This window comes from Chenopodium quinoa, unplaced genomic scaffold (genome assembly GCF_001683475.1).
Source record: "Chenopodium quinoa cultivar QQ74 unplaced genomic scaffold, ASM168347v1, whole genome shotgun sequence".
NCBI classification, from domain to species: Eukaryota; Viridiplantae; Streptophyta; class Magnoliopsida; order Caryophyllales; family Amaranthaceae; genus Chenopodium; species Chenopodium quinoa.
Genome location: NW_018742733.1, coordinates 4006182 through 4294539, shown reverse-complemented (window position 1 = coordinate 4294539; position 288358 = coordinate 4006182). Strand labels below are relative to the sequence as shown.

At 35.8% G+C, this 288358-nt stretch overlaps 23 protein-coding genes, 1 long non-coding RNA gene and 3 pseudogenes across 29 annotated transcripts; 17 read left to right on the top strand and 10 right to left on the bottom strand.

The window, feature by feature from the left end:
* The first annotated feature begins 11281 nt into the window (after positions 1–11281).
* Positions 11282–13280, top strand: LOC110723604 (annotated as a pseudogene).
* Positions 13281–37185: 23905 nt separating this feature from the next.
* LOC110723950 (cytochrome P450 71A1-like) lies at positions 37186–41003 on the top strand. The gene is made up of 3 exons (XM_021903363.1): positions 37186–38841; positions 39239–39554; positions 39845–41003. The coding sequence occupies exons 1-3, from the start codon at positions 38273–38275 to the stop codon at positions 40448–40450; spliced, it is 1491 nt and encodes a 496-aa protein (XP_021759055.1). The 5' UTR covers positions 37186–38272; the 3' UTR covers positions 40451–41003.
* Positions 41004–46140: 5137 nt separating this feature from the next.
* Positions 46141–47946, top strand: LOC110723664 (cytochrome P450 83B1-like). The gene is made up of 3 exons (XM_021903007.1): positions 46141–46487; positions 47033–47348; positions 47773–47946. The coding sequence occupies exons 1-3, from the start codon at positions 46141–46143 to the stop codon at positions 47944–47946; spliced, it is 837 nt and encodes a 278-aa protein (XP_021758699.1).
* A 17756-nt stretch (positions 47947–65702) lies between these two features.
* On the top strand, positions 65703–67877 carry LOC110723663. The gene is made up of 2 exons (XM_021903006.1): positions 65703–67201; positions 67286–67877. Exons 1-2 carry the CDS (start codon positions 65703–65705, stop codon positions 67875–67877), a joined length of 2091 nt encoding a protein of 696 aa, XP_021758698.1.
* Positions 67878–84951: 17074 nt separating this feature from the next.
* Positions 84952–88042, top strand: LOC110723662 (annotated as a pseudogene).
* Positions 88043–103039: 14997 nt separating this feature from the next.
* On the top strand, positions 103040–108634 carry LOC110723603 (cytochrome P450 83B1-like). Its single transcript, XM_021902951.1, has 3 exons — positions 103040–103743; positions 104535–104850; positions 107539–108634. Exons 1-3 carry the CDS (start codon positions 103175–103177, stop codon positions 108145–108147), a joined length of 1494 nt encoding a protein of 497 aa, XP_021758643.1. The 5' UTR covers positions 103040–103174; the 3' UTR covers positions 108148–108634.
* Positions 108635–113647: 5013 nt separating this feature from the next.
* On the bottom strand, positions 113648–116480 carry LOC110723602 (probable WRKY transcription factor 30). The gene is made up of 3 exons (XM_021902950.1): positions 116003–116480; positions 114613–114705; positions 113648–114412 (listed from the first exon to the last, which is right to left on the bottom strand). Exons 1-3 carry the CDS (start codon positions 116284–116286, stop codon positions 113800–113802), a joined length of 990 nt encoding a protein of 329 aa, XP_021758642.1. The 5' UTR covers positions 116287–116480; the 3' UTR covers positions 113648–113799.
* Positions 116481–119448: 2968 nt separating this feature from the next.
* Positions 119449–122083, top strand: LOC110723601 (12-oxophytodienoate reductase 3-like). The gene is made up of 3 exons (XM_021902949.1): positions 119449–119787; positions 120485–120580; positions 121122–122083. The coding sequence occupies exon 3, from the start codon at positions 121175–121177 to the stop codon at positions 121754–121756; it is 582 nt and encodes a 193-aa protein (XP_021758641.1). The 5' UTR covers positions 119449–119787; positions 120485–120580; positions 121122–121174; the 3' UTR covers positions 121757–122083.
* Positions 122084–123262: 1179 nt separating this feature from the next.
* Positions 123263–125492, top strand: LOC110723661. Its single transcript, XM_021903004.1, has 3 exons — positions 123263–123266; positions 123355–123599; positions 123972–125492. The coding sequence occupies exons 1-3, from the start codon at positions 123263–123265 to the stop codon at positions 125490–125492; spliced, it is 1770 nt and encodes a 589-aa protein (XP_021758696.1).
* A 6942-nt stretch (positions 125493–132434) lies between these two features.
* Positions 132435–148086, top strand: LOC110723659 (probable WRKY transcription factor 70). The gene is made up of 4 exons (XM_021903003.1): positions 132435–132750; positions 145830–145922; positions 146206–146231; positions 147632–148086. The coding sequence occupies exons 1-4, from the start codon at positions 132479–132481 to the stop codon at positions 148084–148086; spliced, it is 846 nt and encodes a 281-aa protein (XP_021758695.1). The 5' UTR covers positions 132435–132478.
* A 1389-nt stretch (positions 148087–149475) lies between these two features.
* LOC110723949 (glycine-rich protein DOT1-like) lies at positions 149476–151682 on the bottom strand. The gene is made up of 2 exons (XM_021903362.1): positions 151542–151682; positions 149476–150692 (listed from the first exon to the last, which is right to left on the bottom strand). The coding sequence occupies exons 1-2, from the start codon at positions 151636–151638 to the stop codon at positions 149653–149655; spliced, it is 1137 nt and encodes a 378-aa protein (XP_021759054.1). The 5' UTR covers positions 151639–151682; the 3' UTR covers positions 149476–149652.
* A 6598-nt stretch (positions 151683–158280) lies between these two features.
* On the top strand, positions 158281–162016 carry LOC110723947 (V-type proton ATPase subunit e2). The gene is made up of 4 exons (XM_021903361.1): positions 158281–158383; positions 158494–158716; positions 160342–160389; positions 161649–162016. Exons 2-4 carry the CDS (start codon positions 158619–158621, stop codon positions 161713–161715), a joined length of 213 nt encoding a protein of 70 aa, XP_021759053.1. The 5' UTR covers positions 158281–158383; positions 158494–158618; the 3' UTR covers positions 161716–162016.
* A 679-nt stretch (positions 162017–162695) lies between these two features.
* LOC110723946 (cell division protein FtsZ homolog 1, chloroplastic-like) lies at positions 162696–167425 on the top strand. Its single transcript, XM_021903360.1, has 6 exons — positions 162696–163629; positions 164894–164993; positions 165212–165441; positions 165731–165898; positions 166278–166511; positions 166610–167425. Exons 1-6 carry the CDS (start codon positions 163357–163359, stop codon positions 166874–166876), a joined length of 1272 nt encoding a protein of 423 aa, XP_021759052.1. The 5' UTR covers positions 162696–163356; the 3' UTR covers positions 166877–167425.
* A 1550-nt stretch (positions 167426–168975) lies between these two features.
* On the bottom strand, positions 168976–174799 carry LOC110723945 (transcription initiation factor TFIID subunit 6-like). 2 transcript variants are annotated; one of them, XM_021903359.1, is made up of 13 exons: positions 174290–174799; positions 173280–173366; positions 172786–172887; positions 172598–172706; positions 172382–172485; positions 172153–172290; positions 171942–172037; positions 171257–171381; positions 170878–171010; positions 170562–170687; positions 170371–170482; positions 169109–169508; positions 168976–169022 (listed from the first exon to the last, which is right to left on the bottom strand). In XM_021903359.1, the coding sequence occupies exons 1-12, from the start codon at positions 174413–174415 to the stop codon at positions 169132–169134; spliced, it is 1635 nt and encodes a 544-aa protein (XP_021759051.1). In that variant the 5' UTR covers positions 174416–174799; the 3' UTR covers positions 168976–169022; positions 169109–169131. The 2 variants fall into 2 exon arrangements, with proteins under 2 accessions (XP_021759051.1, XP_021759050.1); XM_021903358.1 differs by having other exon boundaries at positions 168976–169508.
* Positions 174800–175747: 948 nt separating this feature from the next.
* On the bottom strand, positions 175748–180082 carry LOC110723944 (syntaxin-52-like). The gene is made up of 6 exons (XM_021903357.1): positions 179889–180082; positions 178772–178997; positions 177582–177787; positions 177340–177440; positions 177162–177206; positions 175748–176059 (listed from the first exon to the last, which is right to left on the bottom strand). Exons 2-6 carry the CDS (start codon positions 178990–178992, stop codon positions 175928–175930), a joined length of 705 nt encoding a protein of 234 aa, XP_021759049.1. The 5' UTR covers positions 178993–178997; positions 179889–180082; the 3' UTR covers positions 175748–175927.
* Positions 180083–182674: 2592 nt separating this feature from the next.
* LOC110723943 (serine/threonine-protein phosphatase PP-X isozyme 2) lies at positions 182675–191313 on the top strand. Its single transcript, XM_021903356.1, has 8 exons — positions 182675–183127; positions 185977–186129; positions 188545–188607; positions 188686–188771; positions 188975–189050; positions 189125–189393; positions 189492–189570; positions 190762–191313. The coding sequence occupies exons 1-8, from the start codon at positions 182987–182989 to the stop codon at positions 190810–190812; spliced, it is 918 nt and encodes a 305-aa protein (XP_021759048.1). The 5' UTR covers positions 182675–182986; the 3' UTR covers positions 190813–191313.
* Positions 191314–191997: 684 nt separating this feature from the next.
* On the top strand, positions 191998–194659 carry LOC110723941 (annotated as a pseudogene).
* A 1270-nt stretch (positions 194660–195929) lies between these two features.
* Positions 195930–205047, top strand: LOC110723940 (60 kDa jasmonate-induced protein-like). Of its 2 annotated transcripts, XM_021903353.1 has the most exons (5): positions 195932–197790; positions 198006–199673; positions 200572–200698; positions 201596–201759; positions 201900–205047. In XM_021903353.1, the coding sequence occupies exon 2, from the start codon at positions 198019–198021 to the stop codon at positions 199609–199611; it is 1593 nt and encodes a 530-aa protein (XP_021759045.1). In that variant the 5' UTR covers positions 195932–197790; positions 198006–198018; the 3' UTR covers positions 199612–199673; positions 200572–200698; positions 201596–201759; positions 201900–205047. The 2 variants fall into 2 exon arrangements, with proteins under 2 accessions (XP_021759044.1, XP_021759045.1); XM_021903352.1 differs by having other exon boundaries at positions 195930–199673.
* LOC110723942 (protein GOS9-like) lies at positions 204931–206470 on the bottom strand. The gene is made up of 4 exons (XM_021903355.1): positions 206350–206470; positions 206006–206206; positions 205278–205544; positions 204931–205153 (listed from the first exon to the last, which is right to left on the bottom strand). The coding sequence occupies exons 1-4, from the start codon at positions 206368–206370 to the stop codon at positions 205130–205132; spliced, it is 513 nt and encodes a 170-aa protein (XP_021759047.1). The 5' UTR covers positions 206371–206470; the 3' UTR covers positions 204931–205129.
* Positions 206471–212866: 6396 nt separating this feature from the next.
* On the bottom strand, positions 212867–214308 carry LOC110723600 (protein GOS9-like). Of its 2 annotated transcripts, XM_021902947.1 has the most exons (3): positions 214084–214308; positions 213175–213417; positions 212869–213066 (listed from the first exon to the last, which is right to left on the bottom strand). In XM_021902947.1, exons 1-3 carry the CDS (start codon positions 214171–214173, stop codon positions 213061–213063), a joined length of 339 nt encoding a protein of 112 aa, XP_021758639.1. In that variant the 5' UTR covers positions 214174–214308; the 3' UTR covers positions 212869–213060. The 2 variants fall into 2 exon arrangements, with proteins under 2 accessions (XP_021758638.1, XP_021758639.1); XM_021902946.1 differs by having other exon boundaries at positions 212867–213417.
* A 1195-nt stretch (positions 214309–215503) lies between these two features.
* LOC110723939 lies at positions 215504–218646 on the bottom strand. The gene is made up of 2 exons (XM_021903351.1): positions 218494–218646; positions 215504–217137 (listed from the first exon to the last, which is right to left on the bottom strand). Exon 2 carries the CDS (start codon positions 217033–217035, stop codon positions 215929–215931), a length of 1107 nt encoding a protein of 368 aa, XP_021759043.1. The 5' UTR covers positions 217036–217137; positions 218494–218646; the 3' UTR covers positions 215504–215928.
* An 11629-nt stretch (positions 218647–230275) lies between these two features.
* Positions 230276–234093, bottom strand: LOC110723937. Its single transcript, XM_021903350.1, has 6 exons — positions 233990–234093; positions 233697–233885; positions 232845–233087; positions 231167–231379; positions 230801–231064; positions 230276–230582 (listed from the first exon to the last, which is right to left on the bottom strand). Exons 1-6 carry the CDS (start codon positions 234002–234004, stop codon positions 230577–230579), a joined length of 930 nt encoding a protein of 309 aa, XP_021759042.1. The 5' UTR covers positions 234005–234093; the 3' UTR covers positions 230276–230576.
* A 13345-nt stretch (positions 234094–247438) lies between these two features.
* On the top strand, positions 247439–248699 carry LOC110723936 (protein GOS9-like). Its single transcript, XM_021903349.1, has 4 exons — positions 247439–247533; positions 247639–247827; positions 248130–248372; positions 248480–248699. The coding sequence occupies exons 1-4, from the start codon at positions 247519–247521 to the stop codon at positions 248492–248494; spliced, it is 462 nt and encodes a 153-aa protein (XP_021759041.1). The 5' UTR covers positions 247439–247518; the 3' UTR covers positions 248495–248699.
* A 2346-nt stretch (positions 248700–251045) lies between these two features.
* Positions 251046–254039, bottom strand: LOC110723658 (mannose/glucose-specific lectin-like). The gene is made up of 6 exons (XM_021903002.1): positions 254025–254039; positions 253832–253909; positions 253257–253499; positions 252107–252298; positions 251527–251781; positions 251046–251327 (listed from the first exon to the last, which is right to left on the bottom strand). The coding sequence occupies exons 1-6, from the start codon at positions 254037–254039 to the stop codon at positions 251325–251327; spliced, it is 786 nt and encodes a 261-aa protein (XP_021758694.1). The 3' UTR covers positions 251046–251324.
* Positions 254040–256224: 2185 nt separating this feature from the next.
* LOC110723935 (horcolin-like) lies at positions 256225–269463 on the top strand. 2 transcript variants are annotated; one of them, XM_021903347.1, is made up of 5 exons: positions 256225–256301; positions 256339–256363; positions 256475–256663; positions 256727–256969; positions 257110–257361. In XM_021903347.1, exons 2-5 carry the CDS (start codon positions 256349–256351, stop codon positions 257128–257130), a joined length of 468 nt encoding a protein of 155 aa, XP_021759039.1. In that variant the 5' UTR covers positions 256225–256301; positions 256339–256348; the 3' UTR covers positions 257131–257361. The 2 variants fall into 2 exon arrangements, with proteins under 2 accessions (XP_021759039.1, XP_021759040.1); XM_021903348.1 differs by lacking the exons at positions 256727–256969; positions 257110–257361 and adding an exon at positions 269191–269463.
* Positions 269464–271193: 1730 nt separating this feature from the next.
* LOC110723934 lies at positions 271194–272529 on the top strand. The gene is made up of 3 exons (XR_002511795.1): positions 271194–271853; positions 271976–272239; positions 272358–272529. It is a non-coding gene; the product is annotated as an uncharacterized LOC110723934 (long non-coding RNA).
* LOC110723933 lies at positions 272515–276084 on the bottom strand. 2 transcript variants are annotated; one of them, XR_002511794.1, is made up of 3 exons: positions 275746–276084; positions 275560–275638; positions 273213–273554 (listed from the first exon to the last, which is right to left on the bottom strand). XR_002511794.1 is itself a non-coding variant. In XM_021903346.1 (2 exons), exon 2 carries the CDS (start codon positions 275279–275281, stop codon positions 274409–274411), a length of 873 nt encoding a protein of 290 aa, XP_021759038.1. In that variant the 5' UTR covers positions 275282–275638; positions 275746–276084; the 3' UTR covers positions 272515–274408. The 2 variants fall into 2 exon arrangements, 1 of the variants encoding a protein (XP_021759038.1); XM_021903346.1 differs by having other exon boundaries at positions 272515–275638.
* Positions 276085–288358: the final 12274 nt, after the last annotated feature.

The window sequence follows — 288358 nt, the reverse complement described above, 5'->3', positions numbered from 1 at the left end:
TATGAAATCTCTACCAAGACGGTCATAAGCCGTCTGTGTAGTGACTGAAACGCCTGTTGGTGTACGGCTGTGCACTTGGTTTGGGGCAATCACTACTGTGATTGATTGACTTACAAACATATCATGCTCTTTGCAGCATAAGACGTTTTCAAGTCAATCAACCAGCTCCAATTGAAACCAATCACACAGCCGCCCAGGGGCAAGGACAGCCGGACTACTGATTAGTTAGGCAAGAAATCGCCGCATGCTTTTGATAAGTTAGGCAAGAAATCGTCGCATGCTTTTGATAAGTTAGGCAAGAAATCGCCGCATGCTTTCGATAAGTTGGGCAAAAATTAAAATTTGCAAAAAAACAAACATTCAAATGCTAAATGATCAAAACCGACCTAGTCGGTGCAATTCATAAAAGTCCATCCAACCAAACGGTTGTAATGGATCAAATGTTAACCGGACCCCGTCCGGGAGAAAGAAATTGTTAATTAACCCGGCTCCATAGCCGGTAAAAACACAAATACTCGGCACGAAGGCCGGAAAAAGCAAGTTTTGGCATACAGCCGCTGAATAAAAAAAAAAAAAAAAAAAAAAAAAGCAAACTGGCATACTGCCGCTGAGGGGTCACTTCTGGCTTGCGGACGGAGCCTCCTGGTTCTCCCCCTTCTCCTCATCATCTGAGGGAATTTGGTGCGCTTCGCCGGGACCTGGAAGCTCAGGTGCGGTTGGCTCACTGTTGCTGAGCCAAGCTTCAAAGGAGGCAGGCTCTGGCTCACCTTGCTTTCTCAAGTACACCACGTACTCGGCATAGCTGTGTGCCATTGCCCAGATGCTATAATCAGCTTCTGGGTACAAGGCAGCCCAAGCAATCTTCATACGGGCGTCGTTGTCAGCATCACTCTCAGCAACAAGGCGGTTTTGCTCCGCCTCCAGGGTTGTTGCAAAGTTTTTCTGAGCTTGAGCAGCTTCCTTCTCCAGCCTCTCAACCTTGGTTTTCAGTTTGCCAAGGTCCGCCTGGGCCTTCTTGAGCGCCTCATCAGCCTGCTTGGCGCTATCGTCTGCTTTCTTCTGGGCCTCCTCCGCCCCCTTCTTAGCCGTCTCAGCATCCGTTGCCCGCTGGTCGGCCGCCTTCAGATCTAGCTCCAGCTGCTGGATTTTAGACGCCTGTGTCATAATTATTGCTTTAGTTTCAAGTTCATTTACGATAGTCGAGTGTAAAGAAATATTATCAGCATCTATGGCGGACTTCTTGGCCCTTTTTACCTCTTCCCGTTTGCGGGAATAAGGACGTTTGAGCCCGTCCACCCGTAGCATGGCCTGCAAAAGCAGGAGGTATAAGAATTACAGGTGGGATAAAAAAAAAAACATTGAATTGACAAGTTTCTTACCTCAGCCAGAAGGGATAGAATGCGTTCAAGATTGAACGTCTCTATCCCAGGGATATTGTCCTTATCCTTCTTCCGGACGGCATCCAGCATGGCCTTGGCGTGCTTCTGGACTTCTGGCCAGCGGGGAGATTGATCTGCACCACAATCAACACGTGATGAGTGCGAAACTAAGGCAACACCTATCTGTTGCCGACCGTCTAAGGATGATGTCTGTTGGGAGTGGGATTTCACCCGTAAAGGCCACCCCAGCTCAAGCGGGGATTCAAAAGGGTTCTTACCTTCAGAGCCGGCCAAGCGGGAAACGCTTGCAGGCGTGGTGAACCCCGCGGCTGCTGATAAGGGGTTGACAAGATCAAGGCACACGCTGCCGCCTACCTTCTCTAGCCGCCCCGCTACTCGCATCGTCTTAGCCCCGGCTGAGGCGCCAGGAGTTGACGCACAGGCGGACTTTTTTATTTTATTGAGAACGACTGGGGCCTCCTCTCTAGCCCGTTTGAGATTCTTCTCAAACGATTTCCCAACTTCTCCCCCCTGTGAAAATACACAAGGTTAGTATCCGGGCAAGACAGTATAAAATAAACTTAAGAAAGGGTCAGGCGCTCAATACCTTGGCCCTCAGCTCGGCCGCAGCTTTCTCTGCAAGATCTTTGCGGATGGTCGCAGAAGACCGCTTGGGAGTTTTCTCCGACTGCAACATGTTTAGCGCTTCTTCTGCAAAAAAGAGAAATTGATCAGAATCATAAATCAATTCCGATAGAAAAATAATACAGACGGTGTGAACCCAGATGCATACGTTTATTAAACATGTGCCCTAGCCCGCAGGCGGCTAGGAAACATTCATCCCTGAACCAGGCGCTCTTGGGAATCCAATTCTTAGGGACTTTTATTGTTTCCCCGGTTGACAGAGTTGCGTCTGTGAGGCCGAAAAAGTCTGCCTCGATTATCTTGTCAAAGTCTTCCTCTGGGATCCGGGGAAGAGCGCACTTCTTGCCCAACAAGTCGGGCTTCTTATTATACAGACGGAATTCATAATTTTCCCGTCTGGTTGGGGCTGACATCAGGTAGAACCTGTGCTTCCAGCCATCGAACTTGGAGACCTTGTCCAAGGTCATCATGTATTGCGGCTGTGTGGTTAGAGTATACCACGCCCTCCAGCCGCCTGGGCTTCTGCTGAGATAATGCATGCTTGCAAAGGCCTCCCAGCCGGGGTTAAGCCCTTGGAACTCGCAGACGGCAACATACCCTAGAATGTTGGTCCAGGAGTTGGGGGTAAGTTGCCAGACCCCAAGGCCGTAGCCTCTCAAAATTGCCTTCACCGCCAGGTGAAGGGGGAAGCGAAGGTCGGCTTTGAACGCCGCCTCATAACATCCAAAATAACTGTTGGCGTTCTCTTGATCATCCCCCCAAGCGATGGTGCCCAGCTCAGGCGGCACTCGGATCTTATACCCGTCTCCAAGCGGGTGCATTTTCTTAAAGTTCTCTAAGTTCTCCTCCATCTGGATTCGGTCCTTGGAGGAGACGTGGATGCTGAAGGGATCGTCCTTCTCATTCCACTTTTTCCTTTCTTCCTCCTCGCTATCCGGAAGAGGGGGCAAGTCATCGCTGCTCTCGGAGGTAGAGGCGGAGCTGTCGCTCTCCGTCTCCCCCTCGCTTTGGTCCATGGGGGCAGAGGCGGCCTCGTCGCCGCCTTGGTCACACTCTTCCAAGAAAGAGTCAGCAGGGGTTGAAGGGGCGCGCGGAGGGGATCTCTCCAGAGCTGTCTGGTCTCCCTGACCAGACGATTCTCCCTCAGGCGTTTGGCCGCCTGAGCCTTAGCTTCTATAATTCGGATCAGTGGCCGTCTGCATTGTCCGAGCCATGGTGTCCTGCACAGACACATAACTGGTCGGAATCCATGGCAAAGGGTGGTCCCAACACCCCGAGCCGGCACTCCCAGTCCTAGACTCAGCCGTCCCTGGTGACCGGCTGGACTCTAACCTAGGTTGTGCCGTGTGTGTTGGTGATGCATCCATTTATTGCAAGAAATATGTACAAGCGGTGAAAAAAAGAAAAGAGCTGAGAGAGACAGAGACGATACCTTTGGATTTGATATCTGAAGGAAGGCGGGTCCGGCTGGGTTGCGGAAGAACAAAGTTTCTTGCTCATGCCTGACTCAAACGGATGACTTCTGCTCTCTCAAAGTTTTTCTCTCTAGAAAATTTTTGTAAACGTACAAAATTATGACGGTAAAACGGCTATATATAGAGGGAAAATTTGGGGGCATTTTCGTAATTTACCCGGAAGGTGAACGGTTACTCTGTAACGGTAAAATTACCGCCAGCCAGAGCGTGACATGTGTCACAGATGCCACGTGGCGTGCCACGTCACATCTGTGAGGGGCAAATGTTTAGGGTAATTTTACCCTGCCACGTGGCCCAATCAGAAGGTGACGCGTGTCAGCTCCAGATTGGTCTAAAATGGACCAATCCCTGCTCGACACGTGTCATTCCCGAAATCAAGGGAAAAGGCGGCCTTCAGGCCCAAAATCCCGAGAATGCCGCCTAACGGCGCAGCCCACCAATGATTAGGTTTCAGTAACCTAATCAGGGGAACAATTCCCAAAGACCCTATAAATAGGGAGATGTCCCTCATTTTGAGGACACGTTTTACCATTTATTACACATTTTACTTTTTGATAGAGACATCCTGAGCTTGGAATCCAAGCAGATCCCCACCTAAATTTCCGCACCTTTTTTCTCCTTTCAAGTTTCTAACTTGTGCGTCGGAGGCGGAGCACCACCCAACTGGTGTCTCCGTTTGTTTTGCAGGTACAACTCACCCCGGATCAGTCTTCGTGTTGTAACTCTCCCGAGGGACAAAAACACCCAAAACAGTAACCAATCGGGTTGAATTTTTGGGTTGGGTAATTAATAGGTATGGTAAAATTTGGGTCGGGCAAATAACAAGTCAGGTTGAATTTGGGTCATGTCAATAACAAGTCGGGTTGATTTTGGGTCGGGTTTGTAACAGGTTGGGTTAAATTCGGGTCGGGTTAGGAACGAGTCGGGTTGAATTCAGGTCAGGTTAGCTACAAGTAAGGTTAAATTTGGGTTTTGACGGGTTAAAAATGGTTTGGGTCAATTTCGGTTCAAGTCGGGTTCGGTGCAAGTTAATTAAATTGGCCGTGGTCAACCGCTAAATCGGTGCAAGTTGTAAACCGGTAAATTGGCCGTTTAAAAGCAAATTGAATGGTTCCACACACCCAATTGGACACCCAAGGGTATTATGGACCATGGTAAACATTTCGGCAATTTTTATTTTCGAGCGAAAAAAGTCAAAAAATTCCAAAATTGAAGGCTAATATCCACGCTTTTTGAGAAATTTTGGAGGTTTCAGGGCCCGGTGTTGAAAAGTCTTGAAATTATATAGGATACATCTCGGGATCATATAATGCCATTTAAAATCATATATGATCATTATTTTTCGTCACAAATGTTAGTGGTAGGCTTGAATTAATGAAATCGATGCAAGTTGTAAACTAGTAAATTGGTCGTTTAAAGGCAAATTGGATGGTTCCACCCACCCAATTGGACTCCCGTGGGGTATTGGGGACCATGGTAAACATTTCGACAATTTTTATTTCCAGGCGAAAAAAAATAAAAAAAAAATTCAAAATTGAAGGCTAATATCCACGCTTTTTGATAAATTTTGAAGGTTTCAAGGCCCAGTGTAGAGAAGTATAAATATTTTAGGGGATGCATCTTGGAGTCTTATAATGCCGTTTGGAATCATATATGATCATTATATGTTGTCATAAATGTTTGTAGTAGGCTTGAGTTAATGAAATTCGTGCAAGTTGTAAACCAGTAATTAAATTGGCCTTAAAGGCAAATTGGATGGTTCCACCAACCCAATTGGACTCCCGGAGGGTATTAGGGACCATGGTAAACATTTCGGAAATTTTTTATTTCCGAGCGAAAAAAGTCAAAAAATTCAAAAATTGAAGGCTTTTTGAGAAATTTTGGAGGTTTCAGGGCCCGGTGTCGAAAAGTCTTGAAATTTTGTGGGATACATCTCGAGGTCATATAATGCCGTTTGGAACCATATATGATGATTATTTGTTGTCACAAATGTTCGTGGTAGGCTTGGATTAATGAAATCGGTGCAAGTTGTAAACTAGTAAATTGGTCGTTTAAAGGCAAATTGGATGGTTCCACCCACCCAATTGGACTCCTGGAGGATATTAAGGACCATGGTAAACATTTCGGCAATTTTTATTTCCAGGCGAAAAAAATAAAAAAAAATTCAAAATCGAAGGCTAATATCCATTTTTTTGAGAAATTTTGGAGGTTTCGGGGCCCAATGTAGAAAAGTATAAATATTTTAGGGGATACATCTTGGAGTCATATAATGCCGTTTGGAACCATATATATATGATCATTATATGTTGTCATAAATGTTCGTAGTAGGCTTGAGTTAATGAAATCCGTGCAAGTTGTAAATCAGTAATTAAATTGGTCGTTTAAAGGCAAATTAGATGGTTCCACCCACCCAATTGGACTCCTGGAGGATATTAAGGACCATGGTAAACATTTCGGCAATTTTTATTACCAGGCGAAAAAAATAAAAAAAAATTCAAAATCGAAGGCTAATATCCATTTTTTTGAGAAATTTTGGAGGTTTCGGGGCCCAGTGTAGAAAAGTATAAATATTTTAGGGGATACATCTTGGAGTCATATAATACCGTTTGGAACCATATATGATCATTATATGTTGTCATAAATGTTCGTAGTAGGCTTGAGTTAATGAAATCCGTGCAAGTTGTAAATCAGTAATTAAATTGGTCGTTTAAAGGCAAATTGGATGGTTCCACTAACCCAATTGGACTCCCGGATGGTATTAGGGAGCATGGTAAACATTTCAGCAATTTTTATTTCTGGGCGAACAAAAGTTAAAAAATTCCAAAATTGAAGGCTAATATCCACATTTTTCGAGAAATTTTGGAGGTTTCGGGGCCTGGTGTCGAAAAGTCTTGAAATTTTAGCAGATTTATCTCGGGGTCATATATTGTTGTTTGGAAACATATATGATTATTATTTGTTGTAATAAATGTTCGTGGTAGGTTTGAGTTAATGAAATCAGTGCAAGTTGTAAACTGATAAATTGGTCGTTTAAAGGCAAATTGGATGGTTCCACTAACCAAACGGGACTCCTGGACGGTATTAAGGACCATGGTAAATATTTAGGTAATTTTTATTTTCGGGCGAAAAAAAGTCAAAATTTTCAAAATTGAAGGCATTATTCACGCTTTTTGAGAAATTCTGCAAGATTCGGGGCCCAGTGTCGAAAAGTCTTGAAATTCTAGGGGATACATCTCGGGGTCATTTAATGTCGTTTGGAACCATATATGATCATTATTTGTTGTCATAAATGTTCGTGGTAGGCTTGAGTTGATAAAATCGGTGCAAGTTATAAACTGGTAAATAGGCTGTTTAAAGGCAAATTGGATGGTTCCACTCACCCAATTGGACCCCCAAAGCGTATTAAGGACCATGGTTAACATTTCGGCAATTATTATTTCCGAGAGAAAAAAGTCTAAAAATTCCAAATTTAAAGACTACTATCCACCTTTTTTGAGAAATTTTGGAGGTTGTGGGGCTCGGTATCGAAAAGCCTTGAGATTTTAGGTAATACAGCTGGGGGGTCATATAATGGTCTTTGGAACCATACATGATCACTATTTGTTGTCATTAATGTCTTGGTAGGCTTGAGTTAATGAAATCGATGCAAGTTGTAAACCGGTAAATTGGTCGTATAAAAGCAAATTGGATGGTTCCACCCACCCAATTGGACTACCAGAGGGTATTAGGGACCGTGGTATAAATTTCGGAAATTTTTATTTTCTAGCAAAAAAAAGTAAAAAATTTCCAAAATTGAAGGCTAAGATCCATGTTTTTTGAGAAATTTTGGAGGTTTCGAGGCCCAGTGTCAAAAAGTCTTGAAATTTTAGGGAATACATCTCGGGGTCGAATAATGCCGTTTGGAACAATTTATGATCATTATATGTTGTCATAAATGTTCGTGGTTGGCTTGGTTTAATGAAATCAGTGTAAGTTGTAAACCGATAAATTGGCCGTTTAAAGGCAAATTGGATGGTTCCACCCACCCAATCGGACTCTAGGAGGATATTAGGGACCATGGTATAAATTTTGGCAGTTTTTATTTTCAGGCGTAAAAAAAAAGTCAAAACGATTTAAAGTTAGAGTCTAAGATCCATGTTTGTTGAGAAATTTTGGAGATTTCGAGTCCCTGTGTCAAAAAGCCTTGAAATTTTAGGATTACATGTCGGGGTCATATAATGCCGTTTGGAACCATATATGATCATTATATGTTGTCATAAATGTTCGTGGTAAGCTTGAGTTAATGAAATCGGTGCAAGTTGTAAACCGGTAAATAGGTCGTTTAAAGGCAAATTGGATGGTAATTCCACCTATACAATTGGACTCCTGAAGGGTATTAGGGACCATGGTAAACATTTTGGAAATTTTTATTTACGGGCGAAAAAAAGTCATAAAATCCAAAAATTAAAGGCTAATATCCACGCTTTTTGAGAAATTTTGGAGTCTTTAGGGCCCGGTGTCTAAAAGTCTCGAAATTCTAGGGAATACATCTCGGGGTCATAAAATGTCGTTTGGAACCATATATGATCATTATTTATTGTTATAAATGTTCGTGGTAGGCTTGAATTAATGAAATTAGTACAAGTTGTAAACCGGTAAATTGACCGTTTAGAGGCAAATTGGTGGTTCCACCCACCCAATTGAACTATTGGAGGGTATTAGGAACCATGGTAAACATTTCAGAAATTTTATTTTTGGGCGAAAAAAAAGTTAAAAATTCCAAAATTTAAAGGCTAATATCCACGGGTTTTGAGAAATTTTTTAGGTTTCGGGACCCGGTATGGAAAAGCTTTGAGATTTTAGGGGATACATCTCATGGTCATATAATACTGTTTAAACCATATATGATCATTATATGTTGTCATAAATGTTCGTGGTAGACTTGAGTTAATAAAATCGATGCAAGTTGTAAACCGGTAAATTGGCCATTTAAAGGAAAATTGGATGGTTCCACCCACCCAATTGGACTCCCGACGGGTATTAAGGTCCATGGTAAACATTTTGGCAATTTTTATTTTCGAGCGAAAAAAGTCAAAAAAATTCCAAAATTGAAGACTAATATCCACGAATTTTGCGAAATTTTGAAGGTTTCAGGACTTGGTGTCGAAAAGTCTTGAAATTCCAGGGAATAGATATATCTTGGTGTCTTATATAGCCGTTTGGAACCATATATGATTATTATATGTTGTCATAAATGTTCGTGGTAGGATTCAGTTAATGAAATCGGTGTAAGATCTAAATCGGTATAGGAAAATTGGATGGTTCCACCCACCCAATGGGACTCTCGGAAAGTATTAGAGACCATGGTATATATTTCGTCAATTTTTATTTTCGGACCAAAAAAAGTAAAAAATTTCCAAAATTAAAGGCTAATATCCACGTTTGAGAAATTTTGGAGGTTTCGGGGCCCATTGACGAAAAGCCTTAAGATTTTAGGGGATACAACTCGGGGTCATATAATGCCGTTTGGAACCATATATATATGATCATTATATGTTGTCATAAATGTTCGTGGTAGACTTGAGTTAATGAAATCGGTGCAAGTTGTAAACTGATAAATTGGTTGTTTAAAGGCAAATTAGATGGTTTCACCCACCCAATTGGAGTTTCGGAGGGTATTAGGGACCATGGTAAACATTTCGGCAATTTTTATTTCCTGCTGAAAAAAAGTCAAAAATTCCAAAATTAAAGGCGAATATCCACGCTTTTTGAGAAATTTTGGAGGTTCCGGGGCCCGGTGTCGAAATGGCTTGAGATTTTAGGAGATACATCTCGAGGTCCTATAATTCCATTGGGAACCATATATGATCAATATATGTTGTCATAAATGTTTGTGGTAAACTTGAGTTAATGAAATCGGTGCAAGTTGTAAACCGGTAAATTGGTCGTTAATGGACTCCCTGAGGGTAATAGGGACCATGGTAAACATTTTGGTAATTTTTATTTCCGGGTGAAAAAAAGTCAAAAAAATTCCAAAATTGAAGGCTAATATCCACGTTTTTTGAGAAATTTTGGAGGTTTTAGGTAGAGCTGTCAATTCGGGTAAACAGGTCGGGTTTGGGTCAGTAAGAGTGGGTTGGGTCACCTCGGGTCGGTTCAATTCGGATTAATTCCATAACCTATACAGGCCGGGTTTGGGTTGGGTCATGCTTGAGTCGGGTCACGTCGAGTCATACTTCTTATCGGATTTGGGTCGGGTTTAGGTCGAGTTAATAACTAGTTGAGTGAACAATAGGTCGGGTTTGATTCGGGTTTTCACGGGTTAAAACGGGTTAGGGTAATTCTCGGGTTCGAGTCGGGTTCGGTTCAAGTCAATAATTTGCGAGTTAGAATCAGATCGGGTCATTCTCGTGTTTTAATCGGGTTCGGTTCACGTTAATAATTTGCGAGTCATAATCAAGTCGGGTCATTTTCAAGTAAGGTCATTCTCGGGTTCAAGTCAGGTTCGGTTCAAGTCAATAACTTGCGGGTTATAATCAGGTTGGGTCATTTCCAAGTCGGGTCATTCTCGGAGTCAAGTAGGGTTATGTTCAAGTTAATAATTTAACTCTTAAATTTGAGGATGATGCTCCTTTCTTTTGCTAGCCTGGACCGACTTGGTCTCCTTAGACAAAATGCTTTGATCAACAATAATAAGGTGGTCTAAATTGCATCTAAGGTGATTTGAAATCGGGTCAGGAACAATTTGGGTTGAATTTAGGTCGGGTCAATAACAAGTAGTGTTGATTTCGAGTCGGGTTAGTAACAGATCGGGTTGAATTTTTGGGTCGGGTTAGTAATAGGTCTGGTAAAATTCGGGTCGGGTCAATAACAAGTCGGGTTGAATTTGGTTCAGGTTAATAACAAGTCGGGTTGATTTCAGGTCGGGTTTGTAACAGGTTGGTTTAAATTCGGGTCGGGTTAGGAACGGGTCGGGTTGAATTCAGGTTAGGTTAGTAACAAGTCGAGTTAAAATTAGGTTTTGACAGGTTAAAACGGGTTTGGGTCAATTTTGGTTCAAGTCGGATTCAGGTTAGGTCAATAATTTACGGGCTATATTAGGGTCGGGTCATCTCTAGGTCAGTTCATGTTCGGGTTCGGGTCTCATATACTCGGGTCAACTCGGGTTTAGGGTTAGTTTTAGGCCGGGTCGAGTTTGGGTCACCATTTTTCGGATTCTGATGGGTCAGGTAATAATCGGGTTTGAGTCGGTATTTCGGTTCGGGTCAACTTTTGATAGCTCTAGTTACATTCATATTAACTTTATATTCCTTATATTATTTTCTATATAGAGCTTTGCAATCATATTACACTATATAAAAATACCATTAGTACGTATTTATTATTTGTTAAAATAAAAGTTTATATTATTAAAACTTATAAAGTTTTATCCAGAACGCCAAGTAGCTAATTATTTTACTACTTGCTAATAATCGATCAAGGTTATGCAACACATTTTTCATAAGTTACAACTCTGTACAATCATCTTATATCTTTTACGAAGCCACGAAGGTATATGCATACTTTTTGAACAAAGATTGATTCATAAATAAAAAATTATATGACATTTACAAAGAATTTATATCAAACAAATACATGACAATTTAATCAAATAAAAACATCATTTCAGCAAAGTTACGATCTTTGTTGCAAATCACACATTCTTTATACCTTCTTTCACATCGATGTGATTTACATTCTTCTTTGACGTGGGGGTATATGAATACTTTGAATGAAGTAATATCATTTTCTTTATTTTCTTATCTCAACATCAAGTTTACATGATCAAGTTAAACTAGTTACAACTTACAAGGACAATCTATGATCTCTCACACGAATTGAAGTAAGCTAAAATAGAAAAGCACATGCAAACACACGCCTTCATAGACCCCTTTTGCAAGGCCAACATTTCATGCGTGGATAAAACCGATTTTAAGGAAGAAATAGGAGTAGGAAACACATATACAAGAACATATAACACATAAACTAAATCAATAATTATCAATTACATTTACAATTTTTGACGTCTAACTTTGTCATACAATTTTAAATTTATACTAAATCATAAAAAGAATTTAATATGGCAAACAAGCCCAAAAGGCCAAAATTCAAAAGAAAAAAAAAAACTCAATGATGGTAGAAAGTGAAGCAAAGGCATTGCTCCAATTATGGTCAATAGTATTAGCTTCTCTTTGTTATTGCTATTATATTGCATCCAAAATTCCCAAAGGTAAACTTAGGTTTTTCTCTCTTCTTCCAATCTTCACCCTTTTTACCATTTTACCACTTACGCTCTCCTCAATCCTCCCTGCCGGAATCATTGTTTTCTTTATAACATGGCTCGCTAACTTTAAACTTCTATTATTCTCTTTCAATCTCGGCCCTTTATCATCTTCTCATTTATCATTGGTAAATTTTATACTAATTTCCGCTTTTCCCATTAAAATAAAAAATAAATACCCATCGTCTCAAATTAGAAAACCCATTATATTTTTCCTATCAAACTCTTGGTGGAAAATGGTAATTTCCACCGTTATGGTGGCTATTTGTGACATTTACAAAGAGATGTTAAATCGAGGTTTGCTCTTTGTAATGCATGGTTGTATGTTATATTTACTTATTGATGTTTTTATGGGGATTGTCAATAAAATTGTGGGGTCCATCATGGGTGAGGAGCTACTTCCACCGTCCGATGAGCCTTATTTGTCAACTTCTCTTGGTGATTTTTGGGGGAAGAGGTGGAACCTCATCGTAACAGATATACTACGTCACACTGTATATTTTCCAACTAGAGCATTTTTGACTAACTATTTGGGCCTGTATTGGGCCTCTTTATCTGGTGTGATGGCGGCATTTTTGGTGTCTGGGCTAATGCATGAGCTAATTTTTTGTTATTTGGCACGTGTGAGTCCCTCGTGGGAAGTTGCATGGTTTTTTTGTGTTGCATGGCCTTTGTGTGTTGTTGGAGTTTTCATTGAAGGATATTTTGGGCCAAATATTGGGCTTACATTGGGCTGTAACTGGGCCGTTGACGGTTGGGTTTGTTATGGTTACTGGATATTGGTGGTTCTTCCCACCACTTGCAAGGAACCAACTTGATACTAGAGCTATAGAGGAAGTTACGACATTGTATAAGTTTATTAAGAGATCATTCAAAATTTGCTAGGATTATTTATTATTTTTTTCCTTTCCACTTAATATAGTTGAGGGTTCAAACATGTTGAACATTGATTGGTAGTGGTGGGGTTACATAGCTTCAAGGATATTTTTTACAGTTTAGATGAAGGGTTTTATCGGACCGGAATCTTCATGGGACAACCTAGCATAGATTGACGAGCTACACAATTTGAGGGGGGGGGGGGTAAGTGAATACCCTTCCCTCAAATATAATTGTCATTACGGAGTAGATTGGGTAATGTGACACAATGAGGGGACGTTCTTAGCAATTTTTTTTTTAAAAAAAATAAAATAAAAATATATTAGCATAGAGCCATAGATAGTATAGATAGAAAGGGGAAGTTTAGGGAGAAAGATACTTCCAAGGGGATAAAACTAAAGTATATATGTACGGGAATCAAGAAAGCGGTAAATTCTTCAAAACTAATGATTAAAAGTAAATTTGTGCATGTGGAGTTAGATAGAGATAGAGAAAGAAACAATAATTGAAAATAATTTAACAGACAAAGAGAGAAAGTGTTGAGAATTGATGTTAAAAGTACAATAAAGATGACAACTCATCAAAAAAATAATAATAATGTTAAAAAAATGCAATATTTAAATAAAAAGAGATATTGTATTTATATTTACCAAAAAAAAATGAGAATTTGTATTAAGGAACGGAGAGAGTACTAAGAGTTTATTCTTTCTACCACTTCAAGAGTTTGCCTTTTCGAATGCCACGCGGAGCACAATTAAAGAATAATGTAAAAAATATACCAGTATGAGTACGGAGTAATGTCAAATCAACAACCGACATCACGCATTATTATCGATGTAATACTTGCTCGTTTTTTATGAGTATTATATTTACAATACACGTTTTTTTTCTTTTCGTAATATTTAAGGAAAATAGCCTTCATATAATTTAATACTCCGTATAATATTTAATATGAGAGTATGACTTTAGAGAGCCATGTCCCATGTGCCCATGAGTTTTAAACAAAGAAAATAATACAACATTATGGTCATGTTTGGTAATTGGCTTTTTAATGGCTTTTTGGTTAGCTTTTGGCTTTTGGCTTTTTTGGGTGGTCAAATAACCAAAAAATGTGTTTGATAATTGGCTTTTTAGTCAGCGAAAAAGCTGGCTTTTAAGCCAAAATGAAAAAGCTGTTTTGAGTAGCTTTTTTGTTGGCTTTACTTGTTGACCCACAAATTATCTAATAAACAGCCAACAACCAACAATTAATTTACCAAACACTTTTATAAACAGCCAATCTCAAAAGCCATTATAAACAGCCAAACATTTCAGCTGGTCAAACAAGCCAAGTGAACCAACCAACAGCCAACCGCCAACAGCCATTTGCCAAACAAGGCCAATAACTTTTAACAAAAAAAACTTTTTAATTAGTGTTGTAAATTACAATAATTATTACATTTCTATTTAAAAGAAGTTGAAGAAGTAAATTACAAGCGAAATTTTCTTTCCAATTTTAATTTATTGTAATTGATAATACCTCTATGGCTCACTCTAATTATAACAGAAGACATCTTTTTTTCTAATTGAATATCAGAGGTTTTTTTTAGTGCGGCAGGTCACATAGTGCGACATGCACTTGTAGAAAAAAAGCATTAGGCACCCCCCATATGGCACCGGTTCAGGCTAAACCGGTGCCAAAAACCGGTCCAGAAATGGGCGGGATTTTAGAAGAAGAGAAAAGGCACCGATTTGGCCTGAACCGGTGCCTAAAATTAAAATGGCACCGGTTTGAACCGGTGCCAATTGAACCGGACCCATTTTTAAAAAAAAACGCGGACTCTCTTCTTCTTCGTCTCCTTCCTCTCTTTCTTCTCTTTCTCTTTCATTCCTTCTTTAATTCTGTCTTACTGTTTCATTGCTGGGTTTCGAAATTACATCCTTCAATCCTTCCTCTCTCTCCCTCCACCACCAGTCGTCACCTTCACCGGCGGCCACCAGGGGTTTCGAAAACCGGCCTAGTTCAATCCTTCCTCTCTCTGTTTTCCCTTTCTTTCTCTTTCAAAAATAAACCACCACCTAGCCGCGCCACCCCCCTGAGGCTCCTCCACCACCGAGCCGCGCCACCAGCCTGAGTGTCCTCCTCCATTTGCCGTGAGTGCTGCTGCGCCTCCTCCATTATGAACTTAGCTGCTGCCCTAATTTTCTCCTCCACCACCTAGCTGCGCCACCCCCCTGAGGCTCCTCCACCACCGAGCCGCGCCACCGGCCTGAGGGTCACCACCGAGTCTCCTCCTAGCTAGCTGCTGCCCTAATTGTTCAAGGTTTATTTTTAATTTTTTTTTTACATTATTTTCCAATTATATAATTATATATATTAATTTGTTTTGTATTTTGAACCATTGTTAGTAAATTAAAATTTAGGTTTAAATATAATTTTTCTCAATTTTAGGTTTGAATATAATTGGGAAATTGTGAAAATATTAGAGATTAGTAACCTTGTTACTCAATTAGTTGGATTTTATTATGTTTTAATGGTTAATTTAATGTGTTTTGGTGGATACTTTTGAAATTATTATAGAAAATATATTAACCTTGGTACTTAATTAAATAGGTGAAATTTGGTATTTTACTTTTAATGTTTAATTTGAAGTTGTTTTGATGGATTATTTTGAATAAGTTAGAGATTAGTTAACTTTGTTATTAAATTAGTTGAATTTTGGAATGTTTAAACGGTTAACATTAAGTTGTTTTGATGGGTATATTTGAATTAATTTGAGATTAGTAACCTTACTTGTTACTAAAGTAGATGAATTTTGGAATGGGTGAATGGTTACTTTTAAGTTGTTTTGATGGGTAATTTTGAAAAATTAGAGATTAGTAACCTTGTTAGTTTAGCAATTGTTAGTTCAATGAATGATGTGTTTTAGCTTATAAATAAATGAGTGAATTGACATGTTAGTTTAGCAATTGTTAGTTCAATGAATGATGTGTTTTTTTAACAGATTTGTGAATTGAAGCGAGAGTTTAATTAGCTTGAGGACTACATATTGAGCTCAAGTGGGTAGTTGCTATATTGGTATGACTACTAAACTTTACTTAGATATATTTCTTTCTATTTATCCATTTAATAAAAGTTTATTCATGAAATTGCAACTTGTGTATTGTTTAATTGCAAATAAATACAACAATATATAGAATACTTGAATTGCATCATCATATGCCTAGATACCCGTTCAAGGCTTTCTCATTAGGAGAAAGTCTTGAATAGTCCCCGGTTGGGACTGTTCTTGAATGTGTACTCTCACTTAGGTGGTGAATGTATGTTTTCTTTTCGATTTTAAGGAACATCTCGGCTTACCATTTCCTCACTATGTTCTCTGGGTACATATGTGGGTAATTAATTATCTACATCGTGTACTTGGAGAACTGGGGGAAATGCTGCCGGATTTTCCTTAAAATTGGAAAGTTGACATACATTCACTAGTGAGAGTAGACATTCAAGGATGGGTTAGGTTGGAGTGATAAGGACCCTTTGGAAACATGCATTTTTTCAATATATGAATGGTATATTCACGTTTTGTACTTGAATTTGATTTACATAAAATATGTAGCACTTACACATTATAATTATATGGTGCTATATATATGTTTAGAGACAATTTACTAAATGGAGAAGGATCGTGGTTGGATGTATGGTAGACGCGATACATTGGAATTTTGGAATGGGGTTCAAGAGTTTTGCGAGAGGGCTTTAGCTTATCAACGCACACTGGAAGGCAAAGGCCTTTATTGTCCTTGTGTTGATTGTAATTGTGTGAATGTGGTCGATAGTGTTGAAATCATTACAGATCATGTATTATGTCGTGGGTTTAGGTAATTTTACCATGTGTGGATTTGGCACGGAGAAAGTGGAGAGTACAGTGGGGATCTTGATCGGAATGATGTGCGTGTTAGAAGCACTGAGATTCATGTGGACGAGGAATACGAGAATGATGAGTATATTGTTGATAATGGTGAGGATGGAGCCGATGAAGATCAGGCGGATGAGGTCGAGGATGAACAAGTGGATGAGCCACTTTGAGCCGAAATGGCTACTCACTTGCCTATTTTCTTCATTTCTCAACTTATAAACTACTTGCATCTCAAAACAACTCATAATCACATATTTATAAATGTTTTTCATTTGAAATTACATAAAAATCGCCAAGTTCTAAGTTTTTGGGTCCAATTCATCAAAAAAAAGCCATTTTGACCCGAAATGGCTACTCACTTGCCTATTTTCTTCATTTGTCAACTTATAAACTCCTTGCATCTCAAAACAACTCATAATCACATATTTATAAGTGTTTGTCATTTGAAATTACATAAAAATCGCCAAGTTCTAAGTTTTTGGGTCCGATTCGTCAAAAATAGCCATTTTGACCCGAAATGGCTACTCACTTGGCTATTTTCTTCATTTCTCAACTTATAAACTCCTTGCATCTCAAAACAACTCATAATCACATATTTATAAATGTTTGTCATTTGAAATTACATAAAAATCGCCTAATTTAATTTTATTTTTTTAAAAAAATAAGCAACTTCCGCCGCTCCGGGACACCCGAGGGAGCCGCCCCCGCTGCCGAAACAGCAAAGGCAGCCCCAACGAGGCCACAGCAGCCCCGACAGGTGGCTTCCAAGGCTGTAGCAGCCACGGCAGGTGGCTGCCAGACTGCTGCAGCCTCGGCAGCAGCCTGCCTGGCCTGCTGCAGCCTCGACAGGCGGCTGCCATGGCTGCTGCAGCCTCGGCAGGTGTTGCTACAGCCATGGCAGCCGCCTGTCGAGGCAGCAGCAGCCCAGGCAGGCTGCTGCCAAGGCTGCAGCAGACTGGCAGCCACCTGCCGTGGCCGCTATAGCCTTGGCAGCCACCTGTCGGGGCTGCTGTGGCCTCGGCACGGGCTGCCTTCGCTGTTCCGGCAGCGGGGGCGCCTCCCTCGGGTGACCCGGTGCGGCTGCCATTGCATTTTTTTTTAAAAAAAAATTAAGCAATTTTCATCATTTCATCAAAAAGTAGCCATTTTGAGCCGAAATAGCTACTTACTTGCCTATTTTTTTCATTTCTCAACTTATAAACTCCTTGCATCTCAAAACAACTCATAATCACATATTTATAAGTGTTTGTCATTTGAAATTATATAAAAATCGCCAAGTTCTAAGTTTTTGGGTCCAATTCATCAAAAAAAGCCATTTTGACCCGAAATGGCTACTCACTTGGCTATTTTCTTCATTTCTCAACTTATAAACTACTTGCATCTCAAAACAACTCATAATCACATATTTATAAGTGTTTGTCATTTGAAATTACATAAAAATCGCCAAGTTCTAAGTTTTAGGGTCCAATTCATCAAAAAAAGCCATTTTGACCCAAAATGGCTACTCACTTGGCTATTTTCTTCATTTCTCAACTTATAAACTCCTTGAATCTCAAAACAACTCATAATAACATATTTATAAGTGTTTTTCATTTGAAATTACATAAAAATCGCCAAGTTCTAAGTTTTTGGGTCCAATTCATCAAAAAAAGCCATTTTGACCCGAAATGGCTACTCACTTGGCTATTTTCTTCATTTCTCAACTTATAAACTCCTTTCATCTCAAAAAAACTCATAATCACATATTTATAAGTGTTTGTCATTTGAAATTACATAAAAATCGCCAAGTTCTAAGTTTTTGGGTCCAATTCATCAAAAAAGCCATTTTGACCCGAAATGGCTACTCACTTTGCTATTTTCTTTATTTCTCAACTTATAAACTCCTTGAATCTCAAAACAACTCATAATCACATATTTATAAGTGTTTGTCATTTGAAATTACATAAAAATCGCCAAGTTCTAAGTTTTTGGGTCCAATTCATCAAAAAAAGCCATTTTGACCCGAAATGGCTACTCACTTGGCTATTTTCTTCATTTGTCAACTTATAAACTCCTTGAATCTAAAAACAACTCATAATCACATATTTATAAGTGTTTGTCATTTGAAATTACATAAAAATCGCCAAGTTCTAAGTTTTTGGGTCCAATTCGTCAAAAATAGCCATTTTGACCCGAAATGGCTACTCACTTGGCTATTTTCTTCATTTCTCAACTTATAAACTCCTTGCATCACAAAACACCTCATAATCACATATTTATAAGTGTTTGTCATTTGAAATTACATAAAAATCGCCAAGTTCTAAGTTTTTGGGTCCAATTCATCAAAAAAGCCATTTTGACCCGAAATGGCTACTCACTTGGATATTTTCTTTATTTCTCAACTTATAAACTCCTTGCATCTCAAAAAAACTCATAATCACATATTTATAAGTGTTTTTCATTTGAAATTACATAAAAATCGCCAAATTCTAAGTTTTTGGGTCCAATTCATCAAAAAAAGCCATTTTGACCCGAAATGGCTACTCACTTGGCTATTTTCTTCATTTCTTATCTTATAAACTCCTTGCATCTCAAAACAATTCATAATCACATATTTATAAGTGTTTTTCATTTGAAATTACATAAAAATCGCCAAGTTCTAAGTTTTTGGGTCCAATTCATCAAAAAAAGCCATTTTGACCCGAAATGGCTACTCACTTGCCTATTTTCTTCATTTCTCAACTTATAAACTCCTTGCATCTCAAAAAAACTCATAATAACATATTTATAATTGTTTGTCATTTAAAATTACATAAAAATCGCCAAGTTCTAAGTTTTTGGGTCCAATTCGTCTAAAATAGCCATTTTGACCCGAAATGGCTACTCACTTGGCTATTTTCTTCATTTCTCAACTTATAAACTCCTTGCATCTCAAAACACCTCATAATCACATATTTATAAGTGTTTATCATTTGAAATTACATAAAAATTGCCAAGTTCTAAGTTTTTGGGTTCAATTCATCAAAAAAAGTCATTTCGACCTGAAATGGCTACTCACTTGGCTATTATAAGTGATTGTGAGTTGAAACTTATTATTTCTCAAACTATTTCAGATTTCCAATGGAAGAAAAACTTCAAAGAGAAAGAGGGTGGAGAATCCTAAAAGAATTGATCAACCTAAGAAGAAGCTTAGTGAACAACAGTCCAAGAGTGAACAAGCGTCGAAGTTGCACTCTTCGAAAGGTTCACCCATGCCACCTACTCCAATTGTTGAAGACATTGTTCTTCAATCGCTCTCTACTGACATGACCTTTCTTCAAAACCGTGCTTGTCATTTGGTCGATCCCATGGAAGTTGCACTTGCTAAGGCAATGTTCCACTATGATGATGATGCAATTGCATGGATCAACAAAGAAGATGTGAAGGAATTTCTACGTGGTGCAAAGCTTAACATTTCCCTCATTCAAACATTCATGAGGTACTTCAATGCCCACATAAAGTTCATACTTTTTTCAAGTTATTCAAATTGATGGTGATTATCCTACATCTGATAAATTAATCAATGTTCATGCACGCAGAGCACTATAGGAGCACTTAACTGACACTGATTCTCCTTGTAAAGTTGGGTGGTTATGCCCCGAGCAGTTATCCACTACTAAAATCATAGGCAACCCCCATGACGTGTTGTACTATGTTGAACAGAGTATAAGGGAATCAACGCGTGCGGGAGACAAGTTCATATTCGCCCCATGTTATAGAGAGTATGACTTGTTTCGGGGTTTTCTGATGTCCTGCGGGAGAGTTACAACACCGAGACTGGAACCGGACGCCTGTACCTGCAAAATAACGGAGACTCCTGGGAGCTCCGCCTCCAACGGTCAAGTTAGTACTTGTTTGAGGAGTAATAAGTGCGGAAATTAAAGGGGGAAGATCTGGTTCCTCTAGGGGAGGAGTGATCAATGTGTTCAGACTTCTCTAGGTGAGAGTAATTAATTGCTTAATCCCCTTTAATGAGGATTAGTTAAGTATTTATAGTCTTGAGAAGCGTGCCACTCTCTAGGTTTAGGGTAAACCTAGGGCTGACTGGGCCTCTAAACAGGATTGGGCCTTGTTGGCCGGTTTTCCCATTTGGCATGGGTGGACACGTGGCGTGTCTCGATTGGTCCGTAGAGGACGTATCTGTGATTGACACGTGGCAGGCTCCTATTGGCCTACGTGAAGGACACGTGGCGGAACCTGGTTGGTCCACTTGTCAGACGGTGATTGGTGGATAAAAATCCCCTAATCATTTGCCCCTCACAGGTGGCACGTGACTGGTCACGTGTCACCTGTGACAGGTGCCGCATGGTGACAGGCGACGGCCTGCTACAGGTGTCACCTTGCAAATGGACGAGAGATTTTCCCGCCCAAATTTTGAATTTGGAAGCGACCCTTCGCCTTCTCACTTTGCCTATATAAGGAAGTGCTGACTTCGGTCATTTTTCACATTTGAGAACTTTGCGAGAGAACATTCGGACCCCTGAACTTGCTCTGACACTTTGGACTTTTGTTGCCTACCGCCTGCTCTGACAAGCCGTTTGCAAAGGATTTCAGAATTTCATCAGTCGTCACTCGTTCAGGTAACCGTCGGTTCTCTTATTCTTAATTTTTTTTCTTATTATTATTTTTTGAAATGGCACCATGGAAGCACACGACACGACCTAAGTTAGTGATCAGCCGGTCACCGGGGACGGCTGAATCTAGGACTAGGAGTGCCGCCTGCCCTTTTCTGGACCCATCTTTGCCCTTTATACAAAGTCCGACTGTATCTGTGTCTATGCAGAACGTGATGGCCAGAACAAAGAAGACTGCTAGGATCTCAAACTCGGACGGCTCCTCCCAAAGGGTGCCCATTAGTGAAACATCTGACCAGGCGCCAGATGTAGAAGGGAAACAAGGCGGCTGCCAAGCCGACAGTTCTGAGGGAGGGGGCAAGGTGGTCCCTTCCCATTTTACCGTTGATATGTCCAACTTTTCTCCTGCTCCTTCTGAGGGAGAGGGGAGGAGTCGTCCTCTTCGGACTCGTCAGAGGACGAGTCCGAGTCCAGCTCTTCTGGCCACGCTTCTCCAGGCTCAGAAGAAAGAAACAGCCGCCTACAAGAGGCGAGGCTTTCTCATGCAGTTGAGAAGGGGGGCAATTGGGCGGAGCCGTCCGCCTCTTACAGAGAGGAAAACACCCCCTACTACTGCACGGTACCCCGGGGCCGGATCGCGGCCATGAAAGACAAAGTGGAGAGCTTTATAGCTAACCACAGAATGGGCCCCGGATTTTTACTGTTCGTGCCGGATCCAGAAGACACTGTCGTCTGGCCGGCTGGTACCAGCTATGATGGCGGCTGCTTTGGCTGCTATGAGGCGGCCATCAAAGCTGGACTGCGCTTCCCATTACATCCGGCTGTTCAGCGGATTTTAGATGGGTATGATTTGGGGTTATGGCAGTTAGCCCCCAACTCTTGGGTAAACGTACTCGGCTATGTGGCCGGATGCGAAATGTACGGGGTGGAGCCAAGCTTTGAGGCTTTCGCCCACATGAACTATCTCAGCCGGACCCCTAAGTCGGGCGGCACCGGCTGGTATCAATTAACAAGCCATAGGGGCTACCTCATGACGAGAGGTAAGGCGAACAAATGGAAGGATTGGCGGAATACCTTCCTTATCATCGAGGGTTCAGACACGGAGCTGAACAAACGCTTTAACAAGTGGAATAGGGATCCGCCTCTTCTCGCAGGCGGCCGAAGCATGCCGCCTGTTCCCCCAAAGGCTAAAAAAGTGATCCTAGACAAAGGACTCTTCAAAGTAGAGACTAGGGTGAACTCTACTTCAGGGGTACGAGAGCAAGTACCCCTGAACTGCGTCCCAAACTTCAAGTGGCTCTATGACGAGTACTTTTTGGCCGCCTGTGGCCTCAGCAGTCGGTGCTCTAGAGGTAGCCGGCCTGACAAATACTCTGTTTTTCACGCCTTTTTTACTTGGGATTTTTACTAACTTTGCTGTTTATTTTTTGCAGCTGACGCCATGAGTAAAATAACAGCATCCAAGACTGCGGCGGCCATGTTGCGGGCCTCTCTCATGCAACAGTCTTGTACCGACTCCCCCAACAAGGGGGCACCCTTGGTAGGCCTCGAAACTCTTCCTCTTTTAGGAGTTGTTGTCTTATGCATATACTAACTTTTTTTTTTTTTTTTTTTTTTCAGTCGGGCACTCCAAGAGCTTCTTCCTCGCAACAGCCGGACCCCAAGGCCCGGAGGACGACTGTTGCAAGCTCTCCTGGGTCTTCCAGGAAAACAGTGGCGGCTGAGAAGCAGCCGGCCACTTCTTCTAAAACTCCGGCGGGGCCGCCTAGAAGTATGGACAATTACTTGTAAAACTTTTACACTTGCTTCCTTCTTGACTAGGTCTAACTTGCTTTTTTACGCTTGATGCAGCCGGCCCTCAGGAGCCTGACATGGTAGAGGTAGCCAAGTCCATGATCAAAGTAGTTCCTCCATCTGAAAGGGAGGCGGTCAGGGGTGTCGGCACCCTTGACCTTGATGGGATTGCAGGGGTCCTTGCTGTGGTATACTTGGCATATTTTTGAGTATTTGAATTCCAGGACGCCTGTTTTCTTTTTGTTTGGAAACTGACGACTGTTCCCCTTTTTACTTAGGCCCTGCTCCGAGTGAACGGCCTTCGCAAGCCGCTTGATCGGAAGAACAAAGAGGTAAAGGCTGCAAAAGCTATGGCCGCCTCTGACTGTGATAAGGCAATGTTTCAAATTGCCCAAAATGAAGTACTGACCATTGATATTCTTTATTATCAGGCGCAGGCTACCGCCGCTGTTCGGGCTCAGTTAGAGGCGGCCCAGAAGAGGAACAGCGAGCTGGAGGCGACCGTCTCCAATCTCAAGGCCGAGCTTAAACCTCTCCGCCAAAAGATGCTCTCATACGAAGCCATGGAGAAATCCTTGGCTAACGTAAAGGAACGCCTGGTGACCCAGGAGAAGAGTCTAACTAAAGAGCTCTCGGAGAAGGCTGAGCAAGAGCAGAGAGAGCTCGTCCGAGAGATGATGGAAGACTCTTCCCAGATCCAGCGCATGACCTGGAGCCGCCTCTTCCCCAGTGCCGACTTTGCCTCGTGGGAAAAAACGTACCGCCAGTGTTCTGAAACATATAATCAAGAGATCCTGGCGGCTGCTGAGGACGAGGCGTTGGAGGAGGCCTTGGTTGAGGATGAGCAGCCGATAGTGGCGCTTGTGCCACTTGGGGGCAAGGCATCGAAAAAGGATGCAGCTGAAGCCGAGTCCAGCAAGAAGAGTGCTGACCAGGCGGCAGCTGCTAATACTGAACTGCCCCCTTCTTAAGCTTTATGTATTCTTTCCACGGCCTGAGTGCCGTTTGCTTGTATTTACCCGGCCAGGGGGCTGGGGTTCTGAATATTTTATTCTTCTTTAATGCAATTGCTTCAAATTTGTCTAAGTGTTGAATATTTGATATTGAATTGTACACTATATCGACTGTTTTGCATGGCCGATTGTAGACAGGTACGGATGGTCCGCCTATGCCCCTGGACGACTGGTTGTCTGTTTCCAAGCTGGGCGATCAGTCGGCCATTTATTCAATCGGTATTGGTCCCGTTTAAAAGATTGGATTACCTTTAGGCAGGCGGTCCTGTTATTAGTAAAATTAACCAAAGGGTTTTCTTACTTAGACTTGTAGGCAGTCTATGACTGGATTACCTTTAGGCAGGCGGTCCTAGTCGCCGAGTGATTGAGTAGTAGAGGTATCAAGCGGTGGGTACCGTTTGTTCCCCTTTATTCGCCAATGTTTGTTGGCTATTAACTCGAAGGGAAACCTAGTAGGAATAGTAGTTTGAATGTCCTTGTTTGCCAAAAAAACAGGTGGTCTATTCAAACTTTTTAGGTTCCATACTAAGTTTGGGAGAGTGACTATGAGTTAACGTTGGTGTTACTCAGTCGTCCTCATTCTAGATTGAGTAGTAGAGGTACCAGGCGGCAGATGCCGGCTGGACCCCTTGATTCGCCAATGTTTGTTGGCTATTAACTCAAAAGTTGTTAACCTAGCAGGAGTAGTGGTTGAGAGCCCCTGTTTGCTAAAAACAGGCGGACGACTCATACCTTTTAGGCTCCATACTAAGTTTGAGAGAGTGACTATGAGTTAACTTTGGTGTTACTCAGTCGCCGTCACTCCTGCTTGAGTAGTAAAGGTACCATGCGGCGGAGGCCGGCTGAACCTTTTGATTCGCCAATGTTTGTTGGCTATTAACTCAAGAGGTACCCCCTGCATTTATCCCAAGTAATACAGGCGGTAATCCGACACAGATGTCAACTGTTATCACTAGTTTGGTTAGTGATAAAGTTATCCTTGTCTCAAAAACGGCTACGTGATTGCCCTTGGGGACAGTCGTATAGGTGCCATGTGATTAGTTTATAGAACAATGTTCCACCCAAAAGGGAGCTGCTCTCTGCGACGAATTTCATCCGGATGGATGCCATCGGACGCCTGCTATAAGATTGGGTCAGGTCGAATTGAATTTTTATATTTTGATCAGTTGGCTTGACGCCTGGTCTGATCATGTTTTTTGATAGTTCTTGGTGAACTATATTATGTGAGGGTAGCCGTCTAGCGGCGTGCCCCTCTTAAATTAAACATAGAGAGTGGCCGACTGTTTGTCAGTTGGCATGCCCCTCTTAAAAATGAATATAAACATGGAGAGTAGCCAACTGTTTGTCAGTTGGCATGCCCCTCTTAATACAAAATTGAATAGTAAGTGCAAACTTTTATTAAGTAGCTCTTTACTTTACATCATTCAAAAGAAATATTTCTTAAGATTATCTACATTCCAAGTTCGAGGTAACGGCTGGCCGTCTGGTGTTTCCAGACGGTAGGTACCGTCTCTAACCTCTTCATATATTCGGTAGGGGCCTTCCCAGTTGGGAGTTAGCTTGCCAGACTCGTTAGCCCTACCAACAGCTTCCATTTTTCTAAGTACAAAGTCCCCCACCTTGAGTGGACGCCTGTGCACTTTTCTGTTGTATGATCGAGTCATTCTCAGGCGGTAAATCTCATGGCGTAAGACAGCATTGCCTCTCTTTTCAGGGAGTGAGTCTAACGCCAGGCGCATGGCTTCCCAGTTTGCCTCTTCGTCATATAGCATTACTCGAAGAGTCGGCTCGTAGTGTTCTATTGGAAGAACAACTTCCACACCATAAGTTAGGAGGAATGGAGTTTCTCCAGTCGCCCCTTTTTCAGTCGTCCTAATAGCCCAGAGAACATGTGATAGTTCATCCGCCCATAGGCCGCCTGCTCGTTCAATCTTTTTCTTCAGACCGTCTGAGATGATTTTATTAAAGGCTTCTACCTGGCCGTTTGCTTGTGGTCGGCCGACAGATGCAAAGTAGTTTGCAATTCCTTGGTCACCCAACCAGCTTTTGAGAACAGGCGTCTCAAATTGGGGACCATTATCAAAAACCATAGACATGGGAACCCCGAACCGAGTGATGACATTTTTCCAAATGAATGAAATTACATCTTTCGTCTTGATTCCCTTTACAGCCTCCGCCTCTACCCATTTAGTGAAGTAGTCAACGGCAACAAGTATGTACCTTTTGCCGCCTGTAGCAGGCGTATATGGACCCAGAATGTCCATGCCCCACTTAGCAAACGGTAGTGGGCTGTGAATGGTAGTGAGGTCAGTAGCCGGACGGTGAATTAGTTTGCCAAACCTTTGGCACTTGTCACATTTTTTCACCATCTCCATTGCATCTGCTTCCAAAGTAGGCCAAAAGTAGCCCTGCCGCCTTGCCCTTTGAGCAAGCGTCCTTCCACCTATATGTGAAGCACAGTAACCAGAGTGGAGATCGTCTAGTATCTCTCGCCCCTTTTCTGGAGTAACGCACTTTAAGAAGGGTTGTAGGTACCCCCTTTTGTGAAGTTCTCCCTTTATAATTTCAAAATTGGTGGATCGTCTTTTCAGCACTGCCGCCTGTTGATGATCATCCGGCAGGGTACCGTTTGTCAGATATGCCCTGATTGGATCCATCCAGGTTGAGCTTCTGTCTAGGATTCCAATAGGGTTTTCCTCGATGCTTCTCTTCTCCATTACTTCCCAAAAAACAGTTCGAGGAGTATCAGAGGAGGCGGATGATGCTAATTTTGACAGTGCATCCGCCTGGTTGTTTTCTGATCTCGGCACTTGGATCAGATGGAAATCCTCAAGGGAGCCGACTGCTTGTCGGACCGCCTGTAAATACTTGATCATGGCCGGATGGGTCGCTTCATATTCGCCATTGTACTGACTCACTATTAATTGTGAATCGGAACAGGCGTCTATTTTTCTTGCCCCTGCCGCCTTGCACATGCGGATTCCGGCTAGTAAAGCTTCATATTCTGTCTCATTGTTTGAAGCCTGAAAATTGAAGCGTAAAGCATACTCGTACCTGTCGCCCTCTGGCGACTGACATATGACGCCTGCTCCACAACCATTTGAAGTAGAGCTTCCGTCCACATATACCTTCCAGACTTGGTCTGGAACTTGAGAGTCAGGAGGACGAGTCCTCTCAACAATAAAATCAGCAAAGGCTTGCCCCTTCACTGCTTTTCTAGGCTCGAATGTAACTTCGAGGCTCTGTATTTCTATGGCCCATTTGATCATTCGGCCTGACGACTCCATGATGGTCAGTGGCCGCTTGATAGGTTGGTCTGTATACACGACGACTGCATGTGCCAAAAAGTAGGGCTTCAATTTTTTAACAGCCATGAAGAGTGCAAGACCAAATTTCTCCACTAGGGGATACCTCAACTCGGCATTTTTCAGTACGTGACTGACAAAGTAGACCGGGAGCTGACAGCCGTCTCTCTCAGCAAGGAGAACAGCGCTTAACGCATGATCAGAGACGGCCAGGTACATGTAGAGTACTTCTTTGGGCAAAGGGCTGACCAGCCTCGGCAAGGAATGCAAGTGAATTTTCAATTTCTGGAAGGCGGCCTCAGCATCCGTCCCCCATTCAAACCTCGCCTTTTTCTTGATTGCCTGGAAAAAGTATAGGCATTTGTCGCCTGATCGGCTTAGAAATCTTCCTAAGGCCGCCAGACAACCTGTTAACTTCTGAACCTCTCGGATGGTACGAGGCGACTGCATGTCAATGACCGCCTGCACCTTCTCAGGGTTCGCCTCTATTCCTCTCTGATTGATAAGGAATCCGAGAAATTTCCCAGACTCAACTCCAAATACACATTTCTTGGGATTGAGCATGACATGGTGCCGCCTGAGTGTGGCGAAAGTTTCTCGGAGGTCCGACAGATGATCTTTCTGAAGTTTAGTCTTGACAATCATATCATCAATATATGCCTCGACATTTCTCCCAATCTGATCAAAGAACACAGTGTTTATCATTCGCTGGAAAGTAGCCAGGGCATTCTTAAGACCAAACGGCATGACCGTGTAACAGTATAACCCCTGATCAGTGACGAAGGCCGTCTTCTCCTGATCTTTCTTCCATAAAGGAATTTGATGGAAACCAGAGTAGGCGTCCATAAAGCTCATCAAAGCATGGCCGGCTGTTGAGTCGACCAGGTTATCAATTTTAGGCAGAGGGTAACTGTCTTTGGGGCACGCCTTGTTTAAGTCTGTGTAGTCTACACACATTCGCCAGGTGCCATTCGGCTTTTTAACAAGCACCACATTTGCAACCCAGTCTGGGAAGTAACATTGCCGAATGAACCCTGCATCAAGTAATTTTTTAACTTCGGCGGCTGCTGCCTGACTTTTTTCTTCGCCATGGTTCCGCTTCTTTTGCCGTACCGGCTTCTTTTTCGGATCCACGGCCAGTTTATGTACCGCTAGCTCAGGACTAATGCCTGGCATTTCATGGACTTCGAATGCAAAGATGTCCTTGTATTCTTTCAACAGATTGTGAAAGTCATCACCTAGGACCCCTAGAGCAGTCGTCCCAACTTTGACTGTTCTGTCAGGACGCGAGACATCTAAGATTAGGTCCGTATGCTCACCAGTCGGCTGAGGGCGGAATTCATCCGACCGCTCCTCTGCCAATGATTGCTATTTTTTATCTTTTCTTGCGGCCCCCATCTGGGATGCCTTTCTTTTTTTGCCGCCTGCTTCTTGAACAGGCGCATTATCCTTGATATTGTCAAGGTCTGTTTTTTCACCGCTTGACCCAGTGACCATTACAGTGGGCTTGATATCCGAGAGATAGCACTCTCGGGCCATCCTCTGATCTCCCCTTAGGGAGCCGACTGTTCCATTATCCCTCTCAAACTTGAGCAACATAAGAGATGGGATTATAACAGCCTTGGAATTATTCAGGGTTGGTCGACCCAGAATCATGTTGTAGGCCGAGAGCTCTTCTACTACCAAGAACCGGACTACCATGTGTCGTCCTTCCCCTTTTTCGCCCAGGCGGATGGGTAAATCCACTCGTCCCAGTGGGTGGACGACTCCTCCTCCAAACCCTACTAAAGGGTGGGAGGCCGGATGTATGCAATCAGTCTGATATTTTAGTTTCGACAGACATTTGCTACTGATGAGATCTGAGGAGCTTCCGGTATCTATGAGGATTCGGCCAACTCTCTGGTTGGCCACTTTACATTCAACAACGATAGGGTCGTCATGCGGCCCTCTTACCCCTCCTAGATCTTCTTCAGTGATGACAATCTCAGGAAATGAATATTTGGACGGCCGTTCTTGGTGAACGGAATTTACATCTAACCGCCTGATATTGTTTTTGTTGCCCCTAATAGTGGGGCCGCCTCCTGAGAAGCCGCCTGCAATGGTGTAGACGACTGCATCATCTGTATCGGAGCTGTCGGCCTGTTGATTCTTTTTGGCCGACTGCTTTTTTGAGGAAGTGTTCCCCGTAGATTTCTTGACATAAGTGTCAAGATCACCTTGCTCAGCCAGGCGGTCCAGATACCGCATGAGACTGATGCAGTCATTGGTGTGATGACCAACATCATCATGATAAGCACATAATTTATCTTGGTTCCGGTTGTTTGCAGAACCCTTCATGGGGACCGGCTTCTCAATTGAGATCCGTCCCTCGATTTCTTTTAGGATAAACTGGTTATCCTTGTTAAACGCATACTTTGGGGAGTATGGTTTGAATTCTTTTTTCTTCTTCTGGGCCGGCTGTTTAGAGGAATTAGCCGCCCAGACCTCTTTTCTCTTCTTTTCTTTGTTTGACGACTGTATCTGTCGTCCTTCTTTTCTGTCGAACTTTTTCCCGTCCGACTGTTTCACTGTACTACAAAGATCAGTTGCCTGTATATAGGCTTCTGCTTCAATCAAAGCCTCCTGAAGAGTCGCCACCCTCTTTCGAACCAGATCAAATTTGAAGGTCGACCCGTCTTTGAGACCCCTGAAAAAGTCAGTATAAGCTACCTCATCCGGTAACCCTTGAATCTGTATTCTCATCAGGTTAAACCGCCTGATGTAAGAACGAAGCCCCTCCTTCTCGCCCTGCTGAATTGTTCCCAAATCAAGGGTCGTTTTCTTCGCAGGGATGTTCATGGCAAAGTTGGAGGTGAACAAGTAAGCAAGCGTCCTGAAGTTGTTTACACAACCAGTCGGCAGGTTGCCGAACCATTGTTGTGCAATTCCTTTGAGGGTCGCTGGAAAACACTTGCACCAAGTGGGATCATCCAACCCTTGAAGGTACATTAGGTTGGAGAATGCCATCAGATGATCTTCTGGGTTAGTAGTGCCATCATAGGCGCCTACTAACACATTTTTCACTTTGGCCGGCTGAGCGGCTTCAGTGATTTCCTTGGAGAAGGCCGACGGCTGTTCACCAAGTCTAAGCAACCGTAGCTGCCAGTCCAAAGGTTGGACATTTTTAGCTGCGTGTCCACCAAACGGAGGTGGCTGCATAAAATACTGTTGCTGTGGTACAAACGGTAAGTTTGGTACCGCCTGGTCGCTATGAAAGCCTGACCGACGGGAGGTGCCGCCTGACTGACTCTCATGACACGACTGGGTATGCCTCATCGAGGTATTTCGCAGACTTTCTTGAAAATTTGAAGTAGAGGCCGACTCTGACAGTCGGTCACTCTTCTTCTGTTCTAACAGCAGACGAGCGTCTGTGTATGTTTTCTTCGACCCGTCCGCCTGAATGTGACGAACAGGTTTCCTACTTCCTGTAGGAAAACGGAATTTTGTGAAATCAAGAGCAGGCGGCTCCTGCTTCCTTGATTTAGGATGAGGAGTCGCCTCCCGCCCTTGAACTGGCTTCCTTTTCAGTGAAGTGGATGGTTTCTTGGCCGACTGTTCCTTGGCCGGAACAGGCTTCTTATTAAGCAACTCTTGAATTTCTCCCTTGAAGTCCCTCATGAAGGTCATGAGTTCGTTCCTTGTGATGGGAGCAGACCCATCAGTCGGCTGTTGCCGAACAGGCGGTGCGCCTGCTGGCTCGCTTCCTGTTTGAAGATGCTCCCGCTCCCTCCTTTCGGTATGACGGGTACGTCGGGCCCTTAGGGTCCCGTCTGAAGCTGTGTGAGCTTCAACTTCAAATTCACTCTCGGTATCATGGTCCGACTGAACTTGAGGGTCGTCTAGGGGACGCCTCTCTTCAGGAGTCGGTACAGACGTGGATGCCATCTCAGAAGTACTCTCCCCACAGACGGCGCCAAATGTTTCGGGGTTTTCTGATGTCCTGCGGGAGAGTTACAACACCGAGACTGGAACCGGACGCCTGTACCTGCAAAATAACGGAGACTCCTGGGAGCTCCGCCTCCAACGGTCAAGTTAGTACTTGTTTGAGGAGTAATAAGTGCGGAAATTAAAGGGGGAAGATCTGGTTCCTCTAGGGGAGGAGTGATCAATGTGTTCAGACTTCTCTAGGTGAGAGTAATTAATTGCTTAATCCCCTTTAATGAGGATTAGTTAAGTATTTATAGTCTTGAGAAGCGTGCCACTCTCTAGGTTTAGGGTAAACCTAGGGCTGACTGGGCCTCTAAACAGGATTGGGCCTTGTTGGCCGGTTTTCCCATTTGGCATGGGTGGACACGTGGCGTGTCTCGATTGGTCCGTAGAGGACGTATCTGTGATTGACACGTGGCAGGCTCCTATTGGCCTACGTGAAGGACACGTGGCGGAACCTGGTTGGTCCACTTGTCAGACGGTGATTGGTGGATAAAAATCCCCTAATCATGACTAACCATGTCAAATTCAATCGATTTGACCTCATTATATGTTGACTCCTAAATATTAATTACCTTGTCTATTGTGAACTTATGTAGGGAGCATTGGAGCCTCATGGTGATTTGTAATTCCACTAACACAATTTATCACCTTGATTCAGCTCGATCATCAGAGAAGTGGCTCGTGAAGTCTATATTGCAAAAGTAAATATATATAGCAACCTATAGTGATGATTATTGCTAATAATAACTAATTTAGTAATCATACGATTAATCAAATTTGATTGTATTTTTTTATACTACAGTGTTATGAAGAAGCTACATTGTCGTGCTCCAAAGGGTCCAACATGGAAGACACCGTTGGTAATTTACATGATATTATTGTGATTATCTTGAAAATCTATGGTAGTAAATATTTGCTCATTTCCTTTGCATGTTTCACTGATGTGATTTGTTTGTCATATGCTAGTGCGCACAACAAGAGAATGGACTTGATTATGCTTTGTATGTGATGAGATTCATGCTTGACATTGTGACTCATTGTACGGACACTCAACAGCTTGATGAGGTAAGTCCTAAAACTTCTTGAAATGCTATATTGATGTGATTTCACGCCTTAGACACTTAATATTACCCAACAATGGCATGTTATGAGAAACAAAAAAGCTATTTCACAAGAAAGGTAGAAAATGGGCTGAATAGAAGTCATATGGGCCATGTTAGGGCCATTTTGTGTTAATATGCTCTTTTGATGTGATTTCTTTCCATATACACATATAACTAGATAATATTGATATGTTATGAGATAAATAAAGTTCATTTAATAAGAAATGTAGGAAATGGGCAAAGTAAGGTCATATAGGCCATATTCGGGCCATTTTGAGTAAAAAGCGTCGTAAACCTTAATAAAATGCTCTCCTATACAATTTTAGGGCTTACACACATACAACTACCCAACATTGACATGTTATGAGAAAGAAATAGTTCATTTGATAAGTAATGTAGAAAATGGGCTACATAGAAGTCATATAAGCCCTATTTGGGCCATGTTGAGTAAAATGCGTTGTTAAACTTCTTGAAATGCTATATTGATGTGATTTCTAGCCTTAGACACCTAATATTATCCAACAATGACATGTTATGAGAAAAAAAAAGGCTATTTCACAAGAAAGGTAGAAAATGGGTTGAATAGAAGTCATATGGGCCATATTAGGGCCATTTTGTGTTAATATGCTCTTTTAATGTGATTTCTTTCCTTATTACACCTATAACTAGATAATATTGACATGTTATGAGACAAATAAAGTTCATTTAATAAGAAATGTAGGAAATGGGCAAAGTAAGGTCATATAGGCCATATTCGGGCCATTTTGGGTAAAAACTGTCATAAACCTTAATAAAATGCTCTCCTATACAATTTTAGGGCTTACACACATACAACTATCCAATAATAAAATGTTATGAGAAAGAAATAGTTCATTTGATAAGTAATGTAGTAAATGGGCTATATAGAAGTCGTATAGGTAATATTTGATAAAATACATATTTTTTGCCTAATTAATTATTTTTAAAATAATGTTTTTGTATTTCAAGTTTTGCAAGGTCAAAAAGGATGGTCCGTTGACAATCAAGGAGCTTAATGAAGTTCGTGACATGTTGGTGTCTTTCATCACCTTCAACATGTAAATGACATGCATTGTAATTGTAAATTATTTATGTTAACTTTTGAACTATATATAACTTATTATTCATTATATATGTGTACTTACTATTATTTGTATATGTAAGCAACTTTTTTTTTTTTTGTATTGCGTTTGGGAATATTTATATCTATATATATATATAATTGAATTCTTGTATCTAATATTATTTTTGTATATAATAATTAATAATATTATTATTAGTTATTATAATAATAAAATTATTAATTATTATATTTAATATAATTGCTGGAATTACAGGATATTATTATTGCAGGTTTTTTTTTAAAATATTATTGCACGATTGAAAAAAAATAAATCATACAAAAGGCATCGGTTAAGCAGGAACCGGTGCCTAAACTATCCACCATCCAAAAAAAAAATGGCGGGAGAGCAGTATTAGGCACCGGTTAACCGGTGCCTATTCTTCCCTATGGCACCGGTTAACCGGTGCCTATTAAACCCTATGGCACCGGTTTTGAACCGGTGCCAAATAGGGGGTTTTTGGCACCCCTCAAATAGGCAGCAGTTCAAACCGGTGCCTTAGACCGGGTTTGAACCGCTGCCTAATGCGTTTTTTCTACTAGTGATGAGTTATTTGTAGGGTGTTACTGGTTTTGTTAGGGTTACTTGTATTTTGGGGTTACTTATAGGTGTTACTTGTATTCTGAGTAACTCCTACAAGGAACCCCATACCAAACCAGTAACACCCTACAAGTATCCCCTGAGCAAAATCAGTAACATCCTATAAGTAGCCCCAGAATACAAGTAATACCCTGACCAAAATCAGTAACACCCTACAAGCAAGTAATCCCAAAATACAAATAACACCTACAAGTAGCCCCTGCTGCACAATGTGATCAGACGCATACAAAAATTTATGATTGAATACACAACACCTAAATGTTAATTGAAAAATCCGTACAAGAATTAGGATTTAGTTCATCTCAAATAGAAAAAAACATGTAAAAGGTGAATGACATATCATACTAGGGTGCTAGTCTAGATTTCAAATAATTAATCAATCAATTATTTTAGGAATATCAGTTTGTTTGATTGAATTAGTAGGTACTCCATCCATTTTAAAATACTTGCTTCACTTTTTATTTTCGGTCGTTATTAAATGCTTGCTCTATTTTCTTATTTGGAAAACTTTTATAATATTTAATTCATTTCTCTCAACTAATGGTCCCAACATAAATTATAGTCCGTATTTTATTAATTTCATATTCTATCTCCTCTAATTCTCTCACCTACTTTTGCTATTTTATAATTGTTATTATTCCATCAACCCCACTACCTCCATATTTTATTACTTTTCCAATTTCTCCTATATTGAGATATTATCGTATATTAGGAAGATTTGATAGAATATTTCCATATATTTATCTCATATATTTTAGTTAATTTCCTAAGATCCTACGATATCTTTTGATATGAGGACCAGGACTTTGTAACTCTATATATTCCCAATTATAATTAATGAGAAGGAAAGCATTTCCATTATAATATTTTCTAATTCTCTCTAATTTATCATCCTAAAACTTCGTGCATGGAGAAATGGAGCAACTATTTAAAAACGGAGGTAGTATTCAAATTCTCTCTTTCAATATTGATCAATATTATATATGTATATTTATTATGCCTGGCCATTTGAAAGATCAATGTACAAATAAGGTTTTAATTGTAGATGAGTCTTTTACCAAAATGGCTAATTTTACAAAAGTATTTACTAAAACAATTAATTATAAATTTTAATTCAAAAAACTAGTTAAATTATTGACTTGGAAGAAAATTACTTATTTCTTATTTTCCTTTGAACCGGTTTGGTTCACTTTAAGGTGTTTTTTTTTCTTTTTTGTTTTTTTTTTTAATTTTGTTTTTGTTTTTGTTTTTGGAAAATTCTAGTGTCATAGTTTAAAATATCCTGTTAATTTGAATATATATATATATATATATATATATATATATATATATATATATATATATATATATATATTGAGATCATGTGAGAACTACGGTGAATAATAGGATCTAGGAACGAATCGTAGCCTTTAATCACCCTACATCTGACGGCTCACATCTCTCCCACATTCATTAATGAAATTTTCGTAATTTCGCGAATTTTAAAACTTTTTTTTTTCCTGTTTTTTAACTTTTAAGGCAATTTCATTTACTTTATGACTGATTTCATTAACTTTTACTAATTTTTCATTTACTTTTTAGAAATGAAACTGAAAATCACTTTATAAAGTTAAAATATTACGAAAATGCCATTAATGACATGTACGGGAAGCATGTTGATCGTCCCATTAAAATAATCTAAGGGCCTAAGATCTTATATATATATATATATATATATATATATATATATCTTAGACAAATGATAAACTGACTGCTTTACTTTATGTGGTAGGACACCAGTGTTACACACTACTATACATATTTCACTTGTACTGTGACACAATTTTAAACGTTTTTGTTTCTCTATAATTGATACAATTCTTGACTAAATCTATCAATGCAAAATTTGTGCCATTTTATTCTAGTGGTAGATTGAAGACCACTAATTCAGGATACAACCTTTTTACATGTGATTTTCACTAATCTATCTATACTTATATATTAAAAAACGTTCATAAAACAGAACACGTTCCACGTGTCATCCTTTTTAAGTTCGACATGTCAACAATGTGCGCCACATGTTACTATAAACACATGACATGTCACTTTCACACGTGTTAGGATTGCATCTAAAAAATAATTATAACAAGACTTGAACTCAAGACCAACAAGTCTTATGTTAAGAGTCTTACCATTTTAGTCATTTATTAGTTGTGTTTATTTATCTAACAAAATAATAGTTAACTTAGATAAGTTGATTTAGTTTCCATTATGTAATGATTGAGTTTGACAACTAAAAAATGTTTATAGCAAGATTTAAACTCAAAACCAACAAGTCTTACTATCTAAACAAACAAATTTAATTAGCAAATTAAACAGGTATAATTAAACTAGCAACCCGGGGCATCGCCCGGGCCACACACTAAGCTAGTTGCATATTAAAATCATAAAACATATATAACCACTGATTACAAAACTTCTTTTGTTTAGCACATACTCTTGAAATACAAATCAAAAACAATAATGGGTTTTCCAAATTAAGCTAATAAATTTTAAGACGATGTTGAAATAGAATGAACTTCATAATTAAAGAATATTACTAAGTATATTTTTAGTGTGACCAGTTCGCACCAATACTAATCAGTGTTAAACAATTTCATTCAATTTGAATATGGAATTGAAAAAGGGATAATTTTTATTTTTATTTTTTATTTTTAATTTCGTACCTAAATACCAATTTGTTTCTAAATAAACGAATGTAATTCGAAAATGCTGTAATAATTAAAATGGTAACAAAATTTAGACAATTCAAATTTAATTGACATGTAACAACACCACCATATACATGATTTACGGACAATTATCATTGTGATTGGGAGACCGCATGCTACACAACTACTCCCTCCGTTTTTAAATACTTGTCCATTTCTATTTTTTGCAATATTCATTTATCCTACTTTGACTAATGTTTGTGATTTATACATAAGAAAAAATATAGTCGTGTGGTACTTGTTGGAATCATCTCAATGAATAGATTATTAATTTTTAATTGTTAGAAGTTATATCTATTGATAATTTAAGATATTAGTAATCAAAAATTGGCATCGGCATGCGTGTCTAAGAGAAATAGAGCAAGTATTTGAAAATGGAGGGAGTAGTTATTAATAAGTGTGAATTGAGATAAACAACAGTTACATGCAAGTACTATCCCAAAAACTTTCACTCAATTAGTTAGATGTGTATGATTAGCTAGGTTGAAACCCTAATAAATTAGAGTCTACCAGACTTTAAATTTCATAATTGATGAATGCATCGTCACAAGTAAAAAAGAGTAATTTTAAGTCACTATAATACCAGTTTGATATATACTAAGTATGTTTTTTTTTTTAACTAACTCATAGCCGATTAGAATCCACACAAAATCGAATATATAAGCAAATGTGATAGTCTTATTCAAATTATGGTAATTGGATTTAAAAATTCACAAATTTTTATATGTGGCTGGCCACATGGTGCGACAGGGGTTATTTGTAGGGTGTTACTGGTTTGGTCAATGATTACCTGTAAAGTGTAACTGGTTTGGTTAAGGGTTACTTGTAAGGTGTTACTAGTTTTGGTCAGGGGTTACTTGTAAGGTGTTACTGGTTTAATATGAGGTTACTTGTAGGGGGTTACTCGTTCGGTCAGATAGTTACTTATTTTGGTGTTATTTGTTCGATCAGGAGGTTACTTGTAGTAGGTTATTCATTTGGTCAGGGATTACTTATTCTTGAATTATTACTTATATTGGGGTTACTTGTTTGGTCAACGGTAAATTATAGGGCTAATTATTTATTCAAGAGTTACTCGGTCCGTCATGGATTACTCTCACACGGGATTCGCGCTAAGCGACTGACTAAGTAACTCCTACCAGTAACTCTTAAATACGTAACCTCTAAAAATAACCCTTGAATAGGTAACCCTTTAAGTAACCCATATAAGTAACCCTTGAAAAAAAATACAAGTACTCCATGAATGAATAACCCATACAAGTAACCCAGGACAAAGCCAATAACCCCTATCACATGGTGTGGCCTGCCGCACTGAAAATCCCCCTTAAACAATATGTTACATCTCACTATAAATAGTCTTGCTTAGTTGCATGGTGAACACATGAACAATTAGCCAAAAAAAAAAAAAAGTTTACTACAATTACGAATTTTCAAAACAAAATGTTAGTCCTCTTACTTCTTTTGGCAGCTCTTTCTATCATCTTTCTTGTAATACTTTCAAAAAATGGTAAAAAACAACGATTTCGCCGTCCTCCTGGACCAAAAGGGCTTCCCTTAATTGGAAACCTCCACCAATTTGAACCCTTAAACACTCACGTCTACTATTCCAAACTAGGCAAGACCTATGGCCCAATTTTCGCGCTCCGGCTAATGAGTAAACCTATGGTTGTCATACAATCGGCAAAGTTAGCCCAAGAGGTCTTTCAAACGCAAGATAAGAATTTTTGTAATAGACCATTCACGGTCGGAAGAAAAAGGTTAAGTTACGATGGGTTAGACGTAGCCCTTAGTCCATATAGTGATTATTCAAAAGAGATGAAGAAGATACTAATTGTCCATCTTCTAAGCTCGAAGAAGGTCAATTTGTTCGCTTCAATACGCCATGATGAAGTCTCAAGGCTGATTCAAGAGGTTTCTTCTCTATCTTCTGCTTCTAAAGTCGTCAATTTGAGTCAATTGATTCTCAATTATGCAAGCTCAACTTCTAGCAGGATCATGTTTGGCAAGAGGTACGTATGACACTAATGCGTATTTGCACTTAATTAGGGTGCCGAAAAAATTTAAGTCAAACTGTTGCAATTTATATCATAATTTGAGAACTAATTAACCAGTCTCTCTTAACACATTATTTAAGTGATCAAACTGTTGCAATTTATATCATGATTTGAGTACTCTCTCCGTCCTTAAATTACATTCCTACTTCTAGCATTTATTCCTCACATAATAGAGAGACTAATAGAGAGAAGTAGGAATGTAATTTAGGGACGGAGGGAGTACTAATTAACAAATCTCTGGCCAATGTATAAAAACACAAACCACTTGACATATAACACCTTTAGCTTTATAACTATAACTCCATAAAATCTATGAATAATATTGGTGCATTTGTTGTTTGAAAATGCACAGATACAGCGACAAAGAAGAGTTAGGAAGCAGATACCATAGCCTTCTATCCGAAATCCAAACGATGTTCGCAGCCTTCTTCTATAGTGATCATTTTCCTCTTGGGGGTGTGCTTGATAAACTAAGTGGACAATCCTCTAAGCTTGAGAAGACCTTTAATGGCTTAGATTCGGTTTATGAAAAAATTATTAACGACCATCTAAACAAAAACAAGCTTGAATCGGAGCAAGAAGATATAGTTGATGTTCTTCTCCGCCTCATGAATGATACTTCATTTGCATATAAGCTCACAATGAACCATATTAAAGCAATTTTAATGGTAAGTGTTTAATGAATATTTATACTTTGTATATACATAGTCATTAGTCAAGTGAAAAAGGATGAAAAGGATTTTACACGTATACATAATTTTTGAACTAAGGGTCTATTCTCATACAATTATTTTCAGTTCTGTTCAGCTCAGCTCTAATAAGTTAAGTTCAGTTCAGCTGAATTCAGTCATCGAGAACAGACCCTAAATATGCAAATTTTTATTTATTTTTTAAGTTTGAAAATTTGAACCATCGTTCATTTATTTGGTGATACCAATAAAATCTAATGTACTTGCAGAATCTTTTTAGTGGAGGAGCAAATACCACAACAGCTGGGGTAATTTGGGCGCTTACAGAGCTAATAAAGAACCCCGTTCCAATGAAAAAAGTACAAGAAGAGCTAAGGAGCACCGTACAAAATAAAGGTTTTATATTAGAAGGCGATCTCCCAAAGCTTGAATACTTCAAAGCAGTAGTGAAAGAAACATGTAGGCTACACCCACCGTCCCCATTACTTATTCCACGTGAAACTGTTTGTAAAAGCATTATTGAAGGATATGACATTTTACCGAATACTATAGTAATTCTTAATGCATGGGCTATTGGACGAGACCCAAAATATTGGAAAGACCCGGAAATATTTATGCCAGAGAGATTTATAGGGAGTTCAATGGATTTGAAAGGGAAGGTAGCAATGTCAATGATTCATTTCGGGGGTGGAAGAAGAATGTGCCCTGCCGCGAATTTTGGTCTAGCAAGCCTTGAGCTTGTGTTGGCCAATTTGTTGTATTCTTTTGATTGGGAATTGCCTGATGGTTTAAACATGGAAGACATTGACGACACCAATGTGCTCCCTGGTCTTATTATGCATAAGAAACAACAACTTTGCTTGATAGCAAAGTAATTCTAAGGGCAAAGATATTGAAATCATACATGCATGTTTCATTCAATCTCTTGTCTCTCATCTATCATCTTCCCTTCTTTTGACTGTTGTTAAAAAAAAAAAAAAAAAAAAAAAAATCCATCATCTTAGATTTAATTCTGTGATTAAGGCTATGTAACGTACTATGGACAAAGTATTATGTAAAATATCTTACGCAAGTTTGTGGATGTGGTTTAATTCTTTGATTAAGGCTATGTATTATGGTCTAAGGCAAAGTATTATGTAAAAATAATCCATCATCTTAGTTTTAAATCTTTGATTATGGCCCTGTTTGGTTTGATGTAAAATGTTTTCATGCAATATGAATTTTCCATTTTTTTCCCATTTTCCTTTGTTTGGTTTGTTAAGGGGTGGAAAACAATATTTCCAAGGGTGGAAAATTCCATCCTTAATGATGGAAAATATTTTCCTTCCCAAAATAAGGGAAGCCGCATTTTTCTCCCTTCTCCTTACCTCCTTTTTTTTTTTTACTTTCCTCTCATTCATCCTTACATTCCCACTCTTATTTTTTATTTTCTTGGACTTTTCTTGTATGCAACCAAACAAAGAAAAACTAGTATGCAATTGTGTTTTTCTTTGAAAATATGTTTTTCATGAAAACTAATTTTTCATTGAAAATGTTTTACATAAACTAAACGGGGCCTAAGGCTATGTACTATGGTCTATGGCAAAGTATTATTATGTAACATATCTTACGCAAGTTTGTGGCTGTGGTTACTGATAATATATGCAAATAAATGAAGTAATGAGTTGGTGACCAGTAAACATTATAATTAATATAATGTGTAATGAATATATATGGAGGACGATCAACTTAATATTCCACTTTTTAAAAAAGGATGGTTTAAGTCATACAACGTATATTGGAAAAGTTATAGCTGTCTATCAAAAACAATAGTAATGCGACACATCATCATCGATTTGAGAATGTGACACTGTGCACCGTACAAAAGATGAAATTACTTTTGAAATCGACAAAACCTTTGATGAAACTTTAATATGCATTTTTTTTTGGCCCTTAATATTCATATCAAGATTAAATTTAAAAAGTTGTGGTATAAATTTTAAGGTCTTCCATATATACAGTATGTATATAATGATAGATGTACTATTTTAACCTTTTATTTTTCAACATATCAATTTACAAATAATTCAATTAAAATATTATTTTAAAATTTTACTGAGATCAACTAGCGATGCTATGAAACTTAAGTAATTTTAAAAATACACAACAAGTTAAGTCAAATAAGTGTTCCTTTATCAATCTTAAGTTATTTCTTTCATGACTATTCAAAAAAAAAAAAAAAGTTATTTCTTGCATGCACATTATTTCACTAGAAATCTTGAATATGTTGTTGTAGCCGTTAGAATGACTTTCATTTTTTTTTTTTTTTTTTTTTTTTTTTTTTTTTTTTTTTTTTTTCTGTTTTGAGGAAGACTTTCATTTGATTAACCTAAATAATATAGTAGTAATTACACAAATTATTCATTTGATCAATACTTGACTATAAACTCAAATTATTCTGTTATTCCCACAAAGAGGGCACTCTCTACACTCTGAGATGATGTAGCTAGTTTTATTAAAAGACTGAGTTGGACAGCTTGTATTTCCTGTTTAAAAATTTGCCTACTGTAACAATTTTTTTTTAATGTTTACGGTTAATTTCACAACGTGATTATACACAACATTAATATTTAACTTCTACAATGTGATTGGATCTTGAAAAAAATAGTACTTATGTAAATGATTTGATCAAATCATATTTATTGATATTGTTTATAGTTAGCAATCCCTTGATTTACTCTTTAGATTGATAGTCAAAGATATCCCTTATTCTTAGCTAATGTAACTAGACAAGTAATCTAATGTATCTAGTCGTATTATATTGCTTACTCATGTACTATATATACTCATGGAATCACATAAATATAATTAAGCTTTCCAACATTCTCTTTTCTCATAACTCTATCAACTTAGAATTGAAAAAGAAAAAACAAACACTTTGAAAAGTCCAACTATAGACAAAAAAGAAGTTACAAGTTTCACATTGTGATTGTAGCTTGAACAAATATTTTAAAGGAAAAAAGAGTAGTTTAGGTAAATTAACTATTGTTTAGCTTTATTTTAATTAACCCCTACACTTGTGTAAAAAGTATTTGCCCTTTCCTCAGCCGTGTAGCCCACAGAAAATATGACTAGAAGGGTTAGAACATGTGTATAAATTCAATAGGTAACTCCTTAAAATGACTATCATTATATTAATTTTTATTTTATTTTATGTCAAATTTTATTATAAATATTTTTTTTCTTATTTTAAAAATTTATTATTTATATATTTTTCACATGTTTTAAAATTTTCAAATTAATTTATGATTTTTTATTAGTAATAATAAAAACTAAATTTCTTAAATTAATTATGAAAATTATATAAAAAAATTCAATAATTATTTCAAAATTAGATAAATAATTTATAATGAATTTTGACTTTTTAAAAAAAAATCATGATTAGAGAATATAAAATTAGTATAATGGTTGTCATTCTAAGGATAGATGACTACCATAAAATCATCCATACCCAAGCACCTAATGTAAGTCCCCTTAATTAGATGCTTTGATCAAATCCTAGAGATCTAATGTTTGAATCTTGTCATGTAAATATGTAATGCAGTAAGGGTGCTTGGGAGTAAAGAATTCCCTTACACACACTCTCCTTTATTCCCAAATGCTTGACAGTAAATATTAGAATAAAAAAATCATGAAGAATTAACTCTGATTAGGATCCTCCACATCAATTAAGATATTAAAATATAGCACCATATATAAGTAAAAAAAACACCTATATATGAGATAATCATATAAGCTAGATTAATTTATTTCAAATTGAATTCAAAGGAAGAGTATTCTACAAAAGTATAAAATTTCGGGTGTGGTACTAGTCCATGTGGTATCAGTTTATTTTACTTTATTTTTATTTAATATATTATTCTAATGGTATCAGTTGATTTAGGGATGGAATCTTGATTGATTTGTTAGTAGTCAAATACTTCTCTCTTTCAATGTTGACAAATGTGCAAGTATATTCCTCTTTAACAGATCAAATTAAAGATCAACTAAAGATTTGTATTTTAGGCCTCAATTAGTAGTCAAGTTTGATGGATTTATCAAGCTCTAGACCAATTAAGGGGTGAAAATTCCTTTATTATTTATTTTCGGGCTTTACCCCATTTGGGCCATTTCTAAGGGTGTAGGCTGTTGAGTTAGCACTTCCAATTGATACATACATGGTTCTTATTTGGCTAATAACACTTCTATTTAATTATATTTTAATTTTATACAATATTTTTTTAAAGATGCGATATTTAAAAAGATTGGTGAAGACTAATAAGTCATGTGAAAAACAAAAATCTACCTATATGTCCTTAAAGAGTAAAATCTTACTAGTATTACTCTTAAGAAAATTTATGGAGTTTTAACACCAAAAGAAGATAATTTAGCTTTCTTTTAATATTATTATTATTAAATGTTAAAAGATCTAAAACTAATATACGAAGTAAGTCAACTGAACTATTTTATCTAATTCTCTTAGTCCCTAAATAATTTAAAGTTCTAATAAGTAATGTATGTTTATCATAAAATATTTGTCAGTAAATACAATTTTTATTTACTATTATATTTAGTTGGGACTACACACTACATATTTAAATAAAACTTAGTAATATGTCATTTTATGTCCTAAAAATTTTATGTCATCTACTAGTAATATGTCAAATTATGTCATAAAATTTTTTATGACATAAAAGGACATATAACTAAACGACATTAATAATTTAGAGTATTTTTTGTTCACCTTTAAACTTAGTAATATGTCATTGTATGTCATAAAAATTTTATGTCATCTACTAGTAATATGTCAATTAATGTCATAAAAATTTTATGACATAAAATGACATATAACTAAATGACATAAATTTTTTAGAGTATTTTATGTCTTTTATAGTGTAAAGATTAGTAATACTACATACCGAGTACATCATTTTATGTCATAAAAATTTTATAACATTTTTATTTTTGGAGATGAATATTCACCTAGTTTGATTTGTCCAAACAAAAAGATTAATAAATTGGAGTCTAACAAGACTTTAATTTGTTAATCAAGTAGCTATACTACAAGTTAGAAGTATTGTTTTTTTAATCAATTACATCATATATAACCAATCAAACTATACCACATAGATGAAAAATGGCATATATATACAGTGGCGTATCCAGGATTTCCGAACTGTGGGTTCGAAATCTTAAAAAAAAAAACGATGATCATATATTGATTAAAAATTCAATACATAAATTCAATTTTTTATTACAAATGGATGGATTACACAATAAAAAAAAAAAAAAACTTCTTCTCATTAATCATCAATTATAATCATAGTAACAAAAGCTCTACAATCTACAATAATACACAAAATACACAATTAATTATCAATTAAAATCACAAGTCCCCAATAAACACAAATTTGACAATATAAACTTCTTCTAATTATCAAATTTCAATTAACAGAACAAGTAAAAATTTATAATTCTAAGTTTCTAACTTCTAACTTTCTACAATTCAATTTCTCAACAATTCAAGAATTCAACAATATATCAAAATCATAAACCAATTTAAAAAATAAAACAAGCAAACCAAGATTAAGAATTAATAGGAGTAGACTAGTAAAGGAATAAGAGATTAAGAGGACTCACAATTGTAGAACTAGAAGAACTTGAAATCTGAACTCAGAAGAGTAGAAGACAGAACAGTCGTGAGTCCTCCCTCGTCCACTCGTCCGTGTCTCCGTCACTCCGTGTGGACGTGAGGTGGTCGCCGGTCGGTGTCTCGGTGTGCGGTGCCGCGGCGGCTAGTGGCTACTGGCTAGGGTCATAGGGTGTCAAGCAAGGTTAGGGTTTTGGTGTTTGGGAATTTGGGGAAAAATGTCTGATGTTTGATTTTTGAAATATGAAATATTGAAATGTGAATGTAAGGAGTAAAAAAAAAAAAAAAAAAAAGTACAAAAAAAAGAGGGCAATAGGAGTCGAACCTAAGACCTAATATATTAAAGGGGCGCGCTGCTCTATTATTCAGAGAATTACCAATGCACCAAACTTACCCGTGTGATAATTATTCTCACAAAAATTTCTTTTAAACCTTTTTATTTTTTTTTTAAAAAAATTAAAATTTATAATTTTTTTCCAAAAAATCTGTGGGTTCAATGAACCCCCTTGAACCCCCCTAGATCCGCCCCTGTATATATATGATCCACAATATATATATTAAGAACATGTTACATTTTACTATAAATAGTCTCTCGTAGTTGCACGGCAAAAACCACGAATAATTAGCCAAGAAAAAAAAAAACCCCTTGTACAATTCTCATACAACAAAATGCTAATCTTCTTCCTTCTTCAAGCAATTCTCTCTACCATCTTTCTTGCAATAATTATTATTTCCAAAATTAGTAAAAAACGACGATTTTGCCCTCCTCCTGGACCTAAAGGGCTTCCCTTAATAGGAAACTTTCACCAATTTGAATCCTCAAATACTCACGTCTACTATTCCAAGTTAGGCAAGATCTACGGCCCAATCATCGCGCTCCGGTTGATGAGTAAACCTATGGTTGTGATTCAATCGGCGAGGTTGGCCAAAGAGGTCTTACAAACACATGATAAGAACTTATGTAATAGACCATTATCGACCGGAGGAAAAAGACTAAGTTACGGTGGGTTAGACATAGCCCTTAGTCCATATAGTGAGTATTTGAGAGAAATGAAAAAGATACTAAATGTTCATCTCTTAAGCTCTAAGAAAGTCGAGTCGTTTGCTCCAATTCGACATGAAGAAGTCTCAAGGTTGATTCAAGAGGTTTCCTCTCTATCTGCTGCTTCTAAAGTCGTCAATTTGAGCAAATTGGTTCTTAGTTTTGCTAGCTCAAATTCCGGTAGGATCACTTTCGGCAAGAGGTACGTACATTTTTTTTATTGTACATGCTTGCATGTACGTACTATATTGTCGTCTATTAATAGGGGTGGATCTTCATTGAGGCTCTAGCAAAACGATAATATACCACCTCCGATTTATTTTTTTTAGTTGCAACTTTGGAATATTTTATATCTCACAAATAATACCTTAAAGTTGCAACTTAAAAAAAAATCGGTGGTATTATATTTTTTTTTTCTTATGCCTAACTAAAGTTGCTCTAACTGAGCCCCCATTCATCTTGATAATTAATAAAATTTGTTTATCTAATAGCATTTTCGTTAATATATCAATAATTCATCTCAGTCAGCATGACATTTTTGTAAATAAGTGAACAACTTTTATTAATATGTGGGTCCCACAAATATTGACTTATTTACGAAAATGTCATGTTGACTGGGATTTTTTGTTGATTTATTTACGAAAATGTCATTAGATAAATAAATTTTGTTTATCACCAAGATAAACTTGTATTTTCTGCAACATAACTCCGTGTATAATAATATATATTTTTTGTTTCAATGCACAGATACGACGATGAAGATGTGTTAGGAAGTAGATACTTTAGCCTTCTACATGAAGCTGAAGCAATGTTCATAGGCTTCTTCTTTAGTGATCATTTTCCTTTTGGGGGTTTGCTTGATAGACTTAGTGGACAATCCTCTAAGCTTGAGAAGACCTTTAAGGAGTTAGATGCAATTTTTGAGAAAATTATTAACGAACATCTTAACACAAACATGCTTCGATTTGAGCGAAATGATGTCGTTGATGTTCTACTCCGTCTCATGAATGACACTTCCTTTCCATTTAAGCTCACTATGAACCACGTCAAAGCAATTTTGATGGTAGGTTTTTCACGATACCGATAATATACTCTCTCCGTCCTTTTTAAATTTAAAAATTAAATTACTCCCTTTGATTTTTTGTTTTAAACGCATCAACTTGATTTTTGTCTTATTCACATACTATGGTTGACTTAATTTTTTCACCTTTATAAAATAAATAAATATTATTATATAATATATCATTAGATTAGTCATAATGTCTAGTTTCATAATATAATTTTGTTATAATTTTTACTAATAGGAAATTAAATATATTAATGGTCAAAATTTTGTATTGGGAAATGTGCCGTCTTCTTATTTTTTATTTATTTATTTATGGTAAGAAAATGATTCTGATCAAACCTCAACCCTCGCGGTTGACTTAATTGTCGTAAGCTTTTTTTTTCATGATTATATTTATAATGTTATTCCAATATTTGCGCAGAATCTTTTTGTTGGGGGAGCAAATACCACAACAGCTGGGATAATTTGGGCACTTACAGAGCTAATAAAGAACCCTATTCCAATGCAAAAAGTACAAGAAGAGCTAAGAAGTGCTGTAGAAAATCAAGGTTGTATATTGGAAAGGGATCTCCCAAAGCTTGAAGGAAACATTTAGGTTACATCCACCAGCCCCATTATTGGTTCCACGTGAAACTAGCCAAAAAAGCATCATAGATGAGTATGATATTTTACCCAATACTACGGTAATTATAAATGCATGGGCTATTCAACGAGATCCGGAATACTGGAAGGATCCGGAAATGTTCATGCCGGAGAGGTTTATTGGGAGTTCAGTGGAATTAAAAGGGCGCGATGTGATGTCAATGATTCCTTTCGGAGGAGGAAGAAGAATGTGCCCTGCATATGATTTTAGTCTTGCAAACCTTGAACTTGTGCTAGCCAATTTGTTATATTCTTTTGATTGGGAATTACCAAATGGTTTAAACAAGGAAGATATTGACAACAACAACGTGCTTCCTAGTCTCATTATGCACAAGGAAAAACATCTTTGCTTGGTAGCAAAGAAATTCCAATAATAGAAACATGCTTACAAATGCAACCTATTTAGATGTGCAAAGCATACTTATCAAAATCGACAATATCCATTTAGTATTATTCTAAAAAAATATAATATCCATATAGTCATAATAAATAAGCATGAATTATGTCATGCTTAGTATTAATTCCATGGTTAAGGATATATATATATATATATATATATATATATATATATATATATATATATATATATATATATATAGGATGGATCAGTGTATTATTATGTACTACATATTACACAATAACTATACAACAGTCATAATTATTAATTATAATTGTGTTGATGAACTTGTATTGATTTATACTTATTATGAAAATGCAATTGATGATGTGAATTAACGTCTTTATATTTATAGAGGTTATTGATAATGTTTATAGGAAGTTACTCATGATTATTATGCATAAATGGGTGGTGATAAATAAATTAAACATTAGCAAAGGGTAAATGGGGATATGATTACTTTAAGTGTATGCCAAAAAAAAAATCATTTGGGGTTATAGTTAATTTAATTAGTGGTTTAGTGCATTATTGAAAAGTTACTAAAATGCATGCATGTTTAATTAGATTACTCATAAATTAAACTTTTTAGATATCTTAATATGTAAAAATTCATCCCTTAAAATGACAACCATTGTACTAATTTTTATTGGTTGAATTTTGATTTATTTTTTATGTCAAAATTAATTATAAATGGTTTTTTTTTTCATAATTAATTTATAAATTATTTTTTATAGCCCAAGATCAATTTATATATTCTATCATACCCCCTCACAAACGAGCCCTTGGATGGAGAAGATGATTTGAACACGTGACCTTTATGTCACGACGGTTTCAGTACCATGTTAAAGAATCAAATCAACCAAAAGTTTAAACCGATGGTTGAAGCCCAAAATCGACCGCGATTTCTCTATATCCATGAAAAAGTTTAGATTAATAGCTGTGAATTATACTCGGCTCAATATTATTAAATTCTACGATAGGTGGCCAGTGGATAATCAGCCAGTCGATTTAAGGTTTAACAAAAACTTGCGTGTACACACGATTTACATGTATATTAGATTATTAGTGTACATCAAAAGAACAATTTTAAGTTAACTATTAATTTAATTAGTCAATTTGGGATAACTTGTACTGTAATGTTTTATGGGGTAACTTTATTAATTTGATAAGATTTTAATGTAAATAAGTAATGCGATAAGTTTATTAGGGTAATATAGTTAAGTATATTTTGTCAAAAACTATCTAATCGTTAAAAATGTTGTACATAAGAAACTTCATAATATTAAGGAAAATTTGTAAATTACCACCCCAAAAAAGTATCAATTTCTAAATAACCACCCATTTAAAATTTTATTTTAAATTACCACCCACTAAAATTATTTTTTATGCAGATTATCACCTTTTTTCAAAATCCGGTGGAATTCAGATGAGTGGGGCCCTCCTAACGGCTACTAACGACTAGTTTCTCCTTCCCAAATGAATTTCCCCCCGATTTTCCCCTATATAAAATTTCTCCTACCCTAATTTGCGTTTTGTACTTCAAAAATTCCCCAAATTCCTCAAATTTCACTCCCTTGTAATTGCTGTAGCATTTTGAAGAAACCTCAGAGGTGAATTCGCATCAGGTAACCTATGACATTCTTTAAATTTAGGGTTCTTATTGTGCTTAAATTGGGGAAAACTTGTTGATTAGTTGATTAGCGTTTACTTTCTTCGCAAATTAGGATTCTTTTCCTATTTAATTGGGGGAAACTGAGTGTTTAGTTATTTAGGGTTCATGTTTTTTGCCCAATTTAGGTTTTTTGTCATTGAATTGCTGTTAGTACTGGGTAAGTTGTGTTTGCAATTTGTGCACTTAATTAAGTACTGTTAGTATTGGTTGAAGCATGTTTTAAGCTTTTATGTTTATTTATTGTTGGAATTATTGTGGCAGAAATGGAAGAGAATAAGGTGATTCTCATATTTAAGTATTTGAGTAGCTTACAATAGTGAAATCGACAAAAAATAAAAAAATTTAGGAGGGAAATAACGACTGTGGGTCCCACACACCTGAAATCAACCGGAAATTTTAAAAAGGTGGTAATCTGCGTAATTAATTATTTTAGTGGGTTGTAATTTAAAATAAAATTTTTAATGGGTGGTTATTTAGAAAATGGAACTATTTTTGGGTGGTATTTTGCAAATTTTCCTAATATTAATATATATAAGGTAAATATTGTAAAAGACTATCTCTAGCTGTATTTCCGGCGAATATATATATATATATATATATATATATATATATACACACACACACACACACACACACGGGGTGGTTCCGCTGAAAACAAGGCTTATGCTGAAAACAAGGCTTAAGCTGAAAACAACAAATCTCAACCATGCAATATTAGCATAAAAGATCAGGCGGTTTAAAAGCCCTAAGAACTTTCCAACCTTACATATAATCAATCTAATCATTTTAAGGTCACTACATACTAAAAATAAGGTAACTTTATCTAAATTGACGACATTTCCATAAAGTCACTGTATATAAAAATAAAGCCACTATATATAAAAATAACGTAACTATATTAATTTTGACGATATGTACACAAGGGTCATTATATACAAAAATAAGGTAATTATATCAAATGTGACAACATTTATATAAAGGTCACTATCTACAAAAATAAGATAATTATATCAACTTTGAGTTTTTGACTCCATTTACATAAAGGTCACTATGTACAGAAATAAGGTAATTATATCGACTTTGAATTTTTTACTGCATTTACATAAATGTCACTATATACAAAAAGGTCACTATATATAAAAATAAGGTAACTACATCAATATTGACAATATTTACATAAAGATTGTTATATACACAGTAGCTTCGCATTCCCACAAGCCACAACAACCACCACCATCCACCTTCATTCAATCATTCGCCTAGCCAGCCATGTAGTCATCCACCTCGCACCCTTCAAATCCACAACCAACCTCCGTCATTTCACATGATCAGTTATCACAATAACCACTGCAACATTTGCAGTCACATCTCCATCGGATGCCCACACAGCAGCCACCAATTGCTCCACCAATTCGCCACCAGAGCCTGACTCCAAGTCTCCAACATCAACAATTTTACATCCAATAATCAACAATTCAGCCACATGAAGATAAAATTCCACTATTTTCCAGAAATTTTAAACACACACTAGCACATTCAGATTCAACTAAAAAATTACTGATATGCATATAAATTGTTTGGGTCCAATTTAGTCCAATTGGGCCTAGGCATTAAATGATCCAATTAAAAGCCCAAGGTCAAGGTTCAACTCTCTAATTGTGTTAAAGTCAAAGGTCAGCCCTCAAAGCAAGCCAATTGGGCTAAGGCCCAACTTCTCCATGTATGAAGAGGTATAAAAGCCATCAATATTCATACATTCAGAGATATATTCATAGATTCATATATTCTCATATACTCAAATAAAGCCTCAAGCAACAAATTCTCTTGCATAGTGTTCTCTTTCTACACATTGTACTGACTTTAGCATCGGAGGGGCCTTCCTCGGCAACACCCCCGAGGCTAGTTTACGTGTGTTTACTGTGCAGGAAACCTTCGGCCCAACATAACTTGGACCGAATCCAGTCTTCTCCGTTTCAGCGGACCTTCGGCAAGGTCCCATTGTTTTCACCCGAAACAATTTGGCGCCGTCTGTGGGGAAGACTTTCAAAAATCTTTAAGCCAAATTTCTAACCAAGATCATCTTGCAATTATCTTAGTAGCAATGGCTAAGAACCGCAAGAGCAAAAGCCTCCGTCAAGGAGCGGGCGAAAAGCCTAAAATCCCTACACCATCACCCTCGCCGGACCGGAACTCTCCCAAGGGTGCCAGCTCGGGGGGAGGATCATACAAGGAGGATTCCCTTTCTCCTGTAATTCATGACTCTCATCATAGGCCGAGTCACTCTCGGTCTAGCAGGGGTGAGTCCGATCATAGGACACATTCAGTGCCCCAAAGACAACCATCGGCTGTACGCCCTCATTCCCATACTCGGCCGAGGACCCCTTTGACGGGGCCCAGCTCGGAAGAGGTGGCAAGAGCGCTGGCAGTACTCATGGAGGCGATGAGGGCACAAAATATGCCACCACCTCGTGATCGAACTCCTCCGCATACCCGGCATCAGCGGAGGAAGTTAGACCATGATGGTGGGAAGCTTCCTTCCTTCCGGGAACTGGAAGAGTGGGAAGAGGATACCTGGAAGAATGAAAAAGAGAGGAAAAAGAACCCTCAATTTTTAAAAGGATCCTCATCCTCACGACCAGAAATGCATAAGAGCAGCAGCTCAGCTTCTCGGCTAGAATCTACTCACCGAGAACCTGAGACTGTTCGCTGAAGCGTCCTCGACCGACTCGGCGGCAAGGAACCGAGCGTGCGCAGTCGCCTCTCGTTCCCTGCAGCCGAGGCCCAGACTTCCCAGCCAGGGACGAAAACCACTCCTACCTCTCTAAGAGGGCGGAGCGTGGTCCCTTCGGCCAGGAACAAGGGCAAGGCCGTTATGCTACCCGCCAGTTCACCATTCGAGCAATGGATACTGGAAGAGCGCGTGCCCACGGTTAAAATACCGTCGCACATCACATATGACGGGACCTCGGATCCGAAGGATCATGTGGCCTCGTATGAGACTCATATGCATCTTTGCCCCAGATCCGAAGCGACTTGGTGCAAATATTTCCCAACCACTCTCAAGGGGGTCGCGCAAGCGTGGATCTCCAAGGGAGTAAAGCAAGGCTCCATAACAGGGTGGGATGATCTGTCCTCCAAATTTAGGAGCAAGTTTTCCACGGCAAACCGCCGAGAGAAGACTACTGCAGAACTCATGAGTCTGCAACAGGGGGAAACCGAAAGCCTCCGAGACTATCTGACCCGTTTCAGTAACGAGTCATCCAGCGTCTCTCAGCTGGACCAGGGGCTAGCCGTTTTTGCGATGCAGAATGGCCTTCAGCCCGGAAAGTTCCTAGACTTCATGGTCATGCATACCCCGCAGACCCTGGAGGAAGCTCTGAATGCCTCGGATAAGTTCATCCGAGCCGAAGAATGGAACAAAGCGAAAACCCAACCTCAATTTGGGGGAGGGAAACAAAGACAAATACCCTTGTCTGAAGGCCAAGGCCATAAGGCAAAGGGAAAGTCAAAGGCCTCGGAGCAATCTTCGGCCAGCGACCCAAAGAAGGAAAGATCTGCCTCATACACAGGCAGATACGAGTCCTACACTCCGCTCTCTCTTCCACGCGCCAAAATTTACAGCGTGACGAAGGAAGAGCAGTGTTACCGAAAGCCGAGACCACTCCCAGAGTGGTATCAGCGAAAAAATAAAAATCAGTGGTGCGAGTTCCACGAGTCTTCGGGACACAACACTGAGGAGTGTATCCAACTGAAGGACCAGATAGAGGACATGGTCCGGAAGGGATACTTGAAAAAATGCATCGCGGATCACCGCGAGAAAAAAGAATCCGAGAAGTCAGCAAAGGACTCTCGGCAAGACCTCGACTTCCCCCGGAAGAACAGTAAAAAGCCGGAGGGGAAATTCCCTCCGATCAATGTTATCTCGGGAGGAATATACTCTCGGAGGGAGCACAAGCGACACCTTAGAGCTTTGACTCACCAGGTGAACAACGCTGACATTCAATCTCCCCAGTCGCCGGTGCCGAACATGACGTTCACAGCCGCCGACTGCCGGGGGATTACGTTCCCTCACGAGGATCCGTTGGTGATCATCGCCATGGTGGCCAACCACGACGTCAGTAAGGTCCTTGTTGACGGTGGCAGCGGAGCAAACATTCTCTTCCGAAAGGCCTACAATCAAATCAAGCTGAAGCCCAAGCACCTTACGCCGGTACCCTACCCGGTATCCGGGTTCAACGGGGCTTCAACTTATCCAGATGGGAAGGTGACACTTCCTGTCACCATCGGTTGCGATGAGGCAGCCAGGAACGTCATGATTGAATTTTTGGTAATTGACGCTCCTTCAGTGTACAACGTGATTTTGGGGAGACCCATAATTCATGAGATCCAAGGGGTCGTCTCAACTTATCATCAGCTGATGATTTACGTCTCAGACGCCGGCTTCCCCGAAAGGATACAGGGCAACCAAAAGGACGCCCGAAGGTGCAACTACCTCAAGCCATCCAGTAGCCGCCCAGATGACGACAAGGATGAGGAGGAGAAAGAAAAAGAAAGAGAGCCAAGCACAAAAAAGCGGAAAGGCCTAAGTGCTTCGGCCCAAGGATCTGTACCCAGAGGTAAAGGGCCCGAAAGGGAAAAGGCTAGCTCTTCAGCTGAGCCGCAAGACTCAGAGAGCCAGCCGAAGAACAAAAAGACTGGGACACCTGCTGACATTGGCAGCAGGCCATATTATGAAGAGTCCAGTCCATCAGCAATGGACATGGACCAACAGACTGAAACAGTTGAGTTGGCCGAAGGAGACGTTGAGAAATGTGTAACAATCGGGATGGACCTTGATCCGAACACCCGTTCTGAACTTATTCAGCTCCTTCGGGACAACAGAGATGTGTTTGCTTTCTCGGCAGCTGATATGCCCGGGATAAGTTCAGACCTCATCTCCCATAAGCTAAATGTTGACCCAACGTGTCGACCAGTTAAGCAAAAGAAGCGGAATTACTCCGCCAATAAGAACCGAGACATCGCAGCCGAGGTCAAAAAATTGCTGGAGGCAGGATTCATCGAACCTTGCCAATATCCAGAATGGCTGGCAAATGTGGTGATGGTTCAAAAGGCCAATGGTACCTAGAGGATGTGCGTTGACTTCACGGACCTAAATAAGGCTTGTCCAAAGGATTTCTATCCCTTGCCGAGGATCGATCAGCTAGTCGATTCGACAAGTGGCCATGCCTTGCTTAGTTTCATGGACGCATTCTCGGGGTATCATCAGATCTTTATGCACCCCGACGATCGAGCAAAGACAACATTCGTCACGAACGCTGGGGTGTACAATTACAAAATGATGCCCTTCGGATTGAAAAATGCGGGGGCAACCTATCAAAGGCTGGTGGATCAAGTTTTTGCCGATCAAAAGGGCCGAAACATGGAAGTCTATGTTGACGATTCGATCGTCAAAAGCAAAAAACCAGAGGACCATGTAAAGAACCTGGCTGAAACTTTCGCCACCTTGAGAAAGCATCAAATGAAGCTGAATCCGAAGAAGTGTGTCTTCGGCGTGAAGTCAGGGAAATTCCTTGGGTTCATAGTCAGCAAAAGGGGGATTGATGCCAATCCCTCTAAAGTCAAAGCGGCGCTCGACCTTCCTGAGCCGAAAACGAAGCGGGATGTTCAGCGGCTCACCGGAAGAATGGCAGCCCTCTCGAGGTTCATTTCCAGAGCTTTGGATAAGGGGTTACCTTTCTTCAAAGCCCTGAAACTCCCGAAAACAAAAGAGCTCGTTTGGGAGGAAGAGCAAAAAGACGCCTTTAAACAGCTTCGGGAGCATCTGGCTCAACTCCCAACGCTGTCTAGCCCAACTGAAGGAGAAACTTTGTACCTATATGTGGCCGTTAGCCCAGCCACCATCAGCGCAGTATTGCTGAAGGAAGAAAGTAAAAGTCAGCAGCCGATCTATTTTGTCAGTCATACACTGACGGATGCCGAGACTCGCTATCCACTACTCGAGAAAGTCGCTTTCGCGGTAGTAGTAGCTGCTCGGAAGCTGAGGCCCTATTTTGATTGCCATCAGATAGTGGTCTTAACTGATCAACCGTTGGAAAAAGTTCTCGGCAAGGTTGAAAAATCTGGTAGGCTAGCCAAGTGGGCTTTTGAGCTCACCGAATTCAGCATCAGCTACCGTCCGAGGGCTGCCATTAAGGCTCAAGCTCTAGCGGATTTCTTGGCCGAATGCTCATACCAAGAAGCGCTAGACAGTGAAAAGAAAGTCTGGACCGTGTTTACGGATGGATCCTCCACCGAAAACGGTTCGGGGGCAGGAGTGGTGATAAATTCTCCCGAAGGCAAATCCTTTGAGTATGCACTAAAATTTTCTTTTAAGGCCTCGAACAATGAAGCCGAATATGAGGCAGTAATCGCCGGCCTAGAATTGTGCATCTCCCTGGAAGCCGATCATGTCTGCCTGAAAACAGACTCTCAGCTAGTTGCATATCAGATCAGCGGCAGCTACGAGGCCAAAGAGCCCTCCATGATAGCTTATCTTGCCAAGATCAAGTCAGTCATTGCAGAGCTGAAAACTTTTGACGTTCAGCTGATCCCAAGGGGTCAGAATACTCAAGCCGATGCACTCTCCAAACTTGCCAGTTCATCTCTTACCGAGCTGAACAGATCTGTATATGTAGAAGTGCGCCGAGAGAGAAGTGTCGACGAAGCACCTGAAGTGTGCTGCGCTGACCCAGAGCCTAGTTGGATGGACCCCATCCTAGCTTTCAAGCTTCGGGGAGAAACTCCCGAAGATAAAGCTTTGGCCTCCAAGATAAAGAGAACCAGCTCTAGGTTCATTGTCTTCAGGGGGGAACTTCTGAAAAAGTCCTTCTCAGCCCCATTGCTGAAATGCGTGGGACCAACAGATGCAGATTATATCCTACGGGAGATTCATCTCGGCATCTGTGGGAACCACATTGGGGGAAGGACCTTAGCCCACAAGGCATTGAGGGCTGGATATTACTGGCCCACCATGATCGCAGATGCTAAGGAGCTGGTTCGGAAATGCGAAAAATGTCAAAAGTACGCTCCAGTTATCCATCAGCCAGCAAGGGATCTTCAGCCGATCCTTTATCCACTCCCGTTCGCCCAATGGGGACTGGATATACTGGGACCATTTCCAGAGGCTGTGTACCAGAAAAAATGGCTGATAGTTGGTGTCGACTACTTCAGTAAATGGATCGAAGCCGAAGCAGCCTCGAACATTACAGAGCAAACTGTCAGAAAATTTATCTGGCAGAATATCATCACTCGATTTGGCATCCCGAGAGTATTTGTCTTCGATCATGGGAGGCAATTTGATAACTTGCCGCTGAAGCGGTATACAGATCAGTTCGGCATCAAACTGGCATATTCAGCGGTATGCCACCGCAAAGTAACGGACAAGCCGAAGCTGCAAATAAACAGATCTTAAATGCTCTTAAGAAGAGGGTAGAAGATCAAAAGTCCAAGTGGCTGGAGGAGCTCCCAGGAACCCTTTGGTCCCTTCGGACAACTGAAAAAGAGGCAACGGGCTATTCACCTTTTGAACTGGTGTATGGTGCCGAAGCCGTCCTTCCAGTGGAAATTGGCTCTGAGAGCCTACGAGTGCACCACTTCTCGGCTGAGAATGAGCGACTGATGAGGGAATCTCTCGATTTCCTCGACGAAGTAAGAGACTCAACCCGAGACAGAATGGCCGCCTATAAGCAGAGAATCAGCAAATTTTATAACCGAAGGGTCCATGCAAGGCCTCTCAAAATTGGAGACCTTGTCCTTCGGAATGCTGCTGCAGTTCAGAAAGGCCGAATCCATGGGAAACTCTCAGCTGCATGGGAAGGACCTTATGAAATTTATGATGAGCTTCAGCCAGGGACATACCGACTTCGGCAGTTGGATGGAACTGAGTTGAAAAATCACTGGAACGCTGATGTACTGAAAAAATATCATGTGTAAACCCTTCGGGGCAGAACAATCTTTGTAAGTACATTTTGAACTAATGAAAGGCCTTGGAGCCGCCATTTATATAAATGTTTACAACTTTTTATCCTTTCAAAGTTTTCTTTGTTCTATCTACTCTTTAAGGGTTTTTTATTCAGCCTCGTCTGAAACCTTCGCCTTCGGGTAACTGGGTTTCAGATTGCTGACAAAACTTGTCTTTTTAAAGAACACTGGTCTTTCAGCTGAAGTCAAACCTCAGTAAGACTTGTTCTCCAAAGACATGAGTCCATGGACAATTCTGGGATATTGCCTTAACTGAGCCTTGTATCCCAGAGAGCCATTATCCGAAACATTGCCTTAAGTTGGCCCTGTGTTTCGGGTATCCATTTTTCAAAGATAGACAGAAAATCAAGGATAACAGCAACAGTTGAAAATTGTTTATTCAGCCTCGTCTGAAACCTTCGCCTTCGGGTAACTGGGTTTCAGATTGCTGACAAAACTCGTCTTTTTAAAGAACACTGGTCTTTCAGCTGAAGTCCAACTTCAGTAAGACTTGTTCTCCAAAGACGAGTCCATGGACAATTCTGGGATATTGCCTTAACTGAGCCTTGTATCCCAGAAAGCCATTATCCGAAACATTGCCTTCAGTTGGCCTTGTGTTTCGGGTACCCATTTTTAAGAAGTGAAGAAATTGTTTATTCAGCTGAAGCCATACTTCAATTTCTGGGGGGGGCAAGAAGCACTATCAGTGCAAGTTTATGTTCAGCAGAATTGAAGAAACAGTAAAGCATTCAAAAACAAAGCAGCTGAAGAAAAGAGCATCAAATTAATATTTTATGCTCAGAAATTGAGCTACAAGTTCAATTAAACTGTATCGGCAGCCGCCCACAAGCGGAAAATAACAGCTGCCGAAATACGTACATAAGCAAAAAAATAAACTGTTGTACGACAAGGCAAGCTGAAGCAAAAAACAAGGCAAAAAATTCAGAAAGCGGCAAGTCTAGAGTTAAGCGCATGATGAACCGCAAGATTCTGAAGACGACTGCCCGAGTTCCTATGCTTCAGCCCGAGGATCAGACTGATCAGCATTGTTGAGCCCCATGGTGGCCTCAACCCCAGCAGCAGAAGAAGCAGGCTTTGCACTCTGCCGAGCCTCCCTTTCCCTCTGTTCAGCCTCCAACTCCATTCTCTCAGCTTCTTCTTCGGCTTCCTCAGCCTTAAGAATTTCAGCTTCGACTGGAGTTGCATACTTCATTTGAGGGTCTTCGGGATTCTAGACCCATTCAGCACACTTGGACCAGTCTAGCTTCGGCTCAGCATGAAGGCAGACTCTTCGGCATACTCTGAACCCGTTTCTAAAACCCATTTCATATTCTTCCTGGGTATAGACACGGACTTTGAGTAGAGCCTCAGCATCAGCTAACTTCTTCTGGGTCTCCTCCAAGTCTTCCTTGGATTTCTTCAGCTCATCGGCGAGCTTGGAGGAGGAACCTTTCAGCTCATTCAGCTCCTGCTGAACTTGGGAAGCCTCTGTCTGAGCCTGGGCCATTTCTTCTTTTTTGGCCATCAGCAGATCCTCAGCCTCTTGGAGCTTAGCTCTCTGAGCTTCAGCAGCAGCAGCAGCCTCTGAGAGTTGGACATCCCTGGCCTGGAGCAGCTCTTCAGCAGCCATTCTGCTGGCTTCAAGAGCTTCTAGCTGTTGCTGCACTTCAGCTTGTGCAGCAGCTCCTTCCTGAATACGGCTCTCAACGGCAGCCTTGAATTTGGAGACGTCCACTCCCATGTGCTCCTGGAGGAATTTTTCCCCTTCCATCAGTGGGGGAAAAACTTCCTTCTCCATAGCGTCGCAGAAGGTTTTGAGGGCTTCAGCAGCTTTTTTCTCGTACTCCTCACCCTTCTGCTGCTTCTCTTCAGCTGCTGCTTGCTTCAGCTTAGCAAGCTTTAATTCCTCTTCAGCTACCTTCTTGTCGTGCTCGGCAGCGTCTACCCTATCTTGTAGGGTATCTATCAGCTCTACAGTGAGAGTCTGATTGTGCACGAACTGAAAACAGGAAGACAAGTTAAAAAATAAAAATAAATAAAAATAGAGCTGAATTTTAGAGGAAATAAAGGCAAGGAAAATCATCTGCATCATCAGCAGTTGGTTAGACCTGGCTGGGTCAGGAACTGATCTGCTGGATTCGCCCATCCCAGCAGTGGCCTTCAGCGACCAGATTCTTGCCCTATCTACTTCGGACATGCCAGCAAAATCGCCGAAGTAGGCTGCAGCACCTTCTCGGTTCTGACCCCATATGAGGTCCCAGATGTGATCTGGGATTGGAATTCGGGGGGCCGAGAAACCCATTTCTCCAGATTGCAGAGTCTGGAAGGAGGGAAAGGATGACGATGGAGCTTGTTTAGCTTTGGATGGCTCAGCATCATCCTTCTCAGAGGAGTCAATTACTATGACCTCCTCTTCTTCAGGGGTGAGGACGAAAGCCTCAACCTCTCTTGCAATGTCTGCCGTGAAACCCTCATCACTGGGCATCACGGCATCCTTATTCTTGTGCTCAGCAGCACTCTCCTGAATTTCTTTTTGGACCCCTCCCTTAGATTCGGGAGTTTTTTGATCCACCTCCATCTCAGAAGGTGGCGGAGGGGTCTTTTGAGGTGATTGAGGTTGTGGCCGGGGAACCCTCGGCGATCCATTGCCTTCCTCGGGTTCCCTTATTTCAACGCCGATGGTCATCGGCCTCCGCTGAAAGTCATGCGGTCCGATGATGGCCATTCTTCGGCGCCTTTTCTGAAGGGGCTGCTCGTCCATGTCTGAGTCTGAAGACTCTTCTTGTATTTGGTCTTCGGGACGAACAGGGGCTTTCCCTTCTCTGTGTCTGTTACTCTCTTCAGACTGTAACAGACAGGGGGGAGGAAGAATGTGAATACAACAAAAAAAAAAAAAAAAAAGAGAAGAAGACAAAGTTAAGTCTGAAAGCTCACCGAGGTCTTCAGCAAAGCCTCGTCTTCTTCAGCTGCCCTAGCTGCAGCTTCCTCTTCAGCAGCTCTGGAGGACCCTTCTCCTCCTTCGCAAGCTTCGAGAACCCGTGCAACCTCTTCGGCTATACGGGCAGCTTCAGCTTTTTCGTGCAGCAGCTGAAACCAGGGGTCTCTCTTCTTCCACCAAGGCTTCTGCCTCTGATACAGAGCAACAGCCTCAATTTGGAAGTGGGAAGAGTCTAGATGAACTTCCCTATGCCTCGGCTCAGTGATAGACGGGGCCCGATCAGTTACAACTCGTTCTCGGTTGACGCCAAGACGAGCGTAGTTAATGCCAACGTTGGTCTCGTCCCGCTCTGAAAAAGATAAGGGGAAAGGTCAGTTCAGTTAGGTTGGCACAGCATAAAAAAAAGCGAAGTGAGGAGAAAAAGAGATAATTAAAAAGCCTCGGCCCCAGCCGAAGAATCTTACCATCCTTAAACTTTCGGCTGAGGCCAACAGCTGCTAGCATGTTCTCTTGGAAAACATAATGCGTATCGGGGAGCCAAGTCTCCGGAATATGCTTCATTCGGCCGCTGCCCCCCCGGTTCGGCAGCTTGCCGAAGATATTTTGTTGATCAAGGTTCGGATCCGGCCCGTTATCTGCGGGGGGACCTAGACTTCCCATGTCGGGATCAGGCTCAGCAAGGTACCGGGGAGCGCTGAAGACGCAAGGGTGGCCCGGATCTGTGGGTGCCCTAACCCAAATCCATTGACCTCTCCAGTCCTTGTCTGAAGAGTCGTTCGGCCACATGGTCAGGTACTGGGGCCGAGACTCAATTCGGTACCACCCAGAACCATGGCTTCCGTGCCCACTTTGAATATTTGGCACTAGCCGATGAAGCTTTTTGAAGCAGTGCAGGTTCGGCACATACTTGAAGAACTTGCAGACCCATAGGTATGTCATCACCCTTCGGATGCTGGTAGGAGTTAGCTGACATAGGGAGATATTGTAATGGATCAGCAAGTCTCGGACAAATACGTCCAAAGGGAACCTCAGCCCGTACTGAAGCTGTCTTGTGTACACCCCCACATACCCCGGGGGTGGACGATGGATTCTATCGGATGCCGCGGGCATTCGGCACCAATACCCATCAGCTTCAAAAATGCCGTAATGCAACTCAATTTGCTCGGCAAACCGATATTGTTCGGCATTCTCCACCCACCATGAGTAGGGGTGGTTCTTTATCATGGCCGAAGCTACTTCGGCATTCTCCCACTCTGAAAACCCGGGAAGGATATCCCAAAGGACAGCGGGAACTTCATCGTCCCGTCCAGAAGCGCTCGGCCCCTCCGTTCTCTGAGGAGGAGCCGAGGAAATTGGAGTCGCCCTAATCCCTTCAGCAGGGTCAGACTCTGGCCTTTGTCCATTCCAGGTCCCAATCCTGTTCCTAGGATCGGGAATTGGCCTTGCTCTTCTTGGAGCACGGGCTCTACCTCTAACTCCTCTTGCCATTGATTATTTCGAAGAAAAAAGTCGAAAAAAAGGGAAGGAGTTCGAATTCGAAGAAAAATAAACTGAAATCAAAGGAATTTACCTTAATCTGAAGCGAAAGTTGCCGATTTACGAGTTCGTAGTGGCAAGTCTCAGTTTCTAAGCTTAATGCTCGGGGAATTTGCGAAGTTTTGATGCGGGTTCTTGGTTTCTCTCGAGAATTCTGGGTTTGTGTTGGTGAATAAGTGAGGAGAGATGACGCGCCTCTGTTTATATCTCCAGGAATGGGAATACGGGGAGTCCGCGTTTCAATTTCTCTTAAATACCCCACTAAGTAACCGTTAAACACACGACCTTGCGATTAAACTGCCCATTACCCGTCCAACTTCCACAATCATCCGCCTTAACCGTTGTTATCTCATTAATTACGGTTTAAATTCAAATTTTTGGATTAATTAAATCATTTACTTCCCTCCTTTTCTGAATTAAATCAAACCCGACCCGTCATCCTTCCAAATCGGGTCTGGGGGGCAAGTTGTTTGGGTCCAATTTAGTCCAATTGGGCCTAGACATTAAATGATCCAATTAAAAGCCCAAGGTCAAGGTTCAACTCTCCAATTGTGTTAAAGTCAAAGGTCAGCCCTCAAAGCAAGCCAATTGGGCTAAGGCCCAACTTCTCCATGTATGAAGAGGTATAAAAGCCATCAATATTCATACATTCAGAGATATATTCATAGATTCATATATTCTCATATACTCAAATAGCCTCAAGCAACAAATTCTCTTGCATAGTGTTCTCTTTCTACACATTGTACTGACTTTAGCATCGGAGGGGCCTTCCTCGGCAACACCCCCGAGGCTAGTTTACGTGTGTTTACTGTGCAGGAAACCTTCGGCCCAATGATAACTTGCTATTTGATACGATTTTAGGGTGTTTTGAACCTAGTTTCCTTGATATAAATTGCGTTTTGGTTCATTTTCACTCTATTATTATGCAATTTTTGTGTATCCTATGCTTCACGGGTTGTTGGTGTTTTTTGTTGAGATTCTAGGTTCAAAAGAACGACCAAATGGAGCCCATGGATACAAAGCCGAGGTTAGAAGCAAGAAGATGGATGAAAGAAGCCAAGGAAAGGAGCATTATAGAAGAAAAGATGAAAAAGGGGTTTAGAAGACCCTGCACGGCCGTGCCAGACCTTGCACGTCCGTGCAGGAGGTTCCAGAAAGCTTCAGCAAGCTGCCAAGGCCTGCACGGCCGTGCTTAATCTGGCACGTCCGTGTAGAAGAGGGTGCACGACCGTGCCAGACTTTGCACGTCCGTGCAGAAGTGCTCCAGAAACTCAGAACATTCTGCCAAGGCCTGCACGGACGTGCCAAATTAAGCACGTCCGTGCAGATGTAGCTGCACGTCCGTGCCAATATCTGCACGTCCGTGCGGAACTGCTCGATTCTTAGCAGTACGTTCTGCCTCAGTTCTGCCCCCTCTGCACGTCCGTGCCAAACTTGGCACGGCCGTGCTTAGCCTTGCACGTCCGTGCCAAATCTGGCACGTCCGTGCAGACCTGCAGTCGAACTCCTTCCTTGTTTTCTCCGTCCTTTTTATTTGGGGTCATATAAATACCCCTTTAGAGCTCATTTGTACGGGGGAGAGGCAGTTTTTCAGAGCTTTTCTCTTAGTTGGTAGTCTTAGAACATTAAATTCTCAAATCATTAGTTAGTTCTCAATTATTAGCTTGGAATTATTCAAATTCAATCATTGTAGAAGACAAAATCCACCATTGTTGCTCACCTTGAAGCTTCATAGTAACCATTTCTTACTCATCTTTTCTACTTCTCTTTACTTTGTTGTTAATTATTTGCTAGTTCTTGCATGTTTTGGATTGTTAATTAGCTTAATCCTTAGTTTGAATTTGTTCATGAATTTCTTGAAATCTTTAATTGCTTTAACCCCCATGGATTGTGAGTAGTCTAAATTCTAGGGTTTGGGCAAAACCCTCAATGTAGTCACTAATTACTTGTTGTATGTGCTAATTTGGTTGTTGTGGGATGTTAATTAGTTGAGCTTAAGTGGTTTAATTGCTTAGTTCTTGTATATGGCCATTGCTAGAACTATTTATCCAAGCTTTCTCAACGAAGGATCGAGAGATGAACTTGAGTTAGCTCCCTTATGCTTGATTGACCCGAAATGCCATGAGAATAGGGATTACCAGTCAAGGGAATGTTTATGTCATCGTGATTATGCTTTAACACTTGTTTTATGCTATGTAACCACGAGAGTAGGTCGTATTCATGATTCAAGTAATCCCTCTAGCTTGAGAGAGTAGTTGGGTGCTTTAGATGACTTCCCCTAATTTATCCCATTAATTTACCTTGATTGTTGCATGCTAATTGTGATTTGTGATGAAGTTGAGTGGTATAACCCAAGCCCTAGATTCCTCTTAATATTGTTAACCTCCTCTTAGCTTAGTTGAATTGTGTTAGAAGAAGTTACTAAAAACCAACCCAATTTAGAATTCGTTTAGCTTATTTAAACGGTAGTACTCGGTGGTTGATTCAACGCCTCTCTTGGGTTCGACCCTTTCTTACCCTTACTATTGTTAGTGAGACCAAGATAGGAATTATTATCTTTGGTAGGCTCGACGACGGCCTATCAAATTTTGGCGCCGTTGCCGGGGAGGCAAAGTCACATTGAATGTATTATTGTTGAATGAGACTAGATGTGTGTATATGTATAGTAGTTTTCTTACCTTAATTTTTGTTTATGTGTGTTTAAATTGCGATAGTCATTGCTAACGTTTTTCTTAGCTTTGTTTGACTTTGCATGACACGAAAGAGTAAGCAATCACCGCTTATTCCCGTTGATCCAGAGCTAAATAGGACTTTGAGAAACGTGAGGAGACTCTTGCAAGGCACACCCGAGTTTTCCATTGTATATTCGGATTCCGATCCGGAAGAGGTTTTTGGAGCTAACGAAGAAGATAACATGGGAGAGAATCCTCCTCAACCATTGTTAAGAGACTATGACCACCCCAACGCATCCCAACTTCGGAGTGGCATACGTCTTCCCACCACGAATGCAAACAACTTTGAGCTTTCACCTCAACTCATCCGCATGATTCAAAGCGATCAATTTGGGGTAGTCCTTATGAATGTCCTTTTGCTCATTTGGACAACTTTCTTGAATTGTGTACAACTATCAAGCAAAACAACATTTCGGAAGAGTTTATTCGGATGCACATGTTTCAATTCTCCCTTCGAGACAAAGCAAAGCATTGGTTGAGAACGGTTGAAGAGGGATCGTTGAGTACTTGGGATGAGGTGACTAGAGCTTTTCTTGGGAAGTATTGCCCTCCCGAGAAAACCGCTGAATTAAGACGGAAGATCACAAACTTCAACCAAGAGGTTGATGAAACTTTGAGTGAAGCATGGGAGCGGTTCAAAGATTATACTAGAGCATGCCCTCACCACGGTTTCACCTCATGGATCATAGTGCAAAGCTTCTATGATGGTCTTACTCCTACCTCAAGGGCCAACCTTGATTCGGGAGCCGGAGGTAGCCTTAAAAAGCTTTCGGTTGACGAGGCCTACAAAATGATTGAGGAAGTGGCTAAGCATTATGCTTATGGAGGTGATAAAAGGCAAGGTCAACCCAAGAAGGGCGGTAAGCATGATCTTGAAGCAATAGATCTTATTGCTTCAAAGGTTGATATGTTAGCTCGAAAGCTAGATCAAGTGAACAATGTGCCCGGTAGCTCCTCCCCACAAGTCATGTCTTGTGAGACTTGTGGAGGAAATGACCACTTGGCATCCTATTGCAACACTACAACGGAGCATGTGGCTTCACTTGGTAGGAATGATCCTTACTCCCAAACTTTTAACCAAGGTTGGAAACAACATCCAAATTTTGGGTGGAAACAACCCAATCAAGCTTCCCCTCCTCAAAACAATTACAACCAAGCTCCTCCTTACAATCAACCCCCTCCACAACAACAAGCTCCCTATCGCCACCCCAATCAAAGAGACAATGTCCAACAAAGACCCCAATACAATCAAGCCCCTCCTCCTCCAAAATCCAACATTGAATCCGTTTTGGAAACCTTCATGACCCAACAAATCAAGATCAATGGGGAAGTTAGTAGCTCAATTCAACAACTCCAAGCACACAATAAGATGATTGAAAGTCAATTATCTCAAATTGCACAACAAGTTGGGTGCACCTCTAACCCCGGTGGTCAATTTCCAAGCACAACGGTAATGAATCCAAAAGAGCAAGCGAAATCAATCATCTTGATTATGGAAGGGGGGTATGAAACTCCAATTATGAGAGAAAATGTTGCCAAAAAGGGAGATGAGGGAGATAGTTGGGTAGATGAAAGTGAGTTTGAAAATGAAGTGAGTGAGGAGGCGAGAGGAAGGTCAAAAATGAGTGATGAGGGTGCCTCAAAGAGAGATGAGGGAGAAGTGAAGAGTCAAGCTCCATTGAGAGCATATGAGCCTCATATTCCATTCCCTCATAGAATGATAGAGAAGAAGCTAAATAAGAAACTTTCTAAGTTCCTTGATGAAATGGAAGGACTTCAATCAAACATTCCACTTCTCCATGCTTTATCTCAAATGCCTACATATGCAAAGTTTTTGAAAAGTATTCTTTCTAACAAGAGTAGGCTTGAGGAGAGTGATTCTATCTCTCTTCCAACGGAGATAAGTGCTATTCCTCAAAATGAGCTTCCCGAGAAGTTTGGTGACCCCGGTAGTTTTGCTATACCGGTTAAGGTTGGAGATCTTGAATCAACAAATGCTTTGTGTGATCTTGGGGCTAGTGTTAGCCTTATGCCTCTCTCTATGGCAAAAAGATTAAATCTTGGGGAGATTAGCCCCACCAAAATGTCAATCCAACTAGCCGACCGCTCGGTTAAAGTCCCATTGGGAGTCTTGAAGGACATCCCAATTCAAGTGGGGAAGGTTCTTGTGCCTTGTGATTTTGTAATCATGGAGATGGATGAGGATTTCAAAATTCCTCTCATATTGGGTAGGCCCTTTTTGAAAACCGCGGGTGTTAATATTGACATGAAACAAGGGCGGCTTACCTTACATGTTGGGCATGAAAGACTCTCTTTCTCATTTCCGGAAACGTTGAATGACCCCATGGTTAAACAAGTTCATCGGGTTGATGTTTTGGTTAATATTTTGAAAGAAGACATGGAGGAGTCACAAGATGAATTGACTCATGCTCCGGAGGTGAAAAAGCAAGAGAGGGCCAAGAAGAAAAAGAAAAACAAGATCAAGTTGATAGACAAGATGTTTGGTTGCATTTCTAGTGATGATAGCAATGTGATTATTTTGCCTAAGGAAAATGGCAAGTGTGTGGGAACAATGAGATGGGTCAAAAAGGTGTGCCTTGACCCTCCCTAATTTTGGATAGGGCAATGTCGTCAAGCTAGTGACGTTAAAGAAGCGCTTCCGGGAGGCAACCCGAATACTTTTGTAGTGGATTAACTTAAAAAAAAAAAAAGAAAAGAAAAAAAAAAAAAGAAAAAAAAAAAGAAAAAAAAACAGCACAAAGTGCATGTCTTCCAACAACAACCAACAGGAACAAAGGTACCAAGGAGGTTCAAGCGTCGAAGAAGACCCGATCCTTGAGTTAGTCTTCTTTCTCCTTTTTTTTATGAGCTTTTATTGCTTAACATTGAGGACAATGTTTATGATAACTTGGGGGGAGTCATTTGCATGCCTTCTTGACATGTTGGTTTGTTTGGTTGCGTTTGTTTTGGTTGTTTCATTTCCCTAATATCCAAGGCCCTTAATCCAATTTAGCTTCCTTGAAATCCAAACCTCTTGTCATGTGAATATTAGTGTTCCCTCTCTAGTTAGTAATGTGAATATTTTCGCTTTCTCTTCAAAAAAAAAAAATGATGAAAAAATTGAAAAATGAAAAAAAAAAAAAAATTTGCCCAAGGTTGAGACTCAAATGACAATGCTTATATGTTTTTCTTGCTTGACTCTTGAGCGATGAGTACTAGTTCTCTTAGAAGGGTGTATGCAAGAGATGGGGTCATTTAGAGGTCTATTAATCTTGATTGCATTAGTGTATATGAAATGAAAGCCAATGAATGCTCAATTGCACACCCAGTATAGGATATTGTCTAATTTGCTCAAGTAGGATATGTTTGAATTGAATTGCGGTCCCTTGTGCCCTTAATGTGCCTCCTTTCCTCCCCGAAATGAAACTCTATTAGGGAATTGGTTATATTTGTATCATGTGTAATAAGTGGCATAATAAGTCACATGTTCTTAATAAAAGAAAGAGCCGCTCACAGTTAAAAGAGGCGAGAGCATTGAAAGTTGAAAAAAAAGAAGAAAAGAAGAGCATAGAACAATGATTAAAAAGGAAAACTCCCCCAAAAATTCTCAAAATTTTGATTTTCTTTTCTTTAGAGGTCAACTTGTGGATGCCTCCCACACATTGTCGAATTTGTTGCTTATTGTTTCTTGTGAAATTCCCGAGTTAGAGTGTAATTAAGGGGCCTTGGGTGTGCATTTTGGGAGGTGGACTAGCATTTTGAGATTTTATAACCGAAAGAGGGCTCATTACAACTTTGGAATATCTAGGTGTGCTCTAATGAACTAGTAAAAGGCCAAAGGAAGTATCCTAGTGCAATCTTGCTTAGTCCTCCTCTTTACCCCCAACTCATGTGCACATTTGTATGATTGGTAATTCTTGAAAGTCGCTCATTTGTCTTGCTTGCGATTTATATCTCGATGAGTTGACTTGGGTGATAATAACATCGGAACTTGTGTAGTTTGATAGTTTTGTTGTGGTCTGCGTGAGTTGTGGGGCAAACTCATTGGAAACCCTCACGAGATAAAAACTCGTCCTCTAAGGCGACTTAGAGGTTTAAATTGCTTCTCACTTGTGCTAAAAGTGATGATGGTTGTCACCATGCGGATTTGTTTATGTATGCTTCCCCCTTGTTGCCTCTCCTTGGATTGATGATTAGCAATTTGTTTTCCTCCTTTGGTTTGACATTTTTGTTTTGCTCGAGGACGAGCAAAAGCTTAGCTTGGGGGGATTTGATAACTTGCTATTTGATACGATTTTAGGGTGTTTTGAACCTAGTTTACTTGATATAAATTGCGTTTTGGTTCATTTTCACTCTATTATTATGCAATTTTTGTGTATCCTATGCTTCACGGGTTGTTGGTGTTTTTGTTGAGATTCTAGGTTCAAAAGAACGACCAAATGGAGCCCATGGATACAAAGCCGAGGTTAGAAGCAAGAAGATGGATGAAAGAAGCCAAGGAAAGGAGCATTATAGAAGAAAAGATGAAAAAAAGGGGTTTAGAAGACCCTGCACGGCCGTGCCAGACCTTGCACGTCCGTGCAGGAGGTTCCAGAAAGCTGCCAAGGCCTGCACGGCCGTGCTTAATCTGGCACGTCCGTGCAGAAGAGGGTGCACGGCCATGCCAGACTTTGCACGTCCGTGCAGAAGTGCTCCAGAAACTCAGAACATTCTGCCAAGGCCTGCACGGACGTGCCAAATTAAGCACGTCCGTGCAGATGTAGCTGCACGTCCGTGCCAATATCTGCACGTCCGTGCGGAACTGCTCGATTCTTAGCAGTACGTTCTGCCTCAGTTCTGCCCCCTCTGCACGTCCGTGCCAAACTTGGCACGGCCGTGCTTAGCCTTGCACGTCCGTGCCAAATCTGGCACGTCCGTGCAGACCTGCAGTCGAACTCCTTCCTTGTTTTCTCCGTCCTTTTTATTTGGGGTCATATAAATACCCCTTTAGAGCTCATTTGTACGGGGGAGAGGCAGTTTTTCAGAGCTTTTCTCTTAGTTGGTAGTCTTAGAACATTAAATTCTCAAATCATTAGTTAGTTCTCAATTATTAGCTTGGAATTATTCAAATTCAATCATTGTAGAAGACAAAATCCACCATTGTTGCTCACCTTGAAGCTTCATAGTAACCATTTCTTACTCATCTTTTCTACTTCTCTTTACTTTGTTGTTAATTATTTGCTAGTTCTTGCATGTTTTGGATTGTTAATTAGCTTAATCCTTAGTTTGAATTTGTTCATGAATTTCTTGAAATCTTTAATTGCTTTAACCCCCATGGATTGTGAGTAGTCTAAATTCTAGGGTTTGGGCAAAACCCTCAATGTAGTCACTAATTACTTGTTGTATGTGCTAATTTGGTTGTTTTGGGATGTTAATTAGTTGAGCTTAAGTGGTTTAATTGCTTAGTTCTTGTATATGGCCATTGCTAGAACTATTTATCCAAGCTTTCTCAACGAAGGATCGAGAGATGAACTTGAGTTAGCTCCCTTATGCTTGATTGACCCGAAATGCCATGAGAATAGGGATTACCAGTCAAGGGAATGTTTATGTCATCGTGATTATGCTTTAACACTTGTTTTATGCTATGTAACCACGAGAGTAGGTCGTATTCATGATTCAAGTAATCCCTCTAGCTTGAGAGAGTAGTTGGGTGCTTTAGATGACTTCCCCTAATTTATCCCATTAATTTACCTTGATTGTTGCATGCTAATTGTGATTTGTGATGAAGTTGAGTGGTATAACCCAAGCCCTAGATTCCTCTTAATATTGTTAACCTCCTCTTAGCTTAGTTGAATTGTGTTAGAAGAAGTTACTAAAAACCAACCCAATTTAGAATTCGTTTAGCTTATTTAAACGGTAGTACTCGGTGGTTGATTCAACGCCTCTCTTGGGTTCGACCCTTTCTTACCCTTACTATTGTTAGTGAGACCAAGATAGGAATTATTATCTTTGGTAGGCTCGACGACGGCCTATCACCCAACATAACTTGGACCGAATCCAGTCTTCTCCGTTTCAGCGGACCTTCGGCAAGGTCCCATTGTTTTCACCCGAAACATAAATTATATGCAAAAATTACAAAATTAAACAATGACACTAGAGTTTCGAACAAAAATCACTCATAAAACCTAATTAACTAAAATCAATCAGAATTAAACAAAGTACCGTTCAAAACTACAACTATGAAAATGAAACTGTAGTTGAAACTCAAATATTCAAATCAAACCGATAATTTCCAAAAAAAAAAAGGCAAAATTATAAATCAAACAAAAATCAGAAACAAAAAAGTAAAAAAAATCACACAAATCCTAAACGAAAAACTTAAGAATCACTTAGAAACAATAGTATGAAGAAATTATGGAATAAAAAAACTCAAAAAACAACTACTTAAAGATAATTACAAAAATAAAAAACAAAAAAGTAAAAAAAATTACACAAATCAAAAACGAAAAACTAAAAAAAAATCACTAATTGGAGGATAAAATTTAAAGTTCAATCTACTAAATTTCAGAAAGCATTAAGCTAAATTCAGTACCTCAGATCAAAAAAAAAAGTACCTCAGATCAAGCAAGCGATATTACGCAAGTAAAACAAAAATTTATCAAATAACTCATATGATAGTAGGTGTAGAGATGAGAAATTGCCAAAAAATCAAAGTAATTGAAGGTAGATGTGGAAAAGTAGCATGAATTTTGCAGAAGAATTGGGAAATTAGGAGAGAGAAATGAAGAGAGAGAAAATAGAGGAAAGAGAAATGAACATGAAAATGAAGGAGGAGAGAGAAACTATAGACTTTTGCGTGAAAATTGAGTTGAAAAAATCTCATCCATTAAGATTTGATGAGTAAGTGTAGATTATAATCTAACGACCTCGATTGCCCGTTTTCAGTTTTCAGCCGTATGTTTGTTTTCACGTGATCCACACCCTATATATATAACAATAAACATGTAACTATAAAACTACATAATCATCAACGAAGTTCTTAGAATAGACTTTTATTCATACTATAAATATCACTAATTCACTATATATATGATTCTTGTCGAGTATTTATTCAATAAACAATAATTTATTTTGGGTTTTATCTACTCCGTATTAGACAATAGATATGCCAGGGGGTAATCACTGGCAGTTGTTGGTGTCATGCATGATTAACGCTTTGTTGTTGCCTATTTTTGCCTTTTTGGACAATTGTATAGCCCTAATCACATTATTATACTACGAATAATTATTATTGTACGTGGATCTAGATGTAGAACAACATCAATTAAGGCCATTATACTATATAATATACAAGTATATAGCTGGTAAAATAGAGTAAGAATATTGAGGTGTGCAAGCATACGTCAGCAACGTAAAAACACTAACGTCATTAGTAGTCAATGAAGACAGCATCATCATTCAATCATTCACCAAATATCGTCTACATACTTGATGCTCCGTATTATTGGGGATTACTGGTGCATGAATACAACGAGTAGATGTAGTTAAGAGTCAACTAGTCACACATAATGAGTACTAGAAATTATATAAGGAGTAATTTGTTATTAGAGCATCCACGATAACTAACTACATGTACAATTGTACATATACCTGATAGATAATAGGTTAATATTATCTTGTTAATATTCTGTAAAGATATATCTTGTGTAAAAATTTTATCAAAAGCACTTCCGATCATGGACTACACTTATACCATTCTGCTCCTACGAGACTTATTTCTTACACAGATGTCGATTGGGGCGGCTGTCCGGACACTCGACACTCCACTTCAGGGTATTGTGTTTATTTGAGTGATAATCTTGTCTAGTGGTCTGCAAAACGACAGGCTACATTGTCCAAGTCAAGTGCCGAAGCAGAATACAAAGGTGTCGCTAATGTTGTTTCTGAATTGTGTTGGCTTCGGAATCTACCTTTCGAGTTACATTGCCCTATTTGACGGGCATCCTTAGTTTATTGTGATAATATCTCTGCCGTAAGTATACTTATCTTGCAATCCAGCACAACACCAACATACCAAACACATTGAATGGACATTCATTTTGTTCGCGATAAGGTCGCTCTCGGTGAAATCAAGGTCTTACATGTTTCATCTTCTTACTAGCACGCAGATATTTTCACCAAAGCATTACCTCGCCAACTATTTTTAGACTTCAGAGATAGTCTCAACGTCCGACCTTCTCCTGCTTCGACTGCGGGAGTGTGATAGATAATAGGTTAATATTATCTTATTAATATTCTACAAAGATATATCTTGCGTAAACCTTATATATATTGAATGAGTGAGAAGCCTCCACTCAAGGAGAATTACACTATCTTACAATACCTTTGTGTTGCCACATCATTATTCCCCAATCTACATAATTTAAGCTACGACCTCTACAATGACAAGCTACTTCCTTTTATAATAAATAAAGCATAAAAAAATAAAATAAAAAACAAATACATAAAAAATATTAAGCAAATCAATATATGTACATTGGGTGGAGTGAAACTACATAGTTCTATAGGCCTTACCTATAAACTATGTAGCTCCGATCCACAGACCACAGTACCATGGCTAGCATATAGCTCTAATTAATTATTTATAAACCAAATTGCAAGTAGGTCCTTTAATTTAATGCAACCATTGTGAATGCTCTAATGATTTATGTTGGGCATAATGTGTAGTAACATAATTACATGTATTGTATTTGGGATGATCCGAATAGAGTAGGCCATGAGTTCATGACTATGCATGATAATATTGGATACGTAGACCTTAGGGGTATGAATAAGCATTTAAGATCTTTTCTGATTTGGTCTTTCTTAGGAATGCATGACAAAATCACGCACAAATCAATGTAATTAACGTTCGTTACATTTTTAGCTTCTTATATATAAGTAATATAATCCTAAGGGCTATATATTGCATTTTCCTTATAATTATGATTGTTAGTAGAAGATAAAATTTTCTTATCTTTAGTTACCAACTCCACATCATTAGTCTCATGCGATACACGGTTTTACTATAATATTTTTTGGCCTATTTGTGTGTAATACGTAGTACAACGAACTGTGTAAGTAATTTAAGCAAAAAATAATAAATTGATGAATTAGTATAATAATTTAAGCAACAAATTATAAAAATACAAACTGAGTTGCTTATGAGCTTATCGAGATGAGTTAAAGCTGCTTACTCATTTCATGCATAGATCATTTATGTTTTGATTCGAGCTAAGTATGAGTCAAGCCAAGCTCGAGTCATCTATCAAACTTAAGTTGAGTTTTGACAGAGTATTGACCGATTTGAGTTTGAAGTAATCAAGTTCAATTCATGCATCATAGGTACAACCTTCATAAAGAGTTTCGAATCACTGATTCACTATACATACGACAGATATGAAATATATTTTCTTTAATCAACTACCCTATTATATAGCGAATTAAAATCCACAAATATAGAGTTATTAAATGGCAATTATGATCTCGTGTTAAAAAAAATGGCAAGTAGGATCTAAATTATTACGTTGTAAAAACATGTTTGAAAGTCTAACTGGCTAATACAAGAGGGGGGGTGAATTGTATTTGAGGTGAATTCTAAAAACTTTTGCGGAATTTATCTAAATAAAATAACGATGAGAGAAGATATAGGCTTTTCCAAATTTCCACTATGTAATCAAACTCTTTACAAGTGAAGATTCTAACCTGTTAACAAGTTCCACAAATTAGGAACTTGTTCCCAACTCTCACAGAAGACTTCAGCAACGAAGCTTCCTTAACCTCACTTTACAAACTCACAATCCCAACTCCAAAGTACTTGAATACAATCTGTGATTACAAATACCTATAACACTCAAGAATATAAGAAGGATAATAACTCTCTTTATGTTATTAGATGGCTACTGGAATTTTTATGCTCAAGAGTTGTAAGTTGCTGAGATAGTTTGCATGAGTATTTATAGAGAAGACTTAGTCATTAACCTCCCACTACAATTACATACACATGTCAACACCCCACTAACAATTTGTGGAGTGAACGTGACAGATGTTGATCATGAAGGAGGTTTCCTTGCCTTGCTCACTAATCCACTATCTCAACAACATGCTAAATATTTGCTTTGACAAAACCGTGTATTCAGAGATTCATGCAACAATAAAACTGCTTATTTGACTTTGTCAAAAACTAGTTTAAAAGGATTTTATTTTAAACGGATTTTATTTGAAAAGATAATTTATAAATTATTTATTTAAAACAACTAAGATAATTATCTTTATTTCAGAAAATAAAAGGCTAGATAAAACATTTATAAATTATCTTTTTCCTTAAATAAAAATTATCTTTTAAAACTAATTTTTATTCTAGTAATCATAAGTCATTGAGTTCCTTCCCAGCTTTATATTATTGAGTGCTCACAATTAAAACTAGAACGTGATATTGCATGAGACTTTTTGGAGAATGCTACTCCGCATCCAAGTTCCTACTGCGGAACGAACTTTGCTTGAATCCTTTATTCACCAAAGACTCAAAACACTCATTAGTCGAGTTTGTCAATTTGTCCATCAAAACCAAAAGGGTCAACAAATTCCCCCTTTTTGATGATGACAAACATTGACAAACTTAGGTAAATAAAATCATCCAGGCATGCAACATAAACTTAAAACAAAACATGAAAACTTTAAAAACAAACAGATTAATTAAAGAACTTAGAAAAGTACTTTAATGTATTTATTTAAGTAAAACAAAAAGACTGAGCAAAAGAAAATTACTCTATTGAGTTATCTGAACTTAGCAAAAATGTATACCTTCGATGTGTGAGTTCCTTGGTAAAAGCCTTAGCCGCCATGAAGTTTATCTTTTCCCCCTTTTGGCATTATCAAAAGATTGAAAAAACAGTTTGCTATACTCCCACTAGACTACGTAGGGAATAGTGAGCTCAAATAATGCAAGGCAAATATAAGTTAGGCATTGAATTATCAACAAACACACACAATCATATGAAAAATAAGAGCCAAGTTCCGATATAGGAAATAGAAGAGGAACATAGAGAATGTAGCAAAAGACAAAGGCGTTCAAGCCAAAGTTCATAAAGATTAAACAAAACCAAAATAAAATTGTTCAACATACGAAATTAGAATAAGTGCAATCAAGGATTTAAAAGGCTGCATTGGTAGGATCAAGGGCTGGATTTGTGGGATCAATAGAGTCTTCCTCGACTTCCTCAAAGGCTACTTTGTTGATAGTTTCCAAGATCTCCTTGTTGCCTTCACTAAACTTGCCTTCAGCCTATGCAAGCTTTGCCTCCATGCCTGCAAATCCGGTTGCTTGAGATTCTGCCAGAGCCTGCACCTGGCCTTTAAGAGAGAGCAGTTCCGAGGCCATTTCCTCCAGTTTCTTGCTCACCAGAGTAGTCAACTTCTCCATATCTGCTTTAACCTGTTGAAAATCATAAACAGACACACGAGTTCCAGAGAAAGCAGCAAAGCCAGTAGGCTGAAATGGAGGAGGAGAAGATGAATGAGGAGGCTGCCTAGTAGGTGAGACAGGAATAGAAGAGGGTTCAGTGGCAAAGGGAACTTGGGTAGGATTGAAGGTGGGATCAGATTTGTCTGAGGAGCTGATGGTTTCTACAGTCACAGGGTGTGTAGTAGAAAGGGTAGGCTTGACCACATTCCTCTTACTTTTTCTAAGGCCCCCTGTAAACACAGGAATGACAGGTGGTCCAGCTGTGCTCTCAGAGTCTGTGGTATGTTCCCCCTCACTTTGATCAGTTCCCTACCCCTCATGTGAGTCAGATTTTCGAGCTTCCCCCTCAGAAACTTCCTTATGTTCCCCCTCAAAATCTTCCTGTTTTTCTCCTTGCACATCTCCCTCAAGTATTTTTTCTTTGTTTTTCTCTCCGTCAGAACTTTTTTCTTCTTCCCTATCTCCCTCAGAATCACTGGAGGTGGTAGCACCCTCACTAGCATCCTCACTACCCTGGTCACTGCCCTCCTCATCACTTGCATCACATTCTTCCTCAGCTTCTTTCCCTTTCCCTTTATTTTTCTCCCCTCCTTTCCGAGGCACAAAACATACTTTGCCATTTTTAAGCCTAAGACTCAGTCTAAGTAATGATTGTTCAGAGAGGATATTATCGGGTTTGAGATATGTAGGGGATTCACATTCAACACCAATACCAAAAGATTTGAACAACACAGTAAGGAAAGAGCCATATGGAATTGTGGTCTTTTGAGCATAAAAATTTAAGTGTTCAATCATTAGAGCAGAGAAATTAATCTGTATTTTGCATGCAAGACAGAATATGAGGGAGGCATCCAAGAGTGATACGGTACTTCGTTTTTGTAAACAGGGTACTATACCCTTCCAGGTGAAGGTAAACAGTAGCTTATGAAGGGGTGTTAGGGCATGATGGTGAGTAGTTTTCACTTTCGGATTTCCTCCAATAAATTGAAGGATTTTGCATTCATCATTATGGCCAATGTTTACAGATTGTTTGTGCTTTAAATAAGAACAATAACCTTTAACAGGAACTTGAAATAGATTTCCAAGATAATTGGCATCAAACGAAATTGGAATATCATTAACTACGGCCGAGCACACACCATTATCACATTGAAAGGTATTTTTGAACTAATAAATAAATTCAGGAAAAACAGGGTAATGAGAACAATTCTGGAACAAGTGAGTCCATTTTTGATAATCAATTAAAGAAGTAAATTCAGTGAACTTACTCGCCACACACCAATCATAGTTGATGTGATATCCGAGAGTGTAATTCCATGATGGGAATTTGGTGGTTGCGCGCCGTTTCCTGTCGCCGCCCTTCACAGCCTTAGCCTTCCTCTTTGGCTGAGCAGATGGATGCACCACCACAATTGGCACCGATGAAACAATTTAATTGTTTAGAGGTAGTAGGATTTAATTTGGTGAAATAATTGCACTCATCTAATTCAATGTTGATAAAATAAAATCGTAAGTTATGGAGTTGATATACATGCTCCTTATCTTACGTAACAAATAAAATCTTTTTGTATTTTTTGAATTTTGAAAAGAAAGCAGAACTGAACAAAGGAAAATAAGGAGGAAAATAAGATAAAAATATGAATAAAAGATAAAAAATAAGGAAGGCAAAAATGATAATAACAAGAAGGAAAACAAATTAACAATATAAAAAATAGGTAAGTGCAAATTGATCGTAAATTATGATGATAATTTACGTGATCATAATACAGAGTATGAAGGATGATGAAAAGGGAACTTGAAACAACATGGCTCAATATTTTTAACATATTAACAGTATGTATAAGTGACTCTTCAATACTTTCACAAATCTTTCCCCTGGGTAATTTCAACTGTGTTATGCACACAAGATTGAGCATAGCATTGTTAGTTCCATCCGATTTTACCTTAGGGGTTTCAAACAAAAATCACTTGAGCCGTAGCATCCCCAATTCCACACGCATCTTTTCAAACTTGTCTCTGCTTAAAGGCTTAGTTAATATATCAGCAATTTGACATTCAGTAGAGATAAAATCTAGCTTAATTAAGCCCTTTTCAACATTATCTTTCAAAAAGTGATGCCTTACATGTATATGCTTAACTTTAGAGTGTTGTACTGGATCTTTAGAGATGCAAATGGCACTTGTGTTATCACAATGAATAGGAACGCACTCTAAAATAATGCCATAGTCACGCAACTGTTGTTTTATCCACAACAATTTAGAGAAACATGCAGCAGCCACATATTCTGCCTCGGCAGTGGATAGAGCAACAGTGTTTTGTTTCTTGGAACTCCAAGAAACCACGCAAGAGCCTAAGAATTGGACCATACTTGATGTGCTTTTACGATTTACTAAATCTCCTGCATAATCAGCATCAGCATCAACATATCCTCTTAGGTTAAACGAGTCACTTTTTGGATAGAACAAACACAAGTCTTCCGTCCCTTTTAAGTATCGTAGAATCCTTTTGACGGCTGTTAGATGCGATTCCTGTGGATCCGATTGAAATCTTGCACAAAGACCTACACTAAAGGAAATGTCAGGTCTGCTAGCAGTTAAATATAACAAGGAACCAATCATACCTCTGTATTTTGTTTGGTCCACACGAGTTCCCTTGGGGTCTTGGTCCAACCTTGTGGTTGTTCCCATGGGAGTGTGGTTTATCTTTGTGCTTTCCATACTGTATTTTTTTTAATAACTCCTTCACATATTTCTGCTGATGGATCATTATTCCTTCATCAGTTTGCTTAATTTGGAGCCCAAGGAAGAAGTTGAGTTCCCCCATCATGCTCATCTCAAACTCACTGCTCATTAAATCAGCAAAGTACTTGCACAAAGATTCATTAGTTGCACCGAAAATAATATCGTCAACGTAAATTTGTACAACTAATAAATGAGTTCCTTTTGATTTTAAAAACAAAGTTTTATCAACTTTTCCTCTTTTGAAATCATTTTGTAAAAGGAACTTAGAAAGTCTTTCATACCATGCTCTTGGAGCTTGTTTTAATCCATACAGTGCTTTATCAAGCTTAAAAACATGGTTAGGAAAGTTTGGATCCTCAAATCCAGGTGGTTGTTCAACATAGACGTCTTCCTTTAAAAAACCATTTTAAAAAAGCACATTTGACGTCCATTTGATAAAGTTTAAAACCCATAAATGCAGCAAATGCAATTAAAATACGAATTGCTTCTAATCTAGCTACAGGAGCGAAAGTCTCCTCAAAATCGATACCTTCCTGTTGATTGTAGCCTTTGACAACCAATCTTGCCTTGTTCCTTACAATTGTGCCATGTTCATCTAGCTTATTCCTGTACACCCATTTGAGACCAATAACCTTTTGATTTGTTGGTTTGGGTTCAAGGTGCCACACTTTGTTTCTTTCGAATTCATTTAATTCCTCTTGCATGGCAACAATCCAATCAGCATCTTCCAAGGCTTCTTTGTGATTTCGAGGTTCCAGTGTTGATAAGAAGGTGTTGAATGCACAAAAGTTTCTCAGTTGGGATCTCGTCTGAGTTCCCTTGCTTAGGTCACTTATAATTTTATCCAGGGGGTGTGACCTTTGATGTTTCCATGGCTTTGGTTGAAATGATTGAGCTGGTATAAAAGTGTTATTTTGGGTTGCTCTTTCTTCCATTTCTTCATGGTGTTCTGCTTCTGCATCTGCTTCACCTTCTGTGTTTTATGTTTCTTCTGTATTTTGAACAGAAGCTTTAGCATTATTGGAACTCCAGTAGGTTCCTTTTCAGCATTTTCAGTAATTCGAACAGGCTGCTTTCTGGGAATTAATTCTTCATCTTGGTCTGTTGAACGAGTGAGACCAATTTCAAAATCTCCATCTTCATATTCCTGTACACAATCATAATTATTAGTTTCATCAAAAATCACATGTATACTTTCTTCTACACACATAGTCTTCTTATTGTAAACTCTATAAGCTTTACTATTAGATGCATATCCTAAAAAGACTGCTTCATCACTCCTTTCATCAAATTTTCCAAGATTTCTTTTATCATTATTGTGAACAAAGCATTTGCATCCAAAGGCTCTTAAATGAGCAATGTTAGGTTTTCTCCCTTTTAACAGTTCATAAGGTGTCTTGTCCAACATTGGTCTAAGCATGGCCCGGTTGATGATATAGCATGCTGTGTTGACGGCTTCTGCCCAAAAGTTCCTTGGAAGTCCACTCGCTATTAGCATCGTTCTTGCCATGTCTTCCAATGTTCGGTTCTTCCTCTCAACCACACCATTTTGTTGTGGTGTTCTTGGTGCTGAGAAATTGTGACTTATTCCTTGTTCCCTGCAAAATTCATCAATCTTGGAATTTTCGAATTCCGTACCATGGTCAGTTCTCATATGAATAAGTTGATTACCTACTGATTTTTGTGTCTTTTTCAAGAAAGTCATAAACATATCAAAAGTTTCATCTTTACTATGTAAGAATATGACCCATGTAAATCTAGAATAATCATCCACAAGAACTAAGACATATCTTTTTCCACTTCTACTTTGAATTCTAACGGGGCCACACAAATCCATATGAATGAGTTCCAATGGTTTTGTGGTGCTTACCATTTTCTTTGATTTAAACGATGATCGAACATGCTTTCCTTTGATGCAGGCTTCACAAATTTTATCATTTAGGAACTTGATAGAAGGTAGTCCGATTACCAAGTCCTTTGACCTTAATTTGTCAAGCAATGAAAGACTAGCATGTCCAAAACGTTTATGCCATAGAAGTGGATCATCCTCAATAACACTTAAACAAGATAGATTGTATTTTGGAACTTTGTTAAGGTCCACGATATACGTGTTCCCTTTACGAGTTCCTTCCAAAACGATTTTTCCAGTGTTATTGTTGATGATTTTGCATTTTTCAGAAGAAAAGCTTACAGAGTTTCCTTTATCACAAAACTGAGAAATACTGAGTAGATTATGCTTCAAACCCTCGACTAAAAATACATTGTCAAGTGCATGGGAACTTGACCTTCCTACTTTGCCAACAGCAACAATGTTGCCTTTCTTATTGTCTCCAAAGGTCAATGTTCCCCCTGTATAGGCCGTCAGTGAGAGAAATCTGGATTCATCTCCTGTCATGTGCTTAGAACAACCGCTATCGAGGTACCACTGGTTGTTCCCCCTCACTGCGACCTGCAAAAGAAATTAAGGGTTAGTAGCAGGAACCCTTTCATTCATGGGTTCCTGTGTTGACACATTTGAATCAGTTTTCTTTTGCCAAACATAGTTCACATTCTTATTGTACTGATTTGCTTTCTTAGTACATTCTTCACTGCGATGTTCCTTTTTACCACAAAAAGAACAAACGGTCTCACTAGGCAAATCCACATACTTCTTTTTCTTTCCAGTGGACTTCTTCTTATGAACATAGCCTAGACCTTCTGTTCTTTTTGTCTGAGCTTCCTGTACCCACTTAGGAACATCCATGTTTGCTGTACTTTTACTTTTTCTTGCAATTTCTAAGTCCTTTTCTAGTTTCGCATTTTTATCATTAGTATCCTTTAACTCTTTCTTAACATGTTCTAACTTAGTATTGAACATGATTAAAGGAACTTCAGTAGACCTGCAAGAATCAATGTTAGTACACAACATTTTATATTGAGTCAATTCAACATTCAGCATGATATTCTCACTCTTGACTCTTTCAAGGGATTCTTTTAGCATGATATTCTTATCTAATAATTCAAAAAATCTGCCTTGAACATCATTTCTTGAGCTATTCAGATACTTGACATGATCTCTACTAATTCCAGTTGCCTTTTCGGCTTGCCTTAGTTTTCACATAATTCTTTATAATCATCTAAGGTTTCTAACGATAAAGAGATTAATTTATCCTTTGAGAGAGATTTCAAATAACTAGGTTGAATGACTACCTCATCATCATGCTTCGCCATTAGACAGAGATTGGCTACTTCATCATCAGTGTGTTCCTGTTCCTCTTCTTCGGAACTTGATTCTCCCCACGTGGAAATCATAGCTTTCCTGAAATTTGTTTTAGAAAAGTTAGGCTTGGAGTTTTTGTTTTGATCAGCTTCTTTTCCCTTGCCTTTCTCAGATTCCCGTAATGGACACTCTTTGATGAAGTGGTTGGTGCTTCCACATTTGTGACAAGAAGACTTGGCTTTGGATTCCTGATTTCTTTTACTGTATCCTTTCTTCTTGTCTGAAAACTTGTTGTTACGGTAGAATTTTTTCAGCCTTCTCACCAACATTGCAGCTTCTTCTTCATCAATGTCCTACTTCTCTTCGGATTCTTCATTTGCTTTTAGTGCTAGCCCTTGACTTTTGACAGTCTCCTGAGTCCGGTTGTTCAACTGGATCTCGTGGGTAATGAGGGAACCCGCAAGCTGTTCTAGATTGAACTTGGTGAAGTCTTTTGATTCCTGCACAGCTGCAACCTTTGCTCTCCATCTGTCATTTTCTGGAAGACTTCTTAAGACCTTTCTAACCTGCTCATCTATAGGAATTATCTTACCAAGACACGTTAGTTCGTTAGTAATACTTTTAAATCGAGTAAACATGTCTTTAATAGATTCTTTGTTTCCCATTTCAAAGCGCTCATACTGAGATAAAAGAATGTCTATTTTGGAACGTTTAACATCTGACGTTCCTTCATGTGTAACTTCCAGAAGATCCCAAATTTCCTTTGCGGACTTGCACCCTTTGACACGAGTATGTTCATCGGGTCCAAGTCCCCAAATTAAAAACTTTTTAGCAGTAGCATTCATTAATTTTTCGAAATCAGTTTTTTCATACTCATCCATAGGTTTAGGGATTACCTCATTGTTAGCATTCGTTTTCGTAATTTCGTAATCTCCTACTTGTATAATCCGCCATACCTGATAGTTCTCTGCTTGGACAAAGATTTCCATCTTATCCTTCCAATAAGAGTAGTATTTGTCGTTGAAGTATGGAGGACTTTGAATGGATGTACTCCCGAATTCCTTTTCCTCTGTGTAAGCCATTTTCCCAGGAACTTGCTCAACAGGGTTGCCTGCGTTTTCTGAGTTCCCGCTCTGATACCAACTGAAAGTCTAACTGGCTAATACAAGAGGGGGGGTGAATTGTATTTGAGGTGAATTCTAAAAACTTTTGCGGAATTTATCTAAATAAAATAACGATGAGAGAAGATATAGGCTTTTCCAAATTTCCACTATGTAATCAAACTCTTTACAAGTGAAGATTCTAATCCGTTAACAAGTTCCACAAATTAGGAACTTGTTCCCAACTCTCACAGAAGACTTCAGCAACGAAGCTTCCTTAACCTCACTTTACAAACTCACAATCCCAACTCCAAAGTACTTGAATACAATCTGTGATTACAAATACCTATTACACTCAAGAATATAAGAAGGATAATAACTCTCTTTATGTTATTAGATGGCTACTGGAATTTTTATGCTCAAGAGTTGTAAGTTGCTGAGATAGTTTGCATGAGTATTTATAGAGAAGACTTAGTCATTAACCTCCCACTACAATTACATACACATGTCAACACCCCACTAACAATTTGTGGAGTGAACGTGATAGATGTTGATCATGAAGGAGGTTTCCTTGCCTTGCTCACTAATCCACTATCTCAACAACATGCTAAATATTTGCTTTGACAAAACCGTGTATTCAGAGATTCATGCAACAATAAAACTGCTTATTTGACTTTGTCAAAAACTAGTTTAAAAGGATTTTATTTTAAACGGATTTTATTTGAAAAGATAATTTATAAATTATTTATTTAAAACAACTAAGATAATTATTAAGATAATTATCTTTATTTCAAAATATAAAAGGCTAGATAAAACATTTATAAATTATCTTTTTCCTTAAATAAAAATTATCTTTTGAAACTAATTTTTATTCCAGTAATCATAAGTCATTGAGTTGCTTCCCAGCTTTATATTATTGAGTGCTCACAATTAAAACTAGAACGTGAGATTGCATGAGACTTTTTGGAGAATGCTACTCCGCATCCAAGTTCCTACTGCGGAACGAACTTTGCTTGAATCCTTTATTCACCAAAGACTCAAAACACTCATTAGTCGAGTTTGTCAATTTGTCCATCAAAACCAAAAGGGTCAACAATGTTACATGTTAATCGCTACGAATAATACTATAAATAGTCTTGCTTAATTACATAATAAAGACAAGAACAACTATTAGCAGCCAAAAAAAACCCTACAACAAAATGATTTTCATCTTTCTACTTTTAGCAACTCTTTCTGTTATCTTTCTTGCAATTGTTTCCAAAAACAGTAAGAAACAACCATTTTGCCCTCCACCTGGACCTAAAGGGCTTCCCTTAATTGGAAACCTCCACCAATTTGAACCCTCAAATACTCATGAATACTACTCCAAGTTAGGCAAGATCTACGGCCCAATCATCGCGCTTCGGTTGATGAGTAAACCTATGGTTGTGATTCAATCGGCGAAATTAGCCCAAGAGGTCTTCCAAATACAAGATAAGAACTTTTGTAATAGACCAATAATGACCAGAACACAAAAGTTGAGTTACAATGGGTTAGACATAGCTTTTGGTCCATATAGTGATTATGTAAGAGAAATGAAGAAGGTTGTAATTGTTCATCTCTTAGGCTCTAAGAAAGTCGAGTCGTTCGCTCCAATACGACATGAAGAAGTCTCAAGGTTGATTCAAGAGGTTTCTTCTCTATCTTATGCTTCTAAAATCGTCAATTTGAGCCAATTGGTTCTCAGTTGTGCTAGCTCGATTTCCGGGAGGATTACTTTTGGAAAGAGGTTTATTTTTCTTCTCTATCTATTTGGCTTCTAATGTTTATTTTTTCTTACCTTTTCTTTTTAAAAAAATCCTTTCAGCAATAGGTACGTATGTGTCAAACTACGTGGTATATATATTTGCATGATCACTCTGAGTTTAGTGTCTTAATCATAAAATATATATAATATAAATAAGATAAATCAAGCAGTATTATTATTTTCACTTGGTATCATTGTATCAACACTCATACATAATCAAAACGATGAGGAATTGCTGGAGAAGAGGAATCAAGATATTTGTCTTGTTGACTTTTTTGTTTAGAATTTGAAACTTTATAAATATCAAGACCAATCAACCAAATTATTTCGTATTACGTGAAACTGTTCTTTTAAGATAATTTTCGTAGGCTTATTGTATTGTATTTGCATTTGATTCAATAAAATTCTAAATAGGTATAATTAAGAGATGAAGGTATACATACAGTCTAATACAATTTAGAAATTTTATTTGTCTATATTTATTTTAGGAAATAGCCCCATATTTTGTATTCCAGCATTGACTTCAATTCTCATGCATTGACCACCCACATGCGACTATGCGAGGCACATACAAGCTAGCCATTAAAACACCCATTTCAACCATATAACCACAACTGAGTTGTCCCAAAAAAAAAAAAAAAAAAAAAAACTCACAACTGGTTGTGCTCTACAAAACTAACTCTCTTAAACTCAAACAATGAACTTTCTCAAAACCACCCAATAACCACAGGCCTCCAAAAACCCTAAGACGTAATATTCTCAAAAATACCTAGCTAGGTACCTTTGAAACCACCCGCTCACCACCAATACACACCCTAAGCCCTACACCAATTACCTTCAAAACCACCAACGATACCCATCAACAAAAATCCACCAGGGGTTATGTTAAATTTCAAAACAATATGAAATGGGCCTCGGCAATTCGAACAAGGAGGAAGAGAGTTTGGTCTACAAACAAGGCTTTGAAGCTTCCATACTAAAACCAATTGGCAATAGTAGGAGGTACTCCTCTACCTTATAAAGTGAAACCATGTCTCCTCATTATCCAATGTGAGACACTCATAAGTGGACTACAATGGGTTTCAACAGATTAATAGAATTCCACGCTAGAAATTGTGATTCAAATTATGATTGGTGGTGATGACCGTTTAAAAAATAAAATAAAAACAATTCTGTAATTTTTGACAAAATTTCAAATTTGAAAGGTGATTTGATAAACTTTACTATTTTTTTCCCATTACATTCTGATGCCTCTCCTTAATATGATGTAATATGTGTTATTTGAATGATGGACAGATACAACGACGACAGTGTGTTTGGAAGCAAATATTATAGCCTTCTACATGATATTGAAACGACGTTCACAACAATGTACTATACTGATTATGTTCCTTTTGGGGGTTTTCTTGATAAGCTCACAGGACAATCCTCTAAGCTTGAGAAAACTTTTAAAGACTTAAATGCTCTTTTAGAGAAAATCATTAACGAACATCTTCACAAAAACAAGCTTGTTGAATCTGCACGAGATGATATAGTTGATGTTCTGCTCAGTCTCATGAATGATACATCCTTTCCCTTTAAGCTCACAATGAACCACATCAAAGCAATTATGATGGTACGTTTTTCATGCTACTAGTTCTGTCTTATAAATATTTTTATATGATTGTTATACTACCTCCGTTACATATTATTTGCAACGATTAGACATTTTTCCTCTCTAATTTATGTCAAATCGTTGCAAATAATATGTGACAAAGGTAGCAGGTAAATCTTGTGTTGTACCATTATTTGACTTTTACAAAGGTTATAGGAGATTTTTCTGCAAGATAATGATATGTGCACTTTTATTTCAATATATTTGTAGAATCTTTTCGTCGGTGGTGCAAATACGAGTACAGCCGGAGTAATTTGGGTACTTGTGAAGCTAGTAAAGAACCCTAATATAATGAAAAAGGTACAAGAAGAGCTAAGGAGTGCGATACAAAATAAAGGTTGTATATTAGAAGGTGATCTCCCAAAATTTGAATATTTCAAGGCAGTGGTGAAGGAAACATTTAGGCTACATCCATTAGCCCCATTACTTGTTCCACGCGAAACACTGCAACATAGAAGGATACGATATTTTACCCAATACAACGATTGTTATAAATTCATGGGCTATTGGACGAGATCCAGAATATTGGAAGGACCCAGAAGTATTTATGCCAGAGAGGTTCATAGGAAGTTCAGTAGAGTTAAAAGCTCGTGATGTGGTGTCAATGGTTCCTTTCAGGGGTGGAAGAAGAATATGCCCTGGCTACAATTTTAGTCTCATATGCCTTGAGCTTGTGGTTGCGAATTTGTTATACTCATTTGATTGGGAATTGCCTAATGGTTTATGCAAGGAAGACATTGACAACAATAATGTTCTCCCTGGCATCGTTACACATAAGGAAAAACAACTTTGCTTAGTAGCAAAGAAAGTCTAATTGCAACCTGTTTTCAAAAATCCAAATGCAACTGATAGCATACACTATCCGCAGTAATCAAGTTAAAGATTTAAGGTAAACTTTCCTATGATTCATATTTATTAGAATCAAAACTTTAACGAGCAGACATGCAACCTGCTTGTTCATATAATAAAGTGAACTGGTATTATTAGATCATATGATAGTGAACTGGTACCAACTTGCTTGTTCGACTTGTGATCATTAAGGTTTTATACGAAAATGATTATTATCGTAATATTTGTGTTAATTGTAATAAATATTCCATTTATCTATACTCTATAGTTAGTATTTAAAAACACAAACACTATTTGTCAAATGCTCTTTCCTTCTATAATATTTTTTCTTTCGTCACGTGTCCTCCTTTCTTTTTACATTTCTTTATAATTTTTTTTTTCTTTTGCTAGTCTTCTTTATACGAAGTTATTGTAGAACTTCTTCATCTTCTCCAATCCCCTTTATTTATGAGCAGCTCTAAAAAAAATTTAACCTCCTCTTTCCTTAATCTTTCCCTCTTTTCCCTCTATCATTCAAATTCAATTTAATTTAATGTGACTCCTTATCATAATATCATCTACCCTTATTTCCTCTCCTAATATAAATTTCTAATTAAGCTTTTTTGACATCACCTATATTCCCCTAATAAAACAAACGTAAATATTCATATGCGCTACGATGAAAATGTTTATACATCGGCCGTTTGAAAATTTTAAGGACATTTTGTCAGAAACTACCTTTTAAAGCAATTTTTTTTTGCGAGAAACTACCTTTTAAAAAATATTGTTAAAAACTACCTTATAAAAGGTTTTTTGTTGTAATACACTACCCTTGGTCGGAATCTGGGAGTTGACCATATTTTCCCGGCGTTGACCAAGTCACGTGCTAGTCACGTGACTATTAATCTTTCTTTACCGGTTTACAACTTGCACCGATTTCATTTACTCAAGCATACGATGAACATTTATGACAACATATAATGTTCATATATGGTTCCAAACAACATTATATGACCCCGAGATGTATCCCCTTAAATCTCAAAACTCTTCGACACCGGGCCCCGAAACCTTCGAAATTTCTAAAAAAAGCATGGAATGGCTTCAATTTAGAATTTTTTGACTTTTTTCGCACGGAAATAAAAATTGCCGAAATGTTTACCATGGTCCCTAATACCCCGCAGGAGTCCAATTAGGTGGGTGGAACCATCCAATTTGCCTTTAAACGACCAATTTACCGGATTACAATTCCAACTTGCACCGATTTCATTAACTTAAGCATACCACGAATATTTATTACAACATATAATGATCATAAATGGTTCCAAGCGACATTATATGACCCCGAGATGTATCCCCTAGAATTTCAAGACTTTTCGAGGTCAGGCCCCAAATCCTCCAAAATTTCTCAAATAGCGTGGATATTAGCCTTCAATTTTGAAATTTTTGACTTTTTTTCGCCCGAATATAAAATTTGCCGAAATATTTACCATGGTCCCTAATACCGTCCTGGAGTCCAATTACGTTGGTGGAACCATCCAATTTGCCTTTAAACGGTCAATTTAATTACCGGTTTACAACTTGCAGGGATTTCATTAACTCAAGGTTACTACGAACATTTATGACAACACATAATGATCATATATGCTCCCAAACGGCATTATATGACCTCGAGATGTATCCCCTAAAATATTAATACTTTTCTATATCAGGCCCCAAAACCTTCAAAATTTCTCAAAAAGCGTGGATATTAGCCTTCAATTTTGAAATTTTTGACTTTTTTTTCGCCCGAAAATAAAATTTGCCCAAATATTTACCATGGTTCCTAATACCGTCTTGGAGTCCAATTAGGTTGGTGGAACCATCCAATTTGCCTTTAAACGGTCAATTTAAATACCGGTTTACAACTTGCACGGATTTCATTAAGTCAAGGTTACTACGAACATTTATGACAACACATAATGATCATATATGCTCCGAAACGGCATTATATGACCTCGAGATGTATCCCCTAAAATATTAATACTTTTCTATATCAGGCCCCAAAACCTTCAAAATTTCTCAAAAAACGTGGATATTAGCCTTCAATTTTGAAATTTTTGACTTTTTTTTCGCCCGAAAATAAAATTTGCCCAAATATTTACCATGGTTCCTAATACCGTCTTGGAGTCCAATTATGTTGGTGGAACCATCCAATTTGCCTTTAAACGGTCAATTTAAATACCGGTTTACAACTTGCACGGATTTCATTAAGTCAAGGTTACTACGAACATTTATGACAACACATAATGATCATATATGCTTCGAAACGACATTATATGACCCTGAGATGTATCCCCTAAAATATTAATACTTTTCTACATCAGGCCCCAAAACCTTCAAAATTTTTCTAAAAGCGTGGATATTAGCCTTCAATTTTGAAATTTTATTATTTTTTTCGCCCGAAAATAAAAATTGCCAAAATGTTTACCATGGTCCTTAATACCCTCCGGGAAGTCTAATTGGGTGGGTGGAACAATCCAATTTGGCTTTAAACGACCAATTTACCGGTTTACAACTTGCACCGATTTCATTAATTCAAGCCTACCACGAACATTTATGACAACAAATAATGATCATTTATGGTTCTAAACTGCGTTATATGACAAGAGATGTATTCCCTAAAATTCAAAACTTTTCAACACCAGGCCCCGAAACCTCCAAAATTTCTCAAAAAGCGTGGATATTAGTGTTCAATTTTGGAATTTTTTTACTTTTTTTCGCCTGAAAATAAAAATTGCCGAAATTTTTACTATGGTCCTTAATACCCTCCAAGAGTCCAATTGGGTTGGTGGAACCATCCAATTAGCCTTTAAACGGTCAATTTAATTGCCGGTTTACAACTTGCACGGATTTTTGTAACTCAAGGTTACTACGAACATTTATGACAACATATAATGATCATATATGGTCCCAAACGACATTATATGACCCTGAGATGTATCCCCTAAAATATTAATACTTTTCTACACCGCGCCCCGAAACCTCCAAAATTTCTCAAAAAGCGTGGATATTAAGCCTTCAATTTTGAAATTTTTTTATTTTTTTCGCCCGGAAATAAAAATTGCCAAAATGTTTACCATGGTCCCTAATACCCTCCGAGAGTCTAATTGGGTGGGTGTAACCATCCAATCAATTTGGCTTTAAACGACCAATTTACCGGTTTACAATTTGCACACATTTCATTAATTCAAGCCTACCACGAACATTTATAACAACAAATAATGATCATATATGGTTCCAAACGACATTTTATGACCCCAAGATGTATCTTATTGAATTTCAAGACTTTTCGACACCGGGCCTCGAAACCTCCAAAATTTCTCAAAAAGCGTGGATACTAGTCTTCAATTTTGGGAATTTTTTGACTTTTTTCGCCCGGAAATAAAAATTGCTGAAATGTTTACCAGGGTCCCTAATACTCTTCGGGAGTCCAATTGGGTGCGTGGAACCATTCAATTTGCTTTTAAACGATCAATTTACCGGTTTACAACTTGCACCGAATTACTGGTTTACAACGACCAATTTAATTAGCTTGCACTGAACCCGACTAGAACCGAAATTGACCCAAACCCGTTTTAACCTGTCAAAACCCAAATTTAACCCGACTTGTTACTAACATGAGCTGAATTCAACCCGACCTTTTCCTAACCCGACCCGAATTTAATCCAACATGTTACGAACCCCACCCGAAATTAACCCGAATTGTTATTGACCTGACCCAAATTCAACCCGACTTGTGATTGACCCGAGTCGAATTCTACCTTACCTATTACTTACCCAACCCAAAAATTCAACCCAATCTATTACTAACTCGACTCGAAATTAACACGACTTTATTGACCCGACCTAAATTCAACCCAAATTGATCCTGACCCGATTTCAAATCACCTTAAATGCAATTTAGACCACCTTATTATTGTTGATCAAAGCATTTTGTCTTGGGATACCAAGTCGCTCCAGGCCACCAAAAGAAAGGAGCATCATCCTCAAATTTAAGAGTTAAATATAGTGTATATTTATTGTATGGTCAAAGGAGATAATTATCTTCCTAAATTATAAACTATAGTTCCCTAGTATATTGCCATGTATATTATAGTCAAAGGAAATAATTAGCTTGATAAAAATGATAATTATCTATTTATAGTTAGTTGAACTCGAATATGACCTCACTTGGAAATGACCCGACCTAATTGTATATCTTGCAAATTATTGACTTGAACCGAACCCGACTTGAACCCGAAAATGACCTGACTTGAAAATGACCTGACCTGGTAATGATATGCAAATTATTGACTTGAATCGAACCCGACTCAAACCTGAGAATGACTCGACTTGATTCTAACCTACAAATTATTGACTCGAACCGAACCGGACTCGAACCCGAGAATTATCCTAACCTGTTTTAACCCGTGAAAACCCGAATTAAACCCGACCTATTGTTCACCCGACTCGAATGTAACCCGACCTAAACTCGATAAGAAGTATGACCCGACTCAAGCATGACCCAACCCAAAACTGACCCGCATAGGCTATAGAATGAATCTGAATTGACCCAAGCCGAGTTGACCAGACCCAAAGCCGACCCATTTACCCAGATTGACAGCTCTAGTTGTCAACATATATATAGTGGGTATGTAGAATTATAATTCAATATTGTTTATATAATTATGGGTGGCCGGTGATAAACCAATATGTGTTGTCCAAGGTCTGATAGTGTGACTAAATAAAATTTAATAGTGGTAGATCTAGATGCAGAAACCCTGAGTACTAAACATAGTTGGTCAACGGTAACGTCGGTCAGCCTTAATTAGTGATTTAAATAAATTATAAAATGACGCATTTAAGCAAACGTCAGCATTGTAAAAGACTAAAAGAACACACGTCATCATACCAAAATGATATAACGTAATATCATCATTCAATCTTCATTGTGAAGATTATCCTCAGCATAATTATCCAGCACAACTTATTTTTACTTTCAATAAAGAAAACATATTAATTATCATCAAGTAGCAGTTTCAATATTAAATTCGGAAAATTTTTATTTATTCATTGTGAAAATAAATAATAAAAAAATTAGAAAAAGTAAATAAAATAAATCAAAAAGTGAATAAAATTGTTTTAAATGTAAATAAATTGGAAAAAAAATTAAAAAGCTGTGTAATTACGAAAATGTCATTAATAAGGTGGATGAAGTGCAGATCGTTCGATAAAATGCAATGGACAATGCAAATCAATTCCTAGTTCTCATTATTCACCTTGGTTATAATATGCTCTTAATTCAATATGTATATAATATATGATTATATGGTTTATTTTGATTGGTAACACAAAGTCCAATAGACCATCAATATCTTCAAAAATTTTATTAATGTCAAGTTATAATCATAGTCAATTTATAGTAGTTTGAAGTTAATATTTTCACAAAATATAAATAGTTTATGACTCACTGTAGGCACAAAAAATTTATATAAGTGCCACATTGGATAATATATGGGTCAAAAGTCAATTTATTGACTTGATGCTAATTTGACTATTAATTAAAATTAATTAAATTGGGTGAATAAATTTAATTGGCCCATTTTAGTTATTTTAATTAAATTGTTTATATAATAGTTAAAACCCACTAAAAATGGGTTATGATAATCAAGCAGGCCCACCTCCATGCACATCAAACCCTAACCCTAAGAGTCACTCACTCTATAAATAGAGCTATCTCTATTTCATTTTGGAGGAAAACGGAAGCAGAAAGAAAAACCTAGAGAGAAAACTTAGAGAGAAACTTAGAGAAAACTAGGAGAATCAAATACAAAAAAAAGCCTCTCAAATACTCTAAACCTCTCTAAAGAAAATCTGTCATCAAATACTCTAAATCTCTCTGGAGAAAACCCCTCATCAAATACTCTAAACTATTTTAAGAAAACATCTCAAAGCCTAGAAGAAGAACAACAAGCATTCGACGTGTCGTTCTATTCTAGAAGATTACCCGTGGAAGAGATCAAGCCTCAACGACCCTCAACGGCCCTCAACACGAAGGAAAGAAGAACCTCAAATCATCAAGAACATCACCGGTTCAGCCTCTACATCAAAAATTCATTTCTTGAGATCAAGCCTCGTCGGCCCTCAATCAAGAATACAAGTCAAAGGTCTACATCAACATAAGTCAAAGTTCTGCGTTAAATCTTTGATTGAGATCAAGCCTCGACGGCCCTCGTTCAAGAATCAAGTCAATTTGTGAATTTTGTCAAAGTCAAAGTGGAGATCGAATCAGAGGACAAATTAGAGATTGTACCCCAAAATTATCAAATTAATAAAATTAATTCTTTGTTGCATTTGTTTTGAATCTATATTTTCCAGATTTAAAATTTGTGTTTACAAATTTGGCACGCTCGGTGGGACGATTTCTACCTCTCATCTCTTTCTCCACGAATTGAAATGATGAAGCACGAGAAGAAATGATGACAAAAGACGATTCACATGATGACGTCGTCACTGTCATGGCAATCGAGGCAAACACTATCAAGGAAGAGTTAGCTAATATGAAGCTACTTGTTGAGAAACTCGTCAAGGAAAACGAAGAAAAGGGAGCACAAATCAAACTCCAAAGTGAACAAATTGATGCACTCGAAAGAAGACTCGAAAAGAGCCCAATTGAAGAAAGTGAAGATGATAGAAGCGAGTCAGAACTTAGCACTAAGACAAAGCTTAGTTCAAAAGGTGAAACGCCCCATGTTGATCCGTTCAGCTTCCAAGCAATCCAAGAGATGATAACCAATGCTATCAAGCAACAGCTTGGTAGAGACATCGACAAATATGGTCGCTACAGCAAACCTTACACCAAGAGGATTGACAAAATGAGAATGCCAAGCGGTTATCAACCTCCAAAATTCCAGCAATTTGATGGGACGGGCAACCCCAAGCATCATATTGCACACTTTATAGAGACTTGCAATAATGCTGGGACCTCGGGAGATTTGCTTGTCAAGCAGTTTGTTCGCTCTCTTAAGATTGTTGCTTTCGATTGGTACAAAGATCTACCTCGAAAATCCATCGACAGTTGGGAGCAAATGGAAGAAATGTTCCTCGATCGCTTCTTCAACACTCGGCGCGTTGTCAGTATGACTGAGTTGACACAAACCAACCAGTTGGAAGATGAACCAGTCGTGGACTACATCAATCGATGGCGAGAATTAAGCCATCAATGCAAAGATCATTTGTTCCAAACTTCGGCAGTCGAGATGTGCATCCAAGGCATGAATTGGGATCTTGCTTACATCTTGCAGGGAATCAAGCCCAAAACATTCCAAGACTTGGCGACTCGAGCTCATGAGATGGAGTTTACGATAGCCAATTGTGAAGATAGATCTGATTAGACGATCATCAACATCTAAAGGGGGAAAAGATGAAAAAGTGTCCTCAAAGCTCCTAAGCAAGAGCCTAAACTGCATAACATAAAAAAAAATTAAAAAAAAAAAAAATCTTATAAATTGAACTATGTTCGGCTTGATCCAAAAAGTAAATTTTAATTACTTATTGGTACGTAGGCATCTTGGATATATAAAATTTATTCAAGGGCAGCCATTAAAAAAATGATAAACTACAAGATTGGGTGCAAATATCAATTTGTTCCCAGAAAGTCGAATGATGTCATTTGAAGATTGGAGGAAGCTTTCAAGCACCAATACTTCGCCAAATTTACTTGAAAATTCGGAGAAAGCAGCAAGCACCGGAGATTCACAAATCAAGTTGGACACAGACATCAGAGAAAGCTACGAAGCACCGATCCACCAAATTTCTTGAGATCCGGAGAAAGCTTTCAAGCACCGGAGGTCAACTCAAAGCGTTCAACACGAAGATTGGAGAAAGCTACCAAGAACCAATACTTCACCAAATTTACTAGAAGATCCGGAGAAAGCTGCAAGCACCGAAGATTCGTAAATTGTTAAACACAGACATTGGAGAAAGCTTCCAAGCACCAACGGTCCACTAAATTTTTGAGATCTGGAGAAAGCTTCTAAGCACCAGAGATCATCAACTCAAAGTGTTGAACATGAAGATCGGAGAAAGCTACCAAGCACCGGTACATCAAATTTTTTTTTGGGATCTGGAGAAAGCTTCCACGCACAGGAGATCAACTCAAAACATTAAAGACGAAGATTGGAGAAAGTTGCCAAGCACAAATAATTCACCGACAAATTTTGAAGATTAAGAAAAGATTACCAAAGTGATCATGAATTATGATAATCATTTATCAATACAAATGACAAATAATTATCATTTTTCAATCTAAAAAAAAAAATTTAAAATTTAAAAAAAAAAAAAATTAAAATAAAGGAAAGTAAAGTCACGTGTGGATGTCATTAGATCATGATATAATCATGATCATGATCATGATCATCATATTTTCCAAAAAAAAAAAAAAAAAAGAAAAAAAAAAGGCAGAAGCAAAGTAGCAGCCACAAACTACTTGGAGCAGCCTAAATCAATCACTTGATCGGATGAGCAAATGTGGTCCGATTTGGATGAAATTTGGTCACATTGTTGAGAACACTCAAAGCTACAATTTGTACGGTTTAATCGTGAAAATGCTCTCTGGTTAGTCGAGAATAAGAGCTGGACGGAAGCTTCATATTGGAGTTGTTATGTGCGTGCATGGCGTTGCGAGGCTAAGAACGTCACTCCAATGTGTCGATGTCGGAAATGTAAGGCTCTGAGTACACTTGTATGCAACTTCAATATATCAAGGCTGAGTTTAGATGCTCAAGTGTCTGGCTCTAGGACTTCAAGGTTCGTAGCAAGGACGAGATAGCAAGAATGCTCAATCGTTGCGGAGCTTGGGCAGTGAGGTTTCGAGTTGTGAGGCTCGGCACGACTTCAATATGTCAAGGTTGTGTTGCAACGCTCAAGTATCTATCTCCAAGACTTCAAGACAAGGTTCGAGTTGTGAGGCTCGTATACATGACTCGTACGTGAAGGGCGATGATAGCTCCAAGAAAATCACAAACCTGCAAAATAAAGCACACACACAACAAAATAAAAAAATCATCGCCAAGGCATCTATGATAGCGACTTGTGAGGCGGATGGTTGGCTCATGGCTCCGAGGTATCATAGCAGCTCCCTTTGTTGCGGTGGTGTCAAAAGAAAAATTCTCCATGGCATCAAGTGTGTGGCTTGGCATCAAGTGTTGCGTTGCGGCGTGGCATGGTGGCTCCCTCTAGCGTGGGTGTGTGGCATCAGTCGTGGCGTGGCATGGCTCGGCTCCCTCTAGTGTGTTATCGGTTTGAGTCGTGGCGTGGCATCAGAGTAAATGTTGCGTTGCGGCGTGGCTTGGGGGCTCCTCCTACATGTTGGCCAATGAAAGTTGCGTGGCATATCTTCTTAATTATGTGGCTCCTCGGCATCATGGTGATGGCTCCTCCGTGTTATTGATGATGAGTGGTGTTCCTCTGATCCGTGGCTCCATGGCTTCCGTTCAAAACCTTCAAGTAGTAGCTCTGTCGTATCATGGAGTGAAGATAGCAACTTCTCCTTTCTTTTGATATATTGGCGAAGTTCGATATATTGGCAAAGAATAATCTTCACCATAGCCTTATATTTATAGGAAAAACTTGATGGTGTAAACAAACTCTCAACTAGATTGAGATGACTTCCAAGTTTATCTTTGAAGGTGGTTGAGCATTCCGTGCCTTTGATCAAGCAGTTGAGCTTTCAATAAGTTTATCTACAATTTTTTTTTTTTTAAAAAAATGATGAACATCAAGTGTGGCGTGGCTTTGGATGCTTATGGAATTGTTAGTGGTTGAAGCCAAACTTATCTTCATTATTGTTGGAGCCTTTCATTATGGGAATTGGTTACTAGAGCTTTATCTTAAGTCCAAATAATGAAAATAAAAAAAGAAGATACGCATGGGTATTGGAAGGCTTCAAACAGTTGAAGTATATTTCACAAATAAAAAGAATAATAATAAAAAAAAAAAAAAGAATGAATTGAAGTTCCAATTCATGCAGTACGTGAAATGTTATTTAGTTGCTTAATCATGATATGTTCATTACTATCATAGATTAAACAATTAAAACCAGTACATGTTTATACTTTGTATGGCAAATTTGGCTAATTAAAATTAGCCGATTTGAAAAAGGAAAAAAAAATAAAAAAAGAGGATTTCGAGCCCGATCACGATCAAACACCTCCAAAGTCGTGTCCGTGACCAATCTCGAAGGGGGCAATTTGTAGGCACAAAAAATTTATATAAGTGCCACATTGGATAATATATGGGTCAAAAGTCAATTTATTGACTTGATGCTAATTTGACTATTAATTAAAATTAATTAAATTGGGTGAATAAATTTAATTGACCCATTTTAGTTATTTTAATTAAATTGTTTATATAATAGTTAAAACCCACTAAAAATGGGTTATGATAATCAAGCAGGCCCACCTCCATGCACATCAAACCCTAACCCTAAGAGTCACTCACTCTATAAATAGAGCTATCTCTATTTCATTTTGGAGGAAAACGGAAACAGAAAGAAAAACCTAGAGAGAAAACTTAGAGAGAAACCTAGAGAAAACAAGGAGAATCAAATACAAAAAAAAAGCCTCTCAAATACTCTAAACCTCTCTAAAGAAAATCTGTCATCAAATACTCTAAATCTCTCTAAACCATTTTAAGAAAACATCTAAAAGCCTAGAAGAAAAACAACAAGCATTCGACGTGCCGTTCTATTCTAGAAGATTACCCGTGGAAGAGATCAAGCCTCAATGGCCCTCAACACGAAGGAAAGAAGAACCTCAATTCATCAAGAACATCACCGGTTCAGCCTCTACGTCAAAAATTCATATATTGAGATCAAGCCTCGTCGACCCTCAATCAAGAATACAAGTCAAAGGTCTACATCAACATAAGTCAAAGTTCTGCATCAAATCTTTGATCGAGATCAAGCCTCGACGGCCCTCGTTCAAGAATCAAGTCAATTTGTGAATTACGTCAAAGTCAATGTGGAGATCGAATCAGAGGACAAATTAGAGATTGTACCCCAAAATTATCAAATTAATAAAATTAATTCTTTGTTGCATTTGTTTTGAATCTATATTTTCCGGATTTAAAATTTGTATTTACACTCACATGAGTATGTTTTTTTTTTATTATTACTTCTTTTGTTTCATTTTTTTGACGAATTTCACCTCCCTTTCTCAATAGATGCATCATATTGATGTTTGATACTATTCATATACTAACTTAGGCCATGTTTTTATCAATAATGCATTTAATTAATATATTTAATTATTTTAGTTGTTTAGTTTTCGATATTTAGTATATTCAAAATGTTGTATTTCAAATTTTTTTATTAGAGCGTAATTATATAATGAACTATTGGACGATTGGACGAGATCCAGAATATTGGAAAGACACAAAAGTATTTATACTAGCGCTAGAGGTTCATGGGAAGCTCGGTAGATTTAAAAGCATGTGACGTGGTGCCATTGGTTCGTTTCCGGGGGTGGAAGAAGAATATGCCCTGGCTACAATTTTAGTCTAATATAAGCCTTGAACTTGTGGTTGCCAATTTGTTATACTCATTTGATTGGTAATTTCCTGATGGTTTAAGCAAGGAAGACATTGACAACAATAATGTTCTCCCTGGCATCGTTACACATAAGGAAAAACAACTTTGCCTAGTAGCAAAAAAATTCTAATTGCAACCTTTTTTTAAAAAAAAAAAATGCAACTGGTAGCATACACTATCCACAGTAATCCAATCAAAAACTTAAATTGAACTGTTATTATATCATATGATAGTGAACTGGTAGCAACGTGCTTGTTCGACTTGTGATCGTTAAAGTTTTACATGATCACTATAGTAATATTTGTGTTAATTTTAATAAATATTCCACTTATCTATTTTTATTTTGATCCTTTCAATTATTCGTATATGCAACCTTTCTTTCTTTTTATTTGTGACAAAAGGGTGTTTTATGTGAGACTATAAAAATTCATTTGATAGTTAGAAAATAAACATGTAACAAAAGAGAGAAACCGAAGTATATTATTAGCTTGCGTCGTTTAATGCATGAATAACGCGTATTTCAGTATTCGATATCGCATCAAGTCTAATTTAAGCTGTGTCATTGTATTAATTAACTTAATTTATTAACGTAGATCAGCTAATCCAATGATTTGGGTTTAGTATGGAGTAAAAAAAGACTTCAAAGTCTAGACACTGAAGTAGTTAGTAACTCCTTAGATTATACTTCGTACTTCATAACGAAATAATGGTAAACATTTTTCTTCCGTTAAGAAGTCGACAAAATATTGATTTTTTTTAATGTCCTAGATTTTTTAATGGGTGCTAATAACTATTATTTTGTGTTTATTTATTTATTTTTTGTATAAAAAATTGAAATGCTTTTTGACTCAAAAAAATAAATAAATCAAAAATAAAAAAATTGAAAGGCTTTTAAATATATATTAAGTTCAGTTTTAAAGTTATGATTAAGATGCGTGTTTGATCAAATAAGGAGGTGATGAAGCATGTATTATAAGTGGATGTAAATACCTTGAAAATAAAGTGAATGGGCAAGGATTGTATAGGTGTAATAGGTGACGGGGTGGGTGATCTAGTATTAACGGGGTGTGGATACCTTGGTGAATGAGGACAGATTATTTGTAATGGATTTTGAATTGTATTCGCCTAGCTGTATGGGAAATAGAATGATATTAATATATTATTTGTACTTTTAATTTCTATTTATTATAAATTAATTATTCTTCTAATATGTGTAATAAAATATAAAATGCTTATAGAAATTGATATCATGCGAACGATTATGTTAGATATGAGTCTAATAATTCTTCCAAATAAAGCTACATTTAAAGTTTCTAATAATTTGAAAAATAAAAATAATCTGTAATTATATATTTAGGGATGTAGCCATGTAGGAACGTAGGTTAAGTTATCGGATAGATAATTATAAGGTACGATGGGTCATGGAGCATCTAATGTCATGCTCTTTTTATATAGATTTTATTTTCTCTATAATATCATGTTCTTTGTTAAACACAAATATGTTCTTTTGTCAAAATTTTTTTTTCAAATATTAATATTTTCTTTTTTTCGTCCATCTTCTTTAAAATATACCTAATGTTCTTTCTAAGTGCACCCGAATGCACTGTACTATTTTCAATTAAAGAAAATGGTGAGGCGTAGATTTAGATCTTGTATTCTTTATAAGTGATGTACAAATACGAAAAATTATGCACCACATATATGTTTATAAAATAATGACACTGAATGAATGGGTTTGATGACTTATTCACTCTATTTGAAAAAAAAAATGGCAAATAACCATCATAGTATAAAATAAAGATTTTATTTTTTTTGACGGGATGTAAAATAAAGATGTTAAGTTTAAGTTGTTGTATTTAATTTGGATCCTTTAAAAGTAAGAGTAAATTATTTTTTAATAAGTGCTTCATTTGGCCATACATATCATTTAATTTTACTCTTTTGAGAGGTTTGTATTTTGAATTTTTTATGAATAACATTGAAAACGAATTATGATTAATGTACTAATTTACTGAAATTAATTGTTATTCTTATGTTTAATTAATTTAAGATTTTATGTGAAATAAAAATGAAGATTATTAGTAAACCGTGCATCACACAGGTGCTATACTAGTTATTTGTGGTATTAAATAAAAGGTAGGATTAATCTAAAAATAATTTATGGTAAAGATAATAAAAGGTGGGATCATTTGTAGATTACTTTTGAATTATTTGGGGTAAAAGGTGGGATTATTTCTAGATTATTCAAAGGTGGGATTATTAATTTCAAGTTTTCATTTTCTTTATTATAAAATGTTAGAAGATAAAAGAACATAACTAAAAGGAATGTTGTAGAAAAATAAAAAACAAAAAACGACGAGAGTATGTTACTTCCTGTGTTATTTTTTTTTACTTTTTATTTTTTGTAATTATATTTTAGTAATAAATATAAAAATTAATCGAGTAATATTGTAAAAATATAAGTATATCAAAAAATATATATAACCATCACTAGGGGTGTTTATCGAGCGAGTCGATCATGAACTGAGGAGTGCTCAACTCAATTCGAAAACTTTTTACATGTGCTCAACTTGTGTTTGCTAAAGTTTCGAGAAAATAAAACCTACTCGACTCGTGCTCGTTAATGTTTCGAGTCGACTCGAGTAGCTCACGATCTGCTTGTTAAAATTTTGGTCCTTATATTATTATATGCCTTTATATATTTTTTGTTCAATTTATATTATTTTCCTTATTATATATATATATATATATTTAAATATTTACTCTTTCTTTTTTTTATGATATAAATTAAGACTTAATAAGTGTCAAATTTGTTTAAATATAGTAACTTTGTTTTCAAATTTTGTATTAATATTATATTATCAAGTTGCTCATGAGCTATCGAGTCGAGTCAATCCTAGTCGAGTTTTGACCAAGTGTTAACCAAGTCGAGTACGAGTTGCTAGCGAGCTGCTCAACTCAATTAGCACCCTTAACGATCACATATGATTATTTATTTCCTATAAATGGTAACTGATGATTATATTAAAGGAATGTGTGAACAATTGTCAAAATTTCAACGTTGCGGATGATTAAAATTAAACTGTAATTGCATTTGTTGCGAGATCAACTTTCACTCAATTATGATAGATCCAGCTGAAACCTTAATATATATATTATAGTCTAGAGGACTTTCATTATATAATCAAGTGCTTTAATCATCATAGATTCATAGGGCCAAATTAAACTTTAAAAAAAGAATTTGAATCATTATAACCCGACAAGTTTGAATTCATTTTTTAAAATCAATTACCTCATTTAGCCAATTAAAACCTACATTACAGAATCTAAGGCAAACATGATGTTCTTATCCAAAAAAATAATAAAATGGCAAGTGGTATATAAACTAGATTTTAAAAACCGGTTACATTTTACTATAAATACTCATGCTTAGTTACATGGTAAAGACACAAAACAATTAGCAATAAAAATAAAATTAAAATTACTACAATTATTATTCTTCAAAACAAAATGTTACTCCTCTTCATTCTAATGGCAGCCCTTTCTGTTATTTTTCTTGCAAAAGTTTCCAAAAATGGTAAAAACCAACCATTTTGCCCTCCTCCTGGTCCAAAAGGGCTTCCCTTAATTGGAAACCTCCATCAATTTGAACCCTCAAATACTCACGTCTATTATTCCAAATTAGGCAAAACCTACGGTCCAATTTTCGCGCTCCGGTTGATGAGTAAACCTATGGTTGTTATTCAATCGGCGAAATTGGCCCAAGAAATCTTCCAAACACATGATAAGAATTTTTGTAATAGACCAATGTTGGCCGGAACAAAGAAATTGAGTTATAATGGGTTAGACGTAGCTTTTAGTCCATATAGTGATTATATAAGAGAAATGAAAAAAATATTAATCGTTCATCTCTTAAACTCTAAGAAAGTCGAGTCGTTTGCTCCAATTCGACAGGAAGAAGTCTCTAGGTTGATTCAAGAGGTTTCTTCTTTATCTTCTGCTTCCAAAATTGTCAATTTGAGTCAATTGGTTCTTAGTTTTGCAAGCTCAACTTCCGGGAGGATCGCTTTTGGCAAGAGGTACGTATGTATTAAACTATGCATATTTGCATACATATTATATACTAGGTTAGAACCCATGCGATGCACGATTTATATAAAACCTATTTTTAATCTGTATATTTCAAAAATAAATCGCTTTTATACATGAATATAAATAAGAATTACGACATTTTGTAATTTAAAATATTTATTTTCATCAAAATTACAATATAGTATCTGTTCAACATCGTTTAATTCTTAGTTCAATGTAAAAGATCATTTATTAGTGTACTATTTAAAATTATTTCAATTTTCTACGATAAATTGATAGGTTTTAGTTGTAAAGTAGGAGGAGTAATATTTAAATTTCAAAAATGTTAAATATAATACCTCTACAAAAAAAATGACATCATTATTGCATTTAGGCGGAAACTTTTTTATTAAGAGAACTACACGTAGACAATGATGACGTCAACATCTTCTATTTTAGTAATAATTAATAGAATAGATATGATCTTGGATACTATTTTCATACGTGGTATCAAACGTAAACATAATGATATGTATAATCAATATTCATGGTTACTAATACGTACAAGTTAACAATATGTATGTGTGTGATCTTGTTACATTGATTATTAGTAGTTTTTTGACTTGAAAACCATAAACGTCAAGTTGTTGCAATAAATTATATGAGATCAAAATCAAGGAAATAAACCGATAATTTCTGTTAGACTTTGTTAAATTACATACCATTTACTCTTTACTTGGTTCCTAACCTAAAAGATACACTACGTTTATAAGTTTAATGTTGTTTGGATTTTGCGCAGATACGACGACGACAGTGTGTTAGGAAGAAGATATTACAGCCTTCTACATGAAGCTGAAGCAATGTTCACAGGATTCTTTTATACTGATTATGTTCCTTTTGGGGGTTTTCTTGATATGATAACAGGAAAATCCTCTAAGCTTGAGAAAACCTTTAAAGACTTAAATGCACTTCTTGAAAAAATCATTAACGAACATCTTCACAAAAACAAGCTCGAATCTACGAAAGATGATATGGTTGATGTTTTGCTCCGCCTCATGAATGATACTTCTTTCCCATATAAGCTCACAATGAACCATATTAAAGCAATTTTGATGGTACGTACGTTTTTCATGACACTCACTAGTCCTATTTTAAAGCAAAGATGACATAATTAACCCCTCCGTGTCAAACAATAATCAGAAAAAATCATTAAATTTGTGGTAATCCGTATATTAGAAGAAAGGATAGATAGGCTTTAGGGCTAATACACGTTTCTTTACTCACGTTTTCCAATGCACAAATTCAATCATTTATATCTTTAAATAGCGATAAGCAAAAATTATAAAAAGTCAATATTTGGAAAATATACATTGTGACGAATCTAACAATATCCCACTTGACTCTATTTTTCTTCACATGTAAATCACAAAATATGGTCAAAGGGAGGTGTGTGAATTGTGCTAAAGTCAAAATGTGTCAACTAACAAAAAACCGAGGTAGCATGTGTTAGTAAAACGTATGGCGTGCATGTTTTCTTTACTTATATTGAATACTAAAACAAAAACTAACTGGAATAAGAGAAGGGTGGTGATATCTACTGATTTTGATTTAAGGGTGGTATTTTCTAATTTCCAAAAAATGGATGATTTTTTCAACAAATGGTGCTTTTAGGGCATTAGGGTTGGTTATTATTACAAATTCTCCTCTTTTTTTTTTTTTTTTTATATTTTATTAATTTCTATCATATGTGTTCTTAAGTAGTTATTTTTAATGATGTTAAGTTCTTAACATACCTTTAAATTGTTAAAAAAAATCCAACTAAAATTATTTTTACTACAGAATATTATTTGAATAAATTGGAGAGAACATTAAAGACAACCTATGAGAGGCTTTCACTTTTTGGATCACAAATATGGATATATAACTTAATCCTTTTGTAACAAAATCTAATTCCCTTTTTGTATGTTAGTTGCCATGTCTGTTTCATTTTACATGTTGTTTGATTATTCAATCTCAACATAAATTTTAAATTTTTTAATAATAATAATATTAATAATAATAATAATAATAATAATAATATATTATTATTATTATTATTATTATTATTATTATTATTATTATCTCAAAAACAAAAGTCATACAACCTACAATAAATTAGTGGGAAGCCGAGATACAATCTGGGCCCCCACTCCTCTAGCTATAGCAAAGCCTACCCTAGTGAATATATGAGCTGCAGCACGAGCCCCAATGTCTTGCGTCATTGAGAATCTTTGAATCCGCTTCAGCAACGCAACAACCTCCTTCTCTAAATCCCCAATCGAAGAAAAGGAGAAGGGAATGAAACCATATCCAATCGCTAGACAACGAGCTTCATACTTAACCCGCTTTCGAAGAGCCGCATCAGCCACAACCCATCCCGTAACAAAGTCAGATAGCCCTGTTTGTGTCAAAGGAGAAGACCCTGTGAAGTCGACACATACATCACGACCACGATCCCATGAATAAAGTAACACATCGGCAGGTCCGAGGGCCCCGTCATTCCCTCCAGACAATCCTATGTCAACCTCCTTTCTTGTTATTATTATTATTATTATTATTATTATTATTATTATTATTATTATTATTATTATTATTAGGCCAAATTAGAAAATAACACCTGCTAAAGACCCCGATTTTGTTTTTAACACCTGTTAAAAAAAAAGTTTAATTATAACACCTCCAAAAATCCCAAAATTTTGGTTTCACCACCCACTAACAGATTTTTGGATGGAAACCGTTAGTGGGGCCACCATGTACACGTGTCAGTTGTTAATTAGTTTAAAAAAAAATTTAAAAAAAAAAAAAAAAAACCTAACCCCCTAACTCAGCCAGCCACCGCACCGGCACCACCTGCGGCCAGCCACAAACGGTGGCCTTCTCCCCTGCCTACCCCATAACCAACCAACCACCAACCACCGACCACCAGCCATCGATTTTCGCCGCCGAACCACCTCTAACACCGGAAATCGGCTCCCCCACCCTTAACCCACCTCGAAAACCGCTATCATCCTTCACAAAGCCGCCAAAGTACGGTTCCCCTCCCCAACGCAACCCCCTTAAATGGACCTCCTCCCTTCCCGCACCGCCGAAACCGGCGCCCCCTCCCTTCCCACACCACTGAAACCGGCTCCCCTTCCTTTCCCTCAACCCAGAAACCGACCTCTTCCCTTCCCACCTTCGAAAACGGTCCCAAGCTCCCGATAACTAAGGTTTCTGGGCTAGGTTGGGGTGGGGGAAGCAAGGGAGGTGTCGGAAATTGGTGATTGGCGCCGGAAATTGGGAATCAGGGTAGGAAATAGGGAAGGAGAAGGGAAGAGGCGACTGGCCGCAGGTGGTGCCGGTGCGGTGGCTGGCTCGATTAGGGGGTTAGGTTTTTTTTTTTTTTAAATTTTTTTTTAAACTAATTAACGACTGACACGTGTACATGGTGGCCCCACTAACGGTTTCCATCCAAAAATCTGTTAGTGGGTGGTGAAACCAAAATTTTGGGATTTTTGGAGGTGTTATAATTAAACTTTTTTTTTAACAGGTGTTAAAAACAAAATCGGGGTCTTTAGCAGGTGTTATTTTCTAATTAAACCTTATTATTATTATTATTATTATTATTATTATTATTATTATTATGAGGGTTTTAGGAATTTATTAAAAGCATAAATAGTTAATATATCTTCTTATTCTTATTATAGTTAATAACTATTAAATTTGCTTTACAACATGATATTTACAAAGATTTTATAAGATTTTATTCCAATAATTTTTCGCAGAATCTTTTTGTCGGAGGTGCAAATACAACCACGGCTGGGGTAATATGGATAATTGCAGAGCTAATAAAGAACCCCATTCCAATGAAAAAAGTACAAGAAGAACTAAGGTGTGTGGCACAAAACAAAGGTTGCATATTAGAAGATGATCTACCAAAACTTGAATATTTCAAGGCAGTGATAAAGGAAACAATTAGGCTACACCCGCCAGCCCCTTTACTTGTTCCACACGAAACAGTTGAAAAAAGCGTCATAGAAGGATATGATATTTTACCCAATACTATGGTAATTATAAATGCATGGGTAATTGGACGAGATCCAAAATGCTGGAAGGACTCAAAAATATTTATGCCAGAGAGGTTTATAGGGAGTTCAGTGGAATTAAAAGGACGAGAAATGATGCCAATGTATCCCTTTGGAGGTGGAAGAAGAATGTGCCCTGCCTACACTTTTGGTCTCGTAAACCTTGAGCTTGTGCTAGCTAACTTGCTATACTCATTTGATTGGGAATTGCCTAATGGCTTAAACAAGGAAGAAATTGACAGCAATGTCCTCCCTGGCATCGTTATGCATAAAGAAAAACAACTTTGCCTAGTAGCTAAGAAATTCTAATAAGTAATAACAACCTACTTCCAAAAATCCACATGCAATTGGTTTCATTGCGGAATTAAGAATTATGAATCACTATTGCTTGCTTAGCTTTCCTGTCATCTTAGTTATAATTGTATGATTAAGGCTATGTACTTCGGTCTTCGGATTAAAGTACAATGTTAACTATTTTATGTGATAATAATTATGTAGTATGAAGCATTTTGTTGAATGTAATAAAAGTTCTACTACTTACATGTTATGTACCATTTCGTTTTTAATGCGTTTGACATGTTTAGAGTTATATCTATAATGTAAAAATGAAATTATTACTAATGTACGCTAACAACCTACAAAAAGAACTTGACACCAGAGCGAGGTTGCTACCAAATGTGCATCCAAGGTTGACAAAGGGTCCCCACATAAATCAACTCAAACTGTTTTTTATTTTACCTCTATCAAAAAAAAAAAAAAAGGAAAAAAACCGAATAAAATTTACATTTAGGCGAATTCAAACAAAATCGTACATGACTATATTTATTGTAGCTATGAATCATAAAAGCTAGTCAAATAATTTGTTAATACTGCAAAAGTTAAAGAGTGTCAACTAAACAAAATTGGAGGAAGTACATTATAAAAGTTTGAGTAAAATAATTTGTGAATAATGCAAAAGTTAAATAATTTGTGAATAATTATGTAGTGCAAAAGTTATTTGGGAGAACAAAGGTTGGGGTGTCAATTCGGATTATTGGATCGCGTCTGATATGGTCGGGTTGGATCAATTTTTAAAGTTAAGTCATACAAAATTGCATTTTTATGTCCACACAAATCCAAAATATGAATCGGATATGTTTCGGATTAGTTTCGGATCGGATCTGGTTAGGTCAGGTGTGTTTTTGACACCTCTAAACAAAGGAGAGAGAAAAACTAATGGGAGGGGAAAGGGGGGATTAAATGAAGGTTGTTTTGTGGTAGCATGTGACCCTTACGTGAGGTGGTCAATGCCGTGAAATAGGATTAATGCTCGGAATTCGGCCTAAGGTGTATATATATAAATACACACACACATATATATTATATATATATATATACACACATAATAATAATAATAATAATAATAATAATAATAATAATAATAATAATAATAATAATAATAATAAAGCAATTATTAACATTAAAAAAGGAAAATAAGTAATTAAGAAAATATTTATAGAGATATAAATCTTCGCACACTATACTATTTATAAGTATTTGTCTAAACTTTTTTAAAGAATCGAGGTTAAAGTCGTCCTTATTTAAATTGTTACACTTTTTTTTTGAGAGAATTGTTACACTTTTTTTTTTTTTTTGAAAATAGCATGGACTTACTTGTTTTTTTTTTTTTTTTCCTTATTATATGGAGTAATTTTTCTCATTTGAACCCACTTTCCACTAAATACAATTAAAATTATTCAATGTGCACTTTTTGTTTTTAAATCAATATATGTCTATAATTGTAAAATAAGGTTACGTTATTTCCAATTGTAAAAAAATGATTGGGAAGAATAAAAATGATTGAAGGAAATACAAATTAATGAGAAATTAAATATGCCACAAGTCACACAACAACCATAGTACCTTTTTTTTTTTTTTTTGACACAACCATATTACATCTTCATATCCTATGCTAGTATTCTAAATAAGTACCCAAACCTAGAGAAATTGTACGAAAATGATCAAGTTATTTGATTGCTTGACACCATGACTTGATAAAATATTCACCACTCGATTAGCTTTTGTATAAATATATATGGCCACCTCCCAATCTTAATGCCTTTGAGATTATAATTGTATATACTTTAACTTTGTGTTTAATAAAATTGTAGGTACGTTACTTTGATGTAGGTCTATATATATATAAACTTGGAATATAAAATTTAGGGTAGAATTATTAATTCAATATTATAATTTGGTGGCCGGTGGAAAATATATAAACCAAATAACCAATAGATCGATGTAGTAAGTCATGCATTAATAATTTTTTTTTTTTTTTTTTTTTTTGTTTTTGAAAGCTGCATGATTAACAATTTAATTCAGTAGTTGTTTGATACAAGTTTTTTTTAGTGATGCCAAATTTTCGACAAAAAAATGACTAGCCAAAGGCCTAATAGTGACAAAATAATATTTATTAATGGTAGATCTAGATGTAGATCAACCCCCTGATTAATTAATAATCAATAATTTCAAGTACTAAACATAGTTGGTCAACAGTAAGCCTTAATTAAAAAACTTTTAAAATGACGTATGTTAGCAAACGTCAGCAGTATGAGAGAACAGACGTCATCATACAAAAAAGATTTAACGCCATCATTCGATCATTCATCAATTATTTGGAACATAAGTTATGGATTATGGTGATGTTTGATTATGCTACTATGTGTTCCTAATTCTAATGTTGTTCAATTTTTACTCCCACTATCACAAAATTAACAATATTACAAAGTTTATTACACACTTCACATTGTAGTATTAGTGATTATACTATTAGAGCATTCACTAACATGAGAAAAATAACACTTTCTCATTCTCTTTATATCCACTCTTTCTCTCCTCTTACTCAAGTGCATTTTTATGGGCATATTTGTATCTCACTAATGATAAAAATATTTCCTCATCATTCTCTCTCCTACATTTTTCAATACCCCACCAACACTTCTTTCTCTATACATTACCATATTCATATTAATTATTTTTTGTTTAGGAAAAATTGCCCATAATAATCCTACCTTTGGGTTATTTTTTAAATAATCCGACCTTTATAATCAATCTCAAAATGGTCCATAGTGACCAGTATCTGGTTAAAGAGGTAATTTTTTTTATTATGTTTAATTTACACGTGTCACAACCTAATTTGCCAAAATTAAAAAAATTAAGTATTTAACTATAATTATATTAAATAAACAAGTTATTAAAAAAAAAAAAAAAAAAAAAGCCCAGCCACCCCCTTCCCTGTAACCACGTACTGCCAGCCCCTGCCAGCAACGTCGGTGATCACCTTCATCCCCGGTGTCGGCGACCACCTCTATTCCTCGGTGTAGGTGACCACGATACCCTACCTCTCCATTTTACCCAATCCCGGCCGGTTTCCCCTCTCACTACCTCAACACCACCCATTTCCCCCCATCGGAAACAACCCTGTCCCCCACTTGAATTTAAACCCTACTCTCCCTTTTCCCAACCTCTATGGGCTCCACCCCAAAAGTCCGATACAAGCCCATTTTCCCCTTTCCTATATAAAAAACTATCCACGCCCCTCGTCCACCACATGAATCGATCCCTCCCTCTTTCCTACCCAGAAACAACACCTCTAAACGCTATACTTAATCCATGGAACCACCCTAAAATGAGTTTGGGTGTTGTTTAGTATGGTGGTTTCCAGGTTTGGGTTTAGTAGGGCTGAGCAAAACTACCCGAAAAATCGAAAATCCGAAAAATCGATCCGTAACCGTTTCAAAAATTAGGGTACCCGATCAGATAACCATAACGGTTCGGGTACCCGTTCCGATAATTTGTTATCGGGTATGGTTATGGGTATCATTTTAAAATTAACGGTTACACGATCCGATCCGATAAGCATTTTTTTTTGCTTTTTTTCTCTACTTAAATCTATTAATATAAATCTAAACTTTTACTTTACTTCATAATCACTTTATAATATCAATGATTAGTAATATTATTAATAATTTGGTCAAGATCATATGGTATTGTTTTTAATTAGTTGTAAATTATATCATAATAACTACATAATTAAGTTGAATTATCATTATTAGATATCTTATTGGGTTCACGATAACCGATCCGAAAATCCGGGTACCCAAAATCCGAGCACCCGAACTTATCGGTTCTGGTTATGGTTATCACTTTTAGTGATTTTGGTTATCGGGTACCCGAACTGTTAGGACTAATGGTACGGGTACCCGTCCCATGCTTAGCCCTGGGGTTTAGGGTTTGGAGGTTGGGTTTAGAGACGGGAATGAGGAAAGGGAGGGGATAGGGTTGCCGGTGACGGGGGAGGGAAGTTATTGTTGGTCGTCGGGGCTGGTATAGGGAGAGGGGGCTGGCAGTCAGTGTGGATAGTGGTTTGGCTTTTCTGATTTTTCAAAAAAAAAAATAGTTTTTTGTTAATTATATTAATTTGAATTCATTTTTATTTTTTTGACCAATCACAGGCCGCCATGTGTCTGGTAACTTGTTACCTAACCGGTTGGGACCAATTTGAACGGATGGAGTATAAAGGTCGGATTATTTAAAAAAATCCAAAAGTGGGATTATTTTTAGCGATCGCCCCAAAAGTTGGATTATTCCGGGCAATTTTTCCTTTTGTTTAATGAAGTTATACTACTATAAATTACGTTTATGAACAATTAAAATCTAAATATCTTAAAATGATAATGTAAATAATACGTAATTAGTAAAATGGTCAATATATTGTTTAAGAAAATTTTGTTAAATTTTAAGGTTTTATTGTCATAAAAATGACAAAAATATTCTTAAACAGTGGATTTAATTAGAAAACTATTTTTTTTTTCTTTCACACCATCCAAACGCGTAGTTTGGAAGGTCAGGTATTCTATTTGCTTCCCAAAACACATCATTTTTGGTGTGTAGAATTAGGGTGTGCCAAAAAAAAAAAAAAAACCGTAACCATTTACCGTAACCGTTAACCGGTATAACCATTACATTTAATAGTTTAATTAACCATACCGTTAAAAATAAACGGCTATGGTTAACCGAACCGTTAAATGTAGCGGTTAACGGTTATGGTTATTAGGTTATAGTTTTGAGTAAATGGTTAACCGTTAAGATAAAAAGCTGGTTAACCGTTAAGATTAAAAAAAATTATGTACTTTTTTTTTGAGAAAAAACAATATATATAGTTATATAAGTTAATCCTAATTTAAACAATCTTTATCGATTTGTATCCAACCAGTTGGAATTTATTATGTTTATATTAAATTATATATCAGAGTTAGAACAATTAGAAGAGCAAAAAAGTGTTAATTTATAATTTAATCATGGTTAGCAGTTAATCGGTAACCATACCGCGGTTAAGAAATGGTTAACCGTTTCTTAATGGGACGGTTACGATTCGTGTTTTTTAGTAACCGTTATAATGGTTAACTGTACCATTAAACCTTAATGGTACGGAACCTAATGTGAACAGCCCTAGTTAATGAGGGCCCATGCTTTACTGGTTTATTAACATTTACGTTACTGTACTTATTTTAACTATTGTTCAGAATAGTACATGAAGTAGTTGAATCTATGTTCGGTGTTTTGAGGTGGAAAATTAAGGTTGACGAGTTATTTGCACATGTTTAAAATACAAATTAAACTTTTTTAACGGCCATTATCAAAAGTGCACCATTAAATTTTTCTTTAACTAGTCTTCTTCAATCAATAATAACATGGATAAGGAATTAAGGATTGCTGAATTGTCAACAAGAATCGCTTTCATAAAAGATAAAAAATTAAAAGACATAAATAAACCTTCTCCAAAAGACCCTTGTATCGTACCACTTTACAATAACAACGGTTGTGCTTATTATTTGGACAAATGCTCAACAATATAGAATTTAAAACCAAGTTAATTAAAACAACATTCTTTCTTTTTAATCTTGCTCAAATTTTTTATGTTTACTCCCACATTGGCGAAACATTCATCTCCGCAAAAGGGATGTCTTGCAATTGCAATGCACCATCCATATCATATAATTGTTCATAACCCGCCGCCAAATCGCACCCGTCTATGTCCACATATGAAGTAGCCATATAATTTGGGCTCATAAGCATACTTGGTGATAACACCACACCTTGTTGTTGATTGACATCACCAATAATCGCGTTGCTTACTACTTGTGGGTTAGGGTTCTTCATTGAATCAACCAAGGATGGGGGAGGATTATTAGTTGTCTTAGACAATGAAGGGAATTCACCATTTTGTGGAGAAAGTTCCTTAGATGACTTATTTGAGGAAGATGGAAAAATTAGGGCACAAAATGGTTCATTAATGTTTTGTTTAGGGATTTGGGTAGGGTTTTTGGACTCAAAGCTTATAAGGTTGCTAAAGTCTTTTTCAGAAGAATCCGACACGTGAATTTGAGAGACAAAATTACTGTGTAGGAGAGGGTTGCAAGTATGATGAGCGTAGTAAATGATCCTGTATTTTGTAGGACTACCAGATATCTTTTGGACATGTTTTGTTGCTTGGCAATTTTGATCATCTCTGTATCCACACCTATAGTATTCCCTACATTTATAGACCAAAATTAAACAAATTAATTATTAATTAGCATTACCAATTTCATATACTTCCTCCGTTCACATTTACTTGCAACAATTTGCCCAAATAGATCTCACAGTTTTAGTCAAAATGTTGCAAATAAAAGTACACCAGAGAAGTATAATCTCAAGGAGTTTATGTTTAACAAATAAGACTAATGTATATACCTAGGGTGCTTTGTGTTGAGGATCGACTTTTCACCATATTTTCTCCATGCGTAGCCATCAGGTTCAAGGTTAGAGGTTTCAATCATCCTTGACCTGTTAAATGAAATTTGTCGTGATCTTAATAAGATTTAATTTTTCATGTTAGGTATACTAATTAGCTTCCCACTACAAAAAAAAAATGAGAATAGGTAACACTTAAGATTGCAACACTTATAGAAATGTTACTCTTAATAATCTAACGCAACAATACTTATTTGTTACCTTGAACTTAAGTAACAGAAAAAAAAAGTGTTGCTCTAGACTATATAAGGCAACAGTCGCTTAAAGTGTTACTTTTATCTTGTCTAAGACAACAAATATAATAATTGTTGCATGAAAAGATAACAATAATTATATATATATATATATATATATATATATATATATATATATATATATATATATATATATATATATATATATATATATATATATATATATATATATGAGCAAGTTAGGTAGAGTTGGTGGGGAACTCACCTTGTGACTCTGAGGTCACAAGTTTAAGCCCTACCAACTACTAAATGCTTGGGAGTGACAACATTTTTGAATTATCTTCTTAGATGACAACATTTTTCATTTGTTGTCTTTGTTGAAGTGTTGCCTTATGTATCATTTTACCTAAGCTTTCAAAATTGTTGCCTTTGAATAAAAATGTGTTGCCTTATGAATAGACAACGGGGGCATAAATTATGCCTTATATGTGTTGTCTTAGCTACAAGGCAACACTTTTTTATATTAGGCAATGGTTTTGCATTGTTACCTTTGCTTTATTTTGTTGTAGTGTTCTTATAGCATAATATACAACTAATAATAAGAAAATCTAAGCATCACAAACGTTAAATTTTTACGATCCCATGACTACTTTTTCATATTGTGAGCATTTGCTAAAGTTACAAATCAAACATATAGGATCTTTTGACTTTACAACTTGATTATGTCGAATGAGCCTTATAGATCCTAATTTGAATCTCGATTCTAATAACTTTGATGTATATATGTAAACATTTGTTTGAAACTAGACCTTCAAATTCCCAAAAAACATTGAGTTGATCAAGCTCAACTTACAATGAAACATTTTGGATTTGTTTCAAATCATGGATCCTTCTTTCTAAAAAAATCAATGCAACCCCATATTTGTGTTTCAACAATTTTTTTTCTAAAAGGGATGTTTTTCCGCTTTAACATTAACTAAATAATAAGAGCCTACAAATCACTAACTACAATTATAATGAAATTTATTTTTCGCTAAATATACATAAGAAAAAGAAAACATACATTAATAGCCTCTTCTCACAAGTGGAACTCGTAAAACAACACATCTATATTGTAAGAGAGAAAAAAAACGCACCTGCTTTTTTGACCAACTTTTGATTTTTGACAAATTGAGGGTTTTGAAGATTGGGATAATTGCTTTAAGATGGAAATGGAAGAGTCAAACGAATTGATAATGGTGGCATAATGACTTTCCAAAAATGGCAAGATTTTGTCATTTTGGGAGCTTTGATTTTGGTAATCTCTATTACTACTTGCATTACCACATTCTAATTCGGGTGGAAAAAGTAGTAATGATCGTAGTTGACTAGTTGCTTCCCAACCCTTTTTCAACTCTTCTTCTAATACCTTCATATCCATTTTTGTTCTCAATCTTACTTCTTAATTTCTCTATATAATTTTTATTTTTGTTGTTTATGTGCACAAATAAAGTGGTGTGCTTCGTCTTTATTATAAGGAGGAAGTTAAGCAACATATCTAATGTCAACAATATTATTTAAACACAACTTGTATGATTTTTAATTAGAATATAAATAGCCAAAGTCTGCAGTAAGATTTCAGATAGATACGAATGATTTTTCTAATAGCAAATTAATTAAGCAAGTAATTAAAAAAGGATTTGCTCATAGACCATAAAGTGATTACGCGCTTATGATGACAAATATGAAATCTAGTCTTTCAGGTCGGTAAATCTGTCAAATGGGTTGATTTCGGGGTTGATGTGATTTTTTAACACTAACTTTTTTAAATTTTGGAGCATTCATATTTTAAAATAATAATTTAGATATAGATTAGAATTTTATTTTTGCTAAACTTAATTAACTTTTTTTTACTAAACATTATTTGAGTAGGGTGAAAAGAAATGAAGAATGTGAATTTAAATGTTTAAATCACAATAAACTTCAAGAAAATACAAGTTTATAACCTTGATAATTGATAAATAAAAATTGTTTATCAAAGGGTGTAGATGTTAAATGTAAATTATATCTAACTTTTGGTTAACTCTTATTATCTTTTTCCTCCTTCAACCTTTTGTTATTTTCTGATATATTTTCCTCTCTCCTCCTTCAACCTTTTGTTGTTTTCTCTCTCCTCCTTCAACCTTCAATTTTAATGGTGGAAATCTGAAACCCAAAGTCCCAAACCCAGATACCACTTTTTCCTCGACGGCACCACCACCTATGACAGTTCAAAATGCTGTCGCGAATGAAAGGCTCTCCCTAGTGGGATTCATATGACCCTGATTTACACTCTTTTCTAGTAAGGTGTCTATTTGTTTTTCCGCGAAGCGGCCATTGTTATGAAGAAGAGGTGGGTTACGGGAAGAAGAGGAAGACGACGTGACGAAGAGGAAGGCTTTGTGGGTTTGATTGGCTGAAGGCGGATATATGGCGGTGGGTGTGATAGGTTTCGGACGGTGGTCGATGTGATGGTGGTGGATCAGATGGTGTGCTGGCGGTGGAAGATTGAGAAAAGGTGAGAGGAAGGAGATGAATAGTTACAAACAGTGAGTTAACACCGTTTATTCCAAAAATCTGTCCAACATATCATAATGGCCTACAAACAAAATATTTTTTTTATTAAAAAACACAATTTTCATTACAAATTATTTACAAAAATGTCATTTGATAAACATAATTTGTTTATCAAGGTTATAAACCGGGGCTTGCTCATAACTTTCCCTCTAATAATTTCGATTGCACAATTTTTTGTATGCGGCTGGCCACATGGTGCGGCAAGGGTTACTTGTATGGTGTTACTGATTTTCTCAGGAGTTACTTGTAGGTGTTACTTGTATTCTGGGGATACTTGTATGGGTGTTATTACTAGTTTTGTAAGGGGTTACTTGTAAGTGTTACTTGTATTCTGGGATCACTTGTATGAGTATTACTGGTTTTGGTCAAGGGTTACTTATAGGTGTTACTTGTATTATGGGATTACTTGTATGGGTGTTACTGGTTTTGGTCAGGGGCTACTGGTAGGGTGTTACTGACTTGGTACGAGGTTTTGGTCTTGGGTTACTTGTAGGTGAAATTGAACCTCTACAAGTAATCCATACAAGTAACTCCAAAATACAAATAACTCATACAAGTAACCCCAGAATACAAGTAACCCCAAAATACAAGTAACCCAAAAAACAAGTAACCCAGAATACAAGTAACTCATGCCGCACCATATGGCCTGCCGCACTGAAAAAACTCTGTTTGGATTGACATTATGAAATCATGTAATGTGCACAAGATTTGCCTACCCCAACTAATTTGTTACTCTACAAATTTTAGTTTAATTTTTTTTAAATACTCTCATCATGTGCTAAACTTTATTATAAATCCAAGTCAACTATTCTAATACTTTTTTTTAAAGCAACTTCGAAGTATATTTGAGATATTAATTACAAAAATTATTGTTGTTGAATTAAATTAATTGCTTACTTTACGGAGAAGAAATTAAATTGACGTCACTCGATTTAAATAGTTCGAATAGAAGCTAAGTCTACCAGCGATGTGATGAACAACTAAATGTATGCAATTCTTATCTGTAGCTTGCATCATAAATTCCTTTTATAAAGCCATCATTTTAAGTTGCAAGACCTCAAATCTCAACATTTTAAATAATCTTTTTTGGTAAAATTTCTCAAAATATAGAAATGGTTGTGCCAAAAAACAAGGCCATGGATGACCTTTTTTCTCCATACCAATTGGGCTCATGCAAGCTCTCTCACAGGTTAGTTCCTTTAAATTTGATCTAATATAGTAAGAAATCATAACTAAATTCACTAAAGAATACATCACAGTCAAAAATCATTTTGTTATATGAAGTATATATATAGGACAATCTATCTCTAGTACATAAGTCTGCAATTTATGATCGAGTTTAGTGTCATACCATTACATTTTACGTATTCAAAATGATTGTATTGTACTCCTTCATTCATAATATATGTCATAGTTTGACCAGATACACTGCATACACATGTCAATACATAAGTTTAATTGTACGGTAATAAAATTCTAACAATATAAAAAATGATATGGAAAAGTATATGTCCAAAGTTAATAGTTTTAATTTATAGGATGCACAATTGCATGAATTTAGATCAATCTAATGCATACTAATTAATTAGATCATGATTGGAACTATTTTAATTTATAGGATAGTTTTGCCGTCGATGAGTAGATGTCGGGCCATAAACGGAATACCAAATGAAACACTCGAGAAGTATTACACCCAACGATCCACTCCTGGTGGTTTGCTCGTTACCGAAGGCACCCTCATCGCCCCAGTAACTGCACGGTAATTATATTATTATAGTAGTCATATCTCAAAAGACGACTATAATCATTTAAACATTATGGTGTTAATATATACTTCCTCCGTTCTATTAATATTGCAACAATGAACTTTTTGCACTATTCATCACTCTTGTTTGACCATATAATATGAGTTATACGTTAAACAAAATATAGTCAAGTGGGATCTTGTTGGATTCGTCTCATAAAATACTTTCACAATATCAACTTTTTATAATTTTTACTCTTACACAATTATAGATATTTAGCATATAAAACGTGTTTCGGGATGCGTAATTTCCTCCTTATTGCAATATTAACCGAACGGAGGAAGTATATTTTAAAGTTCAACGTTATTTTTTATTTTTTGTTTTCTTTCCATAGATACTCTAAAATGGTTGATGTTAAGGGTCAAGCTTGGTTTGGGATCCTATATAAATATGTTCCTCCGCATATGGAATCTACACAAACCAACAAGTTGAATCATGGAAGAAAGTGGTAGACTCAGTTCATGGTAAAGGTGCCATCATCTTTTGTCAATTGTGGCACGTTGGTCAGGTTTTTAATCAAGGTTCGAATTCATCATCAAACCAATTATATTAGGTCATGTTATTATAAATTTATTTTTCAGAATTTCAATTCAATTTAGTTCAGCTATTTAGTACAAGTATAATTTAGCTCAGTTTAACTCAATTATGTTCATCATATCATCAAATCATAACCATCGCCATCATTATCAGTCATTTGTCATCTAGCATCATCGTCATTTGTTAAAGATATGATGTATTTTCTGATATCTCATATCTCTAACATCATTCAATTTTATTCAACTTTATCCAAAAAAATATGTATTTTTTATTCTTCGTATAACTTTCATATTTTAGCTTTTCTATATTAGTAATGCACAATCTTATATAAGGAGTATTAAAAATTAAAGAAAATTTGATTGTTTGAAAATATATATATACTTAAAGAAAAGTTTATCGTTTGAAAATATATTTGATTTTACACTATTCATATATACTACACTTTGACTCACTTTTATGATTTAAAGATGCGATAAAATATAGTCATGTGAGATCAGATTTTGTTGATGTATATTAAACTAATGTCCTCCACTTTTTATAATTTTACTATGATGTCATATTATGCTGTTATTGTTTGATGGTTGAATACAACTATGCAAGTATTGAAGTAAATAGCTAGTATACCCAAATGAAGATGTTATATTAATGTTGTTAACAGTTAGTCAGTTACGATTGAATCAGGCAAATGGAGTCCAGAGGCCAAAGGTGGCGAACCTGAAACATTATTAGAGGTTATAGAACGTTATCGATGAGCAACTCTCAATGCCATTCGTGCTGGTATGAAATTATGAATATATATGCTTAATGCTTTATTACTGACAGAGTATAAAACATATTTCTGAACCATCTCAACCAAAAGTTTAAGCTGATGGGTCGTGAGGCCTAAAAATATGTTTTATACTCTATCAATTATTTTACGAAATTAACATTTGTATGAATCTTTCATTGATAAGTGTTAGTTAGTCCAATTTAGTGTACCTTTTTTGGGATATTAGCCTTGAGTGTTGAGAGTCAAGTTTGAGAAACACACGACTCACACGAGTATGTTTTTTTCAACTTAATCAACAAACCAAGCATATTTGGTGGAAGTGTTGGAAAACTCACCTTGTAACATTGAGGTCACAGGTTCAAATCTCACTATATCCCACTATATCCATATTTGCTTGGGAATTGGGGATTCTCTTACCTTCAGAAAAAGAAGAAAAAAAAAAAGTAGGACATCTTTTGTTTTAAACTATGAAATAAGCTCAACTGGACATAACAACTATCCTATGTGTTGAACCCTAAGCTAACTTCTTTTTACAAATCAAATTTATAGGTTTTGATGGAGTAGAGATACATGCGGCTGACGGATACCTAATCGACCAATTTATGAATTTTACATTGAATGATCAATTCGAAAAGCCGAATAAATCATCACTTGAAGGCATAACCAAGTTTCTAATGCAAGTGATTCAAGCCGTTGTTGGTACCATAGGAGCTGACAAAGGAGGAGTTAGAATCTCACCTTCCATTGACCGATTTGAAGCCACTGATTTCAACTCACTAGATTTGGGTCTAGCCGTTGTTGAAGGGCTTAACAAACTACAATTCGACTTGGGATCAAAGCTCGCTTACCTCCATACAACTCGACCTAGGTTAGCCCTAGGAGTTGCTAAGGAAAAAGCCGAGGGTGATGCTCAAAACTCGAAAAAATTGAGGGATGCTTATGAAGGGACTTTTATGAGTAGTGGTGGCTATACTAAGGATCAAGGAATGAAAGCTGTGGCTCAAGGGGAGGCTGATTTGGTTGCTTACGGACGGTCTTATTTAGCTAATCCTGATTTAGTCCAAAGGTTTAAGATTAATGCACCTTTGAATGACTATGTTAGGGCTACATTTTATACTCATGATCCTGTTTTGGGTTATACCGATTATCCTATCATGGGCAAGGAAGCAATCAAGGGTTACTAAATTTAGCAATGTTTATAAGAGTCAAAATGTCAAATCCATTCAATCTATCGTTTGTTAAAATTACTTGTAAAGCAATGGAAGTGTGTGTAACTGTTTTCAATAAAAGAAGAAAGATATATACCAATAAAAAAAAATTAAAAAATATAATAAAAGAGGGAGTGAATAGAAGCTAAGGTATGTGACAACTTTGTTTTATTTGAAATTTTTGTAATATACTACGTAATAGTCTTCATGTATAATTTAAAATTTCCTGATAATCCTCTATCTTATTTTGATGTATCTATTTGTTATTTCACACTTGTTCATGTACGAGTATTAATTATCAATATCTTTAATTTTGTTGTAGCTGATACATACATATTGCTGATTATTAGTATTTATTGCTTGGTTGTAAGACACTTAGTTTTAGAGGTTGAGGACAGGAGGTTGCATATTTGAATCTTGTTGATAATTTTATTTTATAATTTTATAATGATGATATGCACTGACAAGGTTTAACTGAAACTACTTCTAGAAGCCCTTCCATGTCAACTACTTCTAGAATCCTTTCCATGTCGGCACTCCCTACCCCTCATGTCGGCAATGTTGAATTCAACATTGCATTTAATTAGCTAGCTTCGTATTAATTTTTGGTAGTTGTAGTAGTTGCTAATGAAGGCTATAAATAACCATGGTTGTAGCCCGTTAACCGGCAAGCCTTTGACATGAAATATAATTAAACACTTTTGAGTGTTCTTAGGTAGAGTATTATCTCCCTAACCCTTGGTGGTGTTACTGTATCCAAGGTTCCTCTCTCAATTGTTCCTAGTGGTGTTTCTGTATCTAGGAATAAGTAGAGCTGTATCGTCGGAGTAGCCGACCGACGTGGTGAATTGGCTCATTCTAACCGACCCCTACTTAGTACGGTGTCAAATTGGTATAAGAGCCAAGGTTGTCGTTTACCATCTCGCCCAACCTCCATTGAAGCTGTCGAATTGCCGACGCTGCTTCAACACCCATATTTGTTGTAGCCTTAATTAAAACCACCCACAAAATTAAAACCACCCAATCGCCCCCATAAACTGCCCTTTCATTACTCTACCGACAACCACCATTAGAATCTACCGTCGATTGCCATCCCAACCTCACCGTAAAACGAAAAAAAAAAACTTACCCAGTCGTGAGTTCCGCCGCACCATCACCAGTCCGCTACACCAAATATCACAAGATAACCTTGAATTATAGCAATTGTTGAAGAATTGCTCTAATTTTTCTTGTTCTTGGAATGCTCTTGTTCTCTGATAATCACTTTCTCTCTCATGCCTTATTCCCTTGTTTCTCACGCCCTCTTTGAGTTTCCTTATCCAAGTTTGCAGTTGACTACTCTACTCTACTTTAGTATTATTGGGCTTTTAATACTATTTCATTATTAAAATTATAAAATAATAATAATAATAAATATATATATATATATATATATATATATATATGATAATAATAAATGAATAATTGAGAAAAGAGGAGTGAATGCGTGAGTATAGTGGCAGTTGAATAGTTGGACTTCAACGACGTCTTGCACCTACGTTATGAAGCTGCTGCTAATCATTCCCATCAATCAGACGAAGAACAGTCAGGTAGCCCAGATGAAGATTTCAATCCATTTCACCAACCCGAGGGTGAATATTCAAGTGGAGAAACATCTCGTTCCCGACGAACGCGCCATCCTCGAAACCAAGAAAAAGAGTTTGGAATCAAAGTTGAAATTCCAGATTTTGAAGGAGGTGTTCATCCTGATGAGTTTATCGAATGGCTCCATACAGTTGAACGTGTCTTTGATTTTAAAGACATTCCGGACGAACGCAAGGTCAAGTTAGTCGCCATCAAATTCAAGAAACATGCATCCATTTGGTGGGAGAATCTCAGACGACAACGTGAACGAGAAGGTCATAGTAAGATCTGCACATGGGATAAAATGAAACGCGAACTCAAGCGTAAATTTTTACCCAGTCACTATCGCCAAGATATGTTTCTCAAGTTTCATCACTTGGAACAAGGAAACAAATATGTGGCCGAGTATGTTGCCGAGTTTGAAGATTTATCAATGAAGTGCGACAATTCTGAACCGGAAGAGTAGACCATTGCAAGGTTATTAACCGGTTTGGACCCAAAAATCTCCAAAGTCGTACAACTCCAACAATATTGGTCGTTCAACGACGTCACCAAGCTTGCTGTGAAGGTTGAAGGCCAGCAAGCAAAGGAGAGAACTGGATTTAAGTTTGTCTCTAAGGAGGCTTCTTACCGTGGAAATACTCCAACAAAGTTTCCATCGAAGGCCAACTCTAGCACATCGACGAAGAAGGTTGAGAATTCAGTCACAACGAGCAAACCACAAAGGCAAGGTAACAACAATCCTACCTCCAGAAGATGTGTTAAGTGTCAAGGATTTGGTCACATTGCTTCTAAATGTCCAAATTCTAGAATAATTTCTCTTGTCGAAGAGGAATTGTTAGAAGAGGAACAGGTTGAAGATATTGAGGATGAAAACAATGAAGAGGTTTTGCACGCTGACGAAGGCAAATCGTTAGTTATTCGTCGTATCCTCAATGCCGCCCCAGTAAAAGAAGATGAGTGGTTACGCAACAACATCTTCCAGACTCAATGTACATCTCATGGTAAAATATGTGATGTCATTATCGATAGTGGTAGTTGTGAGAACGTGATTGCCGCCACCATGGTCGAGAAATTGAAACTGCCTACAAAGGATCACCCTTATCCATACAAGCTCACGTGGTTGAAGAAGGGGAATGATGTAAAGGTCTCTAAAAGATGCCTTGTTGATTTCTCCATCGGGAAGAAGTATCAGGATAAGGTATGGTGTGATGTCATCCCTATGGATGCTTGTCACCTACTTTTGGGTCGTCCATGGCAGTATGATCGTCGTGCAATTCATGATGGCTTTCATAATACTTATTCCTTTGAAAAGGATGGTGTCAAAATTGTTTTAGCACCTCTAAAAAGGGATTTGTTAGCAAAGCCAAGCCAAGAGAAGAGCTCTGTTGTGTCAGAATCAATGTTTACAATGGCCTTGAAAGAATCCAACATTGCTTGTGTTCTAGTCATGCTCGAGGAAAATCAAGAAGATCAAGGAATACCGGACGAGATCCAACCTCTACTTCGCAAATTTAGTGACATTATGCCGGAAGAAATTCCTGAAGGTTTACCTCCAATGCGTGATATTCAACATTGCATCGACTTTGTTCCTGGAGCAGTCATCCCCAATAAGGCTGCCTATCGGATGAGTCCAAAAGAGCATGAAGAGCTTCAACGACAAGTCATCGATCTCATGCAAAAAGGATTGGTACGTGAAAGTGTGAGTCCATGCTCAGTTCCAGCACTTCTTGTCCCAAAGAAAGACGGATCGTGGCGCATGTGCATTGATAGTCGTGCCGTTAAACGGATCACTGTGAAATATCGCTTTCCCATTCCGCGCCTTGATGATCTACTTGATCAATTGCACGATGTTGTTGTGTTCTCAAAGATTTATCTACGAAGCGGATATCATCAAATCCGAATGCGACCTGGAGATGAATGGAAGACTGTTTTCAAAACCAGGGATGGATTGTATGAGTGGATGGTCATGTCGTTCGGTCTTTCCAATGCTCCTAGCACCTTTATGCGACTGATGAATCTGGTATTCCGCCCTTTCATTGGCAAGTTTGTAGTTGTTTACTTTGATGATATTCTTATGTATAGTTGAAATTCTGAAGAGCATATGAATCATCTACAACAAATTTTCCAAGTTCTTCGTGAACAAAAGTTGTATGCCAATCTAAAGAAATGTCACTTCCTCACCGACAAAGTGGTATTTCTTGGATATGTTGTCTCTAGCAATGGGATTGAGATGGATCCTAGCAAAGTTGAAGCCATCAACACATGGCCAGTTCCTCAATCAATCCATGATGTTCGTAGCTTTCATGGTCTAGCGTCCTTCTACCGCCGATTCATCAAAAATTTCAGCACTATTGCCGCCCCGCTCACTGAAATAGTCCATCATGGTTGTTGTTGATCGATTCTCAAAGATGGCTCATTTTATTCCGTGCAATAAAACTAATGATGCCACGCAGATTGCTGATCTTTATTTTCGAGAAATTGTACGGCTACATGGAATACCAAAGACCATCACTTCTGATCGAGATGTCAAGTTCATGAGCCACTTTTGGAGAACCTTATGGCGCAAGTTAGGAACGCAGTTGCAGTTTAGCTCCGCCGCACATGCTCAAACCGATGGTCAAACTGAAGTTGTCAATAGGACTCTTGGAAATATGCTGAGAAGTCTTGTAAGCAAGAACATCCGACAGTGGGATGTGTTGTTAGCTCAAGCCGAGTTCGCCTACAATTGTTCTCCGAGCCAAACCACTGGTGAAAGCCCTTTCAAGATCGTTTATGGTAAAAATCCAACTACGCCGGTTGATCTTGTTCCACTACCCGCTCCTGACCACTTTAGCGGTGATGCCGATGAACGAGCTAGAGAGATCAAGAAGTTACATGAGAAGGTTCGAGCTCAAATTACAAGGGAAAATCAACGCTATCAAGAACAAGCAAACAAGTTCCGTAGACCAGCTAGCTTTAAGGAAGGAGATATTGTTTGGATCCACTTAAGGAAAGAAAGGTTTCCCAGAGGAACACATGGTAAACTCAAGCCTAGAGCTGACGGTCCATTCAAGGTCCTAGAACGAATCGGGGAGAATGCATACAAGATTGAGCTTCCGGGGGAATATAATGTTTCCACTACATTTAATGTCGCTGATTTGTCCCCATATCACGAGGATGAGGAAGATCAAAGACTTGAGGTCGAGTCTTCTGCAACAGGGAGAGTTTGACAAGGTTTAACTGAAACTACTTCTAGAATCCCTTCCATGTCAACTACTTCTAGAAGCCCTTCCATGTCGGCACTCCCTACCCCTCATGTCGGCAATGTTGAATTCAACATTGCATTTAATTAGCTAGCTTCGTATTAATTTCTGGTAGTTGTAGTAGTTGCTAATGAAGGCTATAAATAGTCATGGTTGTAGCCCGTTAACCGGCAAGCCTTTGACATGAAATATAATTAAACACTTTTGAGTGTTCTTAGGTAGATTATTATCTCCCTAACCCTTGGTGGTGTTACTGTATCCAAGGTTCCTCTCTCAATTGTTCCTAGTGGCGTTTCTGTATCTAGGAATAAGTAGAGCTGTATCGTCGGAGTAGCCGGCCGACGTGGTGAATTGGCTAATTCTAACCGACTCCTACTTAGTACGATGTCATGCACACATATAATAAGAAACATAAAGAGGAAAGTGACAATAGTGCACGCAATAACAAAAATATGAAAATTAGATAATACACCCGGGTGCACCATGCTCATAGTGCACCCGGGTAAACAAAAAAAGGCGGAAAGAACATATAGTGTTTGATAAAGAACATACCAATGTTTGAAAAAGAACATACCTTTAATATGTTCTTTGAGTGTGATCAGTGTGTTCTTTGAGTAAAATTATATGTTCTTTACATTATAACTTATGTTATTTAACATATGTTGATAAACATATATGTTTTTTTGGGTTTAATAATACAAAGTATGTTCTTTGAATTTGGCGTTTATGTTCTTTAAGGTCGTAGTGACGCCCAAATTCTATTTTTATTATCATATGTCATATTTAAATTACTCTTATTATCATATATTCTTTGAGTTTGATTAGTGTGTTATTTAGGTATTAACTATATGTACTTTACAATATAAATTATGTTCTTTTAACATATGGTATTTTGAAATTTGATATTGAAATCTTAAATTATTTTTAATTGAAAATAATATTAGAGTAAAAAAAACTAAATTATTATGGGAAGTTGAATTTTTTTTGGAGAGATAGAAAACTATTTTTTGGGGAAATGATATATTTGGTAAGGATTTTTTAAGAGGTGATCAACATTGGCATGATTCGCATCCCGACCCGATCCGGCCCGAAATAGGGTGGGTTTGGGCAAACCTAAAAATGCATGTATGTTCTTTATGAAACACAGGATGTTCTTTCTGCCTTTTTTTTATTTATCCGGGTGTATGATGAGACTGTACACCCGTGTGTAGGGGTGTACATAAACAGGACCGGACCTGAAAACCGACCTGAACCGGACCTGTTGGGACCGGACCTGATCCGGACCTGTAGATTCAGGTCCGGTCCCGGTCCTTGAAATTCAAGGTTTCCGGTTCCGGTCCGGATCAGGTCCAAAACCGGGGTTTTCAGGTCCGGACCTGAAACCCGGATTTTTTATATAATATATATATAAAAAAAATATAAAAGCCTAAAAAACCTAATACTTCAACTATTCAGCAACACCTCTTCTCCTCTCACCTTTTCTCTTATCCTTTCTGATTCTCAGTATCCCCTCTTCCTCTCTAATTCTCAATCTCCCCTCTTCCTCTCTGATTCTCAATCTCACCCTTTCTTTCTGGTTCTCAACGACTCCTCTTCCTCTCCTCTTCTCTCTTCCTGGCTCCAGCATCGTGGGATTGGAGCACCGTCGTCCAACATCGAGGCCCCGTCGTCCACCATCTGCCGTCACCAGAGTTTGTTTATACTTTAGTTTTAGTTGAATATAGGTTAGTATGTAGATCTAGTTTTATTTTTCACATAATTTACGATTATAATTATCTTTTTTAATGAAATTGTAATGTAAAATTATAAATTTTGTAATTTAAGTTTGTAGATCTATTTTTTCGAAATTTCTGTTTTTTTTTTCTCGGATTTTCTGACAATTTATGTATAATTTGTTTTTTGCGATTTTTTTGTTCGTTTTTTTGTTTTTTGTTCGGATGTTGGATGTATGTGTGGAATCGATTTGGGTTTTTTTCTTTTTCTTTTGTTTTTCTGGGTTGTGGGTGCGGTGGATGCCTGACGGTGGTGGGTTTTTTTTTTCAATTTTTTCGTTTTTCTGGGTTATGGGTGGGTATCAATGGGTCTGGGTTGTTGGGGTTATGGTGTCTGGGTTAAGGGGGTTAAGGTGGTTAAGGGGTGAGTTGGGGTAGGTGGTAGAAAGAAAGAAGCTTGTGGTGGTGGGCTGTGCGTAGGGGTGTATGTATTAGTGGTGGTGGGTTGTTCGTAGGAGGTTGTTGATGATAGTTTTTAGTCAAAACTTTGGCTTGAATAAAGAAAAAAAAAGGGAAAATACAAATTCAGGTCTGTTCAGGTCTAAACCCGGACCGAACCTGAATTTTCAGGTCTGACCCGAAACCGGACCTGTTGATTCAGGTCCGGTCTCCGGTCCTCAAAATTCTCTAATTCAGGTCCCCGGTCCAAACAGGTCCGGTCCAGGTCCGGTCCGGTTTTGGACCGGTGTACACCCCTACCCGTGTGTATAAACCACGGATTAACAAAAATAAATAGAGAAGAGTGTCACATGCAGTACATTAACATTATTTTAAACGCCTTTTAATATAGTATTTGGAGAGCCTTTTAATACTTAGTAATGCCTAATAAGTAAATATATAATGAAATTATGCTTTGGGAGTCTTAAGGAAGGTAAGTAAAGACATAGGCACATAGCACCTAGAATAACTTTAAAAACACTTTAGATATATAATATGTAGAAATAACATTAATGCTCATTCAATTCCACTTAATATACATGATGTTTGAATTAGTCTTTAGTCAAGGTAAGTGTATGCTGCACAAGAAATTTAGAACGAGGATGCCCCAGTTTTTTCTCATGGCGAAAACAAATTTTTGTTTCTCACATGGTATTATTTTCGTAAATAAACCAACAACTTTATTCAACTGTGGAGTCCACAATAATGAAAAAGTTGTTGATTTATTCACGAAAATGTCCCATGAGAAACAAATTTTGTTTCTCACCCTGAGAAACAGGGAATTTTCCATTTAGAACACCAATGTGTGGTTCCTACAGGCGTTGGTACCTTGCATCGTACAGTCGTTACGCGAAAAGAACATATTACACACATGTAAAGAACATAATGTTGTAATGAAAAGAACATACTATTAAAAAGTAATGAACACATATCTAAAGTAAAAAGAACATATTTATATTAAAAAAGAGTGAGAAGAACATATGTTCATGTTCTTTAATTGTCAGTGTAATGTACTTTTATTTGTAATATAATGTTAATTACTTATTGTGAAATGTTCTTTGATTTTTTTTTTTCAAAAATTATGGTGAATATACATAAATCATGTTCATTACATAATATTTCCATGTTCTTTATAAATATTAGGGATGTTCTTTAGATGTATAAAAAAACATAAAATTGGATGTTCTTTACAAAACAGTTATATGTTCTTTACAAAACAGTTTTATATTCTTTAAAAAACTACTACATGTTCTTTTCGTGTTTTTTGCCTGTACTTTGCTAGGTACAGGCGACCGTACCTTAAAATTTTGGTGTATGTAAAGCAACAATTCAAAAATTCAAGATATAATTAAAGTCAAAGGTCAACACCCTCTACTTAAGGAGCAAAAACCAAGTTATTTTATATATAAATTCTGTTTTTAACCAAGTATAATTGAATCATACTTCTATTTGTGGGACGAAGGGAGCTAGTGCGTGCAAATGCAAATACGTTTCTTATCTCTTACAATGTACTTTGTATATCAATAAATAAACATGGCATCATTGACTTGAATATTACTCCGTAATTGTTAATTCGAGTAAGTTGGAGATATCATATGCGCGTATTGATCTTTAATTAAGGAGTCATCATCTAATTATTTAACAGAATTTATCCATTTATAATTATCCTAGTTTTAGAATCCACAACTACATCTTCGTCCTAAATCATCCCTGCTCCCTCAACCCTTTGCTTACCTAAAAAGAGTAAAAACTACGTTGTTTGTATTGGGTGTACTATTTTGGTGTTTTATCTGATTCACCCTTAGAGCTAATTCAAATTTGGAGATTAATTTTGGGTGGTTAGGTTCCAATCCCCTCGCAATTGTTATTGCTAGGGATCAAATACGCGGTCATCTCTAACAAGTGCAGTCTCAATCATCATTGTACTAACATGTTATTGATATATTGGGCGTACTATAATTTACTATAAAATAATAGAAAATTTTAAAGTAACTTTTTAACAAATTTCGCATGGATAAGACATCTATCACAAATACATTGGTGAATACACAGCTTTTCTAGGAAAACCGTAAAAGGATTTTTATGTGGCAAGGCTGATGATACAAACTTACGAAAGGGCCCTCCTATCATGGGAAGGGAGAGGAGGGGTCGGTGAGGACCAAACCCCCGCCATTCAGGGGATAGAGAAACTAACCATTCTTTGACTCTTTAATCCTCCCACAAAGAGATTGAACGAACAGTGTTTTACACTCATATTGAATAGATTTATTGAGATCAAAAGATAAGATTTAATTAACCCTAAAATTAGACTATTTAAAGCCTATACAGCCAAATATCTTAATATAGAACCTAATAAATGAGCTGATGATCAGAGAGGGTAGGGTGAAGAAGTACCCAAGGAGGCGGCTGCTAATAAATTAAAGGAGGGATCTTTTACCAAAATGACTATTTTGACAAAAATATTTACCAAAACGGCTAATTTTAAAATTTAATTCCCAAACTAGCTAATTTTATTGAATTGAAAGGATATTATTTATTTTTTATATTCCTTTGAACCCGTTCGATTCACTTTATGTTTTTTTTTTGGTTTTATATAAAAAGAATTCGGTTTTTTTTTTAAATTTTGGTTTTATTTAAATTCTTATGCCATAGTTTAAAATATCCCATTAATTTGAACAATAACAATCAACATTAATATATATGCAGCAATTCTCAATTTTTAAAAAAGTTACACAACATAAACAACCACTAAAAAAAATGATCCAAACTTTTAATCAACAAATGAAAAAAAAAATACAACTATTTTTTTAACACATAAAGATAGAAATAAATGTATGTAAGTTTGAGTTATCATACACATTAAACAAAAAAAATTATTCATACTAGCCGACATAAACAAAGAGTATACAATTAATTTAATAGACATGAAAAAGATGAACAGTACCTTAAATTCCTTATCGTAGTATAAATTTGCGGTAATCTTGATAGAACAATAATACTTGAAATTCCAAATTTTAGTGACTGATATGATCAAGATGAAAATTTAGGGCTTTTAATTTTTTTTTTTTTTTTTTTGGATCGAAATTAGGGATCTGCGAGTCTGCCACTATATACGTTCTTCGTAGTTTTGTAAACTGCTTAAATTTTCCAACTTTAAAAAATCTTTAAGGAAACAAAAATAAACTAAAATTAAAATATATAAAAAAAAAAAAAAAAAAAAGTGAACCAAACTGGTTCAAAGGAAATAAGAAATAGATAAATTCCTTCCAAGTTAATAAATTAGCTAGTTTGGGGATTAAATTTTATAATTAGCCGTTTTGGTAAATATTTTTGTCAAACTAGCCGTTTTAGTAAAAGATCCTTAAAGGAGTTCATCACATCATTTGCGCGTAAACGTAATTATCTATGATCAAGGAGTAATTTATTATACCAAATTTATTTAATAATTATTATTTTTCTATTATTATACAAGCTAGTTGTAACTGCTTTACCACTGATTTGCTAATTACATTTCGCACGTTGGTTTATACCCCGTATAAGTTTATATATATATGAAGAGAGCAACTCATCTAAAAATCGCACTCTCACTAGATTTTTTTGGTAAAAAAGAGAGAAAAAAAATGGATCTAAAAATGGTTGTAAAAGAAGAATTGAAAAAAGGATGGGAAGCAACAAGTCAACTACGAAGCTTACTTAGTCAACCAGATCAACTAATTAGTGAGGGAGAAACAAGTCAATTCAATGATGAAACAAAAATGGTATGTATGAAAAACTATTCTACCGCCATTGTTAATTCATTTGATACTTCTATTTCCATCTTAAATAAGATTGTTCGATCTATGGAAATGGATGCATCATTTGTTCAACAAACAAGTCAACAACCCAAGACAAGGTACTACTCTTGTTTGGGTCCAATTTAGTCCAATTGGGCCTAAGCACTAAATGATCCAATTAAAAGCCCAAGGTCAAGGTTCAACTCTCCAATTGTGCTAAAGTCAAAGGTCAGCCCACAAAGCAAGCCAATTGGGCTAAGGCCCAACCTCTCCATGTATGATGAGGTATAAAAGCCATCATATTGATTCATTCATGGGGGGATTCTGATTCATTCATAGATTCATATGTTCATTCATATATTCTGATATATTCCATAAAAGCCTCAAGCAACAAACTCTCTTGCATAGTGTCCTCTTCTTACACATTGTACTGACTTTAGCATCGGAGGGGCCTTCCTCGGCAACACCCCCGAGGCTAGTTTACGTGTGTTTACTGTGAAGGAAACCTTGGGCCTAACATAGCTTGGACCGAATCCAGCCTTCTCCATTTCAGCGGACCTTCGGCAAGGTCCCATTGTTTTCACCCGAAACAATTTGGCGCCGTCTGTGGGGAAGACTTTCAAAAATCTTTAAGCCAAATTCCTAACCAAGATCATCTTGCAATTATCTTAGCAGCAATGGCTAAGAACCGCAAGAGCAAAAGCCTCCGTCAAGGAGCGGGCGAAAAGCCTAAAACCCCTACATCATCGCCCTCGCCGGACCGGAACTCTCCCAAGGGTGCCGGCTCGGGGGAAGGATCATACAAGGAGGATTCCCTATCTCCCGTAATTCATGACTCTCATTATAGGCCGGGCCACTCTCGGTCTAGCAGGGGTGAGTCCGATCATAGGACATACTCAGTGTCCCAAAGCCAACCATCGGCTGCGCGCCCTCATTCCCGCACTCGGCCGAGGACCCCTTTGACGGGGCCCAACTCGGAAGAGGTGGCAAGAGCGCTGGCAGTACTCATGGAGGCGATGAGGGCACAAAATATGCCACCACCTCGTGATCGAACTCCTCCGCATACCCGGCATCAGCGGAGGAAGTTAGACCATGATGGTGGGAAGCTTCCTTCCTTCCGGGAACTGGAAGAGTGGGAAGAGGATTCCTGGAAAAATGAAAAACAGAGGAAAAAGAGCCCTCAATTTTTAAAAGGATCCTCATCCTCAAGACCAGAAGCGCATAAGAGCAGCAGCTCAGCTTCTCGGCGAGAATCTACTCACCGAGAACCTGAGACTGTTCGCAGAAGCGTCCTTGACCGACTCGGCGGCAAGGAACCGAGCGTGCGCAGTCGCCTCTCGTTCCCTGCAGCCGAGGCCCAGACTTCCCAGCCAGGGACGAAAACCACTCCTACCTCTCTAAGAGGGCGGAGCGCGGTCCCTTCGGCCAGGAACAAGGGCAAGGCCGTTATGCTACCCGCCAGTTCACCATTCGAACAATGGATACTGGAAGAACGCGTACCCACGGTTAAAATACCGTCGCACATCACATATGACGGGACCACGGATCCGAAGGATCACGTGGCCTCGTATGAGACTCATATGCATCTTTGCCCCAGATCCGAGGCGACTTGGTGCAAATATTTCCCAACCACTCTCAAGGGGGTCGCGCAAGCGTGGATCTCCAAGGGAGTAAGGCAAGGCTCCGTAACAGGGTGGGATGATCTGTCCTCCAAGTTCAGGAGCAAGTTTTCCACGGCAAACCGCCGAGAGAAGACTACCGCAGAGCTCATGAGTCTGCAACAGGGGGAAACCGAAAGCCTCCGAGACTACCTGACCCGTTTCAGTAACGAGTCATCAAGCGTCTCCCAGCTGGACCAGGGGCTAGCCGTTTTCGCAATGCAGAATGGCCTTCAGCCCGGAAAGTTCCTAGACTTCATGGTCATGCATACCCCGCAGACCTTGGAGGAAGCTCTTAATGCTTCGGATAAGTTCATCCGAGCTGAAGAATGGAACAAAGCGAAAACCCAACCTCAATTCGGGGGAGGAAAACAGAGACAAATACCCTTGTCTGAAGGCCAAGGCCATAAGGCAAAGGGAAAGTCAAAGGCCCCGGAGCAATCTTTGGCCAACGACCCAAAGAAGGAAAGATTTGCCTCATACACAGGCAGATACGAATCCTACACTCCGCTCTCTCTTCCACGCGCCAAAATTTACAGTGTGACGAAGGAGGAGCAGAGTTACCGAAAGCCGAGACCACTCCCAGAGTGGTATCAGCGAAAAAATAAAAATCAGTGGTGTGAGTTCCTCGAGTCTTCGGGCCACAACACTGAGGAGTGTATCCAACTGAAGGACCAGATAGAGGACATGGTCCGGAAGGGATACTTGAAAAAATACATCGCGGATCACCGCGAGAAAAAAGAATCTGAGAGGTCAGCAAAGGACCCTCGGCAGGACCTCGACTTCCCCCGGAAAAACAGTAAAAAGCCGGAGGGGAAATTCCCTCCGATCAATGTTATCTCGGGAGGAATATACTCTCGGAGGGAGCACAAGCGCCACCTTAGAGCTTTGACTCACCAGGTGAACAACGCTGACATTCAATCTCCCCAGTCGCCGGTGCCGAACATGACGTTCACAGCCGCCGACTGCCGGGGGATTACGTTCCCTCACGAGGATCCGTTGGTGATCATCGCCACGGTGGCCAACCACGACGTCAGTAAGGTCCTTGTTGACGGTGGCAGTGGAGCAAACATTCTGTTCCGAAAGGCCTACAATCAAATTAAGCTGAAGCCCAAGCACCTTACGCCGGTACCCTACCCGGTATCCGGGTTCAATGGGGCTTCAACTTATCCAGATGGGAAGGTGACACTTCCTGTCACCATCGGTTGCGATGAGGCAGCCCGGAACGTCATGATTGAATTTTTGGTCATCGACGCTCCTTCAGTGTACAACGTGATTTTGGGGAGACCCATAATTCACGAGATCCAAGGGGTCGTCTCAACTTATCATCAGCTGATGATTTACGTCTCAGACGCCGGCTTCCCCGAAAGGATACAGGGCAACCAAAAGGACGCCCAAAGGTGCAACTACCTCAAGCCATCCAGTAGTCGCCCAGATGACGACAAGGATGAGGAGGAGAAAGAAAGAGAGCCAAGCACAAAAAAGCCGAAAGGCCTAAGTGCTTCGGCCCAAGGATCTGGGCCCAGAGAAAAACGGCTCGAAAGGGAAAAGGCTAGCTCTTCAGCTGAGCCGCAAGACTCAGAGAGCCAGCCGAAGAACAAAAAGACTGGGACACCTGCTGACATTGGCAGCAGGCCAGATTCTGAAGAGTCCAGTCCATCGGCAATGGACATGGACCAACAGACTGAAACAGTTGAGTTGGCCGAAGGAGACGGTGAGAAATGTGTAGCAATTGGGATGGACCTTGATCCGAACACCCGTTGTGAACTTATTCAGCTCCTTCGGGACAACAGAGATGTGTTTGCTTTCTCGGCAGCTGATATGCCCGGGATAAGTTCAGACCTCATCTCCCATAAGCTTAATGTTGACCCGACGTGTCGACCAGTTAAGCAAAAGAAGCGGAATTACTCCGCCAATAAGAACCGAGACATCGCAGCCGAGGTCAAAAAATTATTGGAGGCAGGATTCATCGAACCTTGCCAATATCCAGAATGGCTGGCAAATGTGGTGATGGTTCAGAAGCCCAATGGTACCTGGAGGATGTGCGTTGACTTCACGGACCTAAATAAGGCTTGTCCAAAGGATTTCTATCCCTTGCCGAAGATCGATCAGCTAGTCGATTCGACAAGTGGCCATGCCTTGCTTAGTTTCATGGACGCATTCTCGGGGTATCATCAGATCTTTATGCACCCCGACGATCGAGCAAAGACAGCATTCGTCACGAACGCTGGGGTGTACAATTACAAAATGATGCCCTTCGGATTGAAAAATGCGGGGGCAACCTATCAAAGGCTGGTGGATCAAGTTTTCGCCGATCAAAAGGGCCGAAACATGGAAGTCTATGTTGACGATTCGATCGTCAAAAGCAAAAAACTAGAGGACCATGTAAAGGACCTGGCTGAAACTTTCGCCACCTTGAGAAAGCATCAAATGAAGCTGAATCCGAAGAAGTGTGTCTTCGGCGTGAAGTCAGGGAAATTCCTTGGGTTCATGGTCAGCAAAAGGGGGATTGATGCCAATCCCTCTAAAGTCAAAGCGGCGCTCGACCTTCCTGAGCCGAAAACGAAGCGGGATGTTCAGCGGCTCACCGGAAGAATGACAGCCCTCTCGAGGTTCATTTCCAGAGCTTCGGATAAGGGGTTACCTTTCTTCAAAGCCCTGAAACTCCCGAAAACAAAAGAGCTCGTTTGGGAGGAAGAGCAAAAAGACGCCTTTAAACAGCTTCGGGAGCATCTGGCTCAATTCCCAACGCTGGTTAGCCCAGCTGAAGGAGAAACTTTGTACCTATATGTGGCCGTTAGCCCAGCCACCATCAGCGCAGTATTGCTGAAGGAAGAGAGTAAGAGTCAGCAACCGATCTACTTCGTCAGTCATACACTGACGGATGCCGAGACTCGCTATCCTCTACTCGAGAAAGTTGCTTTCGCGGTAGTAGTAGCTGCTCGGAAGCTGAGGCCCTATTTTGATTGCCATCAGATAGTGGTCTTAACTGATCAGCCGTTGGAAAAAGTTCTCGGCAAGGTTGAAAAATCTGGTAGGCTAGCCAAGTGGGCTTTTGAGCTCACCGAATTCAGCATCAGCTACCGTCCGAGGGCTGCCATTAAGGCTCAAGCTCTAGCGGATTTCTTGGCCGAATGATCATACCAAGAAGCGCTAGACAGTGAAAAGAAAGTCTGGACCGTGTTTACGGATGGATCTTCCACCGAAAACGGTTCGGGGGCGGGAGTAGTGATAACTTCTCCCTAAGGCAAATCCTTTGAGTATGCACTAAAGTTTTCTTTTAAGGCCTCGAACAATGAAGCCGAGTATGAGGCAGCAATCGCCGGCCTAAAATTGTGCATCTCCTTGGAAGCCGATCATGTCTGCTTAAAAACAGACTCTCAGCTAGTTGCATATCAGATCAGTGGCAGCTACGAGGCCAAAGAGCCCTCCATGATAGCTTATCTTGCCAAGATCAAATCAGTCATTGCAGAGCTGAAAACTTTTGAGGTTCAGCTGATCCCAAGGGGTCAGAATACTCAAGCCGATGCACTCTCCAAACTTGCTAGTTCATCTTTTACCGAGCTGAACAGATCTGTGTATGTAGAAGTGCGTCGAGAGAGAAGTGTCGACGAAGCACCTGAAGTGTGCTGCGCTGACCCAGAGCCTAGTTGGATGGACCCCATCCTAGCTTTCAAGCTTCGGGGAGAAACTCCTGAAGATAAAGCTTTGGCCTCCAAGATGAAGAGAACCAGCTCTAGGTTCATTGTCTTCAGGGGGGAACTTCTGAAAAAGTCCTTCTCAGCCCCATTGCTGAAACGCGTGGGACCAACAGATGCAGATTATATCCTACGGGAGATTCACCTCGGCATCTGTGGGAACCACATTGGGGGAAGAACCTTAGCCCACAAGGCATTGAGGGCTGGATATTACTGGCCCACCATGATCGCAGATGCTAAGGAGCTGGTTCGGAAATGCGAAAAATGTCAAAAATACGCTCCAGTTATCCATCAGCCAGCAAGGGATCTTCAGCCGATCCTTAATCCACTCCCGTTTGCCCAATGGGGACTGGATATACTGGGACCATTTCCAGAGGCTGTGTACCAGAAAAAATGGCTGATAGTTGGTGTCGACTACTTCAGTAAATGGATCGAGGCCGAAGCAGCCTCGAACATTACAGAGCAAACTGTCAGAAAATTTATCTGGCAGAATATCATCACTCGCTTTGGCATCCCGAGAGTATTTGTCTTCGATCATGGGAGGCAATTCGATAACTTACCGCTGAAGCGGTATACAGATCAGTTCGGCATCAGACTGGCATATTCAGCGGTATGCCACCCGCAAAGTAACGGACAAGCCGAAGCTGCAAATAAACAAATCTTAAATGCCCTCAAGAAGAGGGTGGAAGATCAAAAGTCCAAATGGCTAGAGGAGCTCCCTGGAACCCTTTGGTCCCTTCGGACAACTGAAAAAGAGGCGACGGGCCGCTCACCTTTTGAACTGGTGTATGGCGCCGAAGCCGTCCTTCCAGTGGAAATTGGCTCTGAGAGCCTTCGAGTGCACCACTTCTCGGCTGAGAATGAGCGACTGATGAGGGAATCCCTCGATTTCCTCGACGAAGTAAGAGACTCAGCCCGAGATAGAATGGCCGCCTATAAGCAGAGAATCAGCAAATTTTATAACCGAAGGGTCCATGCAAGGCCTCTCAAAATTGGAGACCTTGTCCTTCGGAATGCTGCTGCAGTTCAGAAAGGCCGAATCCATGGGAAACTCTCAGCTGCATGGGAAGGACCGTATGAAATTTATGATGAGCTTCAGCCAGGGACATACCGACTTCGGCAGTTGGATGGAACTGAGTTGAAAAATCACTGGAACGCCGATGTACTGAAAAAATACCATGTGTGAACCCTTCGGGGAAGAACTATCTTTGTAAGTACATTTTGAACTAATGAAAAGCCTTGGAGCCGCCATTTATATAAAGGTCTACTTTTTATCCTTTCAAAATTTTCTTTGTTCTATCTACTCTTTAAGGGTTTTTTATTCAGCCTCGTCTGAAACCTTCGCCTTCGGGTAACTGGGTTTCAGATTGCTGACAAAACTCGTCTTTTTAAAGAACACCGGTCTTTCAGCTGAAGTCAAACTTCAGTAAGACTTGTTCTCCAAAGACATGAGTCCATGGACAATTCTGGGATATTGCCTTAACTGAGCCTTGTATCCCAGAGAGCCATTATCCGAAACATTGCCTTAAGTTGGCCCTGTGTTTCGGGTATCCATTTTTCAAAGATAGACAGAAAATCAAGGATAACAGCAACAGTTGAAATTTTTTAAATCAGCCTCGTCTGAAACCTTCGCCTTCGGGTAACTGGGTTTCAGATGGCTGACAAAACTCGTCTTTTCAAAGAACACTGGTCTTTCAGCTAAAGTCAAACTTCAGTAAGACTTGTTCTCCAAAGACATGAGTCCATGGACAATTCTGGGATATTGCCTTAACTGAGCCTTGTATCCCAGAAAGCTAATATCCAAAGCATTGCCTTCAGTTGGCCCTGTGTTCCGGATATCCAACTTTCAGATGAAGACAATCTTCAGTAAGACTTGTATCCCAGAAGCATTGCCTTCAGTTGGCCCTGTGTTTCGGATACCCATTTTGAAGAAGTGAAGAAATTGCTTATTCAGCGGAAGTCATACTTCAATTTCTGGGGGGCAAGAAGCACTCTCAGTGCAAGTATGTACGGCAGAATTGAAGAAACAGAAACAGTAAAGCGTTCAAAAACAAAGCAAGTGAAGAAAAGAGCATCAGATTAATAATTCATGATCAGAAATTGAGCTACAAGTTCAATTAAACTGTATCGGCAGCCGCCCACAAGCGGAAAATAACAGCTGCCGAAATACGTACATAAGCAAAAAAAATAAACTGTTGTACGACAAGGCAAGCTGAAGCAAAAAACAAGGCAAAAAATTCAGAAAGCGGCAAGTCTAAAGTTAAGCACATGATGAACCGCAAGATTCTGAAGACGACTGCCCGAGTTCCTATGCTTCAGCCTGAGGATCAGACTGATCAGCGTTGAGCCCCATGGTGGCCTCAGCCCCAGCAGCAGAAGAAGCGGGCTTTGCACTCTGCCGAGCCTCCCTTTCCCTCTGTTCAGCTTCCAACTCCATTCTCTCAGCTTCCTCTTCGGCTTCCTCAGCCTTAAGGATTTCAGCTTCGACTGGAGTTGCATACTTCATATGAGGGTCTTCGGGATTCTAGACCCATTCAGCACATTTAGACCAGTCCAGCTTTGGTTCAGCATGAAGGCAGACTCTTCGGCATACTCTGAACCCGTTTTTGAAACCCATCTCATATTCCTCTTGGGTATAGACACGGACTTTGAGTAGAGGCTCAGCATCAGCCAGCTTCTTCTGGGTCTCCTCCAAGTCTTCCTTGGATTTCTTCAGCTCATTAGCGAGCTTGGAGGAGGAACCTTTCAGCTCATTCAGCTCCTGCTGAACTTGGGAAGCCTTTGTCTGAGCTTGGGCCACTTCAACTTTTTGGGTCATCAGTTGATCCTCAGCCTCATGGAGTTTAGCTCTCTGAGCTTCGGCAGCAGCAGCAGCCTCTGAGAGTTGGACATCTTTGGCCTGGAGCAGCTCTTCAGCAGCCATTCGGCTGGCTTCAAGAGTCTCTAGACGTTGCTGCACTTCAGCTTGTGCAGCAGCTCCTTCCTGAATACGGCTCTCAACAGCAGCCTTGAATTTGGAGACGTCCACTCCCATATGCTCCTGGAGGAATTTTTCCCCTTCCATCAGTGGGGGAAAAACTTCCTTCTCCATAGCGTCGCAGAAGGTTTTGAGGGCTTCAGCAGCTCTTTTCTCATACTCCTCACCCTTCTGCTGCTTCTCTTCAGCTGTTGCTTGCTTCAGCTTAGCAAGCTTTAATTCCTCTTCAGCTACCTTCTTGTCGTGCACAGCAGCGTCTACCCTATCTTGTAGGGTATCTATCAGCTCTACAGTGAGAGTCTGATTGTGCACGAACTGAAAACAGGAAGACAAAAAAAATAATAAATAAAAAAAAATATAGAGCTGAATTTCAGAGGAAATGAAGACAAGGAAAATTACCTGCATCATCAGCAGTTGGTTAGACCTGGCTGGGTCAGGAACTGATCTGCTGGATTCGCCCATCCCAGCAGTGGCCTTCAGCGACCAGATCCTTGCCCTATCTACTTCGGACATGCCAGCAAAATCGCCGAAGTAGGCTGCAGCTCCTTCTCGGTTCTGACCCCATATGAGGTCCCAGATGTGGTCTGGGATTGGAATTCGGGGGGCCGAGAAACCCATTTCTCCAGATTGCAGAGTCTGGAAGGAAGGGAAGGATGACGATGGAGCTTAATTGGCTTTGGATGGCTCAGCATCATCCTTCTCAGAGGAGTCAATTACTATGACCTCCTCTTCTTCAGGGGTGAGGACGAAAGCCTCAACCTCTCTTGCGATGTCCGCCGTGAAGCCCTCAGCACTGGACATCACGGCATCCTTGTTTTCGTGCTCAGCAGCACTCGCCTTAATTTCTTCTTGGACCGCTCCCTTAGATTCGGGAGTTCTCTGATCCACCTCCATCTCAGGAGGTGGCGGAGGGGTCTTTTGAGGTGATTGGGGTGGTGGCCGGGGAACCCTCGGCGATCCATTGCCTTCCTCGGGTTCCCTTATTGCAACGCCGATGGTCATCGGCCTCCGCTGAAAGTCATGAGGGCCGATGATGGCCATCCTTCGGCGCCTTTTCAGAAGGGGCTGCTCGTCCATATCTGAGTCTGAAGACTCTCTTTGTATTTGGTCTTCGGGACGAACAGGAGCTTTCCCTTCTCTATGTCTGTTACTCTCTTCAGACTGTAACAGACAGGGGGGAGGAAGAATGTGAGTAAAAAAAAAAAAAAAAAAAAAAAGAAAGAAAAAAGAAAGACAAAGTTGTCTGAAAACTCACCGAGGTCTTCAGCAAAGCCTCGTCTTCTTCAGCTGCTCTAGCTGCAGCTTCTGCTTCAGCAGCTCTGGAGGACCCTTCTCCTCCTTCGCAAGCTTCGAGAACCCGTGCAACCTCTTCGGCTGTACGGGCAGCTTCAGCTTCTTCCACCAAGGCTTCTGCCTCTGATACAGAGCAACAACCTCAATTTGGAAGTGGGAAGAGTCTAGATGAACTTCCCTATGCCTCGGCTCAGTGATAGACGGGGCCCGTTCAGTTACAACTCGTTCTCGGTTGACACCAAGACGAGCGTAGTTAATGCCAACGTTGGTCTCGTCCCGCTCTGAAAAAGGAAAGGGGAAAGGTTAGTTCAGATAGGTTGGCACAGCATGAAAAAGCGAAGCGAGAGAAGAAAAAGAGATAGTTAAAAAGCCTCGGCCCCAGCCGAAGAAGCTTACCATCCTTAAACTTTCGGCTGAGGCCAACAGCTGCTAGCATGTTCTCTTGGAAAACGTAATGCGTATCGGGGAGCCAAGTCTCTGGGATATGCTGCATTCGGCCACTGCCCCCCGGTTCGGCAGCTTGCCGAAGATATGTTGCTGATCAAGGTTCGGATCCACCCCGTTATCTGCGGGGGGACCTAGACTTCCCATTTCGGGATCAGGCTCAGCGAGGTACCGGGGAGCGCTGAAGACGCAAGGGTGGCCCGGATCTGTGGGTGCCCTAACCCAAATCCATTGACCTCTCCAGTCCTTGTCTGAAGAGTCGTTTGGCCACATGGTTAGGTATTGGGGCCGGGACTCAATCCGGTACCACCCAGAACCATGGCTTCCGTGCCCACTTTGAATATTTGGCACTAGCCGATGGAGCTTTTTGAAGCAGTGCAGGTTCGGCACATACTTGAAGAACTTGCAGACCCATAAGTATGTCATCACCCTTCGGATGCTGGTGGGAGTTAACTGACATAGAGAGATGTTGTAATGGATCAGCAAGTCTCGGACGAATACGTCCAAAGGGAACCTCAGCCCGTACTGAAGCTGTCTTGTGTACACCCCCACATACCCCGGGGGGTGGACGATGGATTCTATCGGATGCCGAGGGCATTCGGCACCAATACCCATCAGCTTCAAAAATGCCGTAATGCAACTCAATTTGCTCGGCAAATCGATATTGATCGGCATTCTCCACCCACCATGGGTAGGGGCGGTTCTTTATCATGGCCGAAGCAACTTCGGCATTCTCCCATTCTGAAAACCCGGGGAGGATATCCCAAAGGACAGCGGGAACTTCATCATCCCGTCCAGAAGCGCTCGGCTCCTCCGTTCTCTGAGGAGGAGCCGAGGAAAGGGGAGTCGCCCTAATCCCTTCAGCAGGGTCAGACTCTGGCCTTTGTCCATTCCAGGTCCCAATCCTGTTCCTAGGATCGGGAATCGGCCTTGCTCTTCTTGGAGCACGGGCTCTACCTCTAACTCCTCTTGCCATTGATTATTTCGAAGAAAAAAGTCGAAAGAAAAGGAGAAGGAGTTCGAATTCGAAGAAAAATAAACTGAAATCAAAGGAATTTACCTTAATCTGAAGCGAAAGTTGCCGATTTACGAGTTCGTAGTGGCAAGTCTCAGTTTCTAAGCTTAATGCTCGGGGAATTTGCGAAGTTTTGATGCGGGTTCTTGGTTTCTCTCTCGAGAATTCTGGGTTTGTGTTGGTGAATAAGTGAGGAGAGATGACGCGCCTCTTTTTACATCTCCAGGTATGGGATACGAGGAGTCTGCGTTTTAATTTCTCTGAAATACTCCACTAAGTAACCGTTAAACACATGATCTTGTGATTAAACTGCCCATTATCCGTCCAACTTCCACAATCAACTGCCTTAACCGTTGTTATCTCATTAATTACGGTTTAAATTCAAATTTTTGGATTAATTAAATCATTTACTTCCCTCCTTTTCTGAATTAAATCAAACCCGACCTGTCATCCTTCCAAATCGGGTCTGGGGGGCAAGTTGTTTGGGTCCAATTTAGTCCAATTGGGCCTAAGCACTAAATGATCCAATTAAAAGCCCAAGGTCAAGGTTCAACTCTCCAATTGTGCTAAAGTCAAAGGTCAGCCCACAAAGCAAGCCAATTGGGCTAAGGCCCAACCTCTCCATGTATGATGAGGTATAAAAGCCATCATATTGATTCATTCATGGGGGGATTCTGATTCATTCATAGATTCATATGTTCATTCATATATTCTGATATATTCCATAAAAGCCTCAAGCAACAAACTCTCTTGCATAGTGTCCTCTTCTTACACATTGTACTGACTTTAGCATCGGAGGGGCCTTCCTCGGCAACACCCCCGAGGCTAGTTTACGTGTGTTTACTGTGCAGGAAACCTTGGGCCTAACATAGCTTGGACCGAATCCAGCCTTCTCCATTTCAGCGGACCTTCGGCAAGGTCCCATTGTTTTCACCCGAAACAACTCTTTTTTTTTTTTGAATAGAAGACAAGGTACATATTTTACTAGTTTAGTACATTTTGTTGTTTTATAAACTACCTCCTTTTCATATTATCTGCAATGATTAGACATTTTTCTTCTCTACTTTATGTTAAAGCGTTGTAAATATAATATGAAACGGGGTAGTAGGTTTGACAAGATCTATTGCTCCAGTTTTCTTGTATTTGATTGGACATTTAATTCGCCAATAATAAAACACACATACGATAGATACAATCATGTATGTGAGTGATGTATCTGGAATCAGTGGCGTATCCAGGAAGTCAGAAGTGTGGGTTCGAATCATCAAATAATAAGATATAGCTCCTTCGTTTTTTTTTTTTTGCAATGTTGATGATTTCACGCTTGCCAATGCACATTCTATTACTTAAATATCTTAAATTACATTTTTGTAATAAATATACAAAGTTGATATCAAAAAGGGGGAAAAAAAATTAAAATTGCTTATATAAGCATTCGGGCTTTCATCAAGTGGTAATATTAGGAGTTTAGAGAAGAAATTGAAAAAAAAGGGGGAATAAATAAAAAGGCTTTAGAAAAACAAGTATACATGAGAGTTTTGAGGTGAAACTGAAAAAAATTTGGAGAAGGTAGTGAGGGTAAAGGAAAAGAGGGGAAATTATTTTTAAAGTTCAAGTGGTAATATTAGGAGTTTAGAGGAGAAATTTAAAAAAAAGGGGAAAAAAATAAATGATGTGAGGCTGAGAGTCGAACCCCAGACCTATAGGGGCCTAGCGCACAAACCAAACCCTTGCTACCACTGATCTGCGCTTTTTTTCCTATATTTCTTATGCACACAAATTCTATTTATTTATTTTTCTATTTTTAAAAATTAAATAAAAAAAAAGAAACAAACAAACAAACCTTTTTTTCCCGAAAAATCAGTGGGTTCAATGAACCCACTTGAACCCACCGTGGATCCGCCACTGTCTGGAATAATATAGTTGGTTGAAAACTTCGGGAGGTATGTGATACTAAGAAAATTCTAATGAACTATCTGATAAATTAAATATTGTTTTGAGCCAATCTCGTATTTTATTTGATGATTACTGTTTTAATTTGATTTTCACATAACAATAAAAAAGAAGCTGAAATTTACTAAAAAGTTCTAAAATTTTATTTGCGATTTTATAGGTTACGAACAATTGATACTCCAAATCTTACACCAGATGGCTATATTTGGAGAAAATATGGGAAGAAGTCAATTCTCAACACAAATCACCCCAGGTATGTCATCACTCCTAGTCTTTTCTTATTTCCAATTAATTATGGACCTTACGAACTTCATATATTTAATACTAATAATAGGGAAATTCACATTTTTGTAACCCTTATAATAAAGGTGTGACTTAGTCTTTTACCTTATTGATCACATCACGTAATTAAATTATAGTTGCAATTAAGAATTTTCATATGAACAAAATGATTTTTTTTTTCCATTAGAGAACAAATCACAATTAATCACTACCCATTAATTATTTATGTTTCTTAATGATCCATGATATAATAGGGAATACTATAGGTGTGCATACACTGGCGGATCTACTAAGTAACCCGGGGTAGCACGTGCTACCCCAAAAATTTAGAAAAAAATTAATAAGTAATATAATTCGCAGAATGTCATTAATATTGCGTGTTGCTCTAGTGGTTAAAGTGGGTTTTATCAATCTAGATGGTTGGGGGTTCGAGTCCCATACCCTTCCCTTTTTGTTTTTACTTTCTATTATTTTCAGAAGTCTACTGTTGCTCAATTAAATTTCCTACTTTCTTCCACATTTTATTTACAATTATATTGATTAAGATTCCATTGAAAAAAAATTGATTAAGATAAGATCTTCCAATTAATAATCAACAATAGTAAAAATAAAAATAAAAATAATTCAACAATAATATTGTTATTGTAATTATACTCCATATTCATATTCACAATTTTTAAAAAATCCTAATCTCTCTATTTTTTTTTTAAAAAAAATTCTGTAGTATTAAATTTTGGTCGCTATTCACTTTTAATTTTACGTCTCTTTTTAAATTTATAATTATACTCCATATTCATATTCACAATTTTTACCAATTGGGTGTTGATGTAGTGGTGATTGAGACTACACTTGGTAGGGAGAACCTGTGTTCGATCTCCAAGGGTAAACCGGGTAGAACACCAAAAATATTCACAATTTTTAAAAAGATCCTAATCCCTCTATTTTTTAATAAAAAAATTGTGTAGTATTAAATTTTGGTCGATATTCACTTTTAATTTTATGTCTCTTTTTAAATTTATTAGATCTTGGCCATTCACCTTTACTTTTACATTTTATTCATCTTCACATTTTTTAAAAAGATACTAATCTCTCTATTTTTTTTTTATTCTGTAGTATTAAATTATTCACTTTTTTTTTTTTGAAATAAAATTATTCATTTTTATTTTTATGTCTCTTTTTAAAATTATTAGATATTGGCCATTCACCTCTACTTTTACATTTTATTTATTTTCACAATTTTTAAAAAATGCTAATTTGATCTCTGTATTTTTTAAAATTCTGTAGTATTAAATTTTGGTTGTCATTCACTTTTATTTTTAAGTTTCATTTTAAATTTATTAAAGTATATACTTGTAAAACTTTTGACATCATGATTAATAGTTACAGGGTGCATTAAAGTAATTCATGTCACATAAGGAGTAATTTTAATTGTCTAGTTAAGGTACAATTCCTGGATCCGCATTACCCTGGATCCGCATTAAGTAGATTATATACACAGTGGCGGATCCAGGAATTGTCACATAAGGAGTAATTTTAATTGTCTAGTTAAGGTGTAATTAGTACATCTTAAAATTCATGTCACAAAAACACACGCAAATAAAAAATAAATCGATTTTTTTTTAATTGTCTAGTGCTACTCCTAGTTAAAATTCCTGGATCCGCCACTGTGTGCATACAAAGAAGATCAGAATTGCCACGCGACCAAACAAGTCCAAAAAATATCGGATAATCTAACAAATTATAGGATCACTTACTACGCCGAACATACATGCCAACCTCACCTCTACAACAACAATAACGCAAATTGTACCAATTTCATAAGTTTTAAATCCAAAAACCCTACTATTCACCCCAAGCAGGAAATATTGGACTATAACGTTGCCCTAAATGCATCATCTTCAATGGCTACAATTGATTATCCGGCTTCCAAACCCGTTGATTCGGTGACAATAATGGAGCCATTGCTAGCTGATGAAATTGTTTGTCTCAACCATGACGTGTTATTTTCACCAAGATTATTCACGAGTCCAAATTACTTGTCTAGCTCTAATTTGGAGGCAGGAGACTACAGTTTGATGGCCGACGATTCTTTGGATATGAGTGCAGTTTTGATGGATCTCCCTCTTTGGGATTAAATCACGGTCATTAAGCCTGACTCCAAATTAAGTTTCTACTAATCCCCTTCTATGGAACTGGCTAGCTAGTTAAGTTGCAATGAAGTAGTGTTAATTAGATAAAGATGTATAATCAATATGCATTAGATATTTAGATTCAATTCATGGCAAGTGAGCTTCTATATATTCACTTGTAGTATGAAAGAATAGTGTAGCTAGATTTAATTCGTTACTTTCTCTACAATTTTAGTTGTTATTTTTGTGTATGACAATAATATCAGTTTCTTTCTTCAAAAAATAATACCTCCGTTAATTGTTATGTGCAACTTTGGGATTTTATTTGTGAAATATAAATATTCTAAAGTTGTATATAACATTTAACGGAGGTAGTAAAAGAGAAAAAAAGGTGGACATGGTCAAGTCAGCAAAAAAAGAAAAAGAAAAACAACCCAACTCTATAATATTTGGCATAAAATGAGAAGCATGATGGGTTGTCTAATATGTTGGCCCAACTCATCTATAAAAACATGGACATTACTTTTAAGAATTTAGTTTTAGCATGATGGATTGCCAACTTTGTTGGGCTACTAAAAATAATAATAAGGTCATGTACTCATGTTGATGCCAAATAACATAGCATATTGTCATATTGTTTTTTTTTTTTTTTTTAAAAAAAAAAAAAAAAAAAAAAAAAAAAATCCATAGCATATAGCTGGCTGATATGAGTTATGTTTTTTATGAAAAATTTACACGAGCAAAATACATGAAGGATTTTTATTGCTGAACTTCGTGCATTATTTGTGCCCAATTGCACTCCTTATAATGCGAGAGATAATAAAACGGCACCCAGATCCTTATTTTACAATCGTAATCTACTTTACGATTTGGCAGATTTGCTTATCTTAAACAGTGATAAATAACAATCTCTCATTCTCGTTCAACAATATAAATACTCCGTTTATAAGTGGAGAGTTCTCAACGAATAGTGCAAGCTAAGGCGATTAGCGAGAGATAACGACAATTAATTATTGAATTTATAAATGAGCTATGGATAATCTTTGCTCGACCTTCCACTTTGGGATTGAGTCCAAGATATGCAAACATTAATTAAGCCAAGTGAAGTGTATGAAATGTACGTATAAGCAGAAAAGGAGGTGGTTCATTTTATTTTCAAAAATATGTAGTCATTTAATTACGTGTTTTTCTAGTTGGTGTATCTAAAGTTCTAAACAAATTAAAGTTTGTTACAATCAATTTGAAGAAGGGAGCTGAGATTATTGTTTGTTGAAGGTGTTTTTGTTCCGGATTAATTGATTCACGTAAATATTTCACCAAGTTAGCTAAGAAATTATTACGTGACCCTTGAGTATTAAAAAAACATTAGAATACATTTAAGTACACATTAGTATATAATTATACATGTATATATATTGCTTCATTACTTGATACAAAGTACAATTTACATCCATTTGATTGTTTTATTCTTAGTTACTTGCACAGGATAAAACTTAAGTACTAGAAGAAATAAGATATACTAGTTACTACACAGTACACACCATTGGTAGCCATCTAAAACATATTATAATCTTAGTGGCCATTAGATTTACTAGTGGTTCCTTGTGCATTATTTACAGTTTTTGGTGGGTTTTTTGGACCATGTTGTCCACCATGATTATTTACATTCACATCATTCTTCTCTGCCTCGGCAGCATTCTTAATCGGAGGGTGAGGGTTGTTATTTCCACCACGACCGTTGACACTTACATCACCCTCCGTGTCGTGAGGTGGCCGGTGCTCTCCACCACGTCCACAACAACCTCCACCATTACCATCGGTCTTATGGGGTGATTCTTCTATTGGTGGCCAATGGCCGCTACCTCCACCTTTGCCACCCCAACCACCACCATAACCATCGGTCTGATGAAGAGAATCTTCTTTTGGTGGCCAATGGCCGTTACCTCCACCTTTGCCACCCCAACCACCACCGCCATATCCACCATGGCCAACCCAACCACCACCATAACCGTCGGTCTTATGAAGAGATTCTTCATTTGGTGGCCAATGGCCGTGACCTCCACCTTTGCCACCCCAACCACCACCGCCGTATCCTCCATGGCCACCCCAACCACCACCATAACCATCGGTTTTATGAAGAGATTCTTCATTTGGTGGCCAATGGCCATGACCACCACCTTTGCCACCCCAACCACCACCACCGGATCCTCCATGGCCACCCCAACCACCACCATAACCGTCGGTTTTATGAAGAGATTCTTCATTTGGTGGCCAATGGCCGTGACCACCACCTTTGCCACCCCAACCACCACCGCCATATCCTCCATGGCCACCCGAACCACCACCATAGCCATCGGTCTTATGAAGAGATTCTTCTTTTGGTGGCCAATGACCGCGACCTCCACCTTTGCCACCCCAACCACCACCATAACCATCAGTCTTATGAAGAGATTCTTCTACCGGTGGCCAATGGCCACCATGTCCACCACCTTTGCCTCCCCAACCGCCTCCTCCACCATGTCCATAACCATCAGTCTTGTAAAGCGATTCTTCTTGTGGAGGCTTGTTATATCCTCCACGTCCATCAAGGCTAACGACGACCTTTTCTGCCTCTACAAAATCGATCCAACATCAAAATATAGAGAATTAACATATTATGTAAATATTATTATTTAAAAAAAAAAACACAAAACTTGTAATTCCTCTCTTCTTTTCTACTTAACTTATTTCTTTTATCACGCTTGCCAATGCAAAACTTTAACGATCAATAACTCAAATTCTCCATAAGAAAAAATTATAAAAATGATATATTATGATAGTACTTATTGAGACTAATACAAAAACATTATACATGAATAAATTTTTTCTTACATATTATTAACAAAAGTCAAAGCGGGTCAAGTAATAAAGAAAGGAGGAAGTACATGTTAAAGGACATTTATGCACGATAAAATTATTGCTAAAAAATTAATTTAATAATCCATCAAGTGTGTTTGGCTAGACGATAGCTAAATTAATACAAGTACTTATAATAGATACTACTCCGTATTATATTTTCTACCCTACGCTTGTACATTTCTTGGAAAAACTAATATAGATTAGTACAATTATAGAATTTTATCTAGAAATATTTTCTAGCGACACTTACATTAATTTGTTTGATTCACTTGTTTACCGTTTTACCGTCAAATGAGGAAAAAAACATTTAGATCACATGATACAAATTAAATTGAAAGTATAAATAAATTGTTTTCCTCTTGTTTTTTATGCATGTTCATGGTAAACAACAAAATTATGTGAGAAAAAGTAGTTGATGCTTTTAAATTTTTATAATGATATTTAAATATATTGTTAAAAGCTCCAAAAATACACACTAGCTATTAAAAAAAAATGTAAATTGGTAGTGTATGTATTGATGGTGAATACTATGAAGTACTTTGTATATAGAAAAAGAAACTTACGTGTTTGGTCACTTGCTATGTCACGAGCCGAGACAACAAGAACAAAGGTGGCCAAGAGTAGGCCAAGCATGCATAAGTGTTGTTTAGAGTACACCATTATTATATATTGTAAGATTATGTAACTAGCTACTGATGAGTCCTGCCTATTCTTGTTGAGCCAAGGATCACTTATTTATAGGTCATATTTTGAGAGAAAAAGAAGATATTCCATTATTTTTTTAAAAGTGGTCCAATTTGTTCAATATATTTGTGCATACGGAACTTTGACCAATAATATCATTAATTTTATTATTTATTAATAAGTATAAACTATGGGAAATTGGTTTTTGAAACTATATATTGAGAAGATTTTATCAATTTTATTTATAATTTTTTTTAGAGAGCTACAAAGACGGGGTGAGAATTGATCCCAGATTTTGGAATGGAAGCTCTTACCACTTGAATTATCCTTCACTTTCATATCAAGTATTTATACGACTATATTTAATTTGATGCTATGTACTTCTAATTAACCATGCAAAAACATTAGTCTAATTAAGTGATGTATGTATATATATATATAATACTCCGTACAAAAGACAAAGTAAATGCCCCAATCATGTGGGTTATTTGCTGTTAATGACATGTGTAGTTTCCAAAATCAAGTCTTAATATTTATACTAATTTATAATTAAAAATATTATTGATTAAAAATCTATATTGATAAATAAAAAATAAATAAGAAGTATTTATTTTAAAATTTAAGGGAGTATTTAGAAGGGAGGAGCTCGTTAAAAGTTTATATATTAAACCCTATTTAGCAAAAGGATCTTGCTAACAAACATACTCAAGATAGATGTTGGATAAGCACTTAATATATTATCTAAAATGGTATTAATTTGAAAAAATATGACAAAATCACGTGTGAATTGGTGTAATTAATGTTTATTTTAATTTAATCTTTCTAGAGAAAATTGTGAAAAAGGACCTTTTAAGTGGTCGACTTTTTGAAAAAGGACCTTTTAAGTTAAAATTTGTGAAAAACGGACTATTTAAGTTGTACTTTGTTTGAATGGGGTACTTGGGTGAGCTTGTATGGTGGTCAACACCGGAGATTCGGGGTTGACTATCACGTATTAGTCACATGTTTTTTTAAAAAAAAAATTAAAAAAAAATCCCAAATTTCCATCATTTCTCGACCGAACCCTTTCATATAATATTTTCACAGAGGTCGGGAAAGGGGGAATTTTATTTTATTATTTTTTTTTTTTGAAAATAAGTCATGTGACAAATATGTGATAATGAACACCGGCAGAGCTCTAAGATTGACCACCTCGCAAGCTCACACAAGTACCCCATACAAACAAAATATAACTTAAAAGGTCCTTTTTTCACAAGTTTTCACTTAAAAGGTCCTTTTTCAAAAAATCGATCATTTAAAAGATCCTTTTTCACAATTTTTTCATCTTTCTATTATAAGCTAACTTATCTAACACCCTGTTGCCTTAGCAAAATATTCAAATATTAATATGGAAATATTCATGATGTTGGATTGTTGTCATAAGAGTTTGGATAAGGTTTGAAGATACAAATTGATGGAACGTCGGTTGATATCTTGTTGTTATTAAAGGAAGTAATATTTTAAAGCAACAATTATTTATTGAAGTACGGACCAAAATGTTAAAGGAAGTAATAGTGGACGGCTAATTTGTCGAATTCTATTCGGCTCGAGCAACCCTTGTTTTACTTCTCGCATAGATTGATGAGAATGTGTGTGTGTCATTCCCTAATGTTATCTTTGTGTCATTCTTTGCATGTTTGTTTGACACATGCATACTAGATACTACTCTCGATCTCCGACGATTTTAAGTTCAACTAAGTCAAATCTTGTTGAAATGTGCCGCCTTGAAGCAGTATGTAGCTTCGACTTTCGAGTGATATAACAGCCAACATAGGAGTCTCACTTTCTATCATTGATATTATCTCTGTTTCTTATTATTTGCATCAAAAGAATAGTTTCCAGAATGATCATTTTTAACTCAGAATCATCCTGAAACTATTCGCTACTAAATTGATACAACAAAAGCCAAATCGATTAAAACCTAACGTCATCAAAAACCAACTCAGCCCAAAAATCAAACTGATAACATATTTATTAAACTTTTTATAATCGATATCTAATTTCGATGTGAACCTTCACAATGCAACAACCCGACCCAAACTAAAAAAATTGATTATAGTCTAACCTACCTATTGATGACCCGACCTGTTTTAATCAAAGGAAATTCCATTTAACTTTGACCGTTTCAACTCACGACCCATTTTACCCGAGCAACTAACAATTTGTTACCCATTTGACCCGAACCATTTAAGATAGACACGTTATGTCGATTTTTTTTTTTTTTTTTTTTTTTTTTTTTGCCTCATGCATGTGATCAGTGTAATTGAATTATTTATAACCCGTGACTTGTTTCAACTAATATATTTACAATACAACTAGTGACTCTTTAAACGATTTGATAACAACCTATTACTAATTTAATCGATATAATTTCGTATATTTAGCTTTAAACTGAACCTTAATTACAAATCAACCCAAAACTAAACAAACCGATTATAGTCTAACCTATTGATGACCCGACCCGTTTCAATCCTAGGAAAATCCATTTAACTTGGAGTCTTGGAGTGTTTCAATCCACGACTCATTGTACCCAAACAATTAACAATCTGTGGCCCGTTTCGGCCGTTTGACCAAAACCATTTCAGCTAGTGACCCGTTATGCCTATATTGCTTGCAATAAGTGATCATATCAGTTTAACCTAAATTATTTACAACCCGTGACCGGTGACCTGTTTCAACTGATTACTCAGCTCGTTGAATGATTTGTTTACAACCTAACTAGGATAGATAGGTATATTCCGTACAAGTTCTACCCGTAAAGTATTACATTCCCTCAATGTATATCGGAATATTGCCAGTTTGCCACATACACTCTCTCTTTCGGTCTTTTCAAAATACTTCATCCGTTACGAATTACTTGCAATAAAGAGGTATTATTTATGAGACATAAAATATTTCTTTGTTGCGAGTAATATGTAACAGATGGAGTAGAAAACCCATACTACCATATACGTTATGGGACCATATTATACATACCATACTCACCTTGGACATTTAAATTTTCTACATACCCCTCATGAAGGTTAAAAAAAAAATAAAAAAAAAAAGAAAAAATAAAATCCCTTTATTTTTTGCATATGACACACAAGCTTTCAATTCGCACGTAGGACTTGATGTTAAAAAGAAGATGAAATATTATTTAAAATAATTTTTAATTTACACTTGTATATTCAAATCATAAAAAAAAAAAAATCATAATAAGATTAAAAAAAAAAAATCATAAAAATAAGATAAAAATCCGTCAATATGAATAAGTTCTACAATAGGAGTATCATTAAAAAAAACAACTTACTCAATTGAAAATAAAGAGTTTTACATGAACCAATAAATCAAACAGTTATATATCGAAGTATTAATAGATTGTACCCCAACAAAATTTATTGAACCTTTAAATTTGTTTAGTTATGAGTTGAATTTACCGAAGCTTATTTTAATATCTAATTAGAATTTACTTGCGAAGAACAATTAATTATTAAAACTTTTTTCGATCACTTTGAGCGACCTACTTTTTTTGATTTGCTTAATTCTTTTTAAGAATAAAGTCTAATTAAGATACTGGTGCTCAAATTTATCCAACATATATTATGCTTCATGTATTACTTGACATCTTATTATATGTTACATGATGCAACGACATAAAGAAAACCATAAACATACATGCTTCACTTATTGTAGCTTAGCTACCAGCTAGAATTTCACATTCTGTTTATAACCTTATTCTAAGCAACTTTCTACTTGCTTAGGATACAAGTCGAAACACTATTACGTAGAAATTACAACGATAACATTGCATGTTGGACATATATTCTAGTGGCCTTGGATTCACTTTTAGTTCTTATGCGTTTTCCTCTACTTCGACAACCTCTTAGCTAGAGGACGAGGCTTGTTTTACCCTCCACGCCCATCTAAGCTTACATCTCTTTCTTCTACCGGTGGATGAGGCTTGTTATATCCTCCACGCCCATCTAGGCTTACAAAGCTTTCTTCTAAGGGTGGGTGAGGCTTGTTGTATCCTCCTCGTCCATCAAGACTTACAGTACTTTCTTCGAGAGGTGGATGAGGCTTGTTACATCCACCACGTCCATTGAGGTCAACAACATTTCCTGCTTCTACGTAAACAACCCAAGAAAGTATGAAAACAATAATTAGTCAAGGGCATATATGAATGAAAATAATGTGTACTACTAATCAACACTCTTTTTAAAAAAAATCTAGTTATTAACCCTATTGATAAGAGTGAAAAATAATATTGATAAAAAAAATTAAAAAAAAAAGAACGAACAAAGTATATACTTCATCCGTTCTTTATTACTTGACCTGCTTTGACTTTTATACTATTCACCAACTCTTCTTTGACCGTCTTTTGTGAATGATATGTAAGGAAAAATATATTCATATGATATCTTTTTTAATTCGTCTCAATAAGTACTATCATAATATATAACTTTTATAATTTTACTTATGAAGAATTAAAGTTAAGAATATATATATATATATATATATATATATATATAATATATATATATATATATATATATATATATAAATAAACATACTACATTATGAGTTATGACACTACATGTACCAATTAATAAGTACATAAGAAATTAAAAGAAAGTTACGTGTTTTTGCATTCGATATGTCACGAGCCGAGGCAACAAAAGAACAAAGTAAAAAAGTGGCAAAGAGAAGGCTAAGCAAGGGAAGGGGATTTGAGTATGCCATTTTATGGTTATTTAGCTACTGAATCCTGTCAATTCCTTGGAGCCAAAGATCACTTATTTATAGGCCAAAAATGCCATTTTAAAAATTAATATTTTTGAAATTTTTGTAAAATAAAAAATATATAATGGTATCAATTTTTGCCATACTATAATATGATAAGGTTTGCAGATATAAAATTGATGTACGTGGGTTTATTATTAGCTTATTTGCAACTATTGCAAACTAAATAAAAGCAATTGTTAAATAAAATAGTAAAAATTGACGGCTAATTTGTCTAAATTAAATTATCAACCTCGAGCAACCCTTGTTGTACGTTTACTTTGCACCGATTGATGAGAAATGTGGCTATGTTTTTATCAATTTTTTTTTTTTTTGAAGGACTCTTTTGGTCAATATTAGTAAACTTTTCATAACTTATCTCTTTCTCTTATATGATCTTACACTCCCTTTGTACACTTTCGAATCTCCATACGCTTCGAAGTTCAAGCAAGCTATCAATGATAAATTGATAATAATGTAATATGGATGGGTTGATTTCAAATCGAGTCTAATTAGATAATGTGGGGGTCGTCGGATTGAATGCATACAAGAAAGTGTACGTGCTCGTGTCACTTTGATTATATTTTTGTCGGATTATTTTTTGGATCAAATTAGTTTTTATAGCTGTTGAGTTTAAGATGAAATTGTAGGCATGTAAACTTTGTTTCATTTGACTCAAAGTAGATTTATCGTTTGTATAACATTACAATCAGATAAGTTCAAACAAAATAAGTTCATAAATAAAGCTAAAAGAAGTTTTGATAATGGTTAATTAGGGGTATTCAGATTCAAAGATGTCAAATTTGGTAGCATAATTCTAATGTATTATCTATTTCTATCTATACTTATATATTATTAAAAAGCGTTGCACGTGTCACCTTTTTTAAGTTCGACATATCAGCAATACGTGCCACATGTCATTATAAACATGACATGTCATTTTCACATGTATTAGGTTTGCATCTAAAAAATGCTTAAAACAAGATTTAAACTCAAGACCAACAAGTCTTAAGTTAAGAGTCTTACCATCTTAGCCATTTATTAATTGTGTTTTTCTATCCAACAAAATTATACTTCGTAGTTAACTTAGATAAGTTCATTTGTGTCTTATTATACTATTTGTTTCCATTATGTAATGATTGAGTTTGACAACTAAAAAATGTTTATAGCAAGACTTAAATTCGAAACCAACAAGTCTTATTATCTAAACAGTCGAATTTGATTAGCAAATTAAATAATTACAAACTAGCAAAACGGGGCATCGCCCGGGCTACACACTAATTTTGACTTTAAATACATATAATACTTAAACATTTTGAAAAATTATTAAAAACAAATATTATGAAATTTTCTTATTACACCTTTTAAACAACAAATTTCACGAAAAAATATTTCTAATACATAATTTAAATATTTATAGCCAATAATAATTTTAAAATACTTAAATAGTAAAATAAGTCAAACGTTTCAATTATTATGGTACGAAAAATATATGCGAGATTTAAGTTAAATCAAATCAAGATTATTTATTATTATTATTATTATTAGTGTTCTCTTAGATTCACCCTTTGGCCTAATCCGATTTTGGAGCTCAGTCCTAAATGATTGAAATCCAGTACCCTTATTTTTACGGGGGATCGAACACGCAGTCTTCCTACAAATTAAATCAAGATAGATTATGTAACCCATTCAAAATAACAAAAAGCTATTGAATTTTTTAAGTTGTTTAAGACTTTTAGTTTCCAAGAAAAAAACTTTGGCCTATTCCAATTTAAGCTCAACCCACATATTTACATAAAAGCCAGCCCAAATAAAATTGAAAGATCCAAAATTAGCCCAAAAATCAAATACGGAGTAATGATCTTGTGATCAATACGACGAAGCTTCGAACTAGAGGACATTGATCGTAGATCACCAGGTTAGCACTTTCTCTCTCCTCCTCAATTCCTCAACGCTTTCCTGCTTAATCCTATCTTCAATCAATTGTAGCATCGATTAATTCTGACTCCCAATTCGCTAATTTTGCAGAAATCAAAATCTAGCTTCAAATCGATTTGGGGTTTTCGAGTATTTTTCTGGGGTTTAATTTGATTGTATCCTCTCTATTTGATCGAAATCAGAGCGAAAGAGAGGCTTTTTAGTGCAGAAAAGAAATGGGGTTCCTTGTTACATCCCTAATTTTCTTGGTGATTGGAGTTATTGCTTCTCTTTGTACCAGAATTTGCTTCAATCGTGGTCCTTCTACTAATCTGTAATTCCTCTTTCTCTCTCCTATTTTTGGATCTTTGAATCTGAATTTGCTCAATTTTAGCTCTACATTGTTGTTTGATGATTATATGTTGTTGATGTTTTTATGTTTTGTTGATTGACTTGTTGAAATTGGGATTTGGGCTTAATTTTAAGTAATTTGGGGTTGATTAGAACTGATATTTATGCTTATTTGAGTGTTCAAATGATTGGATACATCGAAGACTTTTGTGTTGAAATTATTGTTTGAAAACTTTGATTTATATGAAAAGAAATAAATGGTTGATATGTTGTTGAAATGGATTGTGTTTGCTGGAGGGTTTGAGTTGATGGAGTAAACGAAAGGGAGTGATCTTCAGCCGGTGTATAATCGTATAAGATATTGCAAGCCTTGGTTGGTATTAAGGTTATAGACTGAAAATGAAAGGGAGTGATCTTCAGCCGGTGTATAATCGTATAAGATAGTGTAAGCCTTGATTGAAGTTGTGGTTGTAGCACAAGGCCAGATAACGTGCCACATTATATGCGTAGTTTAAGCACAAGGAATCAAGGATAATGTACCCACTTCATAGGATAGGCAGAGTTGAGGGGATTCTGTTCAAGGTACCGCCTTGTAAGGTGAGAAAAACATAAAAGTCTTTGTAAATGAAAAGGAAATATGAGGAAGGAATCTCCACTTTCTACCAGTGGAAAGTCTACCTTGTGTTGGAGTGCACTACAATAATCAAGGCGAAGAGCAATGCTATGCTACAATCTGCTATGATTGGCAGGGTCTATAGTCCCCTTATACATAAATATTTCCTTAGTTGTAACTATCCAAACTTGTAAATGTTTGTTTCTTAGGAAAATAAAGAGGAAAACTGGTATACAAGAATCTAGAAATTGCAGTAAGCCGGTAAGTTTATTTGGTTCTTCTAATGTGTGAATTTGCCAAATTGGTCTACGAGTACAAAGCTAAATCTGCATCAATTTTTACTAGCAGTCGTGCCAATAACATTTCATAAATTCCGGACTTGTTTTGGTACCATGATCAAAATAAAATGATAGAGCTAGTGAGTCAATAGGTTAGAGATTTATTTTTTGAAAGCTGAGAGTCCTTGTTGGAATTGTGATGGAGAGCTTACATATTGCAATTGACTTTCCTGTCATTGCCATGTTTTGTCACAACTTGTAGGTAAACAGGTGCCAAACACTCTTTATGTATCATGTGATTTTTTTTTTCTTCCTTTTTTTTGCAAAAAAAAGGAAAGAGACGAACTTTTGACCGTCAATTCCTACTTTCCTAGCCCATCGCCATGCCAATTGAGGGATATTATGATATTGGTCAGTGCACTAGGCAATTCATATTCACTTTTTTTTTGTGACCAAAGATGCTAGTATGCATCCTTCCCAAAATTAAAGAAAGTGTATTAATTTGTTCTCCATTTCAAGGGCAAGGATCTGTGTGTAAAATTGATTACGATTCTATTGGGTGCCTATGTGGTATCTACCTAATTGTTGAAGATATCCCTTGGCTTTTATATATATATATATATATATATATATATATATATATATGTCTCAATGTACCCAATTATTTTACTTCTTAATGTTATTAATTTAGTGACTAAAGTATTTTCTTAATTGCAGGTTCCACTTAACTTTGGTTATTACAGCAACAGTTTGCTGCTGGATGATGTAAGTCTATTATTACCTTCCTTAAATCTTTATTGATTAAGTGAAACAAAAATAGTGTAATAGCTAAGTAACCTATGTAAAAGCATAAAATGTTGTGCCGTGCATGTAATAATACATTTGACTTTTGCTCTATCTTATGCAAAGTACTTTTATTCAATCCTATAATTAGGTTGGAAATTTGAAACAAATGCGTTAGAGACTGGAAATCACTTGTAGACTTCCATCTTTCTCATGTCATTTGGAGATGAAATTTTCATTTTAGGAGAGTTGGGTAGTTGTTCTCTAGACTTACAGATAGAAGGACCATAAATTGTCTTCCCATGTCACTACTACAAATCTCTTTATTTTCAGTTGGAGAACGACTATAGCTGCTTTGTTTCTTTATTGAATGGTTGGGATAGACAAAGCCTGGACTATGCCTGGAAAGGCTTTAACTCAATGAGATAATCTGCAGTAGTGGGGTTTTGTATGGTTATTTTTTGGTTTCTGGGGAAGTAGAGAAGGAAAGAAACACTGAAAGGTAGAATAGTGATTCAAAATTTCATGACAAATATGTTTCCCTCCTTCCTGGTGTAAGCGCACTATGGAGTGATGCCAGATTTCCAGGTTTGGTGCATAGCTTTGTTGATAATGGGTGACTAATATTATATTTATAGTCAATTGCTGACTTCTCGCAAAAAACTTTACTTCTGTGGGAAGAGGTAATACTTTTCTGATGAAGTGCATGCTGCGAAAAGCATATTCAACTATCTCCACTTACATTGAGAAAGATGATTAGTCTAGTTTGCTGAGTAATCTTATCCAATAGTCTGAGAGGTATCTCTGCTACCGGGTATTTTCCTTTGCAGACCCGTCCTTGGATCAGATTCTCATTAAATTGTGTTGCTAGTTGTAACAATTATTTATTAATTATTAGGCATTGTGTGCTCTATTGAATAAACCAATTCTTCTACTAGAGAGAATGATCGATTATGATTACTGTCTTTAGTGGCTAGAATGCAGCTTGAACAAATTAGTGTCATGGGAATTAGGCAGGAATAATGGTTGATCTCGCTTCATAATCATTTCTGTTGATCTCTATCGTAATCTGCATACCGTGCACGACAATGTATTAGCTCTATTGTGTATTGAAAGCTTGGAATGACTGTTGACTGTGCTTGTGGTTTCATTTTTATCTCTGCCTTTCTCACTATTTTTCTACTCTGTTAATTTCAACCATGCTAAATATTTGTTGTTCATATCAATTTCTATTTGTGTAGGTGGGCTATTGTATATCTTGCGCAGATGAAGCCCCTCATTAACCCTATACTGAATGAAGCAGAGTAAATCGGGTGTGTGGTGAAAATTAGAAAGAGTGCTTCTCTAGATACCAAATGTTACCATTTTGCAGATTTTCAGAGGAACTGAGAGCGATGCCATGGCAGTGATTTCTCATGTGGATTTGTATGTAATTCTATTATTGCAGAGAATAAAAATATTCCTTCTTTTTTGGCTTTGAATATCCCCTTGTATTTTTAAGCAATCTATTTGTTTGAATTGATGAATCTTCTTTGTGGATGAAATAAAATCAGTTGGTGGAACACAACTATAGGCACGAAAAATAGTTGTTGATGTGCCTCGTTAGATATTGTTTGGCTCAAATGTTCTTGATTCATTATTCATTTGATTGTAAAAAAAAAAAAATTTAAAAAAAATATTTTTTTTTTAAAAAAAAAATCAGTTAATTTGGGTGAGAATGTTAATTTAGCCGATATTTATGTATTTCAATTGCTTCTTATACTAGTATTACTAATTTCTTGTGCTATCAAGTCAGAATTCAAATAGCACAATACATGATAAACCATGGAATTTCCAATTTTTCACTCCCATAAACAGAGTTTTAAGCCTATATCATCCTAGCAATGTGAAGATAAGTTGAAGAGCTAGCCAACTACTCTATCAACATCCTATCACGAATATCCGTCAAAAAAAAACATCCTATAACGAGTACTACATATTAATTACTTTACTTTAGTCAAAAGATTACGCTAATATACACTCATACAGTCATACTTAGTCAATTGACACTCCAAAAATTGAAAGAGCAAAGCATTGTTTTACAATTATAAGAGGAAATATTCTTACTGAAATTAGTCCCAATTCTTAACACATTGCTTCTCAGAATGTCATCTTGCATATAACTGGTAAGTGACTAGAGTTTATTAAAACTCTATAGTTGTTAATGACATAACATACATTAACCGCCATTTCTACTTCTTGAAAATTTGCTCTATTTCTGATTTAGAAGTATGCATTATCACCTTTTTTTTGGCCAATGATAAAAAAGAAGCAAAACTTATGAAATAACCCAATTATACCTATAGAATTTTATATCATTAAATTAGGAAGACACCTTTTAATTTCATATATGCAAATTTTAAAATTAATAGAAAAATGGTATAAGTCAGACCGAGATCAAATATGTGTAATTGTGTAAATAGATCGAAATATACTAAATAAAACTAACTACACTCCAGCTAAAAAAAAAAAAATTACTTCACCAAAATTCTTTTTAATATCAAAGATGAAAAATGAAAGATGAGTCCCTAAATAGTAAATAATGATAATTATCAAAGTCAAAACTTCGAAAATGTATTTGGGCTCCAAAATAAAACAATTGAATTTTTTTTTTTAAAAAAAACAATTGAATTTGATATCATTTCCAACTCAAATGCCAATGAGATAAAAAGGGAGAAAATAACAAAGATTAAATAGAAAAAAGTGGAAAAAAAAAAAAAAAAAAAAAAAAAAAAAAAACTCTAAAACCCTAAAACATTTGTCTCCTCTCACACTCTTCCCCAATTTCCCCCATCACTCACTTCCTTCCATTCCAGGATAATAATTCCTATAAAAGCCCTTTATTTTTGTTTTTTTCTCACTCCTCTTTCTTCACTCTCAAATTTTGCATCAAATTAAAGGAAAAAAAAAATGGCAACTCTTGGATTTACAAATGCCAATGAATTAATGTACTCTCATCTAATTTCAACCCAATTTTCTCATACCAAAAAAAGTTTCAATTTTAACTCCAAAAATTTCTTCTTTCCCAAAAATTCAAAAACAAGAAAAAATAATGGGCGAAATTATGCAGGATTTTCTACTTCTTGTTCATTTACTCCCATGGAAACTGCTAAGATTAAGGCTGTGGGTGTTGGTGGGGGTGGCAATAATGCTGTTAATCGCATGATTGGTAGTGGTTTGCAGGTATATTTTCTTCCAAGTTTCAGTTTTTATTTATTAAAATCCAATTTTTATTGTATTTTGGGTATTTTTGAATGAAATTGGGGCACATTTCTATAATTCCATTGTCAAATTTGATTTTTGGGTATTTGTAAATGAAAATTTTGGTTAATTTCTATGTTGAATTGTTATGCTCGCCTTAGTTAGACTTAGTTGAATTTACATTGCTGTGAATTGTGATTGAACCCTTGAATTCCACTGTTGAATTGAGCATTTGGGTATCTCACAATATAATTAATAAAAGTTACTGTATTGGAGCTTCGATTTGTTGCATTTTTCGTTAGTAATGTGATGCCCTTTGCTTGTTGAATGGTTTTGGGCTGGATAATATTGTTGCATTTTTGCTCTTTAGTGTCTAATTTTGTCAAACTGCTGTTTTCTAAGGTCTGCCAATGTGTTTGTAGGCGAATTTCAGCCCTTGTAGTATAATTTGATTTGGATTTATGTTGATGAAGGTTAATTTTGTATCTCTGCGATACACCTGTTTTTTTGGAGTTTTGGTTTGCTGATGAATTATGTTGTATGATATTCGAATAATTTGTGATAGAAATCGATAAGTAGCATAATTTGGAATTCACTCAAGTTGAAATCGTAATGAGGTCCCAAAATGTAAAAAAACACACACACACAAACCACGGTAATTGGTCTTGGAGAGTTTCTTTGTAAAACTTTATGTTTGCTGTAACTTCTTGCCTCTTATGGGTTCTTAGCTGTTGTAACTTCTCAGCTTTTTTATCTTCGCTTTTCAACCATGGCCACCCTTGGTGTTGTAAATATTGTCATACTATTTGTACTTCCTCACTTTGTTCTTTGTGGTTGCTTGATGATATGATGATTTAGTGGTTTGTGTAGAACCTCCCTAAATTTTCACTTCACCTACTCATTTGATCCTGTTAGATGTTTGGCTTTTTGGATTTCTGGAAGGAAGCTTATTTTTCATATTTGTTCTTAGCGCTCAATACTTGCCTAATTGGATGTTAGTAATATAAGACTATAAGTCCTAGTTGGCTTTTTGTAAAAAATTTTGTTAATCAACATTTGGCCACAATTGGTTATTCTACCCACGCCTAAATTACCACATGTGGCCATTTGCAGAACTTTTGTGCTAGGCCGTGGGAAAACTACTCTAGATTTATTACAGATATATTGCTGTATCAGAAATTGTCAAATGATGAGAGTCATGAGACTCCCTGCATCCAATTTGATATATGTATGCCTTTGCTGTCAGGGTGTTGATTTCTATGCCATAAACACAGATGCTCAGGCGTTATTGCAATCAGCTGCTGAGCACCCAATTCAAATTGGAGAGCTTTTGACACGTGGATTAGGTCTGGCATTTTTTACATTGTTCAGAATAATGGACCTTATTTCTTGTTTATTAATTTTGATGTTCATAATTTAATCACGTATTAGTTTGCCCTGTCCCTAATTGAGCATCTTTTTTAATATTCATATCACGACCAGTTTTTGCCCACCTTAATTATTATTCTCAATTTATTATGTCTTCTGTATTGATTGTGTGGAGTAATAAGTAGTAGTGATGTAGGTACTGGTGGGAATCCATCACTTGGGGAGCAGGCTGCTCAAGAATCAAAAGAAGCTATTGCAACTGCACTTGCAGGATCAGACCTCGTGTTTGTAACAGCAGGAATGGGTGGGGGCACTGGATCAGGTGCTGCTCCGGTCATCGCTCAAATAGCCAAGGATGCAGGTTACCTCACTGTGGGTGTGGTGACGTATCCTTTCAGCTTTGAGGGTCGCAAAAGGTCATTGCAGGCAGGTGCCCCTGTAGCTTTCATTAAATAATGTTTGAAAAAGTTTGTGCCTTGATAAAATATGCTGTTTGTTGGTTCCATTTGATAAATGAAACTTGTTCACCTTGTATTTCTTGTTCATCTTGTATTTCTTGTTTTCCAATTATGATTATAATTTCTTTTTTCCTTATGAGTGCCTATTTAAAAGATACTTTAATGATCTTTATAATGAAGCTCATATTGAGTAGTTTTTTAAAATGTGAAATTCAGGTTTTTGGCATTACTTATCTTTTCGTTTCTAATCTCATCAGGCACTGGATGCTATTGAAAAGCTGCAAAATAATGTTGATACCCTCATTGTGATACCAAATGACCGTCTCTTGGACATTGCCGATGAACAAACTCCTCTTCAGGATGCTTTTCAGCTGGCTGACGATGTTCTTCGCCAGGGTGTTCAAGGAATTTCAGACATAATTACGGTATGTCAATTGATATATAATCTTGTGACTCTGTTGCATTGACTGAAGCCTCTCTGTTGAGAGGCTGGACTTGCGTAAAAGTAAATGTGAATTGTGAAATATTGAAAATGTTTATTCAATTAGTTTCTTTCTAGGCTGTTATAACATATATGACTATATGAGACCATTATGTTTTTTCAAGGACATTTTATTTCAATTAATGTGGCAGATGGTAAGCTTTTAATTGCCACAAATAACATATTGGTGGTGTGTGTAGAGCCTAGATATTTGAGGGGCATGTACAAACTAGCAGAAAGGAGAGTTTAGTTTTAGGCAATTTCCTGAGTATAAGCTCTTTCTTATCTTGTAGAATTTGAAATTCTTCTTTTTTGCTCCTTAGATTCCAGGACTTGTAAACGTGGACTTTGCTGACGTCAAGGCAGTCATGAAGGATTCTGGAACGGCAATGCTTGGGGTGGGTGTTTCCTCTAGTAAAAACCGTGCTGAAGAAGCAGCTGAACAAGCAACTTTGGCACCTCTTATTGGGTCATCCATACAATCTGCAACTGGTGTTGTATACAATATAACCGGTGGAAAGGATATAACATTACAGGAAGTTAATAGAGTATCACAGGTACAGTTGAACTAGTTGAATTCCGAGTTCAGTTAGTAAATTTTTCAGCAAGCTTGACTGGCTTACTGTACTAATATTTTAAATTCGACATTTTTCAGGTAGTTACAAGTTTAGCAGATCCATCAGCGAACATAATATTTGGGGCTGTTGTGGATGATCGCTACAATGGAGAGATTCATGTGACCATCATTGCCACAGGCTTCTCCCAATCATTTCAAAAGACACTACTAACAGATCCCAAAGCTTCAAGGCTTTTCGATAAAGTAACCCAGGAAAGCAAAGGATCTACTGGTCTTCCAAACTCATCCCCGCTCTCTCCAAACTCCGTACCACCACGACAACCTCCAAGAAAGCTGTTCTTCTAGAGTCTGAAACATAACTCTTTCCTGCCATGCCATTGTTTGATCTCTTGGTCATGGGTTTATTATGATCTTGGAAAAAAAAAAATCAATGTTACATCTTGCTTATTCCTACCTCGTATCTCTCTCACCCTTTTCTTTTTTTTTTTCTTTTTTTTAACTAGGATTTGCTTGATTCTTTGATATTTCCGACACAAATGCTTCAGTATGAAACATGCTAATGTAAATCTTCTTTAATTTGACCTGATTCAATTATTTTTAATTTGTTACAATGTTTATCAATTATTTTTTATGGTAAACTCTAGTAGAGCTTAAAGAGTGGAGAGGGATAGAGAAAGAACGGCCGGAGGAGATCAGGAGAAACACGCTGTCGTCTCGACCTGAGATTTGTTCCATCCTTTTTTTCCCACCCTAGAAAGGGTTGCCAGAGATATATTGGTAGTTTTGATATGAAACCTTTTAATTAAGGAAGGTGGTTCATTATTGTTTATTTTTAGAAATTATTACAGTATTATTTTTCTTTATTGTTATTAGGTTTTTATTTGTGTGAATTTAGCTTGAATTTGGATTCTAGTAATTTTACTAGATCAAGTCCATAAAATAGCACATCTTCGTTAGATTCCTATAAATAGTTTAGATATTATTTAAAATTCTTTGTTAATTGTTATTAGGGTTTTTGTTAATTGTTACTCTTACTACTATATGCGCATAATTTTATATATAGTTTTATTCGGCTGCTCAAAATTCAGACTTTGTTGTATCATGAAGATGAGAAAAACTTGTACACTTCCTATGGATATTATAGAAACAAATATACTCCCTAGATTACCCGTTAAGTCTCTTTTTCTTTTCAAATGCGTTTCCAAATCTTTTTTAGCTCTAATTTCCTCCCCAGAATTTGTCGATCTTCATCTTCGACATTCTCTAGCTTTCGATGAAGGCAAACGCTACCTCTTTATGTCCGGGACTGATTGTTTCCTTAGCTCCTTAAACCTTAATGCCCCTGAACTCCCCCAAGTGAAGTTTTCGCTTTCCCGGGTTATTAACTGGAGGAAGGGCAATATTTTCGTGGTTGGATCATGCAATGGTTTGGTATGTCTTATATTGGGAGACTTTAAACACGTCATATTGCTCAACCCGTTTACTAGATTTCTCAAAGAAATACCCTCTCGTCGTATCAAGAAAAATAGAGATGATAATTTGTGTTTAGGGTTTGGGTTTGATGAAGTTTGTCGAGATTATAAGATCATTAGTGTTATGAGATCATCTATCGTCGATGGTGTACCAAAAAACAATGTTATGGTTTATAGTGTGAAGGGCAATGCATGGAAACATGTCGAAAGTAATGTATATAGTCCCTCTATATCGAGGGAGAGGATGGGAACTAGGTGTGTCGTCGTAAACAACCATTTACTGCATTGGATCTCCCAAGACCTTTCTTTGGATCCTTGTTATCGGATTGACTGCTTTGATCTATGGACGGAGCAATGGACTCGAGTGCCATTGCCTAGGAAGTACGGTACTAGGGCTGCCTGTCTAGATTTGGAGATTCTTGACGGGTGTTTGTTTTTGTTGGTTGAATGGGGGGGGGGGGGGTCAGTTTTACGATATATGGATCATGAAAGAATACGGAGTGAAACATTCTTGGGTGAAATTATGTTGCATTTCGAGCTTTCGTTATCATTGGGTAACTGGTTTGATTACTCCTATTGCTATTTGTAATCTAAAATTGATGTTTTTCTCCAAAACTTACTCAAGGTTATATTGGTACAACATTAGAGATGAATCCTATTCCGAGGTTCAACTTCATGGAGGCACTCCTAAGTTGTTGTCACAAGCTCATGTATGCGTAGAGAGCCTTGTCGCCATTCCCGGAAGTAGACATATCTATGCTGCAAGCAACTAAAGCTAGCACATATGATCCTGATAAGTTGCCAAATCCCAGCAGCAAACAATCAAAAAATACGGAGTCTCATATCATATTGAATGCCACTTTCAGTTACCTTAGTGTTTATTAGAAACAAGATTATGCTAATATCAATTAATTTACACTATTAGAATACAATCTAGGATTGTTTTTGTGAATTTGGACATTTGAAATAATATGCATTGAATGACTAATATCAATTAATTTACACTATTAGAATACAATCTAGGATTGTTTTTGTGATTGTGGACATTTGAAATAATATGCATTGAATGACTAATATCAATTAATTTACACTATTAGAATACAATCTTCGAAGTATCGTGTTGAGCAACTACAAAAATAAGGATAGTTCAGGGGATGGAGTGAAAGAAAACATGCTAATGCCAAAATGTTCAAAGAGGGAGGATAACAAACGACCACCGTCTGTCTCTTCCTTCCAGGCCAGAGCAAGGGCTGATGCCTTTTTAGCGTGAATGTCTGTTTTATCTCTTCTACCACTGCTTCCTGAGACATTTTCATTTTGCAATTGCTGGCTAATTGCTGAAAGGCCAGCATCAGATCCCCCAACGGCTGCAGAAAATACTCCAGCAATCCCTTGTATGTTGGCTTGCATGGAGTTCACTGGCATCACTCCCATTGCACCATTGGTTGATAATTTCTTCAGTGGTGGCTGTTGTAGCAGGTTGTCCGCGCTAGCTTTTCGCTTGCCTGGAAAAGTAACAAAAAGATGAAGGCAGAACCCAGGAATTGACACAAATCCAAAGGATGAGGTGCAATCTTCTCCTAAGGATTTTAAGACTTCATACATTCTATTGAGGGGGGTGGAGAAGCCATGGTCAAGTAAAACCCCATATTCATGTCTCTCATGGGACCGCCCACCTGGTGTTTGTACTGTCTTGTTCGACTGAATAATAAAACTTAGCCCAACAGGGTATACGGGAACAATTTAAAAACTTTTAAGGACTACGATCTGTAATAATTTTCTTTTTACAAGTAATTCTCCCCGTTGAGAATAAAAGATGACATAGTAAAAGTCAAAGGTCCAAGGGAACCCATATTTGGCTTTGAAAGTTACATACTTATATTGCTTGCTTTGATAGCAGGATTAAAATTCATTATTGTCAGTTTGTTGCAATGGTTCGAAAAAAAAAAAGTCATTTTAGTATCAACCTCATATTCAGATTTCATCAAAGTGCAATACTCTAGATGCGTTCATTGCATAAAATAGAAATTAGACTGCAGAACCTCCCCACTCCTTAGTATCCCAGACCTTGCCGATGGCAGCTTACATGTTAGCATATTGTGTCACATAGGATGATTACTTTTTTTCCTTTATAATGAATATGTGGGGTGAGGTTGCCTATCTCTCACAGAACCAAGGAGAACCCAAAAATGTGCCCCCCTAGAACTACAAACTTAACCAAGCGAGCATCTATACTGTGTACACAAGATAAGAGCTGGCTTGCTGCTAGTCACTTCACTATATAAAGCATACGCCTAACCACCAAACCAACCCCTCACCCTGTTCTAAAAAAACTAGGAAAGAACGCAAAAGAGATTAAATACTTACTAGGTAGCATGGTCACAATCTTCTTATTGGACTTCAAGATAGGTCTTGCCAATGGAAGTGGTAAGCTTGGAAATTTCTTCAGCTGATCATGCATGCATTTGCCAGACGCAAACTGGAACATGTAATATTGTGTCAGTTCAAAACAAATTGAAGAACATAGCGATACTAGATATTTGGTACTGAAAGCTCACCAGTAAGGCCCCATAGACCCGCCAAGCTTCTTGCCTTCTAATCTCATTCTTTTGCCCTTCTAGTTGCATCTCTGGCCCCAGAAGCTGTATATATGGCTCTAGATTTGGAAGTATCAGCAGACGAACCTAAAGTCATAAGACATTGATCAAGCTCTTAGTGGAAAAAAAATATATCCTCTCTTTTGCCTCTGTTTTACAGAATTACCACTATAATTGATAATTGGTATACAAAATAAAAAATGTATAGCAGCATAGATAGATAAAAGTATTAATGTTTACTTTTAATTCCCTTTAACTATTTGCTTATGAAACATACCACACTAGGTCCAAGGGCAGCAAGCCCTTGAATAGCACCATAATGTTGAGGCAGTGCTTTTTTTGGGTCCAAAAAAGCATGGAGCAGTGTCCTGGTGACTCGAGGCTGGAGGTTGTGATAAATATGCCCAAATCTGTCGAAGGTTTTTTAACCAATTAGACAAACAGCCATGAAGAGAGACAAAGATCTGGTTAACAAAAGGGCAGCCAAGAGCAGAGCAAGATAATAGTATGTGATATGACAACCTACTGCAGATTGCATTGTTTGTTCACCTAAGTAAATATATAGTTATACACCATAACTGCATAACCACAACAAAAATAGCATAGTTTCTACATTATTTTTCTTTAGGATCATTCTCCTGTAATGCAGACCATACCTTTGACATACTCGGGCAACCAGGTTTGCACTAAGGTTTCTCAGCTCCCAATGATTGTCAGAATATCTGTTCCCTAGCCTCTTCGCCACCAAACAGGTAATGACAGAAGGCATAAGCTGGTGCACCTACAAAAAGGCCATGATTACAAGTTCAGGTGTAATGAGAAGAAAACATTCAGATGATTATAAAGTCAGCAAGTCTTAGGCAACAAGTATGTTTAGCAAACCGAATCTTTATAATTGGTATACAAAGTACACAGATGGGATTTACACCGGAAAACAGATATAAGATAGGATAATATTCAAGTCAAAAAAATGCCATGACAATTTCATTTGAGGACAAGAAAATGTACCAATAAATAAGTAATTGGCAACTAGCTGTGGCACTACCAGTGCCTAAGGCCTAGAATTGAATCTTGTCTATTTCATCTCTGTGGTTCTCTTGGGGGATTGTGGGGGGTGGGGTGGGGGGGGGGGGGGACCTTGTGCTGAAGAAGTTATGATTATCAATCATAATATATATATTAAAGACTGCAAATGCTAGTTATAGCACCTTAGTTTGAGACATAAGAAACTTAAAAAGCTAATCAAAGCCAATAGATTCAGCAACTGGAACATGATAACAAATGAAAGGAACAAGTAAGCTGATGCTCAACCATAGCAGTATAAAGTAGAGTTGGACTTACATATGGCTCTACATGTATATGTGGGTTCTGAAGAAGGCTCCAAACAAGACGCATCAATCCAGTTAAGAGACTTAATTTATTCAGATTCCGAGAAACCTGTAGTCATTTGACTCAATTGAGTCAATTCAGATTGTCAATTACCTAAAAAAAATAGAAAATGAATGATGCAAATTAAATCAAGGATTGTAGACAAAAGAGCATCACAAATTACCTCATCACCAATGAAGCATGCAAAGTAAGGTACCAAAGGATGAAGTCCAGAATCAGTTGCCAAGTTCCGCAAAGCTTCTTTGAAGAGAACTGTATCAGACTTGCATGTAGTAAGCTCAATAACTTTGTCAAAATAAAGCTACATTCAGAATGAAAGAAAGGCTTGGGTCAGTGTTAGGAAATTCATAAATCAGTGAAAGTTTAGGGTAAAAACCGGTGAATTTATAAACCTGAAGCTCTCTAGATAAGACATGTTTGACCGGTAATTTAATGTCGATAGGGATTCCTTCTTCTTTAAACTCTAATTTATTTCCATCAGATGAAGCTGCAAGAGCTGTAAACATAGATCAGCATTAGAATTTTGCATCAATGACTCATAAATTAATTTATAGGCATATGTTGCAAAATCAAATCACTAAACACCATGCGATGTCAAGGTTTGATACCTTCAACTGGAGGATTCTCAGGAATGGCAGGCTGTACGCCTTCAATAGCCAGCCAGTGCACTGAAAGGGAGGTATCAAGGGGTGCTCTAGGCACGGGTACCTCAGTTACCTATGTCGATTAGGAATATAATGGGTATAAATAGGATGAGAACTGAAATTGATTAAAATTAGAATTAGTAAAATCTTACATTTTTCAAATCTAGATCGATGTCATTAACATAAAACAAATCCTTCTGTCCAGCAGCTCTCTTGAAACGCAAAGGATCATTGGAGGCAAAACCATAGATCGGCTGATGCACAGACAACAAGAATCAATATAAGTCGATGAATCAGCTTAAGCACACAAAAATCAGAATAACCGATAACATCAACACCTATGATTGTAAACAGGCTCCCACTTCGGGTTACGGGTAGCATAGAGGAGACCATGTATGCACAGCCATACCTAATCAAAAAAAGGCTATATGGGTTGTTTCCAAAAGCTCCTTGATTCAAAATGCTATAACTGTTTGGTACTTCATAATAATAAGCACAAAAGAGTTATCTTTGGCTCTGTTGGAATGAAGTAAAAAATAATTATCCAATAGCCAAACCACACATATGTTTGAAAGAAACAAGCTTCATTATGTCATCAAAGTACCTTTTAGCTCAATAGAACTAAAAAGTGTAGTCTTACTCTTACCTCTACATTTCTCAAGTTGAGAGCAGCATCAACATCATCTGCTGTTAAAATTGTGCGCTTAGAGTGTCGCATGCATTTGATTGCCTCCTATAAAATTAGAAATCTCAATTCAGTTTCTTCTAAGCATACATTCCAACGCATTGTGATATGAGAAAAAAAAAAAAAAAAAATCATAAGTTTCAATTAAGAAGACATGAAGCTATTCAATGAGTCATTTTCAGCAAGATCATAATTCACAGGGCATCAAGTTACTTAAATTGACTAAATTAGCGATAATCACCCAAAATTTTGGTATTATATAAAAATTATCCAAATATAATTCAAAGAATGGAGCGAGTATATATAGAATTTCCTATTATTATTACACATATAGTTGATAAAAATTCAGACTTTCTTATTATGCTGCAATTAAATAAATACATAAACTTCGTGGCTCAATAGCTAAACACAAGCCAAATAGAGCATCAACAACACCGAACTGATCAAATGAACAGACAAGCCAATACTTTATGCTTCTTGATCATCTCTTTGACATACTCCACCACCCATCACTCCAATCCAACCGAAAATACCAAACAAGACTCGAATCAATCTCAATTACATTGTAGTATACAATCATATCTCAGCCCATCTATCCGATTCAACATCCTAATCTCAAATGAGACCTCAATTTGAACCACTGACTGAACCAACAACAAAACCCCAAATAAAAGCTCCTCAAATTCAACTCATTCACACAGTATAACCCACAATACACCCTGACAAGCTAAACATTGGTGACATTGGAGGCCAACTAGCTTAGTTTTTTAAAATCTTGGTGTAAAATCCAAGACCTCGGATCGAATCTTGCCTAAAAAATAAACATTGCTCACAAACTATCCAAAGAACTTCCTAATTTTTCTTCAAAATCAACAGTACTCCAAAATTCCCAATAGGGTTTACTTTGCATACAATTTAATAATAAAATAAAACACAAACAAAAATAATTAAAGGGTTTAATTAACAATTACCTGCATAATTTCTCGAACGCGATATTCAACATCAGGGGCAAGAGCAAGAGCAACATCCGGGGATAAATTATTGATGCCAATGCTTTGAGCTATCACTTCAATCGTCTCCTTTTGAATTACGCTCATCCCTTATTTGAATCAATCGAAAGAAAGAATTTTTGGGTGATTGTACAGAAATTAAAGGGAAAAAAATTAATGGGTATAATCAATTTAGGATTAATTTACTTGTATCACAAAACCCCACTTCAAATTTGCCCCAAAAACCTCAAAAATCTCTAATTTTTGGGTGGGTGTTTTAGCAATTGAGGAAAGAGAAAGATGGAAATTAATTATGCAGGATTTTTCGAATTTAAGTTCGTCAGCATAAGTAAAGAACTAAAGATTGAAGCTTGACTTGTTAGCGGGAATTAACAAGATTTTGGGTGTTAGAGAAGACGAAGAAGTTATACGGAGTAATTTATACCAACCTACCAGGGATTGAACTCTTTGAACTTTTAAAATGTTGTAAATCTTGTAATGTTAATAAAGGTTTATTTTTGTTACATAATCAGAAAAAATAATGTTGGAGTAATTTTTTAATACGGAGCTATTGTGCGTCTTAGTCTTTAATGTTACTCCATAATTTGATTGTATAGTTAAGTTTTGTCAACAATTACAGTTAGGTTATTTGATGTTAATTTGATTGTAAATACAAGTTCATGTCAATGGTTGTACTTGGTTCATAATTCATGTCAGTAAGTATAAATTTGCTAATTACTAATCATGTGATTGGTGGTCTTTCCCTTGCATAATAAAAACATTATGACTTGGGAGCCTCGGGCTCCTTGTGACCTAGCAAGTAGCAATGCCACGAGTCTGTAAATCACCAATTATTGTCTTTGTATGATGGTTTTAAACATGTTTCTCTCTTAAGTATAAGTGTATAACTACATCATATGTAGCCTTGTTTTCAAAGACCATAATATCACACTAAGACAAAATATAAGACCTAAAAATAACTACTCAAGTAACAAGCACCTCTTTTGTTACGAGTGCTTTCTAGGCGGCTGTATGGTGTATACTTTGCATACACAACAAACCTCACTACACACAATAACATTCACTATTAAATGGCACGCTTGTAGACAACAAAATTCGTATCTTTCGTGTACTAGCCCTTCAATAGTATTAGTAACGTTGGCTCTCTACTGATTTCATGTCCTGCCTTCGATCTTTCTTCCAATAGGTAAAGACCATAAGAATGTAGTGATCCTAATTCGTGTTATCATTACATGGCCAAGGAAAGGCAACACTTATATTGGCTCTCTGCTGTAGCCTCTCGTGTCAAATTGTATGACTAAAAATAGATTATTGACATTTTCTTATCCAGAAACTGAATCACCTTAGTCCACTATTAATGGGAACTTGAATGTAATATTTTCTCCCCACATATCTTGTTTTGATCAAAAATCCCTTGCATTCTTGTAAGCTTTTCGAACACTCATATTGCTTTAATCGTGTAGTTTAAGCATCGCATACAGCAGGGCAAACCAATCCATGACTTGACTTCACAAGAAGCAGGCAACAAAAAGGAAAAAGAAGAAAATAGAAGAATTCTCACAACATTACAATTTACATACACACACTTGATACATACAATCATAAATACTTTATCAACACAAAGATAGCAAGGATTAAAACTATAATCCCAGCAACTGACAGCAGTAGGCACAAGCAGGAACAACTACCCTTGGTTTTCTTGCTCAGAATTGCAAGACTCCTCGATATACGCTGTTCCCGTGATAACAAACCATCACAACAATACAGAGGTTCACTGGAGTTAGTAGCTAGCAATGAAACCAAATAATTAAAACATTCATAGAAGACTGCCATCATGTTCATTGCAAAATTAAAGAGATATAGTCATGAAAACTAACACCTCTTCCTTTCTTATCCAAACACTTAAATCTGATTACTCCATTCATCCAAAATAATAGTCACATTTACTATTTTTGGATGCCTAGAGCAAATTGTAAGTGTTTTTAGTGTAGTAATAGTTTGTCATTGGCTTTCACAAAATATCTTAAGATTAAATCTGCCGATTATATACCTATGATAAAGGGTCTTTAGAAAATTTGAGGCAGGTTTATTTACAAGGTATTGAGATAATGTTACAACCTTCCAAACCAAAGGGGCATTAAGTAATCCAATTTGCCATAAAAAAAATTGGCAGAACGAGCCCGAGACAGTGAGATGTAACATGGGTTTTCCCAACATTGCTATAAGATACAGATACAAACTCTTGTGTCTCCGTGAATAAAATGGATTGGGCAAGAAAAATGCTATAAAGGGAATACTAATGTAGTCTCAGTTAACACACAATGGTGACCCAGAAAATTAAAAGTAACCTAATGAGTTGTAAGTCCTCTCCACAAGAATTAATTTCACACTTGAAAAATTTTGTCAAAACAAATGAATAAAAAACAGACATTATCTAAATATAAGAAAGTTTCCACCATATATTATTAATCTGTATGTAAGACAAGGTAAAACTGTACTGAGAGTTCAGACACATAAATAATTATACCTACGCACTAGGGCACATGGAATGGATCTAATCTATAGAAAATCACATTAGCTAAGCTGGAAAGAGAACCGAAAGCTTTACAACAATTGGTTAGGAGAAACAATTCTAAGTTTACAATGTTCAGAACAAGCATATTATGGATGTCCTACATGGGGGCAGAAGATATCAAAAATGTGTCAATGAATGACCAAGGACAACACTGCCTGAATCCTTAAACACAACTCGGTAGCACTACATTAATTTGATGCTAAACATCGTTCAAATCAGAAAAGGGAACAGGAATTTAAATTAAGGGGAGATCACTACCTGCATTCGAGAGCCTGTAAATTCAACATGTTGATCCAGGTTATCCTGCCAGGATGACAATCACATAAATAATCAATTTATGCTAGCATTAGTAAATACTCCATAGTTGAACACTTGGAGTTCAAGAAACATTAAATAGGGGTTCTACAACAATCTAACTCAAAGGTAGAAACTGTACAATGAGTCTTGTGTGTAGCTCAAGTTCTTCATTCACAGCGAGTGCAATATGTTTTGTACTCATAACAGTCTCCTCCAACTGTTCAAGCCCTTCATCTTGCTCTGTCCAAATGCAAATTCAACATAAAAATTAAAATAAATAAATAACACACAGTAACAAAACGTGTCCCGGGAACCAATGGAAGCAGGAAAAAAAATAATAACTAAAACAAGTTCCCAGTTGAACAAGATTAAGCAACTCACCCTTCATGATTTGCCTTTGAAGACTAACAATGCCTTGATTATCCATCTCAGAAGCTCTAGTCACGGCATCAACAGACTTTGTCTCCGGCCCAAGTAAGCTGTCTCTGTTGGCAAAATTTGACATGTTCAAAGTGGTTGCCATTTGATTCGTCTTCGTTCTCAAGTTTGAAAGCATGTCCTTGCGGCGATTCAACTCTTTCTCTGTTCTGCAATGTCACAAGAAAGCACAATCTCCATGAGAAAATCTCTTGAATATCAATGTGTAAAGCAGAACCCAGTCACCCACCATGCAATTTGTCATACTTTAAAATACAATAGCTCCACCTACAGCCTACAGGGACCATAGGCGCTGAGAGGCACGAATCAAATAATTCCAGCATTTATATCATAATGCCTCTCACTGTCAGGTCTGTCACAGGGAAAAACAGCACATTACAGGAGGAATGCACCAAGGCACCAACAAACCTTATTCGTGACTCAAATTTACAAGGTCCTAAGCCATATGTCCACATGTATTGACTGAAGATCTGCATGGTATTAATTTTGTTCCTCACAAATTCTCTCAACTGTTGTTTATATCGGTTAAATCACACTTCTTGTCAGACCCTACTCCCTATTAAAACATAGCCACAAGACGTACAGGAGCCAGAGTGCCATTCTCCCTCCACCAATAACACTATATTGTATCATTGTATGACATTTGAAGAAGCCAATATCTTAAAAGGAGAGATGTCAGCTTAAGTTCGAGCTCAATGATAGTTAACAACACAAAAGGATACAATAAAATACAAGTTGATAGCTAATAAGTGGTAACAGAGATTGATAGAAGGTAAGGGCAAAAAAACATCATCATATATTAAAACACACACACACAGGGGGGGGGGGGGCAAGGCCTTCACCAAAACGGTATATTTTCATCCCTTCAGATAAAACCTAAAAGTTAAGACGAAATATTCCATAACAAAAGCTAATCTCTATCTCCTACAGCAAAAAATGACAATAAATCCATAACTTATCAACTTGAAAATGACAGAGACTCTAGATGAACCGAAACAGATCAGATACAGAGAAAATAAAAAGGACATTAAATGAGCCACATGCCACAGATGTTAGACGTATTCATTTAAGCTAAAGCACTAATTTAAGCTTTAAAATAAGTTGATGATAAAGATCCTGATATAAAGACTCACATAGTCTTCTTACTAGGAAGCTTAGATAACAGGGATTCTAAACTATCAAGTCTAGTCCCAAGGATTGTGATCTTTCGCCGTAAAGATGAAAAATGACGCTGTGAATCTGGTCCAGAACCTGACATTGCTGTTTTCTCTGATATCATGCCATTAATATCATCAGCTAATTTGGTCGCTTCATTGTACTCCTTCATCCAAGAGTCCCCAGATGTCGAAGCCATCAAACCTTATAAGAAAACAAAAGTTTATTGAGTATATTGAAATAAGAGTGGCATTAACTACTCTTCCAACAAAACAGCCTCAACACCCCCACACACACACACACACAAAACACAAGACTCAGAAACGGGAAAACCAACTTAAACATTTTGAGTAATTAATAAAAATTTCCTCAAAAAATAAAATACAAGTTAAAAATTGTGTCCTACTCCAAGACAAGGATATATGCATTCATAAACAAAATAATGTCATGACCAACGAAGTGAAATAATATTCTTAACAAAACAACATCAAATTTTGCCGAAATTACCTCAAGAAAAATGTTATCAACCTATAGATAAAACTAATCTAAACAACAACAAAGTCTTAGTCCCAAATTGGTTTGGGGTCGGTTAACATCGACAAGAAACTCCCGGTTGATCTCCTTAATATAAAGGGGATAATTTATCATACCGTCTACATAAAGTTCATGTTATATTTGTGCAGTTGTAGTTAAGTATACAATCGTGAAATCTTGATATATTTCAGAATGTCCACCAACTTAGACAGTTTTATTTATGCAATATTATGACAAATAAAATAATTTTTTTTAAAAAAAAAATCAAATCATCATGAATTCAACTTTACAATCATATCCATAATCCAAAAAGTTCCAGCAGTACTAATCAATAATTCAAATCAACCCAGAAAAAATAAAATGATCATAATAAAATAAAATGAAATCTTGAACAATGCAAGTTGAATTGAGCTAACAAAATCGAACTTATAGAAGCTAAATTGATACAAAACAATCAAATTACAACAATCAAATATAAAAATGAACTGGGATCAAACAACAACAGAGTAACAACAGAATTAACAAAAATTAAAAAGTTAGAATTTTTAAAAAGGTGTTTACCTTCTTATAGATTGAATTTGGGAAATTGAGTGATTAATTGAAGAGAGAAAAAGTGGAGACAGCGTCTTCGAAGAAGAAGATGAAAATGATGATGAAAGAAGTTTGGAGGAGAGAGAAGGGATGGTGGGGTGAAGGGGAAAGCGAGGCACGTCGTGACTCGCCACCGCTTTGAGCACAGTTTTCTTTAATTTAGTCTAATCATACGAGTTTAGTGGCTCTTCGCTGCCTTAAACGACGTCGTTTTATGGGTTTTTTTTTCAAATTATTTATAAAAAAAATTGGAAAAATAGTCACATAAGGTCAACGGATGTTGTCAAAGCTTAGATTTGTTTTTGTTGACAAGAAGCAAACACACACAAAAACTAAAAAATCAACAAAGCAATTGTCAACGACAAGCCTAAACAACCAATCAGTGACCCGGGGCAACCCACTAACAACGAACCTTATGAAGTTTGTAGACAAAGATTTGCAAGAGAGAAAGCCAATATCATGAAGCAACCAGAGGCAAGAAATATCGTCGTTGCCACCATCCCTCATAAAAGAAAAAAGATTCGAATGGTCAGAGTAGATAAGAAGACGACGAAAGCCTTGATGACCAGCAACCCGAAAAGCCCAACAACACGCCTGTAATTTAACTCAGACTGAAGGGCCAAAGAGGAGTGACATGCTCTCGAGCAACCACCCAACACAGAATCTGGAAAAAAAAAATCCCTAAAAATCCAGCATGCTCCTGCGCTAAGATGCTGACCACTCCAAGCCTCATAAAAAAGAAGGCAGATGTCAAAAGCAGAGGAGGAGTCAACCTGCAAATAGCAAAAAGCAGAAGCTGCCGAAATATGGGGAGAAGGTTTCCCTAACGAGCGGACGAGGGATTGCGCCGAAACACTTCTAGAGATCCATTCCTACACTAAATAGATAACCAAGATAATGAGACAACACTACCAGTCTAAAAAACTTGTGGTTACGCGACTGCCTAACAAAAGGAGACCAAACCGTCCCAATTCCAAGAGGAACGAAACTTAAAGAGAAAGAGAATTTGTCTGCGAACCAATCAGCAAAAGGTTTTTCTTGCAAATGGAGAGAAGAGAATGCAACCGGAGCATAAGCCCAAAGCTGAGAAGAGAAAGAAAAATCATGGAAGTGGTCTGACGTTTCACGTTCCTGGTAACTATACATATAAGTTGTTGAACTATCGAATCCCCCGAAGCTGCATATTCCTAAAGAGAGGCAGAACATTGTGAAGTAATTCCCAATAAAAACACTGGAGTGTTAGCAGAAGAGACAAACCCCAAGAAATATTTCCACCAAGAGGCCGGAAATTTAAGAGTATGATGCATATTGCATAATATACAATTCATATGACATACCAATGATACAATTTAATCTAAAAAAATGTTCAATTCAATACAATATAACATGGATCAATAATTATGTTCAATTCAATATAAAATAACATGTTTCAAATAAAGAGTATATAAGCTTATTAAGGAATGCTTTTCAAACAATATACTACATCTTTTTTGCTTGGGAAAATTGCTACTTAAGATAGATAGCAATTCTATCAATCTTAAGTATTGGTTAATGCAAGTAAAACTTGTATTTCAAAGTAGCAATTTTAATTGGAATTAAAACATAACAGTCTAACAGGTCTCTTATATATGTGTTTCCAAGTTTTATTCTCCATTTGGTCAATACTCAATACTTCAATGGTTTAAGTAAAGAAACAACCGTTTGATATATTAATTTAATTAGAAATTATTGAATTTTAGGTGATAATGCTACTTAATGTAGTAGTTTTACCTGATAAAATCATGAGCTTAAATATCAATCTCACTAAAGATGGCACTAGGCAAAACATAACCAAGCTTGGACGAAAAAGCATGGTATAAAATGTTATTATTATGCGTGATGAGCTGTGCACTGACTTAATTTGGACAAGAAATACTAATAGACCATCTTAATCAAAAGTTTAAAAGTAATGTATGTTGAGACTCGATAATAGGTTTTATTCACACATCCTCATATGACAGGGTTCCACCTTATCAAACGAGTAAGATGCCACATTGAAAGGAAAGGTCTTTTTATCACGCTGGCGTTAGTTTGATATCAAATGAAAGGACCAATTCAACCCAATTGTTAAGTAGATTTTATACTATATCATCAAGAAGTGTAACAAGACACAACATAACCCAGCATGAAAAAACACAAGAAATTATGTTACTATGCTTGCTAAGTCATGGGGTGTCTTTATTGGAAGAAACACGATTAAACCACACACCGGATGACATGTCCTAACTTGAAAACAACAAAGCACATTAATTTTGTGAAATTGGACAGGCATAGAAGATTTGGTTGGATTTTTTTTCTTAATTTTTTTTTCTAATTGTGTAATTCTCTTTTTATTGAACATAAATCATACAATTTGTTTGATCCACATCTTATACTACATACGGAAGTATTATATTTTTTCGTAGACAACTTATGACCTGTTTACATTTACTTAATTTCAGTTCAGTTCAGTTAAGCTTCAATTAGTTCAATTCAATTAAGCTTTAATCAGTTCGGTTCAGTTTAGCTCCTACTTTCCCCCTCACATAAAATATTCATTTCAGCTCAATTCAATTTAGTTCAGTTAAGTAAATGTGAACATGCCCTTAATTACAAAATACCTTAATTATTAATTTTTTTATATGGAGTAGTTATTTAATAATTTGACCTAATTTAATTATAATGTCGTCTTGTAATTTACTTTGATTAAGCTCATGTCAAAAAAATAATGAAATGTCAAAAAGTGATGAGTTAGAATGATGATCAATTGAATTAGTGATGCTAAAGAGATCTAAATTAAATCTCTTGAAAATATAAAAAGGAAGAAGAAGAAGAAACAAATCCAAGAAAAAGAAAACAAAAAACATAATAAAAGAATCAAGAAAAATAAAAATAAAAAAAGAGAGTGCTTGTTTCACTAAAAAAGAGCGTATTTTCTCTCTCCTCCTTCTACTCTTCCCAAATCTGCTCCTCCTCTCCTCCATTGTTACACAGAGGAGAGAGAAAATAGAGCATTTTTAGAGAGAGAAAGTGAAGAGGTGGATGGGAAGATGTCAGACCTTGACAGGCAAATTGAGCAGCTAAAAAGGTGCGAACCCTTGAAAGAATCTGAAGTGAAAGCACTTTGCCTTAAAGCCATGGAAATTTTAGTCGAAGAAAGTAATGTTCAAAGGGTTGATGCTCCTGTCACTGTTAGTCTCTCTCCTCTTTTCAATTTCTATTTTAAAGCTTCAATTTTTCTGGGTTTTGTTTGTTTTTTGCTCATCTTTTCTGGGGTGGATTTCTGGTGTTTTTTGTTTGATTATTGGATTTGTATATTTATTGTTGTAATTCTAGTTGTTTTGCCACTAAATTTTTCTGGGATTTGTTTATTTTAGCTCATATTGGGTGAATTTTTATATGATTGGAATTGTATAAGCATGGTTGTAATTTTAAGTGGAAGCCTTATTTAATGATTAATTAGGGGAAATATGAGAGAAAAAGCTGATTTTTCAGTCTATATTAATGGTTTTCATTGGGGTTAAGCTTAGTTTCTTGTTTGAGTTGATATGTTCATGATGGGCAAATTTAAAGTGACAAATTTTGATGGTTGAGAGTCTTGCGACTGATAACATAGTGAAGTATTAATAGTTGATTGGGGACTGAATATTTTGGTTTGACTCTTGGCCTGTTTTTTGTTTCCCTCTTCCAGCTTGGATTGCGGGGTTGTGATAAAGATCATACAAAGCTAATGTATATAGTGTCATTTGCTTTCTACAGCAAAAGTTAGAGTTAGGGGTATGTAGGAGATAGAGAGTAATAGTATATTGAATTCGAAGCTGAGGTTTAGTACTTGAACATGATGGGAAAGGCAGAAAGAAGAAAAATAAACAAATCCTGATGCTCTTTAATTGTATAGAAGTTTGAGCTGGATTTTGGTAGAAGTTGAGAAGTTGATTTGGAGTAGTTAATGTTCCTATAAGTATCTCTCAGGGATCTTAGTAGGATGGATTTTGGTCCAATAAGATCTTGGCTTGGTAATTTAGATGAGGTTTGGGTACATTAAGCTCTCGGGATGATGATAGTTTTTTTTTGTTTGTCAAATGTTATTTGTGTCTATGATAGATTGGCGGCACACATCCTATAGCTTTAGGGTAGAGAAGTATGTATAGACATCTACAAAAGCTTCTATCTTTTTTCTTAATAGCTTTGTGACAAGATAAATGAAACTTCAGTTGATGGTTGTAACAAAAATTCACAAGTCCTGCATATAAGCCCTAATTAGGAAGATGATGTTTTGTAGATACCATCTTAGGGGTCAATTACTTGAAAAAATCCTTTTATTCAAAGAATCTGAATTTCCTCCATAACATTTGGAGGTAGCCCAACTGGTTGAAAATTTGGAATTGGGACGTTGAACCCGGCGCCCAAAAATCATGAAGTGGCCCAAAGCAAGTCAGCATTTAGTGCAGGTCGCTTGCAAACATTAAGTAGTTAGTCTATGGTTAGCATTGAGGTCAACATTGTGTAGCATGCCTAGAATGTAGTAACAAACTTTGGATGGCCCTATGGCCATATTGGCCAATACCATCATTAGTGTAGTTCATGGCTAGTGTCAAAACAAGCTAAGCTGAGTAGGGGCATTGATTCATGTCAAGCTCACGATGGCGAGGCTATTTAGTGTTCTCGCTGACAAGCTCACACATGTATGCTGTATGCAAAGTCTGATGCGTGTGATGCTTTGCTACAAGAAGATTAAAGTTATGCCTTTCTGGCATCTATGCTTCGTTACTTCAAGTACAAGCCATTGTTTGTGCAAATAAAGCTTGCATAGATCTTGTGCTCAAATCCAAAGCCTAAATACCAACGATATAGCTCTTCTGTCAAGAATGCATTTTGTGAACAACTGGCAAACAAGCTGTCCAGTGATAGAAACTAGTCACCCATCGTCCAATTTGCTAAGGGCAGCATAATTGGGAGGCTGGAGGCTGATTTATTCAGCTCTAGGTCAGTGCTACCTGGAATTCTGGAAAATCCATTAGTTGGTGTGTTGGACACTTCATCAACCTGGAAAATATTCTTTGACTTGATATCAAATGATTAGCTCTATAGGAATTAGAATCAAAGCTGTAATGTCCTAATATTTGATTAGCGTAGCTTGTTCTCATCTTAATTTATGAGAAGAGCTCAAATGAGCTAACTGAGGTTAATGAGGCTTTTTTTGGACTACAAAAAGTGTCTATGCTGTTGTTCTATACCAAGTAATTTGTAGGGGTGTGTTGTTTGAAATAAGTTTTCTAGTATTTATATTCTTCTCATTCATTGGTTAGCAGCCTGTATTTGTGTAAGAAATATGCCTTGAATATGATTTCGGGTCTTGGAGTGGTGAGCGTCAGCGATAGCTCGCAAGGTAGCTTAGTAGTTCGTAGGCAATTGTGAAGTTGCGACGAAAGTGAAGCTATAGCTCCTAGGCGAGCGAGCTATAGCTTGCGGAGCTATTTAGGTATGGCTGGGACTAGCGAGAGCTCACTCAACAGCTAGCGAAAGCTCGGTCGCGCACAACACAAGAAGTCTGGAAGTTGCGCAACGAGGGTCAATGCAACTCTCAGAGTTGCGTGCGACAATTTAATGCTGAGGCGGTCAACGTTTTTCTGCTCGTCTATCTATCTTATTCCGGAGTGCTAGCCTATATATATACTTCCCTAGGGTTATTCGTAGTCGCATGATGTGAGAGTCTTTTGTGTATTTCTCATCTGTGAAATTCGAGAGAGATAACATTAGAAATCCGAGAGACAATCAATCTGCTTTTGGTGATTGGTCTCAAATCTGTTCTGAATCTGTAACTCCAAAATCAATAAAACTATTGCTCTCGCCTGCCTATGGACGTAGCCAATGCATTGTTGGTGAACCACGTAAAATGTGTCTGTTTTTCTTGTTAATTTTGCATTCAATATTTGTTCTTTCTTGCATCTGTTATAATGGTTCTTCATTTTTTATATGATTTGTTAGCATGGGATGTACTTTAGAATAATTGGTGATGTCTCTTTCAATGCTTTCACAGATATGTGGTGACATTCATGGACAGTTTTATGATATGAAAGAACTGTTCAAGGTGGGTGGTGATTGTCCAAAGACAAACTACTTATTTCTTGGAGATTTTGTGGACAGAGGATTTTACTCCGTGGAGACTTTTCTACTCCTTCTTGCCCTTAAGGTATGTTATAACCTTGTTTTTTTGGCCTTAGTTTTTTTTGCTAGCTTAGTTGTCAGATGAGTATTATTGCTTAGCTAAAATGTGCGAGATGCTAGCTCTTTTTGTGAATGTACATGATGGTGATGATGAGCTGATACCCATTGATTTTTTTTTTTTTTCATAGTATATTGCAAATCAACATTCCAAATAGTCCAGTTTAACAAATGCCCCGGGGAAAAGTACACATACTTCAGTTGCTTCTTACATCATGATGTAAGTTTAGTTTCTTGCTGTTAGTGAGCCAATTCAAGATGGTTATAACCCAGCAACAACAGGTGCTGTGATTTTACAAATTACTTAAATGTTATTAGAAAACAGTTAGACAGGATTTGATCCCTCCTATGCAATGGCAGAACTGGGGAAAATAAATTATTAATTTTATTTTGGGGTGTGTGTGAGTGTGATTTTGAGCGCATGACCTCTTGATTTTGAAAAAGTTAGTTTTACCATGATTACTTGTTTTCTCTTATGTTTTATAGGGTAATATTTTATTCATAATATATTAAAATAAATCCAGGCTGGTCACCTTGGTCCCCCACCTGCCATAGGGAGTTTTGGCACTCCTATTTAATTATGTACTAAGACTAAAATTACAGTGCTGACCAATCTGATATTCTGATGCGCTTCCAACAATGATCAAAGTTACAACCATGTATATCTCATCTGTATATGCGATTGCGGAGGTGGTAATTCTTGAATCTGTTGAGACCTGGCCTTAGGTGTGACCCTTTTTATGTTAGCATTGATGTTGTGAGTAAAAATGGTTATTCTCCAATGTAAGCCATTGGTCAGTTCTTCTGGATGATTTGCACTCCTAGAAAGCAAAGGGAACAGGGTGTGATGCTGGGTACTTTCTTTTCACTCATTGTTCTTACGTCTCCTCAAGAAAAAGCTACATGGCCACTAATATGAGTGATAGGTCTGCAGGAACAATTAAAAACAAACTACTTCTGCAGTATGTCATCTATTTTTGTGTGATAACTGGCTTGATTTTATAGCCATGCTCTGGGTTCTCTTTATTTGTATGTAGTTAGCATCATTTATATATAAAGCCTTTGAAGAACTGCTCAATGCAATACATGATGAAAATGAATGAGTGTTTTCTTTATGGGTCATGTGGCTGAGAAAAATCCATATAAGGAAGCACAAGCATCCAAGAAGAAGCTGCTTTCTATGCATTTGTTTGATGAGCAAGAAACTAATGTCTTGGTTGAGATTCAAGTCAGATTGTGAGATTCTTTTAAAGATTCAGAATTTTCTATGGTGTCGTGATAGCCTGTTATCCATCCTTGACCAAACCAAGCTAGATATGAAGCATTTTGTATGTTGTAATTGAAAAGCCTTGGAAAAATGTCCTGTAGGATTAGATGAAGCTGTCTGCTACAAAAAATAATTATCGATCAAATGATTTTAGGGGTTCATGTTAAGATTGTTGTCTTAGGCTTCAGAATCCTATTAGATCATACCTCTGAACTGTGTTATGTCCCAAAATACAAACCTCTTCTCCTGCCTAGACCTGCAACCTGAGTTTGAGTTGACTATGTGTCTTTCATGCAACTGTAACATCTTCTTAATGGAAGTTTCTTTCAACTTCATTCCTGACTGTTATATCAAATCCTATTCCCATCTTTTTTTTAGATTATTTTATTATGATGTAACAGAAAATGATGTTTTGTTTTGCTCAATAATTAAATTCTTCAGTCAAGAATATGACTTCGTAGTCATAGCCCTCATAGGCGAGTGATTTGGCCCATAGAAACAAGGACTTGGAAAAAATTGTTGATACTATGTCAGCGTCTATATTCAGGGGAACCAAAGATTCACCATCTCTGGTTCAGTGTACTAAATTAAAACAGGTTATTAAAAAATGCTTAAGCTTCTTGTTATAAAATAGCAACACAGCTGTTATGTATTCTGCATCAGATAAGGGTCCTTTCCCTACCTTTAGAGGCCACAGAGTAATAGTTATGTTAACTAATATTTGGCCAATACGGCAATTTCTTTCTTCGTTTGAAACTTGAGATTGCTAGAAGCAGGACTTTGACTTGAATCAAAATAATTGTCTAATGACGAAAGTATATTGAATAGAACGTGGAATATAAACACCAAAGGAGACTCAATAAAGATGTGCTTTTAGGGGAGAAATAAGGCTTCTTCACTGAAGAGAATAGGATCCTCTTATCTTTTAATGTCAATCATTATAAACTTGTTTGGAGGATTATAGTTATTTAGTGGAAGCCAGGAAAACAGGAATGTGCTTATATTTCTATTGTGTGTCTAAATTTCATCATATAAAATTAATTGTTTATGAAGTAAGGTTTCTTCTATCATTTTCTTACTGATTAGTTTGGAAACTAATCGTTTGTGTAATTATAGGTGAGATATCCAGATCGGATCACTCTTATTAGAGGGAACCATGAAAGTCGTCAAATTACTCAGGTTGTTTTTTGTGTCACACCTTATTTCTGGCTCATTTCAGAAGTGCTGTTTGGTGACTGATTATCCTTTGCTTCCCAGGTTTATGGTTTCTACGATGAGTGCCTCCGTAAATATGGCTCTGTGAACGTTTGGAGATATTGCACTGATATATTCGATTATTTAAGGTTTGACTTCTTTGTTAAATTTATAAGTAAATTAAGATTGCACAATGATTTCTGAGTCAATTGAGAATGTGCAATGATGTATTGATGTTATTGTCAAGAGTCAAAGTGTTGTTTATTATTTTATTTCCGCCTGTCTTTCTTGTAGCCGTGGTTTTGGCATCCACTTGTACTTCTGACTTCTTAGTAACTTTATTCTATGACAGTCTATCAGCTCTCATTGAGAATAAGATCTTTGGTGTTCATGGTGGTCTATCTCCATCCATAACAACGTTAGACCAGGTTAGAAAATATATTCATATTATTTTTCATTTATTTTGGCTCCTGCTGGATCTTCTCATTGATGTATTGTTCAGATACGGACAATTGACAGAAAGCAAGAGGTACCACATGATGGTGCCATGTGCGACCTCCTGTGGTCTGACCCTGAAGATGCAGTTGATGGTTGGGGAATGAGTCCTCGTGGGGCTGGTTACCTTTTTGGTGGCAGTGTGGTTACCTCATTCAACCACACTAATAACATTGATTATATATGTCGTGCCCATCAATTGGTAATGGAAGGTTTCAAATGGATGTTTAACCATCAGATTGTTACAGTTTGGTCTGCTCCAAATTATTGTTATAGGTAATTTTGAGATTTATAATCATGTTCCCATTCATTAATTGCCATTCAGGCCATGATATAGATAACTAACACTTTGTTCTTTGGCGGGGACATTCTAGATGTGGTAATGTTGCTGCAATACTTGAGCTTGATGAGAATCTTAATAAAGAATTCCGAGTTTTTCAAGCTGCTCCACAGGTTTGTACATTTGAATATCTGATCCTGCTGTTTCTTGTTCAGTGTATACTGTAGGCTGTTTGGTGACGGTAGTTGCTACTGTTCACTCCTGGCCGGAAGCCAGTGACTTGTGTTTGACTTTTAGGCCGTGTTTTGAACTTTAGCTTCAGCACAAAAGAGCTATATATTCTGGTTCTCACGGGGAAGAGCACCGGTTGAAACTAATCATGAGAAGATGGCTTGCAGACCTTTAAGCTAACTTCTCATGTTTCATTTTCATTAATGTCGATGCTAGAAAAGTTAAATGTTAGCTTAATTTTTGTATCAAACATAGTGCAGAACTTGCTGAGCTTCTTGTTGGGAGTTTGTTCTTTAATACTTCGTATATGGTAATCAGCTGAGCAGAAAGACGTACTGATGAATTTGATGAACCTTTGCTGGTTAAGGTTTAAGCTATTAGAAAACTTAACCTTGAAAGCTGCAACCATGTTATGATGTCTTGGCCCTTTAGTTTCTGAAACTACTTCCTCATGACCTTATCAAAGTAGAGTTATACACTTGGATGCTTCAAATTATGAGGATGCTAGGTACAGTTCTAGGCTCTGTGTAGCCTGTATGGATGGCTGGATTGATTAGACATTAACAAGATTTTGGCCAAGTGAAAATGTTGGGTGTATTGGACAGTAATTTAAATATATTTTAGATGCAAAAGCCATTTAACTATCACACCTGAAGTCACCAAATGAGAAAAAGTCGATAGGGAATATGGGTTGTTGGTCAAAATGATGAATGGGTGCATACTGTGATAAGCAAGAGTCAATGAGATACACTTGTGATCTCACCCAAAAGATCTGTAAATTAAATAGAGTAAATTGTTCTGATTGAAATAGGAAACTAAATATCTTCTAGTCAAAGTGAGTGTCTTACGTACTTTTTTACATTTGTATGCTCACCAAGGACTAGTTTAGCAAGCTTCCCTTGGGTGCTAAGCCTCAACACCTTTTGGTACTAAGTAATCTCTCACTTAAACTGCTGTAACAAAATAAATTGCCCCTCTTACTGTGCCTTGTAGTACTGTTTAGGAGTGCCTGAATACCTGATAAATGTAGCCTTGTTAGTCCCAATAAAATAAGCTTTAAAAATATGCGATCTTTAACATCCTTTTGAAGAAATGATATGAAGTGTATCTCACTGTTTTGTGCTTTGATACAGGAAGCTAGAGGAACTCCTGCTAAAAAGCCTGCACCGGATTACTTTCTCTAAAGATGTTGCAGGTCATGGTATACTCTGGTCAATCAGCGATTATTTAATTGTGGTTGTGAAGCTGGTACATACGAAGCGAATGAAACAATGATTCGGCTTTTTGAAGGAGCTGAGCTGTCAATCTGGGTTACGTGTGAATTTTGGGCAGTACTCGGAGCCTATTCTGCAACTGTACTGTCTGTCAGTTATCGCATGTACTTGTAGTTATGTACTGTGGAATCAAATATGGAGCTGCCCAACTCCTGTAAATCCGCAACATGGTAAAGAGGAGGGGTAGTTATGGTGTGTGAATGATTTATAGTTTGAAATAGGCCTCATTGAGATACTTAGGTGGAAAATTACACAGCAATTTCCAATGTCATTTTTGATTGTTTTGGGGAAACATTTGAAGCAAATTGGCAGTACAACGAAATGCATCATTCATTTCTGCTGTACCTTTTATAACCAATTCATCTTTTACAATGGTAACTTGACATATATCTCAACATTTTAATGTCCTCAGACCCTGCATCTATGAGAATTTTTACTGATCAAGTATGTTCGGTCTAGTGGTAAGAGATTGGCTTTGTGACCCAGGTCACGGGGTTGACTCCCACCCGTGGCTCTTGGGGTGGATCCCTTTTCTTCCCCTCACTCTCAAGAGTATGTGTTTTGACAGGCATGTTTATACTGTGCATTATTCTTGCAGGTTATAAAAAAAGAACCACGAAGCATTGATACATTGAATATTTTTTTCCAATGTTGAGTTTACTGCTCTTACATAATACGAGTATCATGCATATCACAGATTCTTTTGGTGCTTATAAAAGAATGTCTTGTTTATTGAAAAATCTGACTATTTACCGTAATGAAAATACTCTATTTCTAAAATCGACATAGAATCAGACTCCCAACTTTTACTATTCTTGTATGTTGTTTCTTGTGGCAAATACTCATTGATTAGGAGTAAAGATGAGAGCGTCTAGATTATCAATATCCACTTTCTTTGAATACGTCGAGTCTGATAGAATGAACTCAATGAACTAATTGAACGATTAGTAATTTTGTCAAAGGTAAAAGAATTTGTTCAAAAAATAATTACATTGTCCACCAAACTAATGCCACTGTAACATATCTGCCAATCAATTCCTCAATAGAAATGAAATCCAAATGTAAATATGATATAAGGTTCATTACTTCATTTCTAAACATCCATCGACCCACATTCGAGTACAACATTGTCATTCATTAAGAGCAAGTGAGCCATGTGATAATCAACCACGAATAGATCATATGACCCTTTCTACGAGTCGAATTAACTTGCTCATAAACCATAACAATCACAGTCTAAACAGAAGTTAGGTTTACAAACTAAGAAGGCCATAAATCTGGACCCCATAATTCAAACATTCCAACATCCCAACCAGAACGCCAGGAAAAGGAAGTGTCGTTAAAATTAGTGAAAAATGCACGTGAATGCTCTTCTGGCCACGACCAGGAAACATCACGAGAAGCCGGAGATCTGAATTTTGGTTTGCTTTTTCAAAAAGAATATTTGCACTCCATCTTACTTCTAATTCAAGGTTAATACACTTGACTAATATTTTCCCATTTGAGGTCAGTCTTTTTTTTAATTCCAAGCCCCAATCTTTTGGCAATTTTCTTCGTTAATCTTTCTATTTGAGTTCAATTTGGGGTCTTTTGAGATCTGGGTATTGGTTGATTGTTGCTAAATTGGTCAATTGAAAGCAAGATTGAAGTGGGTTTCTTGATTATTATTTGCTGGAAAGTTGATTTTTGTTATTGTTGTTTATAGAATTTTCTGGGGTTTTTGTGGTTTAGATGAAAAAAACTTGGAGATCATATGCATGTGTTTTGGGGGTTTTGAAGAATCCCAATAATGTTTGATGTTTGGGTTATTTTGAGACCTGGGTTTTGTCTTTAGTTGATGCTTTTGAGGAGAAATTTGGAATTTTTTGCCTGACCTCATGAGTTTGTGGAATTTCAAGGTTTGGAAATTATCTCATTCACCTTTTAATTCCTTGATTTGTAAGTGTCTTGCTTTGGTTGTTGCTGCTTTGGTGTTTAGAGCTGTTCTGTTCCCCAATTTTTCTGGGGTTGATGTGAGAGGGAAGCTGGTTGTGAGTGATATTCATGCTCGGCCATTAGAAAAGGATTCGGATTATGGGATTCGTCGAGGCAAGTATGTGGAGGTTCCACAAATTGTTTGGGGGTTAAACAATCAGAAGATAGCATTTGCTAGGGCGTGCCTCACTGCCCGAATGCTAAACCGGACCCTTCTGATGCCGAGTCTGAGTGCTTCATTGTTCTATAAGGAAATAGATCAGTTGCAGCCCATTTCATTTGATAAGGTGTTCCAATTTAGGAAGTTTAATTCTCTCTGCAATGGGTTTGTTCGGTTGGGCCGGTACTCAGAGCTGTTGAATCAAACTGAAGTTCTGGAGCTGCAGAAAGGGAGTGGAAGAAAGTGGACATTGGTGAGAGACTTTGATCAATTAAAGGAATTCAGCAGAGACCCGTATGATCAGTATGAAGTCATACGCATCATAGGGAAGAACCCATTTCTCTGGCATGATCATTGGTCTGTGAAGGACTATGCTAAGGTTTTTGAGTGCTTAGCTTTAGTTGACGAGTTTGCAAAAGAAGCAGATCAAGTTGTTTCTAAGATTAGAGCTGTAGGGGCAGAAGCAATAGGCAATCAATTGGCGCCTGAGCTAGGTCAGGGTGCTAATAGGGACAGATCCAAGTTGCAGCCTATGCCTTATATGGCTGTTCATATGAGGATAGAGAAAGACTGGATGATTCATTGTAAGAAGCTAGAGCAAAGAGCCAATATCAATGAAATTTGTAGCGGAAGGAAGAAATTATTGAACGAGTAGGGAACATTAAGGAGCTGAGCACACCAACAGTTGTTTACCTAGCTGTTGCAGATAGTCTTTTGGAAGACAAGACAATATTGAATGGCTGGCAAGAAGGCTTGCTTCCTTTCGAGAAAAAGAAGCTCGGTGTTAGTCAGATTTATGACAAATACCCATATCTTATCAAGTCAGCAATCGACTATGAAGTATGCTTAAGAGCAGATGTTTTTGTGGGGAACAGCTTTTCTACTTTCTCTAGTCTCATAGCACTTGAGAGGACACAGAAGATGATTCGTATGGGAGTTTCAAGTTCTTGTAATAACAGCATAAGATGGCCTTCATATGCCTACAATATAATGGGGGACTTTGGTGGTCCAAGAAAGTGGCTGACAAATATGTCAGACACAAGCCTTCAAGCTATTAGCTATGGTTCCAATCATGTCACATGCTGAATGTCTTGCCACACTGGTCTTGAACGTACATTCCTTGATTTGTGCACAACATTCTTGGTATACTGATTGCTGGTATGATCGGAAATCTTAATTTGATTTTTATTGAAAGGAGCAGATAGCCTGGGGCATAACATACTATTGTGTACTCGAGCTATCATTTGGGATATGCATTGCGAGTAGCTTGTTATTGATGAGGTCACCAAAGGAATTCTGTTTCCAGCTTCATGGAATTTACAGGTTTTACTGTTGGGAATAGATATTATTTTATTGCATTTCCATTCTTTGATACTGTTTTTTCTTTTTCTTTTTTTTTTCCCCGGAAGATGTACGTAAAACAGTAGTACTTAAAAGTTACCTTTGTATATCCAGGATTAGATATATTTTCTTGCTTTTCCATTCTTTGAGGCTGTTTTTTGTTGAAAGATTTACCTAGAACCTGAAATATGACCTTTGTATATCCTGTACACTTTACTTATACTGGTATGCTGCAATGGCATTATAATAAAAAAGCTTTGCTACGCTGCATTGATAAATTAATGATCTTTTATTCTATAAGGGATTGAAGATTAAACTTAATTTTCTCCCTGTTAAAACTTGTTGACTGTAGCCTTCAAAGTCTTCAGGTTTGTGCACATTGATTCTGCTGTCATATCATTTGATTGCTGTTTGTGCCTAAAAAATTCTCTGCTTTTATTGATTGTAGTTCAGTCCTTTATTCCCCTCTGAGCAGGATTTCTGTAGCCTTCAAAGTCTTCAGGTTATTTCTGTGAAGTTTCTATGTTGATTTGCTAATGTTCAGTTGGTTGTGAATAACTGAATGCAACTAGTAGTTTAATTTTAGGCATGTCATCCATTGGTTTGGAGCTTAATTTGTTATATCATGCCATCATGGGGTATTCGGGTAAGATCTGAAGATAGATTCATGGTTTCTATTTTCTAACTTTCTATACCACATAGAAAAATGCTGACTTCATATATATTTTTTTTCCATTTTATTTATACAGAACTGTACCTTTTCAAGTAGGTATAGAAGTTGTTTAAACTTTTTATGATTTTTTATAGTTCTTGATCTTGCTTTAGAAGAAATTGGTAATGCTGAATTGAAATGCATTATGCATGATGAGTGGTAAATTATCTCTCATGTTCCTTACCCCTAAAAGAAAATGGTAGTTTTGACTATTGATATACCCAGCAACGTGCCATTTAATATTAATTGATCATGGCATACTGAAAGAACAATTGCTAAGTTGGATCTATGAGAACTTTTTTCTTTTCTCAACTTAATATACTCTGTACTTTTTTTGAATGGTTAGGGATATAGGGGTGGGTCGGCATACAGTTCAACCTTTTTAAGCCCTGCTGGTGGCAGGGGCTGTGTTGGGGATTGGGGTAATAGGATTCTAGTTGTTGCTGCTGCGTTTTTTTTTTTTTTTTTTTTGTGTATTTTTTTTGTTTTATTTATTTATTTATTTTTAATAATATATATTGTTCGTCTGTTTAACACAAGAACTGTAGATGCATCTTTGTGTGGGTGCATATATTTTCCAAAGGGGGAGGCAGGGTAACATTTTTGTGGTGTTTCAACTTTCAACCTAATTATGGAACATCTAGTTTGGCACTGTTTGGTGGCTGGCTTTGATTGTTTTGTTTCTTCATGACATGAGAAGCAGCCTAAAAAGATGTTTTGTAATTTTTATTTTTCTCCAGTTGCTTTAAAGCTAGCTTTTTAAGCTGACTGGTATAGCTGTAAATAAGTAAATTCTTTTGTGTATAAATTTTAAAGTTTTAATCGGCTAACTTCCAATAGCTGGCTTCATCAAACATAATTATAGCTAAAGCTACCAGCAGACTAAAAGAATATATGTAGCTACTAACAGCTGGTTAAGCAAGCCAACTGCCAAAAATTAACAAACTGCAAACCAAGGCCTTTGTCTGATTACTGTGATATAGTACATCAGTTTCAGTTTATGTGGCTTTTATGTTTTAGTTTAAACTATAAATCATGGATATATTTCTGTGCAACTGAGGTATCATGCTGTTTATGCCGAAATTTCGATACTGTATTCCATATACATTTGTTTCTGCTGTTTTGGTTCAAGATATTGGCTTACAGGCTCTTGAAGCCATCTGTAGTTTATTGTGATTCTATTGTCTACAGGATTTCAGAACTGCGCAATGTTTCAATCACGCCATTCAAACTGGCTTTTGAATAGACTCGACTTGGTGAAAGCTGTGTTAATCCTGGATAGCAAGCAACAGGTCTAAGAGTTTGCGTTGGACTTAAAGTGTTCCCCTTGTATGATGACTTGGTTATTTGGAGCCATCTTTCATTCAGATAAGTTTTGTTTACTTCTTTCTGTATTATGCACCTATATTGAACATACTGAGAATATGTCGTAGTACATATTATTTATACGAAGTTATGAACTTGTACATAGTATAATTTGTAGCTAACTCATGTAAGCCAAGTTTCTATTTTCTGATGAGTAGTCAAGTCCCGTGAAATTTGGTCTATAATGTGCTGCAGGCCTGCAGCTCTGCTGCTAACCTAAGCAGTAGTTACTTTTGTCTAGAAGTTTAAATCCTCTCTTAAACTGAAAGAGACAGCTTATGCCAGAATGACTCTTTAGAATGATACAAATTTTTATACTTGTATAACTTATGCTTAACTGATTTTTTGGAATGCAAAGGCAAATTTCATGAATTGATATGCACTACGAGGGTAGAGGGATTGATTCTGGATAGGAGAGCATCTTAATTTTTTCTTTGATAGGAATATAAAGGAAAATAGAAAGAAGATAAAAAGGTGGATTCTTGTGTATATAGTTCTGCCAACCTCAAAATGTTGAGATTCTGCGTAATTTGCAAGTAGTGTATTAAAAGTTTGACATTATGCTTTCTAATGCAAAACTTTGACCATTGATATCTTTAATGATCAATTACAAAAGTTTGATATGTTTAGACTAATCTCACATCATTTAAAAAAAAAAAAAAAACTTCCTTTGTTCTTAATTAATAAAAGAGTAACAATTAACTACAATGTTATTTTGGAAAGTTTGACAATTATTGCAACAATTTTATTTTGGGGATAATGAATTAAGGGGGTAATAAAAGTCATACTAGAAAAAACATAAGTGATTAGCGGTGTTATTATAGGAGATAAGGTGTTTACAAATGAAATATGGTAGTTGTGTCATGAAATAAAGAGAGAGATGGAGGAATCATTATGATAGTAATAGTTCTCCACCCTCCCCCTAGTATAACTATTACCCCCATAATGAGGGGTTATAGTTCTCTTTTCTTCACCTCTCACCACACCGTTACTATACAAACTCTCTTACAATCTCACCATCACTATCTCATCCTTCCTTAAATTCTCTTTCATTTTATATGGTTTGACTTTTATTACCCTAGTAATACATCACTCTCAATCCAAGCATGCCCAAAAAGTAGAAACTTTAACCTTGCCAAAACCACATGTTTACCTTTTGTTTCTCTTTCTTCGATTTCTCATCACATGAGGTTCAATATAGAATCTACTCAACTTGAGCAATTAAATATTTTATCTACTTTGGAGTTTTATTTATGTCTTTTTATTCAAAGCATTTACTTATTGTCTTTGCGTGTGTGTGTGTGTGTGTGTGTGTGCATGTGCACTTATATTAAAGGTGTGAAGTTTTTTTTTTTTTTTTTACGAATTTACTAGTTGCATTTATCTTGAAACACTGTAGTTGCATCTTGCATTATTGATAGTTACAGTAGAATAGGAAAAGATACTGTTTTTCTTTGATATTAACTCTTTGTGAAAAGCTTACTATTATGGTGTATTTATGGGTACAAACTTTTTGTTATCGCAAAATTTTCATAAACTTCCTTCTTACAGGGGCTTGACAAGGATGATCAAATTCAACATATCAACTGACAATTACATGACATTCATCCAACAAGTACGAGACTGGGCAAAGGATCCAAATAGGTTTTCCCATGGTTGTCCTGTCCTTCCACATCCACCTCCAACAATGAAAGAAGCACAATATATGGACATTGAATTACGAGCAAAAGATGCTAAGCAAATAGAACGAGTTCTGACTGTGAAAATAAGACGGCATGACCTATACATTATTGGCTATCGGATGGATGGAGCTACCAACTGGCTTGAGTTTAAGTGGGACACTACCAATTTAAAGTTAATTCCTCATTCTGTATCTCTTGGCTTTGGTGAGAACTATGATAACCTTGGTAAGCTAGAGAATCTTGAGAAGGTGGGCTACAGCACGCTCAAACAAACTATCATTGACCTTGCTTTAACTACAGACAGCAAAACCAGGAAGTCCTCATTGCGTGCTTTAGCTGTTATGATATCGGAGACAGTTAGATTTCAGAAGCTGTCTGATACCTTCGCCCCGGTGATGCAGGCACTAAAAGATATTAAATTTGATGAGACTTGGATGGAACCTCTGATTAAGAATTGGGGTGATCTTTCAGACATGTTACTACGTGAGGACCAATTCGCCATTTACTTCCGCCTACCTCGAGATAAAGAGACTAATCAGCCTAATATCCTTACAAGGACAAAGGAGTTGGGAATAGTCACTTCAGCAGATGCAGCCAAGTGTATCTCTGTCTTGAAAGGAAACTATCCAACTCGTAAATTGCAACTCATGGGAATTCCTGCTGCAGCTAATTCAGGTAACTCCATTCAGGGCAAAGGGTTACCTCTTCTCCAGGTGTTCTCTGTTCATATCAACAACATTGCTGGTGAAATCTATGGAACAATTCAAGTTGATGATGGCTTAGGTACCCTCCATCTCTACAAACGACAGAGGACTGATTACGAGTCCATTAAAACTAACGAGGCTCTGACTCTCACTGGGCCCTATCGCTGCACATCGGTTAGTCAATATTTTAAAGTGAGTCTTGATCTCAAGAAGCGGGGCAATAACCCTACTTCAGATGTTGAAGTAAGCAATGATTTGTTCTCATGGGATATTTGTCAACTCAGCAATGATGATTACTATGACAAGCGTCTATCTAATGTTGTGAATGGCAGAAGTGGGTCTGCAACAGTGTACTACACCCCGTTTCGTGATGCAGTGCAGGCTAATGTGGAAGTTGTGCTTATCAATGGTGATGGTAAAAACCCAGCTGAAGTGTATGGAAGCCTGGTTGCTCGTTATAGCAACTATATTTTTTCCACTGGTGATGAGCAAGCTAAATACCAAAGTACTCTGTTTAACAAGCCAAGCAAGGAGTTTGTGAAGGTGAACCCTGGTACACCCATCCCATTGTCGAGAGCTGTAATCAGTGTGCCTACTACGGGATCCCTTATAACTGAAGCTAACATATTTGTTAGTTCTAATAAAGAAATTTCCAAGGGGACAGCTGAATTTCCTCCTCAGTTGGATGGTAAAACTGTGAAAGCCATTAAGGGGAAATTTGGTCTTGTTCGAGTGACAGTAGCATGGAAAGCTCAGATTTCTGACGACTGATTGACAAAAAAATATATGGTTCCTGCACTCGATCAATGAACCAAATAATCTGTTTGGTCCTGGTAATCCTCTAATGTCTTCTTCGTGTTGTAATGGCCTTTAGGCTTTAATAAATGTATAATTATGTGTGTGTGTGTGTTGGCATGTCTTGTAATAACGGCTTCCACTTCTAATCTGGGGAATTGCCAATAATCCTTTGTCTTGGAGTTGCCTTGTAATTTCCTTTAGGTATGAAGAGTTTGATGTTACCTGTGCTATCTCTTCACTAATTTGCTCAATGTTGTTGCTTTTAAGAAAACATGGTACTTCAGAATAAGCTCTCCTATTAGACCCCTTTAGTACAAAAAGATGGTCTAATAGGTGAGATAGGGGTATGTGAGATCCAAAAATCTAACCTTGTGGTTGATGGCATTGCTTATTTACTGACCTTTGCCAGATAATTAATTAGCATATTTATGTGGTCAATCAGCCAAAATATGAAAATATACACTAGATATGACTATCTAAGTCTGTCTAGTTGGCTAAAAAGCTAGCTTTTCAAGCTGGTTGAAGCAACTTCTTCATGTAATTTTTTGGGTTTCCAAAAAGCTGGTCACTATCCCTTATAAATGGCTAAAAGCCTAAAACTACCATCTTGCTAAAAGAATATAAATAGCTAAACTACTAGCTGGTCAGTGGTCAAATAAGCCAAGTGACGAGTGAACCGATGGAAGCTATCAGATTATGTAAAATAATACTCCGTACTAGCAACTGAAGTAGGCTAGCAGCCTGTGTTGCACTTGATTTCAATGTATACTGTGATCAAGATTATATTACTTTGCAACTATGGTATCGTTTTTTTTTTCAATTCATGTGCTGATATTTTGTTACTGTCCTGTACATCCATATTCTATTTGTTCTGCTGTACTGTTTGGCCATAGCTGGTTAATAATCTTATTGTCTACTCGTACATGATTTCAGAACTGAGTGCTGTTTCCATCACTCTACTCCAACTTTATTCGAGTATACTCGATATGGTCAATGTTGCAACCCTGGAGAGCAACTAACTGGTGGTAACAATTTGCAATGAAGTTGAAGTATTTCCCTGGTCCGGTGACTTAGTTATGTGGATTCACCTTACATCCAGATAAGCTTTATCTTACTGTTTTCTGTTTTATACTTTGCATTAGATTGACAGAACCTTGTGTATGAACTTGTACTGTAATCTGTAGCCCACCTCTATAAATAATGCGATTTTTACAAGTATTTTCTACCGAGCAGTCAAGTCCTGTGGGTTTCCTAAGAAGTAGTTCCTTGTCTTGTATGAGAAAGCTGAGTGAGATAGTTTATGCTATAACGACTCTTTAGGAGACACACGTACATGAATTATAGTTTATGCTAAAAGATGCTTTAGGATAAGGAGAATTTCATGAATTGACATTCACTAAAAGGATTTATTGATTCTGGATAGTATAGCACCCTATTGTTTCCTTTGTATCATTTTCGAAGAACAAGGAAAGAAGATAAAAGGTGGATTCTTTTTTTTTCCTAAAGCTAAGCTTTCTGCTTATCTTTTCAGCAAAACTTCAGTGTGATATTCTGAGTACCAAAAAGATCTGAGAATCTGGGCATAACTTCAGTATTAAATGAGAATTGTATCCTCCTTTATTTCTAGTCACTGCCACTTGTACCTTTTATTATTAGTTGATTAGTTTATCTAGAATGAGCGGTAGAGTTAATATCAACTCACTCTTGCCAAAAACTTGAGAATTTCAAATTGGATGTGATGCAATTTGTGTTATAACTGGTTTTTGAAGCTCAGTATAAAATCAGCTCAACTTCCAGTATGATTTTTGTCTCTAATTTGGAGCATTAAATGTTTATTGTGTATTTATGTGTTTGTTAAGTATATTCCACAAAAGGGGTGAAGTTTATTCAAAATTTACGAGTTGTATTAAGATCCCTGATGATGAAAACCCTGCAAACCCTCATTTTTATTACACAGGAGCTGGGAATAGTAACTTCGGCAGATGCAGCTAAATGAATAGCGCCAATAGCCCTGTTGCTAGGAAACCATCCAACTCCAGAAGACTTGCCACAAACTTAACCTGGTTCCATTCGATGGAAAGGATATCTTCTCCTCCAACCTCGAGGTGTACTAAATACTCGGTACGTATCAACAACCTTGCTGGTAAAATATAAGAAAGATTGATTTCAAACATGACTTGGGTATATGTACTAATGTACACATAAAGATTACGAGTACATTCAAGGCTCTCAGACTCTGACTCTTACTGGACCTGTCACAGTTGGAAGTGAATTACATTCTTAAGAAGCAAGGCAATAACCCTTCTTCAGAGATGAAATCAGCAGAGGGAACTTCGTTTGCTAGTACACTGCAGGCTAGTGTTGTGCAGGCTAGTACATTGCAGACGTTTGTGGAAGCCTGATAGCAGCTCGTTATATCAACTATGATTTATTGCACTGCCACTGGGATGAGCGAACTAAATCTTACTATCGATGTACATATTTTAAGAAGATAGATGAACGGGAGAATGTGAAGGTGAAGTGTGGGACAGGAAATCTCATCCCATTGCTGAGATCTGTGATACCTGTGCCTACTATGGGTCTATAGGATTCCTTGGAAGTTATTGAGGGAAGGGAAGCATGGCCATGTTCGAGTGACAGTAACATGAAGTTATGTACACCCAGGTGAGGGTGTCTATAGGTTCCTGCAGAATTTGTTATATGCACCCAAGTGTACATAATAGGCTATCGGGTTCCTGTGATCAATCGCTACTGATTGTGCTTTAATGTCTTAGATGTAATGGTTTTTGGACACTTATTTCAGAGTTTTTTTTTTTTTTTTTTTGAGGTAATTTTCCAAAGACTTCTATATTTGAGCTTCAATTACCATTAAAAACTGAGCCTGGCTTGTTATCTAGTTGCATACAAAGAATATGCCAAGTCTTAATAAATTAGTTTATTAGATTAAAAGTAAAATAATGCTTCATTTTTCTTGATTGACTTGGTTAATCAAGTAATAGTGGCCATTTCAAAATCAATATATACTAATATACTTCGTATTAAAAGATTGTAACGTAACACAACAAATCTCTCTAGGATTAGTTTTTTTTAAAGAGAAATGGGATAAAAAAAAATGGAAGGGGTAAATAGATGTGAACGTTGAAAGCGCAATGAGTGTATGTTTTTAGGGTGAGAGTTGTGGTGTTATTTATAGGAGGAGATAGATTTTGACTTTGAAACAGGCTTTTTTTTATTGTGTGTTTTTTTATTTGCTTGGAGAGCAAGGATTATGCGTGGAGAGAAAGGTAACCGACGTGTTTGATGGGAGAGTATTTAAATAATTAATACTTTTTTTGACGTGTAATTAATTAATAATTTAGTTTATAGAACCACACTAAACAAACTATCTATAACCTCAGGGGCTATAATAGGAGTTTTGAAATAAATTAATACTTTAATTTTTTTTTAAAAATAAATTACGGAGTAATACTTTAATTGAGATTTAATGATTTGCGATTATCGAATTCTTTTTTTTTTACACAAATTATCGATTTCAAACTTGATTAGTAAATGAAATTATATTATTTCAAAAAAAAAAAAGTAAATGAAATTATATGATTTTTTTTTTTTTGAAAGAAAATGAAATTATATGATTTGATTTGGCATGAATTGTTATTGACCACCAACTCGAAATCAAAAGATTATTTATTAACAGATAGGGCCGGATATCATTTATGAGACTAATTCAAATATTTTTTTGAGCCGCACTTATTTAAAAGGACAATACTATACATACCCTTAGGGCTATATATAAGTATTAAATTACATTAGAAAATCGTATAATATAGGAAATAAAGAAAAATATAAACACTAATTACACTGATTTGCACGCGTTTTTATCACGAATTCCTAGTTTTATACGATTTTCAAAAGTATATTTAATGTTTAGGGCTACATACAACATAACCCTATTTAAATTAAAACAACGTTTTTTTAGTGTGGCCAATCCATCACACCGTGCGGCAAATAATTGACACATACCAAAACACAGACCGAGTAACTTCTTACCAAATGAAAAACCCCTGACCAAGTAATGCGGTCACACAGTATGACCAATCACATATGAAAAATTTGTGATTTCGAAATATTTTACTACGTATACAATAATTATTCCGGGATTTCCCTTCTCTCACATAGTCCCAAACCTACAACATTTGTTGTAATTTTTAGGGGTATTAAAAAATCGGTTCCAAACCTACAACATTTGTTGTAATTTTTAGGGTATTAAAAAATCGGTTTGGACTGGGCCGTCTAGTAGGTTGCAAAATTTAAAATTTCGATTACCCCTTAAAAATGGGCGTAATGGATAAAATTTGGTTAAGGGTCACCACACAACGAATTAGTAACATATTCTGAGTACCCCTTACAAATGTTGTAGGTATGATTCAAATTCTGAGTACAATTTGGTTTGGGTAGTGGGTCACAATCCATCGTTCAAGTATACGTTGGTATGATTCAAATTCTGTTCAGATAAACTTTTTCAAGTTAGTTTAGTTTTTAACAATTAAATTTTTTGGGTGCAGATGATCCACTAGAAAAATACAAATTACAAATAAGGATCAACGGCTTTTAATCTATGACCTATTGTTTCTCAGTATAGTTTTAAATTTTTAAAAACATTATAAACACTGTACAACATAGATAGTCAATTGAATTGTCAATGTATGTTTGCATATATGGTTTAGGCCATAATTAGTTATTTATTTATGGAAATTTTGTGAAAAACTACATATAATAGTCCAGAATTTGCGAGAAACTACCTATTAAAAAAATGTTGTAATTGACTACCTAATTTTGAAAAATGTTGTAATTTACTACCTTAGACCGAATTATGAAGTTTGACCAAAATTTTTCGACGTTGACTTGGTCACGTGACACTTAGTGACCATCATGTGGGAAAATTGTGAGAAAATTTGGGAAAGAAAAGGGTCATTAATTGTCACGTGATGGTCACATGACCAAGTCAACGCCGGAGAATTTTAGTCAAACTCCTTCATAATCCGGTGTAAGGTAGTAAATTACAACATTTTTCAAAAATTAGGTAGCCAATTACAACATTTTTTTTAATAGGTAGTTTCTCGCAAATTCTGGAGTATAGTAGGTAATTTTTCACAAAATTTCCTTTATTTATATTTATTTTGTTTCAGGTCATTATCTTCCATTCATGTGTTATAAGGTCATTACTTAAGTTACATTAAAATTAGATGTGAAACTTTTAATTAAGTATGCACTAAAGGGTTAAGAGATCAAGTATTGATATATCAAGACTTGTTAATATAATATATTAAAAAGACCGATACAACAATCACGTACTCAAGTTGATTAATGGCTACAAATCACACTTGAGAGCCCACTTTGATTAGTAGTAAACATGATATGTGGCTTATTGGAAACAAAGAAAATCCCACAGCATAATCGCCAAAGATGGAGGCTATCGCGGTAGCCAAACACTTCAAGCGCAGGAGCAGTCCTGAAGCTGATTAATTTGCCATGGAAACCAATTCAAGCATTATTAGGTGTGAACAAAATTTTTATAGCAAAATCTAAAAAAAAAAATCTTGGTATTATTAACATTTTATAAATATATAATCATGTCTCACCTTCTTCTCGACGAAAATTCCAACAGACTCGAGATAGTTGTGGTGCCTTCCAAAAACTCCGACAATAGGGCCATCGAGTGTACATGGAGAAGAGAAATCCTTTGCGGTGCATTCAATACCCTTTCCTTGTCCGAATGGTCCGTATCCATTTGGACATAAGTTGGTGTGGATCTTCATTGTGCCAATCAAGCATTGACCACCTTGGTATATGTAGTTACCATAGGTACCGCTAATTCGAGTTATCTTTTCACCACACTTGAGCACAATCTATTTTCATTTATGTATGAAAGTGAAATTAAGGGACAATATGTTAGAAGCAAGAACTAAAAAATTAACATAATAAGATATTCGATGATTTTACAGCGGTATTATTTTAATGATACACAATATGATCGTTTTATTTTTTTTATATTATAAAATAGCCACAATTAATCATATAATATTTACCATGTAAACTTAAATTTTAAAAAATTTAATTCAATATGAAATAAATATATTCGAGAAATTATAAAATAAGAATAAAAAAAATATAAATGAAAATAAATATTTGATAAATCAAAAAAATATTGATAATACTATTTTATACCAATAATTAAGTAATATAATCAATTACTAGAAAAATATGTCAATCATAAACTATATAATCATTAAATATTATAAATGACTACTGTAAAATTTCATAACTTAAATTTTCTTGTATATATATTTTACGTGTATTAATTACTAACCTTGGACTCATTTCCACAAGTGCCACCAAACATCTTGGTGTAGGTACCACCACATGGCTTAGCTACGACGAACCCAATGGCATCGATAATGAACCCGTGCCTTACAATCACTTCCTTGATGCTCTCACCTTCTTGTAGTTTAAAGCTGTAGTTTTCGGGGCATTGTGAACCATAAGGTCCGTATTGTTCAATCATATGCTTCTATTAAAAATAAACTTAATTTCAACATACATGAATAATAATAATCAAATAATTGAAGCTCAGCTCGAAGAAATGGATTAAACTTATTTATGCATAGAGAAATAGAAAAAAAAAAAAAAAAAAAAAAGGAACTAACTCCAAACCTGGGCGATTTCTTGAGCCATTTTGTTGAGAGCGAGGTGATGGAAGAAGCTTGGAAATTACTAATAAGTTGTAGTAACTAAGTGAATGCTGTGATTTGTAATGAATGAAGAGGATGTGTATATATACACATTTAGATCATCACTTTGAATATATTCTAGTGGTCCATAATTCTTCACTTTGAATATATACACATTTAGATCATCACTTTGAATATATTGTAATGTTATATATATACACATGATTTAGATCATCACTTTGAATATATCAATTATACATGCATGTGAGCATAGAAATAAAGTGAAATATATCGTGTAATATTTAATCCATTTATATACATATTCCATTGGATAGTGATAGATTGATTGAATTGATGAATTCTCATTATATGTGAAGCTATACAGTAAATCGGTGCGTCTAAAGTAGGCAGAGTGCCAAAATTGGAACTTAGTACTCAATTTACATATTCAATTTCTTTTTATTGGCTTAGGGTTGGATTGAGTTAGATTTCATAAATATGATATGATGGTGGAGGTGTATGCATTGTGCTAAAGCTTAATGTACATTATTTGAACATGAGGCATAAAACCAAAGCATATAAAGACTAAGGGCATGTTTACATTTAGTGAAGTGAAGTGAACTGAACTGAACTGATTGAACTTGAACTGAAATGAACTAAATAGAGCTGAAATGAATATTTTATAAGAGAAGGAAATTGAGAGCTGAATTGAACTGAACTGATTGGAGTTGAAGTGAGGTGAACTGAACTGAAATTAAGCTAAAATGAACAGGCCTTAAGGCCATGTAAACTAAAATGACCGTGAACTGAATTGCACTCAAATAACCTAGATTACTATTATTAATTTATTAATTAATAATTAATTAATAATAGTTGGACAATTTGCAATAGCTACACTAATAATGTCACCCTTATAATTTGATCATGATAATTAATACGTAGTATTTTGTTTTAAATCTATACCATTTATTCCATTGACCAAACTATACATATTTAATACCTTGTATGCGGAAATTAAAAATACTTAGTTACCCTTTCTTCTTTCCCCTTTCTCTTTACCATCCCCTCTCAATAATGATTTCTGGCGCAACAATTGCTAGTATTGCCACAATCAATCGGGGTCGAAATCGTGGAGATAGATAAGGGGTGATCTCAATGACATGTTTGCTTCAAATTGTAGGATCTGCTAGCTTGTACAAAAGTTGAAGTTATGACTTACACTCCAATAACTTGAGAAGTTTTCCTGAAATTTAACAATTATAACTTGTGAATTTTGTGATGCAAGGTTAATACAGTTAATTTGTATATAGTGGGCTAAAAATGTAAAATTTTTACCCAAGATTATTACTTAATCATCAATAATAATTTACATAGTTGTTTCATGGAATGATGGTGCTCATATTTCACATCAAATGAGCATATATGCTTATCAACTAAGGTGTTGACGTTGATTCAATCCTTGCATTGCATCCAAAGATGCTGCCTTATGATCTGTAAATGTTGATAACAACATTGACGATTTTCAAAGGTGCCACATAATTTGTTCCTAAGACGTCAACTAATGCTGCCTTTTGAGTTGGATATGTTGAAAACAATAGCGAGTTAATAAGGATTGAGTTTGGGTATCTTAGAATTTGTAATTAAGGATACTGACCCCTATTCCCCTAATGAATTTTTTTATATATACAATCAGGTGCAAGATGAACTTAAGAGTGTACTGCTCATTTATATTTTTTTGCTCATATTAAAATATTAAAATGAGGGGAGAAAAAAAATTAAATGAGCCAAAAAAAAAAAAAAAAAAAACACCACCTTTGGTGGATCTATCTCTATGTACACTTGTGTGTATCTAAAAGGTTTTGGGCCTCCTAATAAGGAAGACTAATTTTTCTTTTTCAATTATCTAACGCAAGCGCAAGTACGTTTGAAAACATGAATGGTGTATGTACTAATTACTACGTATTAATCATGGCCTAGCTCCTTTGCGCGAGGGCTCTATATTCCTGCCAAACATCTTAGTGTAGGTACTTGGCTTAGCTACGACAAATCCAATTGCATCCAAAATGAAACCATACCTTACTATCACTTCCATTATACTTTCACCTTCTTCAAGTTTAAAGTTGTAGTTTTCAGGACATTGAGAGCCATAAGGTTCGATGGCAATCATATACTTTCGATCTCCTTTGAAAGACAAGGGTTATTCGACCTCCTTCGAAAGACAAGATTTATCTCCTCTTTTCGTAAGAGAATCATTTTAGGTAGGTTTGAATCCATGATATTAGATCTAATGCATTGTTGTGATGAAATTATTTCGTTGGTGAAAATTATGCAAGATCACAAGGGTTATCAAGCTTTCAAATACACACAGATGAATTAGAAGGAAAACATCCTCACGGCTACAAAGGATCGTTAGATTGTCTCTCCAACAAGGTTGTATTTTCAAGCGATATAATGAAAATAGTATAGTGTACAAGGGTTTGAAAAAGAATACTAGTGTTTGAAAAAGAACATGACATTAGAAAGAACATAAAGTTTTTACAAAAGAACGTGATAATTAATTACAAAACATGCATATTACTTTTTCATGGTTACTCAGATGGTTGAATGTGTTTGAAAAATAACCCTATGTTTGATAAGAGAACATGTTTGTGTTTCCGCCCATGTTCTTTAAAATATGCTTAATGTTATTTTTTTTGCCCATGTTCTTAAAACATGCATTTTTATGTTCTTTAAAATATGTCTAATGTTCTATTTTTTTCCCATGTTCTTCAAAATATGCCTAATATTCTTTTCGGGTGCACCCGAGTGCACCAACCATGCATTGGCGATATAAGCGAGAGATGTTTTACATTGCAAGATCTACTCGACAATCATAGTGTTTATGTAGGAAATTTTTATTTGATGCAATATCTTATGTATTTGTTAAAGTCGAATATCCTTTGTTAATGTTGACGACTTTTTATCAGTGAATTTTTTTAAGCATAATATTAATGTGGCCAATTGACCGTATTGATATAATTAAAAGTTACACCCTTGTAACAGATTATAAAAGTTAACACCCTTGTAACAGTACAGATTAGTATAAAAATTATTGCCGGTGATATATTGATATAAAAATTAGCAGTTGGCGATATATTGGTATGTAAATTAACATGTTGCAACATTTACCTCTATTATGTCGTCAGAGTATAAGCGTAGTTTATACGCACCTTAGCTAGTGTGAAAAACTTTTGGACGATGGAATAATGTGATGCAAGGTTAATACAGTTAAAACAAGCCCAGCTCGATTTGTTTTATAGTGGGCTAAAAATATAAAAGTTTACCCAAGCTTATTACTTTGTCGTCAATAATAATTTACATAGTCGTTGCATGGAATTATGGTGCTCATATATGCTCATCAACTAGGGTGTTGATGTTGATTCAATCCTTGCATTGCATATTTGCATCCAAAGATAATGCTGCCTTATGATCTGTAAATGTTGATAACAACATTGGCGATTTTCAAAGGTGCCACATAATTTGTTCCCAAGACATCAACTAATGCTGCGTTTTTGTGCTGGAAATGTTGAAAACAACATCGAGTTAATAAGGATTGTGTTTGGGTAGTTTAGATTTTGTTTTTAAGGATACCGACCCCTAATGAGATTTTTTTTTAGGAAATTTTGTGAAAAACTACCTATTATAATTCAGAATTTGCGAGAAACTACCTATTAAAAAAAATGTTGTAATTGACTACCTAATTTTGTAAAAATGTTGTAATTTACTACCTTTATGCCGGATTATGAAGGAGTTTGACCAAAATTCTCCGGCGTTGACTTGGTCACGTGACACTTGGTGAAAGAAAAGAGTCATTAAGTGTCACGTGATGGTCACGTGACCAAGTCAACACCGGAGAACTTTGGTCAAAGTCCTTCATAATCCGGCATAAGGTAGTAAATTACAACATTTTTCGAAAATTAGGCAGTTAATTACAACATTTTTTTTAATAGGTAGTTTCTTGCAAATTCTGGACTATAATAGGTAGTTTTTCACAAAATTTCCTTTTTTTTTTATATATAATCGGATGCAAGGTGCATTTATGGGTTTACTGCCCATTTTATTTATTTTAATGTTTATAAGGTATTTTCTTTCATCATTTTTTTATAAGGTCGTTTATTTCCACAAAATCTAAACTGTATTAGGTAGGTTTTTTTTTTTTCAAAAAAAAAAAACCTTAAAAATTTTTAAGGGACTATTTTATGTATATTGTTATGTTAAATATTTTGCCATGGTTATAATTCAATCATGAATTTGAATCAATTTTCCATTACATATATATATATATATATATATATATATATATATATATATATATATATATATATATATATATATATATATATATATATATATATATATATATATATATATATATATATAGTTGTAGGCACGAAAAATGTATATAAGTGCCACATGGGTTACTTTACTGGTCAAAAGTCAAAATATTGACTCGGGTTTTGACAATTAATTTAATTTAATTATTTTGGGTGAAATAAGTTAAATAAGCCCATTTTAATTGTTTTAATTAATTTTTTCATTTAATAGCAAAAGCCTACTTAAATGGGTTAAACTATATAAATTAGTCAAGATTACCAAGTCAAAAGCCCAACTTCATTGTACATCAAACCCTAACCCTAACAGTTACTCACTCTATAAATAGAGACTCTCTATTTCATTTAGGAGCAGGAAAAACCTAAGAAAGAGAGAAAAACTCAGAAAAAACCTCTCATCAAATACTCTAATCTTCTCCAAAGAAATCCTCTCAAAACCTAGAAGAAGAACAACAAGCATTCGACGTGCCGTTCTACTTTAGAAGATCACCCGTGGAAGAGATCAAGCCTCGACGGCCCTCAACACAAAGGAAAGAAGGAATTTAAATCATCAAGAACACCAGTTCAACCTCTACATCAAATAATCATTGATCGAGATCAAGCCTCGTCGGCCCTCAATCAAGAATTCAAGTCAAAGGTTTACATCAACAACAAGTCAAAATTCTACATCAACAATAAGTCAAAATTCTACATCAAATCTTCGATCGAGATCAAGCCTCGACGACCCTCGTTCGAGAATCAAGTCAATTCGTGAATTACGTCAAAGTCAAAGTGGAGATCGAATCAGAGGATCAAATTAGAGATTGTACCCAATATTATCATATTAATAAAATTAACACTTTGTTTCATTTATTTTGAATCTATATTTTGCAGATTTGAAATTTGTGTTTACAATAGTATAATTAGTCATTCATTTTATTTATCATGTCATTATATGTTTTGTATTATAATAAAAAAAATGTCCTAAAATGAAACTATTATATATGAAATGAAAGGAGCATAAAGAAGATACCAAGACAATAATATACTACCTCCATTTTTTTATTAGTTGACACGTTTTGACTTTTGCACTATTTACACACTCTTCTTTGACCGTGTATTTTGGTTTATACGTAATGAAAAATACAGTCATTTGTGATCTTGTTAGATTTGTTACAATTTATACTTTCAAAATATCAATTTTTTTTAAATAATTTTTGCTTATCGACAATCAAAGATATTAATGGTTGAATTTGTGCATTAGAAAACGTGACTTAAAAAAACGTGTCAACTATAAAGAAATTAAACGAAGGAAGTATTATCACTAGTATATAATAGTGATGCTCAATACACTAGTACAAGGCCTTTTGGAAATGAACTCGTAAACCGTGCGGGCTTGCCCCCAAAGTGAAAAATATTGTACTAGTATGTGTATAAGCATGCATCAGAGGCCCAACAGGTTTTCTAGTTAAATTTCCCTAAAGTAGTGCCAACTGATGAATAGTTTTACTTTTTTTTATAGTTTTTGAACGAACTGTGTATTTCTATTTATAAAAGTCTCGATTTTATATACTTAACTAGGTTAGGTCCCGTGCCATGCACGATAATTTTTAATAAATATTATAAATTTACAGGTAAAGTACTATATAATATTGTATCATTTTCTTGTTATTAACCGGATGATTGAATATCTTAACAATATGTATTCAACTCGTAAATAGATTTTTTTACACACTATTATTTATTCTATCTTCTGCAATATTATTTTTAATAATCACTTGAATTTAAAGATTTTTAATATCTTTCTTAGCAAGATTTTTATACATAAATACAATAATCTTGAAAAAAAAAAATCTTTATTGTAATAATAGAAGAGTATTATATTACATAATATTATAAGTCACAAACTATGTTAAGAATTAGTTTTTTTTCCTATCTTAACTTAAGGTCATGGAATCAATATGAAGGAAACATTAAATGTATTTTATTCTTTTATTTATATATTATATTAAAATGACACGTATTATTGCTGGTGTGTCATTTAGTATATATAGTTATAGTTATTGATGATTGATTTGTACAAGACGGCCTTAAATAATTTGTTTACTTATAATAGGAAATTAAAAACACATGTTAATTGTTAAGTGAAAAGTAAATATATTATATTGATCTCAAACACAGATATATTATCGATGACAATAATAATAATACATTAAGTCAAGGGTACGGATACATGGACACTTGACGCATGTTGGATACAAACTTGAAAGATAAAGAAAACATTGCTTGATGATGCTCTAGGTATGGAAGCATCCACAACCGTCATAAGCTCCAAGTCTCCAACTTCACTCCTAAAATGAAGTTTAATTTGTTATTAACAATCATGAGGCTTTAAGTTAACCATTTGATCATGTGACATGGTATTAAGAGTCAATCAACGAGTGAAACGTAGATGTTACCATTTGAACATAGAGTCCAATGGATGCAACGCTATCTTGAGCAGATCCAAAGAATCCAATTACTTCTTGGTTGTCTCGTAATGGCATTGGAGATTGGAAGTCGCTGCCGTCTTTAAGCTCATCATCTCCATAAGGCCCGTGTCCACGGGGTACCAAATCAGTATGTATCCTCAGTTGGGATATCTTTGAACCTTTATACCTTCCACTTATTCCAAGTATGTTTTCACCAAGTTGGAGATTAATCTTCATGAATGATACAAATTATAACAAATTAAATTTTGGAGAATTCATCATTTTAAGTTTAAATGAAGCTTAATCTATATATGGTTTATTGGATGATGAATTTTAAAAATTAGACAAATGATTTATAGTTAATTTTTACATTATAAAATAAATCATAATCAGCCAATAAAAAAAAATAGTACTCGTATAATGGCACTACAAGAAAATAACAAGATTCGAACATGCAACATCAAACTCTTATATTAAATGTTTCACCAATAAGCTATGACATATTTTATGTATTCTTTGTCAAACAATATTTATATATCTAGTGTTGAAAAGGCTTTTCGTATCGATTTTTAGGATTTAGTGGCGATTGTAAATGATACGATTTCTTAAAATTATATAATTGTGTAAAAATAGTGTGGATATGTATTATTATGTTTTTCGTATTGACTTTATATGGGAAAAACCATGGCGATTGTAAAATGATACGACTTCCTTAATTATTTCACAAACAGACTTGCATATTGTAACGAATGTACAATCGTTACGAAAAGACATTTTTCTTGTAGTGTGGTTTAATTTTAAGGATGACTACCATAGAATTTTCATATCTATATATGCGTATGCATGCATATATATAAGTACTGTTATACATATGAGTTATGAAGTATGAGGTATGACCTTGTTTTTATTTCCACCATTGCCTCCGTAAATGTTGGTTCTGCTATCCCCATCATCACCGGTAATGGTGAACCCGATTGCATCCACCATGAATCCCGACCATACGATTACTTCTGTTATTGTTTCATCGTCGTTGATTTGGAAGGAATAGTTTTCTTCGGCTTTGTCGTTACCATATGGTCCGTACCTCTGCAACGATAGTTATATATATAAAATAAATAGTTTAAATAATGTTGAAAGTCTAACTGGCTAATACAAGAGGGGGGGTGAATTGTATTTGAGGTGAAATCTAAAAACTTTTGCGGAATTTAACTAAATGAAATAATGACGAGAGAAGATATAGGCTTTTCTAAATTTCCACTATGTAATCAAACTCTTTACAAGTGAAGATTCAAACCCGTTAACAAGTTCCACAAACTAGGAACTTGTTCCCAACTCTCACAGAAGCCTTCAGCAACGAAGCTTCCTTGACCTCACTTTAAAAACTCACAATCCCAACCCCTAAGTACTTGAATACAATATGTGATTACAAATACCTATTGCACTCAAGAATATAAGAAGGATAATAACTCTCTTTATGTTATTAGAAGGCTACTGGAATTTTTATGCTCAAGAGTTATATCTTTCTGAGATAGTTTGCATGAGTATTTATAGAGAAGGCTTAGTCATTAACCTCCACTATAATCACGTCCACATGCCAACAACCCACTAACAACTTGTGGAGTTATCTTGACAGATGGTAATCATGAAGAGGTTTCCTAGCCTTATCTAATTAGTCCACTATCTTAAACAACTTGATAATCATTAGCCGTATAAAGATTTTCACACAGAAAAACCGCTTGCTATCCTTATCAAATATTTGTTTAAAAAGATTATCAAAAGTTTGTTTAAAAAGATTTTATTTGAAAAGATAAATTTATTATTTATTAAAACAACTAGATAATTATCTTCGATAATTATCTTTATTAAAACTTTTACAAATTATCTTTTCTTTAAGAAATTATCTTTTAAAACTAACTTTTATTCCAGTAGTCTTTTTAACATAAGTCATTGAGTTCCTTTCCGACTTTATAATATTGAGTGCTCACAATTAAAACTAGAACGTGAGATTTGCACGAGGCTTTTTAGAGAATGCTACTCCGCATCCAAGTTCCTACTCCGGAACGAACTTTGCTTGAATCCTTTATTCACCAAAGACTCAAAACATTCATTAGTCGAGTTTGTCAATTTGTCCATCAAAACCAAAAGGCTCAACAAATTCCCCCTTTTTGATGATGACAAACATTGACAAACTTAGGTAAATAAAATCATCCAGGCATGCAACAAAAATTTAAAGTAAGGCATGAAAACAAAAAAAAAAACAATTAAAGAACTTAGAAAAATATTAAAAAGTTTTTTTTTTTTTTTTTTTTTTTTTTTTTTTTTTTTTAAAAAAACTGAGCAAAAGAAAAATTAACAAAGACTTTAAAAACTGAACTTAGCAAAAGTTTGTACCTTCGATGTGTGAGTTCCTTGGTAAACACTTTAGCCGCCATGAAGTTTGTCTTTTCCCCCTTTTGGCATTATCAAAAGATTGAAAAAAAACATTTTGCTATACTCCCACTAGACTACGTAGGGAATAGTGAGCTCAAATAATGCAAGGCAAAAATAAGTTAGGTACCAAATTATCAGCAAACACACACAATCATATGAAAAATACGAGCCAAGTTCCGATTTAGGAAATAGAAGAGGAACATAGAGAATGTAGCAAAGGATAAAGGCGTACAAACCAAAGTTCAGAGAGATTAAACAAAACCAAAATAAAATTGTTCAACATATGAAATTAGAATAAGTGCAATCAAGGATTTAAGAGGCTGCATTGGTAGGATCAAGGGTTGGATTTGTGGGATCAATAGAGTCTTCCTCGACTTCCTCAAAGGCTACTTTGTTGATAGTTTCCAAGATCTCCTTGTTGCCTTCACTAAACTTGCCTTCAGCCTGTGCAAGCTTTGCCTCCACGCCTGCAAATCCGGTTGCTTGAGATTCTGCCAGAGCCTGCACCTGGCCTTTAAGAGAAAGCAATTCCGAGGCCATTTCCTCCAGTTTCTTGCTCACCAGAGTAGTCAACTTCTCCATATCTGCTTTAACCTGTTGAAAATCATAAACAAACACACGAGTTCCAGAGAAAGCAGCAAAGCCAGTAGGCTGAAATGGAGGAGGAGAAGGTGAATGAGGAGGCTGCCTAGTAGATGAGACAGGAATAGAAGAGGGTTCAATGGCAAAGGGGACTTGGGTAGGTTTGAAGGTGGGATCAGATTTGTCTGAGGAGCTGATGGTTTCTACAGTCACAGGGTGTGTAGTAGAAAGGGCAGGCTTGACCACATTCCTCTTACTTCTTCTAAGGCCCCCTGTAAACACAGGAATGACAGGTGGTCCAGCTGTGCTCTCAGAGTCTGTGGTATGTTCCCCCTCACTTTGATCAGTTCCCTGCCCCTCATGTGAGTCAGATTTTCGAGCTTCCCCCTCAGAAACTTCCTTATGTTCCCCCTCAGAATCTTCCTGTTTTTCTCCTTGCACATCTCCCTCAAGTATTTTTTCTTTGTTTTTCTCTCCGTTAGAACTTTTTTCTTCTTCCTTATCTCCCTCAGAATCACTGGAGGTGGTAGCACCCTCACTAGCAACCTCACTACCCTGGTCACTGCCCTCCTCATCACTTGCGTCACATTCTTCCTCAGCTTCTTTCCCTTTCCCTTTCTTTTTCTCCCCTCCTTTCCGAGGCACAAAACATACTTTGCCATTTGTAAGCCTAAGACTCAGTCTAAGTAATGATTGTTCAGAGAGGATATTATCGGGTTTGAGATATGTTGGGGATTCACATTCAACATCAATACCAAAAGATTTGACCAACACAGTAAGGAAAGAGCCATATGGAATTGTGGTCTTTTGAGCATAAAAATTCAAGTGTTCAATCATTAGAGCAGGGAAATTAATCTGTATTTTGCATGCAAGACAGAATATGAGGGAGGCATCCAAGAGTGATACGGTACTCCGTTTTTGTAAACGGGGTACTATACCCTTCCAGGTGAAGGTAAACAGTAGCTTATGAAGGGGTGTTAGGGCATGATGGTGAGTAGTTTTCACTTTCGGATTTCCTCCAATAAATTGAAGGATTTTGCATTCATCATTATGGCCAATATTTACAGATTGTTTGTGCTTTAAATAAGAACAATAGCCTTTAACAGGAACTTGAAATAGATTTCCAAGATAATTGGCATCAATCGAAATTGGAATATCATTAACTACGGCCGAGCACACACCATTATCACATTGAAAGGTATTTTTGAACTCATAAATAAGTTTAGGATAAACAGGGTAATGAGAACAATTCTGGAACAAGTGAGTCCATTTTTGATAATCAATTAAAGAAGTAAATTCAGTGAACTTACTCGCCACACACCAATCATAGTTGATGTGATATCCGAGAGTGTAATTCCATGATGGGAATTTGGTGGTTGCGCGCCGTTTCCTGTCGCCGCCCTTCACAACCTTAGCCTTCCTCTTTGGCTGAGCAGATGGATGCACCATCGCAATTGGCACCGGTTGTGGAGACCCCGTGTTTGAGGAGGGTTTGGATGGTGGTGATCGGGTTTTTGGGGTGGTGTTTCGGTTGGTTTTCATGGTGTTGAAGGTAAAATGAAGGGAAGGAGAAGATGAATAGTGTGAATAGGAAGGAGAGAGAGTGAGGCTGGTTATGGGAGTTTATGGGGAGTTTAATTGATTTGATAGGTGAAGGTGGAGTGAAAAGAAGAAGAAGAGTTTAATTGGGAGGAGTGAGAAAGAAAAATGACGGTTTAAAAGGTGAGGTAGTGGAGTAGTTTTAGAGGTAGTAGGATTTAATTTGGTGAAATAATTGCACTCATCTAATTCAATGTTGATAAAATAAAATCGTAAGTTAAGGAGTTGATATACATGCTTCTTATCTTACGTAACAAATAAAAGCAGAACTGAACAAAGGAAAATAAGGAGGAAAAAAAAGATAAAAATATGAATAAAAGATAAGAATAAAAGATAAAAAAAATAAGGAAGGCAAAAAAGATAATAATAGGAAGGAAAACAAATTAACAATATAAAAAAATGGTAAGTGCAAATGGATTGTAAATTATGATGATAATTTACGTGATCATAATACAGAGAATAAAGAATGATGAAAAGGGAACTTGAAACAACATGGCTCAATATTTTTAACATATTAAAAGTATGTATAAGTGACTTTTCAATACTTCACAAATCTTTTCCCTGGGTAATTTCAGCTGTGTTATGCACACAAGATTGAGCATAGCATTGTTAGTTACATCCGATTTTACCTTAGGGGTTCCAAACAAAAATCACTTTAGCCGTAGCATCCCCAATTCCACACGCATCTTTTCAAACTTGTCTCTGCTTAAAGGCTTAGTTAATATATCAGCAATTTGACATTCAGTAGAAATAAAATCTAGCCTAATTAAGCCCTTTTTCAAGAAAGTCATAAACATATCAAAAGTTTCATCTTTACTATGTAAGAATATGACCCATGTAAATCTAGAATAATCATCCACAAGAACTAAGACATATATTTTTCCACTTCTACTTTGAATTCTAACGGGGCCACACAAATCCATATGAATGAGTTCCAATGGTTTTGTGGTGCTTACCATTTTCTTTGATTTAAATGATGATCGAACATGCTTTCCTTTGATGCAAGCTTCACAAATTTTGTCATTTAGGAATTTGATAGAAGGTAATCCGATTACCAAGTCCTTTGACCTTAATTTGTCAAGCAATGAAAGACTAACATGTCCAAAACGTCTATGCCATAGAAGTGGATCATCCTCAATAACACTTAAACAGGATAGATTGTATTTTGGAACTTTGTTAAGATCCACGGTATACGTGTTCCCTTTACGAGTTCCTTCCAAAACGATTTTTCCAGTGTTATTGTTGATGATTTTGCATTTTTCAGAAGAAAAGCTTACAGAGTTTCCTTTATCACAAAGCTGAGATATACTGAGTAGATTATGCTTCAAACCCTCGAAAAAATACATTGTCAATTGCATGGGAACTTGACCTTCCTACTTTGCCAACAGCAACAATGTTGCCTTTCTTATTGTCTCCAAAGGTCACTGTTCCCCCTGTATAGGCCGTCAGTGAGAGAAATCTGGATTCATCTCCTGTCATGTGCTTAGAACAACCGCTATCGAGGTACCACTGGTTGTTCCCCCTCACTGCGACCTGCAAAAGAAATTAAGGGTTAGTAGCAGGAACCCTTTCATTCATGGGTTCCTGTGTTGACACATTTAAATCAGATTTCTTCTGCCAAACATAGTTCACATTCTTATTGTACAGATTTGCTTTCTTAGTACATTCTTCACTGCGATGTTCCTTTTTACCACAAAAAGAACAAACGGTCTCACTAGGTAAGTTCACATATTTCTTTTTCTTTCCAGTGGACTTCTTCTTATGAACATAGCCTAGACCTTCTGTTCTTTTTGTCTGAGCTTCCTTTACCCACTTGGGAACACCCGTGCTTGCTGTATTTTTACTTTTTCTTGCAATTTCTAGGTCCTTTTCTAGTTTCTCATTTTTATCATTGGTTTCCTTTATCTCTTTCTTAACATGCTCTAGTTCATTATTAAACATGATTAAAGGAACTTCAGTAGACCTGCAAGAATCAATGTTAGTACACAACATTTTATATTGAGTCAATTCAATATTCAGCATGATATTCTCACTCTTGACTCTTTCAAGGGATTCTTTTAGCATAATATTTTTATCTAACAATTCAAAGAATCTGCCTTGAACATCATTTCTTAAGCTATTCAGATACTTAACATGATCTCTACAAATTCCAGTTGCCTTTTCGGCTTGCCTTAGTTTTGCACATAATTCTTTATATTCATCTAAGGTTTCTAACAATAAAGAGATTAATTTATCCTTTGAGAGAGATTTCAAATAACTAGGTTGAATGACTACCTCATCATCATGCTTTGCCATTAGACAGAGATTGGCTACTTCATCGTCTGTGTGTTCCTGTTCCTCTTCTTCGGAACTTGATTCTCCCCACGTGGAAATCATTGCTTTCCTGAAATTTGTTTTAGAAAAGTTAGGCTTGGAATTTCTGCTTTGATCAGCTTCTTTTCCCTTGCCTTTCTCAGATTCCCATAATGGACACTCTTTGATGAAGTGGTTGGTGCTTCCACATTTGTGACAAGAAGACTTGGCTTTGGGTTCCTGATTTCTTTTACTGTATCCTTTCTTCTTGTCTAAAAACTTGTTGTTACGGTAGAATTTTTTCAGCCTTCTCACCAACATTGCAGCTTCTTCTTCATCGATGTCAGACTTCTCTTCGGATTCTTCATTAGCTCTTAATGCTAGCCCTTGACTTTTGACAGTCTCCTGAGTCCGATTGTTCGACTGGATCTCGTGAGTAATGAGGGAACCCGCAAGCTGTTCCAGATTGAACTTGGTGAAGTCTTTTGATTCCTGCACCGCTGCAACCTTTGCTCTCCATCTGTCATTGTCTGGAAGACTTCTTAAGACTTTTCTGACCTGCTCATCTATAGGAATTATCTTACCAAGACACGTTAGTTCGTTAGTAATACTTTTAAATCGAGTAAACATGTCTTTAATGGATTCTTTGTTTCCCATTTCAAAGCGCTCATACTGAGATAAAAGAATATCTATTTTGGAACGTTTAACATCTGACGTTCCTTCATGTGTAACTTCCAGAAGATCCCAAATTTCCTTTGCGGATTTGCACCCTTTGACACGAGTATGTTCATCGGGTCCAAGTCCCCAAATTAGAAACTTTTTGGCAGTAGCATTCATTTCTAATTTTTCGAAATCAGTTTTTTCATATTCATCCATAGGTTTAGGGATTACCTCATTGTTAGCATTCGTTTTCGTAATTTCGTAATCTCCTACTTGTATAATCCGCCATACCTGATAATTCTCTGCTTGGATGAAGATTTCCATCTTATCCTTCCAATAAGGATAATATTTGCCGTTGAAGTATGGAGGCCTTTGAATGGATGTACTCCCGAATTCCTTTTCCTCTGTGTAAGCCATTTTCCCAGGAACTTACTCAACAGGGTTGCCTGCGTGCTCTGAGTTCCCGCTCTGATACCAACTGAAAGTCTAACTGGCTAATACAAGAGGGGGGGTGAATTGTATTTGAGGTGAAATCTAAAAACTTTTGCGGAATTTAACTAAATGAAATAATGACGAGAGAAGATATAGGCTTTTCTAAATTTCCACTATGTAATCAAACTCTTTACAAGTGAAGATTCAAACCCGTTAACAAGTTCCACAAACTAGGAACTTGTTCCCAACTCTCACAGAAGCCTTCAGCAACGAAGCTTCCTTGACCTCACTTTACAAACTCACAATCCCAACCCCTAAGTACTTGAATACAATATGTGATTACAAATACCTATTGCACTCAAGAATATAAGAAGGATAATAACTCTCTTTATGTTATTAGAAGGCTACTGGAATTTTTATGCTCAAGAGTTATATCTTTCTGAGATAGTTTGCATGAGTATTTATAGAGAAGGCTTAGTCATTAACCTCCACTATAATCACGTCCACATGCCAACAACCCACTAACAACTTGTGGAGTTATCTTGACAGATGGTAATCATGAAGAGGTTTCCTAGCCTTATCTAATTAGTCCACTATCTTAAACAACTTGATAATCATTAGCCGTATAAAGATTTTCACACAGAAAAACCGCTTGCTATCCTTATCAAATATTTGTTTAAAAAGATTATCAAAAGTTTGTTTAAAAAGATTTTATTTGAAAAGATAAATTTATTATTTATTAAAACAACTAGATAATTATCTTCGATAATTATCTTTATTAAAACTTTTACAAATTATCTTTTCTTTAAGAAATTATCTTTTAAAACTAACTTTTATTCCAGTAGTCTTTTTAACATAAGTCATTGAGTTCCTTTCCGACTTTATAATATTGAGTGCTCACAATTAAAACTAGAACGTGAGATTTGCACGAGGCTTTTTAGAGAATGCTACTCCGCATCCAAGTTCCTACTCCGGAACGAACTTTGCTTGAATCCTTTATTCACCAAAGACTCAAAACATTCATTAGTCGAGTTTGTCAATTTGTCCATCAAAACCAAAAGGCTCAACAAATGTTAATATATATTCTTATTAGCTTATGTAGAGGTGAGAATCGATCCCAGGATCTCTTGAAATCGGGAAGAAAACTCTAACCACTTGAGATATACTATATAATTGTATGTGTTATGTTGTAGAATATTGTGGATGTAGCAATGATATATGTAGTGTAAAAAAAAGACCAAGAATATATTCTGCCCTGCCTGAACAGTGCGCGCGCCCGATCACAACCGAATCCATCCTGTACTATCGTCGATTCGGATAACTCTCTATATTTATCTAAACTCGAACGATTTGTTATGTTTATTTTTGAGCAAAAGTAAATAATATATTCTTAAAATTGTGTTAATAACATCAATTTATTATTAGACTATTTCTCATTTCGATGTCCACATAAAATTTAATGTATACCATGCGCATGGTGTATCCGGAAAGAATATAAGGTATATTTAAAAGAATATGGGCAAAAAAAGAATATTATATATATTTATAAAGAACATGAACATAATATGTTCTTTAAGTTTGATGATTATGTTCTTTGAGTTTGAACTATATGTTCTTTATATTATACAATATATTCTTTAATGCATGTACATTAAAAAAAAAAAAAAAAAAAACAAAAAAAAAACCAATCACTCGAGTAACCAGAAAAAAAAACATGTTCTTTAATGTATTATCATGTTCTTTTTGTAAAGACTTTATGTTCTTTGGCTAGAGGTGATCAAAGTTAGAACGGTCCGACCCGATTTTGCACGGGTTTTGGGCAGAATTTTTTTCGCCCGCCCCCAAAATTGGGTCGGACCCGACCCTTAAATTTATTTTTTTGGGCGGGTTTGGGAATGCATTTTAGTTGATTTTTTTACTCGACCCGAAAAGCCCGCACGGCCGGACAATTTTGGGCACAAAAACTTCGGCCCAAAATTTGGCCCGACCCGAGAAGTGAGCTGATTTTTTAACCTTGGCCCAGCCCACCCAATGATCACCTACATCTTTGTCAAACAAGAACATGTTCTTTTTTGTCAAATATAATGTTCTTTTTCAAACACGTTCAACACCTAAATAACCATGAAAAATAGTATGTTATTTTTGTAAAGACTTTATGTTCTTTGTAATGTCATGTTCTTGTCAAACACAAACATGTTCTTTTGTCAAACATAGGTATGTTCTTTTTCTAACACTAGCATGTTCTTTTTTTTTGCCCATGTTCTTTTTTTGCCATATTCTTTAAAATATGTCTAATGTTCTTTCCGGGTGCACCATGCGCATGGTGCACCTGGGTGCACTATACTATTTTCACATAAAATTAGATTCGTACTATAAAGCTGAATTTTTATCTTAGCCTTCAATTATAAGTCTCAAAAAATAAAAAATAAAAAATAAAAAATAAAATATAATCATGGTTGATTCCGAAATTATTTTTATTTTACTAGCGTTTTTTTTTTTTGTTAATAATTATTCCAGATGTATTAATTTTCTTACTAACGTTGTTAAAAGTCATCAATTGTTAATAAATCAGATGGAGTCATGGATCCTTTTATTTGAAGCATGAGCACATTCATTCTCGAAGGTTCAATTCATACATACGAATCGAATAAATAACTAAATAAGTGGCAAGCATGTTGGACCATTGGAATATGTTCAAAGTGATCAGCAAAATTAAATGTTTATATAGATAGATACATATTTGTTATTTTAGATGAACTACTACAAGAGGGGGGGTGAATGGTAGTAGGTTCCAATCGCGGAACTTATGCGGAAATTAAAAACAAAACGTAAAGGAATTTAAAGCACACATCAAGTTTTACAAGGAAACCATCCAGTGCCTAACTAGAAGTAAAACCTCGGCCCTATTGGGACTTATAAACAAATTCCACTATAATAGGCAACTCTCCTAGTACAACCTATTACACAGACCTTTGCTTTGCAAGTTCCACCACGGACACTTGACTATATGATAGGACACCTCCTACCAGACCTAAGACACCTCTCAGGACCCTTTTTCTCCCTTAACCCAGGACACTTCCTAGGTGGCCCAAGACACCTCTCGGGTTCCTTTCACTCACTGTGCAACCCAAGACACACTCGGGGTGACTAACTACCACTCGAATTTTACGAGATTTCAAACTCATCACAAACGTGAATTTAAGAGAATTCACAATCTTACCCCAAAATACAAAACACTCAACCATTTTTCCCATTACAAGATCTCATTGAATATCCCTAAATACATATCTATGAATAAAGAGATAAAACTAATATGTTGGACACTCGAGACCTGTATGGAACTCACTGGACGTACTGTAACCAAAACCTGATAGGAACTTACTTTGACCATGAGAACTGACTTAGCTTCGTGGTGAAGGATAAAACCATTAAGCACGACCCCTACACTTCGTCAGCCTCAACTTTGAATGAATACATATGAGCATATTTATAGTACACTCGAATTATTCATTTTATCTTGAAAAAGATAGATTTTCTGAAAAGATAAGTTTAAAAGATATTTTCTAAAAATCAGTTTTCTGAAAATATATCTTTTTGTTAAGGATAAAATCTGTTATGAATAATAAGATATAATCAACATAAAATCAGATTTTATTCCAATCTTATCTTTTTGTTTAAAAATACTTTTTAAACAAAATTGTCTTTTTCCAAAAGGGATTTATTAGAAGATAAATATCTTTATTCAGTAAAACCAAATCCCTAAAAGATATGCACGTATAAGGTAAATATATATATCATGAAAACCGACTTTTAACGACGTGCATACTTAAGTTCCTATTAGGTTCCTGAACTCTAACAGTCTCTGAGTTCCTGACAAGTTAGTCACTCTAATTTCATTGACTGTTTGGAGTTCACCTTGGTTCTATATAGACTTGTTCCACACCGACTTTTATGTCCAACATACTTACATGAATCCCAGAGCAATATACTTCTATTTCTCTGTCTTCATGTTGCTTCTCTGAAACTCTTGTTCTGGAATCCTGTAGTCTTGATATATTCTGGATCTTAGGGTTTGCCCCAACATTACACCGGAACCAGGTCGTTACAACCCGTTGATATGTTCCTGTCAGGAAACACCTTTGCCCCAGCATTACACCGAAACCAGGTCATTACAACCCGTGGTACGTTCCTGTTAGGGAACACTTTGAAGTTCCATTTCTGGAACTCTTCTTCTATTTTTACTTGTATCCTCATGAATCTTCTAAAGTTCCTTTGTTTCAGTTCCTTCTTCAACTCCTAGAGTTTACTAAACCTGCAAACATCACAGCACTAGAAAATCCTTATTAGATGGAAGTTTGCTCAATCATAACTACCATCATCAAAACCTCATATGGGTCAACAAGTTGCCCCTTTTTGATGATGACAAACTGAGCAAACTTCTGAGGATAACAAAGTAACTCAGAAGGTTAGTTTTTTCATTTATAAAAATAATAAAGAAAACTAAGCTAAATTAAAAGACTCCTACACATACATGACCTACATATGCATAGGATACTTACCTTATGAAGCTAACGTATGCAAACACATATTTACATAGTTACCTTCATGGTTCCTTAGCCATCATCATGCTTATCAACCATAACACTTATCATTGTTCTTGTTCCTCTATTGCTTATCATATATTACTCAAGTTCCTTACATATATACCTGTCATTACTCAGGTTCCTTGTACCCTGTTCCAAGCATAACTTGTTCTTTTTATGCACAACTAAACAAACACGTTAGATAGATAATCATCATTATTAGTTTACAATCATCAAAACCTAATTACTCAACAATATTCTTCTCAAACAAAGCACACCAGAACTTACTTGCTTCTACTACTACTACAACTAAGTAATTTAATTTCAATTTTCAAAGCTTCTTCACCTCTCTAAGCTCAACTCAATGGCTCAACTAGGCCCCCAAGCAAGGTGCAGGTTTGATTTGATTTGATTGTCTTTATAAAAGGGTTGTGAACGATCCGATCCGAATCGAGTTGAGTTTTAGTTTGCTCGAACTTTTGTTTGGGCTTGACTAGTTAAGGATTTGGCTTGTTCGAGCTTTGTTCACGAACATGCTCGTTTGTATTTCGGGTTTAAACTTGAGCTTGAACGAGCTTAATTAATTAAGCTTAACTAAATCAAATTAGCCCTGACTTATAAAAAAAAAGATTTCTTTTAAATTTTAATGGTCCACTATAACTTTGATGTATTAGGAACAAATTATGTGGCACCTTCAAAAATCGCCAATGTTGTTATCAACATTTACAGATCAAAAGCCAGCATCTTTGGATGAAATGCAAGGATTGAATCAACATCAAGACCTACCCTACACTACTACAAAATTGGCCAAAGAGACCCGTCCAAATAGGCCAAAGAGAGTGTCTTAGAGGCGGTCTCTAGCTAACCAGTATCTTTGGCAAAGAGACTCCTTCATTAGAGGCCGGCAGTCTTCATTTTTATAAAAATTGAGACCTGTCATCTATAATAGGCGGTCTCTTTGGGTAATTGTAGATCAAATAAATTAGAAGCGAAAGAGACTCGTGTTGTCAGATAAACAATATCTTTTTTAGTATTACAGAGACCTGTTATTTTACAAAGGCAATCTCTTGAAACATTTATTTTAAAAAAAAAGAAATTCCGAAAAAGCCAATTTATTCATTCAATTGTCAATTGATAAAGTCTATACATTTGTAAATACTTGGATACTATAATAGGTACATAATTCATATGCACTAATACTTAAATTTGACTAAAATGAAAACAAACATGTAAACAAAAAAAGCTATTTAATTACATATTTTGAATTATTTAGCATATACATAAATCTCTTTTACTACACCATTAAATCCCACCATTTTCGAGATTTCTGGAAAAACCCAGAAGTTATAGACCTCTAAAATTGTAGAAGATTGCTTCATTTTGTCACGTCCGGGTAAATAAATCAGATATCATCTAATTAACTCGTCGAATCTGGGTAGAAGTATTCAAATACAAAAAATTAGAAGTCATATGATAAGCATCAAAATTAATTTACAAAACTAATTAAAACAATAGTTGACACAAACAAATCTAAAAACTAAATTAAAACATAATAAAAGTATAAATGTAAAACATAATATACATAAATCTCTTTTACTACACCATTAAATCCCACCATTTTCGAGATATCTGGAAAAACCCAGAAGTTATAGACCTCTAAAATTGTAGAAGATTGCTTCATTTTGTCACGTCCGGGTAAATAAATCAGATATCATCTAATTAACTCGTCGAATCTGGGTAGAAGTATTCAAATACAAAAAATTAGAAGTCATATGATAAGCATCAAAATTAATTTACAAAACTAATTAAAACAATAGTTGACACAAACAAATCTAAAAACTAAATTAAAAACATAATAAAAGTATAAATGTAAAAAAAAAAAGTAGGAGAAAGAGGATCGGATATATAACAACTATTGTAAACAAGTATAAAATTCATGTGAAACTTTGAACATTAGAAAAAAACACGTTACTCATTTTCAAACATTAAACACAAGAAGCATTATAACATAAAATTCTAAAATTTCATAACACAAAATGTTTCTAGATCTTGAGAAATAATTAACATATAAGAATTAGCTCAAAACTAAAAACCCTAACCCAAAAAATTCAAGAATTTCAAAATCAAATTAAAAAACCTAGAAAATAAGTATACCCCGAAAAAAATACACTATCCCTACTAATTATGTTGAAAAAAACAAAAAAATAACGAAATCAAATTAATGTTTTTGCACCAGATCTATAAAGCTCGAGTGAATTTTCTTGTTATCTATAGTTTTTTTGGGATAGATATTAAAGATCTAACCCAAATAAACTTATAGAAAACAAGAAACTGAAGGAAAAAAACTCTATTTTTACGGCTCAGTAAAATAAAAAAAATTCGACCACCCATGAAACCCTAAAATTCGACCACATTCATGATTCTAAAATCCGACCACCCACGAAACCCTAAAATTCGACTACCTTCACGATTTGCAAAATCTGACCACCCACAAATCCTTAAAATCCGACCATCTCCACAAAACCCTAAAATCGAACCACCTTACAAAATTCGACCACGGCAACAACGAAGATTGGTGCAATGTTACAAGGGATTGTAGGATAGCTGAAGTAGGGTAACGATGGTAGTGAAACCAAAAAAGGGGGGTTAGGAAAGGGGAGGGGTCATGATGCGGTGGTGGCTGATGCGGTGGTGGGGAGCTGGGAATGCGGTGGTGGGGAGGTGGGAAGGGAAAATTATTTTTGTTTTTTTTTAAAAAAAATAAAAATAAAATTGGAGCAATTAGAAGGTGAAATGTGACAAGTCCACCTTCTAAAACAAGTAACCAATTTCAAAAACCGGTAAAAGGCTTGTTTTAAGAAGATGGGGGGTTAAATATGGGATTATTCTGGGAATTCGAAAAGGTGAGATTGTTTTGAGTAGATAAGGCAAAGGTGGGATTGTTAGTTTCCACTTTTCCTAAAATCTTGGCTAAACCTTTTACTTGTATTACATTTTTAACCCACGTGATGCGAACAAATTAATATCGGTCGAGCTTGTGTTAAACCATGAAACGATTATTATTTTATGATATTTGTCTGGTCAAACAATAAGCATATAGATAAAATTAATTATTTCATAACATTGAGGAGTGATAGATAGAGCATTTATAATCAACTCTGAGCCTCAACCATCAGTTTAAGCTTTTGATTGAGTTGACTATTTAACATGGTATCAGAATTAATGTGACACTAAAATCACAAGTTCGAATGTTATCTACCACCTCCTTTTTATATTGGAAATATAAACATTATTGAGTATGGCGGAGCCCATGCTTGCATCGTACACTTCAAGCCCAAAAGGTTATCGAGTGAGGAGGCATGATAGAGGGTATAAACCAACCCTAAGTCTCCGAACCAACCCTAAGAGGCATGGGTTCTAAACTGTGGAGATAAGGGTGATCTCCGAACCATGACATGATTACTTCAAATTTTAGGATCTGCTAGCTCAGGTTGAACTTATGGCTGTGAATCATGTGATGCAAGGTTAATACAATTAATAACAAGCTCGACCGAATTGCGTTAAAAAAAGTACTACCTCTGTTTCATATTATTTAATTGCAATAGTAGTAAAAGGGGCTGTAAATAATATAAAGTAGAGGTAGTTAAAAGTTTACCCAAGATAATTGCTTTGTCTTCAGTAACTGAAATGATCGTTATATATAGTGATAGTGTTCAAAATTGTCACATGAGTCACATCAGATGAGCATATATACTCATCATCAACAGGGTGTAGATTCAACTCTTGCATCCAAAGATGCAGCCTTTTGATTTTGATAAGTAAATGTTGATAACAAATAAACTATTGTATATCATTTGGAATCTAATGTTTTGAGTATATGCTCATAAAATTCTTTTCATTTGGTACATGTAATTAAAATGTATGAACATTCAACACAAAATCCTGATGATTAGGTTTATTTTTTGAATTTTTGGATTATTTTTTTTTTTGGTGTCTATTTATTTTTAAGAAAAAAAAAACAAATTCATTAATATATAAATTAAGGTGGATAATGAGAACTAGGAACTGATTTGGACTGTCCATTGTGTTTCATCGAATCATTTATAGCATGATAAAATTCGAAACACTATGAAATGGGTCTGGGCAACCCGAACAAGGAGGAGGAGAGTTTGGACCAATGTACAAACAAGGCTTTGGAGCTTCCATACTAAAACCAATTGGCAATAGTAGGAGTAACTCCTTTATCTTATAAAGTGGAACCACCTCTCCTCTTTCTCCAATGTGGGACACTCACAAGTGGGATACAATGGGTTTCAACATAGCATTTTTGTAATTACGCATCTTTTCAAACTTTTTTTTTTAGTTTATTCAATTTAAAGCAATTTCATTTTTTTTTTTACTGAGTTTAATTTACTTTTAACAATAAATTAATGAAATATTTGTCAAAATGAAAACAACAATATCCTAAAATGAAACTATTATTATAGATTCACAAAAAAAGGAGTATAAAGTAGACACCAAGACAATAATATACTTGTATTAAGTACTCATCAAGTAACAACGTTACAACACTCCAATAAGTTTATTATATGGTTACAATAGATAAGATGGTCAAAATGCCACTTTGTAGTAGATAAAGTATTTGGCTTATTTAAAACAAAGATACATAGTTTGCAATACGACATATATATAGTCAATATAGATGACAGTCGTAGAATTGAAATACATAACCACCGTAATTTTTGCAGGAAGTTGGAGGTTAGCTAGCTATGAAAATAGCTAAACTCTTTACAACCGTACTTAATAGCATGATCATTCCTGATCAAATGGACACGGAAACCAATTAAAAAATCATTAGTAAATATGAAAAATATATTTCAAGTATGATTATAACTATAATTTAATTACTTCCTTCGTTAAGTATCAGTTGTAACTTTTTAGATATTATTTGTGAGATTTATAATATATTTCAAAGTAACAATTAATACTTAACGGAGGTAATATCATTTTCTGATAGCTTATTATATATGTCTTACCAGTTTTTTGTAGAAGATACCAAGAGATTCGAGATAGATGGAGTGCCTTCCAAACACTCCGATCATAGGGCCGTCAAGGAGTGGCGATGCAAAATCGTGAGCGCAACCTTGGATTGCCGTTCCTTTTCCATATGGTCCATATCCATTTGGACATAAATTTGTGTGGATTTTCATTGTGGCAATCACACAATTATTGCCTAGATAATTGTAGTTTCCATAGGTGCCGCTAATTCGAGTTATATTTTCACCATCCTTGAGTACAATCTATATAAACGCATACAAATAAAAAATTAGGGTTCTGAAAAGAAAAATAAAAATATGCTCCGCAATTTTGTAAACATGAAGATCTTTATAGTATGCATTTACCTTGGATTCATTTCCTCCATTCCCACCAAATACCTTGGTGTAGGTGCATCCATTTGGCTTTGCAACAACGAACCCAATTGCATCCACGATAAATCCATGCCTTATTATTACTTCTTTGATGCTTTCACACTCTTCAAGTTTGAAGCTATAATTTTCAGCATATTGCGAACCATAAGGTCCGCACTTCTTAGTCACCCATTTTTGCGGGTTATTCTGCCAAGTGAAATATATATATATATATATATATATATATATATATATATATATATATATATATATATATATATATATATATATATATATATATATATATATATATATATATATATATATTTCATGCACATATTTTGGCATAAAAAAAGCGCTAGTAAAGTTACTTCGTATAACTTAAGGTAATAAGCTGCACTCAATCCGATCACTATAAATTTTGAAAAATAACGGTATCATATATAAGTATTATAACTTTCTTTACAATTGAGAGTCAGGGATAGCCCATGTGATTAGACCTCACCTCTTGATTTTAGATGATCCTGGAATCGATTCTCATCACCCGCCCTTAAGCTTTTTTAGATGTTTCCCAATTCCATGATAGTCATAACACTTAATTTTGAATTTATTTTTTTTGTTGGTCAAGCTTTTTAAAAAAATGAATGTCCTTTTATAAAAATTCTTTTTTTTTTAAGAAATAATTCGAAAAATAAATTAGCAATTAAATAATTAAAGCAAGAACACGGTACAAATCAAGGATATTTTATAGTGGTAGTTTGAAATATATTACTATCATATTGTTTGATCCAGCCACAGTTAATCTTTATGATTGACGATATTCGTCAATCTAATGGCATAATTGTAATATTGAAGAGCAATTTCCATGCCACATCATGAGTGAAGATAACGCTGATTTAACGACCGTTTGTCGTTACTTCACCAACACCACCATTAAAATTCCCTCTATTGAAAAGCTTCCTGCTTCTTCCTCCATTCAAGCTTCCCCGACCTCGACCACCATTGAAGCTTCCCGACCTTAACCACCATTAAATTAAAGCTTCCCCGACCTCGACTACCATTGAAGCTTTCCCAATCTCCACCCACCTTCCCCAATTTCAAACGAAAACCCTATGAATGAAAGGTGAAATTAAGGGCATGGTCAACCCCAAAGGCTAGGGGTGACTATGTCCTCCATTAAAGCTCCATCAATTGAGCTTGATTTTTGAAAATGTAGAAAAAATTAATGTCAGCGGCGAAAGGAGATGAGATGGAAAATGTCAGTGGTTGTGATGGTGGTTGTTGTGAAGAAATGAGGTTGAAAATTTTGGAGTTGAAGTACCATTGTTGATGTGAGTGAGAGGAGTGAGGAGAGTGAAAGTACTAGCAAAGAGGACAAGGGAAGGAAGAAGCTAAACTAACAGACATCCTAGCAAATTTACAAACATATCCCAATTAATTCATTAAAGTGTCAATTTTACCCTTATGATTAACATATTATGTCAATCATAAAGATTAATTTGTATTTCCTCATATTGTTTTACAGATAAAACAATATGATCGGTTTATTTTTTGACTTTAATATTGCACGTTATATTAGTTATATACTTATATCTCATCCGATCAGTACAAAATTTTAAAGTAATTTAAGGAAGAACATGGTACAAAAGAGTAAAAAGTAGATGAGTTTTACCTTTTCAGCATAGAGTCCAATGGAAACAAGGTTGTCCTGAGCAGTTCCAAAGAAACCAACAATGCGGTCATTTTGAGGCAATGGCATCGGAGATTTAAAGTCGCAGCCTCCCTTAAGTTGGTCAGTTCCGTACGGCCCGTGTCCGCGAGGATGCAAAGTAGTATGGATCCTCATTTGGGATATCAATGAATTCTTAGCAATCCCACTTATTCCAGTTATGTATTCTCCAATTTGGAGCTTGATCTTTTAAAAAACAAAAACAAATAAATAAACCGTATCATTATTATATTATTGGAAAAAAATAAGTAAAAGGAAAAGAAAAGGACATTTTTACGATGGTCGTTTGAAATATGACTATCTTATTATTTTAATGATAAACAATATAAGCGATCTATTTTTTCACACTATAAATTGGACACAATTAGTATTCTAATTTCTACAATGCAAATATAATTTTTGTAAATTTTAATCCAACATAAAATAAATATTTTTTGAGAAACTATAAAATAAGAGTAAAAGTTACATAAATAAAATTAAAAATATGATAAATTAAAAAAATGTTGATAATAATATATTATAGCAAAAATAGAGTAATATAATTAATAACTTGGATAAAAATACTTTAATTATGCACTAAAATATTATGATAGTCATATATCAAACGACCACTATAGAATTTTCAAAAAGAAAATAATATTATTACTTTTCGTTTCAGATTATTTATAACAGTTTGACATTTTTTTAATTTATATTTTATGTTAAATCGTTGTAAATGATTTGAAGTGGTGGTAATAACTGTTATAAGTTTAATTGAAAGTTTATCCATATCAACATATATAGACACGGTATGACCTTGTATTGCTGTCCGCCATTGCCACCAAACTGGGTAGTATCGGATTGTCCATTGGCGTCGGTTATGGTGAGGCCGATCGCATCCACAATGAACCCCGACCTTATTACTACTTCTGTGATTCTATCAGATCCTTGGAGCATCAACGAGAAGTTTTGTACAGCTTCCTTGTCACCATATGGTCCGTACTTCTGCATAAATAAATTAAAACAAAGTTTATAAGTATCTATTTTAGTATAAGAAACACATACAAATGAATTAAGACAGGCAAAAATTGAAGTAAGATTATACGTACCTGGATTTGAGCCATAATCTTTGATTACAAATTAAGGCAAAGCTTAGCTAGTACTTGTACGTTTACAGTTTTGAGTGTAGTTAATAATAAGTTGTAGCAATGATTTATTTATATAGTGTGAGAAAGGGACCAAGAATAAATTCTGTCGTGCCAAAACACCGTATATTTTTGCAAGCAAATCCACAAAAGGGACCAAGAATAAATTCTGTCGTGCCAAAACACCGTATATTTTTGCAAGCGAATCCACAAAATCAAGTAAGTTTTGCGATTTTATTTATCAAGATGATAGACTTGTATTTTCTCAATTATTTGTGCAATATATGAATGAGCAATTTCCACATATAATAAGACGTGGACACTGATAATGAAATGGAGAGAATGTTAATGTGGTCAATTGGTCCTTTACCCAAATCAAAGGGACGGACAATGTATATTAAATAGAGATCAAAAGTGGCATCTTCCTTTTAATCAAACAGTTTTGGAGTGAAAAAATGCGTGTTTTGAACGCAACAGATGTAACGTTACAAATCTTATACAAATTTAGATGGGTTGATTATAAAATGACTACCATTATACAATCGATATATTTTTAATGTCGAAATTAATAATAATGCGCTTATCTAATTTTTTTTCTTGATGAATTTAACAAATTTGAAATAATTTTGGATTTTTTTTTTATCAATACTATAATTGATTGATGAAATTTAATTTTCATTAAAACTGAAATTTAAAAAAAAAAAAAGTAATAGAGTGATTACGAATATATATATATATTTGAAAAACATTGATGCTTAATTTGATATAAAAAATTATTCACGAACAACCAATAAAAAAAATAGTATTATGATAGTCATTTTAAGGATAACTACCTTAAAATTTACATATTTAGATAATATAAATGGAGTAAGAATTTAATCTAAGAGAAATAAAAGTAAAATCCATGAATATAAATACATGATGCATAATGTGCATGTCAAAAGATAAATATTCTTTGTATATAAGAATCGTGGATATTGTGGGCAATTGGGAAAATAACTTAGACCCTATTCTTTTGGATTGAAATTTACTAAACTGAAACGATATAAGCCAAACGGAACTACACTGAAATGAGTTGAACTAAGCTAAAATTAACTAAAAAAAATTGAAAATAAATAAATATTAATAATAATAGTATTGGGGCATGTGCTGCTACTCATATTTTTATTCGGATTAGTTTTTGATACGTAAAGGATCGGAGTAGGTGTCCAGATACTATATCAACTTCCCACTTATAATAATAACAATAATGAACTGAAATGACCTGAACTGAACTTAAAAGTCCAGAATAGTAGGGTCGTATTTGGTTATGTTCCGTACAATAATGCACAATAATTTTTAAATTTTCTTACATTTAATTATAAAACATAAATTTATATAATAGTATGATGGCTCTATGGTAAAAGAGCCTATTAGCAAAATGGTCTGCCAAAACAACCAAAAATTAAAATCACTTCTTTTGGCAAGCCTGCTATAAAGCTCTTCCTACAAGCTAGAGACTAGAGAGGCTATCGATAAGAGAGGCCTTTCTTTTACTCCACTATGATTGAAACCCCATGCCATGTTCTTAGACTTAACCCTAGAGCCTTTGAGATTTGGTTTGCCTTTGATCACTGATATGAAATAATAGTGAAAAATTCTACCTCTCTTGGAACCTTCAAAATTTAGTAGCTTAATTGTTATTTTAGATTTTGCTTACAAGTTTTTACCTTTCACTTGAAAGGGTTTTTCTTGTTTTAAGCGGTTAGGATTTATTTCCTTATTTTAATCTTCTATTTTGATTAGTTTTTAAGTTTAAGATTAAGTTTAGGAAATTTTATCTTTTAAATAGTTCTATATTTATTAGAAGTGTGTTTAGGAATTTGATTAGTTGATTTTATCTAGGACTTCTAATGTAATTAGAAATCTTAGTACTTATTTGTAGCCTATATAATGGCATTTAGGCTCTTAATAAAAATCAGTTTTTTTTCAAATTGAAATTTATAAAGGTTTACGTAAGCTTGTGCTTGTGTATTCTTGGCCTAGTTTAGGTTTTAAGCTCGTGTTGCTTAGCGTTTCTTGACCAAGACTCAAGATTCCAAACCTTTCAACCGTGATTGAAGGTTATATCCATCAAAATTCATATCAATTTGGTGTGGCTGCTGTTTGACGAGGGACGAGTTTGACAATTTGTGTCAAAAAACTCAGTTTCGGATGTCATATTGATCGACTTGATTCTCCTTCGTTTCTAAAGATTTTGAGGTTATTTTTTTTTTCAAATTGGTTAATTTTTTGTCTAGTTTTCACCTGCAAAATTTGAGAACTTTTCGAGAAGCATAGCTATTCAACTGGGTTCGTTCTTTACACCTGGTCAAAAATCAAATTAATCTGCCATTGTTGAGAAAAAAATAAACTGCGATTACTTGGCTGGGAATTTTTTTCCGAATTTTTGGTCGAGTATTTTAGACAGATAGGGCTAGCAGTATAAAAAGTTTCAGAATTTTTCGAGGTGTTTTCATTGGGTTTTGGTCCTCGTACTTTCGATCAATTTCTGGACTGGTTTTGTGTGTTTACTCATTAACTTAAACATGGTGAATCAAGCTGAATTTGCGGCATTGTTGGATGAGCTCAAGAAGATTAATGCTCGGTTGGATAAGTCGGAAGAAGTTACTGCTTTACTCCAGCAAGAACTACATAACCGTGAACCACCTCCGCTCATACGCAATCACATAGTGGAGGAGATAAAGCTTGCTGATTTGCCTAGCTTTGACAGTGATGGTGATCCAGACTTATACTTGGATTGGGAGAGGAGAATGGAACGTATATTTGCACACAAAAATCTGGACGATCACAAACATTTCAATCACGCTATCCTCAAGATCACAAGGTATGCTTCCCTTTGGTTTGATTCCATGCAAAATAACCGTGAAAGAGAAGGTAAGCCACAACTCTTTACTTGGACAGATTTAAAGACTAAGATGAAAAAACGATTTGTTCCACGATCTTATAAGCAAGACTTGTATTTGAAATTAAATTCTTTGACACAAGGATATATGTCGGTTGCTAATTATATCAAAGAATTCGAAAGACTTTATATTGCTTGAGATTGCAAGGATGAAGAGGAACAAAAGATTGCAAAATTTGTGATTGGTTTGAATACTTCTCTACGTAATCAAGTCGAAGTACTACCCTTGACTACTTTTGATGATGTTTGTATGATTGCTTGCAAGTTAGAGAAGCAAAAGAAGCCATACCCTTCTATTAAGCCGCAAACCGAAAATTATGATATTGCTCCAAGTTCATTAGATGCCACGTCTAAGCATGACAAACTTGTGTCAAACTTAAAGAAAGGGCAATCTTCTCTGCCTCAAAGTCAACAAAAGATGAAACAAATTGTTTGTTTTAAGTGTCAGGGCATGGGGAATCTTGCTAAGCAATGTCCAAACAAGGCACTTATTACTAAGGAGGAATACTACACGTTTTTATCTCAAAACGTGGATGAATCGGATGTGCTTGAACAACAACACCAACAAGCTTTAGTTAAAGACAAATCGCAAGATGTGACGGATTCTTATTTTTGGGAAAATCAACAGGTTTGCTATGCATAAAATGAGCCTAAGAGCTTGATTATAAGGAGGTCTTTATTAGCCACGCTTGATGAGAAAGAAGATGAGCAAAGGTCTAATCTTTTCCATTCTAAGTGCCTAATTAATGGTAAAGTTTGATCTTTTATAATTGATAGTGGCTCTTGTACAAATGCTTGTGCTTTGTCTATGGTGGATTCGCTTCAATTACCTACAAGAAAGCACCCTCAGTCATACAAATTGAGTTGGTTTAATGATGACAATGGTGTGTGGGTTAAAAAACAAGCTTTGATTGGTTTTAAAGTAGGTGACTATGTGGATCAAATTTGGTGTGATGTCGTGCCAATGACCGCATGTTCTTTGCTTCTTGGACGACCTTGGCAAAGTGATAGACACGTTTTTCACAATGGCAAGACTAATGTCTATTCGGTTCTAATTGGAGACAAGCGTTTAGCCTTGCATCCCTTACCTCCTATACGTCCACCTATGCCTAAAGAACAAAAAGGAGGCGTTGCTCATGTGTGTTTTAGCTCGTGCCATCAGGAGGTGCTTGATTGTTCAAACGATAAGAGAGAACGAAGGGACAAATTGCTCCAAATGCGCAAAGGAACTAATCTGCAAGAGGGATCGAAAGTGTGGTTGTCCTTAAATGCTCAACGTATGTCCTTAAATGCTCAACGTATGCATATTGATCACAAGAATGGTGAACCAATGGATGAGGGACCGTTTGACATTGTTGAGAAGGTTGGCTATGAAACATTCAAGGTTCTTCTAGGGAATGGAGTTTGTGCTACTCTTCCTTCGTCCGATTTGGTACCTTGCTTTGAGGATGAAACTTGAGGTCAAGTTTCTTTTCAAGAGGGGGAGTATGATATGAAATAATAGTGAAAAATCCTACCTCTCTTGGAACCTTCGAAATTTAGTAGCTTAATTGTTATTTTAGATTTTGCTTACAAGTTTTTACCTTTCACTTGAAAGGGTTTTTCTTGTTTTAAGCGGTTAGGATTTATTTCCTTATTTTAATCTTTTATTTTGATTAGTTTTTAAGTTTAAGATTAAGTTTAGGAAATTTTATCTTTTAAATAGTTCTATCTTTATTAGAAGTGTGTTTAGGAATTTGACTAGTTGATTTTATCTAGGACTTCTAATGTAATTAGAAATCTTAGTACTTATTTGTAGCCTATATAATAGCATTTAGGCTCTTAATAAAAATAAGTTTTTTTCAAATTGAAATTTATAAAAGATTTATAAAAGCTTTACGTAAGCTTGTGCTTGTGTATTCTTGGCCTAGTTTAGGTTTTAAACTCGTGTTGCTTAGTGTTTCTTGACCGAGACTCAAGATTCCAAACCTTTCAACTGCGATTGAAGGTTATATCCATCAAAATTCATATCAATCACCCTAATTAACCTTAATCTCCTAATCCAAGATAGGATTGGCAGCGCAAGAAGGTTTCATTAGGAGGATGCTAACTTTGCTGAGTACCTTTCTATTTTGGCAAATGTGGCGTAGGCTAATATGAAACCTTGGGAGGATGTCACCATAATTGTTAACTCTAAAAATGTTGTAAATGGCATTCTTGGCACCCAAAAAATCAAAGACAAATATTTGAAGGAGCAAGGTGAAGAGTGTGTTCGATGTCATCCAAGAGAGGTAGTCTTGCAACCTCATCTCACCGCACACCAAGCTAGTTTGGTGCTTGGAAGAAGTGATGTCCTATGGACCTATGGAACTTAGCTGTGAATCCCTTCAGTGAATATAATAGCTCTAAAATGGGCTCCATAGAATTATATATATTATGTATTATGACTTTTAATCCCATGAGAATCAAACAATGAACTTATGACCATTTCCTAGGAAATTGTATGAAGGGAATTATTTACCATGAAATACAAATTAAAATAGGAGTCTAATTCCCATGCTAACCAAATAAGCCCTTATTATAATCAGGATAAAAATTGAGAGATTTTAATAATCTATAATGAATAAAAGATTATTCCTATTACCATCTTTCTCTGTTGATGACGGATAATGCCCAAACCCTTGTTTAACATTATGTAGTATGTACATACATATTGAATTGTTGATTGTTGAAAGTGAAATTTTTGCAGAATAATTATTTGTGAGGATCAAAGAATAACTAAATGGAGTATGAATAAAAAAGAATAATAAATGAAATCCATACATTTATGGAATAAGAATCCTGCGTGTTCTGGACGCAATCGAATATCTTAAGTAGTGAAAAATCAATTTGTGTAGGAGATTCTATGAAGATGTTTACTCCCGTAATGCTACTAGTCCCTTTGTTCTAAAATAACTGACGTAGTTAGACTTTGCGTACATGCCAAAGTATTAATTTAATCTTATTTTTTATAAGTATAAAAATATTAATGAATATTTAAAAAAAATATTATGAAATCATAGTTGGGTTTAATGGGGGTTTGGTAATAATCGCAACATCTTATAATTTTTTGCGGTAGTAATTCACAACTTTTTAAATTTGCGGTAGTAATTTACAAAGTGGTATTAACTTGCAGTAGTAATTGGCAAATTTTCCTTTGTTTTATTATAACACACCTTGATTGACCTAGTTTCTAATTTTTTTGAAGAGAGAGAATTAAAATGTCTCAAAAGGTCTTTTATATGGCTAGCCACACTTAAGAATCAGTATTCAAAACATGTATTATTAAGATTATAGGTAGCCCTTGTAATACTACTAGCATGGATACCATCATCAATTATTGGCTATCACTCGTGAATCGTATAACCAACAAAAGCTCTTGGTATGTTGGTACTTAATTAAATTTATTTAGTAATTCACGTTTAGTTCTAACCCAAAAAAAAAAAAAAATGTCCATGCATTGTGAATGGTTAATTTGGACGCTGAAAATTATGAGTAAAAAAGAAGCAGATGCAATGAGAAATGTCCTACAATATTAATTCAATCTAAAAATTCTATCGTAGTTGTCGACTATGGACGACTACGGACGACTACAAACGACTACAATAAGATATTAAATCTGAACCGTTTATTTGTAAATTGACTAATCTTAGTCGTCCAATTTGACACTTATGCAAAACAGTCATCAATGGATTGTTTGTTTAATTGATTTAATGAATGAAAATTATTTTTACTAAAAAAATAAATAAATTTTAGCAAATAATAAATTTTTCATCTTCAACCTTAAATAAATCTTCCTATGAATCTCAAATACATCTTATGTCATGTTCAACATCTAAGATCGTCATCTCAATTCAACAAAAAACCTTCACCCATCATATAAATCTCGTCCATAATTTACTTAATTGTATATGCAATCAATAAAATTAATGTTAGATTATCAAAAGTATGCTTCAATTTTAAGTCAATTTAACTCTAAGATTTAAATAATTATCAGTATAAAAAATTCATATAAAAAACACTATCATATCTTATACTGAGTAATTTTGTGTTTAATTTTGAAAAAACATACTATAACTTTGGGAGTAATTTGCCATTGTTGAATGTTGAAGCTGCAATGAAATTGTTGAAGGTGGACATAATATTTTTAAATCATTATCATAACAATATATATCTATGTATTACGTCTAATGTAGTGATTTTATAAATTATATTATCATCAGTCAAGTTTTGTTATTTGTCTGCCATTACTGAACGTTTGAAGCTCTAAAAAAAACCATTCAATATTTTTTTTAAACCTATAAATTAGTAAGTGGGGTGAATTTCCCCAAAGATAAAAAAAAAATTAAAAAAAAAAAGTGGCGTGAGTTTAGGAAGACAGAATGTGAAAGAGGATACATTCATTGAATAAAATTTAGTGTACAATCGTCCTTATCCTTATACTATACAATAGTGGATGCATACTTGTAGGCTAGAATATTTATTTTAACTTAAATTAAAAAGATATCAATTACTATAAATTTGGAACTTTTTTTTTTTTTTTGAAAAAAAAATAATTTAAGTAAAATTTGGAACTTTTAGCCAAAAAAAAAAAAAAGGAATTTTTTTTTTTGAACGAAAGTGTATAATCAATCAGAGGATAATAATAGTGATTAAATTTATCTTCTGTCAAATTGATCTTTAGTTTATATCTTTTCCTAAATTAAATTATTATAATTATTATGCATTTATGATTTATGTTAATGATATGATTGTTTACAATAAAAATATAACCATGGTTAATAGTTAATATGCAATCATATACTCAAAATCATAGTTATATTGGTATATACTTTCATGACTTACAAAGTTTCAATATTAAATTAACAACAATAACCTGATTTTGGGTTGTCTTACAAAGTTCATATTAAATTTAACTTTCATTACGAGTAATTTATACGATTTGTAGTGAGAATTTAATGCTAATATGTAGCTCTAAGAGCTATGTATAACATTTTTCATTATAAATAAGCCAACTTTCATGACTTATTGTATAAATGTATAGGTTAATAACCAGTTAATGTGCTACATGTCAAAGCATTATTGGTGAGATTTGTTTAAAATTTTTTTTGGTCCTTAAATTTCACTAGTATAAACGTATCATACTTCAAAGCTCTTTAGATGGTTAACTCTTTAATTTCATCTTTCGTTCTGTGTCACTAACAATCTAGCATTATATGTATACTTGTACATTGTGTAATGTTAGGCAATCCGACTAATGTTAGTCCAAATAAGTACTCGTATTAATGTAGTCTCACTCACAAATATTTGAATGTTATCATTAGTCTTATAACAATCAATTAGGCAGTCCCAACTAAGTATTATAGAGTCTCAATAATAAAAGTTGAAGGTTGTTATAATTAATTAGGCAGTCCCAATTATGTATTATAGATTCTCAATAAAAAAAAAGTTGAAGGTTGTTACAATCAATTAGGCAGTTCCAATTATGTATTATAGAGTCTCAATAAAATAAATGGAAAAAAAGTTAAAGTTAATTACAATCAAATTAGACAGTCCGAATTAAGTATTATAGAGTTCCAATAAGGAGAAGTTGAAGGTTATTACAATTAAATAAGGTAGTCACAATTAAGTATTATAAAGTTTCAATAAAAAGGTTGAAGGTTATTACAATCAAATTAGGCAGTCTCAATTAAGGGTTTGTTCTGATTGACTAAACTGAGCTGAACTGAACGCATTAAACTTATTGGAGCTGAACAGAATTGAACTAAATATTTTATGAGGGAAGGAAATTAAGATAAGAATTGAAGGTAATTACAATCAAATTAAGTAATCCCAAATAAGTATTATAGAATCTCAATATAGAATAGTACAGTTGAAGGTTATTACAATCAAATTAGGCATACCCAATTAAGTATTATGTAGTCCCAAAATCACAATAAACAATATTTGAAGGTTATTACAATCAAATTAGGCAGTCCCAATTAAGTATTATATAGTCTCAAATCCCAATAAAGAATATTTGGAGGTTATTACATTTAAATTAGGCAGTCTCAATTCAGTATTATATAGTCCCAAATCCCAATAAAGAATATTTGAAAGTTATACAATCAAATTAGTGAAGGAGTTATGTCTTCGTCGTGTGCAATTACTAGATATATAATTGGATCAAATTATGGAGATAATTAAGTTCGTACATTTGGGTTGTCGTTTTGCCATAGCTAGAGGTACTAACGATCTTTGGACTAGTAAAATAGCCCAAAACCCAATTGGACGGATCCTATAAGGTCACACAAAGGGGCTATATCGAGCATTAGAGGACGAGGCCCATCATGGGCCTCATCACTCTAGGTGGCCGGCCATGTAGTGGATTAGAAGGAGTTTTGGGCTTCGTGCCCTAGTCTAATTATAATGAGATTATAAATAGGCTAGGTGCCTAGGTTTGCAGGATGTAAGCAATTGACTGATCAGTGTGATCAAACCCTAATTAGCAAACACGAAACCCAACCCCTCTCATAGTCCTCTCTCTCACGGCTCTCTCCTCCTCCTAGGCGCCGGTGGTGTGTCGCGGTGGTGGTGGTTCGTGCGGTGGTCGGTTGTCCATAAAGGTAGTGATCGCGGTTTTCCTCAATCACTCGACCAATCTAGTATTGGTGGACAGCTTGTTCGAATCTCGTGGACTAAGTAGAGGAGCAACGCTTGGGGCTCTATTCTCTCCCTGATTTGCATGTCGAATAGCTTCGTGGAATTCACGCGTCAAAGGTATGATTATGTGTCTTGTGTGTTATGCATGTGATCTTGGGATTGGCACTTGATTGAATATGATTCATGTTTTTCCGCTGCGTAGTACCTATAAACTCCTACAATTAGACAGTTCCAATTATGTATAATATAGTCCTAAATCCCAATATTTGAAGGTTATTACAATAAAAAACATAAATATTACATTTAATTCATTAAAAAAAAAAAAAGACAAACAAAATCAACTTCTAACACTTTGTTTGGATTGAGAGAATTGGGGAAAAGAAAGAGAAAAGAAAAGAAGAGATCTATCATCTCTTTTTTGGATACCTTATAGAAGGGAAGGAAAAAGAAATGGAAGGATTCTTTTTTCCCTCCCTCCTATAATAAACCAAATCCTTTCAATGTTGGAATTATATGATTGAGGGAAAAATGTAACCTTATTGTCTATATCCCTTTCTTTATAAAACTTATCTGAACTCATTTAACCTTATATAGTAAAACTTAATTATTTTAGTCTTAATTTGTCTAATCTTTATCATAACTTATTTTTCCTGAACTGAATTTATCTGAACTGAACTGAATATATTTGAACTTATTACAACTAAAATAGGTGAAAATAAGGTGAACAAAACTTACCTGAACTGATTACAAAATGATGCTAGTTAGAAAGTTTTTAACAATTCATTTTCTAATGAAATTTGCTTTTATTTATTTATTTTTTATCAAATGACCCCATTAAAATTTATAAAATGCATTTTGACTTCGTTAAATATTTTTCCTGGATCCACGACTAACTTTAATCATAACTAACTTAAATTTTAGGACCTAAAGAATGTTTCCATAACTAAAGTTCAATTAAATATAAGTTCGAATTATAACTAAAGTAATGTCAATCATAATTATAGTTTAACACAAGTTTGTATGTACCCTAATGCAATGAGCATACCCAAACATGATATTATACCATTTAAACTTAGAAATTTTTACATGCTATAAATATGTGTATGACTGCAAAAAAGTTTTTGAACTTACATACATAATCTCATTTGGATAAAAACAAAAAAAAAAAAACAAGGGTGTCATTTTCGGTAAAATGATAAAAATGCAATTTATTAAGATCAACCTTTTCTTTTATCATACCCTAACAAGGTAGGGATACTCACCCAAGATCTGGAAACACCCAATTATCTTAACTTCAAAAGCTAATAATCTTAACTTTTCATAAAAACTACCTCCACCACTAAAAGCTACTTGAATCACTCCTTTGCCAAACACTCACATTTTTTGTTAAACAATGGTTTGATTTGGTCAAACTACTAAAAGCTAACGCCGAACACGCCCTAAAAAAATACTTTTTGGTGATTTAAAAAAAAGTAGGTGAATAATTAATGAATTTAAAAATATATGTATACACATAAATAGATTAATTAGATTAGCTTACATAATGGGTTAGTGGGTGTCAATGTAATTAATCAATGGTTGATAATTTTTTTTAACATTAGCCTATTGTATACGAGGTTTACAATTGAAGTACTCCAAGTGTATTTGTGATGTATTTGTAATGATTTTTTGATTTTTTTAATTTTTTAATAAAAAGCCTCGAAGGCAACTAATTCTCATTCATAGAAATGTCAGCCTCCACAAGAGGTACAATGCTATCCGGAAAGTTTGACAACCAGACAATAGTTTTTTTTGATATACCTACAAATAATTATAGAAAATAAAAGATATATACTACTTCGTAATATTTACATAATATATATTCTAACAGTTAAAAATTATATTGTTATATTTTAACTAATTCTTTTGGCAAAAGGATAGGATTAGTAAAAAAAAAAATATATATATACCATAATTTAAGGAAAACTAAAGGCACGTTTCAATTATCATATCATTTGGCCGACTGATTTTTGTAACTTGAGTTAAATTTTTTTTACAACTACTTGAGATAATTAAGGATAGATATTATTTAAAATATCACCATAGTTAAAGGAAACCGCTGAGTATATTTTTTTTCGTAAAATAAAAAAATAAAAATAAAAATTGGTATGTTTCAATGCAATTTATATCTTTTTTTTTTTTGAGGAAAATGCAATTTATATCTTTTTATTAACAAAAGCCGCACATTTTTTTTTTTAATATGATACCACATGTTAGAATTTTACCGTACTTATACACTAGCTTTGTTTTGCTTTGATTGGGAATTTGGGAGATAGAGAAACCGAGAACTGCTTTGCAAATTGCAACTGGCCAAAAATATAATTATTTTTTGTTCTGAGAAAAAAATTACGAGTAACAATTTTTTTTTTTTTTTTTATAAAAAACAGATTCTTAATTAAATAATCGTCAAACAATAAATGAAAGATTTACCCTTGTAATTTTAATCATAATTAAAATAACAAAAATATACCGTAAAAAAATCAAATATTGAAAAGGATATATCCCGTAAAAAAAAATCAAATATTGAAAAGGATATATCCCGTAAAAAAAAATCAAATATTGAAAAAGATTTTGTCGTATATTTTCTCCCCAAATAATGCTCTCTAAATCAAAAAAAAAAAAAAAAAAAAGGTTCATCAATGGTGTTATTTTCAACATTCAACAATGGCGTATTACTCAAAAATCATACGACTAATAAAAATTAAACACAAAATAATACGACTAATAAAAATTAATGAAATTATAAGATAATACATGTTTTTTTAACCAAATTATCTATACATATAATTAAATTGATTTCAATCTCATTAACTAATTTTAATTGACGCATAAATATGATGATTAACCATTAATATATTGATTTCATATATACTTTGGTAATTTAAGGATGCGTTTTGGACAAAAAATAAAGGTTAAAGGTTGAAGATGGAGTGCACCATTAAAAAGGTTGAAACTATCAATATAAGTATGAAGCTTTTGAAATAGGAATGAAACCGTACAAATGCTATTTAAAAAAAAAATATTTTGAACGACTATTATCAAATTTATAATTAAAATATTTGGATGATTGTTTTTCATATTATAATGTGGAAAATTTTTTACCCTCTAAAAGTTAGAAAACAAACAATACTTTGCTGACTGGTTGTTGATTGGGCATGTGTTAAATGATGTGTAAATTAGATTTTTAATTTTTTTTTAAAAATGTAATATTCAAAGGCTTAGATTAAGCAACAAACAATATCAACGGTTCAGATTTAATATCTTATTGTAGTCGTCCGTAGTCGTCAGTAGTCGTCCATAGTCTACGACTACGCTAGAAGCTTCGTAATTCAATCCATCTATATAAAGTCGAATATGTTCTTGTTGATCTAAATTAGAGCTGGCCAAAAGTTGTTTTTATCATACCCTATGTATAAAGAAATTAAAAGAGCTTTAAGGGCCTATTCTCTTCACCTTTTAGTTTAGTTTAGTTCAGTTTCAATCTATTTAATTCAGTTCAATTCCTAATTTTCTTTTCTCATAAGCAATTCAGTTCAGTTTAGTTCAGTTCAGTTAAGCTCCAATCATTTTAGTTCATTTCAGCTCAGCCAGAACAAGCCCCAATACTCTATTCTTTTGAGCTTTGAGCAGAGCTCATAAGAGTTTAGGGTTGCTCAGTAGATATCAGCAGAATAGAGGAGATTTCAGTAGAGCAACGATGATTATTATTATTATTATTATTATTATTGGCAAGGGAATTGATTCTTGGTCCCTATTCTTACACTATATATATCATTACTACAACCACAATTGTGATCCACACCAAACCACATTCACGTATATTGCACTCTCACCTTTTTAAGCTAAGAATATGTCTCAAATCCAGGTACGTCCGAGTTTTCTTCAACTTTGTCTGTCACAATTCGTGTGTATGTGCAATTAATAACATAAACAGTTGTAATATAGAATTTTCATTATACTATTGTTGCAGAGGTTCGGACCATACGGTGACCAAGAGGCCGTAGAAAACTTTTCGTTGAAACTCGAAGGATCTGATCGAATCAAAGAAGTAATTGTTAGGGCAGGATTCGTTGTGGATGCAATCGGTCTCACCATTACTAGCGCCAATGGGGATTCTGAAACTACCATGTTTGGTGGCAATGGCGGACTTGAAAACAAGGTCATACATACATACATGCTTATCAATTAAGCTTATACCTTTTTTTTTTGTCATAGCACCATTTAAGAGATTAACAATTTTTGTTTATAGCATGACATTGTTGTAAATAAATCGAGAACTTTTATTTTAAAAATGGGCCCCACATTAATGATGATTGGATGAAATTCTTGATTTATTTACAAAACTGTCATGTGATAAACAAAAAATTGTAACCGGGGCTTTTTTTTTTTTTTCTTAATTGTTCTTCGTTTTTTATGATATTAAATAATAATCATAATTTAATTTTTCTTTGTATCATGAAGATTAAGCTCCAAATTGGTGAATACATAACTGGAATAAGTGGGATTGCTAAGGATTCCTTCATATCCCAAATGAGGATCCATACTACTTTGCATCCTCGTGGACACGGGCCATATGGAAACAATCAACTTAATGGCGGTTGCGAATTCAAATCTCCAATGCCATTAGCTCAAAATGATCGTTTTGTTGGATTATTTGGAACCGCTCATGAGAACCTAGTTTCCGTTGGACTCTATGTTGAAAAGGTACGTAACTTTTCTGTTTTTTATGTTATAACTTCCTTAAGGAATTTATTTATTTTTATTTTATTTCATATTATTTTTTAAATTGCTAACTTTTGTTTAAAATTTAGGGATGCCAATGTTGAAGACTTGAAGTTTGAGGCAGTTGTGGAGGCTGCCATATAATGTGTTCTCTCTCTTTTTAAGTTTGTGTTGCATTAAATAAGCCACATGCCTCGATCTAAGTGGCAAGTCAAGTGATCAATGTAATTGTAAACTTGACATAGTGTATTATATTCATCTATGTTCGACTCTTGTTTGATCAATATAATATATTTACTTTCTACCTAACAATTTGTGTTTTTACTATTTACCGCTTCCATTCTACAATCTACAATACTAATATAGCATCATATTCTTGCCCGTATGTAGGGAATATGCAAGGGGTATGTATACAACAATTTAGTTAATCATTAAAAAATAATGATTAACTAAATTGTTGTATACACGAGGGTGTATAATATACCCATAAGTAGTTTGTACATCTATCTATTAAACATGACTTTATTTCTCCAAATCACCATTCAAAAATAATGCTTAATCGGAATGGTAATATATACCCGGGTGCAAAATGCATCCATAAGTATATATTTTCTTCTCTATTTGATGATTGTTATACATAAGTCATCATATAAAGAACAAAACCCAACTAAAGATTAGGTGGATGCACAGGTGTGTTGGTTGTAGTGCATAAAGCAGTAGGATGTGTGTGAGAAATTTAGCTACTATCTCCGTTTTTAAATACTTGACCCATTTCTCCTGGGCACATATATGTCGATACAAATCTATGATCAATTATATATGTAAATATTAATAAGTATAAATTCTAACAATTTAAAATCAATACTCTATAGTATTGAGACGATTCCAGCTAATGTTACAATGTACGTGGTTCGATTCGAAACGTGGTACGGAAACAGATACGCGGCACGCTACACATGATGAATCCGGTACGATTGGGTACGAAATAAATAAATTAATAAAATATAAGGGTGATTTTTATTAATAAGATTTTGCTTTAGAAAATAATATAAAACGTAGTTGTATCAGTCGTAGCTTGAATTTATGTGGGTTAGTGAATTGCTCAAGAAAATAGAGTACATAATATATACTTGTATAATAAAAAGCCCCAAGATTTAAGCCCATACGGAATAGAACCTTAGCCGCCACACTATGTACTACTGTGTAAAACAGGAGAGAGGAGAAAGAAAAACTACTCCTAAGATATAAAATCAGAAGAGAGAGAAAATGCACTGGAAATATCGGGAAGAAACCATTGAACGTTGCACAGGAAGAATAATCGCTTAGCTGCTACCAGAGTCGCCTCCTTCAACAATCCAGATCGCAAACCCCAGCGACCAAAGTTCCGCATTCCGATACGCGCGACTCAGTTCGCGATTCGTGGCTACGTATCGCGAACCTTGTAACACTGCTTCCAACAAGTACATATAATATTATTTTTTTCTTACGTATACATAAGAAACATTAGTCAAAGTAGATTAATGAATAGTGTAAAAGTAGAAATGAAGCAAGTATTAAAAAAACGGATGAGTATTATTTAGAAAGTTGGGTCAGAGTTGAGTATTTTTAAGAGTATTACGTTAAGTTTATGCTCCTACTTTATTAGCTTTTGTTGTTTGCTATCTTGTGTATATGGCTCTTGTATTTCGTAAAGCGGTATGTACAAATATATTCAGTTTCTTTATGTAACTTGCTTCATATTTAGCTTCAATGCGGTGTATGTAGACAGTTTTCTACTCTCACTGGCAAATCAATGCAACGAATATGAAACGAACGTAGTGTATAATTTAGGGAAATTGTTACGTGGACTCCTTAGGTTTAAAAAATGCACCATGTACCCCTGAAAATGAAACTTTTAAATGTATTGTGTACCCTTGTTTGTAAAAAAATTAAAAAATATACACCAAATACCTTGACCATCGAAAAAATGCACATACCATTTACTTATCAAACTAAAATCCTGCCCACACACTAACTCCCTTATAATACTTTATATTTATATAGTAGAACTGCTTAAGATCAAAATTCACATCAAAATTTGAACTCCATCGATCATTCTAAATCCTAAACGTTTGAGTGTTAGAATTTGATTTATTAACTAAGTGTTACTTTTTAGGAGTTACTCGATCAATTGTAGGTTACTCGGTTTGGAATACTTGGTCAGAGGTCAATTGGTCGGTCAAATTAAAGGTTACTTGGTCAGCCTTTACTCGAACGATCAGAGGTTACCCGGTCAATTAGGGGTCACTCGATTATTTTTGTAATCACATGGACATTTTTGTTATATAATTTCTTTCTAAATCTTAGTGCTCAACTCAAATGACGCAATTTAATTAAAAAAATAGAGGAAGTACGATTAATGTTTTCAATTCACTTAGGTCATCATCAAACATCCTTGAGTCATTTTTAGCTTTTACCTTATAATTTGTTGTTAAAAACGAATTTGGGCCACACTCAACCAAGAGAGAGATTTCACTTTACTAGTTCAAAAGAGTTTCATTCCAAAACCATATGACAATATAAAATAGGAGGAGTTGTCCGATCCTTTAGCCTTATAATGTAGGAGGACATGATTTGGACATTATAAAATAAACATACACATTGTATTCTTTTATAAAGATAATACGAAATATTTATTAGTATACGTAACCACTGAAGAGATAAAAGATAATACAAAGTAGGCCACTTTATACTTTTATAGTATACATGATATGTGGCTTATTGAAAACAAAGAAATTCCACGGCACATATATTATAGATCATCGTGGAAGACCTTATTTATACATACAAAGTAAATAGTAATATAATTGCATTATATTATAGTAACGAGAGAGTTCGTTGTACAACACCCTCATCAAGAGATTGAGGGCATTAGCAGTCCTGATTGATGATTGATTACTGGAGATGACATAAACCAATGAAAAAACTATTAGTTGCATATAAATGTGTAGTAATAGATTGTATATTCTTAATAAATCGATTTTATCGAAATGGATTTATCGAGCTATATTACCTTGAAGTTAACTATGAGTTCACATAGGAAGTTAAACAAGAAAATAATTTGTGAGATAACATATTGAGATAATATATATAGTACCTGTTTGACATAGAGTCCGATAGACTCAACATAGTTGTTGTGTATAGTTCCGAAGAATCCAACAACACGACCACCTGATGGTACTTGTGAGCGAAATTCGGACAAATAGTTGGTGTACGGTCCACCTCCAAATGGTCCGTAGCCATCCACACGCAAATTAGTATGTAACTTAAGCTTTGTCAAGCAACGATTTCCTTGCCATTCTCCGATCCACCCACTTACATTTGTTATAAACTCGCCAGATTGGAGTGTAATCTGTATAAATAGCATGTAAAAATCATTTTGGCATAACATAAGGTTTAATTTACTTTTTTGGAATACAAGATAATTTTTTATGTTTCTGTGATAATCATCTTTAAAACGACTACATTATTGTATTCAAATAGGATTGACTGATTGTTTTAAAAAATATATAAATTATAAAAATGATATTTGAAATAGAAAAATGAACTTACAAAAGAAAACTTAATATTTATAAGATTGACGAAATAAATCATAAATCATAAATCAATCGATTAAAATTGAGTATAGTGGTAATCATTATTTAAAATACGACAATAGTAGAGCAGGAGGTATTAACCTTGTGTTCAGCGTTTCCACCATCACCACCAAACTTTTGACGAGTCTTTGTTGTGACAAACGTGAATGAATCAACAATTGCTCCAGTCTTTATGATTATCTCTCTCAAATTTTCCGAAGGTTCAAGCAATATAGACCATTGATGTCCTGTCTGATAGCCAAAAGGCCCGAGTTTCTCAACAGTCTGACTTTGCTGCAATCAAAATCAATACCCATTTTAATTATATTGAATAAAAAAATTACTACGAGTAATTTATTTTTTGGGTTTCAACAAAATTCAAATTGTTGTAACTAAACTAGAAAATAACCTTTTATTGTTGATGATGGAAGGATCTAAGATAGCAAAAAACTAAAAAAATGTCGACTACGTACGGCATGCCTTTAGTATGCAGATTATTTATGAATGTCGACTTTAATAAACTTATCATCTAAATTAAGTGTCTCCGCGAAAGATAATAATATTTTAAATATTTACAAAAATATTATTTTTTTTAAATCATGTAATTTACAAAAAAAAAAAAAATAATAAAAAAAAAAATTAATTGATATTTTACATTTCCCAAAACAAGACATGATATATACTAACTCCGTTTTTATTTAGTTGACATGTTTTGACTTTAGCACTATTTACACATCTTCGTTTGACCGTGTTTTGTGCGTTATACGTAATGAAAACTATAGTCATGTGGGATCTTGTTAGATTCGTCACGTTATATACTTTCAAAATATCAACTTTGCATAATTTTTGTTTATCGATAATTAGAGATATTAATGATTCAATAAATGCATTGGCAAACATGACTAAAGAAACGTGTTAACTAAAAAGAAACGGAGGAAGTAGTAGTGTAATATTCCCTCAGTCCTATAATATAACTCTTGTTTGTATTTTTTCATGGTATTTAAGAAATAGAGGAAATAGTGGATGAAGTACATTAATACAAGTTAAAAGTATAATTATAGATAAGTTAGAGAGAGAAGGTGAAAAAAATTACAAAGCACGTGCAAAATAAAATATTTTTCCTAAAAAAGCAGGGAAATTTTGGAGGGACAAAACAGCACAGGATGTGACTCGTGTCACTCCTACATCCGGTGTCTATATTAGTATTAAATAATTGATTGATTGGTGATAGAGGAAGCAGATAATTACATACCTTTTCAGCATAGACTCCAACGGAAACAAGGTTGTCATGAGCAGTTCCAAAGAATCCAACAATACGGTCATTTTGAGGTACCGGCATTGGTGATTTGAATTCGTAGCCTCCCTTAAGCTGATCAGTTCCATACGGCCCGTGTCCACGAGGATGCAAAGTAGTATGGATCTTCATTTGGGATATGAAGGAATCCTTAGCAAACCCACTTATTCCAGTTATGTATTCTCCAATTTGGAGCTTGATCTTTTATAAAACAAAAACAAATAAACCATATCATTATTATATTATTGGAATAAAATACTAAAAGGAAAAGAAAATAATATTATTACTTTTCGTTTTAAATCATTATAACTGTTTGATTGTTCAAAAAAAAATTTAATAAAATAAAATTTATAACTGTTTGACATTTTTTATTTATATTTTATGTCAAATCGTTGCAAATGATTTAAAATGGTGGTAATAACCTTGTATTGCTGTCCGCCATTGCCGCCAAACTAGGTAGTATCGGATTGTCCATTGGCATCGGTTATGGTGAGGCCGATCGCATCCACAATGAACCCCGACCTTATTACTACTTCTGTGATTCTATCAGATCCTTGGAGCATCAACGAGAAGTTTTGTACAGCTTCCTTGTCACCATATGGTCCGTACTTCTGCATAAATAGTAAGCATAAATAAACTTAAAAAAAAAGTTTATGGCTATTTATTTAGTATAAGTCACATACAAATGAATTAAGAAAGGCAAAATTGAAGTAAGATAATACGTACCTGGATTTGAGCCATATTCTTGGATTACAAATTAAGGTAAAGCTTAGCTAGTAGTTGTATGTTTATAATTTCGTGTGTACGTAGTGATTTATGAGTTATAGCAATGGTTTATATATATAGTGTGAGAATGGGACCAAGAATAAATTCTGTCATACATGCCAAAACACAAGGAAGTTATAATGCATAACAATTATGCACAACTGATTTTACATAACAAACTTTTTTACCTCTCAATAGTACTATTGTTACTATTCAGTAGTATTACTGACAGGTTTTTAATACTATTGTAGCATGAAAAGTACTACTGAAAATGTTTAGTAGTACTCCCTCCCAAATAATCAAATTGTTATTAATTTTTGCCGCTTAGTAGTACAATCAAATTTGTTATTAATGCAACAAATGTGATGTAACAAATATTATAGAGATGTAGGTGGGATGATTAAAAAAATGATTACCATTATGTTAATTTTTTATTGGCTTATTTTAATTTATTTTTAATATCAAGATTAATTATAATTCTTTTCTCAAAAAAAAAAATTATAATTCACTTATTTAATTTTTTAAAATACATTTATTACTTTTCAAATAATTTTTATTTTTATTTTTATTTTGAAAACATTTTTATTTTATTTTATAGTTTTATAATTGATATGCGAAATTTAGTTTTTATTATAAATGAAATTAAAAAAAAATTAATAGAGTGATTATGAAAATATTAAAAAAAAAATAATAAGTACAAAATAAATTTTAAAAACAGAAAAATATTAATGATTATTTTAACATAAAAATTAAATAAAATTGGTCAATAAAAAATTAAATACCATAGAATTTTCAGATATAGGTGTTATATATATATATATATATATATATATATATATATATATATATATATATATATATAAGACAGGTGTTATTATATTCCTAGTGTTGATTGTGGAATGAGGATCTAAGATAATATAAATGGATAAGAAACAATGAGAAAATAAAGTAAAGAATCGGAGAATAATATAATTGGAGTAAGAATCTAATCTAAGAGAAATAAAAGTAAAAGCCATGCCTATATATATATATATATATATATATATATATATATATATATAAGGAATAATGTGTATGGTTAAAAAAAAACTTTGTATATAAGAATCCTAGATACTGTAAGCAATTGGGCACAATTTATTAACTTAAACCCTATTCTTTTGGGCTGATATTGAACTGAACAAATTTGAAATTTAATAATAATAATAATAATAATCATCGTATTTGACATAGAATAACTCGTATACTAATGGCCCGTTCTCATACGATTATTTTCAGTTCAGTTTAGTTCAGCTCTAATAAGTTTAGTTCAGTTCAGTTCAGCTCATAATTTCCTTCTCTTATAAAATATTCAGTTCAGATTTAATCAGTTCAGTTCATCTGAGTTCAGTCAATGAGAACAGGCTCTTATAAGTTTAGTTTTTTTTTTTTTTTTTTTTTTTTTTTTTTTTTTTTTTTTTACACGGTAAGATATAATGTACCCTTTCTATCATATTGGGGTGGGGATTGATCCCCTGCCACTAGGGGAGAGATGTAGTCATGTAGGGACAATTCCTCCAATTTGGATCCTCAGTTGCATTAGGTAGATAGGATAGCTGGTCCTACTGATAATTAAATGGTTAAATTAATTCATCTTATTATATTCAAACTAATTAACCCAAAATGTATAAGGAGAATGCTAATAACTCCAAATCAAAAATTTGATATGATGTTACTGCGGCATCTGATGCAAAATTTGTAGATTAGGACATATTGAAATTAAATTTAGTGCGATTGACTTCATCGATAATATGAACTCAGTTTCATATTATTTGTAAAACGTAAATAAGAAGTATTTTTTTTAAAAAAATAAAATAAGGCAAAAGTTGAAAAATTATTAATCTAATTGATGTATGTGATTTATTTTACTTACATAAAAGAATTAAAAGTTAAAATATTGGAGTAAAACTAACATTAAATACACCGAAACGTGTGATTTTTTCATGCATTCCTAACTTAATACTCCATTATTTCAATCAATATAATTATTCCTTATCTAACGCCTCGGGGTGCTCGTTAGCAAAATTCATAAAATAAAACAATAGTTATACACGGAATTTATTCTCATTCTCTCTCTCATTCTTATTTATTTATTTATTTTGAGTAGATTATCGTTCTCTTTTCTCGCACTATATATAACATTATTACATTCACAATAATGATCCACACATCGTAACAAATTCACTGAACACTTAACTTGTGAACTTTCTACTACTAATAGCTAAGCCTCACCTTTGTAAACTAAGAATATGGCTCAAATCCAGGTACGTAAGATTTTTCTGTAACATTGCTTGCATATAATTCTTTTATTTGTTTGTGCTAATAACATCAAAATAAATATAATTAGTTCTAATATGAATATGTTATTGTTGTAGAGGTACGGACCATACGGTGACAAAGAGGCCGTAGAAAACTTTTCGTTCCAGCTTGAAGGATCTGAAAGAATCAAAGAAGTAGTTGTAAGGGCCGGATTCGTTGTGGATGCGATCGGGCTCACCGTCGCAAGCCCCAATGGGGATAGCGACACTAACATGTTTGGTGGCAATGGCGGACTTGAATACAAGGTCATACACATACAACTCCGTATTTCATAATCATGATTTTATTTTTCTTTATGTATCGTGAAGATTAAGCTTAAGATTGGTGAATACATAACTGGAATAAGTGGGAAGACTAAAGATTCACTCATATCCAAACTGAGGATACATACGAATTTGCACCCTCGTGGACACGGTCCGTATGGAACTAATGAACTTAACGGTGGTTGCGAATTCAGATCTCCAATGCCATTAGCTGTAAATGATCGTTTTGTTGGATTATTTGGAACTGCACAAGACAACCTTGTTGCTGTTGGACTCTATGTTGAAAAGGTAACTACCATGTCATATTTCAAACAACCACTACTTTCAGTTTTTACTTAACTTAAAGAGAGAGTACACGTTATATTATTTATTTATTTATCGATTTTTATTTTATAAGTTCTGATTAAGAATTTCTTTGTATAATTTAGGGATGCAGTTGCTCCTACTGAGGTTGGAGACTTGAATCGAAGTTTGAGGCAATTGTGGAAGCTGCCATACAATATCAAGCAATGTGTACTTTCTCTTTCAAGTTTGTGTTGCATCAAATAAGCCACATGTACTAAACTCTATTTAAGTGGCATGTCAAGTGATCAATGTATTCGTACATTTGACATAATGTATTATTATTATCGTCTATGTTTGACTCTTGTTTGATCAATATAATATAAGGAGTTTTCTTACCTTAAAAAAAATTTAAAAATAATAGTAATATAAGGAGCATTTAAAAAATTTAACAATTTATGCCTTTTCTAAGCCATTTCCCATATTGGGTATACGCCACCACCCAAAGAATATTTTAGTGTGGCATGGTGGCGTGGTGCAGTTGTGCAAAGTATTTTTTCTATCTCTCTCTCCTATGTCTTATATCTATTACGCTTATAATGGCAAAAAATAATGTAAATACATCCATTTGAATATGAAGAAATAACATAACTTAAGTGTCAGTTATGTTATTTTTTTCGGCTGTTTCAAACTCAATTGAGATACTTTTTGACACGCAAAATGAGTCATTACATTATTTTTTTTTCTTATTGTGAGCTCAATTTGGATTTGACCTTATGATTGACCTCATGAGATAACTTGGGGCTTTGCCTAGACCAAAATACTAGTTATTGTTCATAATAGTACATAGACACCATCTAAAATTCTAAAGTGAGAAAATTTATTGAATAGAGCAAGTAAATAAATATTAATATCTTTAAAATCCTTAATTTTATCTTCTCTCAATAATTTTCAGGAAAATAATGATATACTCCTTACGTTCCATTATTTCCTGTATGTATTTTTTTGGGTGTTCTAAAATGTTATGCATGTTTATAATAATAGCTAGCACATATTCCCTCTATCTCTATTCTTTTGCCCCATTTGACTATGTGTTAAGATAAGGAAGAATATCTTAGGAATATATTTGTATTGATATTATGTTATCTTTATGTAGGATAAGATTTACTAAATATTTCCTAGGATAGATATGAATTAGATTCCTACGTTGATTAGGTTTCTAAGATATGTGTATAAATATTACCTCGAACGATTTCTCCATGCTTTGAGAGAAAAAGATGAGACTTTGAGATTATCTTGACACTATGCATGATGTACAAGATGCAATTTAAAAAATCTGTATCTTTATTTTCAACACGTAAAAATTATAAAAATGTGATAGTAATGAAATATCAATGAGACGACTCTAACAAGACCACTTATGACTATAGAATAAAATTTTCTCACTTTAGAATTTTTAGATGTTGTCTATTAATATTTATTTACTTGCTCTATTCAGATCAATAATGGATGGAAGGAGTATATCATTTTCCTGAAAATTTTATTCAATAGAGCTAGTGCGATAGGTGAAAGAATAAAAAATTACATGCAAAATGTAAAAGTAGTTGAGAGAATTGGAGGAGACAGAATATGAAATTAATAAAATATAATTTATGTTGGGTCGACTAGTTGAAAGAAATGAATTAAATATTGTAAAAGGTTTCTAAATAAGGAAATAGAGAAAGTATTTAATAACGGCCGAAAAAGGAAAGTGGAGCTAGTATTTAAAAATGGAGGGAGTAGTAGTAACACAAAGTCTTATATATGGCTGGCCACACAATGTGGCCATCCATCATGAGAGTTACTTTGTTAGTGTTATATATAGGAGTTACCCGTTCAGTTTACAGGGGTTACTCCATCAGTGTTATAGGGGTTACTTAAGGATTACTCGGTCAATACTCAATACTATTGGGGTTACTCGGTTAATGTTATAGGGGTTACTTGGTTCTTTTTCAAATTGTCACATGGTATGGCCAGTCATACACAAGATGCACTGATGCAGTAATTAATGGTTAGAGTTTTCAAAATTTGACCCAAAAATGGCAATGGAGAAAACATATAGGGACGGAGGGAGTAATTATTACTTACCTTTTATATTTTCCATACAAGATACATGTACACCAAAAAAATCATTACTTACTTTTTATCTTTTTTTCATACAATATTATCTACTTTTTATTATTCCCATACAATATTCTCTACTTTTGCCATACAATATTCTTTAATTATCGTGTTTTTTGAGAATTGACACAAAATAATATGTTTTTTGAGTACATATTTCTTAGGGCTATGTATAAGAAGCTTAAAACGAAAAATTAATTATTAATGAAATATCTTCATTAATTACACTAATTTGCGATTATGCATTCCTAAACTAATACCAAATGAGTAAAAATATTTTTGATACTTATTTGTGGCCTTAAAGGCTACATACAAAATTAACCTAATTCCTTTTAATTAACCCTGAGAATATAGCCAAAAACAATCTCTCTCTCTCCCCCACAACCCCCCTGAATATGGATGGGGAAATGATTTCATATGGAAATATTTTCATTAACTTAATCACGCTCATATATACTTTCGTAGATTCCTCTATCCCAATTTGTTTTACAATACATAAGTTATTCAAATGTATCTGAAGAATTTCTTATATATATTAGGAAAAATTGAAAAGAATAATCCCACCTTTTGCCCATCTGCTCAAAATAATCCCACCTTTGCGTATTCCAGAAATAATCCCACCTTTATACCCTATCTTCTCAAAATGAGCCTTTTACCGATTTATAAAATTAGTAACCTGTTTTAGAAGGTGACTTGACATTTGTCATCTTCTAATTGGTCCTATTTTTAAATAATTTAAAAAAACGAAGAAATTAAAAATAAACAAAAAAAAAAAATCTCAGCTCCCAGCCCGACCACCCCCTTCACCCCTGGACTGAAGCGGCCCGCCACCGCTGAAACAACCAGGTATTTTTTTTTATTCTTTTTATTTTTTAAATCTCTCCTTCAAACCTCCCACCCCCCCCCACTCCTTCAATGGAAAATCCCCATGACCACCACCACCAAACCTCCATACTACCATTACACCCATCAGATCTCACCTCGAACTCCCAACCTTACCCCCACAAAACGCCCTAATTCTCTTTCTTCTTCCCCAACCCCTTGAGCCGCCCTTGCCTGAACAGCTACCACCGTCCTTGCCCCAGCCCCACCCCGCCGGTCTAAACCAAGCCCACCACCCGAACGACCACCCACATCTTGCCCTTAACTTGATAATTATTGTTGTTCATGGTTAATTTATAACCCCTACATTTGATTTATTTTTGTTTATTGTGAAATAGGGTAGATGTGAATTTTTTTTGGGTATTTGAAAAAAGTGAGGTTTTTATTGTTTAATTTAAGTTTGTAATGGAATAATTCTGGGTTTTGTGTGTTAGAATTTTGGGCAAAAGCTGCAATCTACCTTGCTTGAATGTTCCATTAATTGAAATGATAACGGGGGTTGGTGGAGTACGCATCAAAAAGGAGAAGCGACAAGGAGGTGAGCATTGAGCAGGGAGGCAGGGTAATGTGAGAGAGTGGTGCCGTGACAAGCTCGTGGCCGTGGTGGAGAACTAGGGAGGGAAGGGGGAGGAGAGAAGATTGTTTGGGTGGAGGTCAAGTGGTGCCGTTGTGGTGTAGGTGGAGTTCTGTGGTGAAAGGGGGTGGGGATAGGAATTAGAATTTTAGGAGGAGGTCAGGTGGTGGTGTGGAGGTGGTTATGGTGGTTGACATGGATGGAGCCATGGAGGAGGTGAGGTGAGGAAGAGGGATTAGAGGAAAATAAAAAAAATTAAAAAAAAAATCTAACCTGTTTTACAGGTTGAAGGTAAAAAGGTTCATTTTGAGAATATGAGGTACAAAGGTGGGATTATTTCTGGAATTCGCAAAGGTGGGATTATTTTGAGTAGATGGGTAAAAGGTGGGATTATTCTTTTCAATTTTTCCTATATATTATCCATTGAACACATACAAGATTCTTATTCCATTTTTTCTCTTTTATTTTCCTTTGATTCTAACTAGTTATTCTCTTATCCTTTCAAATTTAACTGCGGACTACATAATTTTTTTTTTTTTCAATTCTTTGATAAATTTGCACTGTTCCCTATCCCTTATCATCTAAAAAGATGCTTTAGGTATCAACCAATCAAAAAGATTAACCTTGCTCTTTCTCACCGAATCTTAATTTTATCTGTAAAAAAAACCATAAATTTATTTTTTGTTCGTTTTGACATTAACCAATCGACATCCAAGAGCATAATAACTCTTAAATCTGGATAGTATCTGTGTTAGGGCCTACATTTAGTATGTAGATTATATAGCTAACGGGCCTAGTTCTTGTGCCCTAATCTCTTGTATATATATATTTGTGCATACCCCTAATACGAAATACAACACTCTATTCACTCTACTCTCTCTAATTTGACATGGTATCGGAGCCAAAATCAATCTAAACCCTAAAACTCTACAATTTTTTTTTACATTATCAATCTCAAACTCTAAGTTCTAATCTCTTAAATCAATTTCTATTTCTTTCTTTATGGTTCGATTTTCTAATTCCTAATCTCCACTACCAATTTCTATTTCTTTCTTTCTGGTTCGATTTTCTAGTTCCTAATCTCCACTACCAATTTCTAATTCCTATTCCCAAAGTTCCATTTTTGTTTTCTTTCGGATTGTAGTTTGTAGGTGCTGCATATTTGCACTACGTGGATTGCTATTCTACTGCTTCGACTACCGTCCTTGATCAATATAACACTATGTCTTCTTCTATTAAATCGGATCACACTGCTAATTTGTCCCCTAGTACCTTTCTACATAAGCGACGACAACATTCGAATTTATATTGCACCCATTGTAATCGTATGGGACACGATTATGACGGTTGTTTTCTTGTTCATGGCCTCCCTGACTGGTGGTTGAACAAATATGGCCGATCGTCTTCTTTGCCCGCTGCAACTCTGCCTCCTACTGCCCTCTCTGCTGCTGTCTCCGCGGGTGTTGCTACAACCCGGAAAGTTGCGGCTGCTCATTCCTATATTGTTGCTGCTCGCCACACTACTCCCTCTTCTATGGCTACTACTCCTATTTTGGGCGGTGTATTCGATCCCTCTACGGATTCTATTGATGATAATTATCTCGCATTCTCATGGATCATTGACACCGGTGCATCCCATCATGTTACCGGCAATGACAATTTTTTACAAGATGCTCACTCTATTATTTCTTGTCCTGTTGGTCTTCCCGATGGTGCTCAGGCCATGGCTACTAAGGAGGGTCGTGCTGTCTTGGCAGATGACATTACTCTTGAACATGTTCTATTTGTTCCGCAATTGAATTGCAATTTGATTTCGGTGTCTAAGTTGATTGATGATTCTAATTGCTTTGTCTGATTCACTAATTCTCTTTGTGCTATACAGGATCGATCCTCGGGGAGGTTAATTGGAGGCGGTGAACGGATAGATGGACTATATTATTTCCGGCGTCTCCCAAAAGTATGTGCACTCCCGGGTCCGGAGATTTCTCCATTTGAGTTTTGGCATCGTCGTTTGGGGCATCCATCGGAGAAAATTGTCAAATTTCTTCCTGCTATTCGAGGTACTACTGGTACTAAGTGTTTACATAAGGCTTGTGAAATTTGTCCTCTTGCTAAACAGACCCGAGCCAGTTTTCCTGATAGTGATAGTCGTGCTAGTCATATTCTTGAAATGATACATTGTGATTTGTGGGGACCATATAACACGGCTTCCACCTGTGGTGCTCATTATTTCTTGACGATTGTTGATGATTTTTCACATGGTGTTTGGGTTTATTTATTGAATGACAAAACCGAAGTTTATTCTTCTTTTTTCTCTTTCTTTTCTATGGTTAAGTGTCAATTTGATGTCAATGTTAAGTGTGTGCGTAGGGACAATGGCACAGAATTTAAACCCATGATCCCATATTTTACTGACAATGGTCACATTACTTTTATTGAGTTCATAGTAGGCAATTTTTTATAAGTAGAATCTCCTTTCAGAAGTGCTTGATGAATCAGTGGATAATGCCACTTTTGATCTCAGAATAATACGGACTATTATACAATGTCCGTCACTTACATATGGGTAAGGGGGCGATTGATCAAATCCGTATAAAAGTTAACACTGCAACATTGTGACACATTGGTATAAAATTTAGCATCAATTATAAATTGGCATATAAGTTTGCACCATTATGATACATTAGTATAAAAGTAGTACTCATTCATGTTTAAATGAAACATTTTCCTTGCGAATATATGCCAATACAACATCTTGACTGATAATATCTTTAATTATCAATAAATAATTTATAACAATCAATACAATCAATCAATATACATACATTAAAACTCAATGGCAAGGATTGTAATCCTGCCATGTGTCGCCAATCTCGCCACGTGTCACTATGACTTGACAAATCATATGGCACATCAATGACACATTTTATGATACTTTATAATAAATTTGCATTTAAATGAGTTATTCATGTTCATAAATTCTAAAATTTTAAGGGGAGTACTAAATGCAGGCATAATTTTACCTAAATGCAGAATAAATTTTTTTTAAAAAAAATTATATTCCATATTTGCCCTTGTTTAAATTTAATCCCTTACACTTTTTTTAAGGATTAAAATTAAATCCTTAACACTCCTAACTATATAAACATCCCTACCGTTTAATTTACAACCATATTCTAACGTATTCAACCTTTTATCCTATTATATATTCAATGCTATACAAATTCATGGATAATAATAAAGTGCATTACGACGATTTTTTTGAGATATGAAAATTATGTGCTGTAAATTTTTTTTCTTCGCAAAATCTAAGTTATAGATGAACAATCAAACAAAATAAAATTTCCATCTTAAACGTAACTTTTTATTCATGGGCATGTATCACGGTGCCGGTTGTGTTGCCGGGGCTCAACAGTACCCCCCGGCTATGATTTCCGAGGGTCAACAATACCCCCGGATACGATTTCCGGGGGTCTCCAGCACCCCCCGACTACGATTTCCGGGGGTCTCCGGCACCCCCCGACTATGATTTCCGGGGTCTTTAGTACCCCTTGGAAATCATAGTCGGGGTAAAATAGTACCCCTTGGAAATCATAGCCGACTGTGAACGACTTCTTCGTCTCTACGGCTTAGATTGAAAAATTTTGAGGAAAATGATGAAATGAAATGAATAGCAAAAAGAAATATGGCGACTGAAATGGTGAATGAAATGGAAAAAAATAGCGAATGAAATGAATCACAAAAGGGAAAATGTAAAAAATAAAAGTCTGGTGAAATGACAAATCAATTTTCAACGTTGAATAAACGGTCGCAAATATTAGAAATTGCAACCGCCTTATGAAACGGTCGCAAATCTTGAAATTAGCGACCGTCATAAGCGATCGCTAAAAGTATTAAAAAAAAGACCCACCCACCCTTAACCTAGATCCACCTAAAGCAGATCCCACCCAAACCACCACCACTGCCCACCCTAAACAACCACTAGCCGCCGCCCTCTACCCACCATTACCTTCGCCCACCTTCAACCACCCAAACCCACCACCACCCACCCACCTACCTTAACCCAGAAATTCGAACAAAAAAATTCGAACACAACAATTAAACCCAGAAATTCAACACACAACCATTAAACCCAGAAATTTAAACAAAAAAAATGTGAACACAACAATTAAACCCAGAAATTGGAACAACACAAAAATTAAAACCATAAATTGGAACAAAAAATTCAAACACAACAATTAAACCCAGAATTTTAGTACAAAAAAATCAAATAAAAAAGAAATAAACCCTCATAAATCGAACCTAAATTTGACAAATAAACCCACAAATCCGAACCTAAATTCAACAAAAAAATTCGAACGTAAATTCGACAACTAAACCCACAAATTTGAACCTAAATTCAACAAAAAATTCGAACCTAATTTCAACAATTAAACCCACAAATTCAAACCTTAATTTGACAATTAAACCCACAAATTCGAACATAAAACAAACAAAATTAACATACCTTTATCAATATGTTTTTCTCTAATCGTTCATATGGTCGAATTCGACCACAAAAACTCTAAATCTGGAATTTATATAGTCAAATTTGACCATTAACACCATAATTCGTTTGTTGCTCGTTGAATTTATCAAACTTTGTTAATTGCTCAGTGAAGAATTAGCAAAGGCGAGCTAGCTCTGGTGTAAAAGAGAACGAAGGGAGGAGAAGAAGAGAATAATGGAAAAGGAGAAGAGGAAAGAGATCGGGGAGAAGAGGAAAGAGAAGGGGAAACAAATCAGGGAAAGAAGAAGAGGAAAGAGAGAGAGGGGAAGAGGAGAGAGGCGTGAGAAGAGAGAGAAATAAAAAAATGAGAGAGGGGAAGAGGAGCAGCCGAAACTGATTAGGGTTAGGGTGGCTCCTCTTTTATAGTACCCATTTTATTTAAAAAAATAGATAGTTTGCGACTGGAATTAGCGGTTGTAATTTTGCGACCGACTCTCAAACGGTCGCAATTGTGGGAATTTGCGAACGCCACTAACGGTCGCAACAACATTATTTTAACTCAAAAACTGTCGCAAAATTAATATTTTGCGACCGTTTTCATGATGCTCGTAGAAAAACGGTCGCAAATTGGCCGAATTTTAGTAGTGTATAGGTTATATGTATTTAACATATGTAACTCAAAAATGCATAGTAATTTTAAAGGTTTTTTCTTTTAACCACAAGATAGGTTTACTTTGTTCTTATAAAAATACATATATGTTTACTTTAATTGAAGGAATTTTTACGGCGAATTAAAAATAATCTAATACTAAGCATAAAATAAAATTTAGGTTGCTACATATTGAATAATGAACTTTTTTTTTTGAATAGTATTGAATAATGAACTTTAATTTAATGTATACTAATATTAGCAAAATAAATAAGTGATGAATACTACATACTAAAAGACACACCAACAATGACATGTGTCATCTCCTGGTGTGTCCTTAATTATTATTATATTTTATATAAAAAAATCTATTAATTAATGAAAGAAATTAATTTCAAAAATAATATTAGTTGTTGTACATATTCCATATTAATGTAGTATATTTAAAATAAAAAAATTTCACAAATAATTTTTCTAAAATAGAAAATTGGACTACTAGAAATCAAAAATTATATTCTTAAAAATATTTTGTGATTTGTTTTACAACAAAAAAATATTGCTCGGGTTATTTTGCCTACTTTTATTTTTAATTGTGTATCTGAAGCTACAATTAAAATATAACATATCACATACTTTTGTTATTCCTCAACTAATTTATGATTATAATATTTATCTATTAATAATCTATAACGATCACCGTGCACGGCACGGGATCTAACCTAGTTTATATATATATATATATATATATATATATATATATATATATATATATATATATAACCGTTAATCTATATATTGCACATTATTTTATTATATTTTTTAATTTATAAACAATAACCCGGGATATCGCCCGGGCAAAAAACTAGTTAAATATTAAAAATCTATTTATTGAGACAATTCCAAAAAATACCCACAAGACTATTTATTGTTGTACATAAATTATAAACATTAGTTAAAGTGAATTAGGTGGACATTGCAAAAAGTCATAACATTTAATTTATTTAAACACAAAAGGAGTACATAAATTTAAAACTTAACAACGCATAAAATTTGACTATTTTTCCTATTTTTATTTGTTGCCGAAAATAGCACAAGTCATACAAGTACCGATCAAACTGTTTTTTTTTTTTTAAATAAACAAATAAATAAAATAAGAGCATATTTTACACCCTATCATATACCTCTATCATCATTGGACTCAAATAAAGCAATAATATGATTTTACCATTGACGTTATGATATTACTCCGTATTTTTTATGTCATTTTATTCCCAAATTAAGTATCAATACCTGTCCAAATATATATATATATATATATATATATATATATATATATATATATATATATATATATATATATATATATATATATATCGTCATCAGTTATCCGCTATTGCTCACGAATCGTATAAATGGCCTGAGGTGAAAATGAGTAGAAAGAATCTGTTGCAATTAATGAGAGACGTCATGAAATTAATTCTTTTATTGAATCAATATCAAGTAGAATATGTTCTTGTTGATCTACATATATTAAGGTCCTATACTCCTATTTGACAAAAGTAACGGTAGCGGATAGCTGTTAAGATAGTGAGTAGCGGTAAATTAGTATGGGTAGAGGTTAGCTATCAACGTAAAAGTTGATAGTAAGAGTGTTTGCAAAAGTAGCAGCTGCAATACTAAAATATATCAAAATTCATATAAATATTGTTTAAAAAGTAATAAAAAGTCTTTAAACGCTACCCGCTCTTCAAACGCTACCATTTATAACGTTTGAGAAAGGCTACATAAATACTACATCTATCGCTAACCGCTATCTTGCCAAACGTTGTCAAAATTTTTCTAATAGTGTTTTGACTGGTCAAAACGCTAACAGTTACCTCAAACGCTACCACCAAACAAAGCCTAAAGCTGACGAAACTAGTGTAGCAAATAAGGTACATGGTCATATTGCTAACATTTAGGTTAAACTAAGACCTGGTTCTATACGCCTTAGTTGCATGACATTCAATAAAATAATTTCACTTGAGGAAAATAATTTTATTTCAGTAAAAGAAATATTTCCTCAAATTTTTTTTCAAAAAAGCATACAATACTTTGACTTATACACTATTTAATTTACATACTTCACTTTGATTGTTTACGTTTTATTTGTGATATATAGTTATGGAAAATGATTTTTTTTGGAATTTTGTTAGCCTTATCTTGATTTATGCTACCATAATATCTAATTTCTATAATTTTGACTTACTAATAATGAAATATTTACTTTTATCTGATTCAAAAAGTACATTGACAAGTGTGACATGATAATAAGTAAAAATAAATCAGTTAAGTTGGACAAAAAAAAATCCATGCAATTAAATAAAAATCTATAGTATATATTAAAGAAAAAAACATATAATAAGAAGTAGGAAAAAAAAATATTAGTAAAAAAAAAATTCATCAAAAATATGTAATTATATTTTAGTAAAAATAAACTTCAATTCAGTATATTGTTTCATTTTAGACACAAAGAATAATTTTTTATATAAGATGAAGAGAAGTAGCGAACTTGTCGTAATGCTTCCAAATTAAATTGTTAATGTTACCCAAGCATCAACTACAACTTTTGATGATTCTTTACATCAATGTTAAATCTAGAGTAAGGCCTTGTTAAGATCGCCTAAAAACGATATTTATTAAAAAATAATTTCAGTTCAGTGAAAATAAATTTAGTTCAATAAAACTAATTTCAATTATGTAAAATTAAGTTATGTTCAGTAAATCTAAAAAAAATATAATACCTTTCAAAAAAAAAACGCAATATAATAAAGAAACTAAAAGAATAATTTTAGTTTTGCAAATTAATTTCAATTCAATAAAACTAATTTTTTTTTATATACTGTAATTTGTTCTTGGTCCCTTTCTTACATTATATATATAACATTGTTATATTCACAATAAGGATCCACAACGTAACACATTCACTACACATTAGGTTGTATACATATTACAAAGTATTAGTTAAGCCTCACCTTTGTAAGCTAGGAATGGCTCAAATCCAGGTACGTTTGATTTTGTTATAACATTATATTGCCTGTCATAATTCATGCGTATGTGTTTAAGAAAAAAACCATGTGTATGTGTTAGTGTTATTGATATTTACATAATTAGTTGTAGTATAAAAATTTCCTTATACTACGATTATTGTTTCAGAGGTACGGACCACACGGTGACAAAGAGGCTGTAGAAAACTTTTCGTTCAAACTCGAAGGATCTGATCGAATCAAAGAAGTAATTGTTAGGGCAGGGTTCGTTGTGGATGCACTCGGGCTCACCATTGCAAGCGCCAATGGCGATAGCGACACTACAATGTTTGGTGGCAAAGGCGGACTTGAATACAAGGTCATACATATATATCTATTAAGCTGATCGATACTCATATTTCATAATCATAATCATAATCGTAATTTTACTTTTCTTGTATCGTGAAGATTAAGCTCAAGATTGGTGAATACATAACTGGAATAAGTGGGAAGACTAAAGATTCACTCATATCCAAACTGAGGATACATACTAATTTGCATCCTCATGGGCATGGGCTGTATGGAACTAGTGAACTTAATGGTGGATGCGAATTCAAATCTCCGATGCCATTAGCTGAGAATGACCATTTTGCTAGATTCTTTGGAACTGCTTATGACAACCTAGTTTCCATTGGACTCTATGTTGAAAAGGTAACACGTACATAAAAAGTTAGTAACTACTCCCGCCGTTCCAAAATTACAGGCAAATATACTATTTTGGATGTCCCAAAATGTTCCTCCTATTACTAAAGATAACACCTAATCATTACTTGTTTTTTAGCTTTTCTATACAAATTACACACATACCTAAAAAATCATTACTTACTTTTTCTCTTTTTCATACAAATTACACACATACCCAAACAATCATTACTTACTTTTTAACTTTTCTATACAATATTCTCTATAATATTTTTGATTATCCCCATACAACATTTTTCACTTTTTATTTTTTTTTCATACAATATTCCTCTACTTTTTTCATCCTCCTTAAAAACCGTACTTTTTAGAGTTACTAGGGTATCCTACGTGCGCGATGCGCGCGAAAAAGTTAGCTCTTGCATAGAAGTTGTATTAGCGCGTAGTTACACCTTTGGTTTGGGTGGTAGATTTGGTAGTTTTAATACGTACTATTTGGTTTATGTGCCTATATAGTGGTTTTGTAGAAATATAAAAAAGCCACCAAAATCTTAAATGATAATTATTTTTTAAAACCCTCAAAAGTTGGGCAGTGTTATTTCAAAATTATTATTAAATAATATTTAATTGATATGCATCCTTTCATATCTTAAGCTAGTTTAGAACTCTTAATTGATTTGCATGATTCAGTAATACTTAACGTATTTTTCTTCAAACGAATTTTTTGCGAGTTTGGTCATACGGAGTGATAATATGTAAAATGTTCGTTGTAGCTAAAAAAATAATAATGTAAGTTCAATGTTCTACGACCATCTAATATCTATATCTATATCTAATACTAAAGCAATAACCACTTAGTTATATTTTTCCTCTTAAATTCTCTCCATATTTAATACATTTTTTTACTATCATCAATATCCTTCGATTTTAGGCTTTTAAAGTTATATACCTCTTGATAATATCTGCTCAAATATCATTATTTAATATGAATGTCATTTAAATTCCACGTTGTTTATGTGTGTGCCATCAAATAATGTACAATTAAAAAGCTAATAAACCTTAACAATATTTGTAATAATTAAAGGACAACAAAATTGTAAATAAGAAGAGCAACCACGAAGGAGTAAAAATAAATCATCTCGTGGTAATAAACAAAGTCTTTGTACATACAATTTTTTTCCTTTTGTAAATAACAATAATAACATATGAAGTACAAAACATTATAATTTTTTTAATTACAAAAAAAAACTTTGTATTAATTGATGGTATGTTTAATGAAAAATAAACCAATTAAATATATTAATGAGAGTAAACATATTAATGAGGGTAAAAAAGTAAATATATATTTTTGTACACAATTTTGTACATATTTTTGAGGGTATAGTTGGTAGCACACTATTCCTAAGAGTTATTTTCTACTTTTTATAAGGTAGGGATTTGTTTGTAATTATGGGACGGACGGAGTAATATAGATTAAAAGGCCAGAAATTCCTAAGAACGTCTATTTGCCACGTAGACTTTTTTTTTTGCCATGTCACCTACCTAACATCTTATGGAGGAAGTAGTAAAGATGCCACATCATCACTACATTATGCCACATCACGAGGAGAATCCAATAATGATTTACAAAATATTCATGGTAAATGGGGGATAATTTTGTCATTTTATCAATTTCTTTTTTAAATAAAAAAAACATAAAAGGTGGCTAATTTACAAATTTTGTAAATCAGCTTTGGCTCGCTTTCTACAACTTTGGCAGGGTACCTAATTTGCTAACCTGGCCTCTAGCTATGTTGTGATCTACATAAATAACATGTGGGCTTATATCTAAACATTCTCAGGAGCCAGTTGAGTTGTAAAAAATGAAGGATCGTGGAGTTGGCCTGGTTGGGGGCCATGATAAACAAGTCTGGGCCACACCCGTCATAACAGTCCACTTTGTACGACCAAAGAGGTTCTATCTCAAAACCATATGTCAATGAGGGAAGTAGCTTCTTAGCCTTATAAAGTGGACACACCTTTCTTATTTCTTCAATGTGGGATACACATCTCAATACAAACTCTCATTTATAAACTCACCCAATGTGGGACAACACACCACTCACATGTGGGTTTTTTCATGGTCTCAACAGGCCCAGCTTCGCTTCACCCTCATATCAAACTATATGCATGTGAAAATTACTTATTAATTTTTTTAATTCAATTGGCAGAACTCGCAAATCAAGAAATGGGTGATTGCCAAGTGCGGACCTTATGGTTCTCAGTGTCCTGAAAACAATAGCTTTAAACATCAAGAGGGTGAAAGCATCAAAGAAGTGATTATAAGGTATGGTTTTATTGTGGATGCAATTGGATTCGTCGTAGCTAACCCGTGTGGAGGTACCTACACTAAGATGTTTGGTGGCAATGACCCTCGCGCAAACGAGAGAAAGGTTAAATACACAGTACACCTATTAATCTTCACGTTTCCAATATATATTACCTATTAATCTTGTTTTGCAATATTCTCACTTTAACAAACATTTATTCCATTCCATTTTTTATGCACAAATAGATTGTACTCAAGTGCCGTGAAAAGATAACTCAAATAAGTGGAACCTATGGTAACTACAAATACCAAAACAATGAATGCCTTATTGCCGCTATGAAGATCCACACCAATTTATGTCCAACCGGATATGGACCATTTGGACAAGGAGATGGAGTCGATTGTCCCCGTAATTTCTCATCACCACTCCTACTTGACAACCCTATTGTAGGAGTTTTTGGAAGGCACCACAACTATCTTGAGTCCATTGGACTTTTCTACAAAAAGTTGGTAAGACATAATTATAAACTCTTAGGATTATCAAATTTTGTTTTATATGTGAAATACATGTTGCTAATGTAATTGTATTTGACTAACGATTTAATTGTTTTCATGTCCATTTGATTAGGAATGATCATGCTCTTAAGTGTGGATGTGAAGTGTTTGGCTATCTTAATAGCTAGCTACGTTCCATCTTTCCGCTAAATTTGCAGTGGTTCTGTACTTCTACGGTCATCTATATTGACTATGTATGTTTTTTTTTTGTTTTTTTTGTTTTTTTTTTTAACGGACTATGTATGCTGTGTTATGAAATATTTTACTTTCCAATAAGCCAAATACTTTGTATACTACAAAGTGGCCTTTGATAATCTTATGTGTTGTAATCAGATCAAATATGTAATTATCTTAATGGAGTGTTGTATCGTTGCTACTTATTATAATATACTTCCTCCTATTGATTCAGTTTTTGGTAGATGTAGCTAAATTCATTAAGGGATTATTACATCCATAGTATTGGTTGAAGAGTTTCTATAGTAAAATCTAATAATTGATGCGGTAATTCTTTATGTAGACAAAGAGATTAATATGACGCATAGCGCACACTTAGTTCTGGTTTAATTCAACTAATATTTACTTATTTTAGAAAAAATAAGTTTATATCAGATCGGAATAGAAAAAATAAGTTCAGTTAAGATTATATCACAAAAAAAATAAGTTAATATTAGATCATTGTGTATTTACAATTTTTTATCGCTAAATATTTTTAATTTCGTAATGATAAAAATTATGAAAATTATATTTTAATAAAATACACATTATTATGAATCTAACAAGAAGCCACTTGATAATTTTTTTCTTTATAAACTATCGTACACTTTGGGTCAAATTTTGGTCAAATCCGACAATATGCTCATATCAGACAAGTAAAAATTAGGTGAACTAAACAAGCCCTTAATCAAATTAAACAACGCACAAAATACGATACAAAGAAAAATCAACCACAACATAGAATAACAAAATCAGAGCAATTTGATTTTCCAGGTTTAGTAAGATTGTGAAGCAACAAATGTATTCATACAAAGAAACAAATTAAACAAGTAGAGTTGCTAAAGCAATCGCGAGTCTACTCTATTATTTAGCCACGCATTTGCCGTTGAACGGACCGCCTTCACAATCGAAGCCAGGGCACCGCAAGGTTGATCAGCTCTCGGGCAGTAGTCGCAGGTGTAGAAGAACAATCCCCTGCAAGCAGTACCCGGGCAACAAGGCTCTTGATCAGAGCAGCTTTGACCCTCGGTGTTGCAAACATGGAATTCCTGCGCAGCTGCACGAGTAGCCAAACTTGCCATCATTGTTACGATGGCAATTGAAACAAGTAAAACCTTAACATAGCTTGAAGTGTTCATGTTAATTACCATGAATGTATGTCTTTTAGTAATTCATTTTTGTTGCTTCATTCTTTTCCTTTTTATAACCTTCATAATCAATGCTAATTGGATTAAACAACGCATGCAAATATGCAATTAATAATGTGATGCTGGCCTGGCCACGACGTTTGGAGGTTTCCTTCGCATGCACTTCTTTATATTACAGAATTTTGAACAATTTAGATACCTATTAATTATATTATATTAATGTATAAACTTTAATGCAGATCTTAAATTGAAATTTTGAATCTTGTGTTTATGATATATTTCAAAGTGAAAATTATAAAAGTATCAAAAGATAAAATTCAAATGTCGCGCCTTTGAGGTAGAAATTTCGGTTGTATGCTAGATTAAACATAGACCATTTTTTTTGGAAACTGGTCAAACATAAACCTTGATAGCTTAAACCCAATAGAAAATACAAGTTTATCATTATGATTAGCATTTAGGCCATGTTCACTTCAGGTTAATTTCAGTTCACATCAGTTCAATTCAACTCTTAATTTCCATCTCTCATAAAATATTCATTTCAGTTTTATTCAGTTCATTTCAGTTCAGTTCAATTCAAATTCAATCAGTTCAGATTCAATCAATCCAGTTCAATTCAGCTCAATTCAGTAAATATGAACAAACCCTTGTGCAAATAAGTCATTCAACAACTTTTACTAAATACTAATCTCACAAATGTTGATTTATCTACGAAAATGTCATGTTGAAGGGATATTTTGTTGATTTATTTGCGTAAATGCCACTAGATAAACGATTTTTGTATGTCATGAAGATAAACTGGGGTTTCCTCCATTCTCAAAAGACTACATATATATTTAATTGCGGTTAAGCCATTAGCAACTGGAAAGATGTTATTATTACCATCTTTCCCAACTGCAGTAAGTAATATTCCTGGATATGGACCCTTTAAATGGCACCCATCTACACCAAGTATAGGCCTACAACCTGCCATGAAACCCTGTTTGCATGGTTGTAGGCAAATGTACATCCTTTGGAATAGGACAGGTGGATGCTTTATGCCTGTGACCTTAACTATAGCTGTACTACCAGGATTAAAATGCCTTATAGCCTCTGCATAATCCCAGACTTTATTGTACTCATTTGCAGCATCTCCATATATCATCCTCATAGCTTTTTGCCTAGCATAATAACACTTATAATACCCCACCTCCACCTTGACCTCCCTCCTCACTCTCAACATAAAAGACACTAGCTTCCTTTTCTCTACCTCAGTTTCAGAGTCAATATTATTGCTCATCCCAATCTGCACACTAAATTCCTTTTCTTTCTCTTTAATTTGCTCATGGACCACATACATATTGTACCAGCCATCTTTCTCCTTTGATTGTAGAAACTCAGGAATGTCTACATCACTTTTAATTTCCTTCCTACCAGCAAATAAACTACACCCATATCTCCTAAACCAAATCTGTCCCACATCCTCATACCCCAACTCTCTCTTTATCCAATCCACAAATTCAAAGTAACACACCTCTTCTACATTTGGATGCAAGGACAGCCCAACATAATTACTTTCTCCCTTTTCATAAGTAGTTATTCTATTCTTTGTAACAAACCTTCCCCCATAATACAACCTAATATTGACAGGATCCATATTAATTCACGTTTATCCTACCAATAAACCTGGAAATAACACAAGTATGAGCATAATAACTATGGAGTACACAACATGCAACTAATCAAATTTTAAGATCCGAAACAAAATAACCCAATCAAGTTAACTAATTAAATACTTATTAAATCCAAAACAACAATATTTTAATCTAATCTGATTAAGGTTAACGATTAAATTAATATTAGGTCATGCCTCTTATTTCGCAATTTCCATTAATTAAATCGCAAAAGTTTTGTCTTTGGCGGATGAAATCGTACCTGTTTCTTTGTGCTAAATAGTAATTGGTCTCCCTTGCTTCCCTTGCTTGCTTTAGCTTTCCACTTTTTATAACTCCACCTTTTAACCATGTTTAATAGTTAGAGAAACTTAGATGCAAAGCCAAAAAAAAAAAAAAAAAAAAAAAAAAAAAAAAAATTGTCAGCACCAAATAAGTAATCACTTACCTTAATTCTAGTGGTTGAAGTCCTAGCGTGTAGTAGAATTTTCTTCAAAGTAATTTAATTTTTGCCATCCTTTGCTACAGTTGAATGATGGGGTTATTGCAGGAGGGGATGAATTGAGGAGAGAGAAAGTTAGTCAGGGGTAAGTCGTGAGAAAGATGAGGGAAAAGAATAGGAAAAGAGAAAAGAAATGGGTTTAATGAAGTCACGTGCCCGGCACATGACTGGTCAACGCCGTGTTTTTGAGGTCAAACTTGAAAATCCGGTGACTGGTATGTCCTGGCAAAAAATTTTGTTAAAATGGTATGTTCTCAAAAAAAAAATTTATAAGGTAGTTTCTGACAAAAAAGTCATTTATAAGGTAATTTCTAACAAATTTTCCTTTAATTAATTCTCTTATAATTCACTTCAATTCTTTTATTGAATGAATATTATTTCACACGTATCTGGATTACTCATACATAAGTATACGGAATAAAACCACTCAAATTCCCCCCTATTTGTGGTGTATTAATAATTTAAGTCAATGCAAATTGCAGTTTTTGTGTGTCTAACGTGGATAGCTGTCATCATTACTACATTATTAAGATTTATGGACTTGGTCGGTTCTTCCTGGATTATTGATAAATATATTCAATGACTTTGTTACGGTCATATATATATATATATATATATATATATATATATATATATATATATATATATATAATGTCAACGACAAATTATATTAATTACATAATTAATAAAAAAAAACCCTCTCCTCTCTCCTCCTTCCTCTTTCCAAAACCCTAACCTCCATTGTTGAATTTTAAAGGGGCCTCCATCAGTTTTAACTGATGGAAAGTCCCAATCCTAGTTTCTTAAAATTTTTTTTTTAGATTTTATAATAATGCTTCCTCCTTTTGGGAGAATCTTTTCTCCCTCGAAAGAAAGAGTTTTTGATCTCATTCGAAAATCAAGGGTATTTCGACCTTCATCGAAAGACAAGGTTTATCTCCTGTTTTTGAGGAAGAAATTTCTTAGTTTTGAATCCATGATATTAGATCTAATGGATTGTCGTGAAATTATTTCGTTGGTGAAAAAGTTATTGAGTTTTCGAATGTAGACAGATGAATCAGAAGAAAAAACATGCTCACGGCTACAAAAGATCGTTAAATTGTCTCTCCAACAAGGCTGTATTTTCCAGCGATATAAGCGGGAGATGTTCCACAGTGCAAGATCTACTCGATGATCGTAGTTTTTATGAAGGAAAATTTTATTTGATTCAATATCTTATGTATTTGTTAACGCCGAATCTATATTAGCTTTGATGCACCCTTGCGGAGGACACTTCCACACAACACTACTAGCTGTAGCAATTGGATCAGCTGGGAGAAAAACTTTCTTGGCATATTCAGTGTAATCCTCGACTAGTCTGTAGAAACCAGCCGCAAGCATGACTGCATTAGATTGTTCATTCTCGAATATGGACAGATTTCTACAACGCCAAGTAGCCCACATCAGAGCAGCAATTCGCCTCAGCACGCTGCCCTCAACTTTGCTATACAACCACAACCATCGAGCATCAAAAGAGTCAGTAGGGGGACAAATGTTCAGCAAGAGTGCTATGTTCCCATATAACTAATGTAGCAGAACACTCAAATAAAGAGTAAATTATAGTCTCCCTTGCAGCCCCACAGATCTGGCCAGAGGAGTCTTGTGTAATATGTATGTAATCCAGTCAAAAAAAAAAATTGTATGTGATGTATAAAAGATATGGTGAATATTTTGTGTGTATTGTAAAATACGTAAATAGGTGATGACATTGGCTAAAAAAATGAATAATAAAAACAAGAAGTTTTGGAAATTAGAGAAAAGCATCACCAAGAAATTAACATGTGTCCTTTATAGTGTTTATTTTAATATGGCAAAAGTTAATGAGCGCCCCCGGGGCGTTGGATAAGAGAATTAAAGTGCAAATATTAGAATAAAATTAACATTAATTACACCGAATGACGCGTGATTTTTATTCCTAACTTAATATCATTTCAACCAATATAATTTATCCTTATCTAACGCCCCGTGGCGCTCGTTAGCCAGATCGTTTTAATATTATATATATTATAGATAAATAGATTTTTCATTGTAAAACATATATATAAACAAGGGATTAATGTTTATTTGGTTTAACGTTTATGGTAAGGGAAGTTGATAAAGAGCAAGATAGTGGAAATAATTAGGGGAAAAAAAATCATGACTCAAAACTTTATAGAACCCCGTGCTGAATTGGACCGATAATCAGAACTAATGATGTATCCTTTATCCTTACCCAGCCCCCGAGAACCAACAATTTTTATTTAAAAATGGTTGTTTATCTTAGTTACTTCCTCCATTCTTTTTTACTTGACCCGCTTTGAGTTTTACACTATTCACTATCCTTCATTTGACCGTATTTTGTGAATAATATGTAAGGAAAAACATATTTATATTGGATCATTTTGAATTCGTCTCAATAAGTACTATCATAATATATAACTTTTATATTTTTTAATTATGGAAAATTAAAGTTATTAACCGTTAAAATTTTGCATTGGCAAGCGTGATAAAGAAACAGGTCAAGTAAAAAAGAACAGAGGAAGTATAATACATGTAATTATAAGCTCATACTTCGTATATGAAAGGATCACAATGGTAATGGAATAAACATGTTAATACTCTAGAAGGGGGGGGGGGGTTGAATAGAGTATGGGCGTTTTTCGCAAAACAGAAAATGTCAAGGCCTTGAGATCAGTTACAGGGCGGAATAAACTGATCTCTGTTTTACAAATCAAGACTTTGAAAACTATTTAAAGTAAAACAGTTGTAAGCAGAAGGTTATCAACGTTTGTTTTGGATTTTGTTAAAACTGTTTAAAACAAAGAACGAAAGCAAGAATAAGGCAAAAATAAAAACAGAAATAAACACAAGGAATTGTTACGAAGTTCAGCACAAAGGCCTACGTCTCCGCCTAGGGTTGTCCAACCCGTAGGATTTTAACCAACTTTTATTTCTTCCCTTAGAGTTCTAAAGCAACCTAGAAGATCTCACTATCTTCTCTCCGTAGTACTTCCCACTACACCTTAAACACTCAAATCCTAGAAATAAAAGCTGACACACTCAAACAACTTTGAGTATTATAATTTTACTACGAAGTGTATCACTCAAGTATTACAAAGTTTAGCACAAGTGAACACTCGTATTTTTCCCTCACTTTTAAGTAATGAAAAGTAGTAAACAATGAGAGAATTAAAGCTCTTAGAATAGCACAAGACTTCTTGAAAAACTTGGATAATGAAACCGGCTGATCTTCATGCTATTTATAAGGCTTTGAAGCTGACTTTAAAACGTTGCCAGCTGTCTCTTGGTCTTCAACAAACTCCAGAAATTTCGAAGCTTTCATATTCAAACTTCAAAGCTGCTTTTAAATTCAACGTTTATCTTCCAGCTAGAAATCTGTTACAGCATACTTAGCTTCCTAAAAACCAGGTCAGCAAGCACAAGTAACAGCAATATTTATCTTAAACAGAAATCTTATCATATTCAGAAAAATTCAACAACCAAATAAGAGAAATAATAAGCTAGATAAATAAATACATTTGACAGAAAATATTATCTTAGAAACATAAAGATAAAATCAGTTACTTAAAGAATAATAAATACATAAACATGCTTATAGCAGAATATACGAATAGGTTAGCATACTTAGTAGGATATATTCGAATATAATTTGACAGAATCATAAAATAAGCTAAGATAAATAAACTAAACTTATTAGAAAATTAAATAAACATTGACTATTCATTTTGACTTCCATCATCCAATATAAAACCAAGTAGGAATATAAACGAAATAACAAGGGAAACAACAAGGTGGAGTCATCAATCTCCCCCTTGATGGAAGTCAAAACCTGTGACAAATAATAAAGAGAACAAGTATGATTAGAGTAAGATAACATAAGGATCATAAATAATAACCATCATTCAAAAACATTAATCATATATATACCAAAAACTTTCCAAAAACTAACACACACAAACACAGATGTTCTCCCCCTTTTTGACATCCAATCAAGGGAGAAAATGTCTGGAACAAAGGTTGAAAAACAACTAAAATACATAAGTTCAAAGTTATTACAGACCAAAAGAAGCAAAATAACTTTTTAAAAAACATCAAGGCCTTGAAAATCAAAAATAAGCCTTGAGTCCTGCAACTCCCCTGCTCAACCAGCCAACTGAGCACTGATTTCATCAAGCTTCCTCTCAACATCTGCAAACAGGGAGTACATGGACTGGCGAAGATCCTCCATGCCAAATTCCAGAGCCTGAAGTTTTGAAGCAGGAACAGGAATATCAGCTTTGGGTTTATAGGCAGAGGGAATGGCAGCAAGGTCTTCATCAGAGAGGTCTGAGATGAACTTCCATGTATCCCTTCCAACCCTGAAAATTCCGATTTTGTTGAAGAGTTCCAGGCCCACATTAGGAGTAGTAAGACGATCTACTTCCTCTGTGTCAACTGGAACATCAAAAAATTCGAAGATCTTTGGCAAAAGGTTTGCATAGGGAAGGGTAGCAAGACGAGTAGAGTTGTAGATGTGAGACATATATGTGAGAATAATGGAGGGCAGATCAAGAGGATAGCCATTGAACAGCAAATACAGAATTTCAAGGCATTGATCGGTCAATAATTCCCTTGAATTAGATCTGGGCATAATAGTTTGAGTCAAAAATTGGAAAATGATCTTAGGTTCAAGATCAAGAGAAGAGTGAGTGAGCTGCTTTGAGGTAGGAGTATTAGGCAAAAGAAATTGAGTCCTAGAAGCAGTAATACAAGAAAGACGAGAAGGAAAGGACTTATCATACACAACAGGAGCAACCCCCAAAATTTCTACCAGAATCTGATTAGTTAATCTAATTTTGATTCCTTTAACAATTGACTCAATTGAAGGCCCCTTACTAGAATTAACAAGAGTCATATTAAGATAAAATAAACAAGTGAGACGAGGGTATGCAAAATTTGGCAGAGAAGCAAGATGAACAAGAGAAGACTCACGAAATAGCTTGAAACATCGAAGCGATGAGGAATTGACAAGATCCATAGCAATTAGTTCACAAGAACAAATCTTGCGAGAGTGATACCCATCCTTCCATTTACCAAGGGTTGTGAAATTCTTGAACCATGAAGGAGGGAGAGAGGATGGAACTTCAAAAGTGTGTTCTTGAGAAGCCGAAGCTTGAGATTTCTCAGGAAATTTGACAGGAATGGCTTTCGATGGGGTTTCCTCTTCTCGAATTGGTGAATGAGAAGATTCCGATTGTGAAGGTTCAGAGTATGGAACTTGCTTTGGAGCTTTCTTTTGAGCTTTGGCTTGTTTCTTTTTCTGAGCAAGTTTAATGGCGACATGCTTTCTTTTGGGCGCCATGAAGAAAGGGAAAAAAGAATAATGGAAGAGTGTAGAAGAGGAGAAGACAGAGGTAGCCGAGGAGAGAAAGAGTGAAATATTTTTGGCGGATGAGAGAGAAGGAGTGAATGCAGGCAAGTATTTATAGGTACGGGATAGTAAAAGATTTTTCAAAACATATTAAAAAGATAAAAAGGTGATAAGGTGCGACTGTTTAAAAATCAAATAGATTAAATGAATGTACAAGTTTTGAAAACGTTTTCAAAAGAAATAATAAATAAGTACATTGAATGAGAATTCACGAGAATAATCACCAAGTACTGTTCCAGATTTATTTATTTATTTTTCGGCAGTTTTACTTCAAGGCCTTGAAATATAGTTTAGGGCTCTGAAGTAATTTGCACTTAACACAAAAACAAATACTTAAAGCAATTAAATAAATTAAGTAACGTACCTTGGCTCCCCCTACGAAGTTGCATCCTTATTTAGTATTCCCAACTCAAGCCGTATAAAATTAAATCTTTCTTCACTCAAAGGCTTGGTAAATATGTCAGCAATTTGAAAAATTTGTAGGAATGAAAGAGATAGAAATGTCACCTTTCTCCACATGATCTCTTAAGAAATGATGTCGAACATCAATATGTTTGGTTCGAGAGTGCTGCACAGGATTCTTAGCAATTGATATAGCACTGGTATTATCACACTTTAAAGGTATTCCTGTATAATTAAGGCCCAAATCTTTAAGTTGTTGAGATATCCACAATATTTGTGAACAACAAGCACCGGCTGCAATGTATTCAGCTTCTGCAGTTGATAAAGCTACGGAATTTTGTTTCTTAGAGTGCCAACTTATGAGAGATGATCCAAGAAATTGGCAGCAACCTGAAGTACTTTTCCTGTCTACTTTATAACCTGCAAAATCAGCATCCGAATACCCAACAAGCTCAAAGTTTCTATTTTTAGGATACCAAAGACCAAAGTCCTTAGTTCCATTTAGATACCTTAAAATACGTTTAACAGCACTTATGTGTGATTCCTTAGGATCAGCTTGAAAACGTGCACACATACAAACATTAAACATAATATCAGGTCGACTTGCTGTTAAATAAAGAAGAGATCCAATTATACCTCGATATTGCTTTTGATTTACTGATTTACCATTCTCATCTTTGTCTAAAGATAGTGATGAACTCATAGGAGTTTTTGCTTCTTTGGATTGTAGCATATCATATTTCTTAAGGAGCTCTCTAGTATATTTGCCTTGATTTTTACAAAGATGCCTCCTTTATCTTGTTTGATTTGCAATCCAAGAAAGAAATTGAGTTCACCCATTAAGCTCATTTCGAATTCCCTGCACATTATCTCAGAAAATTCCTTGCAAAGGGAATCATTAGTAGCACCGAACAAAATGTCATCAACATAAATTTGCACAATCAGTAAGTCACTTGCTTTGATTTTAACAAACAGAGTTTTGTCAACTTGACCACGTTTAAAACTGTTTTCCAAAAGATATTTTGATAAACGTTCATACCAAGCCCTTGGGGCTTGTTTCAGACCGTATATTGCTTTATCAAGTTTGTAAACATGGTCAGGAAAAGATTCATTTTCAAAACCAGGAGGTTGTTCTACATAAACTTCCTCTTTTAGAAAACCATTTAAAAAGGCACATTTTACATCCATTTGAAATAGTTTGATACGCATAAAGGATGCAAAAGCAAGTGAAATTCTGATTGCTTCCATACGTGCAACTGGTGCAAAAGTTTCCTCATAATCAATACCTTCTTCTTGATTGTAGCCTTGAGCTACTAACCTTGCCTTATTTCGAGCAATTTTACCTTTTTCATCCAACTTGTTTCTGAAAACCCATCTTGTTCCAATTATTGATTTTCCTTTGGGCCTTGAAGTCAAATTCTAGACTTTATTTCTCTCGAACTCATTTAGCTCACTTTGCATAGCAATAATCCAATCCGGTTCATGTAAGGCTTCTTTGACATTTTTTGGTTCAGTAAGGGAAACAAAGGCATGAAAGGCACAAAGAGACTTTAAGTTTGCTCTGGTTTGGATTCCAGATTTTGGGTCAGAAATGATTTTATCAAGAGGATGAGATGAGGCATGTTTGAATTTTCTGCGCATTAGTAAGGGGGTAGCAGGAGGTTCTTGGAGTACTGTTTCAAGACCATGAGATGAATTTTGGCTCGATTCAGGTTCAGGTTCAAGGTCTTGAGATAAGCTTTCAGGGCTTTGAGGAGGAGAAACAGGGGATTGATTTAATTCTTCTATGGTTTGAATGGGTTCTTGGATGTTCTGGGTAGGGCGCATTGCTGGAGCTTCTGCTGCTTCTTTATCACTTTCATCATCTGTTTCTGGTTCCTCGTATCTGTTCAGTCTTAGACCTGTAAAACTTTCACTCAAAGTATCCTTTTCGGATTCGTCAAAAATAACATGTATGCTTTCTTCAACAAGCTTAGTTCGCTTGTTAAAGACTCTATATGCTTTAGAAACAGAAGAGTATCCCAAGAAAATAGCTTCATCACTACGTGCATCAAATTTCCCAAGGTTATCTTTGCCATTATTATGAGCAAAGCAAGTACATCCAAATGGTTTTAGATGAGCTATATTGGGTTTCCTTCCTTTGAAAAGCTCATATGGAGTTTTCTTTAAAATAGGGCGAATTAAACAACGATTTGAAACATAGTTAGCTGTATTAACAGCTTCTGCCCAAAAATATTTTGGTAAAGCATTTTCCAAAAGCATGGTCCTGGACAGTTCCTCAAGGGTGCGGTTCTTGCGTTCCACAACCCCATTTTGTTGAGGTGTCCTTGGAGCTGAAAAGTTGTGAGAAATACCATATTTAGTACAAAACTTTTCAAAATTAATTTGATCAAATTCTCTACCATGGTCGCTTCTCACAGCTACCACAGGTAGGTTTTTCTCAGTTTGAACTTCTTTGCAAATTTTTGAAAACTCCAACAAAGCTTCTGATTTTTCTCTTAAAAATGAAACCCAAGTAAAACGAGAATAGTCATCAACAACCACAAGGATATACTGTTTTCCTTTTGGGGTTTTGACACGCATAGGACCACATAAATCAATATGTAAAAGTTCAAGGGGTTTAGAGGTACTTACAACCTTTTTGGTCTTAAAAGAACCTTTAACCTGTTTACCTCGAGCACATGCTTTGCACAACCCTTTTTCTTTGAAATTTAATTCAGGCAAGCCACGCACTAAACTCTGTATAGACAGCTTTTTCATAGTATGCATGTTAATATGTCCAAGTCTTCTGTGCCAAAGCCTTGTATTTTCAGTCAGGGCCTTGAGACACTTCAGACTAGAACTTTCAACAAGATTAGAATGAAACGAATACACATCATTATTTCTAGGAGCAGTTAGAATGATCTTACCACCTTTGTCACGCACTTCACATTTTTCACTATCAAATATTACCTCGTTGCCTTTGTCGCACAGTTGAGAGATGCTTAAAAGATTGTACTTCAATCCATCAACTAGATAGACATCATCAATGGAGTTAAATGCATCACCTCCAATTTTGCCAATGCCAACGATATTGCACTTCTTTTTGTCTCCAAGGGTTATTGTTCCACATAGATTAGTTTCAACCTTAGAGAATAAAGCAGAATTTCCACTCATGTGCCGAGAACATCCACTATCTAAAATCCATCTATAATCTTTCTTTTTCAAGCTCTCCTGCAAAATAACAAATTATCAAACCTTTCTAGACCAAACTGCAAATTTGGAATCATATTTGGGATAGACCATGTTTGGTGGTCTAGTTCCCTTAACTACCCAGATTTGCTTAATTTGGTCTCGAGTAAAATAAGGAAATGAATGTTTGATAATATGAGGATCTTTCCTTTTGAAAGGAAAGGTGAGCTTGGTATGACCTTTTTTGCAACAATAAAAACAGGTAGGACCATTAAAACTTCCTTTGGCTTTAACAAAAACAGTAGGTTTCTTTTTGTCAAGATATTTGTTAAAACCAAGTCCAGTTTTGTCTCTGGATCCTCGTGCTTTGTCCAAAATTTTGTTAAAATCATTTTCAAAATTTGAAAGTTTATTTAAAAGACTTTGCTGATTTGAACACTTTTCAAAAAGACTTTTCTTCTCGTTTTCAAGACTATAATTACAGTAATTTAGAGAAGTGAGTTTTTGTTTCAAAGTACTGTTCTCGGTTTTCAAGGCCTTGATCTGAGTTTCAGACACTTTGACCTTGTTTTCGAGAGCTGTATAAGCTTCTTTTAAAACAGAAACTTCTTTGATTAAATTCTCAGTAGTTTCAACTCGCGTACTGAGTTTTTCTTTCAAAATTTTTGACTCTTGAATCAAGCTTTCCTCATTGATAATCATATTATGCAAGAATTCAGAAAGAATATTTGAAGGACTAGACATGAGATTATTTACAATTACCTGAAGATGTTCCTCTTTAGAAGTGTCTTTTTCTGCCATTAGACATAGGTTGGCTTGATCATCATCGTCTGAATCACTTGAGTCAGAATCGCTCCAAGATGCCACCATAGCCTTTTTCTTGAATTCCTTTTTGTAGGGCTTAGACTTCTTTCTTTGAGGACAATCTCGTACAAGGTGATCTTCTTCACCACATTCATAGCATTTCAAGGTATTGAGTTTGTTGTATGTCTTTCCCTTAGGCTTTTCTTGGCGATTGCTGTATCGATCAGATTTTCCATGATTTCTTTCTTTTGAGAACTTCTTCTTCATTTTGAGGATTTTGGTAAGACTCCTTGAGAGAAGAGCAAAGGGGTCTTCATCATCATCTTCATCCGAATCTTCCTCTATCTCTTATTCTTTCTTGGCTTTGAGAGCTAGCCCCTTTGTGGATGAGGCAGGCTCTCCATCTTCTTCATCAAAGGACATTTCATGGGTAATTAATTTTCCCAATAGATCATCAAGAGGAAGGGTTCTTAGATCTTGAGCTTCTTCAATTGCTGTAACTTTAGGACCCCACTTTGCTTTTGGAAGACATCGAAGGATCTTTCTCACTTTTTCTTCATTTGAGAAAAACCTGCCAAGAGAATCAAGATTGTTAATAATTTGAGTGAATCTAGTAAACATTTCTTTAATAGATTCATTTGAAAGCATTTTAAAAAGTTCATATTGTCGACGGAAAATGCTGATTTTGGTCTCCTTGACTTGGCTTGTTCCTTCATATGTGACTACGAGCTTATCCCATATCTCCTTGGCACTTTTTCATGTAGACACACGGTTGAATTCATTAGCATCTAGTCCACAATACAGCAAGTTCATAGCACGATAATTCTTTGCAACACTTTCAAGATCCGTTTGGTTGAACTCATCATCATTCTTAGGAACGGCTACTCCACTTTCAGTGGTCTTCATAGGAACTTTAGAACCCTTCTTGATAATCTCCCAGAGTTCAAGGTCTTGATCAATCACGAACATTTGCATCAATGACCTCCAATGAGCAAAGTTGTTGCCACAAAAGAGAGGAGGGCGATTTGCGGATCGACCTTGAGCGAAGCCTCCATCACCAATGGAATTCATCTTCACAGATTGTTAGATCTTTATGTGAATACCTGCTCTGATACCAAATGAAAGGATCACAATGGTAATGGAATAAACATATTAATACTCTAGAAGGGGGGGTTGAATAGAGTATGGGCGTTTTTCGCAAAACAGAAAATGTCAAGGCCTTGAGATCAGTTACAGGGCGGAATAAATTGATCTCTGTTTTACAAATCAAGACTTTGAAAACTATTTAAAGTAAAACAGTTAGTAAGCAGAAGGTTATAAACGTTTGTTTTGGATTTTGTTAAAACTGTTTAAAACAAAGAACGAAAGCAAGAATAAGGCAAAAATAAAAACAGAAATAAACACAAGGAATTGTTACGAAGTTCAGCACAAAGGCCTACGTCTCCGCCTAGGGTTGTCCAACCCGTAGGATTTTAACCAACTTTTATTTCTTCCCTTAGAGTTCTAAAGCAACCTAGAAGATCTCACTATCTTCTCTCCGTAGTACTTCCCACTACACCTTAAACACTCAAATCCTAGAAATAAAAGATAACACACTCAAACAACTTTGAGTATTATAATTTTACTACGAAGTGTATCACTCAAGTATTACAAAGTTTAGCACAAGTGAACACTCGTATTTTTCCCTCACTTTTAAGTAATGAAAAGTAGTAAACAATGAGAGAATTAAAGCTCTTAGAATAGCACAAGACTTCTTGAAAAACTTGGATAATGAAACCGGCTGATCTTCATGCTATTTATAAGGCTTTGAAGCTGACTTTAAAACGTTGCCAACAGTCTCTGGGTCTTCAACAAACTCCAGAAATTTCGAAGCTTTCAAATTCAAACTTCAAAGCTGCTTTTAAATTCAACGTTTATCTTCCAGCTAGAAATCTGTTACAACATACTTAGCTTCCTAAAAACCAGGTCAGCAAGCACAAGTAACAACAATATTTATCTTAAACAGAAATCTTATCATATTCAGAAAAATTCAACAACCAAATAAGATAAATAATAAGCTAGATAAATAAATACATTTGACAGAAAATATTATCTTAGAAACATAAAGATAAAATCAGTTACTTAAAGAATAATAAAATCATAAACATGCTTATAGCAGAATATACGAATAGGTTAGCATACTTAGCAGGATATATTCGAATATAATTTGACAGAATCATAAAATAAGCTAAGATAAATAAACTAAACATATTAACAAATTAAATAAACATTGACTATTCATTTTGACTTCCATCATCCAATATAAAACTAAGTAGGAATATAAACGAAATAACAAGGGAAACAACAAGGTGGAGTCATCAGTATATAATGGTCTAACTTGTTACTCTGATGAATACTAAAACTCTAAAAGGGAGGTGAATAGTAGTACGTCCACTTAACTAATGGTAACTTTTTGCAGAATAAACACTTGAAAAGGAGCTCAAGTATACTACTCCTTACAATATATAAAGAGAAATTTAGGGTGGAAAAAATCTTGTGCACAAAGAAGAACAAAACACAACCACTAAGGATTTTAAACTCTAAATCTTTACTATTAATAGGGCAACAATCTATTATAAGTTATAGCCTCTAATCTCAAGTTTACGAAAATATCATGTGAGAAGCAAATTCTCACTATGAGAAATTGGGGCATCCTCTCTACAAACCTGCTAGACCATCCAACTTACTAGTCTC

Excerpts from the sequence above, each read along its gene's own strand:
- LOC110723950 (XM_021903363.1), top strand. The coding sequence starts at position 38,273 with ATGTTAGTCCTCTTACTTCTTTTGGCAGCTCTTTCTATCATCTTTCTT. Across the intron at positions 38,842-39,238 it reads AGGATCATGTTTGGCAAGAG|ATACAGCGACAAAGAAGAGT; the intron begins GTACGTATGACA and ends GAAAATGCACAG. Across the intron at positions 39,555-39,844 it reads ATATTAAAGCAATTTTAATG|AATCTTTTTAGTGGAGGAGC; the intron begins GTAAGTGTTTAA and ends ATGTACTTGCAG.
- LOC110723664 (XM_021903007.1), top strand. The coding sequence starts at position 46,141 with ATGGTTGTGATTCAATCGGCGAGGTTGGCCAAAGAGGTCTTACAAACA. Across the intron at positions 46,488-47,032 it reads AGGATCACTTTCGGCAAGAG|ATACGACGATGAAGATGTGT; the intron begins GTACGTACATTT and ends TTCAATGCACAG. Across the intron at positions 47,349-47,772 it reads ACGTCAAAGCAATTTTGATG|AATCTTTTTGTTGGGGGAGC; the intron begins GTAGGTTTTTCA and ends ATATTTGCGCAG.
- LOC110723663 (XM_021903006.1), top strand. The coding sequence starts at position 65,703 with ATGTTTCAATTCTCCCTTCGAGACAAAGCAAAGCATTGGTTGAGAACG. Across the intron at positions 67,202-67,285 it reads CAAAATGAGCTTCCCGAGAA|TGTTAGCCTTATGCCTCTCT; the intron begins GTTTGGTGACCC and ends TCTTGGGGCTAG.
- LOC110723603 (XM_021902951.1), top strand. The coding sequence starts at position 103,175 with ATGTTACTCCTCTTCATTCTAATGGCAGCCCTTTCTGTTATTTTTCTT. Across the intron at positions 103,744-104,534 it reads AGGATCGCTTTTGGCAAGAG|ATACGACGACGACAGTGTGT; the intron begins GTACGTATGTAT and ends GATTTTGCGCAG. Across the intron at positions 104,851-107,538 it reads ATATTAAAGCAATTTTGATG|AATCTTTTTGTCGGAGGTGC; the intron begins GTACGTACGTTT and ends AATTTTTCGCAG.
- LOC110723602 (XM_021902950.1), bottom strand. The coding sequence starts at position 116,286 with ATGGATATGAAGGTATTAGAAGAAGAGTTGAAAAAGGGTTGGGAAGCA. Across the intron at positions 114,706-116,002 it reads AAAGTTGGTCAAAAAAGCAG|GTCAAGGATGATTGAAACCT; the intron begins GTGCGTTTTTTT and ends TTCATTTAACAG. Across the intron at positions 114,413-114,612 it reads CTCAACACAAAGCACCCTAG|GGAATACTATAGGTGTGGAT; the intron begins GTATATACATTA and ends CTATAAATGTAG.
- LOC110723601 (XM_021902949.1), top strand. The coding sequence starts at position 121,175 with ATGAATTTTACATTGAATGATCAATTCGAAAAGCCGAATAAATCATCA.
- LOC110723661 (XM_021903004.1), top strand. Across the intron at positions 123,600-123,971 it reads ACATTCCGGACGAACGCAAG|GTTGAAGGCCAGCAAGCAAA; the intron begins GTCAAGTTAGTC and ends CTTGCTGTGAAG.
- LOC110723659 (XM_021903003.1), top strand. The coding sequence starts at position 132,479 with ATGGATCTAAAAATGGTTGTAAAAGAAGAATTGAAAAAAGGATGGGAA. Across the intron at positions 145,923-146,205 it reads CTCAACACAAATCACCCCAG|GGAATACTATAGGTGTGCAT; the intron begins GTATGTCATCAC and ends ATGATATAATAG. Across the intron at positions 146,232-147,631 it reads CTATAGGTGTGCATACACTG|AAGATCAGAATTGCCACGCG; the intron begins GCGGATCTACTA and ends GTGCATACAAAG.
- LOC110723949 (XM_021903362.1), bottom strand. The coding sequence starts at position 151,638 with ATGGTGTACTCTAAACAACACTTATGCATGCTTGGCCTACTCTTGGCC. Across the intron at positions 150,693-151,541 it reads CATAGCAAGTGACCAAACAC|AGGCAGAAAAGGTCGTCGTT; the intron begins GTAAGTTTCTTT and ends TCGATTTTGTAG.
- LOC110723947 (XM_021903361.1), top strand. The coding sequence starts at position 158,619 with ATGGGGTTCCTTGTTACATCCCTAATTTTCTTGGTGATTGGAGTTATT. Across the intron at positions 158,717-160,341 it reads CGTGGTCCTTCTACTAATCT|GTTCCACTTAACTTTGGTTA; the intron begins GTAATTCCTCTT and ends TCTTAATTGCAG. Across the intron at positions 160,390-161,648 it reads ACAGTTTGCTGCTGGATGAT|GTGGGCTATTGTATATCTTG; the intron begins GTAAGTCTATTA and ends CTATTTGTGTAG.
- LOC110723946 (XM_021903360.1), top strand. The coding sequence starts at position 163,357 with ATGGCAACTCTTGGATTTACAAATGCCAATGAATTAATGTACTCTCAT. Across the intron at positions 164,994-165,211 it reads GCTTTTGACACGTGGATTAG|GTACTGGTGGGAATCCATCA; the intron begins GTCTGGCATTTT and ends GTAGTGATGTAG. Across the intron at positions 165,442-165,730 it reads GTCGCAAAAGGTCATTGCAG|GCACTGGATGCTATTGAAAA; the intron begins GCAGGTGCCCCT and ends TAATCTCATCAG.
- LOC110723945 (XM_021903358.1), bottom strand. The coding sequence starts at position 174,415 with ATGAGCGTAATTCAAAAGGAGACGATTGAAGTGATAGCTCAAAGCATT. Across the intron at positions 172,038-172,152 it reads CATGCTTCATTGGTGATGAG|GTTTCTCGGAATCTGAATAA; the intron begins GTAATTTGTGAT and ends AAATGACTACAG. Across the intron at positions 171,011-171,256 it reads GTTGCCCGAGTATGTCAAAG|ATTTGGGCATATTTATCACA; the intron begins GTATGGTCTGCA and ends AACCTTCGACAG.
- LOC110723944 (XM_021903357.1), bottom strand. The coding sequence starts at position 178,992 with ATGGCTTCGACATCTGGGGACTCTTGGATGAAGGAGTACAATGAAGCG. Across the intron at positions 177,788-178,771 it reads CTTCCTAGTAAGAAGACTAT|AACAGAGAAAGAGTTGAATC; the intron begins GTGAGTCTTTAT and ends GTGACATTGCAG. Across the intron at positions 177,441-177,581 it reads TCAAAGGCAAATCATGAAGG|AGCAAGATGAAGGGCTTGAA; the intron begins GTGAGTTGCTTA and ends GCATTTGGACAG.
- LOC110723943 (XM_021903356.1), top strand. The coding sequence starts at position 182,987 with ATGTCAGACCTTGACAGGCAAATTGAGCAGCTAAAAAGGTGCGAACCC. Across the intron at positions 186,130-188,544 it reads TACTCCTTCTTGCCCTTAAG|GTGAGATATCCAGATCGGAT; the intron begins GTATGTTATAAC and ends GTGTAATTATAG. Across the intron at positions 189,051-189,124 it reads CCATAACAACGTTAGACCAG|ATACGGACAATTGACAGAAA; the intron begins GTTAGAAAATAT and ends TGTATTGTTCAG.
- LOC110723940 (XM_021903352.1), top strand. The coding sequence starts at position 197,953 with ATGGGTACAAACTTTTTGTTATCGCAAAATTTTCATAAACTTCCTTCT.
- LOC110723942 (XM_021903355.1), bottom strand. The coding sequence starts at position 206,370 with ATGGCTCAAGAAATCGCCCAG. Across the intron at positions 206,207-206,349 it reads TGGCTCAAGAAATCGCCCAG|AAGCATATGATTGAACAATA; the intron begins GTTTGGAGTTAG and ends TATTTTTAATAG. Across the intron at positions 205,154-205,277 it reads GAATTTTCGTCGAGAAGAAG|CTTCAGGACTGCTCCTGCGC; the intron begins GTGAGACATGAT and ends CAAATTAATCAG.
- LOC110723600 (XM_021902946.1), bottom strand. The coding sequence starts at position 214,173 with ATGGTGGATGCAATCGGGTTCACCATTACCGGTGATGATGGGGATAGC. Across the intron at positions 213,418-214,083 it reads ATGGTGGAAATAAAAACAAG|ATTAATCTCCAACTTGGTGA; the intron begins GTCATACCTCAT and ends TCATTCATGAAG.
- LOC110723939 (XM_021903351.1), bottom strand. The coding sequence starts at position 217,035 with ATGATTGAACACTTGAATTTTTATGCTCAAAAGACCACAATTCCATAT.
- LOC110723937 (XM_021903350.1), bottom strand. Across the intron at positions 233,088-233,696 it reads ATGGCGGACAGCAATACAAG|ATCAAGCTCCAAATTGGAGA; the intron begins GTCATACCGTGT and ends GTTTTTTAAAAG. Across the intron at positions 231,065-231,166 it reads ATGGAGGAAATGAATCCAAG|ATTGTACTCAAGGATGGTGA; the intron begins GTAAATGCATAC and ends GCGTTTATATAG.
- LOC110723936 (XM_021903349.1), top strand. Across the intron at positions 247,828-248,129 it reads ATGGCGGACTTGAAAACAAG|ATTAAGCTCCAAATTGGTGA; the intron begins GTCATACATACA and ends TGTATCATGAAG.
- LOC110723658 (XM_021903002.1), bottom strand. Across the intron at positions 253,500-253,831 it reads GATCTGATAGAATCACAGAA|ATCAAGCTCCAAATTGGAGA; the intron begins GTAGTAATAAGG and ends GTTTTATAAAAG. Across the intron at positions 251,782-252,106 it reads GTGGAAACGCTGAACACAAG|ATTACACTCCAATCTGGCGA; the intron begins GTTAATACCTCC and ends CTATTTATACAG.
- LOC110723935 (XM_021903347.1), top strand. Across the intron at positions 256,664-256,726 it reads ATGGCGGACTTGAATACAAG|ATTAAGCTTAAGATTGGTGA; the intron begins GTCATACACATA and ends TGTATCGTGAAG. Across the intron at positions 256,970-257,109 it reads TTGGACTCTATGTTGAAAAG|GGATGCAGTTGCTCCTACTG; the intron begins GTAACTACCATG and ends TGTATAATTTAG.
- LOC110723933 (XM_021903346.1), bottom strand. The coding sequence starts at position 275,281 with ATGGATCCTGTCAATATTAGGTTGTATTATGGGGGAAGGTTTGTTACA.